This window comes from Gallinula chloropus (assembly GCF_964237585.1).
Source record: "Gallinula chloropus genome assembly, chromosome: 26".
Classification (NCBI taxonomy): Eukaryota; Metazoa; Chordata; class Aves; order Gruiformes; family Rallidae; genus Gallinula; species Gallinula chloropus.
Window position 1 is genome coordinate 4,502,525 of NC_140111.1, and position 276,392 is coordinate 4,778,916.

A 276,392-nucleotide genomic window follows, 5' to 3' on the forward strand; every position below is an offset into this window, starting at 1 on the left:
TCTCTGCCCGAGGAGAAGCGGCGAAGCTGTCGCCGACCCCGCGGTGCAGAGGGTTGCGTTGGCTCTGGGCACACACCTACGTGTCTCTAAAGCAGAGCTGACAGATAGCTGGGTTCTACACCTGGACTGCCTGGGGTCCTGGAGTGAAAACAGACTGAAAACAACTCGGCAAAATACCTATTTTCAGCAAGTGCTTGGGTAGAGGATAACTGCAAGCATGTGCTCGCATCCCCTTGGGTTAAACTTAAGGTAAAGCTGATGTTTTGATGTTCCACAGGACAGGAGTGGGGTTGATCTGCCCTCTCCACGAAGCCTTTCTTCTCAATCCTGCTCCTGATCAGGCTGTAACGAGGACACTAAGGACTGAGGTAGCCTCAAAACACAGCAGCCCCGCTTGAAACAGGCCCCCAAAAATGTATCGCAACACACAAAGAAACCTGACAACAACAACAACAACAACAAGGACAAAGAGAGCAGAGAGAGGTCCTGAACACATCATAAATAGGAGGAAAAAGCATACACATTTATCAGCATCCTTGCCAAAAAGACACTGCCAAAGGCAGCAAATACCGCTCTCTCCTTTTCTAATTATAAATTCAAGTTTAATGCCAAACCCCACAGAATGCCAGATCTGACCAGTCTCTCAAGCAGAAATCTAAATTATACATACTGCTCTGCCTGAACTAAATTCCTCGGACACAGCAGAAGGATGAGGGGTCTGGAATAAGGCAGCAGCACTGAGAGTTGGAAAGGGCTTTGTAAAAACTCCTCCAGACAGCTCGGTGTCCTGGCTGGGCTGGGGAGGGGGTGGGAAGGAAGGTTAATTCCTCGAGTGTAATGCACAGAGAAACAAAATCGCCCTGACTCCATCTAAGCAGATTACTTTGGAAAAGACAGAAATCTCCTCCAAAAGGTATCGGAACGACGTCGTGCCCTTGGGGAGAGGGGGGTGTTATGTAACAACAAGCCCTCAAAACCATCCATTTCCATAGATCTCACATAAATTACTGAATCCAGCCATTTCTATTGACTTTTGTTTTGTTTGGATGTTTTAGAGGGGTTTGAAGTGTCTCTTCTCTCCTGTTACATAAAGCTCGCAGGGAGGTCTGAGCGAGTCTCACTCCAAACCCCAGCACCCTCACACATCCTTTTTTCCTGGTAATAATTTACCACAGAGGGGAAACCCCCACCCCAAACCCCTTAGAACACATCAGTTACAGTACAACACTTCCACTTTGTAAGTAGCACATCATATTTTGGGAAAAGACAAGAGTCTAGAGCACCATTAACAGATGTTTTCCTAATTTTTCACTGCTCTGCTGCTCAGTGAGTGGCACCCACGGGCTGCCAGGCTAACCAGGGACTCCTCTGGGCTGTCTGCACGTTGAAAGGCACTTTTGAAACGCAGCATAGAAAGTTTTTTTTTCTGTTTAAAAACAAGGAAGAACGACGACAAAAAACTGCAGCCCACAGTAATAAAACTAGCAGAACACAAACAGCTACCCATCGCTTTCTCCTCATGGATATAAAAAAGTGTAACATCAGAGATCCAGTGTACAAATACAAAATAGTTGTGCATAATAAATGTACTATAATACTGTACATACAGCATAAACCGTTCAATGAGAATGATTTAAATATACCTATTTGTCTCCTGACTTGGAAGACAGAAGAATAAAGTCCTATAACCCTGGAATAGGAGTACAAACCCTTCCTGAATCACTAGCCAACGGTATCCCTGAAAATAAGCAGAGTCAAATATTTACTTAATGGAAGCCATTATTCAAGGGGTTGCTGGTTACGATAAAGTAGGAGGAAAAAAAAACCCCACAACTTATAAAACTCAGCCAACATTAAATCCAGACAGAGTTCTTCCCATCTCCTGACTTGCTACTGGCGCTGCTTTTGTTTGAGCCTGCTTTGGATTTCTTCTCTCTGGAACTGCTGGGATTGTTTTGGTTGTTGTAAGCCTGGATGGCGAGGTCCAGGCGCTCCTGAGCCACTTTAATTTCCCTCTGCAGGTTTTCCAGGTCGGCAGGAATGTTTTCTTCGTTGCTTCCATACTGCTGTTCCTGAGCTATATTGGCTTTGTTCTGTTTGTAGGCCATCTTGGCGTTGGACAGTTCGGTGTATTGCATTTGCTCTGGCTTGACCGCGATGTTATAGCCGGGAGGAGCGGACGGTGTGTTCCAAGTAAAAGGGTAGTTGTAGGTCCCAGAGTCGTCCAGCTCTTTCCTCTTGTTGTTCAACGTGTCCCGGATTGTGCCAAATCCCAAGTGGAGCATCTCCCAGACGTTCAGAAGTAAACACATGCAGCTCACCCCATACATGATCAGCAGGAAAATGGTCTTTTCGGTCGGCCTGGAAATGAAACAATCGATTTTGTGCGGGCACGGCTTCCTGCTGCACACAAAGATGGGGCTGACCTCAAAGCCATACAGAAAGTACTGACCCACCAGGAAGCCGATCTCGAACGTAGTCCTTGCCAGAAGCTGCAGGACATAAATCTTCATCAGCCCATCTTCACGGATACGCCGCCTGCCATCGTGTTTAGCTTTGGCAGGGGCCTGCTGCTCCTTGTTCTCCCGTTCGCTTTCCAGCTCTATTTCTGGGTACATCATGGGGTCTTCCTCATGGTCCTCCTCAGTCTCCTCTAAGCCACGGTGCTGTTTCCAGCGCATGGAAAAGCTTTTGCTCCTGATTCTTCTGTCGGCTTCGCTGTGTTCCACCATCCGGGCTATTTTATGAATGGCATAGCCCAAGTACATCACCGAGGGAGTGGCAACAAGAATGATCTGAAAGACCCAGAACCTCACGTGTGACAGGGGAGCAAAAGCATCATAACAAACGTTCTCACAGCCAGGCTGCTCCGTGTTGCACACGAACTTGCTTTGTTCATCGTAATAAATGGATTCTCCTCCCACAGCAGTCAGGACGATCCGAAACACAATCAACACTGTCAGCCAGATTTTGCCAACAAAGGTTGAGTGATTGTGGATCTCCTCTAACAGACGGGTCAGAAAACTCCAACTCATGGTGGTCAAATAATTTTATCTAAAAAACAAACGAACAAACACACACACACACACCCCACACACCCCAAACATGGATGAGTTTATCAGCTGGAACCTAAACGTTGCAACCAAGAAAATCAGAAATCTCTAGTGTTCCAGCTGACACACAACCCGTTCCGCAGCATCACCTGTCACCGGGAAACTCCAGCTGCCAGGATTTGCTTGAAGATCCTACGTCTCCTCCACAGGCTTTGGAGAAGGCAGCTACAAAGAGAAGCAGCAGTTAACTCCCATTTGGCAAGCAGGGAGCGCTCCCAAAGCTACTCAGGAGGAGCAGGAATTGTGGCTGCTCTGTACTTCAGATGTTAATAAAACATTTACACTCCAGGCTGAAACCTCTACACCACAGAAGAGCAAAGCTAAGCTCCCAGGGAATTTTATGGGTGCTGCTGGCAACATCAGTGTTGGTTGGCTCAGAGGAAGATTGATTTTAGCCCCACGGAGGCGGCCAGGCATTGTTCAGGCCTCAGTTACCCACCTCAGCCCCAACTGCAGCCTCTGGAGAAATGGTTCTCTCCACGGGGCAATGCCAGTTGTCTTTGGACAGAAACAAGTCACAGGGACCAAACCTGAGGGACAGGAGACTGCTGGTACCTCTGATTTAAAGCCCTGAGTGATGTGAGCCGTGCTACTTGCAGGTCTAGGCTGGGGAAGGGGCTGACCTATGGAACAGCTGATTTCTAACCAGATGCTCTGACTGTGGATTCTGGATTCAGTCAGTGGATTTGTGTTCAGTCCCATAGGGAGGGGAAACATCTCCCTCTCAGGGCTGGGAAAGGCTTTAATATGGATTTTGGGGGAGCAGAAGGAAAATGGAGTTTGGAAAAGTTGTCTGTCAGAAATTTTGGAGGAGGTATTGGATAGAAATCAATAGGAATCATAATAGCAACAAAAAATACAGCAGTGGAAAGTCACAGCTGGCAGCACTGAGGCACTTATCACAGAGCCACAGGATCGTAGGGGTTGGAAGGGACCTCAAGGGATCATCAAGTCTAACCCCACTGCCAAACCTAGCAACGTTTCAGGCCCACCTGGAGCTCTGAGTTGGCAAAGCTGGAAATACTGAGCACAGCAAGACCTGCCTGAGGTTGTCAGAGGACAGGGGATGACCACTTTCAGTCCTCTGATGATGTCAAACATCAGTTTGTCAAACGTTATAAACAGAAAACTGTGCACTTGGTGATAGATCCAGAACTGGACAAACCTCTGGCACTCTGATCTTGGAAGTGTTTCATTCTAAACCTGGAGAAATTCCAGGAGACTGGAAGAAAACCTGTATTTGCTACTCTTCAACTTCTTCCACACAACTACGGTGCTGTTCACAGGCAAAACAATGGAATTTGAGGGGATGCAATCAATATAGAATTAAAGAATAGAAACATAATCCTCCTTCTGGTGGAGTTCAATGTTCTGCTGAAAAGGCACCAGCCCAGGCATAATGCAGACAGGCTGTGTGGGACATGTGATTTATTACTTCATGACAGTGTGAGGGGGGAAAAAAAAGCCCAGAAGAGTATTAAAAAGCCCATATTAAGTGGATTAAAAGCAATGAAGATCTTGACAAACAATTCCCACGTTCGAACTAAGGGCAATTGTGTGTAATTAGAGCAAGTTCTGGAAAGACCAGGCTCAGGCCTGGCAGTTTAGGCTGGATTTCCCCCCCGACTCAACCAGAAAATGCCTGCTCACAGAAACCTGTGTATGGCACAGGAGGCTATAAGGCTGCCAAATGAAAACAGGAGCCCTCAGAGGCTGAGCCTACTGAAACAAAACCACCCCAGCCAAGCTTAACACGAAGACATGCAGCCATAAAAAAGAACCCAAGTCTGTTTTTAGAGGAGGGGGGATTACTTGGGACATCAGTTACCAGGGAAAGGAGCAAGGGTTCCTCAGGGTGAGCACCTTAATGAGAGCTGGTGGGGCAGCAGAGGTGATTAAGGCAAGCCTGGGCTGTGGGGCATGGAAACAGGAGCAAGGAGGGTGGTCTTACCTCCTCGTTAGCAAGACAGCACTCAATGCCTGCGGCCGCATCCTTCAAAACTTGCTTAAAGATCAGAGAGCGGATGAATTAGTCTTGAAACCAGCTGAAGAACGGGGGAGATGCCTGGAAGTGAGAGATTCAGAGAGGTCAATTTGTTTAGCTGGGAAATAGGGAAGAAAATGAAGGTTTAATCACTTAATCTAGTGACTGTCAAACGAGCACGCGATCAGTCCATGGCTTACAATCCAAGGTATTCTCTCTATGCAACCGTGCTGCCATTATGCTGTTGAGAGAACGGGCTGAAACAACACATTTTTAACAGCAAGAAAGACCAGAGGGTTCTTGGACTCGATCATCTCAAAGGTCTTTCCCAACCCAGTGATTCCAGGCCCAGAGTTCTGCGTTACAACGAGCAGAGACGGCGCTTTGGACATCGCCACGTTCAGCATCTCCCAGCAGCTCACCATGGTTGGGAGCTGAAACGGGTGGCAGAGCTGGTCTGGGGCATTGTGTGTACCCCAAGAGTCTCTGATAAGCTGAACAGGAGCACATGAAAGCCAGCTCTGGAGCCACGATGCCCACAGTCACACTGAGTTGTGCTGCCAGGCCAGTACCACGCACGGACGCGTAACGGGCCGTACAAGCTGCTAACACACAAGTCACGATTCATCAGTTACAAATGAGACAAACCCCTGAGCTTAAGGAGAGGCTAATTTTCACTCACTCAAACATTAGGGCCAAACTTACTTCTAAAAGTAAACTGCTGAGGCAAACTGAAACTAATTCACTGCTGTTTCCAGGGTAAGTCTGGAATAAAAGCAGGAACTAGTCTAAATTGCCAGGTAGTGTCAGAGCTAATTCAAGCACTGGAATGAGTGTTGGTTTCAGCAAGAGGGATCTCTTACTGCATTGCTACTTTTAGATGAGCTGCTACCTCGACATCACAGAATCCCAGACTGGTCTGGGTTGGAAGGGACCCCAAGGATCACAAAGCTCCAAACCCCCTGCCACAGGCAGGGACACCAACCTCCAGGCCTGGAGCTACACAAGGCTGCCCAGGGCCCCATCCAACCTGGCCTTGAACACCCCCAGGGATGGGGCACCCACCCCCTCTCTGGGCAGCCTGTTCCAGCCCCTCACCACTCTCTCTGCAAAGAACTTCCCCCTAATCTGTCATCTAACCCTTTCCTCCTTCAGCTTCACTCCATCCCCCTTGTCCTGCCAGTCTCTGCCCTTTAACAAGCTGATTCCCCTCCTGTTCCTCTGCTCCCTTCAGGGACTGGAAGGCTGCAATGAGGTGCCCCCACAGCCTTCTCTTCTCCAGGCTGAACAAGCCCACATCAATTCCTCTGAGGTGCTCATCAGCCTGTCACAGCACATCTTCTACCTGCAGCCCACGTACCTGTGGCCGGCTCACACTGTACCTCACCTGCTGGAAAGAGGATGAGGAGGGAGGCTGGTGGATCACAGCCACTGCTCAGAGCAGGAGCCAGCCCCTCAAGGGCACAGGGCATCTGGGCTGCTCTAGGACTTGCTTTGGGATAAAGACAGGATTCATGGCCTGGACTGCAGTGGTTATGTAAACGGACAGTGTACAGACACAGACAGTGTACAGACATGGACCCCACTGACCCGGGCATGGGGGTTACCCACAGCCCTCAGACAGCATTATCAGCCATGTGTTTAACAGCCCAGCCTTCCATCAATTAGAGAGCTCTGGCTGTGGAGACCTGAGGCTGCCACAGAGCTGTGATGCTCTTCAACAAGAAAGCCTTACTTACTCTAAATTTAGTCCCAGTCCAGAGTAGAGCTACTGACACCAACACAGGGGAATGTGCCAGCAGGCAAGGAACTGCTTTGCCTTTAAGGAAACCTTTGGGCTCAAGAGAAATGACCTGTCATTAAACCTTCCTTTCACCAGAAACCTTCACTCCATCCACGAAAACAAGAAGTTCCAGGCAGAATCGTGGCATTAGGAATGGTGGCATCCTTCAGCTCTGTAGGATCAGCCTAGGTGAGAGTGTGTGTCCCTGTCCTCCCAACACACGTCCTGTAGGACCCAGCTACAGCACAGTAACCTTCACCCAACACCCACTGAGCATCTCCCAGATCTGTTGTTCCGGCAACATTTAACTCAATAACCTTCCCTTCTCTGAAACAGAAGTCTATGGACGCTGACATGCATCTGAAGAAGGCAAAATGTCAGCAATTTCAGCTAATTTAAGTCATGGCAGAGAGAACATTTGAGAGAGACTTTCATTCCTTGTCTTTGTCATAAGTTCATTCCAGCACTTCCAGCAGAGGAGGCTCCGTGGAGCTGGCAGGATATCGGATGCAAATACCACGGCGCTTAGCGCTGACAGCGAGCTGGCTCCCAAGAATTAAGGTTTAGCAGGCACTGACATCCAGAAGGAATGAAGAATTTGGAGCAGGGATGCAGGGAAAAAAGGAATCAGCTTGAGGTGAGGAGATTCGCTGCAGGAAATCTCTGGTGAGATTGTTTAAGCACTGACAGCGAAGGGCTCTGCGTGTGTGGAGCTCCCCGCCCAGCCTGTGGGGGTTTGGGTATGAATTTAAACCTGGGATTAATTTAATCCCACTTCACCTTCCTCATTAAACTGTGACAGGCTCCTGGCAGTGAGGGAGGGAAGAGCTGCAGCTCACGGGACCAGGCACAGCAACCCTAAATCCTGCCTTCATGGCTGAAGTGGGGCTGGGATGGACAGTGGGACAGAACAGGGGGAGCATCAGGACGTCAGGACTCAGAACATCTGTGGATGACACCAGGTTGAGGGGCTCCACTCACTGCTACACTGGAGGGAAGGGATGCCAGCCAGAGGGATCTGGACAGGCTGAAGGAATGGGCCCACATGGACCTTACAAAGGTCAGCAAGGCCAAGTGCAAGGGCCTGCACATGGGTGGGGGCAATCCCCAGCATCAGCACAGACCAGGGATGAAGGATGGAGCAGCAGAGGGGGTATGAGAGGTTCAGGAACTGGACATGACCCAGCAATGTGCACTGGCCACCCACGTCCTGGGCTGTGTCACCAGCAGCGGGACCGGAAGGTTGGGTGGAGCAGGGTGGGTGTCCCTGGAGCCCTCGGTACCCGACAGCCACAGATGGGTCAGAGCACATCCAGAGGCGGCCAGGGAAAGGGTTAGAGGAGGGGAACAGCTCTAACATGGAGACAGGCTGGGAGAGCTGGAGTGGTTCATTCTGGAGAAGGCTCCAGGGAGAGCTTACTGCAGCCTTCCAGGACCTACAGAGGTTTTTACTAAGGTCTGTAGTGGCAGGACAAGAGGCGATGGTTTTAGACTGACAGGGGTGGGTTTGGATGGACAAAGGGAAGAAAGACTTTATGCTGAGGGTGGGGAGGCCCTGGCACAGGGTGCCCAGAGAAGCTGGGGCTGTCCCTGGATCCCTGGCAGGGTTCAAGGCCGGGTTGGATGGGGCTTGGGGCACCCTGGGCTGGGCGGAGGGTGTCCCTGCCCATGGCTCTGAAGTCCCTTCCCACCCAAACTATTCTGTGACTTTATGACTCTGTCTTGAAGGACTCTACAACCGACCTCTCCACCATCACTGAGCAACCTGCCCCTCCTAGCCCAGCTCCCCAGGCTGGCACAGCCTGGGACACCCTTCCCTGGCTAAATCCAGACCCGGGGTACAGCCTTCTGCTCACTACTGGCCTTCCCCAGAGCAGAGGAGGAGCCAGACAGGAGTCAGGAGCTGAAGCTCTCCAGTCCCTCTGAACTTCAGCAGTTCACCAGCACCTCCTCAGACTTAAACATCAGATGTAGGAGAAAGACTTTGTACCCAAAAGGCAGTTATTAAGGGGAATATATTTACAAGATGATGTTTTTTTTCCTTAAAACGTATCTTCCCATGTCATGCTAATGAAATCTGATTAATTTATTAATATTTGTTTTGTTTTTAAGCAGTTTAAAAAGACGTGTGCTGAACAGGGAAAAACCCCAAGAATAAATGCATGGCAATTCTGTTGATAATCAAAAGAGGATTCATGCCACATGAAAGTAAAATTGGACCCACAGGCTAATTAAAATAGGATTTGAATTAGGATGAATGAATAATTAGCATTATTCATTCCGATCTCATTTACATTGAAATGTAAGAAACTGCCTGATTTACCATTATTTGGGGGAAGAGTGGAGGATGTGGTTTGGTTGGTTGGTTTTTAACCTGACAAATGAGCATGATTTTACAGTTCAAGTGAGGAGAAAGTCGTGGCTGGACCCAGCACCGGCGAGGCACAAGCACACCACAGCCCCCCTGTGCACAGCACCCCGGCCACCCACCTGCCTGAGCTGAGCTCCAGCACCCATCCTCCTAAGCAACACGAGGGGAAGGGTCAGGGGATCTTCCTGGGATAAGACAACTCATTGCTACCACGCTTCCATCACTCCTGAAGGAAGAGAGCTCAGCCACCACCAGCTTTAATTGTCTATCACTGAACTGTAGGGGTTGGGAGGGACCTCCAGAGCTCATCAGGTCCAACCCCCCTGCCAAAGCAGCTCCCTAGGACAGGTCACACAGGTCGGGGTCCAGATGGGGCTGGAATCTCTCCAGAGAAGGAGACTCCACACCTCAGAGGCTGAGGGAGCTGGGCTGGGTCAGCCTGGAGAAGAGAAGGCTGTGGGGGCACCTCATTGCAGCCTCCCAGTCCCTGAAGGGAGCAGAGGAACAGGAGGGAATCAGCTTGTTAAAGGGCAGATAATGGCAGGACAAGGGGGATGGAGTGAAGCTGGAGGAGGGAAGGGTTGGATGAGATATTAGGGGGAAGTTCTTTCCAGAGAGAGTGGTGAGGGGCTGGAACAGGCTGCCCAGGGAGGGGGTGGGTGCCCCATCCTTGGGGGTGTTCAAGGCCAGGTTGGATGGGGCCCTGGGCACCCTTGTGTAGCTCCAGGCCTGGAGGTTGGTGTCCCTGCCTGTGGCAGGGGGGTTGGAGCTCTGTGATCCTTGGGGTCCCTTCCAACCCAGAGCAGTCTGTGATTCTGTGATTCTCTTTTAAAAATCTATATTACAGAATATTTGGGAGTGACAAGGCCAGTACTTTCTGGATAAGACACGGTGCTGCTGCAAGTAAACGCTGTCATCTGGAAAGCCTCACGTGGCAAAAAGCAGAGAACGGTTCTGAAACAGCCACAGCGTCAGTGTGGATTTGGCCATAATCCTGAACGGTGCCTTCACATCCCAGGCACGTTCACAAGGTCCTGCTGATCCTCAGACCAATCCCCTCCAGTCTAATAAAACCCCCTCACTGAATTCTGGGCCCTCAGATCCCACACAGGATATAAATAGAATGCTAAAATAGGGGTAAAGAGGTGGAGATATAATAAGATTCTTGCGCTGTCAGAAAAATAAAGATGTCAAACGTGTCTCTTTTTGAAAAACAACATACACATCCCCACCCCAGCACTCAGCTCTGAGATAAGCTGGAATGCAGAGAGCAGACACGAGCCTCCAGTAGCCCCGGCGTGCCCTGCAGGTAACGCTACCATGGAAAGCCAAGTGACAGTTTTAGCAACACTCCCCCGCAGTGACACGATTCCAATGAAGTTGCTGTGTTTTGTGCTGGCCAAAGCTTGGGTTTGCTTCACCTACAGCGACCACGCTGCTCCAGGAAGCAGCATTTCAGGGCAGACACCCCAGAACAGGCAAGATCCTGACTTTGGAGGAGCTGTGTCTGTCGGGGCAGCTCGTGGACGCTGTGCTGCAGCATGAGGACATGAGCTGTGAGCCTGACTCAAGTTCATTGGGAAGCCTGCAGTGACAATTGGCTTTGTCAAAAATGGAGGCTGGGCTGTAGAGCCTCTGTTACCTTACTAAATTTTTGGAGATCTGTTTTGGGGTCCACATGAGTCCGAGTCCCTTCACACTCAGCGTCCCTTCAGAGGTGTACCAGTTTGGAGACTGGTATTGGGAGCTCCCAGACTTGGCATCATCAGGACAGAGCTGTCATTTGCTTGGCAAACCTGAGCAAGCTGCTCACCAGATCTGTCCTACAGATTTAAGGTGTCAGGGAGCAGAAGCAAGCCCCAGGTGATGCTTGCACCCTGGTGATGTGGAACATAGTAATGGGGAAAAGAAACGAGCTGCAGATTGTGCAGCGAGACGCCGTGTGCTGTTTGACAGTCCTCACCATGAAACACTCCATCCTTGGGGCAACAAGCCACCACCACACCAACATGGGATCATACCAAACCTGGGTCACAGGACTGGGACTGAGCCCCTCTCCCTTCACACAGGTTAGGGACATCTCAACCAGCAAAGAGCTGCTACACTGGAGCTCAAAACCAACCCGGGAGTGAGCTCTGCCTGAGCTCTCCAGGCCCATCTCACCCAGTTCTCTTCTCTAGTCTCACACACTTAAACCCATCTCTCTACAATAAGGTTTAACCCTACCAAGCCTGGCTGGTTCTCCTATATGTTGCTCCTATATGAACTGGCTTCCTGCAGCACTGGCAGGTGCAGCAGGACCTACAGACACAGGCCCTGCTGTTGCTGTGCTTGTTCTGTAACATGCAGAACTCTCACTGCATGGCATGGCAGGGCACTGAAAACAGGGAATTACAGGGTAGGTAAAAGGGCCTTTTATTTTCTTCAGTGAGTTTGAATCTGAAGCTTGGCCACACTGGAGAAAACACAACACTGCTGGCAAGGCCAAGTGCTCAACCAAGACCCGAGGTCTCGGACCGCAGGCCAATGTGGCCAGGGACTGGTATTCATACCCTTAAAATGGTCTGGTGTCAGGCCCAGTAGGGCTGGTTGGACTTGATGATCTTTAAGGTCTTTTCCAACTAAAGCCACTGTATGAAAATCCAAAGATCAGGAGGGTATCCTCAAGGAAGACTCAAGGATGGATTCAGGTCCAGCAAACACCCCTGACTGTGAGCTGTTGGTTCCCGTTACTCCACAGCAAGCGGGTCCTGCAGAGCTTCCCAGGAGATGATCACATACAGCACTCATCTCCCAGACACCAAGATCCCTGTCAGAGCTGGCTCAAACTAGACACCCATTTGATCAGACACCACATGCTCAGGGCTCCCAACCCCTCGTTCAGACACACCAAGCGTTACCACTTGTCAGAATCCTTCAGAGATCAACCACACCAAATGCCCTGCAAGCCTGACGCTGCGACACCTCCAAGAGAACCACCCCTTTACTTCATCACCTTACCTGTACATCTGAGGATGCTTAGCCCCTGGGTTCCCTCCTTCCCAAAGGCATCACCCTAAGAAACATTTTAAATACCTCTGAGGACAAAGACTCCACAAGCTCTCTGGGACACCCGTTCCTACGGCTGGCAACACCCACAGCACACAAAGTTCTTCTTAGGTTCCAGTGGAACTCCCCGTGCTTCCATCTGCACCCATCTCCATTCCCTGGGTGCCACCAAGGCCAGTCTGGGACAAGAGCAGCAAAGCCATTTTTCCCATAAGAAGGAGAGTTATCCAGGAGGGACAAGTCACAGGGACTTGAAATACACCGACGAGTGACACTGCCACCTAAGACTGTCCACAGCACAGGACAACTGCCTCAGAAAAGCAGGACTGCTGCCACGTAGCCACCCTGAGACACCCTGTGCAGTTCCACGACTGTCAGCGTGGTATAAACATGATGTGTTATCACAGATATTGCACTGTTGCTTATCAAACCCGTGTTCCCAGCAGTTATTTTATCAAATACAGGCAACAGAAGGGTAAGGATGGCAAAAAAGCAGTGGGGATGATGACAAAGGCAGGTATGAAGTGACCAACAGCCCCCCAAAGCATCGGAGCGTGAGGGAGCGCGGGGTTGGGGTTACTGCCAAGGAACCCCACAGATTCAGCTCATTTCAGGACCTGCTCACTGGTTTGTGAACAGCAAAAGGAAGGAAACTGTGGGATGGCATCCAGCTTCAAACTCTGGGACAGCACTGCTGCAGGCAGGCCCAGCCCAGCCCGGAGCGCTGTGCCTGGAGACAGGCAGGGGAGGAGGGAGAACCACTCGTGCTCTCAAAGCACAGAGGGATGAAGATGCCCTACCTGACATATCGGACTGAGAGCTGGGCTCTTCCACACCCAGCCCCACAGTGCTGCAGCAAGAAAAGAAGGGAAAAAACCCTGGGATTTCCCCCAGACAGACCCAAAAGGGCCTCTGGTCCAAATGGGAGAACACACAAGTACCAAGGTGTGTCACACCCCCGCAAAGCCACCCAGGGCCACTTGCTGCTGGAGAGCAGCAGCCTCTGGATGCGCTGGAGCCCCGTGCGCTCACCTGGTACCTCCATCCCTCGCAGCGAGGTCTGGGGGAGGCCACACGTGCCGCTTCAGTCAGGCATCGGAGAGGGTCCTGCGCCTCGCTGCGACGAGCGGTCCCGATAACCACAACACCCCTTTAACGGCTCCCGATGCCGCCGCAGCCAACAGCGCCGCAGCCTTTCCCCACCGGGCTCCTCCTCTACGCTCAGAGGGATGAGTGTCAAAAGAAAATGACACTCTGGAGGCAGCTGACCCAAATATCACTCTCAGAGCCATTTTGGGAAAGAAGAGAGAAGCCAAAAGAGAGCAATTCTGTCGGCTCCTGTATGTCAAAGGGCTCTCACTGGGTACAGTCGAGTGGGGATGAACACCTAATTCACCCACCACCATATTATGAGAGTCAGAAGGAACTAAGCACGGTGTTTGCTTCACACACAAGCCTCAAACACTCATGTGAACGGCTTGTAAATAAAATAGATAGTCAATACTTGCTCTTGGGCCAAACGCTGGCCCGGCTGCTTCAACTTCTCTTAAGTGCTCTTAAACCACAGCAATAACTGGAGAGCTTTGTGTCAGGAAACCAGTTTTAAGCACAGTTTGTTTTGAGAGGAGGAGGGCAGTAAATCAGTGCCGACTGCTACGCTGGCACTGAGATTTCACTCCAGCTCCAGTTCAGCAGGAGGCTCAACAGCTTTATTTTGCCAAAAGTAAAATGCAGCCTATAAACACACACACAGAAATTCACTCTGCAGAGTTTTTGTTGGGAAAAATGAAATAAGGAACTGAAAGTCAGGTTGCCAACAGGCCCACTGTCTTCCCCAACAGCAACCTGACTACTGAAGAGCATCAAGGACTCGACTTCTCTTCCACACCCCCTTGGGATGAGACCCGAAGCGCTCGCTTGCTGAACTCCCTTCGCTCCATCACCCCAGCTGGGAGAACATGCACATGAACTGGCAGTTCTCCTTCTGAGGGCAGCCACAACCAACTTCTGAGAAGCTCCTGTCCCACAAAGGCCAGCACACTTCAGCAGACAGGTCATGTCTTGCCCACTGCCTGCTTTGCAGGGCCAAGTGCTTGATCAGAACCATCAACACAGACCATGAAAATCAGCAGCAATTTTCAGACCCCTCTGTGTCCCCCTGCCACGGGCAGGGACACCCCCCATCACCATTCCAGGGTGCCCAAAGCCCCATCCAACCCAGCCTTGAACCCTGTCAGGGATTCAGGGGCAGCCCCAGCTTCTCTGGGCACCCTGTGAATGGTGGGGACAGTGCTTCCCTCAACAGCCTCGCGGCACAGAGCAGCCTGACTGCTGAGAGGGGTTTCAAACGTGCCTCTCCTGTGCTTTCAGCGTAGCCCCACTCAAGCCAGGGCCAGAACCAGGATCATAGACTAGGTGGATGCCCAGTGCACCCAGTGGGGCTGTTCCAAAGGAGCCAGTGTCTGCTCCAGGGGCCACGGGAAGAGCCTGCTCGGCTGTCAGCCAGAAGAGAGGTGCTAAGAGAAGCCAGAAGAACAAAACCTGGTACCTGAGGTTAGGAATCATAAGCTGCAGGAGGTGGGGATTCAGTGTTTACTCATGAGACAAGTCGCAGCCCATCAGCACACTTGAAGGGCGGCAACAATTTGTTCCTGTCAATACCTCCCCAGCACCATCCTCCAGGGACCGGGGCTTCCAGACACCCCGATCGATTCAGCTCCACGCCGGACTGCGGAGAGAGGCGGAGCAGCTGAGGAATACAGATCAGGGCATCACCACAGAGCTGCATGTTTCAAGTACACAGCACAGAAGGAGCAAAGACTTTATGTGAACCAGGGAATCACAGAATCATTAGGGGTCAGAAGGGACATCAAGAGATCACTGAGTCCAACCCCCCTGCCAAAGCAGCTCCCTAGGACAGGGCGCACAGGTCGGTGTCCAAAGAAGGGCTGGAATCTCTCCAGAGAAGGAGACTCCACACCCCCCTGGGCAGCCTGTCCCAGGGCTCCCTCACCCTCACTGGGGAAAAGTTCTTCCCCATGTTTGTGCAGAACTCCCTGTGCTCCAAGTTGAAGCCATTAAAAAATAATAAAGAATAAAGAAGATCATTTCCGTGGGGCTACGTGGAAGATCCCCACATGCTTCTTCCCAGACACCTCCACTTCATTTACTTTTTTACTATCCCAGGAATCAGTTTCCACTAGGAAAACTCTTCTCCTTTTAAAAACAGTCTGTTTGAACAAGTTACTCAGTTCCAACTAAGTGACTTGTAAACGGATGCCAGCCGTAATTAAACCCCAGTCACTTCTCAACCACATGGAAACGAGGAGATTTTGGGGAGGAGATGCTGCACACCTGCAAGACACATGGATAAAGAACCTTGATTTTTATTTTTACACCATTTAAAACCAGCTGAGCACTGGGGCCAGCCCCCCCACCCCACAATTCACCCCAACCCCAGGCTGTGCTGGTGAGCTCTGTCCCTGAACCCTTAACACAGCGAGGCTTCAGGCATGAGCAAGGAGTCAGCAACTCGCCCTTGAGGCAGCACAGAAACCATCCACACACAAGGAATCTCTCTCTCCCAGGCTCTCTACTATTTATAGCAGGAGAGAGATAAAGAACTTTACCCGTGAGGATTCATCACACACGAGTCTGGGGTGGCTGCACCGCTCACGAGCATCCGACGCTGGGACATCACCGCGAGCAGGAGTCACTGTGTCCCCACACCATGAGCATCGTCCTTCATCCCACAAGCTGTGTGTTCAGCTGACTGTCCTCAGGTTTAGACCCAGAAGTCATTTTACCCACATTCCTTCACGGGCTTGGCTCAATGGGGAAAAGCAAAGGGGAAAAAGAACCAGCTCCAGCTGAGGGGATGCTCAGAAGAGGAAGCACTGTGCACAGCTACCTACAAGAGAAATAAAACCACCCCTGGAAAGCAGATTAATGGTGCAGGGGAACACTGCAGGGAATCACAGAATCACAAGGTTGGAAAAGACCTTTAAGATCACCGAGTCCAACCATTCCTGTCCTATGCTAAACCACATCCCTGAGTACCTCATCTACCCTTTTTTAAACACACCCAGGGAAGGTGACTCAACCCCCTCCTTGGGCAGCCTGTTCCAGGCACTGACAACCCTTCCAGGAAAGAACTTTTCCCTCCCATCTGCTCTGACCCTGCCCTGGGGCAGCTTGAGCCCATTGCCCCTTGTCCCATCTCCTGTCCCCTGGCTGAAGAGACCATCCCCCACCTCTCTGCACCCTCCTGGCTGGTCAGTGGAGGCGGGATAAGGTCTCCCCACAGCCTCCTCTTCTCCAGGCTCAACACCCCCAGCTCCCTCAGCTGCTCCTCAGAGGATTTGCCCTCCAGCCCCTTCCCCAGCCTGGTTGCCCTTCTCTGGACACACTCCAGGACCTCAATGTCCTTCTTGTGCTGAGGAGCCCGACTCCTTTGAACACTCAAAGGAAAAATAATTAATAAAAGGCAATTATTGGGGGTCCCCTCTCCAGCACCCCCAAATACACCACTCACACTGAAAGGAACAGCAGGCACAACCTGCTCATTATCCATACATGTGTCTTCACTTAGAACTTCAACCCCATGTTAACCAGGGTCAGGCTCACGCACCCGGAATCATTCCCTGACTAATTTCTAACTAAAAAGGTGGAACTAACATCTGGAAGAGCTGAAAGCTGGTACCACAGCCTTATTTAGGCATAAAAGCTGGCTGGCTCCACGGATTGTCATATAAGCAAGGTAATGGGGGAGAAATCCTTCCACTCCTGTGTAAAAAAATGTAAATCCCAGGTCAGGGAGTCATTTAAGCACACGCCTAACGTCAGGCTTGAGAGAAACCCAGCTGACAACCAGGCTGCTGGCATATCTGAGGCTGGGCACGGGCTTAAGTACCTGGATGATCTGGAAATACCCCATAGCCCCCGGTAAAGAGACTGAAACAGGCTGGTTTGTGAATTAATCACAGTGGTATGAACAGACTGCTAATATTAAACCATGGGGGGGGGTTGTACACGTGTGTGTGTGTGTGTGTGTGTGTGTGTGTGTGTGTGTGTTGAGGCATCTGTTCAAGTTTAGGCATATAAACCATTTTTCAGCCCAGTGACTCCAGAGGGAAATGCCTCGTACATCAGCTCATCTGACTCAATTTTTCCATCACATTTCCCTTAATACAGTTTTGTCCAGAAATACACTATTCCCTTTTTCCAAATTTAGCTTTTTATTTATGGAGTCAGAAACCCTTGTAACCTGTGTGGTTTACTTAAAGCCCCGGGTTCTTCTCTGAAATGCAATCATTAGGAAATTGTTTAAGCAATACTGAGGCATGGAGCAGGCACCTAGGTCTGCAGAAGGTCAAGAGATTGCTTTCTACTTCAACATTCCCTCTCAGTTTCTCTTTCCCCAGAAATCACCCAGTAACGTCACAGCCAGATGTCAGTTTAACCAGGAACTTTCACCTTAAATCCCTGTTTTCACAGAATCACCAGGTTGGAAAAGACCTTTTAGATCACCAAGTCCAACTGCTCCTGCCCTGTGCTAAACCAGATCCCTGAGCACCTCATCTACCCTCTGTTATACACATCCAGGGTTGGTGACTCAGCCCCTCCCTGGGCAGCCTGTTCCACAGCCCCACAACTCTTTCAGGGAAGAACTTTTCCCTCCCATCTGCTCTGACCCTGCCCTGGGGCAGCTTGAGGCCATTTCCCCTTGTCCCATCTCCTGTCCCCTGGCTGAAGAGACCTCTCTGCACCCTCCTGGCAGGTCAGTGGAGGTGGGGAGAAGGTCTCCCCTCAGCCTCCTCTTCTCCAGGCTCAACACCCCCAGCTCCCTCAGCTGCTCCTCAGAGGATTTGCCCTCCAGCCCCTTCCCCAGCCTGGTTGCCCTTCTCTGGACTCGCTCCAGGACCTCCATGTCCTTCAGATGGTGAGGAGCCCAAAGGCAGCTCAGGCTTTGGGAAGAATCCCATGGTACGACCCCAAAGAGCGATAAGAAGTCACATTTACAGTACGAGGGGGTCAGAAACCCTCATGCCCTCTTCCTCTCCAAGGAGCATCTTGAAGATAAATTCATTTTCAAGGCTTTTAAGAGGAAGCAAACAGCCTACCAAACCCACACCGAGGAACAGGCAGCGAGGAGGTCATTCAGGCATTTAAAAAAATAGGGGTTTTCCCCCCCCAAAGAGAGAATTTAGACATCAAGTGATACAGCACACAGAGCAAAAGGGGATTCAATAGAATTTGACCATTATTAACCACAGCTCGAGTCAAAAGGAAGCACAAGGCATCATTCCATGGCTACACTGAGGGCTGGTGGAATTCCTCTCCTGTGGGAAGTGCAAAGACCAGCTGGAAAAGCTGATAATGAGGCGGGGTTCTGCGATAAGATACTCAGGAAGCACAGTGAAGGGATCGTTTCCCTGCGTGGGGGTGGCCACCCTCGAGGGGCTGATCAGGCTGCAGTCTGGGGACCAGTTTTCAGAGGCACAGCTGTAACTGAGGGAGGCAGGGATGCTGGGAAGGGTCCTGTTTCCCCACACAGGTCAGCAGTGTGGAAGTACAGCAAACTCAGAGTAAGGGAGGATGAACAGAACTTTTTCCAGAGGAATGATTTCCTTCTTATTAAGGATTTATTAGAAATAAATCCATCTGGAGCACAGACTTTTGTGGAGTGGCAGCTCAACAAACAAAAGCTGGGAAGGGGGTGGGAAGAAAGCATCACCTTCCTCCTAATGAGACAACAGCACTGTTCTCTGTGACCTCAGAGCTGCCAGACAACAAAGGGGGCTATTATCCACCATGGATTTTACTCCAACTGTGTAACTCTCATTCTGTGTCAGAGCCTGTGCCACTACCCAGGGAATCCTGCCTGTGCCAGGAGGGTAAAGGCATAATCCAGGTACTGGCTGTGATTCCCTCTGCATTGCCCATGTTTAAAAAACCAAAGGTGGTGAAAACCTGAAGTGGAGTTGGGGGAAAACCCACAAACTCTCCTCCTTCCTCCTGCCCCAATGCTAACAGCCAGGCTGCAGGCTGGTTTTACAGCTCTTTTCCTCAGCCACATGGCCCCTCACAGGTACAAATGACTGCAAGGAGGATGTTGGACAATCACCAGAATTCAACCTGATGAGCACAGGCTACTGGAGATCCCCTGTGCCTGGCTCACAGCACCCCACTGTGCTCTAGCAGCAGTGCTGGGACCTCCCTGAGATTAAAATACATCCTCCAGCATCGTGACTTGGTCAGAAAAAGCAGCATCAGCCATGCCACTAGTGCCTGCAAGGCAGCCAAGGCAGGGGGTGTTCTGTACCCCAGCCCATAACATACCCAGCAACGGTGCTTTCAGGATGAAACGACTCCTGACAGCATCTCTAGGTTGTTCTGTTGGTCTTGAGGGGCTGAGTTACATCTACAGCTGCAGGCACAACTGCACTGGACCTCTTCCTTGGCTCAGCAAGGAGCGATGCTTTAGGAGAGCCTGGGGGGGGGTTGGACTCTCAGAAGCTGCTGGCAGTCAGTAGGTTACTAAATCAACAAGTCTGCGTGGTAAAAATTAATCACAAGCTCTCCATCAGCTGTTTGATTCCAAAATTCATAGGGATCCTCCTGCTGAACCCTGCCCCTGCCAGCTACAAAGCCACAGACAGCCAGAGAAACCTTTAAGTAAAGTTTCACCTCTGCAACACAACTCCCAGAACTTTTAAAGCACAGAAACGTCCTCAGAAAAACCCCGTGGCTGCAATTAAAACTCCTCAGGATGCACTAAAATCTCTGCTAATCTCTTAATATTGGTCTGAGCTGGCCTAGCATCCGATGGCTGCTGTGCCACACCGCTGTGCCACCACACCACTGTCCCCACCACACCGCCACAGAGGAGTTTGAACTCTCCCTTTGCTCAGGGATGGACAGATGGGGCCGCTGGAAGCCCTCAGTGTCAGCACATTTTCTGACCCTCTCTCAGGGCTGGTTTGGAGCAGGCTGCTGGGCTCTCAAGCCCACAAGCTCAACTGTCTGCAGCTATTTCCTGACACACGCAGCGCATCAAAGTTCCCTGTGATGAGTTGGATGTGAAAAATAACCATTAAAGAAGGGGGAAGAAAGAGCACCAGTGGAAAACATCCAGAAAGCAGGTATTTGGTGACAATTCCTCCTTTATAACCATGCACAAGGACCTTTAAAACCCCCCAAAACCTAACATTTTGTCATCAGTTAAGAAGCCACTTTCTTTTTTTGAACTGAAATGTTGCCTCTCAGCAGTAATTCAATAGCCCAACACATCAGTGGTAACACAGTGTTAGTGCTAGAAGTGCTAAAGGTTGTCACCTCCATTCGCCCACGGCCAGTCATTAGTACTTTTTAATCACTTTTCACAGTTTCAGCTGATCTGGAACTCCATAAAGCCAGTTTCAGAGGCCAGAGCAAGGATGAGAGATGAACCCAAAGAGCCACACCAAACAGCAGCCGAACCCCTTTCCAGCACAGCAGGAAAACCAGGGATGAGCCTTGTAAACGAAGTTTCATGTGATGCAAAACACAAACCTCCCAGCACGTGTCAAACACACACACTAACATCCCTCCCTTGTTCTGGCCTGCCCCAGCCTCTCCCTTTCCAGTTCCAAAGTGTCAGGAGAGTCACCCTTTCCAGAGCTGTGGAGGGGTCGCTCTCTTTACCAGGAGCCACCGGAACACTCGCGGGGCAGCCAGCCCCGCTCAGCACAAGCGCCGCAGAGCACGCAGCCACGCTGCCTGCTCTCAGCTCCCCACCAACCCCAACCCACCTGAGCTTCAGCTCCCAGCCCCTCACCCCCTTTACCTCACCTCCTCACCCCCTTCCCTCGCCTCCTCACCCGCCGCAGGCATGACCAGAAGCCCCCCAGAGCTGTCAAGCATCCCCGGCTGCACCGCCAGCGCAGGAAACCCCTGTGGTCACGCTACTCTACCTCAGCTTTAATCATCAGGAGGTCGGCTCCTCGTTAGGTTTCGCTGCTGACCAGGGAGAAGGACGGACACTGAGCAGCCTGCGCATTCGTCAGGCAGGGAAGATATGTAACGGTTCACCCCACCCACCACCAAAGCCCTCTGGATCTGCTTCAGTCACCAGCGCGACGCGAGAGGGAAAACAAACATCACCCCAACCCCCCCCCCCCACCACCCACTCCTGCCTGGTCAGAGCTGCAGGAACACCGGGGTTAATTTTAGGATTGCTGGAAATACGGGACTTCCAGCTGTTTGCAGTCACAGGGGGAGAACAAGGAACAGCACAATAAGGCTCAAATTACCCCCCTGCTTCTATAGTCCTTGCAGAAATCCCTACACATCCTGCTGGGTTGAACAGCGCTTGCTTGTTCCCCCAGGAAAGCACAAGCGTAACTTTGGACTCAGGAGGAACAAAACCCACAGCAAAAGGCACCTTTCGTCTTCCCAATCACAAGCCCAGCCAGGAAACAGCAGATTTCCCCTTTTAAATGCCCTGGAGAAAGGTGGCTCCTGGTGCCCAGGCTGAGGGGCTGTCTGCTGAACATCACCACGGAACACATTTCTAACAGAAAGGGGCAGATTTGTCTTTCCTTCCCAATTATCCTTGGCTCAGGGCGGGCAGTAAGGCAGGGAAATAACAACAGGAATAATCAATTGCCTGTCAGACGTGAGGGGGGTTTGTTCTTCCTCTTGTTTCTAACTGCTAACTAAGCACCCAGCGCAAGAGCGGAACCCGGCGCTGCCAACTGTTGCTGGGGAATCCATACTGCAGGCCCATGCCCTAATTAAATCGCCATGCACTGTCTCCTATTTGTAATCAATTTGACCAAATTAGCGCTTCCCTGGGAAGCAAAGTCGCAGCGACCAGAAAGAAGCCGAACTAATTCCTACCCGTAGAAAAACCACCATCCACCCACCTCCCCTCCTAAAAAGACACTAAAATCAACTGTATAAACATTGTTCTTGGGGAGTTTTACACCAGGGTGAAAGTTGGGCCCATGAGAGGCCAGAACTTCCATTGCCCAGTGCAGGCAGTGGGCTCTTTCCTCTCCTCCAGCTCTGAATTTGGGTCGGGCGCAGGGAAATGCCAAACCACACTGCCACAGCCCTGGGTAGCCAGAGATAGGGTTCACCCAGGCTACCAGCAGCGTTATAAACACTGATCTGAGCAAAGAGATGCCAATTTCTCGGCTCATCTTGGTGCTACAACAGCATCTGCTGCCATGGCCTGAGCGCTCCGGGGTGTCCAAGCACCGTCCTGTCCTGCCCGGGCTGAGGAGCCGGGATGGCTCAGGAGCCGGGATGGTTGAGGAGCTGGGATGGCTCAGGAGCCGGGATGGCTGGGGAGCCGGGATGGCTGAGGCAGCTTCACTGCGGTGGGGCAGCGCTGGGGCCTCTTCCAGCCAAGAAAACAGAGTCACAGGGTTGGAAATGAGCTTTTTGATCCCCGAGTCCAATCGTTCCTGCCCTGTGCTAAATCATATCCCTGAGCACCTCATCTCCCCGTCTGTTAAACACACCCCGGGGCGAGGACTCAGCCCCCTCCCTGTGCCACAGCCCCACAGCTCCTTCAGGGAAGGATTCTCCCCGGACATCTGCTCTGCCCCTGCCCAGCTTAGTGCCCAGGCCAGTTGAACGCCAAAACTAACCTGGGACCCGGAGCTAAGACCAGACTGAGGGGGAGAAGCCACACGTCCCCCCCGGGGGCGAACAGCCCCGAAGGCTCCGTGCTACCGGCGCCGGGAAGCGGCGAGGAGCGTTGGGGAGAAGCGCGCCGGAGCCGCCGGGCCCCGCACGCCCCTTCCCCGCGGCGGGACCCGAGGCTCGGCCCGGCTCTGCCCGCTGGAGCGCGGGGCACGGAGCCGGCAGCGGGGGAGCGACCGGCACCTCAGGGCGGGCGGGCGGGCGGCCACGGCGGCGGCTGCTGCTCCCGGCTCGGGGCCCCTCGGGTTCCCGCCCGGCCCTGCTGGCGTTCCCGCCTCCTCTCGAAGCGCCCGGCTGCCCGCGGCTCCCTCCGAGCTCCCGCCTCTCCTCAGCCCCCCGCGGCCCTTCAGCCGCCTCCCCTCAGCCGCTCTTACTCCCGCTCAGCCCCCTCAGGGCCGCACCCCCCCCCATCCCACCACCCCCTTAGAGCCGCCCCCCCCCCATCCCACCACCCCCTTAGAGCCGCCCCCCCCATCCCACCACCCCCCTAGAGCCGCCCCCCAGCCCCGCGGCCGCTCGCCCCGTCCCACCGCCCCCAGCCCCTCACTCTGTCCCGCCGCCGCCCCCCACTCACGCCGCCGCCCCGCGCGGCTCCAGCCCATGGTCGCCGCGGGGCCCCTCGGCCGCCCCCACGCGCCGCCGCGGCGGGCCCACCGAGCCCGGGCGGGGGGCGCGGGGCGCATGCGCAACCTCCTCCTTTCCTTCCCCCCCCCCCTAATATGAGCCCACCCACCCACCCGGCCCCGGCGCCACGTGCCGCCCAGCGCGCGCCCCCGGTTGGCAGCACGCGGAGGGGGCCCGGGGGGCGGGGGAGGGGGGGGAGTCCCGGTGGCGGGAGGTTGGGGGTGGGGGGGCTGAGAGCCCTCGGGCCGGGGAGTTGCGGGGTCAGCGCGGGGCCGGGGGGGCTCAACCCGCGGGAGCTCCGCGCTGGAGCCGGCGCGTCCCCGAGGGAGCGGTGACGTCAGGGAGGCCAGGGCCAGGCTGGCGTCACTCGTGCTGAGCCCCGATGAAGCTGTGACAAGGATGGATCCCCCCCCCCTCCCCAGCCCCCGCCTCGCGAACAAACCGTTCCCGTGCCAGCGTGCCTCAGTTTACCTTCACCACAGCCCCCGGGAGGGCACCCACACCCCCCCACCCCCCCGGGCACCCTTTGCTCGGGGAAGGGGGCAATTCCAGCCCCATGGAGGGGCAGGGGGTCAGGGTCCCTCTGCGTGCAGCCCCCGTTCCCAGGGAAGAGCCGTTTCCATGGAAAATTCCCACCCCGTGCGCGCGGGACCCGGGCGTGGGCTGGGGGAGCTCACTCGGGCCCTGCCGTGGGTCAGCGTTTTCCAGCTGCTGGGAAGTGCCTGCGTGGGAACCCGCTCATTCCCACGCCTTGCCCGGGCCGCATCCTGCCATCCCCCCCAGGGCGACAGAGCCGGGGCGATGCCCGGAGCCATGGGGACCCATCAGGCACTGCACCCCACGGTCCTGCTCTCCAGAGGTCAAGAGCAACCAGCACCCATGCCCATGGGCGTAGGGTTGCACCCCAGGCCCCACTGTCCCTGGAGACAGGGGGGGCTGGGATCAAAGCCACCCTGGGAATGATGGCGGATGTCCCCTTCGTGTGACAAACCCCCTCCCTGGGAGGGGATGGAGCAGCCAAGTGCTCAGCTCCAGCGCTGGGGTCACCTCCCCTTGAGCCCCGGGACGTGCTGTGCTGCACTGAGCACACTGCTGGCCCTGGGGGCACTGACCCTGCTGCAGCTCTGGGAGATGCCTGGCCCGGTCCCCAGTTAAGTGCTGGGCTGTACTGGGAGACAAAAAGCACCCCGGGAAGGCTGTGGGCAGGCGGCTCTGCCCTGCACAGGGCAGGCCTGAGCCCCACTTCAGCCCAGGGGGAGGCAGTGGGGAAGCTCCCGGCACTGCCCGGCAGGAAAGGCTGGGGCTGGAGATAGGGCTGGAGCCCCCTGCGCCCTCCAGCTGGGCGGATGGGATGGGGCAGCAGCAGGAAACCCTTCCCCCTCCCCAAACCCCTCCCTGGCCAGCACTGACCCCCACTTATCCACCCATCCGCAGAGCCAGCACCCTGCGGGAGGGCTGGCCACTCATTCCAGAGGCTGTTTCCTATCTCCCAGTGCCTCCCAGTTTCCATCCACAGCTGGGAGGTTTGAGGAAGGAGAGGGGAGGCTTTTACCTTCTGCCCCTGGGGTGCTGTGTGCCCCTCCCCAAGCCCTCTTGAGCCCCTCTGAGCACAGGGGGGCTCTGGGGCAGGTTCCCAGAGGTGAGAACAGAGCCTGAGACCGATGGAGAGAGGCTGGAGATCTCAGCATGGGACTCGGCTGCTCCGTGAGCGAGGGCAAGCAGGACCAGGAGGGCTGGGGGGGATGACATGGAGCCTGTGGGGGGAGACAGGGGGAAATGGGGGCTGGAGCTGGGGACACTGGGGGTGCTCTAAGCACTGGAGGAGGCTGAGTGTCTCCCACCCCTCCCTTCTCTCCCACCATCACACCAAATCCCAGCTGGAACTTTGTACTAAACGTTTATGAGGGTTCAACAAAAGCCATAAAAAACAGGGAAAAGCCACACCTGCCTCTTCTCCTGAGGGGAGAAGCATCCCCCCCCCAGCACCCCCCCTCCTTCCTCAGCTGCCCAAAGAGGTGCTTTGCCTAAGCCAACCCCCCCTGGAAGCCAGGAGGGGGTCAGCACAAAGCCCAGATGCTCGGTCCTTCGCAGTCCTGACACGGGATGGGCGCTGCTGGGGGGCAGCAGGGGACAGTCCATGTGCCCAGAGAGCAGCCTGGAGACCACCCCACCTGAAGAGTCATAACCCAAAAGAGCATCAGCACCCAGGGCTGCTCCCTACACGGGGCAGGTCCCAAGCACCCAGCTGGGGAGGCTGCTACAGCCACCAAAGGGCATCCAGAGGAGCGGCCAGGAGCCAGGGCTGGGCAAGCAGGGATGGGGAAGGACAGACAGACACCAGCCAGGACTCAGGGCTGCCCTCAGGCTGGGGCAGCACGTTCACATGGGGTAGTTGAGAACAACATCTTGCTTGGCCAGCTCCAGCAACATGGGGTCATCAAAGAACTTGCTGATGCTCACATCTTCACTCAGGCCCTGCAGGGTAATGGCAAATCCACAGGTTATCCCTCTGCCATCCCAGGCAGCCATCCCAGCAGAGATCCCACCAAAAAGCCCTGGTGTCCCACAGCAAGACATGGTTTCGGGCTCCAGAGGAGGCAGACGAATTTGCAGAGGATCCAGCAGCTTGAAGACATCTAACAGCAGCATGTGGCTGCTGCTGCTGAGCCAACCTGTCAGCTCTCTGCCCTCCCAAAAGGGAGCCTGATTCCCAGTGCCCCTCCAACCCTCAGCAAGGCTCAGGAACACCAGCAGGGCCCCAGTTGCTGCTTTTTCTACAGGACAAACTGATTAAATCAGGTCAGAGGGGCTGGGGAGGGAGCAGGGTACAGCAATGCTGCAGGACCCCACTTTTGGCTGGAGGTGATGCCAGCGAGGGGAGTCCTGGGGCCCAAAGGACACTGGGCCACTCTGGGAACACAGAGGGGATGTCACCTGCCCCAGGGACCACACCACAGCAGCTGGGCTGCTGGTGCAGACAGACAGGGAGACGCTGGTTACTCCCTGACATACCTTCCTACGCCTGGTCTTGATCATGAACTCTCTGGCCAGATGTGGGGCTGGCTGGGGCTCCAGGGGCCGGATGACGATGCTCTTGTCCAAGGGGTCACCAGGCACAATCTAAAACACAGGGCTGGGCTGTGAGAGCGATGCTGGGGGTTGGTTCAACCTCCAAAGAGACTGAATTACAACAGGAAACCCTCCTGGGCCCCGTGGACACCCCCAGTCTTGGTGTGACAGCCCTGACACCCCATCTGTTCTCCTGGCACAGAAGGGCTCTCACATCACCCCCTATGAGAAGTCCCAAACACGGTGTCACTAACCCAAGCCAAGAACACATCCCCCCTTTCCCACCTGCCCGTGTATCCCAAGACCTCTAAACCCCTGCTAAGCAGAACCTCCCCCGTGGGTGCCCAGCAGCAGTGCCCTCTCCAGGCATCAGGCACATTTTCCCCTCAGAGCCACCTTCAGGCTTTCACAGCGTGACCCTTAGGCCAGTTCTTGGGTTCAGGCGGTGGCTGCTGCTCCCACCAGGCTGTAGGGTGCAGTAGCTCCCACAAGACTTGGTTCTCTCCCAGCAGGAATCAGCTGGAGGACAGTGTTCTGTCCCAAACCTTGGCTGCCAGAGGTTAAAAACACCTTCTCTGAGAGGCAAAGCCAAAGCATGGCACCCCTGTCTTACAGCACACCAACAAGTCCCAGCCCTGCTGCCAGCCCACTGCTCCCCAAGCTGTGGAGCACCCAGCACACCCAGTTTCCCTTCTCCTGGAGGAGGATGTCCTCTCTCCAGGCACTGACAACCCCTCAGGCACAGCAAGCAGCAGCAGGCAGCGCTCCCTCACTAGGGCACAGGGTAATGGGACTTAGAATGAAGCTGTTGGCTTCTGGTAGCACACAAAGGCTGCCCAGGTGAGATGCTACCTGTTGTAGGCAGTTGTCCTGCCCTGCTTGAGCTGTGGCACTGCACTGAGAGCACCTACATGGTGCCTGATCCCACCTCATGCCTCTTCCCCCTCCCCATCTCACTGGGGCACAGACTCACCTGCCAGTGGTGGAAGACAGAGAGTGAGAAGGCTTGTCCCTGCGTGTGGGTCCTCAAGTCTGTCTCAAACCCAAAGGAGTCGATGGCTGGGATGAAGGCTTTGATGGTGTACAGAGGGGAGCCTGGGATCGGAGCATCTTGTGTCACGTGGCCTCTGCCAACATGTCAAAAGATCAGCCTTCCTGTATATGTCACAGCATCCCAGACTGGTTTGGGTGGGAAGGGCCCTCAGACACCCCCTGCCCCAGCCCAGGGTGCCCCAAGCCCCATCCAACCCGGCCTTGAACCCTGCCAGGGATCCCAGGGCAGCTCCAGCTTCTCTGGGCACCCTGTGCCAGGGCCTCCCCCCTCCCCAGGAAGGATTTCTGCCTCCCAGCCCCTCTCCATCCCCCTCCTGCAGCTGAAGGCCGTTCCCCTGGGCCTGGCCCTCCCTGCCCTGGGCACCAGCCCCTCTCCAGCTCTCCTGGAGCCCCTCGAGGGACGAGAAGGGGCTGGGAGCTCTCCCCAGAAGCAGCTTCTCTTCTCCAGGCTGAGCCAGCCCAGCTCTCCCAGCCTGGCTCCAGAGCAGAGGGGCTCCAGCCCTTGGATCATCTCCAGGGCTCCTCAGGACTCACTCCAACAGCTCTGTGTCCTCCTTGTCCTGGGGACCCTTGAGCTGGACACAGCACTGCAGAGGGGGGGTGCCTCATGTCCCTTTCTACACTCTCCCCTCAGACTCACTGAGCACCAGACACAAACCAAACGCTGCGGGTGATCCCAGCCATCCCTCCCCACACAGCACAGGGAGCAGCCAAGGAACCTTTTGGCTGTCACTCAGACAGGTTCCAGCCTCTCCCCTGGCTTCACACCCAGTGCTGGGAACGTCTCCAGCAGCCCAGATCCCCAGTGAGCAGCTGCTGCCTTGGAACACTGGAGCCAGTGAGGGCAGCTCACCTCCGCCTAGCCAGCACCGTGTACACTGCAGACACGCAGTCGGCAGGAGCCTGAACCTCCACGAAGTAGTAGGGCTCCATCAAACGAGGGGTGGCCTGTGGGGAGAAAGGGACACAAGCCACTGACCCTCCAGCAGCAGCAGGAGGACAAAATTTGGTTCCAGTAAGAGTCAGAGACTGGTTTGCAACTCACACGGAGTGACCGACTGGGGATGGAAGGGTTCCCGCTGCCCCACGGCTGCCCAAACCCACGTCAGACACTGAATGGAGCTTGTCTCCTCCTGGCTGTGAGTCATATGCTTCCCTCTCCCACACACCCACCCTTCCCAGCAAGCCAAACAGCAGGAAAAAAAGGGGAGTCACAGCAGCTGCACCCAAGTTTCCAGCCAGACTGGAAGGTGATGGCTTGTAAGAGGGCACTGGAAGCATTCATGAATGAAGGAGCCAGTTTAAACCACCACCCCTGGAGCAGAGCACAGCACACACACAACCCACGCTCCCTGGGGCCCAAAGGAGCTGGAGCAGCAGGAGGTTTGGTGCCTGTCATGCCCAGCCTGGTGCTCACCATCAGGAAGGCAGAGTAGACCACCCTCCGGGCCGTGGGGATGATCTGTCCCCCGCCCCGGTGCAGGGGCTCCTGAGCAATCACCGCGTCCAGGATCTTGAACTTCACGTTGCGGATCACTGAGGAGGGGGAGAAATGACAGGGGGTGACCCAAAGGGGACTCTCTCTGCTGTATCAGCACCATCTGAGCTTCCCCAGGGACACCCAGCAAACAGCCAAAGGCCCAGAGCCACCCCCACAAGTTCTCCTAATTCTAATTCCAGCAGGGAAAGGTCATGTCCTAACCCTGCCTATCAAACACCAGCTGGGCAGCTTGTCTTGCAGGGTGCCCAGTGGTCTGTACCCAAACTATGTATGAGTAGAGCCAGGGTCTGGGGGAGCTGGTTTGCCAGCTAACAGGCCCCAGTTTGTAGGGAGATGGGAAGGGGCAGTGCCTGGGTGGCATGTGCAGCCAGGAAAAAGCAGGAGGTTCTGTTCTCTCCCTTGTTACCCATCCCCAGAGCTGTCCCCAGCTGTGGTGTGAGAAGGGAACCAGCTGCCAGGGGATAGCACCAGCAAAGCCACTTGAGTCACAGAATTGTAGGGGTTGGAAGGGACCTCAAGAGATCATCGGGTCCAACCCCCTCACAGAGGGATGAATTTCACCCATCCTCTCAGCTCCATTTCTCCACTGGTCCTACTTACATTCATCACAGAGAGGCCCCTCCCTGGTCCCCCACTGAAATCCCTGCACAATGCTGTCCTTCACAGAGCCCAGCAGTGACTTGTCTACCTGCAGACAGACAGACAGCTTCAGAGACCAGACCTGCACCACGAGGCAGTGACAGACAGACCCCAGTGCTTAAAAAACAGTTCCTAGAAGAGCAACAATGTTCCCCCCACACCCCCAACACCCAACCCTCCCTCTCATGGCTCCTGAGTAAATGAAGAGCCCACATTTCAGCAATGCAGGGTGTTTAGCTGCCAGCTTTGAGGACACTGGCCCAAACAGCACGTCCTGGGAGGTAACAGACCATTTGCCAGCCAGTGCAGTGGAAGAAGCAGACCTGGGATCCAGGAAACCAACACACACACTCCAAAAGCATCAGGACCATGCTGCAGGTGCTGGAAGGAGCAGACACCTCTCAGCACCACAGGACAAGGGTCTCACCAGAACACAACCCCCTGCTTGCTTCTCACCTCTGAGGGCAGCGTATCGTCCACCAGGATGTTTGGGCCAGTGGCATCTGGCCCAAAGGCCCAGATGGAACGAGCAGCCAGCAAGTCCCAGTCGTATTTGGTCTGGAAGAATTCCCCCAGCTTCTTTCTGATAGCAGAAGAGAAGAAACTTTAGGAAACAAGTATCTGACCTGTGCTCCCCAAGGTATTTACAGCCCCACAGCTCCCTGCAGGCATGAAATGGCTTCAGCACTTCGCCTGGCGCAGCGCGTGTGCCAGGACAGAAGCTCCTGGAGTTTTCAGTAGCAATGCCAGAGCCAGAGTCCTGCCTGGAGGCTGCTGGCTGACACTGTGCACCCTGCAGATCCCAGCATTCCCCTTCTCCCCCAGAGATTTGACTCTGAGCAGATTCCTGCTCTCCCCAGATGACTCCTACCTGTTCCACGTTATCTGGACCACTTCGTTTTCAATGTCCTCTGCAAGCCCCTTCTCCAGAGGCTCAGCAATCATAGTGATCTTGTTCCTGAGAAGAGAGACAGTTGCAATTAGTCCACAGAATGATGGAAATGGGAGTAATTGGCAGGACCCCAGGGACTGCACACTGCCTCAACCAGACAGCCAGGGAGATGAAGCCATCCGTGTCCTTCACTGTTACTGTCTTGCTTGTAAAGACAACCCCTGTGTCTACCAACTGCTCTCCCAAGCCTGTTTGTCTCCAGAAGCAGATTGCTAAGGGACAGGATGCTCCATCCCTCCTGCCAGATGTCCAGTGCTTGTCCAGGCTGCAGAAGGAAGCCCATGGGCCAGGCAATATGTCTCTATCAGAGCCGGCGCTCGCTGCGTCCCACCCGTGGGATGTTGCCTCAGAGAACCTCACCCACGCGAGTAACCTGCCCCCTGAGCAGGTCACTCCACATGCCCAGCAGTTCAGAGACTGACCTAAAACTGGAACCTTTCTGTTCCCCAAAAATGAGGCTGCCTCCCACAGAAAGGATACCAGGATGGAGGAGGGTAAGGAGAGCCAGAAGCCACAAGGGAACCACGGGACAGCTATCTTCCCTGAAAATTCAGGCATCAAAACGCCCCATGCTGCTGGATTTCACCCTGGTTATCCAGCCCATGTTCCCTCACAGCCCTCCCTCCTTCAGACACATGCTGGGGAGGAAGAGGAGACCAGGCTGTAAGGCCCCAGTGCACCACCAGAAAGGAGAAAAGTCCATTTCAAGATGATAAATGGGGAAGAGAAGACAAAGCTTTTGCTCATGACAAGTTTGGGGAGTTACTGAAGGCAGCACCGGGCTCTTCAGCACCTGCTCTAGGATCCCAAAACATCTCCTAGCCTGGGAAGCACCTCACAACTGCTGGGAAGGTGGGAAATTCAGCTAAAAGAAAGGAGGATGTGGATCCACCTTTATTCCCTCTGCTCTCAGAGTTCCTGCACAGCACAGAAACATCCCTGGGACTCAAGGTGCTACGGAGGAGCTCCACAGAGCTGCTGCCAGGGCAGCATGCTGACTCAGGCTCATCTGAACAACAGCCACCAAGAACAGAGCCCTTGGAGGGGGCAAAGCCCAGTCTCTAGTGAAGCCCCTCATCTGCCCAGCACCCAGCTCACCCCCAGGCTCTTACTTCTTGTTGGGTGTCTCAGCAAAGCACTTCAGGGAGGAGGTTTCCACCACTGTCTCGCAGAACGTCACCACTGGATCAGCAACCTGGAGTAACAACAGGTTTGTCAGGGTTGCAAGGACTGTTCTGGGTTTCAAAAGGCAGTTTGAAACCTTTAAACATCCACAGGGGAAAAAAATAACCCTGGTTCACCTGCCAGTGTTTTCATGAGTCTGGTGTAGGAACCACAGAGGTCTGCACAGGCAGCTTTACTAATCCCCTTCCCTCAAAGGGGACAGGAACCTTTAGACCTCATTCCAGGTATGAAAAGTTCTGCCCAAGTACAGGAAAAGGCTGGCACGTGGTCAGACACCCAACTCCAAGCCAGTTTTCAGGCTTTCAATCAGAATGGTGTGACAGAGTCAGGCTGTAGGTTACTTTTACATCCTAACAGCCTTTTCCTTTTAAAAGGACCCAACAAAACCCATGCTACACGTTCAGCTGGGTTTATTTCCCTGTTCTTCTGAGACAGGGGGACAAAACCCCCCTCCCCAGCTGGGAAAACTCCTCTTGTTTCCTCACCTTGATATCAATCTCTGAATACATCTTCCTCAGATCGTGCATCACACAGTCCAGGTAGAGCTCCCCTGTCCCCAGGATAACGTGCTCTCCTGACTCTTCCACCTGAAAAACAGAGGCAGGGGTTCAGCTGACAGTGTCACTGCTCACAGGCCCTTCCCTGGGGAAGCACTGCCTTTAAATCACAGGATCACAGTATGACAGGGGTTGGAAGGGACCTCCAGAGCTCATGGGGTCCAACCCCCTGCCAAAGCAGCTCCCCAGGACAGGTCACACAGGTCGGTGTCCAGACGGGGCTGGAATCTCTCCAGAGAAGGAGACTCCACACCCCCTGGGCAGCCTGTCCCAGGGCTCCCTCACCCTCACTGGGGAAAAGTTCTTCCCCATGTTGGTGTGGAACTCCCTGTGCTCCAACTTGAGGCCATTGCCCCTTGTCCTGTCCCCACAGACACTGAAAAGAGGCTGCCCATGTCCCCCTGTGTCCCACCCTTCAGATATTGATAAACATTGATCAGATCCCCTCTCAGTCTCTTCTCTCCAGGCTGAACAGCTCCAGCTCACTCAGCCTTTCCTCACAGGGGAGATGCTCCAGTCCTTTAACCATCTCCATAGCCCTTTGCTGGACTCTCTCCAGGAGAACCCTGTCTGTTTGATCCCAGGGAGCCCAGAACTGGACACAACACTCCAGGTGGGGCCTGAGCAGGGCAGAGTAGAGAGAGAAATAAACTGCTTAGGAGCAGAGCACCCCAAGGAAAGCAGAAAATGCTGATGTGCCCCACACAAAGCTGCTTCCCTGGCACAGCAAGCTCTGTGTTTTTCTGCTGGATTTACAATTTCCTGCTTATTTCCACCTGATTTCTGAGATCAACCACAACAGCATGAAAAAAAAACACCCACCCCAAAACAACCTGGAGTAAAAAACTCCTGAGGCAGCCCACAGCATGGGCTGCAAACAGCCACACATACACCAGAGGTACCTTAGTAGTAAGTGAGGGGTAACTCTTGTTGACTTTGCGGAGACCGTCTAACATCTTGGGGAGCTCTGAGGGGTTGACTGGCTCCACAGCTATTTTGATGACAGAGGTGGTGTTGAACTTCAGAGGACGGAAGATCTGAGCCTGGAAGCAGACAAAAGAGCTGAGTGTCTGCATCATGAGGTGGCCACTGGTGTTGGGCACGGTGTTGGAAGCTGGTTTGTGTCCCTCAGCATCCCTTGTGCCCTGGCACCTTGGCAGAGAAGGTCCCCTCTGGGGAAAAAACCTCACTGGAGCTTTTGGGATGTGCTCCATCCCCCTGACTCTTGGCTCTGCTCTGTTACCTCCTCATTGCCCCGAGGCTCTGTGACAGTGGCCGTCTTCACTATGGGCTGGTCCACCCCTTCAATCAGCACCCAGTTGCCAGCAGGAACACGGTTCACCTCGATGTGATACCTAAAACCAGAGGAGCATCACTATTCAGACCCCTTGCAGCACTGTCCTCCTCCCTTTCCCTGGCAGCAACAGCTCCCAGGTGACTCCTCTCCCACACAAACCTAGCACCAGAGCTCTCCATACCTTGCCACCGAGATCCAGAGGCGTCCAACGGTGCAGATCTGGGAATCCTCCTCATCTTCCAGGGTGTAGTTTTCTCCAAGGACCTTCACAGGCTGCCCAGCATGGATGGTACCACTGAGCACTCTGCCAAAGGCATGGAACTGCACACCATCGTCCGTGCTGTACATCTTCGTTGTGTGACACATCAGAGGACCCTTCCCAGGAGAGAGAAACAGAATAAACCTCTCTGAAAATACAGCCAAACAAGACACAGACCTGGTGGGACTCATGGAACCACAGAGTGCTTTGGGTTGGAAGGGACCTCAAATGGGCAGAGGCACCTTCACAAAGCCCCATCCGACCCAGCCTTGAGCCCTGCCAGGGATCCAGGGGCTCCCACAGCCTCTCTGGGCACCCTGTGCCAGGGCCTCCCACCCTCAGAGTGAATTCCTTCCTCATGTCTAACCTAACCCTGCCCTCTTCCAGCTTGAAGCCACTCCCTCTTGTCCTATCAGAGAAATAGTTCTTTGGACTTGCCAAGTTCTTAATTTCCTTCCAGTGGAATCCTGACATCTCCTTGCCATGTATGGAGACCCCTGGGAAGACTTTGGTGGGCTTTTTCTGGAGTTCTCCTCCCTCCTCTTGTGGAGCAGTAAACAGCAGTTTGGACAAGGATGTGAGAAGAAACCTCATCTGCTGGCCTGCAAAGAGCTGAGGGCAGAGCACCCACAGATCCCAGCTCACAGTCCCATAGTCACTCAACAGGGTGACAGCCACCACTGTGCAGCTTGATGTGGGTAACCACAGCTCATTAAATAAACAATTCATCTCTCTCTCCAGACACCAGAGCAAAAGTCACAGGCAAATTCCTCCCTAGTTGGCGTTGGTGGCTCCAGACAAGCTCAGTACAAGCTGTTTGAGGAGGAAGGGGTTTTGCAAGGCTCTGATATGGAAGGTGCTGACTAACTAATGGAGGGTTATTTTTATCAGTACAGTTCAGAGCAGTTTCCTCACAGTTTGGAGAGGAAAAAAAAATATCAAACTTGAAGGAAAAGGGACAAAAAAAAAAGCTACAAAAGGCCACAAAATCACCCTGCAGTTCCCACGTGCTCTTGAAGCCCTGACCTAGTCCTGTTCTTCTCTGAGCACTGTCAAACAATTCTCCCTCTCCAGGGCTGCCCTGGCAGGCTGCTGAAGTTTCTCAGAGCGAAGAGATTTGTTTCGCTATCGGATGAGAGGTTTCCAAATGCTGGAAGTCAAATCTGTGCAGATGGCTGTCTAGGAGGCAGCTGTCCTGTCAAGGCAGAGGAAGGAGAACATATCTGCCAGGCTTCTGGACTCTGAGAGCAAAGCAGAAGAGTTTCCTTACGTCAGGGTCGCATTCGCTCATGGCCTCTCCCAGGTCAGAGTCGACGCCGCCGGTGTAGGTATGTTCAATCTTGGTCTTGGCTCCCACCTTTGGGGAGGGGATATGCTGCACACACATGTCCACGAAGCCTGGAAAGGCAAATACCTCCTGAGAACATGATCAAGCAGGGCAGGGGAAAGGAAAGGGGAGAGGAAATAACCACGAGTCAAAGCCACTGCGACCGCAGCGCAGCCACAGCAATGGGGAAGGTGTGAGCAGCACCTCGAGCTGCCCCTTGGGAAGTGGTTTGATGTTTTCCTTTTGGGAGGCTGAGGAGGGAGCTGGCAAGTGAGCACCCCATAGCTGTAGCCCTTCACTCTGGGGGCGTCAGACTAGGCTGTTGGGAAGGCTGTAGAATCCCAGACTGGGCTGGGTTGGAAGGGACCCCAAGGATCAGAGAGTTCCAACCCCCCTGCCACAGGCAGGGACACCAACCTCCAGGCCTGGAGCTACACAAGGTTGCCCAGGGCCCCATCCAACCTGGCCCTGAACACCCCCAGGGATGGGGCACCCACCCCCTCTCTGGGCAGCCTGTTCCAGCCCCTCACCACTCTCTCTGCAAAGAACTTCCCCCTAATATCTCATCTCACCCTTCCCTTCTCCAGCTTCACCCCTTCCCCCTTGTCCTGCCAGTCTCTGCCCTTTAACAAGCTGATTCCCCTCCTGTTCCTCTGCTCCCTTCAGGGACTGGAAGGCTGCAATGAGGTCCCCCCACAGCCTTCTCTTCTCCAGGCTGAACCAGCCCAGCTCCCTCAGCCTCTCTCCGTAGGGGAGCTGCTCCAGCCCTCTGATCATCTCCGTGGCTCCTCTGACCCCTCTCCACCAGTCCCACATCTTTCCTGCACTGGGGCCCCAGCTCTGGACACAGGACTCCAGCTGGGGCCTCCCAAGGGCAGAGCAGAGGAGAAGACACACAGCAGGTACCTGTGAACTCCCCAAAGAACTTCTTGCAGACCAGCCGCAGGAGGGGCCGGATGTTCAATTTCAACTCCTCTTTGGTCAAGTGGATGCCAAGTTCATCCAGAGTCCTGGGCAGGGTCGTGTCCACATCTCCCACCACCTGCAAGACAAGGAGCAGCACTCAGCTGTGCTGCAGGGGCTCCAAGCCAGGAACTCCCAGGTGCAGCTTCACACACCAGCCCTCACCCTCAGGGCTCCTGCCCTGCTGGGTTTAGAGCTCACAGGACCATTTAACTGGTTCAAACTTGGCTGATATTCCAGAGAGCAAAGGCAGCTCTAGGCAAACACAGGGTCAAATTCACCATGAGCAACTGTTAAGGAGCTGCCCCACAATTCCTCTGCTCCCCAAAACCCAGAAATCCCTGAAAATCACCCTGTGGAACAGTCCCACAGGTACCAGCCACCCCACTGCTTGGCCCTCAGCTGCTCCCACCTGGAACTACAGGGAGAAGGAACCTCCACATACCTGAGCCAAGATCTTGTAGAGGGGCTCCAGAATGAACTCCACGAAGCTGCGCTGGGAGCTGCTCGTTGGGGCCTTCTTAGTGAATTTGCGGCTGTTGGGAGACCAAAGGGGAGACATGAGGAGCCAGGACTCTGCTAGCAGCCCTACACAGCACAGCCTCTGCTCTTCCCAGGTTATCTTCTCCCTCCCAATCCTCCTGGGAAGCCTTCAGGACCACAGGAGTCACGTTTGCTCCAAACAAAGGCCAGATTCTGGAGGACCACATGGATTCACATCAGGCAGGAGGCCTGACTCAACCCCTCCCAGATACTGCTCCATCAAAGGACAGCTCAGGTTGGATGGGTGGTCATCCAGTCCATGTTTTACAGGGAAAGGTGGGAAAAGCCCAACAATAAGCCAACAGATATTTAAACAGGTTCCTTACGTCTTGGGGTTGAAGTAGATGTCACCCCAAAGCCGCTTTGCAAACTCCTGGTAATTGATGTCTCCTGAAAGGACAAAGCAAATGGCAAAAGTCTCTCAGCTGACACTGTGTTTCTCTCACCTTGGAAATCTTCAGGGTTTGGCTTTTCAAACAACCCTGAGGATTTGATTTAACAGATTGATGCTGGATGAAGCCCTGAGCTGGGGAAACCAGGCAGAGAAGCGAGTGGGAAACAGCTCACTGAGGACCACAGCAGCAGCCTGGGTATGCCACAGGCTCACAAGCTTGCTTCTCACAAACACTTCAACTCCCTCAATTACACCCAAGGTTAGAGCTGAGAAGAGCTGGGCTGCCAGGCACCACGCTGCAGGAACCCCACTACATCTGCTTCACCATTAAACTCCACAACCTAACACTGCAGCACCAAGGTGCTGGCATGGCTTACACCCCATCTGCCCCAGGGGCTTATCACAGGCATTTTCTGCCTTGCTGAACATCTCCAGGTTCTCTTCTCTTTTCCAACTGATGTACTAAGTGCCTGGCTGAATCCCCAAGCACTGAAGGCACAGCAGCAGCACTTGGCTGTCACGGTAGATTTACAAATAATAAGACAGCAGTGATAATTTACAGCAGTTCCCAAACAAGCTTTTGCTGTGGGCAGATGTGCAAGCATCAGAAATTTCACGGTGGTTGGGGTTCTGACAGTTAAAACTGCTATAACTCCTGGTATCTGAAGTGTGGTGGCTGCACACAAAGTCCCTGGTGGCCACAATCCTGTGTTACTGCCTTCAAGTACATCCCGATGGCATCTCCTATCGACAGTGCCCACGTCTTTAGCAGTCCCCCAAGGAAGGGGCATCATCCTGGCAGGCATGGAGTCACTGCCACTGCACCCAGGGAGCTCATTTATTTCTCTAAACTCACGAGGACACAGGATAGGCCTGAAACATCCCTGCCTGACCTCTACAACTTCATCCTCCCTCAGGCTAACTTCTTCACAAGAGCTCAGCCAGCTGCTTTACAACATCCTCCTTCCACCGCTCGCAGCTCCTTACAGATCACCCCCAACTCCCCAGTGTGAGACTTCAAAAAAACCCTGGCTGTACTGCTGGCCACTTTCACAAGTGGCAGATTGCCTTCAGTGGGCACCAGGGAACAGACAATTAAATCAAAGCCAGGAAAAGAGAGTTTCTTAAAAAAGAAAGAGGGCAAGAGTGCAAAACCTTGCGGGGCCAAGGCTGTGCCCGGCTGCAGCTGAGTCTCAGACTCTGGAGGCTTTTGTGAAAAGGCAGGGCAGGACTTAACCACTTCACTCCTGAGCTCTGCTGATCACAGAATCACAGAAGCACAGGGGTTGGAAGGGACCTCCAGAGCTCATGGGGTCCAACCCCCCCTGCCAAAGCAGCTCCCCAGCTCATATTGCACAGATAGATGTTCAGATGGGTCTTGAATATCTCCAGAGATGGAGACTGCACAACCTCCCTGGGCAGCCTATAATAATGATAATATAATGATGCAGAAGGAAGGCACAACTTACACCTGCACTCCAGTCATAGCTGGGCTCATTCTTTCTGCTTAAGGGTACATATAAAACACTGGCTTCTGACCCAGGAAACTTTTTTCAGGAGAAATTATGTAGCTAAAACTAAGTCAGAACTGTATTCCTGCTTTTTACCAGCCAGGGCCCTGATCTGCAGAACATCTCAGCTCCCAGAGATTCAAAAACTGCATCTGCTGCCCCTGTATCTGCAGTGAAAGCTGGACAGCTCAGAAAGCCTCAAGAAAATCAGTTAGAAAGTGAGATGTTAAAGTGCAGGAGGTTTCTGGATAGTCCTCACCATATGTGTCTGCATAAATCTTTGCGAAGGATCCCAGCGTGAAGCAGATGCTGTACTGTGAACTGGAGAAACACACGTTCCCCAGAAGGGGGGACAGGACCAGGTTCTCATCAGTGGAATACATGCTGAGAGGAGACAGTTTTAGAGACAAGAGAAATGAAAATTAAAAAAAAAAAATCAATGTTATGAACCCAAGGAAGAGGTTTAAATCCACCTCCCACACCAAACAGTGGCATGGATTCTGGGCTGCCAAACAGCACCTTAAAACCAGCTGCAGCATGTGTGCCATGGGAGCTTCAGGGTCTGTATGATTTTATCACTAAAGGCCTAGAACTGAAACTGTTACTGGCACAATTGCTTCATACTGTTTGGCAGGTAGAGTTTTTCTTCCCCTGAAAGAAGGCAGCAAGGTTGGTGAAGCGATTCAAGGCAAGAAACAAGCACCCTGCTCTGAGCTGCTCAATGCCAATAGCCACTGAACAGAGACACGTGTAGTGAGCTCCTGTGCAAACTCAGGTTGGGGTTACACAGGCTTCAGTGCAGACACACACAAATCAGAGGGAAGAGCCCTCAGAAATGATGCACTGCTACTGTAAAGGCCAGAGAAGATGTCCCTCCCTTCCCTGGGCAGGGTCTCGCAAGGAGGTCTGACCATGGCAATAATGAGTCTCTCATCAGGGGCTGGGGACAGCAAGCTCCTATTCGATTTGTAATAAAGGTTTGGGAGCTTTGAGAGACCCCAGCCTACAATTTGGGATGCAGCCTGGACAACCTGGGTGTATCTGAGACATTCATGAGCACAGAAGTTCTCCACTCCAGCCATGTGTCTGCTTTCCCCACTTTTTAATGGGGGCAAAGGAGCTGACCCCATGAAGCTTGTCAGAATCCAGGCAGGATTGGCCTTTCCTCTATAATTCAATCTATTGGCTGAGATGAATTTTCCATTTCTGATGGTTCTTCCTGCACCATTTCCCCACAATTCAACTTGATAAGAGACAGAGCTCCCAAGTTTCCAGGCAGTCACAGGGCTCGTGGGGAGAAGCACCCACGATGGAACAGGGACAGTGAGTGTCAACCCCACATCCCCCCAAATCCCTTTTACCTGATCAGACCATTAACTTCATCAACGATGTGTCGGAGTTTGTAATATGCATCTGTGGGGGGCAACTTCAGCTCCAGGATCAGCCTGTCTATCTTGTTGATGCACACAGTCACCGCGAGCCTCTCCTGCACCGCGTGCTTGATCAGCCTCTCCGTGTTCAGCATCACCTGAAGGTGGGGGGAACAAGCACAAAGACCCCCTTAGAGAATCATAGAATGGTCTGGGTTGGAAGGGACCCCAAGGATCATAGAGCTCCAACCCCCCTACCACAGGCAGGGACACCAACCTCCAGGCCTGGAGCTACACAAGGTTGCCCAGAGCCCCATCCAACCTGGCCTTGAACACCTCCAGGGACGGGGAATCTACTACTTCTCTGGGCAGCCTGTTCCAGCCCCTCACCACTCTTTCTGTAAAATACTTCCCCCTAATATCTAATCTAAACCTTCCCTCCTTTAGCTTTAGTCCATTCCCCCTTGTCCTGCCATTATCTGCTCTTTGAAAAAGTTGAATCCCCTCCTGCTTATAAGCTCCCCCAAAATGCTCTCTGAGGCACGACAAAGAAAGCGGCGACCCTTAAGCACAGGGCTGCAGAAGAGCCTGAGCTCAGCCACCAGCCACCAGATCGTCTCCCTGGAATGGAGAATTAGGTGCTAACCCAACCGAATTCCTTGAATCCTACCCCTTGGACATCTCAGATATAAATAACCTGCTGGATTTTTATGAGGATGGAAATGCAAACAAGTTAGATAATCGGCCTACAGGTCACACACATGACGTCAGCCCTGGGTAAAGAAGCCAGAGGCTTGAGTCCCTTGTTTTGGCTGGAAAACACTCTCACTTCCCAAAGTGTCCTCCAGAAATCCTTCGCCCCAGAAAGCTGAACCCCATCCCAGCCCTTCATGCTGAAGCAAGATCAAAGAGACCCAAGTGGAAGAGATTTTTGCTGTTAAGCCCCAGGAGAACCTGACACTCACCCCCTCAGCCGCATCGATGAAGAGCACAACGCCGTCCGAAATACGCAGGCCAGCTGTCACCTCATCAGAAAAATTGACATGACCTTCAAAAAACACAGAACAGGGGTGAGGACCAGAGTAAATAAACCCTGACACCAGCAGCATGGAGGGTGGAAAGCTGTCCCTCTGCTCTGCAGCTTGCTCTGGTCGCTGGTATCCAGCAAGGCAGAACGACTTCGTCCTCACACAGCGACCCAGGAGTAGCTGCCAGAGCTCTGTACAGGGACTCACTTCAGATTTAATGCTAGTTTTTGAAAATAAACACAACAACTCATTTAACAGGCACTTTTCCCCACATTCATTACTGTTTTTTTTCTCACAGCTCTGTGCAAGGGCTTCAGGAAAAGGAGGAAGATTACTTCTCACCAAAGAACAACAGATGCCTCTCCCTCCAGCCTCCTCCTGCGCTCTAACCTCCCTCATCGTGAGCTGTAACTCAACAGATGTGTCCCAAGACCCTCGTTCCTAAAGCCTGGCCTTGATTTCTTACAAGAAGTTGATCCATGATTACATTTCCCCCAAAGGAGCTTGTGAGAGGCTCGAGGGAACTTGGCTGGGGAACAGCATTTGAGAAAAGCACAGTCCCCACCACGCGACACCTGGAACATCCAATTCTCCACACGCTTCTCATGCACTTGAGTGAAACACATTTTTCAGCCCCATTAGCCCTCAATTAGACCTGCTAATCAGAAACACAAGCCTAACAAAGCCAGCAGGGCAGTTGTTACTACTGGAAGTGATTTCAGAAGAATGAATTTAGCTAAAGGCTCAGGACTAGGCTGGAATCATCTATGAAAAAAACAAACATAATCCAAAACATGAGTTTTCTGCCTGTGAAAAAAGAACTTCCCAGAGTTTTGCTGCCCCAGTGTGATATTTCTGGATGAATCTGGGAGGATTTGGGGTATAAATTCTTTCCTTGTGTTTCTGAGAGCCCATGCTACACAATCCCACCACAATCCAACACAAGAGCTCTTTGAAGGCCCTCATTACGCAGCGCCACGGATGTTTTCCCTCCTCTACTCTGTCAGCAGGGCTGACCAGAGGACCAAGGAGGTTTATTAACAAAAGAAACCTTCATTCACGTGGTCATGTATGTGCTCTGCACACCAAGTGCATCCCAAAGCAGAATGTTCTGGATTACACAGTCACCTGGAGTGTCGATGATGTTGAAGAGGAACGATTTTCCCTTGGTGTCTGGCAGAACAATGGTCACTGGTGTGCTCTTGATCCCTACTCCCCTCTGCAAGGCAGGAAAACAGGATTACCAGTTAAAAGAAAACCAAACCAAACCAAAACATCCCCATGTAGAGATGTAAAACACAAGCAAAGAAAAATCAGAGAGATGGAAAGCAGCAAACAACCCCCCAGGACAACTCAGGGAGGGAGTTACAACCTCAGGCTGCTGCAGCATCCAGCTCAGCACCTCCATCTGTACCACAGCACAATCCAGGCCCCATTCCAGCTTAGGAGGCCAAAGACATAGTTTTCTGTGCTTTTGCCCTTCTGCTGCTATCAAGTTATATCCTGAAGGGCAAGACTTAATCACCCACCACATAAAGCAGGGCATTAAGAGGGAGAGAAAGAAATGATTCATGGGATTGTTCTGCTCATGACAATATTTGGTGAGTAATAAAGTAAGATTCCCATTCACATGGAGTCAGAGCATCCAGCTAAGAGTTCCCATCAAAGGAAACTGAGGAGAAATATGTTTATTGTGAAATCACAGTCTTTCTGCTCATCCACCACTGCCATGAAGCCCTTCCACCTCTTCCTCTCACCAAAAACAGGAGTTACCCCTGTGCTGGGATAAGTCTGCTATAGGTTATCACCTTGGGTAAATACAATCAGGCATGGTGATGAGGGTTGGGTTGCAGGAAATGGGAGAGAGTTGGACCAGGGATCTCACTGATGCAAACAAGAGGAGATCATGTCCCTGATTAAAAAAAAAATTCAAATCAGGAAGGCACAAAAAGATGGTGAAATGGAAAAGGAAACTGCCTACAGTAAGAAAGTGTGAGCAAAGTGTGAGATAACTGGATGAAAATCTCCAGGCTCACTTACCTCCTGCTCTGTGAACAATATATCAGTGTAGCAAAGCTGCAAAGACAAAGTCAGAGTGTCACATTTTGACATTTAGTGTGGAGCAGGACACAGCAGCTCTGTACACATGGCCCCAGTGTCAAGTGAGAGACAGGACCAGGACAGAGCTCTGGTTTTCCAGCCCCATGTTCTGATATTAACCCACATTTTCCCCATGTCATGCTGTCTCCAAGTGTAAAAGCCAACCTGTGTTCCCCAGGGCAGGAACACCCCCCACCCCCCTCAGCTTACTTACGTCCTGGTCGTAGCGCTTCCGGATTTCTGGGTGTGTCTGTTCTATCAGGCAGTCAACAAAACAAGTCTGAAAAATACCAGAGCACAAGAGAAAGGAGGTGACTATGTTCAGAGAGAGAACTGCAAACACAAACCCATCCCTCCAGCAGACATGAAGTGGGAGCACGGTGTGGTCTTGATCCCTACTCCCCTCTGCAAGAACAGGATTATCGCTTAAAAGTAAAACAAAACAAACCAAAACATCCCCATGTAGAGATGTAAAATACAAGCAAAGAAAAATCAGAGAGATGGAAAGCAGCAAACATCCCCCCCCCCAGGACAGCCTGTTCCTCGTGGACACGTGGCTGAATGAAAACCCACGAGTTACTGTGCTTGAAAGGGGAGCAGAGAGCATCAAGGGATCAGGTAAGCACTAAACTAAAGGAGGGAAGAGTTAGATTAGATCTTAGGGGGGTGTTTTTTACAGAGAGTGTGGTGAGGGGCTGGAACAGGCTGCCCAGAGAGGGGCTAGTTCAGCCTGGAGAAAAGAAGGCTGTGGGGGCACCGCATTGCAGCCTTCCAGTCCCTGAAGGGAGCAGAGGAACAGGAGGGGAATCAGCTTGTTAAAGGGCAGAGACTGGCAGGACAAGGGGGATGGAGTGAAGCTGGAGGAGGGAAGGGTGAGATGAGATATTAGGGGGAAGCTCTTTGCAGAGAGAGTGGTGAGGGGCTGGAACAGGCTGCCCAGAGAGGGGGTGGGTGCCCCATCCCTGGGGGTGTTCAAGGCCAGGTTGGATGGGGCCCTGGGCAACCTTGTGTAGCTCCAGGCCTGGAGGTTGGTGTCCCTGCCTGTGGCAGGGGGGTTGGAGCTCTGTGATCCTTGGGGTCCCTTCCAACCCAGACCATTCTATGATTCTGTGATAAACAGGCCATTACTGCCACCTGATAGGTGCTGGAGAGTCACACTACCTTGCCATGGTGGAGGTGCCCACACAGAGTCACATTCCGAATCAGCTCCGAGTTGTCCATCAGATCTGCCAGGAAACTGGAAGAACCAAACACAAAAGCCTGTTGGAGGCTTCTGCTGTGTCTAAGAAAAGCAGCCACCATTTCAGCTACACTTTCAATCCAAGGTGGCCCCCTTCCCCACCTCCCCACCCCAAAATCCTTTCCAAACTTTCACTCTGCCAATGCCCTGCGGAGGAAGAATCCCACTTTCCAGATGGGGAGGACAAGAGAGTTGGAGTCCTAGACAGATGGCAGTGGGTGGGAGGATATGGAGCTGGTAAAACTGCCAGCAATGGAATATTATTGAGTATTTTTCTCCTCTTCTCGTCAGTATTAGATCAAAAGTCACATCCAAGCACTCAGATGATGAAATGCTTCCACTCAAACAGTGGCAGGCAGTCAAGTAAAGCCCAGAGCTGGGTAACAAGCACCCCACACAGTTTTAAAAGGCAGCTACAGGGCTCTGCAGAGCATTAGTTCTGATTTTCAGGTCTTAAAACAGTGATATTCCCAGGGACTCAGGGAAACAGTAACACAATGTACATCTTTTGGGGCAGCCAGCTCTGCACTGACCCAGCCAAAATACAACTGAGATCCTAAATTACCAACTCCTCTAGAAAACAAGTGTCCATTGCCAAGGGGCTGCTGCTAATAAGTGCCATCAAATAACCTCCTTTTTAACAACACTTTAATTTTCACAGTAGGCTGCTTAATGTACAGGGCATTTTGATTAAGAGCTAAAAAAAAAAATACAAAGATCAATAATAATACTGATTAAAAGCTTGCTTATTGGTCTTAAAATAAGGCTAAATGAGAAATCAATTCCAAGCTTGCAGGTTCCTGGTTAAGCCTCCCAGGGAATTTCTCCTGGCTCCATTTATATCAACGAACAGGATGAAGAGGAATTCATTATAGATGGAATGAGCAGAGGACACAGGGAGCAGGAAAGCTGAAGATAATGAAGAGCTCAGGTCATTGCCTATGAGCAAAATGGACAGCTCAGGAAAAATAAGACCCAGACAGGTTTTGGTTTGGGTCTGGCTGTATCCAAAATCTCCCTGGTCAACGTGGTCGAAGCGACAGTCTCAGGGGACGGTCCTGAGAAGCAGCTTTTCCAAAAGAAAAAGGTCCTGGGCATCCCAGTAACCAATTGATTGAATGTGAAATACAGTGGGAATTTTGTTGCTGGGAAATAACAGGATCCTTGGTGCTACACAGAGGGATTGCTCACACAGTCTGGCACGTGGGGAACGGCTGCTCAGCCCGCGGCTCGTTCTGGGATCTACACTTGAAGAGGATTATTAAAAATTGGAGGAAGCTCTGCCTGGCCCTGAAGTGGCATATGGGAGGATGGGCCTAACCAGACACTCAGGCAGCTCAATCTGTTCAGCCTCAAATAGAAGGTGGCTACAGAAACACAGTCCCCACGAGGACACAGAGCCCCTCCGCCCATTGACTAAACAGAGATGGGGATGTGAAGATGATATATTTGCATAGAGAAAGTAAAGGACTGGGTTTCTTCCTTCCCAAAGATATTATATCTCACATTATAAATTCATTTGGGTTATTTTCTGGGAGTGTTTCTCCCAACCCTGGTATCCCAGGGGCTGCTTTGTGGGGCACAACCAGCCACCACCAAGCACGGCAGCACGTTACGCTGACCAACACACACACCAACCACATAACAACCTCCCCTCACAGAGCCCTCCAGGGTGGCTGGAATTAATCTGAGGCAGCAGGAAGCCAACAGTCACCAGGATCAACCCAAACAGGGTGTTACACACCGATGTGTAAGGATTTCTTTGAGCCAGTCTCCAGTAAACCTGCCCCACAAGGGCTTTCGACCACCACACGGTGTGTCAAGCTAAGGCTGACATTCCATTCCAGAAACCTCTGCACTGTGCTGCATGCTCTGGAGGGAAAATATCTGTAAATATTAGTCCTGGACTTTCCTCCTCTTTGGTTTTGATTCCAGATCTGGGAAGCAGCTGCACTGTTACTGGTATCAGTAAGGGGAAAAAAAAAAGCCAATGCTCCCTGCAATCTGCCTCCTCCAGAGAGTATGCACCCCTCTGCCCCCCCACCTCTCCCTCCAAACAACAAAGAGAGAGGAAATCACACCACAGATGGCTTCAGCCAACATCCCCACTTAAAAACACCCTCCATGTTACTTACTCCATCTCATAGACAGTGACCGGTAACGTCTGTTCCATCAGAGAGAATTTTTTGGTTTTCACAGGTTTAATAATAGGCTCTGAAAGCAAGAGAAAGAACAATGGAACACTTGTTCCCAGGGACCCCCAACCCAGCAGGAGCAGCAACAGCTGCAGGGAACAGGGACCTGTGCAGACAAAGACACAGTTCTGAAGCTGGTGGATTCTTTCAGCTTCTCTCAAAGCAGCTGGACTACGAGGCAGTCACAGCTCCCTTCCAACCCAACTAGTCTGCAAGGATCCAAGGAGGTGATTTCAATGGAATTTTGTTCCCCATGAAGTCTCTCTCCAGTGTCTGCTGCTGCTACTTGTTCCTCAAACCACTGTTTGGCATTTGGAACACCCCAAAATCCAGGCACCCCAGGCAAACGTTGCACGTTCTGGGAGGGAATTCCAAAGGGGCATTAAAAGCCCTTAGGGAGAACAGAAGGGAGCCATGGCTTCCCTTTCCCAAGGATCCATTGGGAAGAGTCTTCTCCCTCCCTCCTACCTGACTCAGCACCTACCAGTGAGGGGCTGTGTGTCCTCCTCTTGCACTATTGTCTCCACTTCGGGGCCGTAGACCTCCTCAGCAGTGGGGTAGTACTTCTTGTCCTCATGCAGCACCACCTCCATCCCTGGGTGGTCCTCATCATGGTCCCCCATGTCATCATCATCATCATCATCCTCGAGCTGCAAACAACCCTCATGTTTAGCTCCTGGTGTAGCCAAAGGGCTTTACAGTCACTGATGGCCCTGGAAGGTACAGGCAGCTGGAAGCTTCCCCCAGGCCTGGCAGAGTGAACACCAGCCAGGCTCAAGGGCAGAGCTGCTGCTCTGTGCCCCCAGAGAAGGGAGGGAGAAGGTGGGAGAGACTCTGCAGGCACTCAGGTCAGTGGAGAAGGAGGGGAAGAGGTGCCCCAGGTGATGGAGAGAGAGATTCCCCTGCAGCCTGTGGAGAAGCCCATGGTGGAGCAGGGGGAGACACATGGAAGATGCTGTGACCCGTGTTGGAGCAAGGCCCTGGCAGGACCTGCAGCCTGTGCAGAGAGAAACCCCACCCCAGAGGTTTGCTGGGGGGCTTGTGACCCCGTGGGGGACCAGCCTGGAGCAGTCTGGGCCTGAGGGACACTCTGAGATTGATGACTGCACCCACAGCAGAGACCCACACTGGGGCAGCTGGGGAAGAGCTGAAGCCCCCTGGGAAAGGACTCAGGTTGGAGAAGTTCATGGAGGACTGTCTGCTGTGGGTGGGACCCCAGGGTGCAGCAGGGGGTGAGGAATGCACCCCACCACCCCCACACCCCTCAGCTAAGAAGGAAAACAGCTCCTGAGGAACTGACCCAAACCCCCATTCCCCCAGTCCCTGCCCCTCCCTGTGCCTCAATGGGGGGAGAAGGGAGAGAAATCCTGAATAGAGGGGTGGAGGGAGGTGACACTTCCCATCACCCAACTCTGGTGTCACTGGGGGTGCAGGGCAATGTCATCAATTAGAGAGGTTTCTGTCCTTGATGCTGTGTTGAGTCTGTTCTGCCCATGATGCTGCCTGTGGAATGATCTCTCCCTGTCCTGATCTCCACTCCTCAGCCTCTCAACATCTATTTTTTCCCCTGTCCAGCTGAAAAGGGCAGTGAGAGAGCAGATTTGGTGGGCATCTGGCCTCCAGCCAGGGCCACACCACCACAAGAGGTGACAATGAAGAGCAGACCCCCCCACACACCAGAACCCCACTGGTGCACAACCCCCATCACACACAAAGTGCAGAAACAGGAGACAAGAAGGGGCTCCCTGAGCCCTCTGACGCTGCCCTGACGTGGCAGCACAGCCCCTGCTGCCCTCCCTGCCCTCAGGGCTCTCCCCCAGAGTCCATGGAGCTTCATTCTGCCTTCACCACCCAGGAGTTGAGCTCCCTGCAAGGCTGCATGTTACCAAAGGCCTCACTGAAGGGATACAGACCCTCTGCCTGACACAGCACAAATAAACCCACCACAGCTCGAGCTGCAGGAGCTCCAGGTCAAACCCTGACTCGAGCAGAAACTTCACCTCCCCCTTTACGACCTGACCAAGGGAGCAGCTTTCACCAGCTCCTTTAAAACCAGAACCCACGCTGCCCCTCAGGAGGGAAACCCCACAGTCAAAGTCCCACCCACAGAACCAGAGCCCGGCACCGTCTCGCAGGGAGCCTGGTGCCCCCCTGCTGCCCCCCAGGGGTCACGGACAGGCTGAGGCCCACGCCAGGCTCCTGAGGCCGCTTCCCGCCTCCCCCCCATCCCCACCCCTCACCTCGTCCAGGTCCTTGGACTCTCTGCCCAGCTCGTCATCGTCATCGTCCGAGTCCAGCTCCGGCCCGATGTAGTTCCCGAACTCGTCGTACAGGTCGGTGTCCATGCTGGGGGCGGGGAGCGGGTCGGACGGTGCAGCCGCTGCCCCACGACCCCAGCACCGCGGTGCCCCGCCCGGTAAGGCCCCGGCCCCGGCTCCAGCTCCCGGCCCCAAGCCCCGGCCCCCGACCCCGGCTCCAGGCCCCGGCCCCGAGCCCGAGCCTCAGCCCCCGGCTCCAGCCCCCGGCCCCGAGCCCCAGCCCCCGGCCCCCGGCTCCAGTCCCCGGCCCCGAGCCCCAGTCCCCGGCCCCGGCTCCAGTCCCCGGCCCCGGCTCCAGTCCCCGGCCCCGGCCCCAGCCCCCGGCCCCGGCTCCAGCCCCCGGCCCCGGCTCCAGCCCCCGGCCCCGGCTCCAGCCCCCGGCCCCGGCTCCAGCCCCAGCCCCCGGCCCCAGCCCTCGGCCCCGGCTCCAGCCCCCGGCCCCGACTCCAGTCCCGGGCCCCGGCCCCCGGCCCTGAGCCCAAGCGCCGGTCCCCGGCCCCGACCGTGCGCGACCCCCAGGTTGACGGGCCCGGCCCTCAAGGGGCCCTGCGCGGCCCCGGCCGCCCGCCGAACGCACCCCACCCGCCCCCGGGTGCCCCAGGCCTACCTCAGCCCCGGCCCCGCTCCCGCTCTCACCCGCCGCGCTGCCCTCGCCGCCGGCGCCGCCGACACCGATGCGGAAGGCCCCCGGGCTGCCCGCGCCGCCTGTCACGACAAAATCCTCAGCGTCCGCAGTCAGCGCGACGCCCGCGGGGGCGAAAGAAGCCGGAGACGGTCCCGGTGGGGTCGCAGTGGCCGCGGGATGGATCGGGCCGCTGGTGGAGGCGAGGTCGGTTCTGTCAGGCGCGGCCGGGGCAGCCCCGCCGGGGCCTCGCGCCGCGCTGCTCCGTCGCTATGGCGACGGGAGGAGAAGCCCGCGCGCGGCGGCGGGAGCCCGGCTGGGGCGGCGGGGCTGTCGCGATAGAGCGAGGCCCGGTGGGGTGTGTGTCCTGGCGGGGCTGTCGCGATAGAGCGGGACCCCGTGGGGTGCGTGGCCCGGCGGGGCTGTCGCGATAGAGCGGGACGCGGTGGGGTGCGAGGCCCGGCGGGGCTGTCGCGATAGAGCGGGACCCGCTGCGGTGCCCAGCCCGGCGGGGCTGTCGCGATAGAACGGGACCCGGTGGGGTGCGTGGCCCGGCGGGGCTGTCGCGATAGGAGTGGGCTTCCAGCTGCCATCCGCGCACGCAGCCTCGTGGCACTGTCGCGACAGGAGTGAGGATCCTCAGGGCTGATGGTGTGTGCATCCTGATGGCGCTGTCGCGACAGGAGTGGTCACCCTGGGCCCAGCACTGTCAGGACCGTTGCCACAGGTCTCTGAGCCCAGCCCCGGCAGGGCTATCACGACAGCGCCCTGTCCCGACATCACCCCTGTCCCCACAGGGCTGATCAGGTCCCTGCCGGGGGTCCCCGAGCCCCCCGCGCCCCGCGATGGAGGCGGACGGAGCCCCGGAGCCCCGGGCGCTGGAGCGGGAGCTGCGGGCGGCGCTGGCGGCGGACGAGCGGCGGGAGCGGCTGAACGCGGCCAAGCTGCGGGCGGTGCGGCAGCGCCTCGCCTCCTACGAGGAGTTCAGGTCGGACGGACAGGCGGACAAGGGACCCCCGGGGGCGGGAGGGTGGGGTTTAGGGGCTTCCCCGCCCCCCCCCCAGATGCCCCAAGCCCCATCCAACCCGGCCTTGAGCCCTGCCAGGGATCCCAGGGCAGCCCCAGCTTCTCTGGGCACCCTGTGCCAGGGCATTCCCCCATCCCCAGGAAGGATTTCTGCCTCCCAGCCCCTCTCCATCCCCCTCCTGCAGCTGAAAGCCGTTCCCCTGGGCCTGGCCCTCCCTGCCTTGGGCACCAGCCCCTCTCCAGCTCTCCTGGAGCAACTTAAGGGATGGGAAGGGGCTCGGAGCTCTCCCCAGAAGCAGCTTCTCTTCTCCGGGCTGAGCCAGCCCAGCTCTCCCAGCCTGGCTCCAGAGCAGAGGGGCTCCAGCCCTTGGATCATCTCCAGGGCTCCTCGGGACTCACTCCAACAGCTCCGTGTCCTCCTTGTCCTGGGGACCCCTGAGCTGGACACAGGGATGCAGGGGGGGGTTTCTCCCCAGAGCAGAGGGGCAGGACCCTCTCCATCAACCTGCTGGTCCCGCTGCTGGTGACACAGCCCAGGACACGGGTGGCCAGTGCACATTGCTGGGTCATGTCCAGTTCCTGAACCTCCCATACACCCCAGGCCCCCCTCTGCTGCTCCATCCTTCATCCCTGGTCTGTGCTGATGCTGATTGTCCCCACCCATGTGCAGGCCCTTGCACTTCATGAGGTCCACATGGGCCTGTTCCTCCAGCCTGCCCAGATCCCTCTGGATGGCTCCTAAGGCCCAAATTCAGAGATTGCCTCAGAGAAGGAGCTCAAAGCCTCAGAGAAGGAGCTCAAAGCCTCAGAGAAGGAGCTCAAAGCCTCAGAGAAGAAGCTCAAAGCCTCAGAGAAGGAGCTCAAAGCCTCAGAGAAGGAGCTCAAAGCCTCAGAGGAGCTCAAAGCCTCAGAGAAGCAGCTCAAACCCTCAGAGTGTTCCACAGAATCCTATAATACACTGGGTTGCAAAGGACCCCTAAGAATAACCTTGCTCAGCATCCCATCTTCCTGTTACCTGCAGGAACATCGTGCTGGCGTCACACCTGAAGCCCCTAGAGAAAAAGGACAGGATGGGGAACAGGAGGGACGTGCTGTGGAATCCCTGTGCAGCCCACACCAAGGTCCCCCAAACCAGCAGCGTGGAGATACCCCAGGTGAGGGAGAAGCTTTCCACCTCTGAAAATTCACCCCAGAATCGTTTGGGGATTATTTTAAAGAGCAAGAGTCACTCAGAAACATCTCTCCCCTCAGTGTCCCTGGGGACACGGGTGTTTGGATCACCACAGGGCTCAGTCTTGGCCCCTACTTGGTGTCTGAGAAGGGCTCACACCAGCAGCCTCAAGGAGAGTTGCCTTCAACCCTCTGGGAATCTAAGACCATCTGCCCAGTGTTGTTGGACCAGAGCTCCCAGTACGCTGCCTCTGATGGTGCCAGGACCAGATTCTTGGGGAAGAGTGCCCTCCCTTGGCTGCACTCCTGCAGCTGGCTGGAGTGTGGACACGGAGCTGGGCTGGAGCAGCCACAGACCCTGCAGAGCTGTGACTGTAGCCAGCCCTCCATCGCCCCATGGTTTAGTTGTGTGTGGTATGGGAGAGTGCTGGTTGGTTTGGAACCTGCTGGGTGCTCCTTCACAGAGTCACAGGGGTTGGAAGGGGCCTCCAGAGCTCATGGGGTCCAACCCCCTGACAAAGCAGCTCCCCAGGACAGGTCACACAGGTCGGTGTCCAGATGGGGCTGGAATCTCTCCAGAGAAGGAGACTCCACACCCCCTGGGCAGCCTGTCCCAGGGCTCCCTCACCCTCACTGGGGAAAAGTTCTTCCCCATGTTGCTGTGGAACTCCCTGTGCTCCAACTTGAGCCCATCACCCCTTGTCCTGTCCCCACAGACACTGAGAAGAGGCTGCCCATGTCCCCTGCGTCCCACCCTTCAGCTCTTGATACCCATTGATCAGATCCCCTCTCAGGCTTCTTCTCTCCAGGTGGATGGAGGACCCAGACTGGGCAGAGCAGTTCTGCTCAGGGTTGGGGTTATTCCACTACTGGTCTGTGTCCATCCACACCAGCTTTCCCATCTCATCCATTCTTCCATCCCTGAAGTTCTCTGGTTTCCCCAGGGCTTGAGGAGCCCACTATTCCTTTGCCTTTGTGCTTTGCCACACACAAGCTTCACGCAGCATTTTGGGCTGTCAGAGCCAGTGCTCAAAACACCTCAGCCATCCACAGGTCCATGGGGGATGAGGGAAGGGATAAAAATCTTAAAAGTGGAAACAAACCAAAAGGAACCAGGTAACTTTTATTGTTCTTTTTCCCTTCAGGAACTGGATCAGCTGCCCAGAACCTCAGCAGAGTTTTACAGGGATTGGCGCCGATGCTTAAAAAGTGGCAAAGAAAAATACCAGTTCCTGCTTGAGCTCGGAGGGAAGGCCTTGGGCAGGCTCTTCTGGGCTGACTTGGGCTTTGGCCTCCTGGGTGAATTCCTTACAGTGCTGGCAGAGAACATCTGTCCTGAGGACAGAGGTGCTGTCCTTCAGATCTTACAGAGCCTGGAGGGCACTAAGCGCTTCGGGTTAAACGTGGATCTTCTGAGTGAATCAGAGAAAGAGAGCAGCAGGGATTTGTTTAGGAAACTCTGGAGCATGAGCAGGGATTCTTGGCCCACTGGCCATCCCAGTGGCCCTGCAGGCTGTGAAGCAGAGATGGAAGCCCACCTCATGGACACGAGCTCACAGAAAGAAGCTGAGGAGGAAAGGATAGTGATGGAGCTGATGAGAAGTTACCAGGTGAAGTGAAGGAGGAGAAGTGCCAGGGTCAGAGCACAGAAGGGGCTCACAGCTTGGTTTTGGTGTTGCTGTGTGACACGGTTGAACTGGATGTGTCCGCGGTGGTGTGACACCCTTCCCTGTACCTGGGAGCCACCCAGAGCACCAGCTCTGCACTAATAAAGGTTTGTTGTCAGAGGACTCTGTGGTGATCTCTGGGGCAGGGTGTCCTCACTGAACAGCTTTGTCAGCATCTCTTAGATGAGGAAAACAAAGGAAAACTAGGCTGGTATTTTTGAAAGAGAAACCAAAGCCCACATAGTCCCTTCCCTGTAACAACAGGAGGGTGTAGAAGTCTAAATATCGTGTCTGAAACCTCTTCTGGGCCACAGAAGGTCAGGCACCATCACAGGAGGGTCTCCTCTGGGTTCACCATGCTCAGAGGGGCCAGAACAATGACTAACATGTGCTGCATGCTGGTGGTTCCCTTGTTCCCACCACTCTTCCCACTGCTGCACCTTCCCTCCACAGCTTTGCTGCACAACATGCCAGCTCGTTGCCTGGGCCACGGACATCAACACTCCACAGCAGCTGGGAGTGAGGAGAGCTCCTGCATCCCGTGTCCCAGGGAACAGCCTGCCCTGGGGGGGACACACACACACAGTGCTTCCCAGCAGATATTTGTCTGGGGTTGGGTATTTCAGCCACTGCTTGATCCCATGAGGGTGTGCAGACCCCCATCTCTGCGTGCAGCATCCTTCCCCTGCTAACCCCACGCCTGGGTTCCCGCTGAGGACATCGTGGTTGGGTTGGTTCTGCTGGCTGCAGAGACCACCTGGTGCGATGGAGAGAAGGCTGCCAGGAGCCATCGTTCTCCTCTGCATGGTTGATGTTCTCCAGGCTTTTGCCATTGAAGAGCAGGGAGATGTGTTCAAGAGGATGGCTTGTCCTGCCTTCCTGATGTTCGACAACACCGCCTACTTGGCTGACATGACCTTCGAGCTGCCCTGCAACTGCAAACCCGAAGAGGTCCCCTCTGTCATCTGGTACTTCCAAGACAAGATGGGCAGCCACAAAACCACGGTGCTGACCGACTTTGCTGGCACCATGGTGGTCGATTCGGGTCACATCCAGGTGGGCAGCAACGTGCTGAAGCGTTTCAGCATCCGGATGTTCAGTCTCATCGTGTTCCGAGCCCAGGTGACAGACTCTGGGCACTACCTGTGTGGCACGAAGAAAGGGGACTTCTTCTACGGCTACGACGTGGACGTGCAGCCCACCAAGCACATCAAGGTGGCTTTTCTAGACAAAGGCCAGCACGTCCAGGCTGACTACACAGAGGAGCTCTTCAGCCTCTTCACCACCTTTTGGGACTGGACCAGGTGCGACCGCTGCGGGGTGAGAGGGGAGCAGCGGCGCATCGGGCTGTGCTACGTGTGGAGCACCCGGCTGCATCCCCGCTACCGCACCGCCATTCCCAACGTCACGTCCTGCGGCTCCAGGGCCATCCCTGCAGGTATCCAGAGGCAAGCCCAGCTCCGGAGACCTGAGATAGCCATCCGGAGGTGCCTGACCCCTTGCCCAAAGGAGAAAGCCCCCGAGGAAGGTGTGCAAGCCATCGCCAACGTCATTGCCAAGCTGGGTGAGAAGCCCTGGCTGCCCCGTGTCCCCACTCAGTTTCACAAGCAGCCTGCTGGAAGCGACCTTATCATCGCCTGCCCGGGAGCGCGGCCTGAGCAGGCCGTGGCCTGGGACAAGGGCTCGGTGCGGTTCTACCGCTCCCGCTACCTCATCAACGTCAACAAGAGCATGAGGGTCTTCATCGACCACGGGAACCACCTGCACATCAAGCGGGTCCAGCCCAGAGACAGAGGCACCTACTTCTGCTGGCGGGAAGGCAAGATGGTGGCGGGTTTCCGGCTCAGCGTGACGCACCAGGGCCGGCGCCCGCGGAGGCTCAGCGATCCCGAGACCATCTACGCCGTCAAGACCATCGGCATGAGCTACGGCCTCATCACCATCATCTTCATCCTCATCCACGTGTGCCGCTGCTGCAGGAGGCTGCTCAGGTTCCCTGCCAGGAGGTAGTGCCTCCGTCACGGCCCCCCATGGGTGGTTCTTACTCCTGGCATCCTCCCTGTTGGAAATCCCTCCGGCTCTGAGCAGTAGAAAGCGGCGTCCCCACGTCCTGCCAGCAGCTCCTCATCCTCCTTCCTCCAGTGTGGAAAACTCCCCAAGCTGCCAATGGGTACAGAGCAGTACAGACCCAGCCTGTACCCATCTTTCCCAACACCACAACCAGTTCCCAGCTCTGCTGCTGGCTGGGGGGGTGGTTTCCAGTTCAATATCGTCCTGTTCCCAGTAACGGTTGGAGGTGGTGCAAGATGTTCTGGCCAAACTGGACAGACTTCTTGAACTGCAGCAGTGATTTATTTGGGCTGGTTTTCTAAAAGGCTGCTGGAAAGATCCACCAAACCATTCCAGTCCCATTAATTCACCCTTTTCTTGCCTTTCTTTATTAAAACTGGTTTTTCACTGCTCAGAACTTTGAGTGCCAATGGTTCAAGACGTTCAATGCCCCTTTCAGCTCCTGAGCTGGAGCAAACCCATTCTTAAAAAAAACACCCCTTTCATTTTTGACCAGGAAAAAGATGTTTCCAAATGAGCCTGGCAGGTCTCTGCAGAGAGTTCTTGGAGTTGAGGGGTTTGTTTGTTTTTAACTCACCCATTTGGGATAGATGAGTGGACAGTGAGGTGGGTTGAGAATTGGCTGTCAGACTGAGCTCAGAAGGTCCTGGTGGGTGACAGGGTGGCCATGAGCCAGCAGTGTGCCCTGGGGGCTGAGACAATGGGATCCTGGGGGCATCAGGAGGAGTGTGGGCAGCAGGTCACAGGAGGGGATCCTCCCCCTCTGCTCTGCCCTGGTCAGGCCCCAGCTGGAGTGTTGTGTCCAGTGCTGGGCTCCCTGGGATCAAACAGACAGGGATCTCCTGGAGAGAGTCCAGAGGAGGGACAGAGATGCTGAAGGGCCTGGAGCATCTCCCCTGTGAGGAAAGGCTGAGTGAGCTGGGGCTGTTCAGCCTGGAGAGAAGAAGACTAAGGGGGGGCCTTATGAATGTTTATCAATAGCTGAAGGGTGGGATGCAGGGGGAATGGGCAGCCCCTTTTCAGTGTCTGTGGGGACAGGACAAGGGGCAATGGCTGCAAGTTGGAGCACAGGGAGTTCCACAGCAACCTGGGGAAGAACTTTTCCCCAGTGAGGGTGAGGGAGCCCTGGGACAGGCTGCCCAGGGGGTGTGGAGTCTCCTTCTCTGGAGAGATTCCAGCCCCGTCTGGACACCGACCTGTGTGACCTGTCCTAGGGAGCTGCTTTGGCAGGGGGTTGGACCTGATGGGCTCTGGAGGTCCCTTCCAGCCCCTGTGACTCTGTGATTCTGTGATATCAGCACATGCTTGTGAGATGTTTATGCCTGACAAAAGATGTCTTCCAAAGAGGATGGCATCTCTGCAGGGTTTAGGTGGCCAGGACTTCCCCATGGACCTCGTCTCCATTCCCTTTTTCAAGGATGTGGCTTGGGGATTTCAGCTTTCCTGAGGAAAACACTTCTGTCCCAGAGGCTGGGCAGCCTCGAGGGTCCCAGTGATGCTCAGGCACTTGAACCACATAGGTGATGTGCAGGATCTCAAACTCACCATCAGTCCTGAGCTGCAGCCAATCCCAGGAGCTTCCCAGGAGCTGCAGCCTGGGTTCCTGCAGGGAAGCTGGAAGGAAGTGTGGATCTGCCTGAGGGTAAAGAGGCTCTTCAGAGGGACCTGAACAGGCTGGACCAATGGGCTGAGATCAACAGGATGAGGTGTAACAACACCAAGGGCAGAGTCCTGTGCTTGGGACAGAACAACCCCAAGCAGTGCTACAGGCTGGGGGCAGAGAAGCTGGAGAGCTGCTGGGGAGAAGGACCTGGGGGTGTTGGGTGACTGTGCCTGGGGACCAGGAAGGGCAGGGAAGGGATTGTGCTCCTGTTATCTGCACTGGTGAGGCTGCACCTCGAGTGCTGGGTCCAGTTCTGGGCTCCTCACCACAAGAAGGACATTGGGGTCCTGGAGCGTGTCCAGAGAAGGGCAACCAGGCTGGGGAAGGGGCTGGAGGGCAAATCCTCTGAGGAGCAGCTGAGGGAGCTGGGGGTGTTGAGCCTGGAGAAGAGGAGGCTGAGGGGAGACCTTCTCCCCACCTCCCCTGCCCTGCCAGGAGGGTGCAGAGAGGTGGGCGATGGTCTCTTCAGCCAGGGGACAGGAGATGGGACAAGGGGCAATGGGCTCAAGCTGCCCCAGGGCAGGGTCAGAGCAGATGGGAGGGAAAAGTTCTTCCCTGGAAGGGTTATCGGGTGCATGAACAGCCCAGGGAGGGGGCTGAGTCCCAGCCCCTGGGTGTGTTTAACAGACAGGTCAATAAGGTGCTCAGGGATGTGGTTTAGCACAGGACAGGAGAGGTTGGACTTGATGATCTTAAAGGTCTTTTCCACCCTGGTCATTTCATGATTCCGTGGCTCTGTGAAGGATCTGGGTCTGGTGCTGAAACCCCTGAGCAGATCCCTCCTTTGCTTCCCTCCTCCCAGGACAAGGATCCCTCCCACCCCCCTCCCTGCCTGACAGCTCCAGGGTGGGGGGCCCTATGCCTGCACCCACCTCCTCAGTGATTCAATTCCCTACAGGTGTTGATCCCTGGAGCTTTGGCCATGCCTTGGGGTGCAGCATTGAGCTCTCATCCCCTGGGCAGCTAAGCTGGGCTCCCAGGAGGCCCCACCACCACCCCAGGTAACCCCAAATAACCCAGGGCCCTGGCTGCAGAGAGGCAGGCTGCCAGCAGGAAGGTGGAAGCTGTGTTAGTTTTATTTCTCATCCCAAACTGCCACAGGCATTAGTGCATCAATTCATCCCAGCCTGGCTGGGGCTGGTGGCTGCAGAGTGTGCTTGGACTGGAGGCAGGGGACAAGGGGGGGACAGAGGGGAGGGGGTGTGGGGGGGGATGGCACTGCTGGGCCATGGCATCTGTGTTAGGTGGCATCAGGGCAGGTTCTGCTGGTGGCCAGCAGAGAATGGGAGGTGGGGGAGCAGGGCTGTGGGGGGATACTGGGTGGGCTGGGGGCAGGGCTGCGGGGGGCACGGGGCTGGATGAGGGTGCCAGGTGGGCTGGTGGCAGGTACTGGTCCAGGGGGAGCTGGGCAGGAGATGGGGGCTATGTCTAGCCCAGGGATAAGGGATTTCTTCTGTCCCCATCTTGGGTGCTCAGGCTCCATGCAGGACAGGGATTGGGACAGGGCAGCCCCCAGTCCCTGCTCCTCCCCCCTCTCCAAACTACCAGAGTAAGCCCGGGTGGGCCAGGCAGGATGAGGGTATCTCTGTCCATCCTCCTCTATCAATGGGTTGCAGGAGGCACCTTGTGCTGTGAAAGCACCTGTAGGTGCCCCAACCCCCTCCTTCTCCTCCTCTGTACCCCCCCTCTCCATTTTCACCTGCAGGGACCCCCCAGGGGAGGGCCCAGGTCACCCCTCACCATGAGCCCCTCGGAACGTTTTCCCCACTACAGTGATGGGGACACCTTGGTGGCAGAGACACAATGAGGGCTAAGACAGCCCCAGAGCTCTGGGCTAGGAGAAGCCCCTGAGGCCACCCAGCCTGCTCCATCCCCCCCAGGAACCCCTCATCACTTCCTCTGACACCATCCCCACAGCAGCCTGCCTCTCCACCCTCCCCTTCCTCATGCCTGTGCCCCTTGGCTAAGCCCACCCACTGCTTGGTGACAGGGAAATGCCCCTCACCAGTTGGTACTCTGCACCCTGCAGCACCCCCCCACCCCCAGGGTGCCAAGGGCCTGGGTGCACTGGGGGGATTCAGGGTGGCCTCCTGGACCAGAGAGGGAGTGGGGAGGTGGGATACAGGGAGAGATGCTCCTGGCACTTCTCTGACCAGCACATGGAGATGAAAGCAGGATGGACTCAGGATGAGCTGCTGGCCCCTCCACAGGGCTACGTGGGAGAGGCAAGGGGTGGGAGGGAGGGGGGTGCCCCCTCCAAAGCACCACCAGCCCCTCCCATGCCCCGTGCCCGGCCAGGGGCCCTTTGCAGCATCGTGTGGGCTCTACGGCTACAAGGGCACAGCTGCTGTGGCTCTGCCAGCCTACGCCACCTCCTTGTGCTCCTGCTTGGTCTCCTTGATCACCTGGAGACAGAGAGGGAGAGGCTGTCAGCCCAGGCTTTGTCTGTCCTCCCTGGGGAACCCACCGGGGTTGTGAACGCGCCTGGGGCCAGGGCCAGGGATGGTTCTTCTCTCTGAGCTGCCAGGCTCAGCCCCACATGGTCCAGAGCCAGCTCATGCCATGCTCTCAGGGCACTGGGATCACTGGCTGCCAGCCCAGGCCGCTCCTACAGCTGAGGGATGGTGGCTCCATGTGCACGGGACCACCTTGGGGACACCCTGTGGGGAGCTGGAGGGGAGGGGAGGCAGCGTGTGTGACACACGTGAGGACTTCCCACCTCTCCATCTCTGGTCTCCACGGTTTTGACCACGATGCTCCTCTTCAGACGGGCTTCTGACACGGATTTAGTGTCCAGGCTGGTCTCTAGGGGACATGGGCAGGACGTGGCAGTGACCCAGTGCCCAGGGGGTGGCCTGTCCATCCATGCCCCAAGGGTGGGGGGGATGGGGACACGGTTGGCCTTGCAGATGTGGCTACAGACACAGTTGGCTTTGGGGATGCAGCTGGCTTTGGGATGCGATTAGCCTTAGGGACACACAGCACTGTGACATGATGGGCCCTGGGGAGGCAGTTGACCATGGGGACACGGGTGGCTTTGGGATGTGACCGGGTGTGGGGACACTATTGTCCCTGGGGACATGGTACTGGGGACACAACTGGTCTTGGGGATGTCATTGGCCTTGGGGATGTGGGTGGCACTGGAGACATGGTGAGGTGGTTGGTCAGTCTTAGGGACATCACAGGCCTTGGGGACACGCTCAGCTTCAGGGGTGCAGCCACAGCACACTCCTGCCCTCTCCTTGCAGAGACAAGAGCCAAGACAGCACCTGCTCCCACTGAGCCCCCCAGAAGCCACCCCTGCTTGTGCCACCAGCCCAGCCCAGCCACCCCCCAGGTGGGCACAGTCTCACCTCGGATCTGCAGGTTGGAGAAGCTCTGCACAGGAACGGTGATCCTGAGGAGCCATGGGGGGGTGTTGGGAAGAGCATCAGGGTCCTGCCTCCGCCCTACACACCAGCTCAGCCCTGCCTGGGGCTGGAGCAGGTGGGCTGGAGCATGGTCCCCAAGGAGGTCAGACACCTCAGAGGGACCACAAGGACTGGGGGATGGTTTGGGACACAGCTGGGGTGGGGGAAAGAGAGAGGCAGGATGGACCCCCCGCCCTGCCATCACCTGCTCTCCTCGCCTTCCAGCAGCTTGCGGTAGGTGGCGATCTCGATGTCGAGAGCCAGCTTGACGCTGAGCAGGTCCTGGTAGTCCTGCAGGTGCCGGGCCATCTCCTCCTTGAGGCTGCGGGTGTCCTCCTCCAGCCGCACCACCGTGTCCTGGTAGGCAGCCGTCTCCAGGGCGTAGCGACCCTCCAGCTCCCGCAGCTGCCTCTCCAGGGACTCATTCTGGGGGGACACAGGAGGGGATGTGCCACCCTGCACAGCCACCTCCTCCCAGGAGCTTGGAGCTCTCTGTGGCGCCCATCCATCTCCTATCCTTGGGGACCAACCATTCCCCCCCCCCCCCCAGCCCTGGCTGGTGGCCCCACGGCTGTGCCAAGGATCCCCGTGGTGGGGGCTGCTCCCTGAGGCTCTGCCCCCCACTTCACACCCCTTACCGAACCCCTCAGAGCCTCCAGGTCGCAGGTGAGGGTCTGGAGCTGGCGCCGGTAGTCGTTGGCCTCCTGCTTGGCCGCGCGAAGGGCCTCTGTGTGCCGGGCGGCTGCGTCCGTCAGGTCTGTGAACTGGGAGGGGGACACGGGCCATGGGATGTGTCCTGGTGGCACCTGCCACCTGCTCTGCTCTGGGGGAGGGTCGTGGAAGGATGGCCCTGGTGGGACACTGCACGTGGGACGTGTCCCTGGGGGAACACCCCTGCTGCTGTGGCAAGAGGGGATGGCACACACGGGACGTGCGCTCGAGTGGCAGCAGGGACAGGGCAGTAGAAAGGGACACGTGGCATCCCCAAAGGCACGTGTCCCACAGCAGGGATGTGGCCCCAGCAGCACGTGTCCTGGGGGTGCCTCCAGCTCTCAGGGGAGGAAGGGACAGGGCACATGGGATGTGCAACAGTGGCACGTGGTGCTGGGGACGTGTCCCTGCTCCTGTGAGGCGCATGTGGCCAACAGCAGGTGTCATGGAGGAACATCCCAGCTCCCTTGGTGGGGTGGGACAGCGGGCATGGGGACATCCCTGGCAGCCAGGAGGGATGCAGGTGGGAGGGGTGGTGCTGTGGGGTGTTCCTGGGGACACGTCACTGTGACACCCCACGGGGGGCACATCCCTGCTCCCCACAGGGACCAAACCAGCACATGGGACACAACAGGGGGATGCCAACCTCCCCCCATCACCACCAAGAAGAACCACCCAACCCAAGGACAGTCACCCTCTGCCCTGAGAAGGTGACAGCGCTGGAGGGGACAGACCAGCCACCCAACCACCGGCTCCCACCCCACCTTGGACTTGTACCACTCCTCAGTCTCCTGGGCGTTGCTGGTGGCCACGGCCTCGTACTGGCTGCGGATGTCGCGCAGGGCGGCCGTCAGGTCCGGTTTGCTCGTGTCCACCTCCACCTGCACCCGCTGCTGGGCCAGCTGCTCCTGCAGCTCCCGCAGCTCCTGGGGGAACAGCGAGGGTCAGAGCACCCCCCAGCCACGGCCCCAACCCCCCCCCCCCCAGGCAGGGTTACCTCCTCGTGGACCTTGCGGAGGAAGGTGATCTCATCCTGCAGCGTCCCCACCCGCCGCTCCAAGTCCAGGCGAGACAAGGCAGCAGCGTCCACGTCCTGTCACCAAAGAGGGGACTGGAGGGGCTGTCCCCAGGGCTGGCCACGAGGGTCTGTCCCTCCTGCTGCCTGCTCATCCCTGCCCCATCCCTTCCCCATCCCTGCCGCATCCCAAGGGAAGCTGAGCTCCCCGCACTGCTGCAGGGTCTGGCCCCTGCCCTCACCTGCCTGTAGGCAGCCAGGTTGTTCTCAGCCTCCAGCCGCAGGGTCACCTCGTCCTGCAGCCTGCACCAGAGCAGAGACCTCACTGCATCACCATCGTTAGGTGCTGTTGCTCGTTAGTCTCAGCCCCATGGACAGGTTCCCCCAGGGTCACCACAGCACCACACCACCAGCACCCACACCCCCATCTCAAACTGTTTCCAGGGGTCACCCTGGTCCCTGTTGCCACCCACATCCCCATCACCATCCTGGATCCCACCAGTGCCTGGTCTCCAGGGCTACCTTGGTCCTGATGGCCACGCTGGTCTCCTAGTGACCACCCTGATCCCTGGGGATACCTCAGTCCACATCCTGGTCCTCAGGTCCCTGTTGCCACCACCATGGTCTCCATCACCACCCTGGTTCCCAGGACAAACCTGATCACCATCCCTGTGGCCATCCTGGTTCCAGCCGCCACTCTGGTCCCAGTGGCTACCCTGGTCCTGGTAGTGACCCTGATACCCACCCCAGTGGCCACCTTTATTCCTGTCCTGGTGGCCACCTTGGTCCCTGGGGGTTTATTGCTTCTGGTGGTCACCCCAGTCACCACCACCTCCCTGGTCCTCATCATCACCCTGGGTGCCCAAGAGTACCCCAAGCCAAGTAGCATCTTACTTCTGCTGGAGGCTGCCAAGGTCTTCAGCGAGGTTGTCCTTCTCAATCTCCAGACGGGCCTTGGCAGCGGCCAACTGCTCCACGTGGCTCCTCAGGTCACGGATCTCCTCCTGGTAGACATCAGCCAGACGTCCCCAGGGCTCCTGGTCCCGTGCCTGGTTCAGCTCCACCACCAGCACCTTGTTCTGCTGCTCCAGGAGCCGGACTTTCTCGATGTAGCTGGCGAAGCGGTCGTTGAGCTCCATCATCTCCACCTTCTCGTTGGTGCGCATCTCCCTGAACTCCGAGTTGAGCGCCGTGGCCAGGGAGAAGACCATCCTGCCCGACCCGAGGTGGGCACCCACACGGGGACCTGGTGGGGTGCTGCGGGTGGCCCGGAGCCGGGCTGGGGGCACAGCGGGGACCACCCGGTACACCGGGGCGGTAGAGCCGAAGCGGCGGCTGTAGGAGGACAGCCGCTGGCTCTCCATGCTGAAGGGGTGGGTGTGATGTGCCCAGCTTGGGGGTTTTATGGAGTCTGGGGGCCCTGCCAGCCGCCCTGGCACCGGCCACCAGCCAGGGAGCCAGAGGCCCAGCACAAAAGCCGGCCTCTGTGGCGCCTGGCAGGGATGGATGTGCCCTGGCACCCAGCCCAGGCACCGCGGTGCAGCCCCAGCCCAGCGCCTGACCCCCCCCCGGGCACTGCCAGGGCCACACGCCAAGGTGGGAGGCAGAGGGGAGGTGGGTGCCAGGCTGGGTACAATGCTGTGGAACACCACAGGCGCTGGGCACGGCGCCGTGGGGCTCTGTGGTGCTGGGTGTGAGCCAGGGTGGGTGCTGCAAGGCACCTCAGCTGTGTCTGTGCCCTGGGGGTCCACTGCCACGACACCCCCAGCAGCACCTCAAGGTGCTCAGGGCAGAGATGGGTGTGCGTGTCCACGGCTGTTCCCTGTGTGCACACACCTGCATGTGTGTGCACAGCCCGTGCCATGCACACCCCCTGTGCACACCCCTCCCTGGGGAGGCAGGAACACCTGCACATACACACACCACACACATGTATGTGCACATTCACACCCATGCCTGTGCATGCAAGATACGCGTGTGCTCATGTCAACATACACACACACACACACGTGTGCATCCCTCCCTGCACCCCCACGTGCAGCACACACCCCCACCCCTACCCTCACAGAAACATGTCTACACACATGCTGTTGTCCCTGAGCACATGTGCACACACACAGGGTGCACACACACCCCTTCCCTTCCACCTATCCCCAGCCACCCACTACACACACACACGTGTGTAACACACACACAGCTCTCCCCATGCTGCATCCCTCCCACAACCCCCAGCACCAGCCACTGAAGCCTGGCTGCCCCAGCAGGCCCAGGCAGTTTGCAGGCAGGCTGCTAATTAAGGCAGGCTGCTAATTAAGTGGCCAAAGCCTCCATGGGCCTTTCCACCCCAGCGGGCTTGGGCAGCGCTGTGGAGCCTGGCCAGGGCTCAGGACACCCGGTCCCCATCCCAGCGCCTGGGGGGGGCCTGGCCACAGCACCAGCCACAAGTGTGCTGAGTTCAGGGGTCTTTTGTGCACTGGTGACTCGTTGGGGGGGAGAGAGGGTGGGGACCCCGCCCCAGGCAGGGGCTGGGTGCCAGGGGCTTTCCCAGGGCGGCTGAAAGGGGCTTTGTGTGGGGCCGGTGCTGCCCGGCTCAGCCCCGGGGTGTCTTTGTGCAGGACACAGCGCTGCCGGGAAAGGGGTGGGAGGGAGGAGGGGGGGACAACACGGGACACGGTGACAGGCACAGGGCCACTGCCAGCCCTGTCCCCTCTGAGCCACAGCGACAGGCCCTGGGACAGCCCAGGCAGGAGACATGAGGGACATGGGTGGGTGGTCCTGGGGTGGGTAGGATGAGGTGGGGGGTCCCTAGGATGCTGGCAGGGACGGGGAGGGGACAGGGCTCACTGGGCAGCAGCTGATGGCCAGCAAAGGCTCCTGCCTGCTTGGGGATGGGGACACACAGCCCTGCCACACTGGGCCACAGCCACCAGCACCAGGCCACCAAGCAGTCAGGGGGAGTTGTGGCAACAGCCATGAGCCTGCAGGTGTAATTTGGGGAACCCACAGTCCCCGGGAGGGGCAGAGTGGTGGTGCTGGTAGCACTGGGGAAGGCTCAGGGGCAGCTTCTTGCTGCCACATCCCCCTCTAACCCCCAGCAGCTCCTTGCCCTGACCTTGCCCTCCATCCCCCACTGATCTAGGCTGGTGTCCCCACAAGAAGCAGGGCTTTTGGTTGGGGGAAGGGGGGGGCTCAGTGTCCCCATCCTGCCAGAACTGTGGCACCCTCAGGGGCCTGTGCTGCACAACAGCCACCCCAGAGACTTTCTGAAGCCCCTGGGACACCCAGCCCTGACGCAGCAGGGGGGCAGGGAGGGGTGCGGGGGGGCTTTGGGGTCCTGCACAAGCCCCCACACTGCTCCCCAGAGATGTATTTTCTCCCAGCTCCTACGCAGGCAGGATCAAAGCAGGGAAAGCTGTCGCTCCCTGAGGCTGCAGGGAGGCAGAGCTGGGCGCTCCCCCCTCCTCCTCCTCCTCTCAGGCCCCCCTCTTAATGAGACAAACGAACCGGGAGCAGGCTGGAAGTTTTAATTAGAAGCTTCCAGCCTCTGAGATGACAAAAGGCAAGAGCTGGCCCTGCCAGGCAGGAAAGTAGAATAGGAGGAGCTGGTGACCTACCATCCTGTGGGACAGCAGGAGCCCCAGAGCTGGTTGTCCCCCACCCACTGCATCCCACCCAGTCACCTCTAAGGAGCTGGTGCAGGCAGCTGTGCCCAGATGTGCACTAGGAGAGCAGGAAGGGGGGCACAGGGCTCCAAACTGGGAGGTCTCCCCCCAAGTCCTGTGCCTGAGAGCACAGGCAGCTGGAACAAGGGAGCCCAGGGGGAAGAGAGGGTCAAGGAAGAAACAGTGCTGCAGCTCTGCCCAGCTCCACACAGGGGGCCAGGAGCTGGGGGGCACAGGAGCCTTCACTACCCCTCCCCAAACAGCCCCAAGCCGAGCCAGGGAAGGAGGGGGCAGAAAGGACATCCCAAACCCCTATGATCACGGGAGGGGGCAAGAAGGGGACACGAGGCTGGAGCCCACCCCCAGGAGCAAGGGCCTTTTCCAGGCTGGCCGAGACAGGAGCCGCTCCCCAGCTCCCCACACGAGGGGGAGGTGAGAAGAAGAACCAGCCACACATCTCCCCCCAGCTTGGAACGAAGGGATTTATTAAAAGCACGGGTGAGTTCTCAGCAGCACCCGTCTGTCAGCACCCAGCACGGAGCAGAGAGGGGCTGGGAGGGAACAGCAGGAACCCATCTGCCACAAAAACACAACCAGGGCGATGGGGAAAGGGGGAACAGGGCTCCCAGGAAGAGGACAAGGTTTGGGGCTGGGTTGGGATGTGGGGAGGGATCCTGGGTATGGAGGGCATCAGAGGAAGAGGTTGAGGGGCTGGGGGAGGGAAGCTGGGGGGATGCTGACAACCACTTTGCTGGTTCTCCTCCGGCAGCTCCGGGGCAGAGTACGGGAAGTCGGTTCTGAGGGGGAAAGGGGAGAGAGAAGGGGATGAGACAGGTCCTAGGGCACAGCAGCAGAGCCAGGTCCCCTCCCCTGCTCAGGGACATGGGGCAAAGAGCTCACCTGGGATGTGGGACCGCTGTGCTGAGCCCTTGGTGCTGGCAGAGGGCTGGGGGAGGCGGCTCCGGATCCTGGGCAGGGAGGTGGGAGCAGAGCTGTGGAGGAGAAAGGGGCTGTGTTAAAACCCTGAGGCAGGGGGCAGAGGTCCCCCAGCATCCCCAGAGAGGAGCAGAGTCAGGAGCTGCCAGCACAGGGTGCCAGCAGCAGGCTCACCTCTCCACTCGCCTCCGCTTCTGCACGGGGGCTCCAGAGCACGAGGAGGGCTTGGAGGTGGAGGCTGCTCTCCTGGCACGTGCTGGGACACGGGGTCTGCAGCCAAGGAAAAGAGGGTCAGGACCAGGGGGCTCACAGGGGCTGGGATAGCACCCAGGCCCTGCACCTGCAGGGAGCAGAAGGGAGAGGAACCTGCCCTGGTTTGAGTGAGGATGGAATCAAGAGGGATAAACCCTCAGGGGAGCCAGGCAGGGAGGTGGCAGCCCCCAGCACTACAGCTCTGCAAGGCTCCCCCAAGCCTCAGTTTCCCCAGACATGCTCTAGAGCTTCCAGCTGCTCTGGCAGCAGAGGCAGCAGGCCAGCAGCCTGGGGTACCAGAGCCATCCACACCCCAAAACCCCAGGCAGCACTTACTCTGGCACCTCAGGGCCATCCAGCTTCTTCAGGGGGCTCTGGGCGCTCCCACAGCCGCCGTCCTCATCAACTTCAAAAGTCTGGTTCAGGATGGGGACGGGCAGGACACTGGGGGTGCAGCTGCTCTGGGCAGCCAGCGGGGCCAGCGGCAGCCGCCTCTTGATGACAGTCAATGGGCAGATGCGGGGGGGACAACACGATGGCAGCGGGGACACAGGGGGTGGCAGGGCAGCTACTTGGGGAGTGGGGCTGCCCGAGCCCTGGAGCTCCCTGGGGGTGTCTGCTGCTTCTCCACAGCTCTGCTGGCGTTTCACCCGCCCGGCTGTGCTGCAGGGAGCTCTGGAGTGGGAAGGGCTGTTCAGCTCAGACCTTCTCCTCTTCTTAACTGGGGTGGGAGCCACTGGTGTGGCACCGTGGAGCGGAGCGAGCTGCTGCACACGCTGTGGTGGGGTGCTGGGCACAGCAACAGCTGCCTCTGGGAAAGGAGACACAGAATCATCTCCCTGTCTGAAGTTCCCACCACCCCCAAACCACAGGGCACCCCCCCAACCCCCAGCAGCAGAGCTCTGCTCAGCAAACCCCACACCAACCATTCCCCAGCACAAGTAATCCCAAGGCTTGCCAGCATAGAATGGTCTGGGTTGGAAGGGACCCCAAGGATCACAGAGCTCCAACCCCCCTGCCACAGGCAGGGACACCAACCTCCAGCCCTGGAGCTACACAAGGCTGCCCAGGGCCCCATCCAACCTGGCCTTGAAGCATGAAGGCACTGGGCCCCAGTGCAAGCACCCCACAGCAGCACCCACTCTGTCCCCCAAAAACAAGGTCTGCAGAGCCCACAGCTTCACCATCGGGTTCTAGGGAATGTTTATCAATATGGTGATAGGTGCTGAGCTGCCCGAGGCTGAGGGCTGCTCCCAGCTCCTGCCCTGGGCTCCCAGACACGCTGCCTGGCCTCAGTCACTCTGTGGAGCAAGGCTGGAGGTGCTCTCACCGTACCCCACTGGGCACTGTGTCAGGAGAAGTTTAGCTCCCTGCCCTGCACCCAAGGAGCTGCCCCTGGCTCCAGTGGCACACACCAAGGGAAGGGAGAGGGGACAGCATGGACTGTCCCAGAGCCAAATCCTCACCGTCACAGCCCTGCTGCATCCCAGGGGCTGGGCTGGCCTCCACATGCCTCTTCTCAGACAGGGTTTGCTCCAGGCTTGTGCCGGCCTCCCGAGGGACTGAGCGCTCCAGCTCCTCAAATTCAGACACCATGTCTGGGGTCAGGAGGTTGGCAGTCTTCAGGAGGGAGAACTGCTTTCGGGCAACACTCATGACAGCAGCAAGAAGCCTAGGACAGAGAGACACCCCTGAACCAGTTAGGAGGTGAGCTTGTGCCAGTGTCACCAGTAGTAGGCTCAGCGTCACCTCTGAGACATCTCCTCAAGCCAGACAGAGCTTGTGAGCAGGGTTTTGGAGGAAGAGAGGCACACTGTGATGCTGTGTGGTACTCAAGCTGTGCATCTCTCACTGGAGAGGCCGAGCTGTGCGCTCGCTGGTTGGCCACAAGGGACCAGACTGCACCCACAGACCTTTGGCTGAGCCTCAGGCACTGGCCAGCTTGGCTCGAGGCAGAGATCCCAGCACAGCCTGAGGCTGGGCTCCCTCAGGAGACCCTTCTGAAGGGCTTCATCCTGCCAAGGTGCTGGGGCAGAGGCAGCAGCAGATGGTGCCACGGGAACCCTGCCAGGGCAGGGCCTGGGGGAGCCAAAGCAGGAGGAAAGACTCTGCTGAGGCGATTTCAGGACTCACAATGTGCACTTAAGGCTCCCGTGGATTGCTGTGCCTGGAAACCTTCCTCGCTGGCCCTTCCAGGAGGGATTGGCCCAAGGGATTAGATCCCCAGGAGCCAAACAGCACAGGCAGCCAGCTACAGGCAGAGACCTGTGACCAGAGCAGCCCTGGGATGGACACACACAACAGGAGGGTGGACAACCCACCCCCCTGGGCACACTACTGCACACGGGGACGGCATGGGGACACTCACATCTCTGTCTGGCAGCTGGATGAGCCCTGATGAAGGCAGCTTGGTCTCTCGGGGCCTTGCTGGAGTTCTGCCTGGCAGGATGCTCTGGGGCTGCTGGGAGGCGTCACCTCTGGAGCCTGGAATGAGAAGTGATGAGCCCTTACCCTTCCAGCCCAGGACTGGCCCATGCTCCAGTCAAGTTTGAGCCCCAAGCTGCCCATTACCCAGGAAGTTACAGGGCTTCATGAACCATCCACAGGCCAGCACACGCTGCACTGGGACCCCACAGACTGGCTGAGCTCCTGCCCTCTCCCAGCTTGCCCAGTGTACCCCATGAGGGCACCCCATTCACCCTCTTCCCCATGAGGGCACCCGAGTCCCCAGCCAGGCACTGGTCATCCCACCGAGCTCTCCCACGCTGCTCACCACTGCTCTCCCCTCTTCCCGTTCCAGACAGGGCTGAACAGGACATGGAGCTTCCAGCTTCTGCTGTGTCCCATCACTCTCCCCCTCTGCATCCGGGACCAGGCCTGTCTGCAGGACAGCTTCCTCCGGCCTGTGGAAAGGAAGAAGCAGCCCCTGAGCCAGAGAAGAGCCTCTGGGTAAGCCACTGTGTTGCCTAGTGAGTTTTGGGCTGGGTCACTGGGAAGATTTGGCCCTCACAACCCTGCTTCCCTGGGTGTTTGTGCCTGTCAGGTTCATAACTGCAACCAAGCACAGCAGAGAAGCTCATCTGCTTTCTGACAGCCACCTTGGCTCCAGCTGGCACTCAAAGCCCAGGCTCCTGGCACAGGGGACATCAGGAGGCCACACCAAGCTCTGTCCATCCCTCCTCATCCCCAACCTCACCTGGGCAGCCCCGCTGGGCTCAAGCTGAGAGGAGCTGGCACTGCCACTGCCTGGTCCTGTGACTGCTGGGCAGCAGCCTCGTAGGCGCGGAGCTTCGCCCGCAGACTCACCACCTGTGAGGAAGGATTCTCAGTGTCCAGGGTGGTGTCAGAGCCCCAGGGAGATCAGGCTTCCAGGGCCCCCTCAAAGCCCAGCTGAAGGCAGAGCCCAGCATTCCCCAGCAGTATCTCACCTCTGCTTTCAGCTGCTCACAGACCACAGCGTACTGACTGATGTGGCAGTCCACGCTGAGCACGTTGCTCTTCAGCTGCACAGACAGGGAGGAGGAGGATGGAGAGGTTAAAGCAGCACTGGGCAGCACATACAGCCCCTCTCCTGGCACTGGAGCAGCACTGCCCCAGGCTCCAGCGTTCCCAGGGAGGCTGCAGTGGACATGATGAGCGCTCAGGGACAAGGGGCCATGGCCATGAGCCCTTTCAGGGCCAGGGGCTCAAGCAGAAGACCAGGCACGCAGCATCTGCAGCTTCATCAGCTGCTTTCTGCCTAGGGGAGCACCCCCAGAGCTGGAAAGCTCCAGCTGACCAAAGGAGGTCTCTACTAACCCACCCCACTGTGCCCCAGGCTCTTTCCCACCCATCCCAGCAGCTCCCAACACACAGCCCAGCCACAACACAAGGTCCTCACCGCCAGCTTGATCTCCTTGGCCCGGCTGGCGTACTTGAGCGTGTTGTAGGTGTCCTCATGGGACAGCTCAGAGGGGCTCACGGCAGCGATCATGATGGTGCGGCAGTTGCCGCCGATGGAATCCTTCAGCAGGCGCGTGAGCTTGCTGTCCCGGTACGGGATGTGGCTCTTCTTGCTCTGCACAGAGATCATAGAATGGGCTGGGTTGGAAGGGACCCCAAGGGTCACAGAGCTCCAACCCCCCTGTCACAGGCAGGGACACCAACCTCCACAAGGTTGCCCAGGGCCCCATCCAACCTGGCCTTGAACACCCCCAGGGATGGGGCACCCACCCCCTCTCTGGGCAGCCTGTTCCAGCCCCTCACCACTCTCTATGTAAAAAACTTCCCCCTAATATCTCATCTAACCCTTCCCTACTTCAGCCTCACTCCATCCCCCTTGTCCTGCCATTGTCAACCCTTTTAAAAAGTTGAATCCCCTGATCACAGGGCTGCTCAGCTTGGGGCCCTCAGGCGCTCAGCCCAGCACCCCGTGGCACAGAGCGACAGCCACGCTCAGCCCACAGCACCGCTCTGAGCCCAACCCCACACCCACAGGACCAGAACACCCCACACTTCACCCATCCCAGAACTGCCAGGCCAGGAACAGTGGTACCTTCGCATCAGCCAGGGCGTTGATGACGTTGATGAGGGCCAGCAGTGAGCGGTTGATGTTGGCGCCCTCCCGCAGCCGCTCGCCCCTGGTGTTGGCGACCGACGCTCGCTCCGAGCCCGCCAGGTCGATCAAGCTCATCTTGGCCACTCTCAGATCCCGCCTGAGGCCGCCAATGCGGTCCTGCTGCTTCACATGGATCTACAAGGACAGGGAGCAGGGAGGCTGTGGCTCAGCAAGGCACACAGGTCACTGGTTGGAGCCACCATCGCTCCTCCTTTGTGCAAGGAGGGCAGAGAGGATCGTGTGGGCCCCGAGATTGAGAGGCAGGGAGAATGCAGCCCAGTACACAAGCCAAAAACCTCAGTGGTCACAAAAGCAGCAGAGCCCTGGAAGGGATCTTGCAGGAAGCAGCAGAGCTACAGATCATTTTCAGCATCTCCCACGCTGTGAGAGTGAGCAGGGTGCAGCTGGTCAGGGACAGCACCCTGAAGCACAGCCCCGGCCTGGGAAGCTCTCAGGCTGGGTGCCAACCTCAGCCCTGACCTCAACTGTGGGTTGTTCCAGCAGACTCAGACCCCAACAGGGCTCCAAGCCCCGAGACAAAACCTTGCAGCACCCCCAGGCAGCATCCAGCCAGGGCTTCTGGTGCCAAGCCCAGTTCCCAGCCGGTCCAGCCACTGCGACTCACTCCACAGCATTCCTCTCAGCAACCCAAAAGCTCTCCCAGGAGCTGCAAACCCTTCAACCAAGGCCCTAGGACACCCTCATCCCCCAGCAGCTCGCCCTGCATGTCCTGGAGGCACCACGTTGGGGCTGGAGGCTGGTAACTGCTCCTGTGTCCTCAGCAAGTCTGGCTTTGCCTGCCAGGAGTCAGAGCTGGCAGCAGGAAGGGCAGATGTCCAGCCCAGCAAAAGGACTCACAGCAGGCAGGAATCCAGCCTCCACCAACAAGCCCAGCTGGGAAAGGATCCAGACACCTGGACTTCCCCCCTGCAAGCAGCAACAGCAAGGCCCTGGCTCCAGACTGAAGTGACAGGCAGAGTCCTCTGTCTCCCCACGCAGCCGTGACAGCCCTGTGAATTCAGGGAAGGGCTCGGCTGGAATCAAAACCAACAGGCAGGGGGGCAGAGGAGAGCACTGAGAAACCAGGGAGCAAACCTACAGGGCCCAGGGGAGCATCACCAGTGACATTCCAGCCCTTGGGACAAGGGAGGGAGCTCTCCAAGCTGGGAGGACAGAGCTGGCCTGGAGACACCTGTGGCCACCAGCAGAATGAGGACACGCTGCTCTGACACAGTGTGGGCTAGTGGCCTGGCCCAGCCCCATACCTCCCAGCCACAACTGCTCCCCCTGGCACACCAGGAGCAGTGTCAGGAACCCTGCCATGCTGGCCCTGGCACAGGCTTGCTCCCCAGCCCCCTTTCCAGCACAGCTCCCAAGCGACGCCGCAGCCGCCAGCCCTCACCTGGAAGATGGCGTGTGAGCGGGACGAGGTGGCGTTGGCATCCGTGGGATGCTGAGTCCTGTTCTTGTTGCCATTGGCCAACATCTCCAGGAGCTGCTCTGCTGACGTGGGCTGGGAGAGAACAGGCAGGGGGAAGGCATCAGCACGCTGCACACACAGGCACCGGGGACAACCCAGCACCAGGCAGCTCCAGTGACTGAGGCTGAGGCATCCTGAGGGTCTGTGGGGCTTGTTTCAGCTCAGGGGCTGTGCAGGTGGCTCCCCCCAGCCCCTCACAGAGCTGGCACAGGCTCAGCACTGCCCAGGCCCCTTTGGGACTCACCTGATGGAAGGAGAGACCCTGGACCACGACTCCTTTCTCAGGATCCTCCCGGACAGGCAGGGGACCCTTGGGCTCCAGCAGGTCGTAGATCTGTTCGTTGTACACCTGGAGCAGGGAACTCAGCTTCAGGCTGTGTTTTGGAGAGGAGCTGTGCACCCCAGGGCTGACACCCAACCCCGTGGCCACTCCAACACCCCCACTGGGACCGTGTCACACCAAGAGTGGCTGAAGGTGCCCCAGACACAGAGGGCAGCTTGGGACACCTTCAGTGGCACATCAGCACCTCTCAAAAGCCCTCCTGGCCAGGAAGCCCTCACTGCTACACGGACAAGGGAGAGAAAAGTCCCCAGCTCCAGGTGGGACAGTCCAGCAGCACCAGCTCACCAAACTGGGTGGGCAAGCCTGCTTCCAGGAGGGCTTCAGGGCTGCCCAGGGACATGCTGGCAGCACAGAGGGTACCCTGGGTGTGGCACTACAGGGTCTGGAGCAGCCTCAGCTCTCAGTGAGCCAGGGGCAGGAGGGGACATGGCTCAGGTGCCACACACCTCCTGGTAGGAGACAAGGACCTCGCAGCTCTGCTCCTCCTTCCTGGCCTCAATCCTCTTGTACAGCTCCACCATGGTGAGGTACATGATGCCAGGGCTTGTTTCTGAGCCCAGCATGGTGTAGGTTTTTCCTGCTCCAGTTGCACCGTAGGCAAACACTGGAAGGAGAAAAGGTGGCTGGTTGGAATGAGTGGCAATTCCCAGGAGCAGCATAACATCTGCTCCTTGCTGGAGAGGAGAGGAGGAGAGGAAAGCTTCCTGCAGCAATCCCTGCAGCAGGGGCTGCTCAGAAATGAGGCACAGCTCCTTCCCCTCACACCAGCCGTGCCCCCCTTTCAGACAAGATCTTTAACTCCTTTCAGCTGCTAATTTGGCTGAGACAGAAGAGTCCTCAAACCATCCCCCCCCTCGGAGGCCACGCTCAAGTCACCCCCACCCTTCCTTCTAACGAGCCCAGCAGCCCCGCTCCCCCAGCTCTCAGCAGAAGGTGTTTCTTCTTCTGCCAGACCTTGGCATTCATCTCACTGCCCCCTCCCTCCCTCCCTCTCCTCCAGCTCTCAACACCCTCTGCGAAGCATCCCCGGCAGAGCAGGACACGCTCACCGAGAGAGCCGCAGCCCTTCTGCCCATTAGCAGCGCTCGGCGACTCTCTCAAATGAGTCTCCTGGAGTGATTTCACACACACCGAGACACCAGGCGGGGCTGCCAGGTGGGCAGGGTGACAGAGGCAGCCTTCAGAGCCTGGCAGAGCACGCTGTGGAGCCAGGAATAGCATCCGCCGGTCCCAGCGCCTGGCCCGGCCCGTGATTAGACAGGAGAGCATCGTCTCCTGCTCGCTGCCTGCCTGGCAGAGCTGATGTGCTCGTTAAGCCACTCGTCTGCTGACAGCCTGTGAACAGCACGAGGGGGCTGTCAGAGCCAGCAAGGAGCTTCCCAGAGCGGGTTGTGTGGTGCTGCCAGCCTGGGAGATGCTGCCAGGGGCATCCCGAGACGTGTCGGCTTCACCCCAGACCCTCCTCCAAAAGTCTGTGCTTTCCCAAAGCTTTGCCCATCACTGTGATTTGGGCTGGGAAGGGATGATGGAACCACAGTGCTCTTTGCACCGCACAGCCACCCGATCACTTCCCATCCTTCCCTGCCCAGGAGAGCAAAGCCCAAACCACCTTCAGCCCTCAAAACACATGGAAAACACCTGCCCAGCCTCACTCCCTCCCCCAAAACCCACCTCCATCCTCTACCTCACTCCGAAAGCTGCTTCCCTGGGGAGGTTATTCCAGGGAATGTTCAAGTCTTTCCAGGCACAACACTTCCCTGTCCTGCTCCTTCTCTGCAGTTCCAGCTCCCCACCCTGACCACACCTGCAATCGCCCCAGCCCGGTGCCACCACCACAAGCTCAAGGCTCTTTGCTTTCTCCTTGCAGCCGTGCACATCCCCTACCCCTCCCCAAAAAGCCTGCAGGCTCCCAAAATAAATCCGAGGGCTGCGTTGAGCCCACCCAACCCAGGAGCTGATGGGCCAGGAGCTCCCATGAGGACCCCAGGTCTTACCAGAGCAGTTGTAGCCATTGAGGACACTGTCCAAGGCCTGGCGGGTGGTGTGCTGGAACACCTCCTCCTGCGTGGCCTCCTCCCCGAAAATCCGGTCGAAGACGAACGTCAGGTCCTTGCCCTGGTGCCTGGGCCCGCGGGAGGGCAGCACGTTGCCAGAGGGGCCGCCGGCCTCCTCGGGGTTGAAGACAAGGATGTGCTGGTCCACCACACGCAGGATGGGGTGCGCAGCCCGCTCCCGCTCCAAGGAGCTGGGGGGTCGCACACGCACCATGACGGCCACGGCATCCTCCTCGGCTGGGGCACCCAGAGCCATGGGCACGGCGCTGCCTGGAGAGCGCAGCTCTGGGCTTCAATATCCCGGGCGTCTCTCACACGCTGCGGGAAGGGGGAACGGGTCGGCGGGGTGGGGGGGGGGGTGGGGGAAGAGGGGAGCCCGAGCGAGGCCTCCTACCCCCTGCCCGTCCCGACCCCCGCCAGCGGCCCCTTCCTGGGCTCTGCGGCCGCCTCAGGCTCTCCCCGACGGCTCGGCATCCTCCTCGGCTGGGGCACCCAGAGCCATGGGCACGGCTGGGAGCCGGGACACGGGCACGGCGCTGCCTGGAGAACGCAGCTCTGGGCTTCAATATCCTGGGCGTCTCTCACACGCTGCGGGAAGGGGGAACGGGTCGGCGGGGGAAGAGGGGAGCCCGAGCGAGGCCTCGTACCCCCTGCCCGGCCCGACCCCCGCCAGCGGCCCCTTCCTGGGCTCTGCGGCCGCCTCAGGCTCTCCCCGACGGCTCGGCATCCCCTCGTGAGCCCCGCAGCCCCGGATCTCCCCCGGTCAGAGCCCCCTCAGTGGCCCCACAGCCAGCCCCGGGCCCGGGCCGCTCCCCCAGGGTCCCGCCGAACGCCCCCGGCCCCTCAGCCCGCCCGAACAGCGTCCGGCTCCCGCAGGGACACAACCCCCGCCGCCCCGCCGCTCCCCACACGGGCCCCGCCGCTCCCCACACGGGCCCCGCCGCTCCCCACACGGGCCCCGCCGCTCCCCACACGGGCCCCGCCGCTCCCCACACGGGCCCCGCCGCTCCCCACACGGGCCCCGCCGCTCCCCACACGGGCCCCGCCGCTCCCCACACGGGCCCCGCCGCTCCCCACACGGGCCCCGCCGCTCCCCACACGGGCCCCGCCGCTCCCCACACGGGCCCCGCCGCTCCCCACACGGGCCCCGCCGCTCCCCACACGGGCCCCGCCGCTCCCCACACGGGCCCCGCCGCTCCCCACACGGGCCCCGCCGCTCCCCACACGGGCCCCGCCGCCCCAGCGCAGCTCACCAGCCGCCTCCACCACCTCCGCCGCTCCGTTTTCAAACGGCCGCTTAGGCCCCGCCTTCCGCCCTGATTGGCCGGCAGACACGCCTCCCTCCCTCCCATTGGCTGCCGTCGCCGCGCGCCCCGCCCGCCGTGCGCCCCTCGCGCCCCGCCCGCCGCACGCCCCCCCTCCCGCCGCGCGCTGTGCCTCACGGGACTCGTAGTCCCGCCGCGCCGGGCTGGCCGCCATCTTTCCCCCGGCCCCCAGCCCAGCCCCGCCGCCGCCTCTTCTTCCCCCTCCGTCAGCGCCCAGACCCCCGCCAGGCCTGGGGAGGCTCGGCCGCCCCCTGCCCCGTCCCCGCGGCCAGCCGGGCGCTGCGGTTCCTGCCCCACGTGCCCCCCCCGCAGCCGCTCAGAGGGCGGCCGAGTGATGCCCACGCGTGGCGGGGGCTCCCCCGGCTCCTCCCGGCCTCACCGACCCCCCTCGCAGCGGGACCCCGCTGGGCTCGGCACGGGGGGGCGGGGTGGGGGCAGCCCCGGCGGGGGGTGGGGGCACCGGGGACACAGACAGCAGACGGGGAGAGGTCAGAGCTCTGCTTTACCATGGAGTCGCCCCGGGGTCGGGCAGCGAGGGGTGTCCCCCCCTGCCCCAGCGCAGCCCCCAGCCTGGGGCTGGGGCCCCCACAGGGACATCTGCGCCTCCTGTACATATATACACACCGGTGGGGACCCCCCCTCAACCCCCCGGCATCGCCCCGGGTGTGGGCAGGCAGCGGGGAGCCGAGGGGCCAAGCGGGACGGGCAGCCAGGGGACGGTGCAGTGAGGGGGTGCAGGGGGGGAACCCAACCTCTTGCCAGCCCCCCGCGCCCCCCACCTCCCCCCCAGCCCCGAATTAGCAGCCATGGGGTGAGGGAATGGATTGGAGAGTGGAGGGGGAGGCACCAGAGTCAGCTTGGGGGAGACGGCGGGGGGGTGGGGGGGATGCTGTAGGGCCCAAGGGCCGTCGTGGGGTGATGCTGTGGGTCTGGGCTCAGTCCGAGTAGATGATGAAGCCGGAGAAGGTGCTGTACTTGTTGTTGTTGCCGCCGTGGGCTTTGCCCCCATCCAGCTTGATGAAGACCTCGTCCCCCGCGTCCAGGTGGAGGATGACGCTGTTGCTGGCGTAGTCGTAGTTCTGGTCGGCGTCCTGGGCGATGGCGCTGGCCCGCACCTGCCCAGGGGACACCCGTGTTACCTGCACCCTGCGCCGCTGCAGCGCCCAGGGGAGAGCTCAGCCCTCGGATCCCGTGGGACACCTGGGGTCCCAGACCACCCATTGTCAGGGAGGCTGCCTGCGGGGTCGTGTGGGGTGCCCCAGACCCCCACAGGGGTCCCGGACAGGCTGGCTTCTCCGAGCACTGCCCAGGGCCTCTCCTTGGCCTGGTGGGCTGAGATGTGGGACCGTGACTCAGACTTGTGACCACACTCCTGGGTCTGGATGCGGGACCATGGTGTGGATGTGGGAACCACAGTTCCAGATTTGGGTGCAGGACCTCGGCTCTTACGTGGGACCCCATCTCTGGGTTCAGATGCCAGACCGTGACTCGGACCCAGGATGGTGGAACCACAGCTCCAGATTCAGCCCCGTGACTACGGCTCAGCCACAAGACCCCCACCACTGGAGGTGGGATCGCAGCTCCAACATGGGACCCCAAGTCTGGGTTTAGGTGTGGAACCCCAGCTCAGACACAGTCTGGATGCAGGACTGTGGCTCAGGATGGAGACCCCAGCCCTGGATTCAGCTGCAGGACCATGTCTCAGGCACAGGACCCTGACCCTGGACTGAGATGCAGGACCCCAGCTCAGACATGGAACCCCAGCTCAGACATGGAACCCCAGCTCAGACACGGGACCCCGGCTCTGGGTTCGGCTGCAGGACCCCGGCCCAGGCACAGGACCCCGACTCTGGATTCAGCTGCAGGACCCTGGCCCAGGCACAGGACCCCGACTCTGGATTCAGCTGCAGGACCCTGGCCCAGGCACAGGACCCTGGCTCTGGATTCAGCTGCAGGACCCTGGCACAGGACCCTGGCTCCAGACTCAGCTGCAGGACCCTGGCCCAGGCACAGGACCCTGACTCTGGATTCAGCTGCAGGACCCTGGCCCAGGCACAGGACCCTGACTCTGGATTCGGCTGCAGGACCCTGGCCCAGGCACAGGACCCCGACTCTGGATTCGGCTGCAGGACCCTGGCCCAGGCACAGGACCCTGACTCTGGATTCAGCTGCAGGACCCTGGCCCAGGCACAGGACCCCGACTCTGGATTCGGCTGCAGGACCCTGGCCCAGGCACAGGACCCTGACTCTGGATTCGGCTGCAGGACCCTGGCCCAGACACAGGACCCTGACTCTGGATTCGGCTGCAGGACCCTGGCCCAGGCACAGGACCCCGGCTCTGGATGCAGCTGCAGGACCCTGGCCCAGGCACAGGACCCTGGCTCCAGACTCAGCTGCAGGACCCTGGCCCAGGCACAGGACCCTGGCTCCAGACTCAGCTGCAGGACCCCAGCCCAGGCACAGGACCCTGGCTCCAGACTCAGCTGCAGGACCACATCTCAGACACCAGCCGCTGTCTCCCTGAACCCACCACATCCCCACACATCTCCCCACGAGCCTCACAGGTGCCATGAGCACATGCAAAGGCTGAGCTCAGACCTCCCAAAACCAGAGCAAATCCAGATTCCAGCGTGCAGTAGGGGCAGGATGTGTCCCCCCCCCAATAAACACTGGGCCCCACTGCTGGAGAGCCACACTGGGAGGTGCTGGCAGAGCCGGCGGTGCCATAACCGCCTGGAAAAGCTCAGGGACTGGATCCTGCTGCCGAATGATTTCGGTAATCAAATCTCTGGCGGTGCCTTGCAGGGAGATCGCGCGGCGCTGGGTGACAGTGACAAGCCAGCAGGTAAAATCCCAAGCGAAAGGCGGGAGCGATGCGCCGGGGAGAAGCTGCTCCTAATTATAACCTCCGAGAATGGGCTCTTAATTGGCTCACTCCGGGCGGGGAGGCACCGCTGAGAGGCTGCGGGGTCCCAGAGCCAGCGGGGGAAGGAGCGTGTCCCCATGGATTGCTGGCCTCTGCCCCCAGGCCAGGGGTCTCCCAGTGGGGTCTCTCCTCCTCTGGAAACACAGCGGCGTCTCCCATGGTCAGAAGCTGTTAACTCTGGAGCCTACTGATGGCCCACAGGGCTTGTTCTCAGCCCTGTAGCCGTAACCCTCGTGCCATCACCAACACTCTCCCTGGTTAAAAATCACCCTGGGTCTGATCCCACCACCACCACGAGGGTCTCTGTCCCTGGAGGGGGGGGACACACACACACGGTGAATCTCGGTCACAGCACCCAGGTTCTAGGGAATGCTGCCTCACCTGGGGTGGTGCTGAGGAAGAGGAAGAGGGAAGAAGGAGAACCAGGAGAAAGCGTTTGGTGCTGGGCTCTGCTGTGATTGTTTCCCCCCCCCGCCCCCCCCCAACCCCGGGCTGCAGCCAGAGCCACCCGGTACCATCCGTCTTCCCTCGTTAAGGAGCCGCCTCGTCACTGCGCGCCCGCCAGCCCTTCGCGCTAACCAGGGAAGATAAATGGCAGCGCCAGGGCCGGGCTGAGCCGCTCCCGGCACCGCGGCGACAGAGGTGGGGGCTGCCACCACAGCCCCCCTGCCGACAGCAATGTCCCCCTCACCCTGCTCTGTGCCTCAGTTTCCCCACACCACAGCCAAGCCCAGAGGTGGGAACTGTTGTGGGGCTGGTAACCCCCGGCTCTGCTGAGGCTGCTGTCACCAACCCCAGTGACACCAGTGGTGTCACCAGTGCCAGGGACACTGGGATGGTCCCTGATGTGACCAGCTGTGCCAGAGGCTGTTGGGTGGATGGGGGGGCAGCGGGGTGCTGCTCCCAGTGCCACTTGGTACCTCGGGGACACCATGTGCCCCACGTGCCACAGCCACCATGGCCCAGAACCTCCAGGACATGGCAGTGGGTGCCCCTCAGGACCACCCCCATGCACAGTGGTGGGTGCCCCCCAGGACCCCACAGTCCATCTGGGTGTCCCCACAGACAGATCCCCTGGGGATTGTTCCCAGGCCCCCACCCATGGGGCAGGTTGTACCCCCCACACCCCCCAAACTGTGACACAGCCACCCATCCCTTCAGCTGCTCAAGGCAGCCAGGATGGCCCCCACCCCACCACAAGAACCCCAAAACCCCCCCAGCCCCAACCCCCTGTCTGTCCGGCCAGCATCTCCCCATCCCACTGCCCTGCTCCCCACATCCACGGGCTAATACAAATAAGAATAATTAATGCTAATTAACCACCAGAAGCAGCTCCCTCCCAGCGCGGGGGCTCCCCTGGCTCTCATTAACTCCAGCCCCGACGCAGGGGTGATGGGCTGCGCCTGAAACCCGCAGCGCCCGCAGGAACGTGGGGGGACCGGGGTGGGGGGCACCCCCCAAGTTATAATTCCCTTAGAGGATGCTGGGATTGACCCTTATCTGCCAGGAAAACCCCCCCAGCACCCCCAGACCACCCCAGCCTTGCCAGGGACGGGGTATTTTAGGCAACAATCCCTTAATTAACCCCATTTTTTAATTACCTGGGGTATTTTTTTTGGGGGGGGGGTGTACCTTTTTTAAACTCTCCCGCCGGTGCCAGCCTGCCAAAGTGCTCCCCCGCCTCCCAAGCTTCTTCTTTATAAATATTGGAGCGGAGATACCTCGTTAGCAATTAACAACCGGTTAATTAAGCTGCGTCGCGCGCCCGACCGAGCGCGGCTCCTTTCGGCGAGGGGCTCCGTAGCTTCTGGAAACCCATCCGGTAGCACCCGGGTGTGTTGATCCCCCCCCCCACCACCACCCCGAGCTGGGGGTGGGGGGCAGAACTCAGCCAGGGGGGGATAGGAGGAGGCTGGAAGGTTTTTAGGGGGGGGGGTCCCCTAAAAATATTTTGGGGGTGGGATGTCAGGGGAGGAAAAAAGGGGTGAGATGGGGGTTTTTTTGGGGGGGATGCTCAGTCTGGAGTTACATGGATGTGGTTTGGGGGGAGTAGCTGGTGGTGATCAGCATTGCTGGGACCACCCCCCCCAAAATTTGGGATAATTGGAGGGTGGGGGAGATTAACACCCCCCTCCCCAACAATAAAAGAGATGTGAACTGTTTGGGTGGGGGAGAAATGCTGAGCGGCACCTGCACCCCCCAGCTCGGGGGTGTCAGAGCCCAGGGGTGAAGCCTGGGGGGGTCCTGCTTTCCCCCCACCCCTGGGTTTTTTTTTTGGGGGGGGGGCTGATAACAGAGTTTTGGGTGGATTTGGTGGGGTACATCCTCAGGACGGGGATGCACCACGGGGCTCGGTGCTGGGAGGTGTGGGATGGACCCCAGCGAGGACGCGGTGACACCCGAGGGAACCCAGCTGGTGACATTTCGGGGGCCACATCGGGCACCTCGAGTTGTGGCTGGTGGGGGAGGACGGACACAAACACACATGGTGTGGGAAAGGGGCAGCCTTTGGGCATCACCCAAAACCTGCGGGAATGGAGAGGCTGCGCCTTGGGATCGGGAGGATTTTGGGATGGATGGGCTCTGGGGGGGAAACTGGAGCGAGATGGGGGGGGGGGGGGCAGGAATGGAGCCACTCTTGAGCTGCTGACCCCCCCACTGTGGTATCCCCATGCAGCCCAGCTGGGGAAGGGGACATCTCCTGACACACCAGCAGCAGAGCTGGCTCTGGACTGCGGGGTGCAGCACCCCAAAAGCAGGGCAGACACTGCCCCCCTTCCCAGGAGCCCTTCAGGGACACAGTAGGGACACCCTGAGGCACCCCAAAGGCAGAGGGGAACATGTCTCCAGGGCCAGGGAAAGGACAGAGGGGACCCTTGGGGACACATAAGGCTACGGTGGCGGAGAATGTCCCCAGTGCTCGGAGAGGGACAGGGCACCCAGAGCCCATCGCTGCCGCCGGGAGAAGGACAGAGCACCCTGGGGATGCATCTTTGGGGCTGGGAGCAGGACAGGACACCCCGAGGGAGCCACCCAGAGCCCATCATCGCTACTGGGAGAAGGGTGGAACATCCAGAGGGTGCATCTCCAGGGCTGGGAGAAAAACGGAGCATCCTGAGGCTGCATGTCTGGAGCTGGGAGCAGGATGGAGTACCCCAAGGGTGCACCCACAGCCCATCATGTCATTGGGAGGAGGACAGGGCACCCCAGGCATGCATCTCCCTGGCTGGGAGAAGGACAGAGGATCCTGGGGATGTACCCAGAGCCCATTGCTGCCACTGAGAGAGGGACAGAGCACCCTGGGGGGGCATCTCTGCGGCTGGAAGAAGGACGGGGCATCCTGGGACCCCCCTAGGGATGCAGCCAGAGCCCATCGTCACCACTGCACGAAGGACACAGCACCCTGGGGGTGCATCTCCAGGGCCAGGGAAAGGAAGGGGCACCCTGGGGACGCACCCAGCGCCCATCATCACTACCGGGAAAGGGATGGAGCATGCTGGGGGTGCATCCCCAGGGCCGGGAAAGGGACAGGGCACCCCAGGGGTACACCCAGAGCCCTTCTCCGATGCACAAGGGGTAGTGGCAGCTCCTGGCTCCACCGTGGGGCTGACAGCTGGCCCGGGCAGCCCTTACCTGGCCGTTCTTGCAGAGGTCGGCCCACATGCTGGTGCCGTCGCCGCCGCGCATGAGGACGTGGTAGGTGAAGAAGTAGGTGCCGGGGATGGCGCAGGTGAACTTGCCGGAGGCGGCGTCGTAGCTGTTGCCCAGGTTGGTGACCACGTCGTCGAACTTGAGGACCTCGTAGCCCTCGTGGGGGTTCTTGAGGCCGGCGTAGAAGGCGACGCGCGGCACCGTGCTGTACGTCGCCGCGCTCACCGCACCGGTAGCCCCCGGCCCCGGTAATCCCGGGGGTCCCGGTCGTCCCGCTTCACCCCGTGCTCCTACCGGTCCCGGTGGTCCCGGTTCTCCCGGTGGTCCAGGAGGTCCCGGTTTGCCCGGTCGCCCCGGTTTACCTTGGGGACCTTGCACCAGGGTGGAAGGCGGAGGGAGGGGGCCGCGTTCGGCCGGTTGCTGCGGGGGGGCAGCGGCGGGGCCGTAGGGCTCGCAGACCATGCGGCAGGTCCCCAGCATCTCGTACCGGCCGTCGGTCCCGGCGGAGCTCACCAGCACCGGGATGAGCACCACCAGCACCAGCACCATCACCACCCCCGCCGCGGCCGCCAGCAAAGTTTTCCGGCCCAGGCTGAGCCGCCGCCCGGCCGGGGCGCGTTGTCGCCCGGGGGTGGGAATGGTGCCGGTGGGGGGGAGCAGGGCGGCGGCGGCGGCGGCGGCGGCGGGGGCGGGGTGGGGGGGGGAAGCTCAGGGGTGGCGGCGGCGGTGGCCGCTCCGCTCCGCTGCGCTCCGCTGGCTCCGGTGCGCCCCGCGCCCGCCCAGGCCACGCCCCCTCCCGCCCAGGCCACGCCCCCTCCCACCAAGGACACGCCCCCCTCGCCACGCCCAGCCAATCAGGATCACACGCCCACCCAATCACAGGCACGCCCCGGCCACGCCCGAGCCACGCCCACATAATGCGCTGGGCGGGAGGCCACGCCCACCCCCCCACCCCACCCCGACCCCCCGTGTCTGCGGGACCCCGGCCCCTGCCCCCCCCCCCGCCCCGCCGGGACCCCTCCGTGGCCCCCGTTTCTCCCCCCCGGCCCGGCACGGTCGGTCGCCCCGAGCCACGCCCTGGCCCCACGGGGCTCGGGTCGCCCCCACGTCCGTCCCCCGGCTCCCGGCGGCCGCGTCCCCACGGGGTGTGGAGCTCTGTCGCCTCCGTGCCCCGGAGCTGGTGGCCGCACCCCAGGAGCTGGGGACATCCCTGGAACCCATCACCGGTGTCCCCACGGGTGGCTGTCCCCACTGAGCATCCTCAGGGCCCTTCCCTGCCTCAGTTTCCCCACCCACGGGAGTCAGGGTGTCGGGTGACCCACGCGGCCCAGGTGACACCCATGTCGCCGAGCACCCACCCCTCACCGGCATCAACCACGGGGTCACAGGACGGGATGTCACCACCCGAAAGGCCTCGGTGACAAACGGGGAGCACCCACGGGTGGGCACCTAAGGGGTGACAGCCAGGAGAAAGAGCCATCCCCGGGGGGCTGAGCACTGGCGGGCTTGTGACACGGGGACACGCGGCTGCGCCCGCTCCGTCGCCTGCCATCTCCATCAGCCTCGGCGGGGACAGCAGGACGCGATGGCAAGTGACAGCCGCCGCCAGCGCCGGGGGTGAGCGAAGGACGCAGGGCCGGGGGGGGACACACACACGCAGCAGGGATGGGGGGAGGACGGGGCACAAGCGTAGAGCAGCCCGAGGGCTGCTCCCTGTGCTGCCCACCACAGCGGCTTGGTGGCCTCGGGTGATGCCAATGAGGTGACATCAACCCCAGTGGCACCTACTGGGTCTGTGGGGTCATCGTTTCTCCCTCCCCCCCCAAAACCTCCCCCCCAACCTGGGGGGTGCATCCCCTTCCAGTGCCACACCCATGCAGTGTCCCCAAACCCAAAAGGGACACGTGGGGGACACATGCCAACCCCCAGCCAAAACAAAGGCGGGGGGGGGGGGATCAAGGGACACTTGGCAGCCCATCGATCGCCCCCACATCCCCCCCCCCCCAGCTCCCGCAGAGGCTTTAATTTAATCAGCGTGCAAAAATCAATTAGCCAGCTTTAAGGAGGCAATTATTCCTGGGGGCTTAACGAGGCTTTTTGGGGGGGGGAATGGACGGGACACACAGATTATTTTGGGGAGGAGGATGCTGCCAGTCCCATGTCCGTCCCCCCCCACAAGCTGTCACTGTCATGTCACCTGCTCCTTCCCTGTTTTCTCCATCGTGGTTGTGTGTGTGTGTGTGTGTGTGTGTGTGTGTGTGTGTGTCCCTCGTTATCTTTTTTAACGAGCGCCTAAAAATACGCCTCGCCGAGGTCACGGGCTGCGTGAGTCACCCGCCAGCGCGGTGCCGCGGTGGCCCAGGTGGGCAGGGGGCACCACGTGGGGATGGGATGGCCGTGGTGGGGACATGGGAGGGGGATGCAGACACCCCCTGGCTGCCTCAGGGCATTCGGCTCACCTGGAGGGTCAGGGGACATCCCTGGTTGTGGCCACTGTGCCCCTGTGGTGTCCCCATGGCAGGGCCACCACCCTGGGATGCTGCCCTGCAGCCCCAGCTCACTGCATTGCCATGGGTCACTGTGTCCTCATGGAAGGGCCACCAGCCCAGGCCACTGTGTCCCCACAGCACAGCCACCAGCCCAGGCCACCGCACCCCCAAACCGTGTCTCTGCACCCGGCTGCAGAGCTGGGATGGCTTTGATGGCACCTTGGGGTGGCAGCACCCTACAGATGGGGACAACACACCTGGTGAGCCTGGCTGGAGCCTCTGGGATGCTCCCTGTCCTTGTCCCTGTCCCCAAGCCCTGCTCAGGAGGGACACAGCACAGCAACCACCTGGGGACAGTAACTGAGCGGCAACCTCCAGTGGGCTCCGTTTGGGAGTGCGGGAGGGGAAAAGGGCTGGAGCTGGAGGTGGTGGCAGTGCCGGTGGTGGCAGTCCCGGTGGTGGTGGCAGTGCCAGTGGTGGCAGTGCTGGCGGTGGTGGCTGTGCTGGTAGTGGCAGTGCTGGCGGTGGCAGTGCCAGTGGTGGTAGCAGTGGTGGCGGTACCGGTGGTGGCAGTGCTGGTGGTGGTGGCGGTGCCAGTGGTGGCAGTGCTGGCAGTGGCAGTGCTGATAGTGGCAGTGCTGGTGGTGGCAGTGCCGCTGGTGGTGGCTATGCCTGTAGTGGCAGTGCTGGTGGTGGTGGCAGTGCTGGCGGTGTCAGTGCCGGTGGTGTCAGTACCGGTGGTGGTGGCTGTGCCTGTAGTGGCAGTGCTCGTGGTGGCAGTGCCGGTGGTGGCAGTGCTGGTGGTGGCAGTGCCGGTGGTGGTGGCTGTGCCGATGGTAGTGGCCGTGCCGGTGTTGGTGGCTGTGCCTGTAGTGGCAGTGCTGGTGGTGGTGGCAGTGCTGGTGGTGGCCGTGCCGGTGGTGGTGGCTGTGCCTGCAGTGGCAGTGCTGGTGGTGGTGGCAGTGCTGGTGGTGTCAGTGCCGGTGGTGGCAGTGCCGGTGTTGGTGGCTGTGCTGGTGGTGGTGGCAGTGCTGGTGGTGGCTGTGCCTGTAGTGGCAGTGCTGGTGGTGGTGGCAGTGCTGGAGATGTCAGTGCTGGTGGTGGCTGTGCCGGTGTTGGTGGCAGTGCCAGTGTTGGTGGCTGTGCCGGTGTTGGTGGCAGTGCCAGTGTTGGTGGCAGTGCTGGTGGTGGTGGCAGTGCTGGTGGTGGCAGTGCCGGTGGTGGTGGCTGTGCCGGTGTTGGTGGCTGTGCCTGTAGTGGCAGTGCCGGTGGTGGTGGCGGTGCCGGCTGTGTCAGTGCCAGTGTTGGTGGCTGTGCCTGTAGTGGCAGTGCTGGTGGTGGCGGCTGCAGCGGTTGCGGTGGCGGCTGCGGCGGCAGCTCTGCTCGACGCCGGGCGCTGCCGTTCCTCTGCAAAGGTTAAGCAAACAGCAGCTCCCGCAGAATCGATGCGCGGCCGAGCCCACGGCTGTTTGCTTTGGCAGCATGACGCGGGGAGGTGGGTGGGTGGGCGACGCCGAGGGGACGCCGGCGGCCGGGGGAGGGGGCTCGATCGATGCTCCGGGGGCACAGGTTGGGATGGGGAGGGGCTGGATGTAATCCCCCCCCCCCCCATCCTCTGCCTGCTGCTCACTGGGGAGCTCATTAAGGAGGATTTGGGGAAGCGCGAGGGCGGCTGGGGTGCCTCGGTTTCCCCTCCCAGCGCTGCGGCCAGGCAGGAGCTGCTGCAGGTGCTGCCGGTGGGACCGTGTGTGGCTGGGGGGACACGGACCCTGCACCCGTGTGGCACCGGGCAGGTGACACCGATGGCTCAGCAGTAATTAGGACTTGGAGCTGGAAGTAACTTAACAACCCTGATGCTGGTGAGCCCAGCGCGGGGGCTGGTGTTTGGAAGCCACCCCCGGTGATGTTGGGTGCTGTCCCCCAAAAACAGTGTCCCCAGGAGGGGCTGTGGGATGGGGACACTTGGCTGTGGGCAAGAGGTTGGAGGTGGCCAGGGCTGGAAGTGCCTCTGGCCAAGGGATGGGCGGGGAGTTGCCCAGTGCCCACTTGCTGTGCTGAGTGTGTCAGGGCTCAGCAGGGAGGTGCCTGACAGGGACACTTGATGCAGAGCCCAGGGGATGAGGGGCAGGAGAGGATGTGGCTGCAGGACACAGGTGAAGGCAGGGGCGGGTCCCAGCACCCGGCTGGACGTGGGCAGATGGATGGTGCTCCTGGGTTGGCTGCCTGACACTGGCTGCTTGGCCAGTGGCCAGATGGCTAGCTGGCTGCTTGAACGCATGGAGAGCTCGTTGGCTGGTTGGCCAGAGAGTTGCCCAGTTGGCTACCTGCACAGCAAGGCTGGTGGGCAAGTGACTTGCCAGCTGGCTGGTTGGTTTGAAGGCCAACTAGATGGCTGGGTGGCCAGCGAGCCGGGCAATGGGCTGGCTGGGTGGCAGATGGCTAGCTGGTTGGCTGGCTGGCTACTGGGCTGGCCAGTTGGCTGGTCAGATGGGTGGTGGGCTGAGTGGTTGGGTGGCCAGTTGGCTACCTGGCTGGGTGACCACCAGGCTGGTTGGCTGGCCAGTTGCCCCAGGGCCTTGCTGGCTGGCCGTTGGCACACTGCCTGGCTCGCTGGCCAAGCCCAGCCCTGCCGCAGGGCCAGGGATGTCCCAGCACCTCCCAGCCCAACGCCTGGTACCATCCCTGGCACAACGCCCAACCCTGGTGGGGGGGACAAGGAGGGGGTGACACATCCCCCCGCAGCCCTGTCCCCGTCCTGCTGCCTCTCATTACGGACACGGCAGGGACCCGGCCCCCTCACACCCTCCCGCTGCGCAGCAATTAAGGGCTGCCAACACCGCTAATTAATGAGAGCCGGGCCGGTGAGTGACGGGAAAGGGCTGCTCACTGGCGCAGGGCGGGCGAGGCTGGGCTGGGCTGGGGGACACATCCCCCCCCCAAGGGGGACATGGGGTCAGGAGGAGCGGGGACTTGGGCTGCGGGTCCCACGGGCGGTGGGGACCGGGTGTGACACTGCCAGGGGTGCGCAGTGACACCGGTGACAGCTCGCAGGATGTGTGTAGGGTGGCACCGGGGGGGGGGTATCCTGCGCAGTGACGGTGACACTGGGTGACATGCTGTGGGCCGTGCAGTGCTGGGTGATACACTGCGGGACGGCAGTGACGGTGACACTGGGTGACACGCCGTGGGCCACGCGGTGACATCGCGCTACGTGACATCCCGTGCACCAGGCGCTGACGGTGACTCTGTGTGACAACCCACGGGAGCTGCAGTGACACTGCGTGGCAGCCGGCGGCCCCGCGGTGACAGTGACACCCTGTGCACTGCGCAGTGACAGTGACACCATGTGACACCCCGGGGAGCGACGGCGACGCTGTGCGATACCGCAGGGCCGCGCGGAGCAACGTGTGACACGAGTGGGACCGCGCGACGCCCGCGGGGCTGTGCGGTGACAGTGACACCGTGCCACACCCCAGGGACCACGCAGGGATGGTGACACCTGTGACACCAATGCCATATGGTGACAAGAGTGGCGCCGGTGCCATGTGGTAACACTATGCCCATCCCTGGCTACTGGGGCCCCCACCCAGGGCCAGTCCCCAGCGTGGGGGGACAGGCTGGGCTGGGGGGTGACTGCCAGCTCCAGGCCCTGCCCAGCGAGCGCCCAGGGTGGGTGCCAAGGAAGGGGCACCCCAGGGAAGGGGTGCTCAGAGCAGGGGGTGCTTGGGGGAAGGTGGGGGGTGGAGGGAGGGGCGGTTTGTGTCAGGAGCCCCTGCCAGCCGCAGCCTCATTGATCCACCTGCCAATTTGCAGCAGTTAAATATTTGGCTTGTGCGGGGCCGCGCTCGCTGCTCAAACAGCCCCCGGCCGGGGGGCCCACGGGACCCCACGGGCCACAGCGAGTGGCTGCTCCAGACGCTGCCTGATCGATGGTGGGAGGCACAGGGAGCTGCCTCAGCCCAGAGTGTGGGGCTGTGGGGGGCTGTGGAACACAGCAAAGCACCCTCAGGCCTCTGCCGGCACCCACACGTTGAGGTGGCATCAGTGTCATGAGTGTGGGGTCTCAGCTGGGGTGTCTCCCCAGCGGGATACAGGCTGCCCACCATGGCCATCGATGGAGCCACTGATGCCACCCAGCAGCCCGTGGAGCAGAGCCATCTGTCCCTGTCACCATCCCCAGTGGGGCACAGCTGCGGGCTGAGCCACCACCGTGGGTGCTGGGAGTCCCACAGCTCATCCCGGAGGGGGTTTGGCTGGGGGTGGCCCTGGGTGCCACACAGCACCCTGGGCAAGGACTCAGTGACCAGAGCCCTTCCCAGGACACACAGCCCACCCCAGGACCTCAACCCCCAGGGCACCCAGCCCCCCCAAACCAGTGCCCCCCCCAAAAAAAACCTCCCACCCCAGCCCCAGCCAGCACCGCGGGGAGCCCTGTGCCTCTCCGGCCCCCTGAAACCGCTCCTTCCCTGGGCCCTGCTAAACTCGTTAGCGCTGGCAAACGTCAGCAGGGCAGGAGCGAAGCGCCAAATGCGATTAGGGTGCCCGTCTCGCTTCGTGCTCCCCCTCCCGGCCTCATCGCAGCCCCATTTATCGCGGAGGCGGCGAGCCGGGGGGAGGAAGGCAATCAGCGCTTATCTCGGGCTGCGAGCGGCCTGCTCCAGCCCTGATTTATGGCTGGCTGCGAGGGACTCCCGGCATCACCGCTGCAATTAAGGGAGCAGTAGAAAGCAGGGGAGGGGGGTGGTGGTGGGGTTATGGCTCATGCATGGTGTTGTTGCCCGCCCCCCCCTCCTCGCCCCGAGTGCTGGGTGAAGAGTTGGGGTACCCAGGGTGTGCACCCCAGCATGGGGGTGTGCTCCTGGGGCTGCAGCTGCAGAGAGACTGTGGGGTCTGGCCCAGGGAGATGCAGGACCGTGAGTGGGGTCAGAGCCCAAGTATCCTGGAGGATCCCAGAGGATCCCCCCTGTGCAGGCAGGAGGTGGGGGGCAGAGGCTGGAGAGGGGTGCAGAGGCTGGCAACAGTCCTTAACCCAAAACACCAAGACCACATAAAACCACAGCAGGTCCTAAGGTCGCATCCCCAAACTGGTGGGGTGCTGGGAGCCCCCACGGAGCCATCCTCACTCCCCCCCCCACCCCCAGCTAAACTCACGCAGGGGCTGCTGCTCCGAGCAGCGCCCTGGGGACCAGTTCAGGTCTGGATACTGGGGAAAGAAGCCCAAGCGCTCTCATCAGCTCTGCTGGTGAACTTTACCGAGCGCAGCCGTGCCCCGGCTCAGGAACGCCCTGGGAACGGGCAGGAAAGAGCAGCGAGCAGCGGCCGCGGGGCCGCAGGGAGCCGGCGCTTTATTAAACCAACGGAAAGAGCCGGCACCGCCTCGCCCGGCCCCGTGTTCCCCCCCCTGCAGGGAAAGAGCCGCTGAAGGGAAACTCAAAACAGCAGTAAATGAGGCTCAGCGAGGCAGGACCTTGGGCTGAGCCTGCTCCGGGGGTGTACGAGATCCTCGGATCCGAGGGGCACCCGTGAGCAAAGGAGGAGAGGGCAGGAGGGAGGGTGAGCAGCCAGTTGAGCACCTAATCCCTGTGAAACGGGGTGCTGCCTGTCCTCCCCCAGGCAGATTGAATGTGTTTCCATTAAATCAATGGGAAAAAAAGGGAAAATCCTGGTTGGAATTCAGATTAGGTGAGGATCCGAGCTAGGATGGGATCGATCCAGGGATACCCTCCTGCCCTCTCCTCGTGGGTAAACAGCCAGTTGAGCACCTAATCCCCATGAAACGGGGTGCTGCCTGTCCTCCCCCAGGCAGATTGAATGTGTTTCCATTAAATCAATGGGGAAAAAACGGAAAATCCTGGTTGGAATTCAGATTAGGTGAGGATCCGAGCTAGGAGGGGATCGACCCAGGGACACCCACGAGCAGAAGGAGGATGTGAGAGGCCACCGACCCCCACAGCAGCAAGATTGTCCCAGGAGACATTCAAGCTCCTAAATCCACGCAGACAACAGGGGGACATGAATGGGAAGAGCAACAGGGGATAAGAAGGGTCTCAGCCCCTCTTGGGGTGACAGGAGTGGTCCCATCCCACAGGCACAGCTGGTGGTCAGGCACCTCAGCAGGGAGAACAAGGAGACAACAACCAAAACCCGGTCTGTTCACCTTGGGAAGCTGCAAGGAGACGCCTGGGCCCCGCTGTCTGCATTCAGCTGGCAGAGCTCATTAGCAGAGGCAGCCTTTCGCTGCCCTTTTCAAACCTGGAAATTCAGGCCTCTTCCATGACAAAAAAAAAAGAAAAGGTGAATTAAGAGATGAGATGCTGGAGGAGGAGGTACACCAACCCTCCCAGCCCGGCTACCAGCGTGCCCGCCGCCAGCCGTGCCCAAAGGAAATGCAGGGAGTCCTCAAGGTGGGTGTGCAGCTGGAGGACCTGGCGCTGGGTGTTCTCCCTGTCCCCAGAGTTGTCGATGATGTGAGTGGCTAATTTGCACTTCTCACCCAGTGGCAGTTGAGCAGCGATGCGAGCTTCGGCCTCAGCCTGCGACAGCCCGTTCCTCTTCATCAGCCGGGAGAGCTGCGTCGGCGGGTCGCTGCCGGGATGGGAGGGTGGTATACTCAGGTGGGGGGATGGGATGAGGGGGTTCACACAAAGTGGGGAAAAGACAGGGTAAAGGGTGGGAGAGAGATGCTCTTCACTTCATCCTCCCTGCTTTGTGCATCCCACGCTCAGAGCGGTGAAGCCAACACTGCCCGGGCTGACCCCGCTGAGTGTTTTTGGCATTCCCCCAACCCCTGCCCCAGCACACAGAATGGAGGTTGTGGAAAGCCCAAAGACAGAGATTTTCCCCCCTCCTAGGATGGAGCCAGGTTTCAGGAAAACCTCCATAAGAACCCCCTTCTGAACCAGGATACAGGAAGGATATTGTCAAAAGGCTTTGCACCAAGACGGAAGCTAAATCCTCGTGTCCCGTCATGTCCCTCCCGCTCTGGTGAGGATTTAGCTCAGGCTCTGGGAGAGTTTGGATTATCCAGGTCCTTGTGGTTCACACAGCACTTACCAATAAACCAGGACTGTGTATTTCATGAACTTGGTCAATCTGTTGGTCTCAAAGAGCAGAGGGATGTCAAGGATCACGTAGCGGTAGCCTGCAAATAGAACAACCCCCCCCAAAAAAGGGACAGTGTTACTCTGATTCTCAAATCCTTCAGTGCTGCATGTTCATTGTGGCCACTGCTGCTCCAGCAAGGACAGCAGAGAGTTCTAGCAGAGAGGAGAGCAGAGCCTGCTCACCCTCCTCCCTCTCAGAGAGAGGAAACGGTTTCAGTCCAAGTTTCAGGAGGAAAAAAATAAACCCAACACAAGAAGAGAAAAAAAAACACCAACCACCCAAATTCCCCCCCAAACAAACCCTAACCCAGATGATCTCAGACCAAAGGTGAAGCTGGAGAAATATAATGAGGAGCTGAAACGAGAAGCTCAAATGAAAGTGCCTGTGCCTGGCTGGCGAGAGCGGCAGCCGCGCCGTCGGTGTCGGCCTCTCGAGGGGAGCGCTGCCCACAGCAGAATTTGCTCTTCTCTCTTTCATACATCCAAGACGTCATCACCAGGCTGCAGTGGTCTGAGCTGATGTTTCCCAGCTCCATTTTCTTCCCTTTTTGGAAAGCTTGGGCTAACCAGTTTCATTTTTTTCTAGAGGGGAGCAAGGAAATCCTTGCAGATGTCTCAGAGCTGTGATGCTGAAATACGGGGGTGCCTCCAGGCACGGCCCTGACACCCCAGAGCTCCCCCAAACTGGCCAAGTTTGGTTTAAAAGTGCTGTCAGCACATGGAGCAGACAGCAGTAGAGAGCCCATAGCAGCCAGTCGCTGTCCTTCTGCACCCCACCGCCCACCCTGGCCCCCCACCCTGTGTGAGTGCCAAGCCCGCTGGCAGGCAGCAGCGTTTGGGGACGGGGGTATGTGTGGAGGGGACAGCTGCATGTCACAGCCTCACTCCCCTGGCTGCATCCCAACCACAGGGACACCTCTGGTTTTACTGGTGTCCCCTGTTTTATAACCCAGCCCCCCCCTAACTAACCTGGCCAGGGCATTAAAACCCTTGACAAAGACATCACCATCCAACCAGCCACCATTTTAGCGGCACGTCCGCCCAGAGAGGCTTCTCACTGCCCTACAGTTTGATCGATCAGAGCTTTCCTTACACAGTGATCCTCAGAGACAACATCCAGCTATCTCAAATCATTAAAACCTGACTAATGAGGACAAAGCAGCCTGCTGAAGACACCCGGCGCTCTCGCCGAGGGGCGGGACAGCATCCGCCTCTCCAGTCTGCAGCCCCAGGTTCAAGATTCCAGCTCTAGCTCCTGGCTTTCCTGCCTGTTGCTGCCTTTGTGCTTCCTCCTCCTCCTCCTCTTCGCCCTGCAGCGCAGCACAAGCCCTCACAGCCACCCCAGCCCAGGCCTATTCAGCTGTCACAGGGCTCAGCTTTGATAAGCTCTGCCAAAACCAGACCGACTCTATTAAGACATCCTTCTGTCTACACGGAGACCTCCAAACCAGCTGGTGATCTTATCTGGCATTTGATGAGACCCAGTTTGACAGCTGTATTTGTTATATTTATCAGGGGGAAAAGCTGGACTTGGGAGCCCACAGCTGTCAGCCCATTTCTCACCTTATCGAGACTAAAAGGGCTCTGCTGCTTTCATTGAAAGCCAGAGAGGTTGGGGGCTGGGAGGAGTATTTGGCCGTTTCAGAAGGTATGACATTATCCAGCAAGTCATCTCACAAGAGGCCTCACAAAGCTTTTCTCAGGCCTTACTTTAAACCACAGAAGGTGGTGAAGGGCAGCAGTGAAAGGCAGGGAGGAATCCTCCCAACGCCAACGCGAAAGGGCGCCGCTGGCAGAGCACAAAGGCTTGTTGCTCAGCGTTGGTTCCCCTTCTTTGTCCCCTCTCCCCACTTTAGGCAGAGCAAGCAGGGACAGCTCCCAGGACACAGCCTCTTACCTAGCACAAAGTACTTCAAGATCTGCTTCAGCATCTCCTTCTGGATCTCGGGGTGGGTGATGGAGTTCAGCAGCTGCCGTTTCTCCGGCTGGGAGAAGATGATGTTTCCTAGAGCCTCCCGATTTATTTCACCACTCTCCAAGAGGATCTCGGTGCCAAAGCAACACACTATCTGCTGATAGGCCTTGGAGTGGGGCTGCACCACTGAGAACATCAAACAGCTGGAGGTTAGAGCCCGTCCTACGGCACACTCGGTGTTTGCATCAGCGATCGGCCTCAAATGAGTTGTATTCATTAACTAACCCAGCTCATTCTCCTCAGTGGGCAGCACATCTGCCTGCCAGCACACACTGAAGCCAGCTCAGGGCTGCAGCCTGGCAGACACCTGGCACTGGGGCTGCAGGAAAGCCGTCTGCAAAAAGAAACAAGGTAATAAACCAAGAGCCAAGCTCAGCCCAAGGTCCCTTTGAGAGCTGCCACCCCAGAGATCGAAGCATCCCGCAGCCATTAATTCAGCGCCACAACCCTCCCTCTCCTGTGTGCTGCTGCTCAGGGTCAGGAGTCAGCAGGGTGGGCAGGAGGACAGGCTGAAGGCACAGGGAGGAAGGGGGCTGAGCCGATTCCTGCTGCCTCCAGCACGAGGAGTCGAGCAGGGAGATACTAAAGGGACCGGGATCGGTGATGGGTTTATTTCAGCTGGGAACTTCAGTGCTGGGTGAACACAGCCTGGCTGCTCCAAGCTGCCTCCAGCTGCTGCTGAGGTGATTTGGGTTTTTTTTTTTACTGTTCTTTCACCAAATTCTTGAGGAGAATGGACCACCCAAACCTTCCAGGAGACCAATTCCCAGCAGGTACCTGCAGGGATTCTGACGTTACACGAGCATCTCATTTTAAAGCCACCAAAAAAGAACCACCAACAAAGAGGATGCAGTAATAAAACCATAATTAAGATCAAGCTGAGGCTAACCAGGGAGTGCAACAGAGCATCTATAATTTCCCCTCCAAAATCCAGGTATATTGCTGCAGGTTGTAACCTCAGACCAACCTAATAAAAGTCTTTAAGCCCAATTTCTTCCTCCTGTGGAATTTCACACCGAGGTAGTTTCAGGATGGGTGAAATCCATCTAGTGAACAAACACAAATAAAGGAGGAATTGGGAGAAAAAAAGGAAGTGATTGGTAGAGAAACTGATGCTGAGTATCTGTTGTGTTTTCCTATCATCTCTGAGGGCTTTTAGCACCTCCAGGAGAATTACAGTGCAATAAACTGTTAAGAGCATCGCAGCTTTGAGTGGTTACACCAGAAGTTCTTCCCCAAATAGAGAAGCTCAGGCACTTCAAAATGACACTGGTTGCACTGCTGCTCAGCTGCAGACCTGAAACCTTCTGCATACAAAATCAGGAGCCCTTCCCAGAGTGAGTGCTGCTCTCCTCCTGTTCCCAGAGGTGCAGAGGGATTAACATCATGCAGGTGATCGGGGAGAGGGGTGCCTGCTGAGGCAACAGATTGGGATTGCTGGGTCTCTGCTGTAGCCAGGACAGCACATTTCTCAAGCACAGATCAAATTCCCTCTGATTTGGGATATTTGGAGGCTTTTTTCCCTCCTCTCAGAGCACGCTGAGGTCATTTACAACCCAGCAACATCCAGCACAGAGGGAAATTCTCTTGCAGTAGGTCAGCGATCCCACTTCAAACGTTCCAGGATGGGTGTCCTGGGGAACATCAGCTCACTGAAGGAACCTGCTTTATCTTTATTTTGCCACAAGTTGGCTTTGAAAGCCAGGAAGCATTTGCCCTCCAGGAGAGGGAACCTGAGGGCGTGATCTCCCCGCAGCGTTTGTTATTAGGACGAGATGGTTTTTTTTTTCTTTATTAAAAATATATCCCAGTTCCAATCCCCCTGAGACAGCAGCTCCTCGGCAGGGGAGGGAAACGCTTCTCTCACGTACCCAGAGCACCACCTGCTGTCTGCGCTCCGAGGGAACCTCGGGGAGGAAGAGCAGCGATGTAAAAACTCACCCTCTCTGGCAATAACATCGGCATCAATCACGGCACAGCCCAGGTCCCGCAGTACGGCCACCACCGTGCTCTTCCCTGTCGCGATTCCACCCGACAGCCCGACCAGGAACATCGTGCTCTGAAATGGAAAGAAAAGAGCTTGAAGACACATCAGGACAGGGCTGGTTTGGTCATGCTGGGCACGGTAAAATGTTTCTCCCAAACAGGCAACTCCATTCCAAGGTCGTTTTCACACGTTCTCAGGGCAGCACCAAGGTATCAGCAGGATTCTGGCACCCCTCAGAGCTGGGTACCCCTGTTTTACAGCTCAGAGGGGGGTTAAATGAGGCTTCCCCAGATTCCAGTAACCTGGATGTGTGACTCAAGCCAACCAGGTTACCTGCAGCTCCATGCACCGCGCTCCCCTTGAGCAACAGTCTTACCTACAGCACCCTAAATCTGGGGACACTTCCAGAGGGGTGACCCAGGATCAGTGACAGAGGGGAAGAATTCAGGTATCTCAGCCTGGCTGGAGAAACAGAAGGGCTGAGAGGGAGATCCCTGCCTGATCTCCACAGCATAAGAGGAGATCATAGAATCATAGAATCACAGAATGGCATGGGTTGGAAGGGACCCCAAGGGTCACAGAGCTCCAACCCCCCGCCACAGGCAGGGACACCAACCTCCAGGCCTGGAGCTACACAAGGCTGCCCAGGGCCCCATCCAACCTGGCCTTGAACACCCCCAGGGATGGGGCACCCACCCCCTCTCTGGGCAGCCTGTTCCAGCCCCTCACCACTCTCTCTGTAAAGAACTTCCCGCTAATATCTCATCTAACCCTTCCCTCCTCCAGCTTCACTCCATCCCCCTTGTCCTGCCAGTCTCTGCCCTTGAACAAGCTGATTCCCCTCCTGTTCCTCTGCCCCCTTCAGGGACTGGAAGGCTGCAATGAGGTCCCCCCACAGCCTTCTCTTCTCCAGGCTGAACAAGCCCAGTTCCCTCAGCCTCTCTTTGTAGGGCAGGTGCTCCAGCCCTCTGATCATCCTTGTGGCTCCTCTGAACCCTCTCCAACAGTCCCACATCCTTCTTATATTGGGGGCCCCAGCTCTGGACACAGGACTCCAGCTGGGGCCTCACAAGGTGACCTCTGACACAATCAGGACACACAGCACACAGGCCAGTGAGTAAATTGTATCCCTGTGCTGCCAGCACAGACATGGGCAGCCCAATGAACACAAGGAAACCCAGCTCTGAGCAGCAAACCTGTGGCTGTTAGCTGCCAAACACAGTGCTCAGCACAGAGCCTGTGTTTGCCACCAGCCCTGGGGCTGCGAGCGCTGCGGTAACCCCCGGCCAGGCTGCAGCACACAACTCCTTCCATAGCTGCTGCACTGAGATCTCTCCCTGCTCAACCCAAAACCTGCAACCCCCTCCCCCTAAATCTCACTTGCACCCACTCACCAAAAGGCTCAGAGACACAGAGGCAGCTCCAGACAGCAGAGTGTAATCCTGCAAGGTGGGGATCTGCAGCCCCAAAAAGGCACCAGCCGTGGCAGGCTGGGAAGCACGAGTCCTGCTGTGGCACTGGGTCCAGCACTGGCTTTGTGCTGTCCTGCCAACTCCCCAAGGACAGAGCCTCCAACTTTGCTGTCACCCTTGTCAAGCATAATGCCCCCAGCACAGGTGACTCTGAAGCTCCCAAGTCCCAGCTCCTGGCTGTTGCCATTTGCATCCAAGAACAAACTGGCTTGGTCACCTTTGGCCAGGAGCTTATAGACACCCCTCAGCTTCCTTGGGTGCAGAGGAAGGGAGGCTCAGCTCCCACTGCCTCTCCTGGTGAGCCACATGCCCCAAAACCCAACAACCTCACTACCAGTCACTCTGCTTTACCCTCTTTCTAGCATTACACCTCCCTCCAGACCCTGCATCCACCAGCCCTACAAAACCCCAGGCATAGAGGAACCAGGTACCTACTGGTGGCACCAACACTGATTCACACCCACAGGCAGGGATCAGGAACAGAAGAGCTGGAGATGGGTGAGGACACAGCACCACATCCCTTTTGGCTAGGAGAAAACAAACCCCAAACCCTCCTGTCATAACTCAGCCCTACAAACAGGACCCAGACCCACTGTTTGGGGCAGGGGAGAAATGGGGTGGGTAAGTCCTGTGGCAGCTGGAGGTGGTTGAATAGAGGGAGGAACCAGGAGTTAAGAGCAAAATCCAGCAGCACCTGCCAGCAGCATCGTTTGCTTGGTGGCTGCAGAGGCAGCACCACGTGTGCTCTGCCCTTCTCAGGTGCCAGGCAAACAGATGGGGTTAACTCCAGCAACAATGAGGGGGGAATTCAAAGGGAATCAGAAAGGGCACTTGTAATAACCATCAGTGCTTGGGGAGGCTGATGTAAATCTCAGGCTTTATTGCCAAGTGAGTACATGGTCTCTGCAGGGAGCCTTTCCCAGCGCTGGGGTGGGTGGGTGGGCTCAGGGTGACAGAGGGGCTGTTTATTTATCACAGCAGGTTAAAATCCAGCCCCTCCTGGCAGGGTTTTATACACCCCCTGCAACACCCTATGCTGTGTGAGGACAGCCAAGCCTTTGGGGTGCTGACTTTGGGGAGGCAGAGGCTCATTCAAATCCCTCCTGCCCACGTAGAGCAAACACAGGGCTTCAACCACAGTCACCCCAACACTCTGGCCTCCAGCCTCAGCTGGGAATTGGTCCCAAGAAAACCTGCTATTTCTGTCCCTCTGCTACATACCTCCACAGGCAGCTGCTGCAAGTTACTGCAGGGGTAAAAGAGCACTTGGAAAGGTTCATCTAGAAACCACTGGCAAATGAGGTTTGGAAACAGTCCCACTGTCCCAGGGCTTGTGCAGATCTGAGACTCGCAGTACAAAGGTATAAATATTTAACAAGCCTGGGTTTGAACTGTACACAGGGGCAGGGAGGTGTGCCTGTTCCTGCAGATGTTACAGGCAGATGGCAGAAAGAGTTTTCCCCCAAAATACGCTTTTTTTTTGGGTGTATAAGGCCTGTGCCAACTAAATCAAAGGTGAGGAAAGCTGAAACACGAGCCACCCGGGCTAGTCAGACTGGAAGACTCAGTGAGTTGTTAACCTTGGAGGAACGGTGCCCTGGGAGATGCAGCCCAGAGCCCTGAGGAAGTGGATTTATAAGACTGAGGTGCCCAAATTTCCCCTGCAACCCCCCCCCCAGCTCCTCAGGTGTTTGAGCAGGGTCACCCACCTCAAGCCATCCGTCCCGTAGGCCAAGGGGGTGAGAGATCTGCTGAAGCAGGTCCTCTGGCACCACACCACCCCAAGCCAGCCCCTCTCCTGCTCCCACCAGCAGCCCCAGTGCCCGGCTGCGGGGGAAGGAACAGCATCGATAGACACACCGTGGCCACGGCCCGGCCCTGGGCCTTTCGGCTGGCAGCCCGCACGGTGCCAGATGCCAGCAGCGGCCCGGACTCCAAACCGGCGCCTTCCCGGGGGTGCCGCCGGCCCCAGGCCCTGGCCACCCCCTCAGGCTCCCCAGGCCCGGGGCCCGCTCAGCGCCACGGGGGGGGGGGCAGGCCGGGGGGGGCGGTTTGGGCCGCCCCGAGGGAAGGAGGAGGGCAGGGGGGGACACCGGGGGGTTGGCCGAGGGGCAGAGCAGGGTCTGTCAGGCCGCGGAGGGACCGGAGGGACCTGCCGGGCCGGGCCGGGCCGGGCTGCGAAGGCCGCAGCCGGTCGCCTCACGGCGCCCTCACCCACTCACCCTCTGCCCGGCTTCACGCGCGGCACAGTGTCCCGCCCGCCTATTGGCTGGTGGGAATCGGGGGTCCCGCTCTCAGCCAATCAGCGCCGCCTTCATTGGGCTCGGCCCTTCCCCTCTAGCAGGAAGCGGGTGGGAGCCGGGGCGCAGCGGCCACGAAGAGGGTCGGGCGGCGGAGAACAGACCGCGACGCTCTGCTATGGCGAACGGCCCCGCGTGGCTGCCCCGCTGTGAGAAAGCCTTCCCGCCTCCGCAGCCCGGCCCCGGCACGCCCCCATAGGCCGTATGGGAATTGTAGTCCCGGCCTCGGCGCAGCCCGGCCCCCGCATAGCTCACGCGGACTACAAGTCCCGGCATGCCCCGCGGCCCGCCGCCCAATCGCGGCGCGCTTTGCGGTGGGGGTGCGGCAGGCGCTGAGGCCCCGTTTCAAGATGGCGGACGACAGTGAGACAGCAGTGAGGCGGCCACCGGCCAGGCCTCCCCGGCCGCCGGCGGACGAGAACGACCACGAGCACTGCAGCGACTGCGAGAACGAGGCGGAGCACGGCTCCAACCGAGGGTGAGCGGCGGCCGGGGCTGCCGGTCGCGGCGGCGGCCGGGCCCATTGAGGAGAGCAGCGGCCGGGAAGTGAGCGGCGGCCCCGCCTTATGGGCGCGCTGATTGGCCGACAGGCAGCGTTCCGCGTTGCGATTGGTCGAGCTGCCTGTCAGTCTGGCGGGCGGGCCGGCCGGGCTCCCATTCACGCCTGTTGCGGGAGCGTGTGCGGGGCCGGGCCCGGGATGAGCGATCCCGTTGCGGGGCCTTCGCGGAGCAGCCGCAATAGGAGCCGCCAGCAGTTGGGTTTTTGGGGCAGAAACGAGCCTAATTCGCCGCTCTCCTTGCCCGCGCCGCAGGGTGTGTCTCCCAGCACAAGCCCTGGGCCCCCTCCCCGCTGTGTCAGGCCCAGGCTGGTGGTGGTGACGCGGTTGGGGACGTTATCCCCCTCCCCACGGTGCCTGTGGCCTCCCGTGGCGGTCACCGTGCCCAGGAAGCAGCCCCAGCTTCTGCAGGCCCTGCCCTGGGCTGCCCTAACCACAAGCCAGGGCTCTGCAGAGCTCAGCTGCTGCTCTAGGAGGGGTTGGAGGGTCCATCCAGGGACAGGGAATGGTGAAACAGCAGCAATTAGGCTGGGAGGGATGGCACCCAGCCAGGCAGGTCCTTATCTAGGTGGGAAAGATCAGGAATCCCTAACATGTTGCTCATTGCCTTAATTAACGAGGGGCAGAGCTGCCTCCCCGTGCCTGTGGGTTGAGCAGCGCGTGTTTCCAGAGGTTTCCAGAGGTTTTGTGCCTTGTGCTTCACACTCCTGATGACTCTCACCCCGCTCCTCTTCCTCCCCACCCAGCACCCCCAGCAGCTGCTTTCCCAGCCCTGGGCCACAGACCCAGGGTTTGAGGGCTTGAAGAGCTCCTCTCCCTCCACCAGCAGCTTCCCATGGGTGATCCAGCCTGTCCAGCAATCAAAGTGAATAAAAAGGTCATGCAAGAAATATCACAGGAGCTTTTCTTATGACAGCACAGATGCCTGTTTGTATTTCATTTGCCTCCTGGGTGTGGCACCCTGTCTCACTTTAATAGGTTTAGCTGTGCTTGGGGAGATTTTTCTTTGCTTTCCCTCTGACATGATTAGGTTTGTGGAAACCAGAGGCAAGAGGAGAAGAGACAGGGTGCTTAATCACTGTTATTTCCCAGCCCAGCCATTCAGCCTGCCCTTTGCCAGGAAAAGGTGTGTTCCCCAGCCCTCTGTGTATCCTACTATTGGCATCTCCTGCAACCCCAAGGAGTTAAAACACAGTTTATCTGCCCCATCTAGGGTAAGCATTGGAGTGCAGTGGGCTAACTGGGCAGGCTGGGAAACATCCTGTGACAAACACACTGAGAGAGCTCTGATTGCTTGGGGTGTGATGTTAAAAACATGGCTGATGGGCACAGCGATAGCAAATGTGAGCCAGGGAGGCTTTGGAGCTGTCTGGCAAATCTTCCATGCCCCCCAAAACCTCTTGGGGGATCCACCTCAAGAGAGAAAAGACCCAGGAGTAGGAAGGGAAAGGAGTTGGCTTCCTTGATGCACGTTGGTCCTGTGGATTCCATGCTTTGGGTTTGTAGAACAGCTCGTGGAGTCCTGCTGCCCAGTTTGTGTTGAGACTCACTGGATCTTGGCTCTGAGATTTAAAACACAAAAGCACTGCTTAGTGAGAGCAAAACTTCCTTTCCTTTTAAGGACAGGAAAGAGGAATTGAGTTTCCTCTGCCTCAGGCCCGTGTCAGCCCTGGGAAGTGGCTGCACACTCTGCTGTGGGGCTGTTTTCCCAAAGGAAAAAGGGAGAAAAGAGGCTGTTTTTGCCTTTGTAGCACATCCCTCTGTGCAGAGAGAGCTGCTCTTGTGTCCCTGGCATCCAGGGAGGGTTTATTCCCATTGCAGTGGCACTGGCAGGGGCTCAGCTCCCCTGAGCTGCTCAGAGCCTGGTGGGATTTGTCAGTTCCCAGCAGCAGCAGTGATGAGACTGAGGATTCCAGTGTCCCAGCCCTGTGAAATGGGGCTGGTGGTGGCCAAACCACCCAGGGAAGTGGGTTTTTTTTTGGGGGGGGTGAGAAAGGTGCTGTGACATGAACTGTGGTGTTGCTGGCTGGGGTGGCTGGTTTGGTGATCCCTGCCTGTGCTCAGCCTGGGAGAGGGGTGTTCCTGGCACAACCACTGTGCTCTGGCATGCAGAATTCAGTGCTGGGTGTTGTGTGGGGCACAGTCATGGCACTGCCACCTGCAGAGCCTCCTTCAGCACTCCAGCCCCTAATGAGCTTACAGCCTAAGTACCCTGTCTGATTAGCCCCTGGGTTGGCAGGAGGATTTTTCCAGCACCTAAATATGGAGCAGGAATCTCCTTTTTTTTCTCATCTAACACCTTTCAGACTGGGAAGCAAAGCTGTGGCAGTGGAAGAACTGCAGCCCTGGCCCAGATCTGCATTCCCAGTTTGGGATTTGGGGTAGAGCTGGCAGTGTTTGGTGTCACAGGAGTGAGAGGCTCTTTGAACCCAAGCACGGTGTTTTGGTGTGTGTGATGAGAGATGCTCTGGTACACTGTGGGAAATAACTCCCAGCCCTTTCCATCATCATCCCCCCCCCCTCCTCCCTGTGCCAACCCAGAGCTTCCCAAAGGGCACTGGGAGCCAAGGAAGCCACAGGGAGCTGGCTGGAGCTGGCTGTTGGCCTCCCTGGTGTTTTCCTCCCCTGAGTTGTGAAAATAAAGCTCTTGGATCCGGGAATACAGCGGGATCCAGGTGATAAATAAATGGGTAGCAAGAACCAGTTTGTTACTGGAGGTGGCTGCTGTTTCCCAGCCTCCACAGGGGATGGGCTGGAAGAGGATCACAGAATCCCAGGGGTTGGAAGGGGCCTCCAGAGCTCATGGGGTCCAACCCCCTGCCAAAGCAGCTCCCTAGGACAGGGCACACAGGTCGGTGTCCAGACGGGGCTGGAATCTCTCCAGAGAAGGAGACTCCACACCCCCTGGGCAGCCTGTCCCAGGGCTCCCTCACCCTCACTGGGGAGAAGTTCTTCCCCATGTTGGTGTGGAACTCCCTGTGCTCCAACTTGCAGCCATTGCCCCTTGTCCTGTCCCCACAGACAATGAAAAGGGGCTGCCCATGTCCCCCTGTGTCCCACCCTTCAGATATTGATAAACATTCATAAGGTCCCCCCTTAGTCTTCTTCTCTCCAGGCTGAACAGCCCCAGCTCACTCAGCCTTTCCTCACAGGGGAGATGCTCCAGGCCCTTCAGCATCTCTGTCCCTCCTCTGGACTCTCTCCAGGAGATCCCTGTCTGATCCCAGGGGGCCCAAAACTGGACACAACACTCCAGGTGGGGCCTGACCAGGGCAGAGTGGAGTGTGTCTCACCTTGCACAAACCCAGTTGGTTTATGTAGGTCCTACCAAAAGCCTGAGTTTGAGATTGCTCAGGGGTGGGTGGGGGGTGTTGGAACAGGTCAGGGTGGGGGCTCCTTTCAACTCAAGGAGTGGGGACAGGGGCAGCAGTGATGGGTGAGGGTCCTGATGATGGGTGAGGGTCCTGATGATGGGTGAGGGCTGTGAGGATGGGTGATGGCTGTGATGACAGGGATGCCTTTCCTCTGAGAAGGGCAGAGTGTTGTTCCTTCCCCAGAACACCAGCCGTTGCCACCCCCCTGGTAATCAGCTGCTTGACATGGTGCAGCCAACGGGCCCTTCTCCACCCCCTTTATCTCACAGACCAGCTCAAGCTGGGCAGGAGATATGGGAGGGGAAAAAAAAAAGCCCTGAGTGCAGCCAGGAAGGTTGTGGGCTGTGGGGACAGGAGCTGGGCTGGCAGTTAACCCTTCCTGGGGGTAAAACCAGCTTTGTGGGTCACATCAGCTGTGGTAACTGAGGTTGTAGGTGGTGGTGGCTCATCCCAGGGCACTGCTGAGGTGTTGCTGTTCATTTGAGCTGAGGAGCAGCCATACTGGAGTGTGAAGGAGAAACTTGCTTTCCTAAATGGACTTTAAATTAGAAAACACATATAATTATTCCTTCCCTTGGTGTAGAAAGCTGAACCTTTGGGTTTTTCCATCATTTTCCCACGTTCCCTTTGCAGGCAGAGACTCAACCAGCTTGATTTTCACCTCCCAGCTGGCTGAAGGGCTCTTCCCACACCACAGCACCTGGGAACGAACAAAACCTCATCCCACCTTATGCCACCCTGATTTCTTCCAGGTCACGACAGCTCCTCTCATAAATCAGGGTGGCTTTTCCTCAAGTGCTGTTCCCTGTGAGCCTGGCGTGGGGCTGAACTCATTAGCAGCAAGCTGGGAGCTGGCAGCTCTGATTTATGAAGCAAAACGATGCTGACTGAATACACAGGGGCTGGGAGGGGGTTGTTTGGTGCATCTGACACCTGCAGCATCCCAACACAGAGGGGAGAGTGTGTCCCATCTCCTTTGGAAGCAGCTTCCTTCAGATGTGCTCTCAGACACATCTTGTGCTGTCAGTTTGGGGTGGTAAAATTGAGGAGAAATCACAGAATCCCAGGGGTTGGAAGGAACCTCCAGAGCTCATGGGGTCCAACCCCCTGCCAAAGCAGCTCCCTGGGACAGGTCACACAGGTCGGTGTCCAGATGGGGCTGGAATCTCTCCAGAGAAGGAGACTCCACACCCCCTGGGCAGCCTGTCCCAGGGCTCCCTCACCCTCACTGGGGAAAAGTTCTTCCCCATGTTGCTGTGGAACTCCCTGTGCTCCAACCTGCAGCCATTGCCCCTTGTCCTGTCCCCAGAGACACTGAAAAGGGGCTGCCCATTTCCCCCTGCATCCCACCCTTCAGATATTGATAAACATTCATAAGGTCCCCCCTTAGTCTTCTTCTCTCCAGGCTGAACAGCCCCAGCTCACTCAGCCTTTCCTCACAGGGGAGATGCTCCAGCCCCTTCAGCATCTCTGTCCCTCCTCTGGACTCTCTCCAGGAGATCCCTGTCTGTTTGATCCCAGGGAGCCCAGAACTGGACACAACACTCCAGTGGGGCCTGAGCAGGGCAGAGTGGAGGGGGAGGATCCCCTCCTGTCACCTGCTGCCCACACTCCTCCTGATGCCCCCAGGATCCCATTGTCTCTCTCAGCCCCCAGGGCACACTGCTGGCTCATGGCCACCCTGTCACCTACCAGGACCCCCAGGTCCTTCTCCACAGAGCTCCTCTCCAGCAGCTCCCCCCCAGCCTGTCCTGATTCCAGCTGTTATCCCTTCCCAGGTGCCAGACTCTCCACTTGCTTTTGCTGAACCCCATCTGGTCTCTCCCTGCCCAGCTCTGCAGCCTGTCCAGGTCTCTCTGGATGACAGCACAGTGTCCTGTGTGTCACCCACTCCTCCCAGCTCTGTATCATCAGGTACTTGCTGAGGGTGGATGCTGTTCCCTCACCAAGGTCATCAGGGAAGACATTAAACAGGACTGGACCCAACACTGAGCCCAGCAGCAGTTGGCTGTGTTCCTTGCAGCTCCACAGTGGATTGGCTCATCCCAGGACCTGGCTGGGATCATTCCTGCTGGGTGGGGAATCTGCCAGGTCTCAGCTGTGTTCCTTCACAAGGAGTTAAATAAACACCCCCCCAAAAGCCACCAACCAGCCACCCCCAGCAGGGTGTATTTGTCACCAGAATCGATGGTGGTGTCAGCTCTGCTCTGCTGTAATTACTTCTGCTGTCATGTCAGAGCTCGTGTCTCCCTGGGCAGAGGTAGAGGCCTCTGGGGGTGGGAGGGAAGGGGAGATGTCCCCTCCCAAGGACATTTCAGCAGCTCCAGGGGATGCCAATCCCTGTACCTCTGGAGAAGAGGGGGGTGTTTCTCATCAAACCCCCTTTTGCTGAGCAGCTCGCCCTCCAAAACCACTCCTTCCCTGTGCTGCTGAGCAAATGCTGGCTCCCAGTATCTCACACAGGGCTCTGTGGATAGGCTGGCATCTTTTTCCCCACCAAATGCCACCTGCAGAGTCCCCACATGTCCTGAGGAAAGCCTTTCCCAGCTCAGCTGCTCCCTGTCCTGCTGCTCTGTGGGGTGATGGTTGCCCAGCACATCAGGTTGCTGCACCCTGAGCAACAGCAGCTTTGCCATCCCTGCACCCATCCTGGCTTCATCCCTCAAAACAACATTTCTCTATCCACTTTTCCCTGGTTTCAAAACTCCCTGGCTGCTCAGGGATTATTTTCTTGAAGGCTCATTCCCCTCCTGGCTCTTTCCTTCTCCTGGCCTTGCTGAAATAAATAGTTGGATGCTGCTCCAACATATTTTCCAACGTGTTTCTTCTTTCCTTGCCCTGCTCCACCCTCTTCACTGCTTATCTTCTGCTTGGGAGAGACATTGAGGCAGGATCAAGCAGCACTCAGAAGGTTTCCAGGCTGGTGGGTGCCTTTGGTTCCAGAGCTGGGCAGTTGGTTGTCCTTGCTGTGAGAGTGAGAGTTGTTTTGTGGTGCAAGGAAGGAGCCACCTCTGTGATCCAGGATAAAAAGGGATGCTGGCTTGGATCCCTGAGCTGAGATTTGGGGAAAGAGGAGGATGAGATGCCTGGGAGCAGGGACATGTCCCATGGTGCCTGGACTGACAGGGGTTCCTGGGGCAAGTCCAGTCCCACAGAGCTTGTACTGGTGTGGGTGATGGTACCCAATGGTGCTGGACTTGATGCAGAGAACATCTCCCACCAGGATTTTCCACAGCTCAGTCCTCTCCCTGCTGAGCCAGGGTCATTGTCCTGTGGTGAAAGCAGAAGAGGGAAGATGCTGTGGTTGTGCTGGGACACAAAGTGCTGTCACTGCCATGGATGGGGACAGGGCAGAGCTGAGTGATGCTGTTGGTGTGTGTGCTGCTCACCCACCTTGCTTGGCAGAACACCCCTTGTGCACATTGGCAGTGGGCAGAGCACCCCTCACCTGGTGTGCCCCCATCTTCCCCTCCCTTCCCTCTGCTTGGTCTTGCTCTGGCTGTCTCTGGGGTGATCATCCTCTGCCCTGCATCCCTGGGAAGAGGTGCAGGTGCTCCTCATGCTGGGTTCCCAAAGGGATTTGGGGCTCAGTGTCATCTCTGCAGGGATGGGTGACATTTGGCACAGTGTCCTTAGCCACCAGCCCCCCTGTGCTTCATCTCCAAGGCTGGACCAGCATTTGCTGCTCCCACATCCATCCTTGGGCTCAGAGAGGAGGAAAAGCCCCAAGCTGCACATCAGCATCTCCTCTCCCTGGGGTGGATTTGGGCTCGTGGGGCTGAGCAGGGTGATGTGTTGACAGAGACATGGTCACCTGCAGTGCAGAGCTTTCTCCCCACTGCTGAGCAAACCTGTGAGGTGGGAGATGTTGATACTGGTCCCCTTTTGGGAGCTCACCACTTTGGAGGGATGCCAAGGAGAGGGGCATGTGGCTGCATCCCCTGTGACCCTCGTATTCCCCTTCCTGGAGGCTCTGACTCAGAGCAGGGAGCTTGTTTTGTTCTTTAGAGAGCTTCACAAACCCTGTGGATGTTCTCCAAAAGAAAACCCCAAGGTTCTAACGATGTTTCTTTTCTTCCTTAGTGGCTTGAGTCCAGCAAATGACAGTGGAGCCAAAAAGAAGAAAAAGAAACCCAAAAGAAAGAAAGAGAAGGGAGGAGATCAGCCTGACCAGGCTCAGGACCAGGCTGTGAAGGTGAGCAACCCTTTCCAGGAGCTGTAGCCCTGCACAACCACCAACCCAGTCCCAAACCTCTCTGATATGGCTTAGGGCAAGGAAAGAATCTCCCAATCCTGGGGTTTTTAGGCACTTGGCTGCTCAAAACTCAGAAGGTTTAGAGTCATTTCCCAGCCTGGCTCTGTGTGTGGGAATGGCTGTTGCTGTGGGAGGTGTTTGTGGAGCACTCCAGGGTAAACATGGTGCTTGGCTGGACACCCCAGCCAGTTCCTGTGCTGTGGTGACAGGGTCAGGCTGGCACCTCTTGAGTTCTTCCAGACACCAGCTGCCTCCTCACAGGCAGGGAACCACCTGCCAGCTTCCTCCTGCTGGCAGCCAGCACAGGGGAACTGCTTCTCCTGCTTCTTGGGTGACATCTGATGTTGATCTTTGCTTGATTGACATAAGAGCAGCACTCAGGTCAGAGCAGGGGCTGGTTTATCCTTCTTTGCTTTGCCTTATCCTGACTCCAAGCCAGAGTGTGGGACAGGGAGGGTTTATCCCTGCCAGGGTTGCACCTTCCCAGCGTTCCCAGCCCCTCTGCTCCTGCACAGGACACACACACACACAGATCTGCACATCAGCTGAGGCTGTTTTCTATCCCATGCCCAGTTCCCATCCAAATATTTCTAATATTTGGTCCTCCTGAGTGCACAGAGCATGAAATTGGGGCTTTGAGTGTTTCAAACTAACTTCACCAGGAAGCAGGGAGGAGCTGGTGTTGGGAAATCAGCACAGAGCTGCCCACCCTGCCCAAGGGCTGCCCTGGGAGGAGGAAAGAGTACTTTGTCTTGACTCAACCTCTCTGTGGTGCCCAGGGATTCCTCTGGAAGCTGCAGATATGGATCCAGCTCAGATGGAGGAGGCTGAAGCTGAGAGAAAAGCCACTGCAGGAAGCCCAAACGCTGGGTTCAGGCCACCCCAGGGTGCCTGGGTGGGTGTTAGCCAAGGCAAGGCAGGGAGATTTGCTCTGGGGGCTCACAGCACCCTCCTTAACTAAAGCTTAAAGCATTTCATTCATTGCAGATGACACCAAGCTGGGGGAAGTGTGGATCTGCTGGGGGGTAGGAAAGCTCTCCAGAGGGACCTGGGCAGCTTGGATTGATGGGCAGTGGGATGAAGTTCAGCATGGAGAAGTGTTGGGTCCTGCACTTTGGTCAGAACAACCCACAGGCTGGGGTTGGGGGAGTAGAAAAGGGGGTGGTGGTTGACACTCCCCTGACCAAGAGCCAGTAGTGTGCCCAGGTGGCCAAGAAGGCCAAGGGCATCCTGGCTTGTGTCAGGAACAGCGTGGCCAGTAGGACCAGGGAGGGGATCACCCCCCTGTGCTCAGCTCTGATGAGGCTGCACCTTGAATACTGGGTTCAGGTTTGGGCCCCTCACTCCAGGAAAGACATTGAGGTCCTGGAGTGTGTCCAGGGAAGGGCAGCAGAGCTGGGGAAGGGGCTGGAGCACCAGTCTGATGGGGAATGGCTGAGGGAGCTGGGGGTGTTCAGCCTGGAGAAGAGGAGGCTGAGGGGAGACCTTCTTGCTCTCTGCAGCTCCCTGGAAGGAGGTTGTGTGGAGCTGGGGCTCAGCCTCTTCTCACAGATACCCAGCAGCAGGAGGAGAGAGAATGGCTGCAGGTTGTGCCAGGGGAGGTTCAGGTTAGAAATGAGGAGACATTTCTTCTCCCAGAGAGCAGTTGGGCGTTGGAACGGGCTGCCCAGGGAGGTGGTGGGGTCACTGTCCCTCAGGGTGCTCAAGGGAAGGTTGGATGAGGTGCTGAGGGACGGGGGTTAGTGAGTGCTGTAGGTGGCAGGGGGATGGTTGGACTGGATGATCTTGGGGGTCTTGTCCAACCTTCACAATTCTGTGATTTTAAGGCCCCTCCACCCCCACAGAGCCAGGAGTGCCTAGAAACAGGTCTGGGGGGGCAGCAGGTGGCTGGTAAAAGCATCCATCCATCTTCATGGGGGTTACAAGTGGATGCAGGTTGGGAAGGGAGTCTCCAGCCTGCTCTCCTGCTCCTGGCAGTGCCCTGAGGTAGGGTCAGCTCCAGGGTCCCCTAATGAGGAGCTGAAATACAGACCCAGTGACACAGCACACTCACTTTTGTCTTTCCACCTTTCTCTTCTGCCCTCAGGTGAACTCTTTACCTGCTGAGAGGATCCAGGAGATTCAAAAAGCCATCGAGCTCTTCTCTGTAGGTCAAGGCCCTGCCAAAACCATGGAGGAAGCCAGCAAGAGGAGCTACCAGTTCTGGGACACCCAGCCAGTGCCCAAGCTGGGTATGTACAGCCCCTCAGGGTTCCACATTCCTTGTGGGAAGCCTCAGCATCCCCAGGCTGCTTAAGGAAGCTGAAAGAAGCTGGTCTCTGGCCAGCAATGAGTCCCTGGGTGCCCCTCACTGCTGTGAGGCTTCAGTGACTCTACTCTTCAGATGGCCAGCTGTGCCATTGGAGAGCTGTGCAGGCAGCTGGAGGGGGACTGGGAGGGACAGGGAACCATTTGGGACATCCTTCTGTGTGTTGGGTGTCCCTTACTCTGGGTTTTAGCCCTTCAGCTGGCTCTCCCCACACTCTGTGCCCAGGTTTCATGTGGTTTAACTGGGCTCACATCAGCCTGTGGCAGGGACAGGCCTTGGGGCTGAGCTGGGGTGGGGAGAGACCGTGAGCAGCTGCACCCCAGAGCTTCTGTGTCCATCTGATGATGGGGAAACCCCATCTCTCCATCCCCTCTTCCATCCCTGAACAGCCTGGCCGTGCTTCCCAGCTTTCATCCCTGCTCCAGCCCTTCCTCCAGTTTGCTGCTGGTGCTGTAGCTGCCCCTGAAGTGCCCCTCTCTCAGCACCAAGGTGTCTCTCAGCACTTGGCAGCCCAGCAGCTCTGGAGGGACAAGGGACACGCTGCCATGGGGCTGTGTGACCAAGAGGAGCTCCTTCCCCAGCTAACTGGAGCTTCTCCCAAGCTTCCCCAGGATTCCTTCACTTAGTCTCTCTGCCCCTGTGTGTGTCCCCCCAGCAAAACTCACCCAGAGAACCAGAGAATGAGCCCAAGCCTGTGGTTTCTACATTCACCCAAAGCTTCTTGTGGCTGTCAGTTGACTGCTCTGCAGTGATGTCCTTCCTGGTGGTGTGTCCTTCTTACTGCACCCATCACATTTGATCCCCATTCTGTGTTGGCAGTGCTGGTCTGAGGCTTCCTCTGGCCTCAGAGGCTGTTTGCCTGGAGTGATGCTCTCCCTTCCATGCCAGGAAGATCACAGTGAGGTGACCCAAGGTTAAGTGAGACAGCAAAGCCTGATCTTGCATTTCTCTTGTTTCACAGAGGATCCTGGCAATGACAAACATCATTTCTGCTTGGTTAAACCCTGCAGGGAGGGTGGAAGGCATCTTCTGGGGAAGGAGAGGCACAGAACAGCCTGCTCCTCCCTACAATGAATTGCTGGCTGTGTGTTCAGGCTGCTGGTGACACTCTGGGTCCCAGTGTCACCCATGGGCCTTGCTCAGCAGCACGCTCTGGCACATGGCAGTAGGGATGGGAGGCTCTTTAGGGTTGGGTAACAAAAGTGCTGTGAGATTTTTGGAGCCAGATTTCAGAAGGGTTCAGCACCCGCTCAAAACAGGGAGGCCAGCCAGGAGTGAGCATTCCCTGGGTGGTTGTGATGGGGGAAGTTCATGCTTTGGGCTTTTCTTCACCTCCCCATTGCCTGGAAACCTTTTCAATCCCTTTTTGAAGGGGTTTCTTAATTAGCACAGTGTGCTTCTCTTGGCAGTGCCCAAGTGATGCCCCTGTGTTGCCATCCCTGAGAAAGCTGGTGCTTGAACCCACGTCTCTTGGCTGAATCATGTCAGCAAAAGTTGTCTTGTTCACCACAGCTCTTCCCTAAGCACAGTGGGAAAGAAACACAGACACTGGCCAAATGGCACAGGGAGAGAGCTGCTCTCTGATGGAGCTGCTCATGGGACACTGTTGGCCAAGGCTGGGGCTGTGGGCTGGGGAAGGATAAGGCATCACCTGTGGGTGTGGAGGACACAGCTCTGAAGCTCTGGTCAGTTTGGTTGCCTCTTCTCTTGTACCCAGGGAGGAACAACCCCTGGCACCAGTACAGGTCAGGGTGACCTGCTGGGAAGCAGAGCTGCAGAAGGATCTGGTGTCCTGGTGACACCAAGCTCTCCGTGCCCAGCAGTGTGTCCTTGGGGCCAGGAGGCCAATGGGACCTGGGGGCATTGAGCAGCACGTGGCCAGCAGGTCCAAGGAGGTTCTGTTCTCCTCCCCTCTGCTCTGCCTGGCCCAGGCCACAGCTGGAGTTGGGTGTCCAGTGCTGGGCTCCCAGTTCAGGACAGATGGAGAGAGTCCAGTGAGGGTACAAGGATGGTGAGGGGCTGGAGCATCTCTGGTGTGAGGGAAGGCTGAGAGAGCTGGGGCTGTCCAGTCTGGAGAAGACTTGAGAGGGGACTTCATCCACACTGGTCTAAGGTGGAGGGGGAGGTGCCAAGGGGATGGGGCCAGGCTGAACACCTGGCACATCCCAAACTGGGTGGGTGAAATGGTTGAAAAACCCATCCCAAGGGGCTGTGGGTGGGAGATCCCACTGGAGAAGTGGGGCACGTTGGGTCACCAGATGGGGAGGCGTCACGGAGACTTGACTTCAGACAGCTGAGAAGCATCTTCATGGCTCCCTGCTCTCTCTTACAGGAGAAGTGGTGAACACCCATGGTCCTGTTGAGCCAGACAAAGACAACATCCGTCAGGAGCCATACACCTTGCCCCAGGGCTTCACCTGGGACGCCCTGGACCTGGGGGACAGAGGCGTGGTGAGTGCAGGCAGCTTGGCACACATGTTGGGAGGGCATCTGGCACTGGCAGCAGTTCCAGGCCTGGGCTGCTGGCCATGGCTGTGGGGACAGGAACGTGTCCTTCACCACACCAAGCAGCTCTCCAGTGGGCAGCCACCTCTAGGAGTTAGGTGGGTCTGGCTCCACGTGCAGTTCCTTCTCACCTGTGCTGTGTTGACCTGGTTTCTTCACCGGGATGAGCGGGGACTTCTCCAGATGCTCTTTAAGCATAAGGCTGCCTGCAGCTAGGAGTTTTCCCTTAGGAAGACCCTCTGGACCATGACCCAACCCTAAGAGATGACCTGAGGACAGCAGGACTTCCCTGTGTGTCCTGTAGCTTATCCCACTCCACAGAGACACTGGGTCAGGAGCCCAGAGCCAGCAGCACGGAGCAGGGGGACGTGTCCGTAGCCTGGACGTGGCTGCACATGTTGCCCATTGCTGCAGCCAACCAAGAAGTGCTCAGGGTCCTGTCTCAGGGGCAGCTCAGGGTTGTGATGGCTGAATAACTCTTGACCTTTCCTGGTGTCTCCTGCTTTAGCTGAAGGAGCTGTACACCCTTCTGAATGAGAACTACGTGGAGGACGACGACAACATGTTCCGGTTCGATTACTCTCCCGAGTTCCTGCTGTGGTGAGTGGCACCACGGTGGGGGAGCAGAGGGTGTGGGGTGTGGGTGAGCCTGATCCTGGTGACAGCACTGCAGCTGCCTTTGCTCATCCCATCTCACTGCTTGCCAAAGTCTCCTTTCCCCATCTGTCACTGGGGGGGTGGGGGGTGTGTGTGTGGTGTCCCAGGTACCCGGCGAGAGGGATCGTTGGCCCAGCCCTGCCTCTGGTTTCTGTGTAATACAGGAGCCTAAACCCAGAATTTTTCCCCCCACACACACTTTGTTTTGATCCTTGGTAAAAATCAGGGAAACTGGGAAGAAATAGTGTGGCCAGCAGGTCAAAGGCAGGGATTGTGCCGCTGTACTGGGCACTGGTGAGGCTGCACCTCAAGTGCTGGGTCCAGTTCTGGGCTCCTCATCATCAGAAGGGCATTGGGGTCCTGGAGTGAGTCCAGAGAAGGGCAACCAGGCTGGGGAAGGGGCTGGAGGGCAAATCCTCTGAGGAGCAGCTGAGGGAGCTGAGGGTGTTGAGCCTGGAGAAGAGGAGGCTGAGGGGAGACCTTCTCCCCAGCTCCCCTGCCCTGCCAGGAGGGTGCAGAGAGGTGGGGGATGGTCTCTTCAGCCAGGGGACAGGAGATGGGACAAGGGGCAATGGGCTCAAGCTGCCCCAGGGCAGGGTCAGAGCAGATGGGAGGGAAAAGTTCTTCCCTGAAAGGGTTGTGGGGCTGTGGCACAGGCTGCCCAGGGAGGGGGCTGAGTCCCTGCCCCTGGGTGTGTTTGACAGACAGATCAATGGGGTTCTCAGGGATGTGGTTTAGCACAGGACAGGAGAGGTTGGACTCGATGATCTCAAAGGTCTTTTCCAACCTGGTCATTCTGTGATTCTGAGCAGCTTCCCAGTGCCCTGGAGCTGTGGGGTGAAGGCAGCTGCCCAGTAATGCTGCCAGCAGGAACACTTGGGGATCTGCTGCAGTGGAGCTGCTGTTTCCTCAGGGTGCTCAGGAGTTGGGGATCGTGGTTTTCCTCCTGTGTCACTCTGGCCACAGAGTACAAGAACTGCCCTGCATCCCAGGGGTCCTGTCGTGTCACATCACTGTCACCCTCTCCTCTTCCTCCCTGCAAACCCACAGCTGTGTTGGGCAGCAGGAGCAGGACACAGGGTGCAGCAGGACAGCAGAGGGAGGCAGGGGCAGGTACACAGGGGCACCTTTGATGGGATGTGGCTTCTGAAGGGTGTGTCTTCTCCCAGGGCGCTGCGTCCTCCGGGCTGGTTGCCCCAGTGGCACTGTGGGGTCAGAGTTGTCTCCAGCAAGAAGCTGGTTGGATTTATCAGCGCGATTCCAGCCTCTATCCACATCTATGACACGTGAGTGCTGCTCAGCCAAATTCCTCAGCCTGCCCCTCCATGTGGCATGTGGGGCTTCCTGGGGGTGCTCAGAAGGTCTGGCTGCATTGTCCTCCCCAACCAACTGAGCCAGACCAGCAGTAGGGGTGTTTTGCTGCTTGGAGGAGGTGGGTGGGGGGATGTTTGAGGTGGGCAGTGAAGTCCTGTGCAAGGACATCTTGTAGGTAACAGCTATGAAGGCTGGTCCTCAATGAGAGAGGTCAGCTCAGAGCTCTGGCTTAGAGAAACTCTCCAGAGCTGGATGGAGACCATTTTTCCTGGGAAAATCTTAAGAAACAACTTAAGGGAGAGTTCTCCAAACCCAGCCCTTGCCCCTTGGCCTTCCCCAAGGCTTTGACTCCTCTTTTCCCTTGAAGGAGCTGGAATTAAATTGCCCAGGGCGTTGGAGCTATCCTCCCAGGTCAGGACAATCAGGTCTCATGCTCTGCATTGTTTTCTTTCCCCAAGAGAGAAGAAGATGGTAGAGATAAACTTCCTGTGTGTCCACAAAAAGTTGCGCTCCAAGCGGGTGGCTCCGGTTCTGATCCGCGAGATCACGCGGCGGGTTCACCTGGAGGGGATCTTTCAGGCTGTTTACACTGCAGGAGTGGTGCTGCCAAAGCCTGTGGGGACTTGCAGGTGAGCATCTATCTCCACTGCCCCAAAGAGGTTTTGATCTGCAGGCATTCCCTTGCTGGGGATCTCCTCCGTGGCATGTAGTGTGGGGGGGGGGATTCTCAGGGACACAGAGAGCGATTCCTGCCCAGGTTTCTCCTCCCTGCACTGTTCTTCCAGGATTAAATCCAGTAGCTTTGCTTAAGCTGCTCATGTAGCACAAGATGGGAGACTTCCTGCTGCACAAGCCCTTCCAGCCTCCCTGGCTTTTATCTTGGAGAGCTGCTGGCCTCTTTGCACGCCAGCCTGATGTTCTCGCTTGCCCTCTCTTGGTAGCTCTGAGAACCTTGTGCCTGGGCAGCTGTTCTGTTGGCCAAGACCTTGTCTCCCACCACATGTTGTGTTCCTACAGGTACTGGCACCGGTCCCTGAACCCTCGGAAGCTCATTGAGGTGAAGTTTTCCCACCTGAGCAGGAACATGACTATGCAACGCACCATGAAGCTTTACCGGCTGCCCGAGGTGGGTGCAGCCACAGGGGCCAGAGCTCATGAATTGCTCCTCACTGAGCAAGGGCTGAGGGCTGGGGACTGGAGACACAACCTACAAAGAGAGGCTGAGGGAACTGGGCTTGTTCAGCCTGGAGAAGAGAAGGCTGTGGGGGGACCTCATTGCAGCCTCCCAGCCCCTGAAGGGAGCAGAGGAACAGGAGGGGAATCAGCTTGTTAAAGGGCAGAGACTGGCAGGACAAGGGGGAATGGACTAAAGCTAAAGGAGGGAAGGTTTAGATTAGATATTAGGGGGAAGTTTTTTACAGAAAGAGTGGTGAGGGGCTGGAACAGGCTGCCCAGAGAGGTAGTGGATTCCCCGTCCCTGGGGGTGTTCAAGGCCAGGTTGGATGGGGCCCTGGGCAACCTTGTGTAGCTCCAGGCCTGGAGGTTGGTGTCCCTGCCTGTGGCAGGGGGGTTGGAGCTCTGTGATCCTTGGGGTTCCTTCCAACCCAGACCATTCTATGATTCTATGATCTCAGCTGAGGTCGAGTCTCCTGCCTGGAGAACCAGGGTTGTTTCTGTGTAGTAAATGCCTCTGTCACACCATTGTGCTTTATTTAATCTGTGGTTGTTTTTGCCTGGGTACCTGTGTTTTAAGGGCAAATTCTTGCAGCTAGAGGACCCTGTGAGCTTTTGTTTTACCGTGAGTCATACCCTGTCCTCCTGGTAAAACAAGAGCATGGATATGACAGCCTTCATCTGTCCAAACACAGCCTCAGAGTGACCTTGAGTTGGGTTAGTCCCTCATTCTTCAGTCACACTGATCGGTTCTGTCACTGCAGTTGTCCTGCTGGGGAAGTTCCTCAGCTGGATCTGGGATTAAAAAACAAACAGAACATTACAATTGCCACCTCCTTCCCCGACCTTGTTGGCTTCCTTCTGTTGGTCAGGGCTGCTTGTTTTGGTTGGAGAGTGTGGCTTTGCTGCTGGGCAGCACAGGGCTCCTCTCCTCAAGGACACCAGCAGCTCTTACCACAGAACCCCAGGCACAGCCCACGCTGCTTGGTCTGGGCTTTGCTGAGCAATCCCAACTGGGAATACCATCAGGTGGTTCCTAGCAGTGCACAGGGCACATCTCCCAGCTGTGTGGGAGCAGAGACCCAGGGGGCAGCCATGATCTTTGTGGGGTTTCTGGGGAGGAGGACCCTTCCAGTAGGACTTGGCATGTGGGGCTTTGGGTGGTGCTTCGCTGTGGTCTTTGCCATCAGCGCTGCTCCCATCCATCCTGCTGGGCAAGCAGGGATGGGGAGCTGAAAATGGGCCAGTGGGAGCAGGGAGCTTCTCTGTAGCACTTGTCAGAGGTGATAAAAGCCACTGTACAAGCAACACAAACCATGTGTCCCTCTTTCTCTAGACCCCCAAGACTCCCGGCTTGCGGCCAATGGAGCACAGAGACATCTCTGCCGTGCACAAGCTCTTGACTGAGTACCTGAAGCAGTTCCACCTGACACCTGTCATGAGCAGAGAGGAGGTGGAGCACTGGTTCTTACCTCAGGAGAACATCATTGACACCTTTGTGGTAGAGGTGAGGGGGCAGGAGCAAGATAGGGTGGGGGTTTCCTGAGCTTCTGCCTCCTCTGGAAGAGCATGCAGTGAGCTGTGGGAGCAGCTGGTAGTTGGTACCCTGGGCAGTGTGATGCTCTTCCAGGGTGGGAGGTTTGAGCTGCCAGATCATGGTGCAGCTCCATCCTAGGGTACCCCTGGTCTCCTCATGGGGAGCCCAGGCATCACTGCAGGCTGGCAAAACCCCTCTGAGGTCTCCAACCAGGCTTTATCCACACTCTGACATCGTTGTGGTGTCACATCTGCTTTCCAGAGCGCCCCAGGGGAGGTGACAGACTTCCTGAGCTTCTACACGCTGCCCTCCACCATCATGAACCACCCAACTCACAAGAGCCTGAAAGCTGCTTACTCCTTCTACAACGTCCACACCAAGACGCCTCTCCTCGACCTCATGAGCGATGCTCTCATACTCGCCAAGTCGGTGAGCCATGGCAGGGCCAGGGCAGCTCACTGGGCACCTCACTGAGCAGCTCACTGCTTGCCCAGCCTCCCTGGGAATTATGGGGTGGGCTGGCTGTGAGGCCAGGGATGTGATCCTAAAGGATCTGCCACCCAAGAGAGGGACGTGGGTAGCCTGAACCCTCTGGCCAGCATTGAGCTGAGCTCAGGGTGTCTACTCAGCAAAGGGTTTCACCCCACATCTGCAGTGCTGGAATTGAGTGGGGGTACACCGGTGCTAAATTCTTCCCCATCAGCCTCAATGCCCCCCTTCTGGGGGTGCAGAGTGGGTGGAGGGGGTGCAGGCAGCTCACAGATGGGAGGAATTCCCCAGCACGTGAGCAGGAGGAGCTGATGGCTTCATGTCTCACCTCTGCAGAAAGGATTCGACGTTTTCAATGCACTGGATCTCATGGAAAACAAAACCTTCCTGGAGAAGCTGAAGTTTGGGATTGGGGACGGGAACCTGCAGTATTACCTGTACAATTGGAAGTGCCCCAGCATGGCACCAGAGAAGGTCAGTGCCTTGGGGTGCTGGACTCCTGCAGCTCAGCCAGCATGTGGGAAGGGGGCTTGTCCCCACAGCCCCCAGGGAGATCAGAGGGTGCCCTCACGCCTCTGCATTCCCAGTGGAGTGAATCCAGTGATGGCTCCTCTGTGGAGGCACCCAGGGGCACCCCTCCCCAGCCACCCCCTCTTATGGGGGAGGGATGGCAGGTGGGGAAGAGCAGCCTGGGGTAACTCAGCCCCCTGTGCTGGCTGCATGAGGCTGTGAGCTCTGGCCTGGCCAGGACCAGGGTGCTCCTCACTTGTCTCCCCAGGCTCATCCTGCCCTAGAGCAGGTTCCTAGTCCTTAACCTCACACACGTCTGCCCAGGAGACCTCTTCCCTCTGAGGAGGGAGGCCAGGGACAGGGAGGAGACAGGCAGAGGGCTGTGGGTGACAGATCAGACGCTGGTGGTTGATGGTTGCTTGTCTGTAAGCTGGGAAGTGGTTGCTGTGCTCTGTGAGTCACACAGGACCCAGGTGTCACCGCAGGGTGACACTGCATGTCAGCCTGTCGTGGTGGGACAAGGGGAACAAGTGGTCCTTTTGGGAGAGCAGAGAGGGAGCCATTGGGTCATTGAGCAGGACCCTGCAGTGAATAGGAGCTCTCCTGGTGCAGGCACCAGTAGCATGTGCAAGAGGGGCCAAGCCACAGGATTTCCAGGGTGTCACCTTGTCCCCAGGGCCAGCAGCTTGCTCCTCACCCCGCTGCCCCAAGCGCTGCGCCCTGGCTGCCCACCCTGGGCCCTTTGGAGGCAGAACCTGGTTGCTACCATGTCCCCACCCTGAAGATGTGGATCAGCAGCCATCTGATCCACAGCTGCTTTGGAGAGGACAGTACTTGAGAACCAGAAGCTGCTGCCCGTGCGGTGCTGCAGCTGGCCTGTGCTGCGTGGCACCAGCTAGTTAATTAATGCCTTAATGGCAGTAAGGAAGCTTTGGTTCCCTTCAGAGGAGTGTGTGAGGGAAGGTCTCTGGCCTTGCTGAGCCTTTCCAAAAGCTCCAGGCAGCTGCCAGCAGGTTTGAGCAACCCCTTGTGTGGCTGGGAGAGCTGGTGGGCTGAAAGATCCTGGTGTCCTGTCGCAGTGGGACAGCTCTGAGCGGTGCCAGCTGCTGCAGGGGGGTCTGTCCCTGTCCCTGGCTGTCAGGAAGCAGCTTCTCCAAAATCTTGTTATTTAACTTGGAAGCAACCTTGGCTTGTCAACCCAACCTCTCTTGTAGACTGCCCAGACTTGTCACACCCCACACATCAGTCCCCTACCCACACCAGAGCTGGGCAGAGCCCACACACCCGATTGCTTGTGCACTTAGACCTCTCCCTGCTCCCAACTATCCCCAACCCGATGGGTAAACCCACACTGAACCCTCCTGGCTGCCACAGGGAGGGCTCACCATGTGCCCATCGTGTGACCTGCCCTCTCCTTTGGCTTCCCCCAGGTCGGACTGGTGTTGCAGTAAACGAGCCCTTGCCAGGAGAGCGCGGCGCCGCCAATAAAAGAAGCCAGGCCCTGCGGAGCTGCTGCCCTTGTCCTGTCCACCAGAGCCGGACCGGCACCGGGAGAGGTGGAACCGAACCAGCCACACAGCCACTCGCCACCCGGACCCACCGCAGCGCCGGCCGCCGCCCCCTCGCCGGCGTCAGCGGCCTCCTTTGTTTTGGTTTAATTGCATCCTCCTAAAGACATGATCAAGGGAATGTAACTGCTGAAACTAGCTGATGATTGGCATATAATGGAGTTAACGGGTGAATAATAAAAGTATATATTATATATATTTTAAATCTCTCCTGTTCCAAACTGAAACGAGTCGCATTCGTCTGCTGAAGGCCACCTCCAGGTTGCTGGACCGTGACTTTTCCCCTGATGGGGCCACCCAAGGTAGATGTTTGCTGCACCCAACAGCTCAGCACCGGTGTGGTGGAGCCCCAGGGTGTGGTGACCGGGGCTGCTGAGCCCCCCTGCCTGCCTGGAGAGAGGTGGAGGGGGTTTGGGCTCTGCCCCCCCCTCCTCCAGCTTGGCTCTTTTCTCCTGGTTTGCTCCATTAAACTGGGTCCTTCCCACAGGTGCCTGGAGAAGGGAGGATGGCACCGTCCCTCCCGTGGGCTCAGGAGCACGTTGACATTTCTTTCCAAGGGCTATTTGTGTGAGCGCTGCCTTGTCCCTTCTCCTCCCCAGCCTCGGAGACTCGGGACGCTCTCTGCTCGACGGGGCGAGCGCTGAACGGAGGGAGAGCCGGCTCCTCGCTGCCAGCACAGCACCCTGCTCTGCTCTGACTCCTCGTGGTTGTTCCTCTCCACCACCTCATGCCAGCAGGCACCGCGGGGACGCTCCTCTGCCGCGCTTCGGGGTGCTCTGCTCAGCTGCTTTGCTCTGGAAACGTGGACAGACGGACACGTGGAAGCGACTGTCCTGCACCCACCGTCGGCATCGCTCCGGAGCTTCAGCCTCTGCAGCCACCCTGGTGGCTCTTCCACCAGGCTCATCGCTCTCCAAGGTAAAGGAATTGTTTTCTCTCATGGAAACCCTTTATCCCACTGACATGTGATGAACAAGCGCCCGGGCAGCGTGCCGCCTCCCGCCGGGACCCGAGCCGCGTCCACCCAGCGCTCCGAGATGCTCCTGCCCTCCCAGCCAAAGGTTTCCACAGCTGCATGCCAAGGCCAAGACCCTGTCTATGCACTCCCACTCCTCCTCGTCCCTCTGTGCCCCCCTTGTCACACCCCGTGGCACCCTGTGGACCCCGAGGGGCTTTGCCCACCCTGGCCTGGACTGTGCGGGGCATCTGTGGGGGGCCAGGAGCCCATCACACATCCCCCGGCAGTGCCATCGCACCCCTCCTGCTCGGGGTCCTGTGTCACCTATGCAAGTACCTCTGCGTCCCCTCCTGCATCCCTGGTGTCCTTCCTGGGCAGGGGGAGGCTGGGTGTGGGGTATGGGCGATGGGGGTGTCCCGTGGGACCCTGTCCCCATGCCACTCTTAGGGGCTGTTCTGAGTTTCCCTGCCCCGACCCCCCATGTACGCAGCACCCATGGGTGCTCGGCACGTCCCCGGGGCAGTGCTGCATTGGGCACTCGGCCCTTATCTCCCCCCCAGCAGCCTCTCCCCTCCCCTGAATGTGCCCTGGGAGGTGACAGGGACACCGGGACAGGCTCTGTTAAAATAAAACCTTTATTTGACTGGCTTGACACCGGGGTGTCGGTCTGTGATGGGTGCTGGTGCTGGAGCAGGGGTTGGGAAAGCCTTGACCCCATGGGCAGCATCGTGGCAGGGTCCCCTTGGGGATGACACGGTGGCAGGGTCCCCCTGGGGACCTCATGGTGATGGCACTGTCCTTGCAGCCCGTGGCAGGGCTGGGATTGAGCGGGGCTGGCAGCAGTGGTGGCGTGTGGGGGGTGCTGTCATCCTCCTCACCCCACTGGGGCTGTGGTGGGCTTTTGGTGGCCTGGCCACCCCCATCCTGGTTGTCACAGCATCCCCATGCCCTGGGGTCACAGCCAGGGAGGGGAGGAGCAGAGGCCAGCAGAGGGGGTGGCACTATGGGACATGGAGGGGGCTCCTCTATCCCTTTGGGGTCCCCCAACCAGCCCTGTCACCACGGGCAGGCGAGCGGTGCCCCCACACGAGGAGCAGGGTGTCTGTGGCGCAGGAGGGTGCCCACCCCATGGACACCCACGTTGTCCCTCCCGCTGGGGACCGCGGTGACCTCACAGGCTCCTGCAGCGGACGTGCACGAAGAGCGTGGCAGGGGACAGGGACGCCCCGTCCTTGGAGAGCAGGTGGATGTGGCGGTACCCTGGGGACAGACGGGGGCTGAGCAGGTGACGGGGTGGGGGACACACTGTCCCTGTCCCCAGGGCAGAGCAGGGTGGGCACCCACCTTCCCTCATGCTGGCCAGCGGCAGGGTGAACTGCCCCACGAAGTCGTTGCTGGAGGTGCTGTCGTAATCCTCCACCACGAAGCGCACCAGCGCCAGCTCCGGCGTCCCCAGCTGGAACCTCAGCGTCTCCTCCCAGCGCGGGTTGAAGCCTGCGGCACCGGCACGGGGGTGGCACGGCCACCACACCCCCCAGGGACACCCAACACCCCCAGGCATGGGGGTGACACGGCCACTGCATCCCCCAGGGACACCCAACACCCCTGGGCATGGGGGTGACACGGCCACCGCACCCCCCGGGGACACCCAACACCCCCTGGGCACGGGGTGACACGGCCACCGCACCCCCCGGGGACACCCAACACCCCCCGAGCACGGGGGTGGCACGGCCACCGCACCCCCCGGGGACACCCAACACCCCCGGGCATGGGGGTGACATGGCCACCGCACCCCCCGGGGACACCCAACACCCCCCGGGGACACCCAACACCCCCAGGCATGGGGGTGACATGGCCACCACACCCCCCGGGGACACCCAACACCCCCGGGCATGGGGACAGCACGGCCACTGCCTTGGGGTGTCCCTGGGGTATCCTTGGGGTGTCCCTGGGGATGTGGGTGCCCTGAGGTACCTTGGGGTGTCCCCAGTGATCTGGGTGCCTTGGGGTGTCCTTGGGGTGTCCTTGGGGTGTCCCTGGGGATGTGGGTACCTTGAGGTACCTTGGGGTGTCCCCAGTGATCTGGGTGTCTTGGGGTGTCCCTGGGGATGTGGGTGCCCTGAAGTACCTTGGGGTGTCCCCAGCGATCTGGGTGTCTTGGGGTGTCCTTGGGGTGTCCCCAGGGATCTGGGTGCCTTGGGGTGTCCTTGGGGTGTCCCTGGGGCCCGTGCTGGCCCGCTGGGCACTCACCATTGTTGAGCTTGTGGCGGGTCTGCTGCCTGCTGCAGTCACCCGGGACGCCGTGGATCTCCACCCGCACAAAGGGGTCCAGGATGGAGCTGCCCTTCTCCTTGTTCAGCTTGGGCAGCTGCTGCGCCGTGATCACCTGGGGACAGAGGGTGCTGGGGGACAGTGGCACGGGACCCCCCCCCCCAGGGTGGGAGAAGGGATGTGGGGGGGGGCTGTTGGGAGGAGGGAGGTGGTTGGTGGGAGATGGCTGATGGCAGCTGGGTCTGGGGACAGGGTTGGTGTCACCTGGGAGAAGGAACAGGGGTGGCATATGGCTGGGTGTGGGGTCAGGGTTGATGTCCACAGAAGGGACATGGGTGGCACTTGGCCAGGCTGGGGACACCCAGGAGTGGGGACATCGCTGGTACCCAGACAGGTGTGAGGAGATGGGGTCAGTGTCCCCAGGAGAAGAGAGGCTGGTGGCACCCAGGAGAAGGTGTGCGAGTGGCACCTGTCTGGATGTGGGGTTGATGTCACCCAGAAGGGACATGGGTGGCACCTGGCTGGGTGTGGGGTTGATGTCACCCAGAAGGGACATGGGTGGCACCTGTCTGGATGTGGGGTTGGTGGCACAAAGGATGCAGGTGGCACCTGGCCAGGCATGGGAATGTCATAGGTGTCACCCAACGGGGACGTGGGGCTGGGGGGAGCTGGGTGCCCTCACCCTGATGTGCAGCGCCAGGCGGCGGGACCCCTCTCTGGGGGGGCTGCGCAGGCAGGGGGGCTTCAGCACGTAACCACAGCACCCATTGCCCAGGAAGCGCCCCGTGTTCAGGTCCATCTCGTACCCCGGTGTCTGGAAGTTGAGAGCCACTGTGGGGACAGGGGGACGGGGTGTCAGGGTTGGGGATGGCTCCAGGGTGGGAGGTGCCAGGTCCTGGGGTGTCCCCCGGGGGGTCTCACCCAGCTGGCAGCCAGCGTTCCACATCTCCTGGGGGTTGTAGTTGGAGGAGTTCATCTTCAGCCCCAGGGGGTAGACACGGCTGAGCTGCCGGGCGTTGTACCGGACCAGCGCTGGGCCTGGGGGGGGGGGAACAGCTGAGCTGCTGCACCCATGGGTGCCTCAGGCCCCTCAAGTGCCTGGGGACATGGAGGGAACCCACCCAGATGGGTCACCCAGATCCTGAAACCAGACCCTGGGGTTCTGACCCCAGTCCTGGAACTTGACCTTGGATCCCAGACCCTGAGCCCAGATCCTGACCCTGGGTCTTCACCTTGACTTTGGAACCCAGATCCTGACCCTGGACCCCAGACCCTGACCCTGGGTCCTCACCTTGACTTCAGAACCCAGATCCTGACCCTGGACCCCAGATCCTGACCCTGGGTCCTCACCTTGACTTCAGAACCCAGATCCTGACCCTGACCCTGGACCCCAGACCCTGACCCTGGGTCCTCACCTTGACTTCAGAACCCAGATCCTGAACCTGACCCTGGGCCCTGACCTTGGACAATGACTCAGATCTTAATCCCAGCCCAGGATCCTGACCCCAAACCCCAGACTTTGACCCCCAGACATCACACCTCCATCCCTTCACCCTGACCTTGATCTTAATCCCACTCCTATACCCCAGACCTGACCCTGGACCCAGATGCCACATCCCAACCCCTGACCCCAACCCCCGATCCCACCTGTGACCTTCCCCCTGACCCCCACACCCCAATACCAGGCTGGTCCCACCAGACCAGAGCAGTCTAGTTAAGAGCAGCACGTCCCCAGCCACCACCCATGGAGCCACCCCAGTGACAGACCCCATCCTGCATCCCAGCGAGGTCAGGAGCACGGAGCCACCCTGTCCCCATCCCCACCCTGCTGCCCTCACCCGCCTCCTTGATGAGCTTCCGAGCCTTCCTCTCGCTGAAGGAGGACACCTCACAGGGCTGGGGGTGGCGTAGGGCGTGGGCCAGCCCGGGGAAGGGGACAGCCTGGCAGTACACCACCACGGCCGACAGCTCCGGGGCCACCTGGGATGCATCCTTGGCCTGTGGGAGCCACCCCTGTGTTAGGGCCACCTTGGCTCTGGTGGGCAACCCACTTGCCTGTGGGTCTAGAGACACCCCTACCCTGCTAGTGCTGAGACCCCCAAGGTGATGGAGACCCCCCAAGGTGATGGAGACCCCCCCAAGGTGATGCAGACCCCCCCCCCCCCCAAGGTGATGGAGAACCTGAGGCACTGGAGATGATGAGGCATTAGAGAACCCGAGGTGATTGAGACCCTAGATTGAGGGACAACTCAACATGATGGAGAACTTGAGGTGGTAGAGACCTGAAGGTGATGGAGACCCTGAAGTGATGGAGAACTCAGGCAATGGAGGACACACAACCCCCCCCCCCCCCCCCATCCGAGGTAGTGGAGACCCTGAGGGGTCGCTCAGAAGGTGATGGAGACCCCAAAGGGATGAAGACCCAAGGTCATGGAGTTCCCAAGGCAACAAGACCCTCGAGGTGATGGAGACTCTGTCAGTGGACCACCCAGCCCAACAGAGGAAGAGGAGGGCAGAGCCAGGGAGGCCCCAAGCTCAGTTCTCTCTGCCAGGCAGTGACAGCCACTTGCCATCCCCACGGTCCCCATCCCCTCAGCCCACCCAGCTCCACCACACACCCACCTGCAGAGGTTTGATCTCCTGTGGTGGCGGCAGTGGCTGGAAGAGGAGAGAGCAGGGCAGTGCCAGGGAACACTGGCAGTGCTGTCCTGGGGTCCCAGGGCAGTGCCAGGGAACACTGGCAGTGCTGTCCTGGGGTCCCAGGGCTGTGCCAGGGAACACTGGCAGTGCTGTCCTGGGGTCCCAGGGCAGTGCCAGGGAACACTGGCAGTGCTGTCCTGGGGTCCCAGGGCTGTGCCAGGGAACACTGGCAGTGCTGTCCTGGGGTCCCAGGGCAGTGCCAGGGAACACTGGCAGTGCTGTCCTGGGGTCCCAGCACTGCTGGGTGGGTGGTCCTGATGGTCCTGTGGCACTGCTTGGGGTGCTGTGGCCCTCCAGAACCACCAAGGACATCATGGGCCTCTAGCACCACCAGGATGCTTTGGCCAGTACCATGGGAGAAGAGCCCCTTACCTGCCAGCTGCTTCTCTCCTGCAGCTTCTCCTCTTCCTCCTGCTCCTCTTCCTCCTCCTCCTCCTCAGGGTGCAGGAGGCAGGTGACACGGTGAGGCTCGTGCCATGGCTCAGGCAGCTTCTTGCCCTTCACCAGGACCTTCCCCTTCAGCTGCTGCAGGAGGAAGGGCCGAGCTCAGGGCTGGGAGGGGACATGGGGACACCGTGGTGGGTGGGTGGGCGGGCGGGTGGCCTTACCTCTGGGGATGGGAGGTCGTGGGGGTCCTGCCCCTTCAGCGGCTGCGTCAGCAGCATGTCCCCCAGGATGGCCTTCATGTGCTGGGCCATGGTGGCCTGCTGCTCCAGCCCACAGTGGTTCTCCAGGGACAGGATGACCGGGTAGGGGGATTTCTGGAGATGGGAAGCACTCAGCACCCAGCACCCTGCTCAGCACCCAGCACCCCCGTGCCACCAGCACCCAGCTCACCTTGAAGGCGTAGTCGCGGATGCTCTCGATGACGTCACGGAAGAGGATTTTGGAGGTGAGTGTGTGGCCGTGGTAGACAACAGGTTCCCCATCAGAGCCCTCCCAGCAGTCCAGCTCCACGCAGCGGCACCCCGCCATCAGCGCCCTGGCACCGCACCGCCACCGGATGAGTCCCCGCGCGGCCCCCGTCACCCCCAGACCAGGGGACCACCCAACCAGGGGCACCCACCTGACATAGGCTTCGGTGCTGCTGGTGCCCCCAACCTGGTGGTGGGTCAGGTAGGTGTTGTGGGAGGAGGAGATGAAGTAGTGGCACAGGGGCTGGCTCATGTCCTGGTGCACCTTGGTGTGCTCCTGGTTGAGGATGTCACCGGCGGCTGACAGGAGGTACATCATGAAGCCGTCCAGCATCATCAGGTCCTCCTGCCTGGCTGTGGGACACAGTGGTGGGGTGTTGCAGGGGGGCTGGCATGCTGCTGGCAGTGTGGCACCTTGGGGACCGTCCCCACTTGGATGTCCCCTGGTCTCGTACTGCTGTGTGCACCCCAGACCTGGCGTGGTGGCACCCGAGGGATGTGGAGGTCCCCTTGGTGTCCCATCTCCACCCTGATGTCCCTCATCCTGCTAGTGCCACATCTACCCTAGGGTCCTACCGTGACACCCAGGAGACATGGATGTCCTTTGTCCCCACTGTGGTATCCTCTGTCCTCTTAGCTCTGTGTTCACCCTGGACCTCCCATGGTGAGACCCAAGGGATACAGAGATCCCCCAACAGTGTCACATCCATGCTCAGGCGGTCACCTCACCACCCAGGGGACACAGAGGTCCACCCCTGCCCATCCCCACCTTCACACCCCCTGTCCTCACAGCGCCACGTCCCCAGGGACCAGCAAGGCCACATCTTGGTGGCACCTTCCCTAGTGCCACCCGGGGAGGGGACACAGGGACAGTGACCCCAGCCTCGGTGGACTCCATACAAGCCTGGGGAGGGGTGACACCACCAAGCAGAGCCTCATCCCCAAGCCATCCATGACCCCCCTTGGCTCTGGCAGCACCCACCCACCCTCCCTGGGCCCTACCCTTCTCGTTGAGCTCGTAGGAGCGGATGATGGCGCGGGCCTGGCGCAGGCTGGCGTCCTCGCCCTGGTCCCGCAGGAAGTCCTGCAGCTCCTCAGCTGACAGGACCTGGTCCTCACCCGAGTAACACCCGAAAAGCTCCTCCAGCTCCGGCCGCCGCAGCAGCCGCCGGCAGAACTCCTCCAGCTCCCGTCCCTCCAGCCGCTCGTCACCGGAGCGGTCACAGTCCTGATGGGACAAGCAGCCCAAGCTTGGGGACCGTCCCCTACCCCTGGGGAGGGGGTATGGCCAACCCCCCTGCCTTGTCCTGCCTGTCCCATGGGGTTGGCAGTGTGTGTGTGAGGAGTTTGGGGGCTCAGAGATGAGTTGTGTCTAGGAGGTGGTGAGGGGATGTCCCCTTTGTCCCTCCTCCCACCCTACAGGCTGGGATGGAGCAGAGCAGAGCGCCGTGCCTCAGTTTCCCCAGGTGGAAAGTGACCTTGGGAGATGCCCATAGGGCAGCACCCTATGGGGGGGGGGGGGATAAATGCCACACTTTGGGGACCCACAGAGCAGTGGGGTGGGAAGGAGGGGGAAGATCACCCAGCCGTCAGTGGTGGACCCACTGGTGATGGTGGGTGTGTTTGGGTGTGATGAATTTGACAGTTCTCAGCGCTTGGGAAGGCAGAGAATCATAGAATCAATCATAGAATGGGCTGGGTTGGAAGGGACCCCAAGGATCACAGAGCTCCAACCCCCCTGCCACAGGCAGGGCCACCAACCTCCAGGTCTGGAGCTACACAAGGCTGCCCAGGGCCCCATCCAACCCAGCCTTGAACACCTCCAGAGGAGGAGCCTCTGGTGACAGCAGCAGGGGACAGCGGGCGATGGAGCACGGGACGGGTACCTTGAAGAGCTTGTAGGCGTAGACATCATCCATGTCGATGTTGATCATCCTCAGCATGCTCTTCACCTCCCGGAAGGACATCTTGTTGTCCTTATTCCTGTCCGCTCGCTGCAGGACACCGTGGATCCAGCTACGCCGGGGTAAGGAAATCACCCAGCATCACCCCCCCCACGGCCATCCCCACCCTGTCCCCAAAGTCCCCCCCCCCCAAGAGCTCCATCAAAGGATATTGGTCAAGCTTCTCTGTCTGACTCATGGCTTGCAGCCGCCCCATCAGCTTGGTGAGGCCCCGCACCCAGTGCCGGGCGTCCTCCTCGCCGCGGGCGGCCAGGTCCAGGTTCTTGCGCTTGCCCTTGAAGACCAGGGTGAAGCAGTGGGGCTCGGGGAAGGCGGCCCCGTACTTGCGCAGCCCCTCCGACTGGTGTCCCTCGCGCACCCCCTCGATGTGCATCACCAGGACTGCAGGGACAGCAAGGCGGTGGGGTCACCCCAGGGGGTTTGGGGATGGTCCATCAGCTGGTTGATGGGGTCACCCCAGGGGGTTTGGGGATGGTCCATCAGCTGGTTGATGGGGTCACCCCAGGGGATTTGGGGATGTTCCCTTGACTGGTTGGTGGGATCACCCCAGGGGGGTTGGGGATGGTCCCTTGGCTGGTTGATGGGGTCACCCCAGGGGGTTTGGGGTGGTCTCTTGGCTGGTTGATGGGGTCACCCCAGGGGGTTTGGGGATGGTCCATCAGCTGGTTGGTGGGATCACCCCAGGGGGCTTGGGTATGGTCCCTCAGCTGGTTGGTGGGGTCACCCCAGGGGGTTCGGGGATGGTCCATCGGCTGGTTGATGGGGTCACCCCAGGGGGCTTGGGGATGGTCCCTCAGCTGGTTGATGGGGTCACCCCAGGGTGTTCGGGGATAGTCCATCGGCTGGTTGATAGGGTCACCCCAGGGGGTTTGGGGTGGTCCCTCAGCTGGTTGATGGGGTCACCCCAGGGGGTTCGGGGATGGTCCATCGGCTGGTTGATGGGGTCACCCCAGGGGGTTTGGGGTGGTCCCTTGACTGGTTGATGGGGTCACCCCAGGGGGTTTGGGGTGGTGCCTTGGCTGGTTGGTGGGGTTACTCCAGGGATTTGGGATGGTCCCTCATTGTTTCCGCCCCACCCACAACTGTCATGCTGCTGCTGGACACCCCACGTGTCCTCAGGGGCACCCCAGGGACCAGGGCACGACTGCTGTCGATGCTGCAGCTGGGCTTAACCACTAATCCCAGGCGAGACAGGAGCTGTGGCCACTGTCCCCGCGGGGATGGGGACAGGGACAGGATGGAGCTGTCTTGCTGCGGTGCCAACCCCGGGCACCCATCCCAGATGAGAGGCTGGAAAGAGACAGGTGACGACAGGGAGCAGGGACAGGGTCTGGCCGGGGTGGAGATGGGACCTGGTGTGGGTCCCAGGGGGACAGGGAAGGGCGCGGGCTCTGGGGGCTCAGCCTGGGTGGCACTGGATTCACTGGGATGCACCGAGTGCACTGGGAAGCACTGGAAGGCACTGGGAGATGCTGGGTGCAGTGTGTTGGGGTCTGGGTCCTGGGTGGGGGTTGTGTTCTGGGAGATGTGGGGGCCAACATCTCAGGGCAGAATCTTGGTCCCAGGCTGGGAGTGCAGGTCCAGAATTGGGGTCTGAGTGCTGGGTGGGGGGTCAAGGTCTCAGGTTCTGGGCTAGGTCCTGTCTTGGGATTTGGGTCCCAGGGTGGGGGGCAAGATCCCCACAGGTAGGTCTGGGCGCTGCCCAGGTCCCAACCCCTCCCTGCAGCGTGTGGCCTTGGGGTCCCACCGAGTCCCCAGGGGACACTCACAGCTGTGCTGGGGGCGAGTGCCCCTGAAGCCCCCCTCGAAGCAGACGGTCGCCCCATCCTCCTGCAGACGGAAGAGCCGCTCCCTGGGGCCCCCCCGGGACTTGATCTTCCGGAGCAGGGACCCCCGCAGCATGCGCTGGACGTCCTCATCCTCCGTCAGCCCTGCGGGGGACCAGCCTGTGGGCACCTGCACCGCTACTGGGGGCACTGGGGGGGCTCTGGGACCTGCCGGAGGCTCTGGGGGTATACTGGGGGCCTTGGGTAGGAATGGGGGCTCAGTGTGGGTGTGGATGTACATCTGCATGTCACACCCCCACGTGTCTGACTGGGGTGGCGTGGGACAGACTGGGCAGGTGGGATAAGGCATTGGGATGTGATTGATGGGATGGGATGTGATGGGGATGGGGTTGGAATGGGATGAGGTGGGATGGGGATGGGATGGGATGGGATGGGATGGGATGGGATGGGATGGGATGGGATGGGATGGGATGGGATGGGGATGGGGATGGGGTTGGTGTTGGACATCTATGACATGATGTGACATTACAGACAGGATGGGACCGGACAAGATGGGACAGGACAGGGTGGGGCAGACAGGATGGGAGGGGACAGAGTTGGGCAGGACAAACATGATGGGACAGGACTGGATGGGATGGCACTGGGTAGGAGGTCATGGGATGGGACGGGACAGGACAGGGCAGATGGGATGTGAGTGGGCAGATGGGACGGGACACACAGCTGGGACGGGATGGGACGGGACAGGGCAGACAGGAGACGACAGAGAAGTCCCCACCAAAGCCCCCCTTAGACCCCCCACAGCTGGCAGGGGGGGATGGGGAGCACGGCGGCGGCTGCTGCTCGGGCTGAATCCCAGCACAGCCGCCCAGATCCTGCGTGGGGAGCGCCAGGACAGCCGCGGTCCGGCTGGGAACGATGCCGGGGTGGCCCCAGGGGACACACAGGCCCACGCCTGGGCTCACTGCAGGGCCAGGGCTTTTCCGTCTATTCTCCGTGGCCGAGTAATTTCCTCCCTGTTTTGTTCTGGGCACCAGGCGGCCCCAGTACCCCCAGTGCCGGGATCCCATCACCCCCAGCGCCCGGATCCCAGCACCCCCAGCGCCCGGGTCCCAGCACCCCCAGCACCCCGGTCCCAGCACCCCCAGCGCCCGGGTCCCAGCACCCCCAGCACCCGGATCCCAGCACCCCCAGCGCCCGGGTCCCAGGACCCCCAGTGCCCAGGTCCCAGCACCCCCAGTGCCCGGGTCCCAGCACCCCCAGTGCCCAGGTCCCAGCACCCCCAGCGCCCGGCTCCCAGCACCCCCAGCACCCGGCTCCCAGCACCCCCAGCACCCGGGTCCCCGCTCCAGCCGGAGCCGCTGCTCCTGGGCTGGGAAACAGCAGGGTTGGAGCCAGGCCAGGACATCCCAAACCAGTCCTGGCCCTGGGGACCTGGCTGCCAGCTGCCACCACCTCCTACGCAGTCGCGCTGTCCCCATGGCGTGGGACTGAGGGCGCCCTTGGAGGGTGGGTACGGACACACGGACACACGGACACACGGACACACGGATGCACAAGTATATACGGGCTCACAGACGTACAGACACATGGACACAGGGACATGGGTGCACAGGTGGACACACAGACTGCCAGACACACGGACACACAAGGGTATGGATGCATGGACACACGGGTGCAGGGACACACGGATGCCCAGCCGTACGGACACACTGACACATGGACAGACGGATGCACGGATTTACAGGGGCAGTGATGTAGGGACACACGGATGCACTGACGCAAGGACACACAGACACGGATGCACGGACACGTGGGCATACAGGTGGATGGACATACAGATCCTTGGACACACGGACACATGGGGTCACAGGTGCACAAGGGTGCGAACACGTGGACACAGGGATGTGGTACACAGACACAGGGATATATGGATGCAGGGATGTAGGGGGACACAGCTGCAGGGACAGATGGATGCACGGACATGCAGACACAGGGATGCGTGGATGCACAAGGATATGGGTTGCACAGACCCGTGGATGCACAGACACACGGACACACAGACACTCAGCAGACACACGGCTGCAGCTCCTGGCACACAGCTTGTGCCCAAAGCCACGCGTGGGCCAGCGCAGCAGTGGGAGCAAAGCCCTTTCCCTGTGGCACAGGGCCAGCTCCTGCCCTGCCCACTGCACCCACGCAGGATCAGGCCCAGCCGGCACACCTTGACCTTCCCAAGCACCCAGTTCTCCTGCCCACACCCCCACGGGCAGCTCTGCTGTGAGGTGAGAGGGGCCCTGAGCTGGCAGTGCTGCTGTCATCTGGGGAAACTGAGGCAGGGTGCTAGGTGAAGGTCCCAGCGAGCTGAAGCTGAGCCTTGGGGACAGTAAACACCCCGAGAGGGAGGACTCCTGTCACCCGTGGTGTGGCCAAACCTCAACCCTGCCGCCCCCTGACATCTGTGGGGCAGCTATTCTGGGGTTACCTTGGGGAAGCCTCCCAACCACAGGGACCCTTCCCTTCTGCAGGGGACTCCATCCACCTCAGGGACCCTCCCTGCCTCGGGGACCCTCCTGGCCATGGGACCCCTCCCCATGGTGAGGACCTCACCCAACCATGGGCACCACGTCCCGCATGGGGACCCTGGCTCTCTTGGGGACCCCTCCCAGACACGGGGATCCATCCCTGCCATGAGGGTCCCCATCCACTCTGGGGACCCTCCCAACTACAGAGACCCCTCCCAGCACTCCCACTGGCACAGCCCCCCCCCAGTTTCTGCCCAGTGCCCCCCTGCCCGCCCCACCGGGTGCCCCGTTTTACCCCGTCCCTCCCCCATCCCTGCTCCTCCCATCCCGGCGGAACAGTCCCGGGTCTCACCCATTTTCTTCAGGGCTCTGCCGGGCCGGCGGGGGCCACCGGAGCCGCCCGACGGGGAGCGGGGCTGCTCGGCGGCGGGACGAGCCTTCCTCCCGCAGATCATCGCGCGGGGCCGGTGCCCCGGTACCCCCGGAACTGCCCGTGTCTCCGATGCTCCCGTTGTCGGCGGTGCCCCTCCGGTGCCCCCGGCCGGTGCAGCCGGGCTGGGCGGTGGCGGAGGACGGGGTTGGGGTTGGGCGGCCCCGCCGGGACCGGGGCCGGGCACGGGGAGGTACCGGGAGGAGCCACATTTCAGCTCCGGCGGTGTTAACCGTTTGTGCCGGCCGGCCCGGGCCGTGGCTGCCGGTGGAGGGGCTCCCCCGGGTGGGGTCCGCACCGGGGATGGGTCTGCACCGGGTCCGGTCTGCACCGGGGATGGGTCTGCACATCGGGATGTACATGCACGGGGATGTATATGCACCGGGAACCGGCTGCCCCGGAACAGACCAGCGTCCCAGGGGTCTGTCTGCACTCGGGACCTGCCCAGGGGACACCCTGATCTCTGCTGGGGGACCTTGCTCTGCCCGGGGGGCACAGCTGCCTACTGCCTGTGCCACTCCAACACCGCCCGTGGGCACCCAGGGACCCCCCCTCTGCCAGCCTGGGGATGGCAGGGACCCCTGGAGCCCCTGCTGCCATCACAGCAGGGGACAGCAGGGACCAGTGGGACCCCACCTCTGCCAGCCTGAGGACAACAGGGACCCTCGGGACCCCTGCTGCCATCATAGAATCATAGAATCATAGAATGGGCTGGGTTGGGAGGGACCCCAAGGATCACAGAGCTCCAACCCCCCTGCCACAGGCAGGGACACCAACCTCCAGGCCTGGAGCTACATGAGGTTGCCCCAGGGCCCCAGCCAACCTGGCCTTGAACACCCCCAGGGACGGGGCACCCACCACCTCTCTGGGCAGCCTGTTCCAGCCCCTCACCTCTCTTTCTGTAAAAATCTTCCCCCTAATATCTAATCTAAACCTTCCCACCTTCCATCATGGCAGGGGACCTGGTCCTGCTGTGCCAGCTCTGTCCCCACCCTGGGGACAAGGTGGCACTGGGGCTGAGGGGCCACAGGACCCCCAGATAACATTCCCCACTGGTGGGACAGTGGCAGGATCCAGCAGCAAGGAGGAGGGAAGGTGCCCAGGCAGTGAGCAGGCCTGTGCATGGGTGTGCATGTGTGTGCAGCCGTGTGCACATCCACACGTGTGTGCAGAGGCACATGCACATCTGTGGACACACACACACACACACACACCTGCCTGTGCGTGACAGCACACACACACGTGTCCACCTGTGTTTGCAGACACACATACATGTGTGCAGAGGGGACACGTGGCCGCACAGCTCCATGTGTACGTCTGTACCCTCACACACGCCTGTGTGAGCACAAATTCACCCCAAACCCCTGCAATTTCACATCCCCCCCCCTCCTTTCCCACAGAAGGGGAAGACCCTCAGCCCCCCACCCTGGGATCTCCATCCCTGGAGCCTGGCCAAGGGTGCTGAGAGACGGAGCAGAGGCAGAGCCAGGCTTTGATTTCAGGCCCGTAGCTAGGCCTGGGGCTCCGGCCTTGCAACAAAACCACTGCTTGTGTTGCTCAGTGCTGCTTCTTGCAAAGATCTGCCGTGGCCAGGGACACACAGGGGCCTGCCCAGGCCGTGGGGACCAGGAGCTGCAAAACAGGGAGAGGAAACCCTGACCGCAGGCGGTGACTTCCCCCCCCGGGGCCGTGGCGGCACTGCCAACGGCTGTGAGACCCAGCACTGGGAGGGGTGTCAGGGTGGCTGGGGCCCACATCTGGGCACACTGCAGCAACAGCTGGGACCGTGTGACAACATCTGGGCACCCTGCATGACACCCAAGCACCCTGGGTGATACTGGAGTGTCCTGGGGCAACATCTGGACACTCTGGGTGGTAGCTGAGTACTCTGGGGCAAGATCTGGGCACTCCAGGTGATACTTGAGCATTCTAGAGCAACATCTGGGCACTGCAGTTCAAGTCCTGGGTGACCCAAAAAAACATCTGGATATCTGGTACCACATCTGGGCAGCCCCTTGGCTTCCTTTGGCGAGGGGGGGGTACAGCCATTCCTCAATTCTTTGGGGACATGGGGACTTTTCACCACCCCAGGGCAACATCTGGCTTGAGGCTTTTCCCACTCCAAGCACTGAAAAAAAAACCCCAGAAACCCTTCATAAAAGCAGCCACAGCCCCCCAAAAGCAGCCACATCCCCCCCAGCCTCTCCCCCCAAATGCACCTGCAACCCTAAAACTGAGCGCTGCCCCAGCTCCACGCCGATTCCCTTCCCTCCCATGGGAATTGCACTGCCAGGAATTCAGCAGCCGACTCACTGAGCCGATGAAGAGAGCGGGATAAACACCTCTAAGCTGTGAAATCCACGGCACGAAACCAACCAACCACCCAACCACCCACCGTCTCCTGGTCGCCATTCCCCCTCTCCCGCGGCGTCGCTGTTTCCTACCGCCCGCAAGCGGGTTGGAAGGAGCCCCACAGAAAACACAGCGAGTCGCATTCCCGGCCGCTTATAGCACACAGCACGTGTCCCTGTGAATCACTGCTCGGGAGTCAGGGGTTGGATTTTGCAGTGAGTCAGAGCCAGCCAGGCCCCACCACACCACCAACCACCACCAACCACCACCACCCCCCTCCCAGAGCAGAAATCCTGAGTCAGAGCTCGGAAATGGCTGGAGGTTCATCGAGCTCTGCTGCCTGCTGCCTTTTTAGAGGGAATTTTTTTGCCAAGGGGACATGGGATGGGAATTAAGAGGGATTGGGATTTGGTTAGATCTGGGATTTGGAGGTTGGATGAAGGGAAATTCCCTAAAATGTAGGAAAAGTGGAGTGTGGAGTGATGATGAAGTGTGGCATAGGGCTGGGGAAAGCTGCTGTGCATCCCTCTCCCAGCACCCAGCCCTGGGCAAGGGATGGATCCAGGCACTTCCTTGGGACTCCTGTAACATCCCACATCCCCAGCACACCTTGTACCTCAGGGTCACCCATGTCCCTATGTCACCCGTGTCCCCACAGCGCCCTGCCTTCATGGGAAGGCCTTGGAGCAGAGGGGGAAGGAGCTTCACCTCGGGGTCCCAAAATCCTGCCTTTGCTGACCACCATAATTAATAAATCTCGCTAATAATTACAGTAATCAACTACTCTGATAGACCCAGCTGTCCCCTGCCCTGTGCGATGTCCCAGTGCCCGGGCACATGGTCGCAGTGCAATACCCCAGTTCCCCAGTGCGCTGTCCCAGTGCGCTGTCCCGGTGTGTTGCTCTGGTACCCGGGAGTGCTGCTCCTGTGCCCTGTCCCGGTGCCCTGGGTCGGTATCCCAATGTCCCATCTCGGTGTCCTGGTGACCTGTCCCGGTGCCCCGTCCTGGTGCCCAGGCTCAGTGTCCCAGTGCCTGGGCTCAGTATCCCAGTGGCTGGTGCCAATGCCTGGTGCTGGTGCCCAGGCTCAGTGTCCCAGTGTCTGGGCTCGCTGTCCCAGCACCAGTGCCCTGTCCCAGTGCCCTGTCTTGGTGCCCAGTCTCGCTGTCCCAGTGCCCAGTCCTGGTGCCCAGGGTCAGTGTCCCGGTGCCCAGGCTCATTGGCCCAGTGTCTGGGCTCCCTGTGCTGGTTCCCAGTCCCAGTTCGCAGGCTCAGTATCCTGGTGCCCAGTCCCGGTGCCCTGTCCTGGTTCCCAGGCTCAGTATCCCGGTGCCCAGGCTCAGTGCCCCGGTGCCCAGGCTCAGTGTCCCGGTGCCCATTCCCGGTGCCCAGCCTCAGTGTCCCGGTGCCCAGGCTCAGTATCCCAGTGCCTGGTGCCAATGCCTGGTGCTGGTGCCCAGGCTCAGTGTCCCAGTGCCTGGGCTCACTGTCCCAGTGTCTGGGCTCAGTGTCCCAGTGTCTGGGCTCGCTGTCCCAGCACCAGTGCCCTGTCCCAGTGCCCTGTCTTGGTGCCCAGTCTCGCTGTCTCAGTGCCCAGTCCTGGTGCTCAGGGTCAGTGTCCCGGTGCCCAGGCTCACTGTCCCAGTGTCTGGGCTCCCTGTGCTGGTTCCCAGTCCCAGTTCGCAGGCTCAGTATCCCGGTGCCCAGTCCCGGTGCCCTGTCCCGGTTCCCAGGCTCAGTATCCCGGTGCCCAGGCTCAGTGCCCCGGTGCCCATGCTCAGTATCCCGGTGCCCATTCCCAGTGCCCAGGCTCAGTGTCCCGGTGCCCATTCCTGGTGCCCAGCCTCAGTGTCCCAGTGCCCGGTCCCGGTGCCCAGGCTCAGTGTCCCGGTGCCCATTCCCGGTGCCCATCCTCAGTGTCCCAGTGCCCAGGCTCAGTGTCCCGGCGCCCATTCCCGGTGCCCAGCCTCAGTGTCCCGGTGCCCAGTCCCGGTGCCCATTCCCGGTGCCCCGGCTCAGTGCCCCGGTGCCCATTCCCGGTGCCTATTCCCGGTGCCCAGGCTCAGTGTCCCGGTGCCCATTCCCGGCGCCCAGGTTCAGTGTCCCGGTGCCCGGTCCCGGTGCCCGGTCCCGGTGCCCATTCCCGGTGCCCAGGCTCAGTATCCTGGTGCCCATTCCCGGTGCCCAGTCCCAGTGCCCAGTCCCGGTGCCCAGCCTCAGTGTCCTGGTGCCCATTCCCGGTGCCCATTCCCGGTGCCCAAGCTCAGTGTCCTGGTGCTCGGTCCCGGTGCCCATTCCCAGTGCCCAGGCTCAGTATCCCGGTGCCTATTCCCGGTGCCCGGTCCCGGTGCCCAGGCTCAGTGTCCCGGTGCCCATTCCCGGTGCCCATTCCCAGTGCCCCGGCTCAGTGTCCCGGTGCCCATTCCCGGTACCCGGTCCCGGTGCCCCGGCTCAGTGTCCCGGTGCCCGGTCCCGGTGCCTGGTCCCGGTGCCCATTCCCGGTGCCCGGTCCCGGTGCCCATTCCCGGTGCCCCGGCTCAGTGTCCCGGTGCCCATTCCCGGTGCCCATTCCCGGTGCCCGGTCCCGGTGCCCATTCCCGGTGCCCATTCCCAGTGCCCCGGCTCAGTGTCCCGGTGCCCATTCCCGGTCCCGGTGCCCCGGCTCAGTGTCCCGGTGCCGGTGCCCCGGCTCTCCCCCCTCTCAGACCACCAGGGGGCGCCGCGGCGGGACCGAGCCCCTCACCCCTGCGCCGCGTCGCGTGCCGCCTTCCTCCAGCCGGGGGGGCGCGCGCGCGGGCCGCCTCCCACCATTGGCTGCGGCGCGCGCCGGGTGCGAGGGGGGCGGGAAAGGGGCCCAGCGCGGCCCGTTTCGGAAGCGGCGAGCTGATTGGCGGAGGCAACGTAGTGGGAGATGGAAGGCGGGCGCTGATTGGCCCGCACCCTCTCCCCCCCTCCCTCTCACCGAGAGAGCCGGGGCCGCCGCGGGGGGGGGGCCGGCGCCGGGAGCGGGGCGGGCGCCATGGAGGAGCCGGGCTGCGGGGAGCAGTTCCGCGCCGCCGTGCGGGTTATCCAAGGGCTGCCCCGCAGCGGTGAGTAGGAGCCGGGAGCGGGGGCTGGGGTGCCGCCGGCGGTGGCTTGCGGTGCCCCCGGCCCCCGTTCCCGGCTCGGCTGAGGCTTGTGGCGCGCCCTAGGTTCCTACCGGCCCTCCTACGAGGAGATGCTGCGCTTCTACAGCTACTACAAGCAGGCGACGGCGGGGCGCTGCCAGGGCCCGCGGCCCGGCTTCTGGGACCCCATCGGCCGCTACAAGTGGTGAGCTGGCCCCGGGGGGAAGGGACGGGGGCGCTTTCGGGACGAATTCCAACCCCAGTCATCCCCCCCACCACCACCTTTCCCCGGTTTCTCGGCCCCTCACAGCCGCTGTCGCCCCCAGGGATGCCTGGCACAGCCTGGGCAGGATGTCCAAGGAGGAGGCGATGGCGGCTTATGTGGCTGAAATGAAGAAGGTGGCCCAAAAGGTGAGGGAGGGAGGGAGGGAGGGAGGGAAGGAGGGAAGGAAGGAGGGAGGGAGGGAGAGAGGGAAGGAAGGAGGGAGAGAGGGAAGGAAGGAGAGAGGGAAGGAGGGAAGGAGAGAGGGAAGGAGGGAAGGAGAGAGGGAAGGAGGGAGGGAGAGAGGGAAGGAGGGAGGGAGAGAGGGAAGGAGGGAGGGAGAGAGGGAAGGAGGGAGGGAGAGAGGGAAGGAGGGAGGGAGAGAGGGAAGGAGGGAGGGAGAGAGGGAAGGAGGGAGGGAGAGAGGGAAGGAGGGAGAGAGGGAAGGAGGGAGAGAGGGAAGGAAGGAGGGAGGGAGGGAAGGAAGGAGGGAGGGAGAGAGGGAAGGAAGGAGGGAGAGAGGGAAGGAAGGAGGGAGAGAGGGAAGGAAGGAGGGAGAGAGGGAAGGAGGGAGGGAGAGAGGGAAGGAGGGAGAGAGGGAAAGAAGGAGGGAGGGAAGGAGGGAGGGAGAGAGGGAAGGAGGGAGGGAGAGAGGGAAGGAGGGAGAGAGGGAAGGAGGGAGGGAGGGAAGGAGGGAGGGAAGGAGGGAGGGAGGGAGGGAAGGAGGGAAGGAGGGAGAGAGGGAAGGAGGGAGGGAGGGAGGGAGAGAGGGAAGGAAGGAGGGAGGGAGGGAGGGAGAGAGGGAAGGAAGGAGGGAGGGAGGGAGAGAGGGAAGGAAGGAGGGAGGGAGGGAGGGAGAGAGGGAAGGAAGGAGGGAGGGAGGGAGGGAGAGAGGGAAGGAAGGAGGGAGGGAGGGAGGGAGAGAGGGAAGGAAGGAGGGAGGGAAGGAAGGAGGGAGGGAGTGGGACAGCAGCTGGGGTCAGGTGCTCGGCGGTGCAGCCCCTTGCAAGCAGCCTCCCCCCTCAGATCATCGACACGGTGCCCATGGATGAGGCGACAGAGGAGATGTTGGGGTACTTCGAGCCGCTCTATCAGGTGATCCATGACATGCCCCGGCCCCCCGACGCCTTCTTCAAGAGGAAGAGGGGTGAGTGGGAGCCGCTGTGTGCCCGGCACGTCCTTCACCCCCGTGCCACGCTGTGCTCTCCTGGCATGTCCTTCCTGCTGTTCCCTGCTTCATTCTGCACTCTTGGCCATCACCTCTGGGCTCTGCTCTCCCCCAGGGCACGTCCTTGTGCTGCTCCCTGAGGGGGTGACAGGATGGGCACGCTCTGTCCCCTCTGACTCCCTTGCCGTGGCACAGCTGCTTGTTTGGGCACCACCAGAGAAGTGTCTCTTGGGCTGACTCAGGTGCTTCTTCAGCCTGGGCTTTCTGCAGAAGTTTGAGGAAAAAAAAAACCATGAGGTTTGGCTTCCCAAATGCCCCTTGGCCCAAATCCCTGTACAGGGTAGAGCAAAGGCTCAGCTCCCATGGAGTGTTGCGGCAGGGAGGCTGTTCTTTCTCTTGGCTCTCACCCACCTCCCAGCAGAGCAGCCTGTGTACAGGGAGTGCTGGTCATCTGATGTAAACATCTGCGTGGGCCAGACAGTTTGAGCACTGGAGTGGATTTGGAGAACCTGGGGTTGAGAAATGGGATTACTGGGACTGTCTTGTGGGAAAGAAGAGTTCTTCCCAGCCCTTTCCATGCCCCTGGCTGTCACCTCATGTGGAGAGAGGTGGCTGGGCACCTGGAGCAGGGCAGACCTTGGTGTGTCTGACTTGAAGGAAACATTAGAGGGAGTGAGGGTCTGGAAGGTGCCTCTGCTTGTGGGGTGAACCTGCTGGCAGTTTGGCTGTGGTGTATTTCCAGCAGCTTAGCTCAGCAGCAGATGAGCTTTTGGGGTGGATTCACAGCGGGTGTGTGAACTGTCAGTGCTTTGCTAATGGCAAATACACTCACTCCCCACCTGGCCCCAGCTACCTGTCCTGCACCTGACAGCTACTGTCACCCCTTGCTTCCAACAGGGATCCTGAGAACACATTGCCTGCAGGGCTTGGCCTCAGGATGCCTGTTCCTTCCCATGGTATCCAGGTGCTTTTGTCCTCCATATTGATGCTGAATCCCTTTAAAAGGCAATCAGACTTCATTTTTCTCAGGAACACAGAAGCTGGCTCTAAACTCCTGGTTGTCACCTGCTTGGGAGTGTCACCCTGTGCTAGTGGCACTTACCAATTACACAGCTGTCACTTAGATCCAAACCTGGTGACATTTATGAAATGAACAAGCCCAGGGCGCCTGGAATGGTGCTTTAAGCTGCTGAACTTCTTAAGCTGTTGAGTCATTTGTGTTAAAGGTTTCCAAACTCTCCTTCAGGTTGAGTGCAGCTTTTGTTACTGATAATCCAGAGGAGAAAGGTGATTTTTGGACACACTCTCACTGGGTGAGAGCAGAGCCTGGAGGGTACCAAGGGCCTCAGTGGGTGCAGAGCTTTAGGGAGACAGATGCTGCATGGGGAAGTCTGGGCAGATGTGGTTTTGTTTGTTTACAGAGTCAACACACTGTAAAGCAGCACTTGGAACCCAGATCCTGAATGGGCCAGGGGCACAGTGGGTCTCCAGTCAGCGGGGCTTTCACCAGGGTCTTGCAGGTGTGGGCCAAGACTCTGCAGCAAGAAGGAGCTGATGGTTAAGGCCTTAATGTGTGGAGCTCCTCTGCCAGCCCTGTGCAGCCAGTGTGGGAGCCAGGTGGTGATGTGCAGGGTGTCAGGACCCTGCTTGCTCCCCCCAGCCTCTGGGGCAGGCTCAGGGGTCACAGCACACACGCTGAGGGGGGTTTGGGGACGGTGACAGTCCCTGAGCAGAGCAGCTCCTGTGTGGGGTGGGGGCTGCCTTAATCCCCCCCCCAGCAGATTCAGTCTCCATGGGTGGGCTCGGGGGGGGGATGGGGGTGGGTCCCATGGCCCTGGGTCTGCTGTGGTGGTGAAGCCACGTTGGGAACAGAGGAGATGCAGAGGCAAGGAGCAGGCAGGGCAGCGTTGCCACAGACCTGCCTGGCCAGGAGCAGGGAGCAAAGTCCTGGGGGCTGGTGGAAATGTGGCTGGGCTAAACCCCATGAGGCAGTGAGGGGGGGTGGATCACAGCAGGCAGCTGCCCCCAGCACCCCCCCAGCCCTGCTGCTTGCTGAAAGCTTTGCAGGCTGTGGTGCACACAGACAAGGCTCTCCCTGGCCTGTGTTTCTTGTGTTAGGCTGTTTGATTGTGTGGGTGCTCCCTGTGCCCTGCCAGGGGAGGGTGACCCTCACCCTCGGGTGTTTACCCAGCTGTTGGGTGGTTGTTGATCCCTCTGCCACAAAACCTTGGGGGACAGAGACTGCTCTGCAGGGGCAGGCCCTGCATGTGGGTTGATCTGTTCCTGTTGATTCCCATCCATCAGTGAGCAGAGCCAGCCCTTCTCTGCCCTGCCATGCACGTCTGGAGGCTGCTGTGCCCTCAGCCACGCTGGCAGGGAAGCAGTGCTGAGCCCAGCCCCAAGAGGGCCTGTGCTGTGAGGATCCTCACAGTGCTGTGATTCTCCTCTCCCCCTCTTCCTCCTTGCAGGCAGTCAGGAGAGGACAGAGGACCCCAGCCAGGATGACCCAGTGAGCAGCCCAGCTCTGGAGCACCCCGCAGACACCCTGCCCGGGGAGCAGCGCAACGGGCAGCACGGGCCAGGTTGGTCTCCCTGGTGTGGCCAGCACCTGGCAGAGACCCTGTGGAGGATGAACTGGCAAGGGGGCTGAGCCTCTGCCTGCCTGTGGAGGGGTTGGGCACGGCTGCTCCAAGCCTGTTGGTGTTGGAGGTGTTGCCTGAGTCACAGGGAGTTGGAGCTGTTTGTGTGTCCAGCTCTCGGCGCTGTTCTTGACGCTGGGGGAGCCCTGAGCGTGGTGGTTGGACTCTGTGTTTGCTCTTCACCTGTGCAAAGGGGCCTGATTCTGCCAAACTGCAGTGAGGCAGCCAGGGGGTTTCCCCAAAGGCTGGACAGACCTCACCCTCCAAGGTCCATGTGCTGCCAGGGGTGGTTCTCCCTTGGCTGAAGCCCAGTCTGACCCTTCCACGGCACTGGGAGCCACAGTGCTGAGCCCAGGCCCTCCCTGCCTGATGTGTGGCTAATGCCTTGTTCCTGCTACTTCTCCAGCCCCTCACACTCACCCACCCACTGCTGTGTGCCTCCCTCAAGGGCACCTGTGGCTCTACAGGCCCAGGGGAGCCTCTCACTGTGCCCTGGGCTGGGTAGGGGGCTCTTGAGGGGTGTTCTTCCTGCTGTTGCCCCAGCCCTCCCCTGAGGAACATACAGATGGTCAGCAAGGGACCATCTACCCTGAGTGTGCTGGCAGCATGTGGGGAGCTGGGCAGCATCCCTGCCTGTGCCCTGGGGCACGCTGGCACTTGGGTGGCACTTGGCATCCAGTGGATGGGATCTGCTCCCTGCCAGAGCAGCCAGGGTTGTGAATCAGGCTGGAGGGGCTGCCTGCTGTGCTGGGGTTCCAGCTGGCTGCTGCTGTACCCTTCTCCCCAGCTGAGAGCCATGTGTGGACAGAGAAGCACCCTAAAAATGTCACGGTGTTGGGGCTTGCTGGCCCACGAGCAGGGCTGTGTGTCAGTCACTGTGGGCAGGAGGAGGGGGAATTCGCTCCTTGGATGCACAGGCACCCTGCAGTGGTGGGCACAGAGCCGATGCCTTCCCCCACCGTGCCTCAGTTTCCTCCTGCCTCCCCCCGTGCACCTGGCCCCTGCCTTGCCCCCTGCTTGCAGCCCTCTCGCCCTGCGGCTGCCGCTGAGCTCCTGCTGCCCTTCAGCCGTGGCCGGACCGCCCCCCCCTGCCCTGTTTGCCGTGTGCTTCCCTTCCAGGAGGTGGGCTGGGCCCTGCCGAGGCGCTGGAGGGCAGCAGCCAGCTGACGAGTGACTCTGAGGGGGACGTGTACTGCGACAGCCTGGAGCAGATGGAGCGAGAGCAGGTAACAGGGCTGGGAGGCGCCGGGGTCCTGCTCTGCCTGCTGCCAGCCCTGCCCTGCCTGCTGCCAGCCCTGCCCTGCCTGCACCCATCTCTCCGGGCTGCTGTTGGCACCCTTGGCTGTCCTGGGAGCCCTGTAAGACTCCCCAGAACTATGGGGCCACCTGGCTCGGTTGCACCCCTCTGTGCTTTGTGTCCCTCCTGGACCCTGGTCCCTGGCACTGAGAGGAGCATGAGGAGCCTTTGGTGTGTCCCAGCACTGCTCATGGTCCACCTGCTCCTGTGGCACAGCTCTGATGGGGCACTGGTTGGCTGTGGGGGGGTGTGTGGGGCTGGCACAGGCACCTCCCTCACACCCTTCCCACTCACTCTGCTTCCTGCTGCCACCAGCTGCTCTGCACTTGAGGAGCTGCAGCCAGACTCAGTGGATCCCATGGGCAGGAGGGAAGAAGCTGCCTGGCTTTTCCCTGGAGCTCTTCCACCCTCCCAAGCCTGGGCACCTGGCTTCCCTCTGGGGTTCTCCACTCTCACCTCCCAAACTGGCTGCGAACTGGTGCTGCCAGCGGGATCCATCTCCCCTCAACCTCACACGCCCTCCACCACCAAAAATGCCACCATGGGGCAGGGGAAGAGATGTGCCACCTCACCTGCTGTGCCCCTGCAGCCCCTGGGGAGGGGAGTGGGGGTCTGAGGGCCCATCTTCTCTCCCCTCCCGCAGGCTGGGCAGCTGCTGGGTCTCTCCCCAACTGGTGTCTGGGCTGGGCCTGAGCCCCCAACGCCCCGAGGCGCTGGGCAGGGAGAGCAGGCAGAAGGCAGAAGACTAGAGGGGAGGAGCAGCAGCGCTGGCCTGGCAGCCCTTGGCTCCCAGAGAGGTGGGTGCAGCGTGTGGCTCCTGCGCGCCTTCCCGCTGCTCCCTCCCCACAAGCAGGGCAGGACCAGGGGGGCTGTGTGGGGGCTGAGGAGAGGGGTGAGGGCTGCACCCACCACCAGGGAACAGATTTTGGCTCCAGCATCCAGGGCTGGGTTGGTCAGTGGCTGTGAGGAGTTCTGAGTGTCCCCTCTCTTCACCCCTTGGTCCCTGAGTGGTTTGGTGTCTGATGTTTCTCACAGAGGTGCTGAGTTGCCTGGATTTGGGGGATGCTCCACTGGCTCCTCCAGCAGCTGGGCAGGATGTGTGTGTGGATCCCTGGCTGCCTCTGGTCCCCATGGCCAGTGGCTGCCTCTGGCTGTGGGTGCTGCAGGGGGGTGTGAGCCCTCCCCAGAAGAGGACTGGGTGAAGCAGGACCCCCGTGTCCCTGGGGGCTCTGGTCCCTGGGATGCCCTGCTCTTGCAGTGTCACCTGTCCAACACCACCTGCAACAGCTGCCAGTGTTTGGGGACAGCCAGGCCCTGAGCTGTGGCTGCTGCAGAGAATGGACAAGGAGCCTCCTGCCAGCCTCTGGGCTCCCTCCAGGCACATCCCAGAGGGGGGCTTTCTGCTCCTGGGTGGCATTGTCACCTCACCCATGGGCTAGCAGGGCTGGTGCCACCACCTCACCTGGGCACAGCCCCCTCCAAGTCCTGTTTATATTTCCCCAAACCCTCTGGGGCTGCTTGACCTTGGGAGTTAACTTGTAACGAGGCCGATAAGGCCGGGCTGGGCTGTCCCCCGGGCTGGCAGCGAGCCCCTGCCTGTCTGCTGCTGGCTGTGGTGGGGATTACCTGGGTGTTTGCTGGGCTGTTTGCCCTCACAAGGGCCTGGCAGGGAGGCAGCAGCACACAAGGCATCCTGCCTGGCCTCAGGCATCCTGCCTGTGCTGCGTGGGAGGCGAGGGGACGCCCTCTGCCACCACCACTGAGCTGGGGGGACGTGGTGCTCCATCCCCAGGGATGGGCCTGGTGTCAGCTGCTGGAGGGGGAGGTGGAGGGCTGGGCTGGGGGCTCCTGGCTCTGCCTGGAGCAGTGGTGGTGCAGGCAGAGCTGGCAGCAGCTGTGCCAGCCCTCTAGATCCTCAGGAACGTGAGACAGGCTCCCACACACTGCACCCCTGCCCCGCTGCCTCTGACCAGCACCCATCTTTGTGCCCCACAGATCCCTGGCTGGCTGGGGCAGAGCAGGATGCCAGGAGCAGCCCTGAGTTTGCCTCTCTGCTGCCAGTGGAGCTGGAGGCCCACGTGGCCAGCACGGTCCAGGCCTTGCAGGATGACATGAGGCGGGTGCTGGAGCGCCTGAGCGAGCTGGAGACACTCGCTGCCATCCAGGTATGTGCTGTGCAGGGACCCACTGCTGCCTGGCTGGGGCACCCACGGAGGCCAGGCCAGCGTCACCGGGCTCCAGCACCTGCAGAGTGGCAGCCCTGGGTGGCTCAGGTGCTGAGAGGCCTCTGGGGTGGGTGATACACCCTGGTGGGGTGAGGCTGATGCTGCTCTGACCAACCTCGGGGTGCAGGCGGGGAGCTGCTGCCCCCCCATCATCTCCACTGCCCCTGGGATCCCATCAGGATCCCTTGCAGGAGCTCAGAGCTCTCTTCTCCCCCTTCCCTCCCTCTTGTGGGGACCTAGGGGCTGGAAGGGGGGTGCCCAGCCCTGCCTGCACCCCAGAACCTCTCCTCTCTTGCAGGGTGATGCAGCTGGGACCGACCATGACCAAGCTCTTGCTCTGCAGGTGAGTTGGAGGTGGAGGCAGCGCTGTGGGGTGGCCCCACTGCCTGTCCCAAGGGGTCTGGCTGCCCCACGGGGGACACCCCTGGGGGGGAGAGGGGGCAGATCAGGGAAGGGTCCTTAGGCTGGGCAGCAGGTGCCACTCCTGGGGACGCATTCCCAGTGTCCACACACCAGGGATGCTTTTGATGCAGCATCTCCAGAGGATGAGCCATCGGGCAGTGAGAGCGGCTGCCACCTGTCAGGGGAGGGCTGGGGGCGTTGGGTCACTCTGTCCCCCTCCCCACACCGCCTCTCTCTCTCTGTCCCCCTCATCAGGCTGCGTCCCCGTGGCCCCTGCCCGTCTCCCCACCCACCCTCCTCTTCCTCTTCACCTGGCCCTTCGTCACCCACTGGCTGCTGCGCCGCTGGCAGGGCAGGAAGAGGTGACCGCCCCGTCCCCGCTGCCAGCGCCGGGACGGCCCCGCTGGGCAGCCGCCAGCCCTCCTTCCCCAGCCCGCTTAGCACAAGCCGGGGAAGCCTCACGGGATCGACGGAGGGAATCGCCTCACCCGGCCCCGGGGCTCAGCCCCCCCGCGCCAGGGGAGCCACCGCCGGTCGCCGCCGTCACTCGCAGGGTCTCGCCAGCACCGCCGAGGGACCAACCAGCCGTCCGCGGGGAGCGGGGATCGTCCCCGCGCCCCGAGGGGCATCCCGGGGCATCCCCCGGGGCATCCCCTCCCTCCCTCCCGGTGCGGGGCAGGGGCGGGACGCGGCCGCCGTCCCGGCCCCCGCAGACCGGTTCCACGAAGTGCTTGAAGATCTGAACCTGCCTGAATTAAAGCTGCCTTCCGAGTCCAGCCCCGGCTGCTGCTGCTGCGCTGCCGCGGGAGGGGGCGGGCGGGTGGCAGCGGGGCCGCCCCGTCCCCGCAGCGGGCAGGGGGGGGGGCGGGGGGGGGGCGGTGGCAGCTGCCTGACCCCGGCCCCCCAGCCCCGGCCCCGAGCCAGGGGGGGAGCGTCCCCGGGCCCCGTCCTCTGTCCCCATCCCGTGATGCCTCCCGAGGTGCCCAGGCCGCTGCCGGCGCCGCCTCCCGCCCCGCTCCGGGGGCCGCGGCCACCGGGGCACCGAGGGGACGCCCGGCCCGGCCCGGCCCGGCCCAACCCGCCTGGGCAGCGCTTCGGGACGGGCAGACGGCGGCTTCTTACCCGCGGGGGTGTCCCGGGGGGGGGGGGTAGGATGCCTCTGGGGACCCCCAGGACCCGCCCCTCGCCCCGGCGGTGCCACCCTTGGGGGGACCGGCCCGCTCGCCCCTTCCCCTGGGCCAGGTGCTGTCGAGGTGGGGGGGGTAGCCCCCCCGCCCCCCTCCCGTGTAGTGTTCCCCCCCCCCGAGGGCCACAGATCCCCCCCTCGTGTCCCTCCCCGGCCGCAGGTCCCCAGCCCGGCCCCGCCCCCCGGCCCCAGCTCCCCCAGCGCCGCGGGGCCCCCCCTCCGCCCCCCCGGGCTCTCCGCCTGCCCCGGCCGTGTGGCCCCAGGGACCGTGACGGGCTGACACCGCCGCTGTGCGGGTGGCAGCCCCGGGAAACCCACCCACCCACCCCCCATCCCCCCTACTCCCCCCCCGCGGGCCGGACCGCGGCTCCGCGCCGCCCCTGCAGAAAAGGGACGCGGCGCCTTTAAGGACGGACTTGTTTCCGCTCGGGTTTGTTTACATCTCCCTCCGCGCGGCGGCGGCCACCGCCCCCCAGCTCAAGCAGAGCGCTTCGGGATCCCTCCGCCCGCCCCTTCCTCCCAACCCGCCCTCCCCTCCCCCTCCCCCGTCCCCGGGGGAGTCTCCCCGCCGCCCGGCCCCTTCCAGCCCCTCTGTGCCAAGGGCCGGGGAGCGGCATCATCGCAACCGCAGCCCGGAGACTCCTCCGCGGTGCGGGGACTCCTTTCGGGGCCGCACCACGGCCCTGCCGGGGGAGGGGGGGGAGCGGGGGCGCTGCCCTCGGCGCGGCCCTGAAGGTCGCCAGGCCCCGCGCCCGGGGGCGCCCCTACCGCGCGTGGTACGGCCCGGCCCCGCCCCCGCCCCTCCGCAGTGGCTGCGCCGCCCGTGAGCGACAGCGGGCAGAGCCAATCGCCGCCCTCCTGGCGCGGCTGCTGGGAGGCGGGGCCGGGTGGGCGGGGCCCTCCCTCTGCGCCCGCCGATTGGCCGAGGGGTGGGTTCCGCCCGCGTGCGGGGCCCGGCAGTGGCGGCGGCGGGCGCGCGGCGCGGCAGGGGCGGGGGTGGGGCGCTCCGCGCGCCGGCCCGCCGCGGGGGCGGGGCGAGCAGCGCGCCTGCGCGGGGCGGGGCGGGGCGCGCGCGGCTATATAAGGCGCGGGAGCGGGCGGGGAGCGGCAGTCGGGAGCTGGCGGCGGCGGTGGCGGGTGGAGGCGCGGGGCGGGCTGGGACGCGGCGGCGGCGGCGGTAGCAGCGGGGGGAGGGAGGAGGAGGCGGCGGCGGCGCGTGCCATGCGCGCGGGGGGGCGGGCCCGGCGGCGTTAACCCCTCTGCGACCGGCGGCGCTGACCCCCGGGGGCCTCGGTCCCCGCGTCATGGCCCCGGCGGCTTGAGGGGAGGAGGCGGGGTGGGGGTGTGAGGCCCCATGCGGCGCGAGTAGCGCCCGTCCCCGAGGGAGCGGAGCCGAACGCCATGGCGGACGCGGCCCCCGCCGAGCCGGGGCAGGAGCCCCGGTGCGAAGCGGAGCCCCCCAGCGAGCCGGAGCCTAAGCCGGAGCCTGAGCGCGGCGACGCGCCGGCGGCGGACGGCGAGGCCGAGCGGCTGCCACCCCCCGGGGCGGAGGAGGCGGCGGCGGCGGCAGCGGAGGGCGCGGGCGGCGCCGAGGGGCGTCCGTCGTCGGGCGGAGCGGCGCGTCCCGGCCTGGGCCCGCGGTACCGCTCCTCGGTGGGTCGTACCGAGGAGTGGCCGGTGAAGAAGAAGCACCGTCGTCGGCCGTCGAAGAAGAAGCGGCGTTGGAAGCCCTACTCGAAGCTGAGCTGGGAGGAGAAGCAGCAGTTCGACGAGCGGCAGAGCCTCCGCGCCTCCCGGCTGCGCGCCGAGATGTTCGCCAAGGGGCAGCCGGTGGCTCCTTACAACACCACGCAGTTCCTGATGGAGGACCACGACCAGGAGGAACCCGACCTGAAAACCGGGCTGTACCCGCGGCGAGCGGCCGCCAAATCGGACGACACCAGCGAGGAGGATTTCCTGGAGGAGGCGGCGGAGGAGGACGGGGGCAGCGACGGGATGGGGGGAGACGGCAGCGAGTTTCTGCAGAGAGACTTCTCGGAGACCTACGAGCGTTACCATGTGGAGAGCCTGCAGAACATGAGCAAGCAGGAGCTGGTGAAGGAATACCTGGAGCTGGAGAAGTGCCTCTCCCGCATGGAGGAGGAAAACAACCGGCTGAGGATGGAGAGCAAAAAACACGGGGGGGAAACGGCGGACAGGGCGCGGGTGCAGCAGCTGGAGCTGGAGGTGGACAGGTTACGGGCAGAGAACCTACAGCTGCTGAAGGAGAAGGACCTGTCCCGGCAGGAGAAAGGCCCCTGCCAGCTGGGGGAGTGACACTGGGATGGGGAGGGGGGGTGGGGGGTGGGGGGCGGAGGGGGGCGGGGGGCTTTTTACAGTGATGGGGTGGAACATTGTCAGCCTTGTACAGAGAAGCCGCGGACCCTCTTTAACAGGAGTAAAGCGGGGAGGGGGGTGAAGGGGGTGGGGGTGTAGGTTTCCAGCCTCCCCCCCTGCCCCCTCTTTTGGGTGGCTGAGGTGGGGGTTGTTGGGTGGGGGGAGGTTGGGGGGGGATGTATCGTTGATATTTGGGTTATGATTTTATTTTTATTTTTTTTTTGTGTCTAAAACCAAAAGCAACAGGAAGAAATTCCCCAGGAAAGCTGTAAATTGGCCAAAAGTGACTATAAAAATTACAGAAGTCTAATAAATTTAATGACTTGGAACTGTAAGTGTTTGGGTGTGATTCTGAGGGAAGCTGGGGAAGGGGGATCCGGTGGGAATGGGTCACTTTTGGGGGGGGGGGGGTATGGCTGGGCTCGGGGGTCGCTGCAGTGACACTAATGTCCCCTTTAACCCTTTCCATTAGTTTTCTGCCCGGATTCTCTTATCCTGAGGAGCTGAAGTGGCTGCGAGACCCGGCGGGGGGTGACAGGTCCCGGTGGTGGCAGGGCCGCTGCTGCCGCCTCCCCTGCCCTGACAACCGCGTTTGTTTGTCTAAAGGCTCCGTTCAACTTCACTCTGGCTCCTCCCGGGACGTGGATCCCAGGGCAGCTGGAATGGGGGGGGTGGAAATGGGGGGGGGGGCTAGAAATGTGCTGGTCAGGCCTGGGAGGGGGACACACACAGGACACTGAAAGTTTGGAGCAGCCCAGGGAAGTTTTGGTGCTCGGCCCCTGAAATGGCTGACGGAGCAGGGGGAGGTGAAGGGAGCTGAGTCTGCCCTGGCACCTGGGGGTTGGGGGGTGTCCTGGGCTGCTGTTGGTTTTTTTGGGGGGGACAAAGGGGTGAATTGAAGGGCAACAGCGGGGAGAGGGGGGGTGAGGCTGTTTTGGGTGAGGATGGTGGGTGCAAACCCAGGAGTGTTCCTGGAGTTGGGTGCCAGGGCTGAGCAGGGGTAACACCCCCCCCACAGACACACACACACACATGCCCAGTGGGGAAAGGCCTTTGGGTGGAACCTGGGGTGGGAAGGGGGGGGGTGAAGGTGGCCCCAGCCCCCCTCGGGTGGGAGCAGCACTATGAAACTGGGGGGGGTTAAAGAGGCTGGGGGCTGTGGGGTGTAGGTTGCAGCCCCAGCCAGCACCCCCCTGCTCCGGGGAGCAATAAAAAGGGAAACTGGCGGAGGGGACTTGCTCAAGGGCCCGGCAGCCGCCCGCGCTCCCTTCCCTCTGCCATGACATCATCGGGCAAAGCCAGCGCCTGGCGCGGCTGCGGAGGGAAACAGCACCGAGCCCGAGCGGCGGCACCGGCGGAGCCGCTCAGGGTGGCGCTGGCGGGGCTGAGCGGCCCCGAGTGCGGCTTGGCCAGCCCGGTGCCCCCGCCAGCCCTTCCCTGCGCCCGGCCGCGCTGCCCAGGAGGGGCTGGTCGGGTCCTTCAGGAGCACCGCAGGCACGTGTCTACTGGTGTGAACCCCCCCAGCAGGTGCTACACTGCAGCACCCCGAGATGTGGCACCCCGAAATGTGGCACCCTGGGATGTGGTGCCCTGAGATGTGCCCTGAGATGTGGCACCCTGAGATGTGGCACCCCGAAATGTGGCGCCCTGAGATGTGGCACCCTGAGATGTGGTGCCCTGCAATGCAGCACCCTGAGATGTGGCACCCCAAGCTGTGGCACCCCGAGATGCGGCACCCCGAGATGCGGCACCCTGAGATGCAGCACCCCGAGATGCAGCGCTCAGCACCCGGTGACCATGGAAAGCAGCGTTATCAGGCAATGACACCAGCTGACCAGCACACACCGGCTGCCGGTACTGGGGTTAGTGGGGAGCTGCCCTCCGGTGACTCACCCCAAACCTGGCAGCTGCACCCCTGGGAATGAACCAGTGGAGTCACCTGCAATGCTCTGACATGTAACCCCCCCACATCCCCCATCAACCCCCAGTCCTGCTCCGACTCCACTGGCTCTGCCCATTTTATTCTGTTCTCTGTCTTGACGCAGCCGGGTTGTCACACGGGGCAGGTCACCCCCCTGTCACCTCCACACCCCCCTGTCACCTCCCCACCGGTGCTTTGGGGGGTGGGTAAGCACTCTGTGGGGCCCTGTGAGGGCTCGTTCCAGCTCCTGCACCCAAACCTCCTGGCAGACACGGCCCGATGGTGTCCAGGGACCTTTGAAACCTCGGAGGGGATCAGTGACGGCCGGGGAGTGTCCCTGCCCGGCCCAGGGGACAGCTCAGCCTGGGGCAGCGCTGGGGCCGGGCTCAGAGCTGGCCCAGGAGAGACACGACTGCAGCTCGGCTGGGTGAGAGGAACAAATCCTGGGGACAGCCAGAGCTAGAGGTGCCGGGGCTGGCTGCGATGCGGGAGCAGAGGGCAGCAATGAGTCCCTCCCGGCGCGCTGCCTCAAGGAGCTGAGGGCAAGGCCAACGCCTGCCAGCCCCCCGAAGCACATCCCATCTCCCACTGCCACGGCTCTGGGCCACCTGGAGTTGTTGGAGCCGTTATTCCGGCTCCTCCCGCTAGTGCAGGCAGACTGCTGGCATGGCAGCACCCTCTGATCCATCCCCCCACCCCATCGCAGCACCCTGTGATCCATCCCCCCACCCCCAGCAGCACCCTCTGATCCATCCCCCTGATCCCCCCAGCAGCACCCTCTGATCCATCCCCCCACTCCCCCCCCCCCGCAGCACCCTCTGATCCATCCCCCCCCACCCCCAGCAGCACCCTCTGATCCATCCCCCTGATCCCCCCAGCAGCACCCTCTGATCCATCCCCCCCCACCCCCAGCAGCACCCTCTGATCCATCCCCCTGATCCCCCCAGCAGCACCCTCTGATCCATCCCCCCACTCCTCCCCCCCGCAGCACCCTCTGATCCATCCCCCCACCCCCCCCAGCATCACCCCCTGATCCACCCCCCCACCCCCCAGCATCACCCTCTGATCCATCCCCCCACCCCCCAGCATCACCCTCTGATCCATCCCCCCTCACCCCGCAGCATCACCCCCTGATCCATCCCCCCACCCCCCAGCATCACCCTCTGATCCATCCCCCCTCACCCCGCAGCATCACCCCCTGATCCATCCCCCCACCCTCCAGCATCACCCCCTGATCCATCCCCCCCGCCCCAGCATCACCCCCTGATCCATCCCCCCACCCCCCCAGCATCACCCCCTGATCCATCCCCCCTCCCCCGAATCAGGAATCCACCCTCGCAGCCAGACTCCGTGCCAGCCGGGGCGCAGGGGGACGGAAGGACTTCCAAAGCTCCTCCCCTCACAAGGGCTCCCCGCTCGCTGTGTCCCGGGGGGGGAGGTGGCACAGAAGGGGACGGGTCTGTCGCACCTGGTGTCACTCTGCTCTTCTCCGAGGCAGGCCACAGCGGCAGGACAGACAGACCAGCTGCCTCAAAACGCTGCTGGCTGCAAGGAAGAGATGAAAAAAAGGAAGTGTGGCCTCCAAACCGCCCGTTAACGCCACAAACCCGGCGTGAAACGACACCCTGCCCCTCAGCACCGGCCCAAGGGAACACACAGCTCCGTGCAGCTCCCTTCCTGGAGCTGGTTACCAGCAGGGTAATTAGGTCCTGAAGTTCGTTAAACCCAGCTGGTGCTGCTGCAGGTTCTGGAGGGGAAGGACAGTGAGGGATCGGCAGCGTTAACCTGCACTAATTGCCTTTTGCTTCGTTACCTTTCTGTTCGTGGGACACGCTCAGGCAGCCACTGGGGACCTCCTGGTGATTCCTGTGTCGTGAGGCCATTGGCAAAGTGCTGGTGGCTCTGGGTCTGTCTGAGAGAGAAGAAAGCAGTTAGGATCTGTCCCTTCCTGCTCCCCCCCTCCCCAAACCCCCCTCAAACACCCAGCCTGAGCGCAGCGTAACCTCCACCAGGCAAAAATCAACCTTCAACTCGAGCGTCGTGCACACACAGGACGACAAACCTCCCGCTGCCAGGTTCTAAAGTGATGAAGTTTGGGAGTTTAGGGTTTAAAGCAGCCATGTGGGAGGCAAAACCTGTCAGCAGAGGTCTAACAACAAAGCTGCTGCTTCCAAAACACCCCCCCCAACCGCTGAGCACACCGATGTGAAACGATCCCCTTTGCAACGGGGAGGGTCCATCTCTGGCAGCACAACCTGCACCTGGCACCAGAAGCCTCCAAAACCTGAGTTTCACACCTCAGCCCAGTCCCACAGCTCTGGGGGGGATACACCAGCATCAGCTGCCTTGTGCAGGGGGAAGCAAACGTGGCTGAGGAAGTTGCTTGAAGAAACTCGGGCCTGTAACGCAACCCAGAGCCCAGCACAGGCTGCCCCACGCACAGCAGCCCCTGTCAGCTCAAAAACTCTCCAGCATCGAGGGGTTTGGGGTTTGGTTTTAAAAACAGGCTTCCCCCTTCACCCCCCCATGACTTAGCAGAGGGAAAAAAAAAAAGCCCCATGGGTTACTTCCACCAGCCAGAGGAGTGGCATTTATAACTCAAAGACAAGGTTCGCTCCAGTTTATTATCAGCTTGGAAAGTTACCCCTTCGGCCCCAGCAACAGGCAGAGGCTTTTGTTTTCAAGTCACTCCAAGAGCCAGAGAGGTAATCACTGCCTCAGCAGACAGCAGCAAGCAAGGGGAGGCCATATTAACTGTGATCCACTGGATCAGGCCACGGAGAACCCCTCTGGGAATCCGGCCGCGGTGCAGCTGAAACGTGTGAAACAAAGGATTAAATTGGAGGGATTATACCACACACACCCCCCACACACACACCCCCCCCGCCCCGGGGTATCACAGGGGGTCGTGCGACAGTGTGGCAGCAACAGGCGGGTTTCCACCCTTCCAGGAAACAGCGTTTCCCGACCCAAATTTCAGCCAGCGCAGCTCCTCTCCGCTCCGAGAGCGGCCCCCGGGGGTCTCCGCCCGGCCCCAGCCCCGCAGGGAGCTCACGCTGCTGCTCGCAGCCTCCAAACGCTCCTTTAACGCGAGTACTGAGGGAACAAGGCCCGGCCTCCCGCGCTACAGGTGAGGCCGCAGCCCGGGCGCCGCTTGCCAGTGGAGCCGCGACATGCGAACCCGCCGAGGCGGGGACCGGGCCGGGCCTCCTCCCGCCCCACCGCGCACTCAACACCCCCGGAGGAGGCCGCAGGTGGCCCCGGACGACACCCCGGTGGCGCTCCGGGCCTCTCCCGGCTCCGGATGAGGCGATCCCGGCAGGAGGACTCCGCGCCCTGAGCCCTGACAGGGGATGAGGCGCCGCCGCCGCCTCAGGGCCGGCGGGAAGAGCCGCGCTCCGCTCCCAGGGAAGGGAGGCCCGGCCGGGCCGCCCCGCGCTCCCGGCTCGGCGCCGCGGAGGAGCGGCCCCCTCGTACCCCCCCTCCCCTCAGCAAGCCCCCGGCCGCTCACCGGCCTCGCCGCGACCCCCCCCCCGCTGCCTCCGCGGCGGGAAGCGAAGCCCGGGACAGGCCCCGGCACACACAAAATGGCGGCCGACGGTCCCCCACCGCCCGCTCAGCCGCCATAAGCCGGCGCCTCGTCTCTGCCACCTTTTAGCCAATCAGAAACCGCCGTGCCGCTTCTCGACAGGCCGGGCAAGCCAATGGCAGCGAGGTTCGTGGAGGAAGAGGGGGGCGTGTCCCGCCGCGAGGGCTTGTGGGGGTTGTAGTCCCTTCCCCACGGAGGGGCGGTGGTACGGCGCGGCCGTGGACTCGCTGTCCCGTGATGCCGCGCGGGGACTGCCGCAGCCGGGGGCCGCCCGTTGCCGCGGCCATGGCCGGGGCGGGGCCTCCCGGGGGCTGCCGGGCCCGCGCCGCCACCTAGCGATGCCCGGCCCGGCTCAGCCCCGCCGCGGGAGGCGGGGGGGAAACCCGGGGCCGAGGCCTGTGCCGCTCCCGCAGGCCCCAATGCGGCCTTGGCCTTGCAACAGGCCCTCCCCGGGCTCTCCTGAGCCCCGCGGCGGGGGCGACGCCTCGGTCGGGCAGTCGGGGCCTGTCGGTCTCCGGGGAGGAGGTTTTCGGCCGGGATAGAGACGCTGAAACCCGGCCCTGGCGCTGCCCAGCCCGGCCCGGCGGTGGCGCAGGGGGCTGAGGCCTCGCTGAAGCGGCTGTCGCTGGGCGGGCCGGGATGGAAGGCGGTTCCCAGGCTCCAAGTGGGGTGCCTGGCTCCCGGGGGTGCCCATCCCCAAATGAGGGTGCCCGGCTCCCGTGGCTGCCCATCCCTGAATGAGGGTGCCTGGCTCCCGGGGGTGCCCAGCCCCAAATGAGGGTGCCCGGCTCCTGGGGGTGCCCATCCCCAAATGAGGGTGCCTGGCTCCCGGGGCTGCCCATCCCTGAATGAGGGTGCCTGGCTCCCGGGGGTGCCCAGCCCCAAATGAGGGTGCCCGGCTCCTGGGGGTGCCCATCCCCAAATGAGGGTGCCTGGCTCCTGGGGGTGCCCATCCCCAAATGAGGGTGCCCGGCTCCCGGGGGTGCCCAGCTCCAAATGAGGGTACCCGGCTCCCAGGGGTTCCCATGCCCAGAAGGGGATGCCCAACTCTAGGCCCAGCGTTCTCCTTCAACCACCTGGCACTTTAATGCCTCCTCCTTCCGAGCTGTCCCCTGGCCATCACAGACAAGACAGGGATTGCAATTAGGCAGGGATTGCAATTAGCTGACGAGTCTCCTCGTGGGTGAGGCAGCCCCTTCAGCCTGTGTGGTGAGACTTAAGTGCACCAGGGAGGTGGTGGTTCTCTCCCCAGACTGCCTCTGTGCCCAAGTCCAGTGCTGCTGCCGCCTCCTGGGCTCAGCCCAGGCTCCATCTTGGGTCTTGACCCAAAGAGTGAAGTGAATGTGGGGCTTTCCAAGTGTTCCCCTCAGATTTTCCCCAAAAAAGCTCCATTCTTGCCTCTGGCACTGGTAAAGCTCCTCCCAGGCAGCCTCGATGGCTGAGCCATGGGTGTTCCAGGTGGGGTTCTTGGTCTGGAGGACGTCAGGACATGAGGCATGTTTTGGGGATCAGGACACATAAAAGGTGAAACCCCAAAGCAATAAACTTTCAATAAAGGCAAAAAACTCCTAATAAATAAAAAGCTTTCCCTACAGAGGTGACTTTCCTTCCTTGGAGTGTGGCACAGGCTGGGCCTGGGCTGCGTCCCTGGGTGATTTGGGGAAGAACAATGCCAGCAGTCGGCCTGTGCAGCCGCTTGAAGCTCTTGGAATCGGGTTCTGCTGTTACCAAAGGACAAAGAGGGTTGGTTTTGTTTCTGGGCTCTAAAACCCTAAATCACCAACTCCTTCCCCCCAACCCCCTGGTTTAATTAAGTGGGGTTGGTTGTGCTGAGCGTTTTCTGGCTGGAGGGTTGGTGTTGGAAGTGACCTGGCTCTTCCTGACTGGAAAAGGGGCTGGGGAGGAGTAAAATGGGCCAAATTTGGGGATTTGGGTGGGAAGGAAGGGGGCTGATTCACCTCTCCCCCTCTGCCTATCCCAGTATGACCCTGCTGTAGACTCAGGGAATAGAAACCCCCTTTGCAGAGAGCTGGGGGGTGACTCTGGTGCCACATCAGCAGAAGGGGAGCTCCCTGGTGTGGTGTCCCCTCTGGCATGGGACTGGTGGCCCCCAACCCCTCTGGCACCCGGGCTGTGCCGGGCAGGCCGTGCCGGGGAGGTGCGGGCAGGGCCTGCAGCCAGCCCGGGCCTGCCTGCTTGCGTGGCGGCAGTGGCAATGGCTGACACGGTGCCAGGGAGCAGGAGGGGCCGCGCCACAGTTCTCCTCTTCCCGAGGGTTTAATCCCTGTTCCCTCCCTGGCTGGGAGATGTTGGGATCTCTAGGGGGGAGCACAGGGAGGAGGCAGAGCCGTGCTCCCCACGGCGCTCCCCACACACAGTGGTTGCTGCTCACACCCCCTGAGCTCAGGCCGAGCAGTTGGGTGTTCTTGTGGTGTGCCAACCCACACCTACCAGCCAGAGGGTCCCCTGGGGTTTTTTGGGGGGGAAGAAGCTCTGACATCATCAGCTGAAGGACATGACAGTCCCCAATTAGCACAGACAGAGTTTGACTCCCTGTGTGTCCCGTTTCCTGGGGTTTTGTGCCATTGGGGGGGGTCAGAGCCTCACAGTCCATGCCTGGCACCCCCCTGCCTGCTCCTGCCCTGCCCTTGCCTGCTGTTGCCCCAAGCAGGGGCAGGAGGAGGGGTTTGCAGGCTCAGGGGAACAGCCCTGGTGTGCTGATAACTTGTCCCTCCCTTATCTATCTCTCTGGAGCTACACACACGCCTGTCCCAGTCCGTCAGCACCCATCTCTGGCCCCCCCATCACTCCATACATGACCAGGCGATGTTGTCACGGGTGATTAACTTTTGGCCCCAGCAGCCCACGGGGTTGGCATGAGGATTTGGAGGCAATCAGAGTGCTCCTGGCGCCCAGGAAGCACCATCAGTCCCATCCAGAGCTTTTCAACTCTCCCCAGGCTGGGCTCAAGGTCCCAGCAGTGCCAGGGGCTCAGGGCTGCATGCAAAGCTGGGGCAGGCTGATTCCCCAAGCTGCTGGTGCTGGAGTTTTTGGTGGTTTATAGCTCCAGAGGAATTATTTTTCATTATTCCCATGTATTTTGGGTGGTTTTCAGCTGTGTTTTACCCTTCTCCACACCCATGGGGGTCTGGCTGAGCACAACTAACTAGGTCTGGGCGCAGCCGTCACTCCGTCTGCCACCTGTGGGTCCTCCTGTCCCTTGTGGCACCCAAAAGCCCAGGTGCTGTGGTCCTTTTCACCCCTCTCAGGAATATTTTGGGGATGTCAGATGTCATTTTACAGCCCTGTTCTCACAGGTCGACAGATACAGCTGGGTTTGCAGGGGGCAAAAGGTGCTTCAGCTGGATTTAAACTGGTGACATGAGGGGAATGTCTCCTTCCAGAGCAGTTTGGGGTCTGGATTTGCAGTCCTGGATGAAGCCAGACAGCTGCTGGGCTGGATGGGGCAGGGAGCTGCTTGTTGGGACTGGCCTGAGCTTGAGCAAAGCCTTTCACTGCTGGGGCAGAGGGGAAGGGAGCCACAGGCTGCTGCTGGCAGCCCTTGCAACCCCAGCCCGAGCCCAGACCCAGCTCCTGGATGAGCTATCCCAGTGGTGTGGGCAAAGGGGGGCTGGTGGCATGGCTGGGACACAGAGCCTGCCCTGGGGACAGCCCACACACCCAGCCTGCACGCTGCTGGGTGCCCCTGGGAGCCCATGGGTGCCCTCACATCCCCGGTGCTGACCCCAGGGCACCCAGTCGGTACCTGCTGTGACCCCAGGGCACCCATCTGGTACCTGCTGTGACCCCAGGGCACCCAGTCGGTACCTGCTGTCTCCCTGTGCCGTTTGCTTTGCTCTGTTTCTTCAGGACGAAGGTGATGTGAAACATCCCAGTGGCCACGGCCACCGCCACCCAGTTCCCAGCCCCCAGCGCTCCCCAGGACTCCCAGTAACATCCCCCAGCACTCCCATCTCCCAGCTCTCCCAGTTCCTATCCCCCAGTGTTTCCAGCTCCCAGCCCTCCCAGATCTCATCTCCCAGCGCTTCCAGTTCCCATCCCCCAGGGCTTCCAGCTCCCAGCCCTCCTATCTCCCAGCGCTCCCATTTCCCACCCCCAGGGCTTCCAGCTTCAAGCCCTCCCATCTCCCAGTGCTCCCATCTCCCACCTCCCAGCGCTCCCAGTTCCCATCCCCCAGCGCTCCCAGCTCCCAGCACTCCCAGTTCCCATCCCCCAGCGCTCCCAGTTCCCATCCCCCAGCCCTCCCAGCGCTCCCAGTTCCCATCCCCCAGGGCTCCCAGTTCCCATCCCCCAGCGCTCCCAGCTCCCAGCACTCCCAGTTCCCATCCCCCAGCGCTCCCAGTTCCCATCCCCCAGCCCTCCCAGCGCTCCCAGTTCCCATCCCCCAGGGCTCCCAGCGCTCCCAGTTCCCATCCCCCAGCCCTCCCAGCTCTCCCAGCTCCCAGCGCTGCTCCCACCCGCCCCGGGCGCAGCGGGGCGCCAGAGTCGGCCCCGTGCGGCCCCGCATGGCCCCGCCCACTGCCCGCACGGCCCCGCCCACTTCCCGGCGACCCCCCCACTGCCCGCACGGCCCCGCCCCCTGCACCCCGCCCCCAATTGCCCCGCCCCTTAGCGCGCCCGCAGCGCGCGGGGCCGTTCCCGCCTCCTGCCGGTCTGGCCACGCCCCCTTCCCGCCTGGCCCCGCCCCCTCCCCCGCGCCTGGGCTGGGGCCGCCGGGGCCACGCGTGTCCTCGTGTCACCCGCGTGTGTCCTGCGTGTCCCCGTGGGTCCCCTATGGGGTCTCCACACGTCCCCGAGGCCCCACCGGCTCCCTGTGCCTGCCCCAGGCCCCCTGCGTGCCCCCCGCATCCCCACGTGTGTCCCCCCCCCCCATGTCCCTCTGTGTCCCCACTGGCTGCCACGTGCCCCTGGTGTCCCCTGTCTCGTGCCCCTGGTGTCCCCTGTCCCCTGTCCCTGGTGTCCCCTGTCCCGTGTCCCCCCATCCCCCGTGTCTGTGGTGTCCCCCACCCCCGTGTCCTGCACACCCCATGGCCCGTGGCCCCCGTGCCCCCCAAGGCCACCACGTCCCCATGTCCTCCATCCTGCTGTGTCACCCGTGTCCCCCCACACCCCGAGTCCTGTGTCCCCACGTGATGGGGAGCAGGGGGCCGCCTGTGTCCCCCTCACCCCACCCCACCCCACCCCGGGGTGATGAGGAGCAGGGACGGTGCCCCGTGGAGGTTTGGGATGGGGGTGGGATTGACACCTGGGAAGCCCGAAATCCCATCCCAGCTTTACCAGGGACCCCTCCAGGCTGGTGGGGACAGCTGGAGGAGCACTAACCTGGGTGTGAGCGCTAATTAGTCCTCTTAATTAATTAATTCCATACAGCGTGAGACGAGGGTGTCCCGGGCGGAGGGTCAGTGGCCGTTAAACGGAGCCGCCCCTCAGCCCCTGGGCTCCTTCACCCTCCTCGCTCCTTAAAATCCCTCTGGATTCTCCTGCTGTTCATCTCCAGCTCCTGGGGATGCTCCGGGTGTGGCTGGAGTGTCACCGTGGCAACCCCTGGGACCCCGGGCTGGTGTCAAGGGGGGTGTCCCAAGGGTATGGGGACAACCCTTCCCTCCCCCTCCCCACAGGGCTGGTGCTGGAGGGGTGGGAAGGGGATGGGGATGGGATGGGGAGGGGATGGGAAGGGGTGGGAAGGGGATGGGAAGGGGATGGGGATGGGATGGGGAGGGGATGGGAAGGGGTGGGAAGGGGATGGGAAGGGGATGGGGATGGGATGGGGAGGGGATGGGAAGGGGTGGGAAGGGGATGGGAAGGGGATGGGGATGGGATGTGGAGGGGATGGGAAGGGGTGGGAAGGGGATGGGAAGGGGATGGGGATGGGATGTGGAGGGGATGGGAAGGGGTGGGAAGGGGTGGGAAGAGGATGGGGAGGGGATGGGAAGGGGTGGGAAGGGGATGGGAAGGGGATGGGGAGGGGATGGGAAGGGGTGGGAAGGGGATGGGGATGGGGATGGGATGTGGAGGGGATGGGAAGGGGATGGGAAGGGGTGGGAAAGGGATGGGGATGGGATGGGGAGGGGATGGGAAGGGGATGGGAAGGGGTGGGAAAGGGATGGGGATGGGATGGGGATGGGATGGGGAGGGGATGGGAAGGGGATGGGAAGGGGTGGGAAAGGGATGGGGATGGGATGGGGAGGGGATGGGAAGGGGTGGGAAGGGGATGGGGATGGGATGGGGAGGGGATGGGAAGCAGCTCCTGAGGGATTCACCCTCTGTCTGAGCGCTGGATCCCAGCACATCCTCACAGGGACAGCGGGTGCTGCCCCCCCTCCACAGCACCCCCCACCCCCCAAATCTCTTTTTTCCTCTCCTGGCCCTTTTTTGGCTCCTTTTTGCCACTCGAGCATCAGGACAGCGCTGAGATCAGGGAACCCCCCACGCTGGGAGCAGCCCAGCACCACCCACACGGCCTCATCCTGCCTCAGGGCCAAACAGGGTCAGGATCCACAGCCAGTGGTGCTGGACATCACCCTGGCTGGGTCTCCAGCACCCCAGCTGGGTCTCTGGCACCCCGTCTGGGTCTCTGGCACCCTGTCTGGGTCTCTGGCACCCCAGCTGGGTCTCCAGCACCCTGGCTGGGTCTGTGGCACCCTGTCTGGATCTACAGCACCCTGGCTGGGTCTCCAGCACCCTATCTGGGTCTCCAGCACCCTGGCTGGGTCTCTGGCACCCTATCTGGGTCTCCAGCACCCCAGCTGGGTCTCTGGCACCCTGTCTGGGTCTCCATCACCCCAGCTGGGTCTCCAGCACCCTATCTGGGTCTCCAGCACCCTATCTGGGTCTCCAGCACCCTGGCTGGGTCTCTGGCACCCTGTCTGGATCTCTGGCACCCCAGCTGGGTCTCCAGCACCCCTTCCCCGGGCAGGCAGGACGCACCCAGCCATCCTCCCTCAGCATCCCCCCAGCTGCCTGTCCCCAGCCAGCCCATCGCCGTGTCCTACCCCTGTCCCCAGCGTCCCCAGCAGTCGATATCCCAGCGGGGCCGAGCCGAGCGTCACCCAGCTGCCAGCATCCAGCGCATCCCTCACCCACAGGGCATCGCTGGGGACCCCTCGGCCACGGCACCCCCCAGCCCCCTGCTCTGCCCCGCCGGGGGCAAGGTCACAGGGACAGGCCAGCAGCCACCAGCCCGGTGACTGGGGCTTGTTCCAGACACCCTGTGGACTTTGAGCAGCCGTGACGCCGCCGTGTCTGTGGGTGCTGCTGGGAGCCCCGAAATCACCCATGAGACCCGGCTTTGGACAGCAGGTAACAGCAGGGTGACACCCCCCTGTGTGCAGGGATGGGGTGAGGGGGGGGATGCCGTGACATGGGGGTCCCCAGGGTGGTTGGGTCCCTCCCCTGTGGTGCTGCTGCCTGTCCCCAGTCTTGGAGGCAGTTCCGGGAGGAAATCACAGCTTTATTCCCAAGGGAAAGGGAGGCACCGCGGCGCAGCAGGTGCTGGAGGAGAGGGAGGCTGGAAAACCCCCTTTCCCCCCCTCAAACCTCAGGGTTCAGAGGAGTTTTGCACCCCCCTGCCCTGTTCCCCTTCATCCTGGTTTCCCCCAAACCTGGAGCTGAGCTCCTGGGGGAAGCTCAAAGCCCAGGGTGGGTTTCTGGAAGATCAGTGGGTGTTGGCTGCAGGTGGAGCTGGGAGCAGGTGTGGGTGCTCAGCCCCTCTGAGGGAGCCCACCCAGGGGTGGGGAAGGAGGTGGAGGTGGGCCGGGGTTGGGCTGCTGGTGGATTTAGCTCCTGAGAGGCTCTGATGCCTCTGTGTGTGTGTGTTTGCTGGGAGGGCAGTGTGGGGCTGAGCTCTCTGTGGTGTGATGAGGTGTGTCGGGTCTCTGCAGATCACCCCTTTGGGGTTCCTGTGGCTGGCACCCCTGTGTTGCAGAGCTGTGATGCTGCATGGTGCTAAAAGGGGGTGCTGGGGTGGGGTTTTGGGGCTATGGTGCTGGAGGTGGTTTGGGGAGGGCTCAGTGATGATGCTGGTGGTTGTTTATCCCCCAAGTCCGGAAGCGTCCTTGCTGGGAAGGAAGGGGAGGGGAGAGCTGGGGCTGTTCCCAGCACTGGAGCAAGGAGGGATGTGGCTGGAGACAGCCCTGAGACATCCCCACCCGTGTGCTCTCAGCCATCCTTGACCCCCAGCATCGCCTCTTCCTCCCCTGCTCCAGCTCTGTGGTGGCTTTCCAGTGACTGGGAAGGACCAGGGACCTGCTGGTGGCCTTGGGACAGGGCGGTGACAGGTCAGTGCTTGGGCTCTTGGCTTGGGGTTTGGGTGCTGCTCCCTTGGGTGTCATCACCCTCTCCTGCCACCCATTGCATGGATGGAGTGGGCAGGAGGAAGGTGTGTTAGGAAACAGGTCCTTTGCTCTAGAAATGCAGCTTTTCCTGGGGATTTCCTGGCTGATGTGAGATTGGGCACGAGCAAAGCAGCAGCTCTGAGCCCAGGTTGCTGCTGGGGAGAGCTTGTCCCCACCCCAGGGCAGGGCACCTTGCTTGAAAACTGAGTTTGGCCCCTTGCTGAGTCTCCTTGAGTCCATCAAGGTGTCAGCTCTTGAGCAGGATGAGGGCAGGTAAGAGTTGGAGAGATGCTGGTGGTCTCCCCTGGCAGGGAGAAGGTGCAGAGCTCCAGGGAGCAGCTGGAACAGACCCGTGGGCATCACCTACCTCAGCAACCCCACCCCAGCGTGGGGCTGCCAGGGGCCTGAGTGCCACATCCAGCACCCATCCTGACTGCACCAGCCCCAGCGAGGAGCTGGAGGCACCATCATGTCCCAGGCAGAAGGTATGGCTGAGCCCTCGGTCCGTCCTGGGGTGGGGGACAGGCTTTGCACTGGGACCCCAGTGCTGGTGCAACCCCTCCTAAACCAGCACCAGTCCCACCCCCTCCTGCCTAATGGCCCCACTTTGCTGGAGTTTTGATCCTAAAGGCACCTTTTGCCCCAGTCCCTGATGTGCAAGGTGCTGGGCTGCTCCAGGAGCTCCTGGAGCAGCAGCTTCTGTCCCCATGTGTGTGTGTGTCCCCCTGGATCCCACCCACATTATGTGTGGAAGGTGGTTGGATATGGGTGGAACCAGGAGGGGCACAGAAATAAGCACTGGGAGTGTGTGTGTGGGGGAGCACAGGCAGCTGGTCCCCAAAGCATGAAGGATCCACCCATGGATCCACACCTCTCCATCCCTCCCTCCCTCCCTCCCAGGAGGCAAGGAGACCTTTGAATGCTGCCATGTGGTCATCAACAGCCAGGAGAAGGTTTCAGACCTGTACACGCAGCTGGAGAAGCTGGGAGAGTAAGTGGGGGTCCCACATCCCCCCCTGCTTGGGGATAGTCCTCTGGCCGCACAGGGACAGCCCTGGGTGGGATGGAAGGGTGGTGGTGATGGCTCCTCCACCCCTCATCCTCCCTGTGTCTCAGGGGGAAGTTTGGGACAGTGTACAGGCTGCAGGAAAAAGCCACCGGCAAGATCCGGGCTGGGAAATACTTCCGGACCCGGACGGCGACGGAGAGGAAGGCAGCTGGGGACGAGGTGGAGCTCATGAACCTGCTGCACCACCCCTGCCTCGTGCAGTGCCTCGCCGCCTTCCAGGCTCCCACCCAGCTGGTGATGGTGATGGAGTAGTGAGTGGGGGGCAGAGTCAAGTTTGGGGGTGGTGGGGGGTGGTGTTAGACCCGGCAACGGGGTGATCCCTGCACTGTGGGGTGCTGGCATTGGGGTGGGGGGGGGGTAGGATGGATGGGGGACCCTCCAGATCGTGGTGGTGAGATGCTCCTGGAGTGGTGAGCTTGGGTTTCCAGGTGAGGTTTCTCCTTGGGGTTGGTAGATCCCTATGGAAACCCCTCCCCAACCCCCCCCCAAACTCTGTCCTCCCCCAGCGTGGCAGGTGGGGAGCTCTTTGAGCGCATTGTGGGCGATGAGTTCGAGCACACGGAGCCCAGCAGCACCCAGTACCTGCGCCAGATCCTGGAGGGGCTGCAGTTCATGCACGCCCAGGCTGTTGTCCACCTGGACCTCAAGCCTGAGAACATCGTCTGTGTCAGTCCCAGCAGCCACTGGCTGAAGATCATCGACTTTGGCTTGGCACGGAAGCTGGGTGAGCCAGGAGGGGGGGTCCTGGAGGGGACACACACACACAATTGGGATGGATGTCTCAGTGGGGAGCTTGGCATGGTCCTACCCATGCCTTTGGCACAGGCAACCCTGTGGCACCAGGTCAGGGCCCTCCCTGGTGACTGTTAAGATGCTCTGGGGAAGCCTTCAGCTCCCCAGCCCTACCTCCAAGGTGGAGACCCCTAAGCCCCTTGACCTGCTTTCACCCAGAGATGCTCTAGGAGACCACCAAGAGCTGTGATGGGTACTCTAGGGTGGCATCTCCACCTGGGTGTGGAGGTTCATCCACTTGGCACGTGCTGAGATGCAGGTGGGCTGTCTGGGCAGATCCCATCAGGACACCTCCCCGGTGGTCTCTGTCTCCCCTGCAGCTCCAGACACCCCTGTGAAGGTGCTGCAGGGCACCCCTGAGTTCATGGCTCCAGAAGTGGTCGCCTTTGAGCCCGTCAGCTTCTCCACGGACATGTGGAGCGTCGGTGTCATCTGTTACATCTTGTGAGTGGCCTCCTGGGGACGTTGGGATGGGCTGGGGGGGCTGAGCTGTCACTGATGTCCTTGTGTTGCCCCTCCAGGCTGAGTGGGGAGTCCCCTTTCCAAGGTGACAGCGACATGGAGACGCTGAGCAATGTCACAGCTGCCCAGTGGGACTTTGAGGAGGAGACCTTCTCAGAGATCTCCCAGCAAGCCAAGGAGTTCATCACCCAACTGCTGCAGAAGGACCCCCGGTAGGACCCGTGGGGAGCATCCCCATGGTCAGAGCTGGGTTGGGGGGTGCTGAGGGGATGCTCCACGGGAGCTGTGCCAGCAGCTGAGGTTCTGGTAGTGGTTCAACCCCCCCCATGACCACCCCATGTGCCCTCAGCCGCCGCATCTCCAGCTCAGAGGCTCTGCTGCACCCCTGGCTGCAGCACCCCCAGCCCAGCAGCACGAAGCCGCTCTCCAAAGAGAGGATCAAGCAGTTCCTGACCCGTCGGAAGTGGCAGGTACCTGGGGAGGGGGGTGGGAGGATGGGGGTGTGGGGTTGGGGGTGGCTCTGGTGGGGCTCAACACCGCTCCCCTTCTCTCCAGAGAACAGGCAAAGCCCTGCTGGCCCTCAACAGATTGACCCTGCTGTCCCAGAGCACGGAGAGGAGAGCATCAGAGGCTCAGGATGAGGAAGGTGATGGTCCCTGAAGCTTCATCCCCAGTGCACCCCATCCCCCCCATTGCCTCCACTCTGCCACCCCCAGCTTGTGCTCCTGGGCATCTCTCCTGCTTTTGGTCCACCCTGCACTGGTGCCACTGAATGCCCAGACATGTCCCCTCTGTGACTGCTCCTCCAGGCTCAGTGCCCCAAGGTGGTGTCCACCCTCATCCCTGAGGAACCAGCTCTGATGCAGCCTTGGAACAGGCACATCTTGCTCTTCAGGGCTGGGATCTCTGATCCAGAGTTGATCCCCATGAGATCTGGTCCATGGTGCCACTCATGTTCCTCCAGCAGGGGAGAACTTTGCCATCTCCTCACCATTCCCTCTGTCCATCTACTTGCAGAGCTGACCTGCAGCCTAGCAGAGGTCCAAGCCAACGAGGACCAAGCCTCTCAGAGCTGCTGATGGAGAGGAGGAGGAAGGTGGGAGTGCTTCAGCCATGGGAAGGTGGAAAGCAGCACCCCCATGGCTGTGCCACCCCAGCCTGGGACCACCTAGAGCAGCTGCTGAGAGAGGAGCAGGGAGCAATGGGGATGAAACCTCTCCTAGCAGCTCCCACAATGACCTGACCAGCCTGGGGTAGACCCAGACCTCAGGGCTCCTCTTCTGGGGTCCCGTGGTGTCCCTGTGCTGGTATGGGGACAGCCTGTTGTCCCTTGCAAGGGACCAGCCCTCCTGTCCTCATGGCCACCTGGGGCAGGGCTGTCACAAATAAAGCACTGAGGATCTCTGCACTCTGTGTGCCTCTCCTTCTCCCAGAGAACCTCTGGGAGGTGTGGGAAAGAGCTGCACCCACCCTTGGGGAGCTGGCACCAGGCTCTCCCCCAACCTGGGCCACCACCCCTGTCTCCTCCAGGAGGGATGCTGGCCCTGGGGCTGAGTGGGGCTGGCTCTAGAAGTAGCTGCCATGGTGACCACTGTTTGGAAGTGTCTTCTCTGGTCATCAGGGTGGGTGAGCATTGTGTCCTGAGTCCCCAGGCAGAAGGAGAAGAATGGGTCTAGGGATCTCTTTCTTTCTGGGCCAATTCTGCAGCCAGAGGGGACCCAGAAGCTGCCCTGTGACCTCCAACCTTCTCCAGTGGAGGCAGCTGGGGCAGTGTTGGATTTGGGATGTATGTTGTGGACAGTTGAACAAGGGCAGGAGGTGTAAGTGATGAGGGGGCATCAGTGGTACCTGAGTTGTGATGTACTCGTCTCTCAGTGATGCTCCCTGAGTGAAGTGGGATGTCCTCTTCTCCTGAAGGTCCTTGCTGGGCTCTGGGGGGAGGTCAGGAGGCTTTTTGTGGCCACAGGACCTCAACAATCATCAGCTCGAGGCATAGTGCCCAGGATGGGTGGTGCAGGGCTGGCCCAAGCCAAGAGCAGGTCAGAGTTGTCATGAAGTTCCCCCAACCAGGGGACCACAGGCATTCAGGCTGGTCTAGCATCTCCAGAGGTGAGAAGCCAGGTGAGCAGGCTGCTCCTCCCCCCTGTCCTCCTTGTACTGCTGGTGTGAGTGCAGCCACCTCCAACCTGCCTCCAGCACCCCAAGACCCAGGGCTGGGCTTCCTCTTGGCAGCTTGGGGTCGTGCCCATGAGGATCCCTGTCACCCAGTCCCCCAGTGCCCAGGGCCCCCCCTTCCATGCCCTGCTCTCACAGCCTTCATCCCACCATCACAGCCCTCCCCATGGGCAGGAGCTGGTATGGTCAGCCTTGTCCTTGCTTCTCCCTGGGGACAGAGAGCCACCACCCCCCTCATGTCAATCCCATCCTGCCCAGCCCTGCCTACTGCTCTGGATGAACTTGCCCTTGATGTGGGACATCCCACCCCAAGTCAGGAGAGACCGGGGTGGGACCTTTGACATCAAAACCTGGCCCAGCAGGCAGCCTGGGAACTGTCCTAGCTCCTGTCTCCCACCAGGCTCAGCCCATGCCTGGTCTCCTGCATGGAGGGGTGTGTGTGTGTGTCCCCTCTCCTGCCCTTCACCGCCTGGCTGGGATCCCACCCCTCGCACCCTTTTCCAGCTGTGGGTGGGAAGATGTTGGCAGCGTGCACATGGGTGCTCTGACAGCACCCAGGTTTCACCTTGGCATGTGGGCAGGATGCTCATGGTGGGATTCAGATGGACCCCTGCCCCACTGGCAGAGCCCATCCCTGGCCCAGGGCAGAGCTGAGTGAAAGCCCTGCTCCTCACCCATGGTCCTGGTGCCATCTCTCCTCCTGGGTGCGGTGTTGGGGTGTCAGTCCCCATCCCCACAGAAGGGGTGGCGATTCCTTCCCCCCCTGGAAACTGGGCTCTCAGGGCATGGGATGCAAAACACTTAATGAACCTGTGCAACGGAGCTTTGGAAAAGCAGAACGAACCCAAAATGTGGGTGACCCCGATTTCGGTGCCGCTGCTGCGCCGCCCGCGGCTCCTCTCTGCCCTCCCAAAGCCCTGGAGAGGATGGGGAGGGAGGACACGGCTCGGGACGTGGCGGCTCACGTGGGGCGCGTGTCCCCGGCTGGGGTTTGGGGTGGGTGGGATTGGTTGGGTGAACAGGTCTGGCACGTTCCCCTGGTCCCTGTGGTGGGGCTGGGTGTCTTGTCCTGACGCCGCGGCCGGTCCTGCCGAACAGGCTGTGCCGCGGGCGCCGGACGGATGCGGTAACGCTGGTGTCCTGTGTGTGTGTGGGGGTTTCCTGGACCAGGGTGGATCCTGGGGGCTTCGGGATCCCATCTGGGTCTGTCCTCCACCCACCCCTTGGCACAACTTGCTGCAGGTCTTTAATCTCCCCAGATCTCCCCAGATCCCAGTGGATCTCCCTGGATCCGAGTGGATCTCCCCACATCCTGGCGCATCTCCCCAGATCCCGGCAGATCTCCCTGGATCCTGCAGACCTCCCCAGATCCTGGTGGATCTCCCCAGATCCCAGAAGATCTCCCCGGATCCTGGCAGATCTCCCCAGATCCCAGTGGATCTCCCCGGATCCTGGCAGATCTCCCCAAATCCCAGCAGATCTCCCCGGATCCTGGCAGATCTCCCCAGATCCTGGTGGATCTCCCCAAATCCCAGCAGATCTCCCCGGATCCTGGCAGATCTCCCCAGATCCCAGCGGATCCCCCCCCAATCCCACCAGATCTCCCCGGATCCTGGCAGATCTCCCCAAATCCCAGAAGATCTCCCCGGATCCTGGCAGATCTCCCCAAATCCCAGCAGATCTCCCCAGATCCTGGCAGATCTCCCCAAATTCCAGCAGATCTCCCCCGATCCCAGCGGAGCGATGCGCTCCGTGTCCCGCAGTGCTCTGGGGCTGTGCTCCCTGCTGTGGGTGCAGCAGGAGCCGGGGGCAGACGCCTTGTGCAGGGGGCAGCTGGAGCTGGTGCCGATGGCGTGACGCGGGCCGCGCGTGGAGGATGCGCTGGGGAAGGTGGCGGTTGATGCGGCTCCCTTGGGAGAGCCGGCACATGGGTGCTGAGGGCAGCTCCAGCCCTGTGTGCCCCCCGCCCGCGGCACCCTTGGGTGATGTGGGTCTGCTCCGCTGGCTTGATCCTGGCCTGACCAAAGCTGGAGCATCCCAAGCCATCGGGATCTGTCCATCCTGGAAGGGCCGTTCCCTGCTTTGCTCTGGTGCTGGGCTCATGTCCCCACCCAGGGACTCTGCAGACCCAGTGTCACACACTCTGGAGGTGCCCTGCCCATGGGTGACATGAGTTTGCTCAGCCTCAGCTCTCTCCTTCCTGGTGTGGGGAGAGAGGAGAAGGGGGGGGAGGGAGCTCAACACCTCCTGGCCGCCCCTTAAAAACAAATTGTGAGGCAGCAGGTGAAAAGTGAAAGGTAAAAAAAATACAAGAATAAATGAAATAAGGGCTGAAGTGAAATGAAATGAGAGGAAGGAAAAGAAATAGAAATAAAAGGAAGGAAAAGAAATGAAAACAAAAGGAAGGAAAAGAAAATGAAGTAAAATAAAATAAATACATTAATAACTAAATAAAATAAATAATAAAACAAATTAGATAAGAGATAAAGTCAAATAAAAATAAAGTCAAATAAAAATAAAGTCAAATAATAAAATAATAAACTCTAATAAGCAAATAAAATGAATAATGAAGTAAATTAGATACGAGCTGAAGGAAAATAAGATAAAAAATAAGACCTAATAAGTAGATAAAATCAATAATAAAAGAAAATAAAGACATAGGCTAAAAATAAAGTAAAATGAAGAATAAAATCGAAATTGGAATGAAAAAAATGAAAGAATGACTAAATTAAATCGATTAATAACATCATAACCACAGACATTTAAAACCAGGTGAAACGCAGAGAAACCCGGGGGTCAGCACGGGGATAAATGAGAGTAAAATTAGAGAAATTAACTAAAATGAGCCGGGAGGGGCCGGGGTCGGGTCCCGCCCCGGTCCAAGGGGGGGGGCAGCAGGTGCCGGGGCCGGGCCGGGGCGGGCCGGGGGGGCGGGGGGAGGAGGCGGCGTGTTCAGCACGACAACGCCCCGGAGAACTTCCGAAGGCAGGAGAGCGGCAGCGGAGCCGGAGGGGAAGGTGCTGGTGGTGGGTGGGGGAAAGAAGCACCCACCGCCCGAGCCCAGCGCAGCCCGGCCCGGCCCGGCCCGGCCCAGCCGCAGCCCGGCCATGGGCAACGCGGCCGGGGGTATGGAAGGGGGGGCTACGGGACGGGACAGCCGGGACCCCCGGCTCCCTGTCCCCCCCCCCAGCGCTGCCACCGCCCCGCAGCCCGCCCGGCAGCCCATGCCCGGCCCCGCCGAGCTGGAGGAGCGATTCAGCCGCGTCCTGGTGAGTGGGGCTGGGCTGGGTGGGTGTGTGGGGGGGGATATCCACATGGACACCCACCCCGGCACCCTGCCCCGGGGCTTCCCGGCAGCGGCACCCTCGTGGGGACGGTCCTGCCGGTTCAGTTCTTGCGGCAGGGTTTGTATTCCGGCTGCTGGTCGTGAGCATCAGTGGAACGTTTCCTCTCCCGCCCGCTGCTCGGGGGATGCTCGGCCCTGCCCAGGGGAACCCCCCACCACTCCTGCTGTCGTGTTGGGGAGGGGGATCTGGCTCTCAGCTCTTGGGGTGACCCCGACTCTCGGGCACAGGGAGGGGGGGGGGATGTTCCGTCATGGCGAGGTGGCGGCAGGGCCGGGAGCTGGCAGCGTGCTGCAGGCAGCCGGTGCTGCGGATGTCAAAGCGTTCGGCTCACCTCCTCCTCCTCCTCCACCTCCTCCTTCTCCTTCTCCTCCTCCCCGCTGCTGTTTTCCCCCATGGAAAACAGCCAGCATCACTCCCGGCCTCCCCGGTTCCCGCTGTAGTGTGAGCAGCGGGTGATGCCGAAGCCGCGTTCCCGTGGGATTGGCAGCTCCTCCAAGACACTCGGAGCTGCGGGAGATCGGCTCCTGCTCCCTCCTCTCCGACCTTGAGCAGGGCCGGCCGCCCGTGACCTTCGCATCGGGCCAGGCACGGTCCCACCGCGGATGCTGGGACACGCTCCATCCCCTATCCCTGCCCTCCCCAAAGATGCTCCGTGGCAGAGAGTCAGGCTGGGGTGGGTTTGGGGAAAAGGGGGTGGTAGGGGGGGGGAAATTTGCTGCTTTAACCCCTCCATCCCCCAGTGAGAGGTGGAGCCCATGTGCCCACCCCGTGTCCCAGCGCTCCCCTAGGTGTGGGATGCTGGGATCTGCTTGGTGGGATCCACCACCCCGCTCCCAAGTGCAATTTATTTGGAAGCTTTAGTTAAGCTCCTGGTGTGGAGAAGGGGGTTATTTGGGGACGGGCATCGCTGCCGGAGCCGCTGCCGGCAGCGCCGGCTCAGCGTGGCCGCGGGGGGATGATGGCGAAGGGGGGTGGGGGGAATCCACATGGGACCCTGGAAATCCCCAAGGAGGGAGCTTGGTGCTGGGACACCCGTCGCTGGAGGGGTGGAAGGTGAAGGGCGGTGGCACCTGTGACAGCTCCCGGGTGACACAGGAGGGGATGGGTGGCTGGGGACCTTGGGGTGCTTCCGCTGCTGCTGCTGCTTTGAGGCCTCAGGAAGCGACGCTTTCCGCCGGGCTTGGGTGGTGGCAGGTTGGAAACCCTAACTGAAAAACCACCAAAAATGGGGGGAAAACACTGTTCCAGACCCCCCCCCCCCCCCCCCCCAGCTGGTGCCCGGTGCTCCTCTGTCCCCAGGGAAGGCCCCTTCCCCAGGCTGGGGGGACCCCAGGGGCTGTGCTTTGCCCAGACAGGAACCGGGGTATCTTGTGAAATCGTCTGTCCCAATCTCGCTTCCTCCTTCAGCCTGTTCCCTTCCCCCTTCTCATGGCTGTTGGGGTGGAAGGGGGGGGTTAGTGGGACCCCCAGGGTGAGGATCCCTTCACTTTCACCCACTCCAACCACTTCCTTTGACTCCAGATTTAATTTTCCCACCTCCTGGGTGCGTGAGGTCAGTGATGGAGCAGGAGGGGACGAGCTGGGAATCTCCTGATGGGGTGTTATCTGGACCTGGCACGTTGCCATGGTTACAGCGATGCTGTGAGAGCACGTTGGTGCAAACTGAGATTGGACTGGACATCCCAAACTGGGAGAGCTGGTGGGGCAAAGCCTGGAGGAAAAGCCAATAGTGGAGACTGGGAGATGCAAACTGCCACTGGGAAGGGGACAGATAAACCCACTGCAGGCTGAGAGATGGGGAATTTAGTGTTATTCCCCAAAAACTGGCTCCTTCCCAGCTAGGGCACCGTGGCAGATGCCTCTTTGGCAGAGCAATAGGAGGGTTGTCCCCATGCCAAGAAGTCTGGGATGCACAGAGGTGGCTTTTTGGGATGGAGTGGAGGAAGGAGAACGTCTTCGCTGCTGGGATGGGGATGCTTGGATGCCCCAGCTTGGATCATTTGGGATTCCCCCCCCTCCCCCCCCCTTTGCATGTCAAGAGGTAGCAATTGGGGTGCATATACATGATGTTGTGAGTTGGGGGTGCGGTGAAGTTCAGCTGGAGCCTTGGGGATGGGGGCTGCTCTGGCTGGGAAGTTCAGCTGGCAGGAGCTTTACTGCTGCTTCTCCCGGGATCTGGGGGAGAGAGAGCAGCGAACGTCACTGCTGCAGATGTTTGCAGATGTGCTGCTGGCCTTAGTGGTGGGACTGGTCACCAGTGAGCCCCAGCTGCGGGGTCGGCCTCAGCTCAACTGGGACAGCAAACTCATCCTCAGCGTTCTGCTGGATCGGTCCCCAGGCCGGTGCTGGTGTGGGGGCTGGGGCTGGCTGGGTGCCCTGGGGCTGCGGGGTGGGGGGTGTCCCCACGCGTGACGTGTGCCCTACACAGGGAGGGAAGTGGCCATTGGGCTGAGAGCGGCCGTGTGTGGCTGGATGGGGCCGTGGCTGTAAGAGGGGAGGGAGCATCGTGGCGTGGGGAACCCCTCTGGGTGACTGGATCTGTTCCCAGCTGATCCAGGAGAACATCCCGGCGCATGGATCCCCCCCCCCCCTGCGTGGGCCAGTGGTGGGAAAGTGGCCATGGTGGCTGGATCGGGCCCTTCTCCCCAGCCTGAGCAGGGAGCAGCTTCTGCTTGTGCTTAAAATAGAGCTGGGAGCAGCAGGCGGTGGCGGCTGCCCGGCCCCTCGCCCGCTCCTCGCAGGACCCGGCCATCGGCAGGGACACGTGTGCCCCATCCCCAGCACGTGCTGGGCCTGGGACCTGGCCTGATCCCGGGCTCCCTGCTGGGATGCACTGGTGCTGGGAGCATCACCCAGTCCTGGGTGGGGCTGATCCTGCTGGGTGCCTGGTGCTGAGAGGCAGGAAGGTGGATCTGCTGGTGGCTGGGGTCGCTGGAGGGGTGACTGGCACTGCAGGGACAGGCACATCCCCAACCCCCTTGGGCGATGGAGCATCCTGGCTGTGGGGTGGTCCCTCACCCACCAGCCCCGTGACCTTAGTCCTTCTCGTGGCCAAACTCCCAGTGGCATCTCCTAAACCACCATCTCAGGGCTGTTCCAACCCTTTCCCCATGCCCGATATCCAGACCAGGACACGCTCCCGTGCCAAGTGCCACCAGAACTTTCTACCCCCACCACGTGGGCGTGCACCACCCCCCCCACCCCAATGTGCCCCACAAACGCTGCTCCAGGGGTGCAGCCTGGGTTCTGCTGGAGCCCTTTGGTGTTTAACAGCAGCAGATGCTTCCAGAAAGGATGCTTTGACTTTGCTGTGCTGGGTGTTGGTGCAGAGCCTGGCTCCCCTCGGCTCTGCCCGCTCGCGTGCGGAGCCAGAAGAAGGTGGGGGGGGTAGGGGGGGCACCCAAAATAGCTCCGTCCTCCCGCCAGCGGCAGCCCCGGCGCTGTGGGTGCTGCTGATACGAAAACATCTCGTACCGGAAGATGATGTAGGTGGTGCTTTGCCTCACCCCAGGCTTAGTTTTAGGCGTAGGGTAAAGCCTGGCTCAACCCTGCACCCGGTGTTGGCGGAGCTGGGGGGGGGCCCAGCTTGGTGCTGGGTGCAGGTAGGGTGGCTCTGTGAGCTCTGGGGCACCTCGTGTCCCAGGAGAGTCGGTGGGGGATGTTTGGTGGCATCTGGCCAGTGAGGTGGTGGGCGCTCTGGTGCTGCTGGTGGGCTGGGTGGGGTGTGATGAGGGTGCTGGGAGGGGGCTGCTGAGGGCAAGTCCTTGTGGCACGTCCTTGTCTCCCTGAGGGGGAAGAGGAGGAGGAGGAGGGCTAAATCCTTCCTTGGCCACTTCCAGGTTGCTTGGCTGCTGCCCTGCCCCACATCTCCCACCCTGCCCCACATCTCCCACCCTGCCCCACATCTCCCACCCACACCCACAGCTCCCACCCAGACCACCGTGTCCCACCCACAGCCACAGGTCCCTCCCAGCCCCACAGCTCCCTCCCAGCCCCACAGGTCCCGCCCAGCCCCACACCTCCAGCAGCACAGGTCCCCCCCTGTCCCTGGCAGGAAACGAGAACCGGTTTCATCTTGGTGCTGCCGGCTGACGCAGGGACCACAACGGAGCCACTTCCTCCCCTGCACCACACGCCTGCCCGTGGCCACGCAGGACGAGGCACCACCCAGTCTGTGCCAAACTGGGCCACATCCTGCCACCGGCCCAGCCCGACCTGCCACGGGGGGGTCACAGGGCCTGGGGAGACACCCGGCTCCGTAGGGATGTCCTTGGTGTCCCCCTACCCTGCCTGCATCCCTAGGAGCCCATGGGAAGTCCTATCCCACCCTGTTTTTGCCAGGTCCCACTCCTGGAAGAGGTGGCCCATGGGTGCCACTGTCCCTTCCATGCTGAGGACACCCAGTGGTGCCCCATGGAGGGTTCCATGGGCGCTGCTGGAGCTCTGGGTGGGGTGGTTGGGTGCGTGGTCCCTCCCAGCACAACCCTGTCCCTTGGTGTCACCTTCCTGGAGGGGCTCCTCCATCCCAGGGATGGACCACAGGGCTGGGCCACCACAGCAGAGGGGACAGCTGGGTGCTGGTGCTGCCTTGGCCACCCCCAAGACCCACCCAGCAGCTTTGCAATGAGGTGATCCCTGACCCCACAGCCTAATCGCACCCTTCCCACCCAGCTCTCCCTGAGAGCCACCTCCCTCCAGGCCCAATCCAGCTGAGCGCTGGTTCCTCCCCACCCACATCTTCTGGCTTTGGCTTCTCATGGAAGCAGCTTGACAGGTCCTTGGTGGGGCTGGGCTGCAAGGTTTCTGCTCCTGTCCATCCCCCTGGCACCTCTCCTCTCCAACCTGCTCCTCCGTGGGCCACCAGAGCCCTGGGAGGTGCCTTCTCCCCGAGCCCATGGGTGCCCCAGGGGTGTGTGTGCACCCCACATCCCATCCTCAGCTCCTCTTTTCCTGGCACCACCAGGAAATGGGTCTTCTAAGCAATTGAATCAGGTGCTGGGTGTCCCATTAAAGGCTCTGCCGGTCACCCTTGGGGGTCCTGAGCACCCCAAAGGCTGGAGGTGCAGCCAGGGGCTCCTGCAGCCCCCGGACACGTTGCTGAGCGGTTTCGGCAGCCGCCTTGCGCTGCTCAAGGAGCGGAAACCACATCACGTCCTGCCGGGGTGGTCCCGGGGGGTGGCAGGGGCTGGGGTTGTGTAACAGTGGCCCAGGGAGGGATGTGGTGACACGCCAGCCCCTGCCCTGACATCGCGTCTCCAGAGGAACACTGATTTCACCAGTTGGGCTCCTCGCGTGCCCGCGGCCGGGGGGACTCGGGGGTGACTGTCACCCTGGAGCGGGTCCCTCAGCTGTGTCACCAGCCCCTGTCCTCAGCCCCAGGGGGTGGCTGAGGCTGGCAGCTCTGTGTGCTCATGACATGGATGGACAGGTCTAGTTTCCTCCCGCCACTTCCTGCAATTGACACCCCCTTCCCTCTGCTTTGGGGACCCCCCCAGGGGGGGGATGTTGCTGATGGGTACATGGCTGCAGGGGGTGCTGTCATCCTGGGAATGGTGGTGTCCCGACCTCCCACCAGTGTCCCCATCCTCCCAGTGATGGCCCCAATCTCCCACTGCTCCTCAAGGACCCTCAGTGCTGGGCCAGCAGTGGGTGCTACTGCCCCGGGGGGGGAGGGTTTGTTTTGGGGGTGCCATCCCCACCCTGACACCCATCACCCCACAGAACTCCATGAACCTGCCCCCAGACAAGATGAAGCTGCTCAATCAGTACGACAACGAGAAGAAGTGGGAGCTCATCTGTGACCAGGTGAGGTCGGGGTGTCCCCAGTGTCCCCAGCACCATCCCTGTCCCCAAGTGCCACCTGTGGCACTGGGCATCAACCCCTCCCACCCACATCCACCTCAGTTGGCGGTACAGCACCTGATTAGACAGGGGTGCAGCCTGGGGGGGTGGCACGGGGACACGGTGGCTGTCGTGGGGATGGTGGCACGTCCCCGTGCCGTGCGCGGGTGGCCCAGTTTCAGCCTCTCCCTGGGGCTTTAGGAGCGTTTCCAGGTGAAGAACCCACCGTCTGCCTACATCCAGAAGCTGAGGAGTTACTTGGAGACGGGTGGCGTAAGCAGGAAGGTGAGGGTCCCCCTTACACCCCCTGTCCCCATCCTGGGTCGGGCGTGGGGACGGTGCCAACGGCTCTCCCGGTCCCCCAGTTCAAGAGGCGAGTGCAGGAGTCCACGCAGGTGCTCCGGGAGCTGGAGATTTCCCTGAGGACCAACTACATCGGGTAAGAATGGGGATGTCCCCCCCCTGTCACCCAGGTGGTGCTGCTGCCGTCCCCAGTGGCACTAGGACAGGGGTTGATGTGCTGGTGGCGTCTGGATGGGGGTGATGTTGGGGTGTGGAGGCTGCTGGCATCATCCTGCCCCTCTGGGGGTGAGGATGGGGGTGCTGAGGCAGCCAGCTGGGATGTTGGTGCTGTGGGACCTGACCCCCCCACCCCCCTCCACTTTGGGACCTGCTGGGCGCCAGGATGGAGCTTGGCCCCCACCCATGGGGTCCCGGCCCCTCATGATGTGGTGGGTGCTGAGCTGTGGGTGCTGAGCTGTGGGTGCTGAGCCATGGGTGCCACCACCCAGGGCCAGGCTGTCCTGCCAGGGTGGTGGCAGCGGAGCCCTGGGGCTGTGTCCGTGGCGCATCGGGAGCGGGGTCACACTGGCACCTGCTGCCTCACACAGCCGCCAGCTCACGGTGCCACCTCATGTCCCCAGCGTGTCCCACCCTCCGTGGGCATCTCTGTCCAGGGGGTGACTTGGGTCAGCTTTAGGGGGGCTGAGAAGGGAGGGGGAGGGGGCTGGCAGAGCCACTGACCCCTTCCCCCCACACCAGTTGGGTGCAGGAGTTCCTCAACGAGGAGAACAAGGGGCTGGACGTGCTGCTGGAGTACCTCTCCTTCGCCCAGTGCTCCGTCGCGTACGTGTCACGTGTGTCCCTGTGTCCCCATGTCCCCTGAGGCTGGGACCAGCCTCCCCTGGGGCTCTGAGGGGCTGGGTGGGGGGGTTGGAGGGGGTCTGCTCTCCTCCATCATTGGGGTGATGGAGCTAAGGATGCTCCATGGCTGGGGTGGAGCTGAGCATCCCCACCATCCCCAGCCCTGGGGACCCTGGGGACCCTGCCCACACATACAGGGGGTGCCACATCTCACCCATCCCCCTCTGTGTCATCCCCCACCCCCCAGATACGACATGGAGAGCGCTGAGAACGGGAGCCCAGGCTCTGAGAAGGGCAAAGTCCAGGAGCGGTCGCTGGAGGACCTGAGCAAAACCAACTCCTCACCCCCCACCCAGGGCACCTCCAAAGTGCGGCACCTCACCGTTAGGTACAGCGTGGTCCCCCTGTGGCCCCCCATGTCCCCCTCCCCCCCCACCCTGCGCCGTGTGTGTCCCACCCTCCCCCCCCTCAACCCTCCCCTGCTCTCTGCCTCGCTGCATCCCCGGCCGCACCATGCTCGGGGAGGGGCTCAGCAGGGAGATGCAGGCCTGGGCCCAAACTGGGGTCCCCAGCGCTGGGGTGGGAGAGATGAAGCCACGTCCCCACGCAAGGGACAGATCCCACGGGGAGCTGGGATGGATCCATGTCCCCCCCTCCCCCTGCCAGCTCGGCACCACAACCGCCGTGGGATGGGAACCCCGTGGATACCCCCAAAGCAATTGGCGACGCTTGAGATTTTGGGGGAGCAAATTACACCCCCACCCCCCCCGGTTTAAAACTGGGGTGGGAGGAACGGGCCTGTGCGCCCCCCCACCCCCTCACTCCCCCCACCCCACCCCAAAGCCGGTGCTGGTGGCCGGTGGCTCTCGCTTGGCACCGCTCGCCCCTGCAGCCCCCCCCTCTAACCCTGCAGCCCCCCTCTAACCCCACAGCCCCCCTCTAACCCCACAGCCCCCCCTGTAACCCTGCAGCCCCCCCTCTAACCCCGCAGCCCCCCTCTAACCCCGCTCTTCTCTTGCACGCTGCCGGGGACGCGCTGCCGGTAGGTGTGACGGGGACACCCCCGCAGGACCCCGCTGCTGCTCACTGGCCACCAGGGACCCCCCCAATCCCCAGGGACACCCCACCATGGCCACCCTTGGGGGTCCATTGTCACCCACCAGCAGCTCTGGAGGCACTGGGGAAGGGGAGTGTGTGTGTGTGTGTGTGTCCATGTGTCCGTCCCAAAAGCCCCAGGGACAGGTCAGGGGTGACGTGGCGCTCGCAGGGGGGTCCCAGCTCTTGCCCCCCCCACCTCCCCAACCCGTGTCCCCGAGGCTGGGGGTCCCAGCAGCCCCCCCCCTCTCTCCCTCCTGTCCTGCAGGCTCTAACGCTGCTCCAGCTGCTGCCTCTCGAACCAGCACATCCACACCCTCCTGCGCCACGTCCACCCCAGCGTCCCCTGCAGCGCCCCGGGCAGCGATGGGGACAGTAGCCCCAGGTCACCCGGCAGCTCCTACGCGCCCCGGTGAGCCTTCCAGTCACCCCACCCCCCCCCCACCTCCTCCCCATCCCAAACCTCCATCCCACCCCCCCCCCCCCCCCCATCACCTCACCACCCCAAGGGCTTGTAGATGGGGCTGGACACGGGGTGTGGGGGGGGTGGTCTCAGTGGGGTTGAGTGTGTGTGTCCCAACTTCACTGCTGCCCCACGCTCTGCCCCCTCCCTGCTTGTGCTGCGCCCTCTCCCATCCCCCCTCCCTCTCCAAGCTCCCCCCCCCCCCTCCAGCCCCCCTGGCCCCCGCTCAGCCGCCCTCTCGCCCGGCCAGGCTGAACCCCTCGCACAGCAGGAAGGCGCTGAGGAACTCCCGCCTGGTCAGCCAGAAGGATGATGTCCACGTCTGCATCATGTGTCTCCGTGCCATCATGAACTACCAGGTGGGAGGGATGGGGGGATGGCATCCTTGGGGACCCACCCAGGGCTCCCCAAAAGCCTTCAGCCCCTGTGGGACTGTCTTTGAGGGCAGGGTTTGGGGTGGGATGTCTTCTCCATCTCCTTGCTCAACATCCTGCCTGGGGTGGGCCCGGCATGGGTGGGGGTGTCCCAAGGTCCTGGAGTACCCCAAGGTGGGGGCAGAGGACCACCCACCCCACTAATGCACTTCCCTCCCCCCCCCACCTGCCCCCAAGTCTGGCTTCAGCCTGGTGATGAACCACCCAGCCTGTGTCAACGAGATCACCCTGAGCCTCAACAACAAGAATGCCAGGTAGGACCTGTCCCCTGTCCCCCCTACCCTGTCCCCTCCCCTGCCCTGTGGCCGGGACCCCTCATGCCCCACATCTCCACAGGACCAAGGCGCTGGTGCTGGAGCTGCTGGCTGCTGTCTGCCTGGTCCGAGGTGGCCACGACATCATCCTGGCTGCCTTTGACAACTTCAAAGAGGTGAGTCCCCAGCAGAGAGGGACACGTGGTCCCCACGCTGACACCCAAGCACAGGCTGGCTTCGTGCCTCAGTTTCCCTACGTGTGGCATCATCAGGGCACCCTCCGCCCATCCCCTGACTGGCTTTGGGATGCTCCAGCCATTGGGCTTGCTGTCCCCCTGCCAGCCTGTGTCCCCAGGGCTCTGTCCCACTTAGCACCTGCCAGGGTTGGGATGGTGGCACTGGTGGGTGCCTCCTGCCCTGTCACCCCCACCCCCTTCCCAGGGTGCCCCCCCTGGCCCTCAGCTCCCTGCTCCCACCCCAGGTGTGCGGGGAGAAGAACCGGTTCGAGAAGCTGATGGAGTATTTCAGGAATGAGGACACCAACATCGACTTCATGGTGAGCAGCTGGTGGGGACGGCGCTCTGCTGTCCCCAGGGCACCATGTCCCCAGGGCACCATGTCCCCAGGGCACCGTGTCCCCAGGGGTGCCCCAACCACCACGCAGGGTGTCACCTCCCATGGGCTGCCCAACCAGTGGGGTGTCCCCAGGGAGTTGTGTCCTCCAGGGCTGCTGGGCCATCCCCAGGGCGCTGGGTGTCCCCTGGGCTGCTGAGTGCCTCAGTGTCCCCAAACGTCCCAGGCTGCCAAGCCACCTCAGTGTCCCCACACCACCATGTCCGCTGGGCTGCTGAGCCACCTTGCTGTCCCCAAGTGCTTCCAAGCCACCTCGCTTGATGTCCCCAAGCCATCATGACCCCAAGACTGCTGAGCACCTCAGTGTCCCCAAGCCATCATGTCCCCAGGGCTGCTGAGCACCTCAGTGTCCCCAGACCATCACGTCCCCAGGGCTGCTGAGCACCTCACTGTCCCCAAGCCATCACATCCCCAAGTGTTCCCAAGCCACCTCGCTGTCCCCAATCCACCGTGTCCCCAGGGCTGCTGAGCCACCTCGCTGTCCCCAAGCCATCACATCCCCAAGAATGTCAACCCACCTCGCTGTCCCCATGCCCCCAGGGCTGCTGAGCCACCTCCATGTCCCCACACCACCACATCCCCTGTGCTGCTGAGCCACCTCACTGTCCCCAAGCCATCATGTCCCCAGAGCTGCCGAGCCACTGGTCCTTCCCCCAGTCCACGTGTCCCCAGAGCTGTGGAGCCACCTCAGGTTCCCCAGCGGCGCCGTGTCCCTGAGGGCCACCAACCCACCGTGTGGCCCTGGGGGCACCGTGTCCCCAAGGACCGCCGTGCCGCGGTGGCCGCGCTGAGCCCTGCTGGCCCCGCAGGTCGCCTGCATGCAGTTCATCAACATCGTGGTGCACTCGGTGGAGAACATGAACTTCCGCGTCTTCCTGCAGTACGAGTTCACCCACCTGGGGCTGGACCACTACCTGGAGGTGGGAGACCCCCCACAGCACCCTGGGGATGATGGGGGTTTAGGGGGGTGGGTGGGTTGGACCACTCCCTGGAGATGTGAGACCTCACAGCACCCTGGGGATGCTGGGGGTTTATGGGGGTGGGTGGGTTGGACCACTCCCTGGAGGTGGGAGACCCCCCACAGCACCCCAGGGATGCTGGGGGTGAGTGGGGGGGGGTGGGTTGGACCACTCCCTGGAGGTGGGAGACCCCCCAGCACCCTAGGGATGCTGGGAGTGGGTGCGGTGGACCACTGCCTGGAGGTGGGAGACCCTGCACAGCACCCCGAGGATGCTGGGGGTGGGTGGGTGGGTTGGACCACTCCCTGGAGGTGGGAGACCCCCGCAACACCCCGGGGATGCTGGGGGTGGGTTGGACCACTCCCTGGAGGTGGGAGACCCCCCACAGCACACCAGGGATGCTGGGGGTTTGGGGGGGTGGGTGGGTTGGACCACTCCCTGGAGGTAGGAGACCCCCCACAGCACCCTGGGGACACTGGGGGTTTGGGGGGGTGGGATGGACCACTCCCTGGAGGTGGGAGACCCCCCAGCACCCCGGGGATGCTGGGGCTGGGCTGGACCACTTCCTGGAGGTAGGAGACCTCACAGCACCCCAGGGCTGCTGGGGGTGCGTGGGCTGGACCACTACCTGGAGGTGGGAGACCCCCCAGGACCTCGGGGATGCTGGGGGTGGGTTGGACCACTCCCTGGAGGTGGGAGACCCCCCCAGCACCCTGGGGATGCTGGGGCTGGATTGGACCACTCCCTGGAGGTGGGAGACCCCCCAGCACCCCGGGGATGCTGGGTGTGGGTGGGCTGGACCACTACATGGAGGTGGGAGACCCCCCACAGCACCCTGGGGATGCTGGGGCTGGATTGGACCACTTCCTGGAGGTGGGAGACCTCACAGCACCCCGGGGATGCTGGGGGTTGTGGGGGCTGGGTGGGTTGGATCACTACCTGGAGGTGGGAGACCCCCCCAGCACCCCGGGGATGCTGGGGTTGGGTGGGTGGGTGGGTGCTGTGGTGGGGTTGGGGGGCTTCCCCCACTGACCGTGCCGGTGCCGTGGCAGACCCTGCGCCTCACGGAGAGCGACAAGCTGCAGGTGCAGATCCAAGCCTACCTGGACAACGTCTTCGACGTGGGGTCCATGCTGGAAGACTCAGAGACCAAGACAGCCGTGCTGGAGCACATGGAGGAGCTGCAGGAGCACGTCAGCCAGGTGGGCCGTGGGCACGTGGGCAGGAGCTGCTGACGCACGGCCCCGAGGGAGGGACAGGGCTGGGGGGCTGGGGAGGGGGGAGGCTGAGCCGGCGTCTCCTCCTTGTCTCTCCCACAGCTGACAGAGAAGCTGCAGGATGCAGAGAACGACTCCATGGCCAAGATAGCGGAGCTGGAGAAGCAGCTGAGCCAGGCGCGGCGGGAGCTGGAGGCGCTGCGGGTGAGCACCCATGGGTGCTGCCGGAGGAAGGGGATGGGGATCTTGGTGGTGGTGGTGAGGGGGGGTGTTTTGGGTGGTGGATGGAGGGGCACTGATGATGTGCTGGGACTTGTCACCGCCGCAGGAGCAGCTGAGCCCACCGAGGCCACCCAGCCCGCCGGCCCTGCAGCCCCAGGAGGGCTACCGGCTGGCGCTGGAGCGGCGGCTGGCGGAGCTGGAGGAGAAGGGGCTGGTGCAGATCCTGCGTGGGCCCGATGGAGACGTCGCCATCCAAATCGTCCCCGTTGTCATAGAAACCCCGGCAGCCCCCGTGGTTACCGGAGATGCCACCGGAACCGGCACCGGCACCGCTACCGGCACCGCCGATGCCACCGGCACAGGTACCGTGGGTGTGGGGGGATGGTGGCGACCTGGGATGTCCCCTTCCCAGTGGGGACACTGATGTGGAGGAGGGGTGGCAGTGTGTCTCTGGGCAGGGAAACTGAGGCAGGGCACAGGGCTGTGCCTCTGGGCAGGGAAACTGAGGCAGGGAGACTGAGGCAGGGCCCTGGGCTGTGCCTCTGGGTAGGGAAACTGAGGCAGGGCGCAGGGCTGTGCCTGGGGATGCCGAATCGCTCGGTGGCAGAGGGGACACAGTGGTGGCACCGTGTCCTGTGCTGCCGCCTGCTCACCCACCTCTTCTTTCCATTGCAGATGCTCCAGTCCCGGCCCCATCTCCCCCCCCAGCACCCGCTGCCTCCCCAGTATCCCCCCCTCCACCCCCACCTCCCCCCCCACCCCCACTGCCAGGGGCTGAGCCCGGCCCCCCGCTGCCCCCCCCACCCCCCCTGCCTGCAGGCACTGCACCCCCTCCAGCCCCCCCGCTCCCCGGTGCCCAAGTGCCCCCTCCACCACCTCCACTGCCGGGGGGACAGGAGGGTCCCATCCCCCCACCTCCACCGCCCCCACCCCTCGGTGGGGAGGTCCCAGCTGCGCCAGGTGCCCCTCAAGCCACTGGTGGTTCAGGTGAGTGGGGCCCAGGGGTGGTGGGGGATGTGCTGGGGGCACCCTGGGGTGGGTTTGGGACCCCCTCCCCACGCAGTGACACGGTGTCCCCCCCCCTGTGCCCCCGCAGTGAAGGTGAAGAAGCCCATCCAGACCAAGTTCCGCATGCCTGTCTTCAACTGGGTGGCTCTGAAGCCCAGCCAGATCGACGGCACCGTCTTCACCGAGCTCAACGATGAGAAGGTGCTGCAGGTAAGGATGGGGGGGGGGGGGGGGGGGGCATGGGGGGTGCAGGCCAAAACCCACGCTGGGGTTGCCCCCCTGCCCTCCCTGCACCCGTGTGTGGTGTCATGGAGCTGCTGGAGGAGGGACAGGGGGAGGGACAGCTTGGGATCTGCTGTGCTTCTCCTGTCCCCCATCCTTGTCCCTTACCTCCATCCTCACCCTCACATCCTGTTCATGTCTTCCTCATCTTCATCCTCAGGTCCCTTCATCCCCTCCTTGCCCCTTCCCTGTCCCCTTGTCCTGTCCCCTTGCTCCATCCTCATCCCTTCGACTGGATTTCATCCCCTTGCTCCATCCTCATCCCTTTGACTGGACTTCATCCCCTTGCTCCATCCTCATCCCTTCGACTGGACTTCATCCCCTTGCTCCATCCTCATCCTCTCACTCCTCTCCCCCTTGTTGGGGTCTTCTGGCCCCATCCTCATCCCAGCTGTCCTGCGTCACCTCCCTGCCGTGCCCTCAGCCCTGTCTCCCCACAGGAGCTGGACATGAGTGACTTTGAGGAGCAGTTCAAGACCAAAGCACAGGGCCCTGGCGTGGACATCAGCGCCCTCAAGGTGAAGGCCACGCAGAAGGCTCCCAGCAAGGTCACCCTCATGGAGTCCAACCGGGCCAAGAACTTGGCCATCACCCTCCGCAAGGGCGGCCGCAGCATCCAGGACATCTGCACGGCCATCGAGACGTGAGTGGCCTCCCCGTGACGGGAGGGACCCCCCAGCTGTGCCGGGGGCTTGGGAAGGCAGAGGGTGCGCTGGGGTTGGAGGAGAGATGGCACCTGGCTGGGGGGATGGAGGGCTGGGGGAGGAAGGTTCTGGAGCCAGGCTGGGAGAGCTGGGCTGGCTCAGCGCGGAGAAGAGAAGCTGCTTCTGGGGAGAGCTCCCAGCCCCTTCCCATCCCTCGAGGGGCTCCAGGAGAGCTGGAGAGGGGCTGGTGCCCAGGGCAGGGAGGGCCAGGCCCAGGGGAACGGCCTTCAGCTACAGGAGGGGGATGGAGAGGGGCTGGGAGGCAGAAATCCTTCCTGGGGAGGGGGGGTCCCTGGCACAGGGTGCCCAGAGAAGCTGGGGCTGCCCTGGGATCCCTGGCAGGGTTCAAGGCCGGGTTGGATGGGGCTTGGGGCACCTGGGGCTGGGGGAGGGGTTGTCCCTGCCTGTGGCAGTGGGGCACTGGAGGGGGCTGTGATGTCCCTTCCCACCCAAACCAGTTTGGGATGCTGGGATGCCATGAACCAGCCATGGGGATGGAGGGATGCAGGGACCAGCAGGGTGCAGAGGATGCTGGAACCCAACCGTGTGCGACGGTGAAGCTGAGAGACCCGCTGCAGGGTCTGACAGCGCCGGGGGTGTCCCACCACCCACAGGTATGACCAGCAAGCCCTGAGCTTGGACTTTCTGGAGCTGCTGCTGCGTTTCCTGCCCACGGAGTACGAGCGGACGCTGATCGGGAAGTTCGAGCGGGAGCAGCAGCCGCTGGAGGAGCTGTCGGACGAGGATCAGTTCCTGATCCGCTTCAGCAAGATCCCCCGCCTGGCCGAGCGCATGAACGTCATGATCTTCCTGGGCAACTTCAGCGACACGGCCCAGCTGCTCATGCCGGTGGGTGGCGAGGGGGATGGAAACGGGGGTGGGGGGTGCTGTGAGAGGGGGGGTGGCATCCTGCAGCCAGACACACAGGCTTCTCCTCCCCCTCACCCCCCCACAGCAACTCAACGCCGTCATCGCTGCCTCCATGTCCCTCAAGTCCTCCAGCAAACTGCGCAACATCCTTGAGGTGAGGAGGGTGGGGTGAGCTGGTCTTGATGGGGTGGGGGGTGGGGGGTCGCATTCAGGATGGGATGGGTGCTGGGGGGGGGTATAGGGCTGGGCTCAGCCCCAGCAGCGGGGTGGGGGGAGAGGTGGAGGGGGGGATACTGGGGATGCTGGTGCCGAGGTGGGAGATGGAGCCAGGTGAAGGTGGAGGGGGGATACCAGGGAGGCTGGTGCCGAGGTGGGGGATGGAGACAGGTGGAGGTGGAGGGGGGATACCGGGGAGGCTGGTGCTGAGGTGGTGGATGGAGCCAGGTGGAGGGAGGGATACCAGGGAGGCTGGTGCCGAGGTGGGAGATGGAGCCAGGTGGAGGTGGAGGGGGGATACCAGGGAGGCTGGTGCCGTGGTGGGGAATGGAGCCAGGTGGAGGTGGAGGGGGGATACCGGGGAGGCTGGTGCCGAGGTGGGGGATGGAGACAGGTGGAGGTGGAGGGGGGGGGATACTGGGGAGGCTGGTGCTGAGGTGGGAGATGGAGCCAGGTGGGAGGTGGAGGGGGGATACTGGGGAGGCAGCAGGTGCTGGGGGGGGCAGATGGGGCCGGGGCTGGAGCATCTGCAATGGAAAGAAGAGGTGGGTGAGCAGGCGGCAGCAGCAGCGCAGGACACGGTGCCAGCACCACATCCCCTCTGCCACCGAGCAGCTGTGCCACCACTGTGCCTCCTCGGGGTGCCCCACCCGTGCCGGGTCGTGTCTCTAAGCCCTGGTGTCTCCACAGATTGTCCTGGCCTTTGGGAACTACATGAACAGCAGCAAGCGTGGGGCAGCCTACGGCTTCCGGCTCCAGAGCCTCGACGCGGTAGGTGGGCACCAGGCTGCCTGGGGTGCTGGTGGGTTGGGGGGCACCGGCATCACCCAGGGACCACCCTCAGGGATGGGGGGGACATGGGAACCTGCTGCGGGTGGAAGGACGCAAGGACCAGCTGTAGGGATGGAGGATGGGATTGAGCTCTGGGGGTGGAGGGACCATCTGTTTGGAGAGGCCCGTGGAGCAGCTGTAGGGGTGGAGGGAGCAGCGTGGGGATGGACGGACACGGGGATTGGTTGTGGGAGTGGAGGGATGAAGGGACCATCTCTAGGGCTGGAGAGGCTTGGGGAGGAGCTAAAGGGATGGGGGTAGAGGAGAACTAGTTGTGAGGTTGGGAAGGTGCAGAGACCAGGTGTGGAGGGATGGGAACCAGCTGTGGGGCTGGGGAGATGCAGGGAGCAGCGTGAGGATGGAGGGATGCAGGGACCAGCATGAGGATGGAGGGATGCAGGGACCAGCGTGAGGATGGAGGGATGCAGGGACCAGCATGAGGATGGAGGGATGCAGGGACCAGCATGAGGATGGAGAGATGCAGGGACCAGCATGAGGATGGAGGGATGCAAGGACCAGCTGTGGGGCTGGGAGATGCAGGGAGCAGCGTGAGGATGGAGAGATGCAGGGACCAGCTGTGGGGCTGGGAGATGCAGGGAGCAGTGTGAGGATGGAGGGATGCAGGGACCAGCATGAGGATGGAGGGATGCAGGGACCAGCATGAGGATGGAGGGATGCAGGGACCAGCAGTGAGGATGGAGGGATGCAGGGACCAGCGTGAGGATGGAGGGATGCAGGCACCAGCCATGGGGCTGGAGTGCCACCAGAGCCTGCCCTGAGCAGGGCTGAGGTGGGGCAGCAGGACGTGGGCTGGGGTTGACTCTGCTCTCTCCCAGTTGCTGGAGATGAAGTCGACAGACCGCAAGCAAACGCTGCTGCACTACCTGGTGCGGGTGATCACAGAGAAGTACCCCGAGCTGACCGGCTTCCACACCGAGCTGCACTTCCTCGACAAGGCAGGCACAGGTACCACCCATGGGTCCCGGGCTGGGGGGGGTCAGGGCAGCTGCAGCCCTGGTGCAGGAGCTTTGGGAGCCTGTCCTGACCCCTCCACTCCACTCCCCTGCCCCGCAGTGTCCCTGGACAGCGTGTTGCAGGACGTGAGGAGCCTGCAGCAGGGGATGGAGCTGACCCGCAAGGAGTTCATGCGGCAGGACGACAGCACCGTGCTCAAGGACTTCCTCAAGGTCAACTTGGAGGTGATGGAGAAGCTGCAGGCCGACAGCAAAACTGCCAAGGTGGGTGCTGGGGGTGGGATGGGGTCGTGAAGCCACACTGGGTACCCCGAGTCCCACGTGGGGACACCCTGGGGTGCACTCTGCTCACACCTCTGCCCCAGGGGAGAGGCTCGGGGTGGGATGCTGGTGTGGTGGGCGATGGGTGTTGGACTGGGGTGTCTCTGCCCGCAGGAGGCGTATGAGTCGGCTGTGGAGTATTTTGGGGAGAACCCCAAGACCAGTCCCCCCACCACCTTCTTCCCCATGTTCATGCGCTTCATCAGAGCCTACAAGGTAGGAGGGGGTGTGGGGGGGTGCCCTGTTTCTGGGTTTGGGAGGAGATTTGGGGTTGGGGGGGGTCTGACCCTCAGCAAAAGCCAAATGTGAGACTGGGGGCACGTGAGGCACAGAGATGCTGGCTGGGTGCTGCCCTTCGGGCTGGGGGGGATGCTGGAGAGGGGTGGGGGGCTGCTGAGGGGAGGAGGTGGGGTGCTGTGGTCCCTCAGCAGGACACCCCTGGCTCAGCACACACTCCCTGTGCCTCTCCCCAGAAAGCAGAGCAGGACATCGAGCTGTGGAAGAAACAAGAGGCTGCAGCCAAAGAGACAGAATCCAGCCCCCCCAGCAGCAAGGACCAGCCCGAGGTGGGTCCCCATGTGCCCCCTGCTACCTTGGGAAGGGTGAAACAAGCCCTGGTGAGGGAGAGCTGGGGTGGGGGAGCACCCCATCTCCTTTGGGGTGCAGGGGGAGGCCACGCTGTTCACCCTGCACTGTCCCCACCTGCAGCTGCCCCCCCAGAAAGCCAGGAGGCAGCAGATGGACATGATCGCCGAGCTGAAGAAGAGGCAGATGGTGAAGGAGCCGCTCATCTACGAAGGGAAAGACGGGGCCATCGAGGACATCATTTCAGGTGCGAGGCTACTGCGGGGGGGTGGCCAGGCATCCCCCCTGCAGCCCTCTGGGGTGGGGCTGTGGAGCAGGAGGGTCACCAAGCCCTGTGATGGGGACCAAACCCACCCGTAACAACTTCGCATCCCTTCGTAAAGCTGCCGAGCGCTCTCTGCCCTGTCTCACGGCTCTTCCTCCTCTTCTGCTTCTTTCTCCTCCCTCCTCCTCCTCCTCCTCCTCCTTTTCCTCGCTGGTCTCTCTGGATTGCTCTGCTCAGCTCTGAAAACTGTTCCTTTCACGGCCCGGACGGGCAAGCGCTCGTCCCGGCTCTTCTGCGACGTGAGCTTCAACGAGGAGAGTCCTCTGTAGGTAACGTGGGCTGGGGGCTTGGCCTTGCACCCCACCCCCCCCAGGCTTCTCACCCAGCATCACCTCCGGCTGCGGGGCAGATTGGCCCCCGTGCTGACAGCCAGCCCGGAGCATCATCGTGCTGACAGCCAACAGCATCAGCCCCACAGCAAGGGCTGGGGGGGGGCACCAAAGAAGCTGAGGGATGGGGTCACCCAAGGTGGGTGGTTCATCGTGCTGACACCCAACAGCATCAGCCCCACAGCAAGGGCTGGGGGGGGGGCGCACCAAGGAAGCTGAGGGCTGGGATCACCCAGGGTGGGTGGTTGTGGCTCCTGGCTCTGCGTGCCGTGTGTCGGGCTTCTCCTGAGCATCCTGACCCGAAGTGGGGGGACTGCTGGGCGGTGCTGGGTGCTGCACCCCAGCCTGTGGTGGGATGGAAGGTGCAGCTCAGCCCTTTGCCCCCCCTGCAGATCTGCGGAACAACCCTTACCGCCGTGCCGACAAGGGCCGCGGCAGCGCCAAGAAGCGGGTGGCAGGGCAGTGCCTGCAGGCGACGCCGGACATCTCGCTGTGACCGGCGCCGTCCCTGCAGCTGCCAGGACCGGGGCAGGACCATCCCCTCACCCCCGATGCAGCCGGGACCGCAGGACATCAACCCGCAGGCTTGGGATGGCGCGGGGGGCGCAGGGACAGTGCCCGCTCCGAGCTGCGGCAGCCGCTTAGCGTGCCAGCGCCCACCCCGCATGCCCTTGGGGCTGGCGCAAGGATCCCCCGGCGCTTGCTTAGCAGAGCCTCTGAGCATCGCTCCTCCACGCTGGTGGGGCTGGGGGACCCTCCTGGCTATGGGCAGGATGGGTCCCAACTTGCCCTGGATGGAGCAGAGGGGCTGCCCCATCCCTGCCCCAGGGCTGCTCCTACCTGTGGGCAGCCCTGTGCTCTTCAGCTTGCTGGTGCCTTGGATTTCCCGCTGCAGGAGGGGAGCGGGGCTGTGAGCCAGGGGCTCAGGGGTCCCTGTGCATCCCCCTTGGCCTTGCCCAGCCCTTCCAGGCCCGTGTCCTCTGCTGCAGAGCCGAGCAGGCACGGGCTGCGCCTCCTTTCCAGCGAGGAGCCTGCTGCAAAGATCCCACCCTGGGCACTTCCCGTACCCCAGGAGCTGGCAGGGGTGCTATTTTACAGCGATTTTTATGTCTTCCTTAAAATTTCTCTGTGCTATGGGAGCAGGGACTGGAACACCCATACAGAGGGGCTGCCTGGGACCCCGAGGTTGTGGGGAGCAGCACTGGGCTGTTCGTCCCCCACCCAGGAGCTGTGACAGTCGGAAGCAGGGTCATGGAATCACTGTCCTTGGGGCCTCTGAGATGGTTCCCAGTGCTGCCCATCGCATCCCCGGCATCCACTGTCTGGGCTGGAGCCTCTCAGAGATGCCCAGTGAGCCCTGGGGGAGCCAGAGGGTGCTCCCAGTAGCCATGAGTGTGCAGGATGCTGCAGGCAGCGGGTGCTCGCCAGTCTCCAGCCCCAACAGCAACCACCAGGAACCCAAAGTGCTGCTGGGTGGCTGCTGAAAGGCCAGAGAGTTCCTCAAGCCTCCAAATAACGCCCCAGACCCCCATTCCTCCCCTGCCCCGCTGTGGATACCCCACCCACACTGCTGCCATGACCCCGTTAACGCATTCACTTCGCTGACCAGCCCCCTGGGTGGGCCCCGCGTGCCCCCGCCAGCCCCCAGGCTTCAGAGCGGGGTTTAGGCCTCGCCGTGCGCTGAGCAGCCGCCGCTTCCTGCTGTAATTAAGCTAAGCGCCGGCCCCCAGGAGCTCTGAGGGGAGGGAGGGGAGGGAGGGGGGGCCCCGAGGTTAAGTTATAAAAAGCCTTTCAAGCCAGAAATGTCACCTGCTCCTTTGTATACATTATTTTTATAAACCTGTTTAATCTGAAGCAGAACTGGCAATAAAACGAGTGTGAAGGACCGAGCGCCTGTCTGGGGGCAGCTTTGTGTGTGGGGAGGCTGGGACAGAGGGATGGACAGACCGAGGGACTGGCTGCTCCTCTGCTAACACTGCCTGGGTAAGGAGAGCAATTTGAGGTGGGAGATGGATTTCTGGCTGGTCCTGCTGGCAGCAGGGGGCAGGTGAGCCCCTCCCTGCAGTGCTGTGTCCAGCTCTGGGGTTCCCAACATAAGGGGGACATGGAGCTGTTGGAATGGGCCCAGAGGAGGCCAGGAAGATGATCAGAGGGCTGGAGCCCCTCTCCTGTGAAGCCAGGCTGAGAGAGTTGGGGTTGTTCAGCCTGGAGAAGAGAAGGCTCCAGGGACATCTTACAGCACCTTCCAGTCCCTGAAGGGGCTACAGGAAACCTGGGGAGGGACTTTTAGAAGGGCCTGGAGTGACAGGACAAGGGGGAAGGGTTTAAATTGGAAGGGGGGAGATTTAGATTGGATATTAGGAAGGAATTCTTCACTCTGAGGGTGGGGAGGCCCTGGCACAGGGTGCCCAGGGAAGTGGTGGCTGCCCCATCCCTGGCAGGTTCAAGGCCAGGGTGGATGGGGCCTCGAGCAGCCTGGGCTGGGGAGAGATGCCCCCATGGCAGGGGTTGGGACTTGATGGTCTTTAAGGTCCCTTCCAGCCCAAACCAGTTTGGAATTCTGGAACATCCCATCCAGTTACCTGACTGGGATGTCCTCAGTCAGGTAACTTCAGCCTCTGCTCAGCTCTGCAGCCTCTTCCAGGGTGATGTAACAGGTGAAACCAGGGCCTGCAGCTCCTCCATGGGCCAGCCCTGCTTCTCACTGGCCCTGAGGAGAAGGCCACCAGATCCCAGGTCCTTGCTGAAAGGCGTGGGTGAAATCCCACTGCTCTGCCCACCTCCCCCAAGCCCAGAACCTCTTCTGCACAACCAGGGGAAGCTGCAGCAGGTCCCAGCACAGCAACTGCCCCTGCCCACCCTGGGCCAGGAGCAGGAAAAGGGACCCCCCATCCTGGGAAACACGAGTCACGCCTCTTCATACCCAGACATGACTTCTCCCCCCTCAAAAACAGAACATGGGGCTTAATCCATCAGCTTCCCCTCTCCCAGCAGGGCCAGTTCAGCACCCTGCCTGGCCCCCAGCCCACAGCACCAAACCACCACCTCCAAGAATCTTTTTTTTTTTTTCCAGATTTATTTCTTTTTTCCCTGTGAAAACGCAGGTGGAACCCATTCATTGCTCAAAAATCACAGTTCTTATAAAGTGTCATTCAGTCCACACAAGCTTGTCAGTCATTCCATCACCTTCTCTACTCCAGCACTGCCCATCCCAAAGCCGGTACCGGCTCCGTGTCGCTCTGCCACCAGCCATTGCTCACGGGAGGAGGGACACAAAAGCCACCTGCACTCATCACTCCTCCTGCTATCTGTCCTCCCCCCCCCTTGACTGGGGCTCTCTCCTGGAGACTAGTTATGTTATTACACACAGTTTCAGCCAAAGTTTAATGTGGATAAGTGAAAGCTTTCCTGACTTTCTCTTTTGTCAGTATTGCACAGCCAGCCCTGAGCTGAGAACTGGACTTTTCTTATGCTCGTGACGCCAGTAACGACCAGTCAAAGAAAGAGGAAACTGTCCTGGCAGCGAGTGGGAGTCGAGGAGATCCCAAGCTCGTAGGTAGCAGAACTGTGAAACCCTTGGAGATGCTCCTGAGAGGGGGGGAAACCACATTTCAGGACAGTAAGAAAGCACCAGTGGTTTGTGGTGTGAGCCAAGGTGTCTTTCCCGTGCGGCAGGGCCTGCCGGCGCCACGGCCTGCGTGCCTGGGTGGAAACCCACGGCCTCACTTGCTCCCTTGAGGTGGCAGGAAAGTAGGAGTGAAGGGTCAGGACAGAAGGAACGGGGATGGGGATGCTGGCTAATGCTGGTGGGAGAGCTCAGGAGAACGTGTTGATCTCCACCTACCCAACAAAGACCTTCTGGGGGCACCAGGGTTCAGCGCCTGCCGCCCGCTGGCGCAGGCGGGCCGAGATGAAGGTTAATGCTATAGAATCAAGTGTAAAGCTCAGAAGTCCTGCGAACAGAGGGCTGGTGCATCCCACCTGGAACTCCAGCCAGACCCCAAGGGACAAAGCCCAACACCTGGACATGGAAGCATCTTGCAGACGACAGCGAAAGCCACGAGCCGCAGCCTTTGGGAAGGGACCAGACCACGCTTTCGGACTGACACATCACCAGCAGCGATGTGTCACGGTGACACATCACCAACAGCCTCTTCTTAGAAACAACCAACAGGTTTTTTTGTTTCTTCCTCCTCCCCTCGGAGGAAGCCCAGGAAGGGTGCCAGGTGTAGGGAGAGCCATCGGTGTAGCCATCCTTGGGGCACCTATCGTGTGCTGGGGAGCTCCTGGGATGCTTGGATGGGGATGTGACCCCCTCCTGTCCCAGAGCCTAAGATTCTTACTGGTTTATGGCATCTGAAAAAAGAATATTGAGCCAAACTCCTCACCTCCCCCCCCCTCCCTGCCCCCCTTCCTGGAAGAGATGTGCACAGTGTGTTAATTGTTTACTAAAAAACTCCTAATGTGGCACTTCAGCTATAATTAGGTGTCTATTTTGGACAACATATTAAGTGCTTCAGAACAAAAAGTGCTATAGAAACTCTACCCACAGCAGTGACAGGTTTCCCTTTGCCAGAGTTCCACTCCTTCACTGCATCACCACTTGTGGATTAGGGGTGTCACTGCTGTGTGTCCCCAAACCAGGTGGCGTTCTGGGAGACCACAGGGGAAGAGCAGCAGTTGCTTAAGGAGCACAGGTCCTCAGGAAGGGAGGCCCAGTGTTTAACTTCTCCCAGGTGTTTTCTAAGTGAATTTCACTTCAGAAAACCCACAAAGGTTCCTGCACTGCTGTGTCCCCCAGAACCAGGGCTGGCTGGAGGTAGGGCACGCTGGAAGAGCCACAGCACACCATCAAGTGACGGCGATTTCCAGGTGGGCAGAGACTCTGAGCAGCTCCCAAACACTCACAGCTCACACCTCCCTCTGGTTTTGTTCTGGGTTACAGAGGGAATTACAACACCTGCCCACCTGAATGTGACCCACCCCAGGTTCAGTGTACTCCAAAGAATTCAGAAATCAGTAAAAAAATAATAGAGAGTTCAAAGCTTATGGCAGGGTGGGCCCAGCTGCCCACCCTGCTCCTTCCCCACCTGCTGACAGAAGGGGAGCAGTACCAAACGTGGTGCCGGCCCGTTAAATGCTGGTGAAGACAGGCTGAGCTAACACACCCCACAGAACTGGGATGTGGAGGGGATGAGCAGCCAGATGGATTGATAACTGGGAGTGAGACTGGTTTATAAACACCCCAGCACAATTCAGCTCTTGTCCAAGCTGCTGGAGTTGCTGTCCACTCCCCACTTGCCAGGGGGAGCTGCCTGGACAGGACAGTTCATGTGAAATCCCACCCACAGCAGTGGTGGAGACAGCATGGAGGAACACAGCCCACCCAGCACTGCCCACTGAGGAACATCAAACCCTCCTCCTGCCCTACCTGCCAGACAACCTTGGCTGTGACACCAGAGAGCACCAGCTCCTGCGTCAGGGAGGAGACCTGAAGATGAGAGCTGCAAGCAAAGCTCTTTCTGGGAACACAAGTTCTTTTCTGATTCAAGAAGGAAGCGTCTGCGGGGAAGGGTGGGAGGTGAAACCAAGAACCCAGCTAGTTACTGCTGTCGATTTTCCCCGTGCAAAGGCTTGAGGTAGAGATGATGCTACCCAGAGCCTCCAGAAACGTTAAGATTTTCCTCCAGCTGGAAGGAAGTTAGCCAGCTCCCCTCAGCACAAACAACCTCAGCTCACTGAAGATACCCAACCTCTTCCTTTGGGCAAGCCCAGCAAGTACCAGCTTTAACCTTGGAGGCTGAGCAACAAGGGGTTCTCATCCAATCCCCCTTTTCTCCTGAAAAGCACAATCGCATTCCTCTGAAAAGCAGGAATTTCCACCCACCAGTCTCAAGCTCAACCTAACACACCCAAACCAAGTTAATTCCCACTGTTCTGGGGAAGATCTAAGCGCTCAGGACATGTCTTGGAACTGGATCAGAACAGACAACAGAGGTGAGGCCCGAGAGCAGCGAGCTGCTGAACCGCTATCCTACTTCAGCACAAAACACCAGCAGCGGCACTGGGTGCTCCACGGCAGGGGTGGGTGGAAGCTTTTTGCAATTCCTCCTTTCAACAAGGTAAAAAAACCTCCCAAAACCAGGAACAGCTTCATGGCCTGTTCTCCAGCTGACCGTGTTTGACTCGCCATGTCCAGCTGACGCTGCAGTCAGGGGCAAGGGTGCACTGCAGCTCGATGCCAGAGTCGGGGACCTCCATGTCGTAGTGAACTGGCTGGCCTTCTTTAGTAACCAGGCTGAAAGCAGGCACTGGTATCTGTGGAACAGAACAAACAGATCTCTTTCAGAACGTTGTATCTCTCTATCAAACCTAGCAAACAGCTTCCCAACCCAAGGAAAGCTCCTGGAGAACATCCTAACCTCCTCTCCTAAGAAAGCATCTCAGAAACCGGGGTAGGTAGCGGTCACCCTGCTGCCAAATGGCCTCACTCAAGTTTCTGACCATTGCTGGTGGCTCCTGAGCTGCCTGTTTGGGCATTCTGAATTCCCCCACAGCCTAGTGATACTTTGCTTTGTGATGTCCAAGGGAACATCTGCCAAAGAGAACCAACACTGCTAAAACACTTCTGGACTTCTTCAACCTCTTTGCTTAGAGGTGATCACCACATTGTACACTCAGGTGAGCTGCAGCCCCACAAACTCCCAGGAGCTCCTTTCAGGACTTGCTGAAGAGGCTCACACTGAGGTTCACTGGAATCTGCCAATCTCCTCCAGCCTAACAAGTTAGGAGCACTGCAAGCAAACACTGCCTGCTGTCCTTAGCTCTTGATGGAAAAGTCAGACAGTGATTCTTTGGGGAGAGGGGAAAGTATTTATAGTTGAGGAGAAGGATTTTCAAGCTGCAGCATGGGTACTTTCCAAGACAGAGATCCCTATGGTCCCTGTGACAGTTAGCAAGGGCTTATGGTTCTGAAGACACCTTCTGGTATCACACTCACAACAGCAGCACCCAAGTTAGGTTACTGAATGTATCAGTAGGACCTTTGAAAGGGCTGCTGGGGGGAGGTTTGAGGCATTCTGAGGTGGTGTTATGGAAGGAACTGCTCTCAGACAAAGTGCTGGACTTCCAGCTTTGTGTCTCACCTGGCTGCTTATCCCAGTGGCAATGTCTCCCACCTTTGTCCTGTGGAAGTCCCTGATGTGTAGATTTTCTCCACTTAGCAACTGGATCTGGACTTTTACTCCTGAAAGGTGCAAGAGAAGTTACTCCCTTCTGCTGTGGGCACAGAGCCTGCACAGCCCAACACAGGAAAGCAGAGCAGCAAGGCACTCACAGCCAAAGAACTGGGTCTTGTCATTAAGCATTTCATTTGTATAGATCTTTAGCTGACCACGGAGGCTTGCTGAAGGCAACACTGACTCACAGAGCTGGATTTAGCAAGAAAGCAGCTGAAGAGAGGTATTGATTCGCTCAACATGTCCCTAAAATTACTTTGTAGAGATTTATACAGCACACGTGGGTCACAGACTCCCAGAGAGGTGGGAGCTGGCAGGGACCTCTGGAAATCACCCAGTCCAACCCTCCAGAGCAGGATCCCCTCAAGCAGGCTGCACAGGACAGTGCCCAGGATCATGGGGTTGGAATGTCTCCAGAGATGGAGACTCCCCAACCTCTCTGGGCAGCCTGACACAGGGCTCTGACACCCTCCCAGCAAAGAAGCTCCTCCTCAGGGTTAGGTGGGACTTCCTCTGCTCCAGTTTGTGCCCTTGGCCCTTTGTCCTGTCCCTGGGCACCCTGAACACAGACTGACCCATCCCCCTGCCCCCACCCCTCAGGGGTTTATCAGCACTGAGAAGATCCCCCTCAGTCTTCTCTTCTCTGGGCTGAACAGCCCCAAGTCCCTCAGCCTCTCTTCCTCAGAGAGATGTTCCAGTCCCCTCAGCATCTCTGTAGCCCTTTGCTGTCCCCTCTCCAGCAGCTCCTGGTCATCCTTGCCCCAGGGAGCCCAGCACCACACACACTATTCCTGTGAGGCCTCCCCAGGGGGCAGGAGACCCTCCCTGACCTGCTGCCCACACTTCTCCTGACACCCCCAGGATGCTGTGGGCTTTCTTGGCCTGAGGACACGCTGCTGCCTGAGGCCAGGCACACAAAACTGACCCACACTCTGTGCACCCCAGAACTTCTCTGGCTTTTAAGAGACCACACAGCCTTGAGTGCCTTCAGCCCACCCTGCCTGGGGCTGCTTGGGCCTTTTGACATCCTGTGAGCTTTTCAGTGCTGACACAGCAACCCAAGGAGAAGAAGAGCTCAAGGACCCCATGTCCCAGCCCCTCTGGCTACAGAGAAAATGCTAACTGAGCACTGGATCCAAAGTTTAGAACTTGAGGCTCACCGTTGAAGTAGCTGGGAGTGTCCGTGTGCCGACTGCGGTTCAGCAGGTTGTTCCAGCTGAAGCTCTGTCCATCTGTCTGGCTGTTCCAGGAATGAATCCCAGAGCTCATAGTGTCCCGCAAGCTGTGAGAAGCCTTCATGGAGTTCTGCAGAAGGAAGAGTTAAGTCTGTCAAAGGTTCCTAAAGACAATGAGTTTGGATGAGATAAAGGTTAAAATCATCTCAGGAAGGAAAAGGGGTGGAAATCCACAGGGATGGGAGGCTGGGACCTGGGTGATTTAATGTTTCCCTGCCACCTAGAAAAGGGGATGAGTTGTGAGGGAACAGCTTCCAGCATAATGAGGTGTTCTCAGTAGTCAAAGCAATGGTCAGCTGAGGAGTTAGATGAGAAAAGAGGGTTTATCATAGAAAGGTCTGGGTTGGAAGGGACCCCAAGGATCACAGAGCTCCAACCCCCTGCCACAGGCAGGGCCACCAACCTCCAGGCCTGGAGCTACACAAGGTTGCCCAGGGCCCCATCCAACCTGGCCTTGAACACCTCCAGAACATCATGTGGAGTGAGAGGAGAATAAAGGGTTGGATAAAATCCAAATGTCAGTAAGTGACAAGTAACACACAGGAAAACCAGTTAGGGGTATGTAACAACAGCCATGACACTGCTGCAGTGCTTGGAAAAGCTCTCCTGGAGTCAGGGAAGGGCACCCTGACATCATCAGTGCAGTGGTAAGTCCCAGCCAGAAGTCAAATGAAATGTTAGGGCTCATTATTAGGAACAAAATTAATGAGACCCCCATCCTGCCCTGCACAGCACGCTGTGACACGGCTCCACACCGCACAGGGGTCTCCTCCAAAGGCACCGCAGGGCTGAGATGAGGAACAGAAAGAGGGAACAGAGGTGATCATCAGGAAGGGCTCCTGTAGATGGCAGGCTGCACAGCGCCGGCTCTGGCCCCCAGCACAGTGCTGGAGGGTTTGTGCCCTGCCCTGGCTCCACTCCGTGCTCACTGCTATTCCCTGAGCTATGAACACCAGGGGAAGGGCAAACCATTCCTTCAACTGAGTGTTTAAGGAACTTAGGACCACGTAAATCACCAGTATGAATGGGTTAAAAGACATTAACAGAGAACAGATAGGCTGGGAATGAATATCCAAGGGCAGAGTCTCTGTTCTTCTGCTCTGTCCTTCTGGTCTTTCCCTAAACATCCCTTTAGTGGCCACTGACAGGAAGATAACCCTGGGCTGTACAGTCATTTGGTCCAACCTGGCTTAGAACCACAGCATCCCAGACTGGTTTGGGTAGGAAGGGCCCTCAGAGCCAGCAGTGCGCCCCTGCCACAGGCAGGGACACTCCCCCAGCCCCAGGTGCCCCAAGCCCCATCCAACCCAGCCTTGAACCCTGCCAGGGATCCCAGGGCAGCCCCAGCTTCTCTGGGCACCCTGTGCCAGGGACTCCCCCCTCCCCAGGAAGGATTTCTGCCTCCCAGCCCCTCTCCATCCCCCTCCTGCAGCTGAAGGCCATTCCCCTGGGCCTGGCCCTCCCTGCCCTGGGCACCAGCCCCTCTCCAGCTCTCCTGGAGCAACTTAAGGGATGGGAAGGGGCTGGGAGCTCTCCCCAGAAGCAGCCCTTTTCTTCTTTGGCTCTCCCAGCCTGGCTCCAGAGCAGAGGGACTCCAGCCCTCACATCATCTCTGTGGGTCCTTGGGACTTGCTCCGGACAGCTCTATTTCCTCCTTGTCCTGGGGACCCCCAAATGGGATGGAGCACTGAAGGGGGGGTCTCCCCAAAGTGGAGCAGAGGGGTAGAATCCCCCCTCAACCTGCTGGTCCCACTGCTGGGGATGTAGCCCAGGACACAGGTGGTTATCTGGGCAGGCAGCACACAGTGCTGGGCCATGTTGAGCTTCTCATCCTTCAACCCTTGCAAGTCCTTCTCAGGGCTGCTCCCCATCCCTTCTCCACCCAGCCTGTCATTGTGCTGGGGATTGCCTTGACCCACATGCAGGACTTTGCTCTTGGCCTTGTTGAACTTTATGTAGTTCACCTGGTTCCATCTCTCCATCCTATAAAGGTCCCTCTGGGCAACATCTCAGCCCTGCAGAACCCTGACTGCTCCACACAGCTTGGTGTCATTGGAAACTTTTTGAGGGTGCACTTGCTGACAAAGATGTTAAACAGTGCTGGTCCCAGTACCAACCCCTGAGGAACCCACTTGTCACTGGTCTCTACTTGGACATCGAGCCCTTGACCACAACGCTTTGAGTGCGACCATCCAGCCAATTCCTTATCCACCAAGTGGTCCATCCATCAAATCCATGTATCTCCCATGTAGAGACAAGGATGTCATACAGGACAGTGTCAAATGCTTTGCCTAAGTCCAGGCAGGTGACAACAGTTGCTCTTCCCTCACCCACCAACGCTGTAACCCATGTGGAACGGTTCCTACGCTCAGCACTGCTTCCTCAGCTTCTTATTTCTGCACAGAGAGGGTCAAGGCTGGTGAGATTTTCCAGATCCAAACACGTGGTGCTTGCTGTGAGCATACAGCACAGGAGAGCTACTGGAGGAGAGGGATCACTGCTGGCCAGGAAACAATCTGAAGAACTACAGTCCTAAATACCCCTCTGTCTGAGACAAAGATCTTTCCCAAGCAGTGTCCAGCCAACTGGGCATCAAAAAGCAGCAGCAAACGTGAGAAACTCCAGATGTCCATCAGTCAGAGCTTCCCCCCCTCCCCAGAAACACAGCCAGCAGCCTCTCTAGTACACTCACCTTCTCACTGGCGTCCGACACGAAGGGGCTGTCGATGCTGAGACAGGACAGCATTTGCTCCTGCTCTTCCAGCGAGTAAGGCTGCGACAGGCTGTTCAGAAACAGTTCTGCAGGTAAGAGGAAAGAGAAGGAAGACATTTGTAGGGATTCCTTCCATGCCTCCTCACTCTAGTCCCAGTTAATACCCAGAGCTTCCTCAGCATTATCTAACAAACACTGATATCAGTGTCCATAAAACACAACACCCAGTTCCTCTGCTAAGTGAGGGCGATTGTCACCGCTGTGAAAATGGGGAAACAGAGCAGGAAAGGGCAGATGAATTGTGCAATGACATGCAAAATGCCAGGGACAGGACCAGCACCCAGAATTTCCCACTTCTTGTCTGTTATGTCACCTCTCAGTCTTCTGTCTAGACCCATCCACGCCACAGCCAGGGAAAGGTCAAACTCATGTACCCATCTCTTGCAGGAACTTGCAGTGATAGTACCCAGCCCTTACGAGGCTGCTGAAGATCCAAAGCTATCTGAGAAGAATGTTGGACCTCAGCAAGCCCCAAAATGCCATTCCTCAGCTCTGGGACAACAGTTACACTTCAAGACATTTCTCTCCTAGCTTGAGGTTTTTGAGTTCATCTACCATGGCTAGAAATTATGGGATAGAAACAGGAAAAGGTTGAGTTACACTGGGACAACAGAACTGGATTATTACTTCACTGATTTTCACACTGAATTTACTACTGGGTTTCAAACTCTGGACTGCTGCTGGTAATCACATTTATTGGCTGGTGGCTACAAGTTTTCCAAGGCCCAAAGCCATTTGTGGGCTGATTTTAACTGTACTGCTTCATTTGACCTCTCCCACCCAACGGGCGTATCCTTTTATTAAAAGAATTCTGTTGGAAAAGCTCTGATTCCACATGAAGTTGGGGCTGCAGACACCATGGGACAAGTGTGGGACACAGGGGGACACAGCCAGCATCTTCTCAGTGTCTGTGGGGACAGGACAAGGGGTGATGGCCTCAAGTTGGAGCACAGGGAGTTCCACACCAACATGGGGAAGAACTTCTTCCCAGTGAGGGTGAGGGAGCCCTGGGACAGGCTGCCCAGGGGGTGTGGAGTCTCCTTCTCTGGAGAGATTCCAGCCCCGTCTGGACACCGACCTGTGTGACCTGTCCTAGGGAGCTGCTTTGGCAGGGGGTTGGATCTGATGGGCTCTGGAGGTCCCTTCCAACCCCTGTGGTTCTGTGACTCTGTTTACATGGTGCACAGTAGCAGAGGCCTGAAACTGGCTGGTTTTGGAGAGGTTCCCACACCTCTCTCAGAAGGCCGCTCCACCGTTCAGCGAGTGGAAGGAAACCCTGACCACCACCTTTGTAGGCGTATTTAATTAGCAAAGCACTACTAGTTTTGGTAATTTCAAGGAAGGCTGAGCAATTTGTGTAATGAGAGTGGAACTATCAACAAGATGACATCCTAGCTCAAAAACTAGAAGTGTCAAAGAGGCCCAAAGAAAGCAGCTGTATTTTTATCTGGTTCTTTCAATTCAGGGCCTGGAACAGGCTGCCCAGGGAGCTGGTTGAGTCACCTTCCCTGGATGTGTTTGAAAAAAGGATAGATGAGGTGCTCAGGGATATGGTTTAGCTTAGGATGGGAATGGATGGACTTGATGATCTTAAAGGTCTTTTCCAACCTTGTGCTTCTGTGATTCAAGCAAGAAGCTGAATTCCCTACGTAGCACATCACTTACCTATTTCCAGCTGCTGGAGCTCTTGTTCTGAAATGGTTGCTGCTTTTTCCACGTGGCTGCAGCTCTTCAGGGGGAGAGGAGTTGAGGAGAGAGGTGGAGGATCCCAGGTCTCAGATAACTCCTTGCACACGTTCCATGGGGTTCCTTCACCTCCCTCTGTCTGCTCCAGAGATGGTGGTGGTAGGACTGGGCTTGGGCAAGAAACTTTGACTGGTAGTTTTGGGTCAGAACCGGTCTCAGAAACTGGGCTCACTGTGGGGGACAGGGACGTCTGTGGGTGGATTTCTTTGTTCAAAGATAAGTGTCTGGGCTCTCTGTATTCACCTCTCCAGGGGCTTGTCACACCTCCCACTATAAACCAAAAAGCACACAAACATTTATCAAATAAAGAAAGAAAAGAGAGGTAAAACTTTCCCTTCACATAAAGAGTTCCTCAACCATACCTTGCTGTAAAATGTCTTTAGAAAACAAAATCAGATCACCTCTACAAATTCTTGCTGTGTTACAGAACCCTCCAGCAGGATTAAGTTGAAATAACAGTTGTAGAGGCAAGCCTGGAGCACAGGTATGAGTTACAGGTCAGGATGCAGGAAACCTCCTCTTTCAGTCCTGCTGTATACCTGGCTCTAGCTCTTTAGATGCAGCTGATACACAGCTGAATGTGAGCCCAGCCACAGCACATGTCTTAAACCCACACAAAGCACGTCCTCTGCTTCAAGCCCAAAAGGAAGAGAGAGCACATGACAGCACACAGGAAACTGTAGTTTGTTTGGGTGAGAAACACCCTGCTGCAGGCAGAAAGCTATCAACCCAAAAATCTACATCACCACTGAAGGCTGAGGAAATGATCCACCAAAGAGTAAAACATGCTGGGATTTCCCACAGGACCACCCTGCCATAACTAGTGACCAGCCACTTTACTAGAAGCTTTAGGTACAGGACATTTCTACCTTCTTCAAGGGCGACACTGGTCTTGGTTTTCAGTTCAGAGGCAGATGCTCTCTGAACAGGTTCTTTCTCCAGCCCCATTTTAATAATCTCAGCAGTGAGAGGGTTGCAGGAAGGTGGAATTTCCCTCAGAGGAGGTGGCTCTTTAGCGATCTGTGTAACAAACAGGAAGTGAAAGAGGTTAGACCAGAGAGGCTTCATTTGATTTCAGAAAGGTTCTTCCCACCCTGACAGCGTTTCCAACTGAAATTACAGCATTAACAAGAGACCTGGAGCAGTAATTTTCTTACAGCTGAATGCTAAAAAGTCACACCCAGATCACAAGGAGGATAGGGAAGGAACAGCCCTAGCATGTGTAAGAAATGACCAGCTTCCAAAGCAAGGTGGGCATTGTCTTAGAAGCCTGAGAACCAGCCCTACCAAAATGACTGCTCTCTACCTAGGTACCATGACTAACTTTGACTGGAGACCAGCTGGGTCACTTACCTTCAGGCAGAGTGGGTGATTGTAATACTGTGTCCAAGGGTGACACCCATTCAGCATGTGCAGCATCATACAGCAGCTGCTCCAGACATCCACCTTGGAGTCACAACGCTTTCCCATCACCACCTCTGGAGCCATGTGAGTCTCCGTGCCAGGCACGTAGTTCCCTAAAAGCATTCAAATGAAAACTCACTGCATGGAAACTAGAGAACTGTTCCAGTGGAACTGCTGGGAAGCCTAGGGCAGCCTTGTTGTCTTTGCAGTTAAAACAAGAAACAAGCTGCCTTAACCCAAAAAGCAGCACTGGACAGTCTTATACACCGTTCAAAGGTGACATCTCTGTACCAGTCCCACCCCTTGTATGTGGAATGGGTATTAAACTTCCCTTCCAAGCAAATCTGGGAGGCAAAATGCTTGGCATTAGAAAACACATCCATCTCTTTCAAGAGCTGTGTTAAGAAGCACTATAGAATTTTACTACCCAAAAGCTGGTGAGGAATTTTGCTTTGGTGGAGGTCAGGATTCATCCCCAGCTATTTAGTGAGGTTACATGACAAGTCAGAGTTACATCGTTAAGTTTCAATGTGGTTTCTTGCAGGGACCAAACACTGAATGCAGCGTGCTGACCTCACCTTCCAAAAAAACACACCTCCAGCCTTCTAGACTGGGAGATAAGGACCACCTTTCCAAAGGGAAGTTAACTCTACCTGTCAGTGGGATCCATCACACTAATTAATACCAATAAATGTGTCACTCAAGAGCAACGGTAAGTCTGGAAAAATACAGTTGCTTGCAAATTAGCTGTATGTAAATGTTCAAGGAGAAAGAATGAGTCAGTAGTGCAATTCTTTAGAATTGCAGCAGAAAAATCCTTACCTGTGACCAAGCACTTTCCCAGGCCATCGGGGTGAAGGTGAGCAGAGTGACCAAAGTCGCACAGAAGAGCCCTGCTGCCATCGTCAGACAAGAGCACGTTCTCCGCTGCCAGGGAGAAGCTTTTGATTAGTGTCTCATGGGCACTGAGAAGGAAGAAAAGTCAAAAGCCCACAGAACTACAGCTTCTGGAGCCCAAACCAAGGTCTGTTGCTCCTATGGAGTGTCACTGGTTTAAGCAAGTACGCAGCTTGAATTGTCTCTACTCATACACTACTAATTATCTGCCCTGGAGATTCTTCTACCTCAGTGGTGGGACAAACAGCCTGTCAGACCCACCAACAACACGAAGAAAGGGGACAAATATGACATGCCTAGCTGGTCAGGACCAAGTTAACCTCTGATCTCAAATGTAAAGCTGAAAATCCAGGAAATAACCTTCTGTCACTTGGTAACTTTATCTCCAGGCAGTTTGCCTCTTGAAAGAAAAAGGGAAGAACAAGGTGCTGTAAGTCCCATCCTACCTTTTACATCTCCATGGAGAATGTTTTGAGCGTGAAGATACTCCAAGCCCTCTAATGCCTGGCCCAAATAACTTAGGGCTCTGTCTTCTGGCAAGCAGCCACTCTGTTTAATTAGCTGACCTAGTGAGCCACCTAAAAAGGAATCCAGAGAGTCACTGTTAGCCTGTCTTTAAATTCTTCCCAGCATTATCAGCATCACTGTTTCTGATGAAGAAATGAGACCTGCCAGGTCTGACAGCCCTTATCTTCCACCCATGGGTCTGTTCCTTTTGTTTATTCTTGAAACTGGCCTCTTTCATGAAGCCTTTTACTTAGTGTCAGCTTAACAGCGTTGCTTTGTATCAAAAGCAACTACACTATGACCAGATCAGACACTTCTAGGTGCTACTGATCACCACCTGATTCTTCCCAGGCTGAATTTTCTATGATCCTTGGCTGGAAAAAAGAGCATCAGGCAGGGAAGTGTCCAGGTTTGCTGGTACAGTATCCCCTGTTCCACTACAACGTGTTTTATATGGTGCCATGCAAATAAACATGAAAGCCAAGCACCAGCAAGGTGTTCCAGTGAGACTCTGCAGCTGCTGTTAGAGAGAGACACATCCTGGACCAGAGCACAGGACTGGAAACAATTCCCCCACCCTCCAGAAAGACTATGTCTGCAGACCAGCTGGGTCACACACCCCTACCCCCCAACCCACTCAGGAATCAATGCTAGCAACACTCTGGATACACCAGAGAACGAACAGATCTAAAACTGGGGTGGGAGGAAGAGGAGATCAATGTCCACTGTGTTCAAAAGATACAATGGTGCTTCTGTTACGACTGCTCCTTTCTCACCCTCCATCAGCTTCATGAAGATGGTCACCCAAGGTCCTTCCTTCACAGCTCCGTACAAGGGGACAACTTTAGGACTTGTTATGGCAGCACATGTCGTTAGCTCCTCTGCACGGAAGTGTTCCACCTGGACCTGGAGAAACAAGGAAGAACCAGACAAAACTTGTGATGGACCCCAACAGAATCGTTCCTTGGTCATGCCTGGGTCAGTGTCCCACAGGGTTTAAGGGCAGGAGCACAAGGACAAGCTTTGTTATCAGAAATTGGGGGTACAGCAGTAAGTGGGAACACTCAGAACAGGGACTGTGGGAGCCCCTGAATCCTCAAGTGTCAGAGTAAAGAGAAGATTCGTCAAAAAAGAGGCCAGGTTGCAACACCTCTGGCTTATGGGTGAGACTGGCAATCTTCAGCAGGAGGCAGAGAATCCCCTGAGCTGGGAGGGACCCGTAAGGCCCCTCGAGTCCCACAGGCCCCACACAGGCCCAGCCCAGTCAGAGCTGCACTGAGGGCATCGTCCAGACGCTTCGTGCCCTCAGCCCAGCTCAGGACTGTGACCCCTTCCCTGGGGAGCCTGTGCCAGTGCCCGACCCCCCTCTCAGTCCAGAACCTCTTCCTGACACCCAGCCTGAACCTCCCCTGGTGCAGCTTCACACCATCCCCTTGGGTTCTGTCCCTGGTCCCCACAGAGAGGGGAGAGATCAGCGCTGCCCCTTCGCTCCCCCCTCATCAAGAAGCCATGAAAATTATAGAATGTGTTGGGTTGGAGGGACCTTCAAAGCCCATCTAGTCCCACCCTGCAGTGAGCAGGGACACCTGTACCAGGTCAGGTCACTCAGAGCCCCATCAGGCCTGGCCTTGAATGTCTCCACAGACGGGGCCTCCGCCACCTCTCTGGGCGACCTGTACCAGTGTCCCACCACCTTCATATTGGAGAACTTTTTCCTACTGCACAACCTAAATCTCTCCTTTTCAAGTTGAAAACCATCACCCCTTGTCCTACATGCAGTAGATACATGAGGTTTCCCCTCAGCCTCCTCCAGGCTGAACAAACCCAGGGCCTTCAGCCTCTCCTCATAAGATTTCCCCTCCAGACCCTTCCCCATCCCTGGTGCCTCCTCTGGACACTCTCCAAGAGTTTCCTGTCCCTCTTGTCCTGTGGCACCCAGAAGGTAATTTCTGGAAGGTAATTTCTACCCCAGTTAAGAAGGCAAAATAGACACCTGCAGATTTCATGGAAGGGGAGAAAAATATTAAGGGTGATGCAGTATGTGGCAAAAATCAGACTCCCTAAATCAGGAGGGGATATGAAATGTGGCCACAATCAGTGATCAGTGCAGTGGTACTCAGGCCACACAGAAAAATGGTTAAAGAAAAACTCTCTACACTAAGTTAGGCCAAACAAAATAAACCAAGAATTTGCTAAAGACCAGAAGGAAAACATGAGTCATTAAGATTCTGGTGGGAAAAGGATGTATCATGGTTCTTCACTGCCAACAATCCAGCTATCATTAGTTTCCTGTAATCTCAGGAATTTGGAGAGCAGGTGCTTACAACACCAAGCATGGTGAGAGGTTGGGTAGTCCCCTTCTGCCTAACACAGGCAAAGAGCAGAAATTGAGGACAGTGGCAGATGTAAAATGATAAACATCACAGTGTAAGTGTTCAAACTGCATGATGGAACTCACTGGTTTAAGGGTTCGATCTGAGAAGATGATTTCTAATGGACAGTATCCTTTGAAATCCTCCTACAGAAGGATTCTTTAAAATCCTCCAGTAATTGGGACAAAAGAAATAATTACAGACATTTTAAAATCACAGGATCATAGGAGTTGGAAGGGACCTCCAGAGCTCATCAGGTACAACCCCCTGCCAAAGCAGCTCCCCAGGACAGGTCACACAGGTCGGTGTCCAGACGGGGCTGGAATCTCTCCAGAGAAGGAGACTCCACACCCCCTGGGCAGCCTGTCCCAGGGCTCCCTCACCCTCACGGGGAAGAAGTTCTTCCCCAGATTGGTGTGGAACTCCCTGTGCTCCAACTTGAGGCCATTGCCCCTTGTCCTGTCCCCACAGACACTGAGAAGAGGCTGCCCATTTCCCCTGTGTCACACCCTTCAGATACTGATAACCATTGATCAGATCCCCTCTCAGGCTTCTTCTCTACAGGCTGAACAGTCCCAGTTTACTCAGCCTTTCCTCACAGGGGAGATGCTCCAGTCCTTTAATCATCTCCGTAGCCTCCGCTGGACTCTCTCCACATCTTCCTTTTCAGCACTACCACTCCTCCTTCCTGAAATCACACCCCACCAGTAACAACCATTTCTCCTCAGACTGTGTATTTGCAAAGGGAAAGTAACTTCAAGTATTTACATACTGTCAGAAAATGAGCTGGTCATGTTGCCACAAAATTCCTCATCTAAAATGTGAGGATGCAAAATGTGAGGATGCAAATGCCTTCTGCATGCCTTAGATATCTTTGCTTCTATATAGCTGAGGAATGGTTAAAAAGCTGGAGAAGCTGGCTGAGTGTCACCACTTACATCTCTCCACAGGCAATAACATCCAGCTCTGACTGATGTAAACAAGAAAAAACCCCAAATATTTAAAAATTGAAAAGCACAACTTCTGATTCTTTTTGTGTATAATATTCTTAGCCAAACAACTTCCCACACACTTGTTGAAGTTTTCTATTGGAGTAATGAGAGAAAGATCAGTGCACTGAGGTGGTGGAACTACTCAAGTGTTAAGTTCAAATAAAACAGTTTACATCCTCAAATACTTGCATTATCACTGTGCCTCTAGCTCTGAGGCCTCCTCATGGCTGCCTACAAGTCAATACCCTGATTATATCCCAATATTTGGGTATATCAATACCTAAATCATATCCCAAATGCTTCATACATTGTGTGACAATGGCATATCTTGGTGTACAATGGATTATTATGCCAACTTCTGGAAAAATACACCCCCTTTGCTGCATCTGTAACCAAATCACAACCTTCCAACGTGCCAGGACTGTGTATGACACTCACTGAGCAGATGAAAGCTCTCTCTGCTCCAAGTGCCTACCCACTGCCTTGTGTTTTTCCTACTTTATTCTGTTTGCCCTACTTACTTCCTTTCTCATGTCACCACTTCCAGCAAATGTGTCTTAAAACAAGACTAGTTAGATAAGCAGACAACTCAGAACTGTTCCACCCTGTAGCCCCAACAAGCACACTCAGGATCCACCTGAAATCTCCACTCCCTTGGCCTGTCTCAGCATGAAACCCAAGATCACTTGGGCAGCACACTTCAGAGGCCAAACCAACCTATTTCTGACTGCTAAGCTTGACTTGCTATGCACACACAGGTTCTCCATCTGCTTCTTCTCTCCATGCCATCACCTCAAAGTGTTTCCTTGGTCAAAACCACAGCAGCATTTCACTGTGACAGTACAGTAAGGCACAGTCCGTGGCAGCTGGAAGGAGAAGACCTTTTCTCCATACACCTTCTCATATCAGGAACTCCCTTTCTCACACATAATTACCTTCTTGGCAGCACACTGAAATCCTGTCTGTTTGTCTTCTATTTTGTACACTTCTCCAAAGGAGCCGATGCCCAAAGAACCGTGACACTTGGTCCAATGAACCTCTTCTCTGTACTCATAATCCACTGGCTTTAGTTTCTGGAAGTTAAAAATCAGAAAACAAGATGAAGCAAGAAAAGAAACTGTCGAGCCAACATTTTCAGGAAAAGCACGATGGAAAACACTGCACCTCTCTAAAAATCCCTGCACAGAATTACCTCTGAGATGAAATGATATGGGAGGACCTACTGGATTTCTGTTTGGTCTAAACAAGTACACCTCACTGCTGTAAAGAAAGGCCACTGGTATTTGGCTAGCTTTGGAGCTCCAAACTATTCCCTTCACACGCAGGACATTGCTACAAAGCTAAATCCTACACACAAAACAAGACTCACATGACTAAACGTAGACATCTGCGTGTGAGCTAAACCTTTTTTATAGTCAGTAGACTGAGAGCTTATTCAGACAGGTAAATGACACCCTGAATTCCACCGACAGCACTGACAGGGCCACACTGATTCCAGAGAAAAGTCCTCTAAGAGGAGTTGGAGGTGGTTAGAGAGAACTGAATTCAGAAGAAATGAATCATGCCTCTAGGATTCACATGCATTTGCTGTGCCCGAGCCCTGCGTTCAGCTTGGGACAATGGGAGAGTTGCTGGCTTCCTACCAGAGGCAGCAGACATGCTCTGGGCACCTACATTGTCTCCATGTCCCTGGTTTCTGTCTGTGTCACAGTCCAGGCCATCTATAGCCAATAAATTATTGCAGCCTGTTCACCTGAAGGGACTGGGTTCTTTCACAGACAGACGTGTTTGAAGAATGACTAAGCACAGAAACACTTCTCGTAGACAAGCAGGAATATTTCCTGAATGAGCAAACAAATTAGAGCCACCAGTCTAAGACAGGGGTTCAGATACTTCAAAACCCCAAACCTGCATCTTTAACTGGAAGTCTTAAACCTCATCAAGAACTGCTCTCACAAAATGCAGTCTTGTTACAGAAGCTAGCACATGGATGCAGATTATTTCTCCTCTGAAGCCCTGGGGAAACTCTGCCTTGCAGGACATGAGTGTGTAGGGTCAGGAGATCACCTCATTAAGTAGCACGCCTTCATTCTCATCTGCTTCATGAAACTGTTCCTTCAGGTCCAGACCACCTCCTCTCCACGTCTTGGCTAGGCTGGCTAAATTCTGCGGTTCACCGAGGCTCACGCTCCCCTTCAAGGCGTCAACCAAATATTCTTCCACAGAAATCTTGTCTGAACTGGTTTTCATGGACTGGTTGACGCCTTTGGGGAAACTATATTCTAAGTTTAGGCCAGATAAGTGATGTTCACTGTCTTGACAGTTGAGATCACCATGAAAGTAGGTCTCCAGAGCATTCCGTTTCATGGCACGGAGAGGACTGTTCAGGTGTGGGAAATGAGGGGGTATTATGTTGTAGGGAAAAGGATGGAGAGTTTCAGGCTGTGGAACACTCTCCCTCTGATAGTGCCGTTTCCAAACATGATTAAGGCACTGAATAGGGCTTATCAACTTGTGCAGTTCTGTTTTGTATTGGCTCCTTGGTGAATGGAGTTTGCCTGTGGATAGGAGTTTCTCAGGTTTCTCAAATGGCAGTGGATCGTAGAACAAGTCCTTGTTAAATTCAGAACCCCAAAAACTGTTCCTGTAAAGTGTATTTTGGTGGGATTCATCCTCCTAGAAAAATAAAACAGAAGAGCTGAGCAAGAACCTCAATACAACCACCCAAAAAACTCAACCTTGCATTGGCAGGAGCTTGCAGGGCAGAAGGAAGGTTTAAGAGTTCTCACCTGGACGGGAATTGGGGTGCAGCTCTCTTGTTCTGGAGTTCTGGGACCTCGCCTACCAGCAGTCACTGGTTGTATTTTCAGCTTGGATCTTTTCTTGTGCCGTTTCTTTTTTGTCTTCCCACGGTGCCTCCCCCTCCAGGAGGTAGGGGCCATCTTCCCCTCCGTTGCATGGGCCACATTGTTTGGGATTTGATCAAGACTGTCTGACCGGCTATTGGAAACCAAAAGGCATGAAGTCTCTTAGATCTGAACGGTGAAAGCACATCTCCAGTTAACAGTGACCCACACAGCAAGAACAAGAATTAGCAATTCTGCCTCCTGAGATTTAAAGAGCAGGACTCTTGCCTTCTGATTGCAGCGTTTGTAACTTCAATGTAAAGGTACAGCAGCATGCCTGGCATTGCAAGAAAGAAATACAGGGAGAAACAAAGCATTGGGTCTCCCAGGATTTGCAAATTCCACAAGGAACAGCAAGACTAGCTGGCAAAGTGGAGGGAAAAGCCCTGAATGTCTCCAGGGTCTTTTGAGAGAGTTTGTGCTTGTGATTTACTGTAAACACAGGGATCACGTACAAACAGGATCTACTTTGTAAAAATTGTTAAAATTAATAATAGCTGCTCCTAATAGAAATGTCTGTTTGGAAGAAAAATAGGTTGGGCACTAAAGGGAAGTGCACTCAAATGAAAGAGTTTCAAAAAGCCTGGTGTGTATAGCTTGATACTGTGCTATGATTCCCAGGGAAATACAAACCAGCACTGGCCAGTGCACCAACTGGGGGCTGTACAAATGGATCCCACTCTCAAGAGGAACCTTTCCCTACAGTTATTCAATACTAATTACAGCAGTTATTTTTTTAAAATTGAGTTTTAAGAGAAAACAGGTTATTTAATCTTCAAATGAGGAAATTACAATCATTTTGCTGATCCACGGGGTCTATCCTCCACCTTTACTGAGCAGTGATGCAGTCCACAGCCAGCATTGCTCTCTCCAGCTTTTCCTACTTCTCCATCTTTTTCTACACCTAGGAGAGTTCTAGATGATGGCATTACTGCATCACCTTGAGCCTGAGCACAGAGCTGGCGTGTGCTCCACACAAACCCTCTAAGAAACAGATCACTCCACATTTCTTCAGTTACAGAATCACAAGGTTGGGAAAGACCTATAAGATCATCCAGTCCAACCATTCCCTGTCCTATGCTAACTCATATCCCTGAGCACCTCATTGATTTGTCTGTTAAATACACCCAGGGGTGAGGACTCAGACCCCTCCCTGGGCAGCCTGTGCCACAGCCCCACAACTCTTTCAGTGAAGAACTTTCCCCTCCCATCTGCTCTGACCCTGCCCTGGGGCAGCTTAAACCCATTTCCCCTTGTCCCATCTCCTGTCCCCTGGCTGAAGAGACCATCACTCACCTCTCTACAACCTCCCTCCAGGTAGTTGTAGGCAATGATAAGGTCAAAGTTGGTTCATGGTGCAACATCATTAACAGTAGGCAGTGTCAAACCCGACACATCAAACCCCACCTGCCAAACCCCTCACGTCACAAAGCCAGATTTGGTGTCTTGCAGGAATTCTGTATCCCTGTTACCCACTTCAAGGAGCACTGGAGCTGCTTGGTAAAGCTCTGGTGCTTAACAAAGCTGCAGTGTGAGTCCCAACAAGGAGCACGTGCTTCAGGAAGGGAAAGCTGCTCACTCTCAGGCAAGCAAGTCCCAGGCCCCTGTTTTACCACTGCAACTGTTACTCCCCCTTTACCACTTTCAGCTTCTCTTCACAACTCTTTCACTGATGCTGTCATTAAGTCTTCTCTCATCTCCTTTTGTCTGTCCTCCCCAGAAACAAAGCAGTTCCTTTTTCTCAGGACTACTTCTAGCAGCAGCCCAAGTTTCCCCCAGCTTTGCAAAGGGGATGGTAGAACATGGTTTCAAAAACATCAGGACAGTTCAGTTAAAAAGACTGAAAGTTAAAAGTTCCCCATAGATCCTTCTATTGCAAGCTCATAAACCTCTCAAAGAATCACTTGGTCATTTCAATACAACCTTGGCCCCACAGAAAGGGAGGGAAAAGACAACAAGGGGTGGTAAATCAGTGGGCACCAACAGGAAGACATGGCAAGGGGGTCTGAGGAGTGGTTTGTGCTTAAACCTGTATTTTCCCCTAACACACAAAGGTTTTGAGGAAGATGTTTGGGGAAAGGTACACTCTTCCCAAGCCTCAGCTAATTCAAATAGGAGTGCTTTTGGAAAAGTTGTTGTAAGCAGATAGAGCCAGGGTGGTTTGGAACAAGCCAGTACACACAACAGAGGAGGGGGTATCCATGTTGCGAGGTTTCTCACCTGTAACGCTTACTGTGAGCAATGAAGGATCTCTCTGACACAGTGGGGCTGAACTCCTGACTGTTTTCACCTGTGTGAAAGAAAACAGGATCACCACATGTCTTCAGTATCAGGCAAAGTCTCTCCTTGTAACAGGAGACCAAGAACAAACTCTTACCAACTTGTTAAACCCAAGAGCCATCCAGACAAACCACCACACTGTCATGTACAGAGCATCCACCCTCAGAGCATCCACACTGTGTTCTTCCTCCCCCAGCACTGGATGGCTTCCCAGCACTGCCATCTCCCAATCCCCCAGTTCTTTCCCACCTGAGAGCTTCCTTTTGTTTTATTACTCTTCCCCCCTCCCCATTAAAACACCCCACTGTTCAGAAGTCAGCCAAGAGCAGATGACCCAGCAGGACAGAGCTATCTACCCAAAGCAGCTAGGTGCTGCTCTATTATTTATGCTTTAGTCAGTGAATGCTGCCACATTATTAGGAGATTTCATGAGCTTCCTAAATAGAGCCTGGGATGTGTCATCAACTCCACCCCACTCAGGCTTACAAATAGATTTCAGCTCAGCTCTCCAGGAGTGCAAAGGGAGTGAAATCTCATCCCACGTTACACATTCCTTTTTCTCAATGAAGAGCAGGCTGCACTGCTACTTACATTCTGCTTGGGCAATAATAGAAATTGATGCACAGCCTCCTTCTGTTTCTTCTTTTGCTGTTCCTTTGGTGATTACATCATTCAGGATTTTCCACTGACTGTGAAAGATGACCTTCTTTGAATCTTCTACTTTACAAACACTGCTCTGCTTTTCACTCGCTGTCTCGTTCAGCCCCTTGGTAGCAGTGAGCTCCTTCTTGTGCTTGACAGCTGGATCAGGAGCTCCCTGGCACGTAATTCCCATCACTGCCATTTCACAGGTTCAGAGAGTCACTGGGTAAGAGCAAAAAACCAAAGCAAAACACTTGTCAACATGCTTCACAGGTAGAAGCAGCTTCAAGTTCCTGAGAAATCAGAGGCTGTTTATCAATCTGAAGGCATCAGATTAATAATTTCCACCAAATTGAGGTCTTGCCCAGCCTCTGAGCACAGAGCTGAAAGGAACACAGACTGCCAGCTCTCCATCCCTGACTTGTATCTCTGAAGGTCCAAATAACCCAGGTTATTCTTAGTACTGAACGTACGAGTCCACACAGGTTTCAAAGGTATCTCTTGGTATATTCCCTTAGCTTAAATACAGTGAAACAATGTAGAAGAGGGAACTCTTGTTCTAAACAGGAATAACATTCACCCCCACAAAGAATAAAAAGAGAAGACACAGATTTTCTCATAGAGGAATCACATTGTGCTCTCACACCACACAGAACAGCCATAAAACCCTACTAATGACTTTCTTCCTTGTACTCAGTCATCCTTCAATCCATTTCTCACTTTTCCTTCCCATAAAACAAGGCTAGGCAACCAGCCTGCCACGCAGCACCCCTCCCTCACTCCCCTTCCTCCCCCTTCATCACCAATAGCTTCTGAAATACTTGGTGAAGCCTGACAGAACACAGCTCTGCTGGTGTGTGGGGCTGATGCGAGCCGGGGCCGGCTAAAGGACAGCGACGGTGCTGGAAGAGACGATCCCCGATCCCCTGTGCTTGGCAGCAGCTGACCAGTCAATCAGCATGGGCTGCTAGCTGACCAGTTAGCCTAAATGTAGCTCCCAACAAGTCCCAGCACATGCCAAATCTTGGCCAATTGGCAGCGCAGAGGAAGGTGGAAGGGAGCCAGGGGTGGAAAGGGAGAAGCGTGAAGAAGCGCGGAAGCACGGCACCGCGGGACGAGACACGGGGATGTTTGTGAGGTGGGAAACAGGAATGAGGAGGGACAGGAGATCCTGACAACCCCAAGTCCACAGGAAGCGATGGCTTTGGTTTAGCAAACCCCTCACCCTGTTTTCTGGTAAAGGTAAAACATGGGTGTTTTCACAGAATCACAAGGTTGGAAAAGACCTTTAAGATCAAGTCCAACCGTTCCTGTCCTAAACCATATCCCTGAGCACCTCATCTACCCCTTTTTAAACACATCCAGGGAAGGTGACTTAACCCCCACCATGGGCAGCCTGTTCCAGACCCTGACAACTCTTTCAGGGAAGAACTTTTCCCTCCCATCTGCTCTGACCCTGCCCTGGGGCAGCTTGAGCCCATTGCCCCTTGTCCCATCTCCTGTCCCCTGCCTGAAGAGACCATCACCCACCTCTCTCCACCCTCCTGTCAGGTCAGTGGAGGTGGGGAGAAGGTCTCCCCTCAGCCTCCTCTTCTCCAGGCTGAACACCCCCAGCTCCCTCAGCTGCTCCTCAGAGGATTTGCCCTCCAGCCCCTTCCCCAGCCTGGTTGCCCTTCTCTGGACTTGCTCCAGGACCTCCATGTCCTTCTGATGGTGAGGAGCCCAGAACTGGACCCAGCACTCGAGGTGCAGCCTCACCAGTGCCCAGTCCAGGGGCACAATCCCCTCCCCAGCCCTACTGGCCACACTATTTCTGATACAAGCCAGGATGCCATTGGCCTTCCTGGGCACACTGCTGACTCACATTGCCCCTTGGCCTGGGGGTTACTTCCTGGTGCCAGTCCTCTCACAGCTCAAGTATTAAACCTTAAAATGAACGCTTCCATCATTAAACAACCCGTGAGAATGCAGAAGCCTTGGCAAACACATCCAGGTGTCAAGTACCACGACCCCAACATAAGATGAGGCAGGACTTTTGAACAGAGGCCAGCAAAAATAAGATCTCAGAGCTGTTACAGGAGCTCATCTTTGAGGCTCATCAGTTTTAATCTGTGCCAGGGAGTTTCTTTTCCTTTTTTCTTTCCTTTCCAGTCGTCCACCCTGAACAGCTGCCTGGGGGAACAGGACATTTAACAGGCTTCTGGCAACACGGCACTCAATCAAACAACAAGTCTAGTGGGTGCTGGGTGCTGAAAGGGCCACCAAGGAGAGGAGGAGGGAGCCCTTTGGGAGCCAAGTGCATGAACCTTGGTATGATGTGTAAATGAGTCACCTAACAACCTGGCAGGTAGGCAAGGAAAGTCAACAATGACCACATTCAGCGGCTAAACAGAGAACAGCTGCTGTGCAAAAGAAGTGCTGATGACAGTATCCCACTCATTACCCCGACCCGCTCCCTCTCCTCTACAGAAATTATGTCAAATCTCAGTGCTGTAAAATAATCCCTTGGAGCAGGAGAAAGGGAGCCTGCCAGATGACTAACCCAAGCCACCAGTGACCAAACCGACAAGTTCAGAGCTATTTTTATACTCACTCTCTCCTGATTTGCATTAACTCTGTCTCCCCTTGCCCTCCCCTCACCTTCAAGGACCTTCAAGGTCTGCAGTGCAAAGCCATCCCCCCTGCCAAAAAATACCTAATTCTACAAGTCACTCCTCAGCTTACTTAAAAGACAACAGAGGGAGGGGAGAAGCAGCATTGCAAGTCCCCGTTGCCCTCTGAAATGGAAAAGAATAACAAGGAAATATTACTGAGATTAAAGTCAACAAAACACATACCTCACCGGCCGACTTAAAAAAGAGGTAGCTATTGTAAGCAACGTCCTCTAACACAGCAGTCGCCTGCACTCAGACAGTGTTTAATGTGTGACTCAGGCCTACAAGGCTGTGTAGGCACAGACGCTGCAAGCCCAGCCCTATTTAACTGTTGCCACACAATTTTCAGGTCTTTCTAAAAATCAACACCCCCTCCCCAACTATTTCTATAATAGGGACAACAAAGTGTAATGGACAGAAGTTGAGATTGGAAAAAAAATAAACTAAAATCAGAATTTCTATATAATTTTTGAAGCAGAACGTCTCCTGAAGCTGTGCATTCAGAACTGAACAGGCCAGACTCGTCTCTGCACATTCAGAGGGGGTGGAAATCCATGGCAAGACAAGGGGCAATGGATTAAAGCTAAAGGAGGGAAGGTTTAAAGTAGATATCAGGGGGAAGTTCTTTGCAGAGAGAGTGGTGAGGGGCTGGAACAGGCTGCCCAGAGAGGGGGTGGGTGCTCCGTCCTTGGGGGTGTTCAAGGCCAGGTTGGATGGGGCCCTGGGCAACCTTGTGTAGCTCCAGGCCTGGAGGTTGGTGTCCCTGCCTGTGGTAGGGGGTTGGAGCTCTGTGATCCTTGGGGTCCCTTCCAACCCAAACCATCCTATGATTCTATGAATCCAGACAGGCGCAAAGGGCTTGTAGGCCTCATTAATTTAGACACAGGCACTCGGTCTTGCAGGCCCAGGCCCCCTGTGCAGCCCCTCTCAGGGGAGCTCTTAGATAAAAGGGAGTCTTGGGAGCAGTAAATGGGTACCTGAGCTTCCACTGCAAGACCACTAAGAATGGGATTTACCCACATGAGACACGCCGGAGCTGCGGTTTCGGCTGCTATTTACTTGCCACCGCTCCAGGATGAGCACAGCTTCCTGTACAGACAGAAGTTACGTACGTGCAACACGAGGAGCTTCAAGTTACTGAGCTGGAAGGTGGTTGTTTTGCACCCCAAACTGCCGCTCTGGTTTTCAAAAACTCCTCTCCCCTCATCCAAGTCCCTCAGATTCAACCATAATTCTCCATTTCAATATCCCTGCCTTTCTTCCTTCTGCAGACATGTGTACAGGCTCATTATTTTCAAGGAAGAAAGGGGAAGTTGGGTTAATGATGCAGTAGATAAAAGCAAATACTACACCCCTAACCCACAACAGGCTTTTGCTAGCAGCATTAAAAAGCTGCTTGCTCCTTATCTTTAAGGATAAGGCTTACACTCACCTCTGGTTAACTAATGTTAGTTGTCACTGCAGTAAAAAAGAAAGCACGTTTTTACAGCATGAAAGCCAAACAGTAGCAGTTGTGCTCTGGAGGTACCGGTCTGATGGCAGTGGCAACTCCTCCCCTCAAATCAAGCCTGTGCTCCGTGAGAAACTAATGAACTGGGTAACGCCACCCAAGACTTGTAGGGAGTCAGAATTAAGGAGAGGCTCAAATGTTATTAATAAGAGAGAACCACGTGCTTTCTCTTCCTTTAAAACATCCTCCCCTCCACCCTTCTCTAAACAAGTCCCTGTTCACCCTCTTCAGTTCTTCCATCTCAACTGGAAGCTATTTGTAGCAGGGACCTTCAAAGAACTTCTCTATGCTTCATGAAGTTACTATCTATATAGGAAGAGAGACTCATAGCTGGAAAAAAGTAATGCAAACCCCTCTCCAGCACTAAAACACTCTACAGCACACCGTGGCATGAGGTCCTGCTTGGTCTGCCAGGGTCAAATCTCCCTCATCAATGGATTTTTTGAGAAATTCAGTTAATGTTTTATGGAATAGCCCATAGATTTTGTTAAGATAAACTCAGAAAAGAACTTTAAAATATACATAAGGCTTCCTAAGTCAGCTTCAAAGTATGCAGATTTCCTCTCCCAGTCTGAGTGCACCAGTTTCATGCTGACATTTAGTTAAATGAAAAAAAGAAGAGAGAAAAAAAAATCATCTTGTCTCAGTGAGGTTTCCCACTTCCTTATTGAGGAGAGTTTTATGAACAAAGCATCAACTTAGTCTAATGCTGCCTTCTCTTCTGCAGCTGCTCTGGGTTTATTAAAACAACACAACTAGGATTTTAGCAACGCTACTTCGCTGCCCATGACAACAAAGCAGCAGCTGGGAAGAGCCAGGAATTTTATGCATCATTACAGCAGGGAATATCACATGGAGAGAAGAACATACACCTTTTTTGGGGACCTTCAGTCCCAAAAACTGTCAGCAGGTATCCAAGAAAGTGCCAAGTCTGTGGCCAAAAGAAACCATCCAGACTATAAGTTACAAATCATCAGAGAGATGTAAAAACCCACAAGTTTCACCAAAGAAAAAACCAAAAGATGACACTTGTTAAAAAGAAATAAATAAAATAACCACACTAGAGATCTGGGTTGGGGTCCAAGGAACAGATATATATACGTAAAACTCCTTCAACACCCTGGCACCTCTTCCTTTTGTCCCTGCCTCCTTGCTGTTGTCTTTCTCTGTGCTGGGATGCTATCGATGAGCTTCCTTGCCTGCCCATGTTTCAGATGGAACTGAAATTAAGCCAGTTCCGTTTTCGGCTCTGTCAGTTTAAGGCATATTATTGTAGCATGGGCCTGGGGTGGTTATTTAAACAAGTTCACTGCTGTCAGCAAGGAGAAGTTTCAATTTGTGTCAGAAGTGACTTTAAAAAGTCAGAGCACTCAACAGATACCCCCCCACCTTAAAACACACTTAAACCTATTAACTTAAATTATCATGAAGAGGAATAAAAAGACTTCCCTTGCGTATCTAAGCGTTCCAAAGTAAAAATAAATAGAATGCCTGACTGATTAAAATACTGGTGAGTCAGATCACCAGTTGCTATTCCAGGATTCTCACAGCCTTCACCTCCTCTTCTCTACCCAGTGTTATCCATTTGTCAGTGCAAGGGGCCCCTGTGCAATCCTGTCCGGTTCCTCTTGGTCTCTCCTGTATTGCCAAGTGCTGCTGCATGTGGGTTTACCTGAAGATCATTAGGGAAAGCTAAACCTTCTCCCTAACCCATAAACCTTCTCCCTAACCCATGAACCTTCTCCCTAACCCATGAACCTTCTCCCTAACCCTTGAACCTTCCCCCTAACCCTTGAACCTTCCCCCTAACCCATAAACCTTCCCCCTAACCCATAAACCTTCCCCCTAACCCATAAACCTTCCCCCTAACCCACCACCGAGCTGCGTCTCGCTATCAGCCTTACGCTCCTGAGTAACTCGTGTTACAAACGATAATAAATATGTAAACACACTCTTTAAAGTGGGTTGATAGTAAATACATCAAAATCCCATTTCAGGGATTACTGTAAACATCAGGATAATGAGCTTCAACCGTCTCTTGAGTTGCCAGACAGCCGTATATTGCAATAGTTTGGTTACAAAGTCTGTAGGGAAATATTTGCCTGGGTTTAACCATCAGCAGGATTTCTGAGAGTATCTAAACACGCCTATCCTCATTTCCTCAAGTGCAAGCCTGAGTACAACTCGCCCCTTAACAATGCTTCTCATGTTGTCGGACAGAGATCTGAAATAGCAGCATTTGCCCCGAGTTTATAAACATCACCACAAGCCCATTCATTCAAAGCAGTGGCTAATTTTTCCGAGCTGCTTTGCAAACAAGTTATAAGAAAGCATCAGGAGGAGGTTTTGCTTTCCGGCCTGGCTCAGCTGTTCCCACGCAGGCTTTCAGGACGCTACTTAACGACATCCTGATTTCTAAGACCCACTTGTGGAGTCAGGCCATTTCCTAAATTGTAACGAGATGATATAATAAAGCACCTAAATGGACAACTTCCAACAATAACCACAAACACAGGGAGGGGAAAAATATCAATTCCACCCAAGCCAGCAGGATGGGGGGTTCGCTGGTTCTTACAATTCATTGCTTTGAGCCTGAGTCTACAAGGAAGCAGTCAGGCTGAAATGCTAGCCAAAGCCAAAGGTTTAGTCAAACTCAGTAGAAATAGAAGATTAGATACAAATGCTTGATCTATGATCAGTGCCACATACCCAGTTAGGATGATTGAATGCTGCAAAGCAGAAATGTGAACTGCCCGGAGTCGTTTCTAACTGTCCAGCCTGAGCAAACTCCCATGAGACAAACTCCCACATTCATTACAGACACAACTGCCTGTCAGACAAGACAAAGTCCGTACTCCTCAGAGCTCAGGGCCCTGATGGGTGATCAGCAAAGCCCAGCTTCCTAAAGACCAGAGTGCTGCATGACTAGCCCTCACAGAGCTCCTTCTGAACCTCCATCTCCCTTCCTCAGCACCTCCAGACCTTTCCTGAACTCAGGTATCTCTCAGCCCAACCCAGCTGCTCCTCTTGGAAATGGGGATTTTTTTCCTATCTCCCAGACCTCTGACCCCCTCTCTCCACTGACAGATTTGACTGACACTTGCCAGCAAACTTCTGAAGTCACAAAGTTAAACCAGCACGCTCATATTTGCCTCCTTCCTTTCAGCAGCCAGAGTAATAATCAGGCACCACACTGATGTTACAACAAACCCTCAGCTCCACTGTTGCACATTTAACACCGAAACAGGATTCGGGACAGACAGTGGCAAAGCTCATTAACTCCAACAACACTGGATCAAGTCCCACTGGTTGGGGTTTTTTTGTTTGTTTGCTACACTCCTCCTTCACAGCACGCTACACAAAGATTCACTCTCTTATAGCAGTTAAAATTTAATAGTTAATAGCAAATTACTCATTCCAAAGGAATCCGGTAGCTGTGCCAATGAGAGATTTTTAACTTCGTTAAAATGCAATAAAGCAGCAGGCTACAGAGAGAGATTTCAAAGCCTGATTCGATTATTCTTATCAGCAATGTCACAGCAAAGAAGATGCCAGTTCTTACTCATAAAGAGTCCGGAAAGCCGGTTGAAAAAGCAATTTAGACGTTGTTTATGGAGCCGAGTTTCAGATTGCTGCTTCTTCGGTGCGCCCAGCACCCAACACATGTTTCTAATGCAAGCGAATAAAAGAAGACAGGAAGCATCTGAGATCAACCACAGCAGCGACTTATTAATCAGCAAAGCAGCATTTTAACCTTTTGCCAGAAGAAGCAAAAGAAGAAAGAAGTCAGGTCAGAGCGAAGCGCTGTGGTGAGATGCGTGAGGCGGGCGCACGGGCAGTTTAACCGAACTCCAGATCTGATTCAGTTGTATATTTTGATTAGCTGAGCTCAGGCCGGCTTTCTCCTCCTCCTCCTCCTCCTCCTCCTCCTCCTCCCTCCCCGCGGCCAGGGATGATGGCTTTGCAAAGCGGCACTTAGCAACACCCGAGGACCACGGCAAAAGGGATGCGGCTTCACCTCGTCTCTCTCCGGCGAGTGGCTCCTCCGTGACAGGCGCGGCCGGCGGGGAAGCGGGGAGCTCAGGACCGGAGGAGTTTCCGAGCTGGAAAGCGACATGCAGGCTTTAGGCGCGGGGAAGCCTCGGCGGGGACCGCGGGCAGCGCCTGCAGGCGGGGGAGGGCGGCTGCAGCGGAGCCCGTTAGCCGGTGGGTACCGCTCCAAGCTCCCCCCACAGTACTCCCGGGAGGTCAGGGCCCGTCCCGCGGCGGGCACCGGCTGGGCGGTGGGCTCCCGTCCAGGGCAGGGGGCTCCCGTCCAGGGCAGGGGGCTCCCTCGCTCCCTCCCTCCTCCCTCCGGCGGCCGCGGAAGCGGCGGTAGCCGGCAGCGGGCTCCGCGAGGCCCTGCGGTCCAGCCGCACTCCGCGGCCCGAACGCCGCTCCCCGGATCCCGCCCCCGCCGCGGTAGCCGGACCCGACCCGGCCCGGCCCGGCCCGGCCTCCGTCTCTGCTCCGTTCCGCGCCCCCCCCCCACCTCGCCCCGAGCGTGGCCGTACCCACCGCTCCAGCCCGGCCCGGCGCGGCGCGGCCCCTTAGGCCTCCCTAGCGGCACTGAGCTGACAGGCGCTGGCTGCCGCCGGCCCCGCCCCTACCGAGCGGCGCAGCCAATCAGCGCCCCACCTCGCCGCGTGACGGCGCGCGGCTCCCGCCCACGCCTCCCCGCGCGCGCTCCGCCCCGCCCCGCCGCGCCCCGCCCCGCCGCCCTGACCTGTCCAATCGCCGCCCGGCCCCGCCTCACCGGCTCGCAGGGAGCTTCGCGGCCCCGCCGGCAGCGGGGAAGGCTGGGGGCGGCCGGCGAGCTGCCGGGGGCGGCCTGGGTTTCCCAGAAGCGGGCGGGGCTTCCTGCCAAGCATTCTCCGACCTCCTTCCCCCCCCCTCCCCCGTTTCCTCCGGGCGCCGCCACCGTGTTACGCATGCGCGGCCGGCCGGGGATGGGGAAGGGGGGGGCGCCGCGAGGGTAGCGGCGCGGAGTGCCCAGTGCGCAGGCGCGGCGGGAGGGGGCGGGGCGCGTGCGGCGGCGGCCGTTAAGCGGTTGTGGGGCTCGGCACGGTCGTTCCCGGCCTTGGTCGCGCCCGGTGCTTCGGTCTCCATCCCCCGCCTGCCCTGCTCGGTGGGTCTGTGGGTTTCCTTCCCCAGGCTTTGCCTCAGGAACGGGGCGGGGAGCGGGTCGCCGCCGCGCTGGGCTCGTAGTGCGGCCGCCTCGGTAGCCGCCTCCCCGTGCTGGCGGCGCTCGGTAAGGGCGGTGTCAGGCCGGGCTGGGCTTTCCCAGCGGGCTGCTGCCGCCGGAGTGCAACGCTGCGCCTGAGGGGCCCGCGCCCGCGGTGGGGGCTCTGCCCGCCTGCTGCCTCTTCCGAGCCTCATGGGGTCTGTGGCTTCCTGACAAGGGCAGCGAAGGGGCAGCGCTGATCTCTCCCCTCTCTGTGGGGACCAGGGACAGAACCCGAGGGGATGGTGTGAAGCTGCACCAGGGGAGGGTCAGGCTGGGTGTCAGGAAGAGGTTCTGGACTGAGAGGGGGGTTGGGCACTGAACAGGCTCCACAGGGAAGGGGTCACAGCCCCGAGCTGGGCTGAGGGCACGAAGCGTCTGGACGATGCCCTCAGTGCAGCTCTGACTGGGCTGGGCCTGTGTGGGGCCTTACGGGTCCCTCCCAGCTCAGGAGATTCTTTGATGCTGCAACTGAGGGTTCGAGAAGCGTCTTTGGAGCCTGTTCCATGGGTCAGGACTGAAATCCAGGATACTCTGCTTCTCTTTTGTGGTCAAGTTATGTAAAATGTATCAGTGTCCTTGGCTTAATGGTAGAGAAGTTTGTTGCTCTGAAAGCTGTGCAGTATCTCTTGAAAGCACAGAGTGTTAAGTGCTGCAGTAACGACTGGTCCAGTGAGCATGCAGCAAGAGCTCGAAGGTACCAAGGGTTAGTTGGAAGGGCAAGGAGCATGTGCTGCTCTGCCAGAGTGCATCTTGACACCTCTCCAGCACAAAAATGATGTTTGGAGCAGGGTGAGCCCAGTGTGTGCTGCAGACAGACGTGCCCACGGTGCAGGTGATGCTGGGAGGTAGGAACTGGCTGCTCAACCTCCGCTCTGCCCCTGCGCTGGAGTTAGGGCAGCACGTACACCCAGGCTCTGGTTTCTATTGCAGCAATAAAACCCACAAATGGAGCAAATGCAAATACAACCATGTTCCTATTTATGTGAATCGTACGTGGTGTAGCAGTTACTCGATGGGGAGAGGTAACACAAATAGCTGAATTAATAATTGGTGCAAAATATGCATCACCCTTCCTTTGGGTGACCCAGTAACGTCCAGTCCTGCTGCGTGCTGTGATTACAGCCACAGCTCAGAGAGCAGAGCTTCACAAAAGGCTTTTTGTTCCTGCCTGGCTTGCTTGTGGTGATCTACTCTGGGGCTGGAGATCAACAAAAGCTTTTAGCTTGGCGTTTTCGATCTGTTATTCTGAGTTTGGTGCTCGCTGAGTGTGTGTGAGCCAAGGGCGGCGTGTTACAAACAGGGAGTTGCAAGGAACTCGAACTGGGAGGGCCTCTGGCAGCCTGAGCTCCAGGCTGGAGCTAGAGGTGGGGACAACTTGTACCACACAGGCTGATTTTCAGCCTCATCCCCTTGACCAAGGTGCAGCCCCTGTGGCACATTGCAGCTGTGACAAGCCACTCTATCCCTGCACACCCCCCTAACTTTATGTAGCTGCAGCCTGTGCTCTCCCATCCTTATCCCTTTCCTAGAAGCCTGGGTCCAGCCCTTACACACATGGCTGAATATCTCTCCAGCAGCACCTGAGTTTGCTGCTGGCTTTCCCACAGTTGCTCATCTTGGTTCACCCCTTGAAAAGTGGGGTGTCACCTCCTGCAGTTTGTGTTGAAGTTCAGTGCCTGGCCGTGGGCATCCCACTGCAGAGTAACTTCAGGGGGTTTGGGAGTGCTCAGCCAGAGGGACTGCCAGCAGAATGGCATAGCCCAGGGACTGCTTGCCTGCCACAGTGACCCTTGGGGACAGCGGTGTACCCTGTGTGTGGGAAGAGCTCCTCCACCAGCTAGCCTAGGTAATGATGACACAGCAACTCTGTCCTCCAGCTGGGACACGGGGCTGGTGTGTGGGTCAGTTGAGGAGCTGTCCTTTGGTGTGGAGACTGGAGCTCTTAAACCCCAGCTCCCCAGACTCAGACCCTGCTTGTTTCCTTCTAACATTCGGAGCCAGAAAGTGTAAAACTCTTGGCCTTCTGGGCTCTTTCATTCTTCAGAACTTAAACCTGAAGCAGCTGCTTGAAAACTTCACCATTAAAAAGTTTCACTTCCCAAATAGTGCTGTTCTATAAATACCCTGTGCAGTGGGATATGACATTTACTCCCACACATGAGGCGCAGCGTGCTTTGTAACTTGCGTACTCCGGCCCTTAACCCTTGAGCTGGCTTTGAGTAAACACATGGCAAGGAACCTACCTCTGCTGTGGGACAGACTCATGTTGTGGGCCTGTGTGGGTTGCTGAGGAATAAACAGGAGTAGAATTGCCTCAAGAATTATTCCATTTAGTATGGAAAACCTCTTTGGAGCTCGTGGGATATCACGTAGCTAAAGGTGTTGCCTTAGGAACAGCAGTGCTCTTATTGACACGTGTCAGAGTGCTTTCCCAGCCAAACTAAAGAAGAACTTAAGGTAGTTTGCTTTAATTTCTGATTTCTGACACATCTCTTAGCTTGCCCCATGTAAAAGAGACAATACTGCTTTTCACTCGCTCTTCACATGGCTCTATGCAGGAGGCAAACAGTGGGCTCTGTCTTCATCAGGTACGCTGGCTGAAGTGCTTCGGTGCTGATGCCTCCTAAATACCCTATATAAACTAATAAATATCTTCTCTCTATGTATATCTCAGTGGGAGTAGGTTTGTAATATCCCTTTCTTATTGAGAAAGTGATAAAGACACCTAGATGGACAGATTTAAAATTTAATGGGTTGCCTAATCTCATCCTCTTGCATAGTGTGACTTCACACAAGCCGTGTCTCATAGCTGGGCTTGAACTTGAACAAGGGTAGTGAAGTCTAACGCTGCAGCCATAGCTCTGAGGGGCTTAGAGCCCAGCATTTTACAAGCCCCTTTTTTTCAGCATAATGTTGGCACGTGGCTGTTCCTCTGGTGGGACAAGGGCTGTGGTGATCAATCTCAGAGCTTGGGAATGGCCTGGGTTGGTTATCTCTAGGGTGGGAGATGGGGAGACAAACAGATTGAGGAAAGGGTCCGATTCTGATCTCAGTCACACAGTGCTGAGGTGGTTCAACTGCATGGCATAGCTGTGGCACTGAAAAATAAGAATGGCCTCAGTGGCTTGCTGAAGTTTTTCATCAGCTCTTTTGAATACCGAGCAGTTCCAATTAATCAGAGCTTGGCCCCTGCAGGGAATACGCTTCTGTACAGCTTCCTCTTATCTTTGCCAAAATATGATCAAATTGCTTGTCTTTCTGAACAACTTCTGCTTTCTGGCTGCATTCTATCACCAGGAAACACATGTCAGCGTTTTAACAGCTGTGTCCTGTTGAGAATGAGCTCTTGGTCTGAGCTGGGCGCGTACGGAGCCGGGCTAGGGCTGGCTGTCCTTTGCTCATTTATGGTTAGGAGTATCAAGTAAACACTGCTTTTCTTATTTCTTTTTCCCTTGCCTCTCTGCCGTGGAGGTCATCTAAGGCTTTCAGCTCTTCACAAACCAGCTTTCACGAAGCTGAATTTTCATCAGATTCTTCTGTGGAGGCACCAGCAGTGTATTGAAAAGAGGAAATGACCACTGGAAAGATAAAAGCCAAGATTATTAAAAGCAGCCTCTGGTTTTGGGTCTTGGCTGCTCAGTTCAAGGAAATTCAAACGTGCTTTTTTCTAGTAGGTTACAGGACTTCTCTTGTCGTGATGTACCCTGTGTTTGGGAAGGGGCTTAAAGAGCTTCCAAACTCAGCTGCCTAAAACTCACTTCTCTGAGAGTCACGGATTGCATCAGAAGCAGAGATGCTGCTCACATAAACCTTCCAGCTATTTCAGGACAGCATACTAGAAACCAAGTACAAAATCTGACAGAACATGACAATAGTCACGTGTTGGGGTATTTTAACCCTGAGTCTAAGAGTTAAGCAGTAAATGAAAACTCCAAATGTTGCTTTTTATAAAGAAATTCTTCATGTGTAGTTTGGAGAGAGCCAGCTCCTGAGTTCCAAGAAGCTGAAAGGCTGATAGTGCCACTTTGATTGAAGGCTCCTTGCTTTAACCAGTAACGCCTCCAGTCAAAATGAGCAGCAACTTCCTCCCAGGGAACTGGCTGGAGTTCAACTCATTGTACCTGCTCATCGAAATACAACCCATCTACAACCTGTAGTCAACAGCACTTGGATCTACATGCCCAGTACTTTTTCCACAGGGGAATTGTGCTGTTTTTTCACACCATCTTCTAGAGGTACTTTGCCTTGAAGGGTGTGAAGAGATCAGTGAGGAGAAGTCACTGGAGACACCCGTCCCTGGCAGCTGACACGGGATCAGGACTGAAGTGTTTCAGCAGGAGGAGGAGCTGCAGTTGATGTTGGCTCTGCAGGTTTTGTGTATCAAGAGGACTTTGTTCCTAGACAGTCGGTCTTGTCACATCTCGCTGTAATTTCGCTGGGTGACACAATGCAGATAAAACATTGTAATTATTATTCTGAGTCCCTGGCAGTCTGTGTTATACACTCCTGGGCTAAGAGGTGGCAGCCAGAGTCCAAAAGCCACTGTGACTTGCTGGGTTTCTGAGCTGGGGTTGTTCCAAAGTAACATGGGGCTTGTTGCAAGCGTGATGCTGGCTTAAAGAATTCGGCTTTACCTCTCAGCTGAGCAGCATTGCAGCAGCACTTCACAGTGCTCCTCATGTTTGGGAGTGCTGGCTTCATCCCAGGGTGTCTGCTCCTTTGCCCTTTCTGTGGCAGAATGCATGTAGGCATGGGGCTGGCTGGGTACTAGCACCTGCATTTACAAGAATTAATCTAGTTAGTGATTTTTAAACTCCATGGGGCATGGACAAAAACTGATTGACTTACTTGGGTTTCAGATTTCCCTCTTCCCCAGACTGCAGTGGTCTGTGACCATTTCCATGTCCCCTACCCTCTCTGCTGAGCACACAGCATCGCATCAGTACTCCAAACCTCCACCAGGATCTCATCAGCATATTGAAGCTGATCTCTGCTGGGCAATTAAGTCAGATGAGGCTGAATAAATTGTGCCCTTCTGGTGGTTTAGCCCTGGCTGGAGGCCAGACACCCACCAAAGCCACTCTGTCACTCCCTGTTTCAGCTGGACAGGGGAGAAAATACAGGAGAGGCTCAGGAGTGGAGATCAGGACAGGGAGAGATCATTCCACAATCAGCATCGTGGGCAGACCAGACTTATCACTTACTAAGGTCAGGGTGTGTGGGGTTGGGGTGTCACCTAGAGTAGAGCTGAGGGATGGAGGCAGGCAGCAGGGTCAGGAGAAGTGGGCGTCAGCCCCAGGCTGTCCCCAGCAGGCAGGGTGGGGGGGGGGGGCACTGCTGTGCCTTTAGGTGCTGTGACTAGAGGCCACTGTCCCTCTTCTCTCCCTGTGCTCTGCAGTGTGTCCCCAAGTACAGCCATCACCCCCGGGTCTTGGTGAGGAAGGGCTGGCTCCAAGCCCAGGGCTTGGAAGCCGTTCTGCTCCCAACACTCTGGATGTGGGCTCTGGAGCAACCCCCAGATGGATAAACAGCGTGGGCCTGACCCCACGCTTCCCCTTCAGGCACTTGGGCTCTGCAATCACTGCCAAGTGCCTTAACTGGGAATCTTGTTCGGAGACAGCCCGGGGTCTGTGTCTGCGAGGCAGGCAGAGTCCCCCTGCTCTGCACAGGCGCTTCCCACAGTGGGAAGACCTGCTCCAGCTTCCCCTGAGGATGCAGCTTCAGAGCCACCACCCCTGCCTGCGACAGGAGCGGATCCAGCGGCTGCGCTGGGAGAGCAGAGAGGGGATTCTGAGCCCGTCGGGACAGGGAGCCCTCGAGAAGCTCAGCTGTCGGCGGCTGCTGCTCTGCAGGCTCCTTTCTGGAATCTCCCTTTCCATCCCAAGCCCTGTCCTCCACTTGAACCTTCTGAAATCCCGAGCAGTCGGTAAGCTCTCGCCTCTTACAGGCATTCAGATGGTCCCAATTAAACCCCAGCAGCTGGCGCCTGCTGTGCTGCGCTCCCACCCTGTCTCTCTGCAAGGTGGCTGTCCCTTGCCTTGCAAGAAGGTCGGTGTAGCTTCATTGTAGCTGTGATTCTGTTGTTCACACTTCCCAGCCCTGGCAGGAGTTGCTGTGGGGACTTGCTACTCTGTGTATCCTCTTAGCAGGTTTCTTTACTCTGCTGCTACATCCAGGTGGTTCCCCAGCTTGGATCTCGCCCTGCCCCAGCACCCCTGCCACCCACCCTGGGAGCATCCCTAGCTCTTTTCAGTGCTGCTCTAGTACAAATTAACACCATGACTGCATGCAAATTACTAATGTTCTCAGCTTGGAAATAAGATACAAAGTTGGAAATAGTCACATAATTTCTCCTGTGTTTGTTGTATGTGGTGGGAAGGGCTAGTGAGAGACAGGACACCAGAAAAGCAAAGGCAGCCCACCTTGCTGAGGCTGAAGATGTCTCATGTCCAGTTTTTTACTCTGGGTATCCTCTCCTGCTGTCTTCAGCCTCCCACCCAGCTCCTCTCAGACCAGTGCCACCTCCATCAGCATCCCTGTTCTCCCCATGACTGTGCTGATCTGCTTCCTAAGTCCATCCTCCCTCCCCTTATTTCCTAGGAAAAGCCCAGCCTGTGTGATAAAATAACTCTCACACCCTCACAGACCTGAGCTTCAACTCCCTCCTTGTGATGCTTTTCATTTTTAATTTTCCAGGAAAAGGAGGATCTTTGTGGAGGAAGCCCAGCTTGGCATGATCCCTGTTCCTGCTGTCACGTGTGAAGAGAGACAGAGAGAAATTCATCCCAGGGTCCCTCAGCATGGCTTGTCCCCAGGGGTGAGCAGCCAGGACATGACACGAGGTACGGGCACATCCCAAATCATGTCATCTACAAGACCCTACAAGCAGGAGACATTCCTCCTCCTGAAATAAAACACCTAAAAAGGAGAAAGATTTCTGTGAAGGCTTCCCAGCTGGGTGTGAGGGGGGCACTAGCTAAATATTTACATACAGATCAATCAGGGTTTATTATAGGCAGGCAAACTGCAGCTGATATTAGGACCTGGCAAAAACATGCCAAAAAAACCCAACACCCAGAGTATCTTTGCTTTCCCAACGTGGAAAGTGCCCTCAAAAAAACAGACTGAGAGTGTACTGCTAAATGTGGGGCCTCTGGTTTTGTTCCCTCTGTGGATCCTTTAACTTCTGTGCCAGTAAATGGGACTTCAGAGTGCCGGGCAGAGGAAACAGGCAGCGCCTCTCGCCTCCGCTCTGCACTCCAGCCTTGGACATGCTAGTAGGGAGAATTAGGCAGGATCCTGGTTAGACAGACCCGTGGGATGGAGCAGGGGCATGACACAAAGTACTTTATGCAGATCCAACGCTTCCTTCCTTAAAGCAATAGTGCTCTGGCAAAAGCAGCTGGCTCAGCCTTTGCTGATGGAATTAATGATGATAAATCAAAAGTGTCAGGGCTTGGAATGTCTAATCAAATTAAACCAGACTGTAAAAATGTATAAATAGAAATGGATTTTAAAAAATCAGTCAGGCATTGGGTATTAATCTTAGAGAAAAATGTGTGCAGTGCTTTAAAGTTAATTGTGTATTAATCTGTTGCAGAATAGCACAACTCCTTGAAGTGTGCAGTAAGAGAGAGCTTCTGTCTTCAGGTGTGATCCATCCCCTAGATACAAAGAGAATTCCTCCTCTGGGACTGCCTGCCCCAGAGCTGAGGTCTGTCAGCCGTGTGTGGGGCAGGAGCAGAGCGCAGGGAGAGCTGTGACACCCCAATGCCTCCTGTTCCTCCCCCCAGGGTGAGAGACAGCCCAGGGTACCGTCTAGCTCTGTGGGTCAGGCTGTCCAGCGCTGTTTTGCCTGGCACCACGGGTCCCAGAGCAGCAGAGGTTGCTCCACAATGCCTTCTAGTCTCCCAGCCTCAGCAGGAACCAGAACTTCTCCCTCTGCAGGTCTCCCACATATCCCATTGTCTCCCTGGCACCTGGGACAGAACCACCTCTGGCAATGCTACGGGCTGGGGGCAGAGTGGCTGGAGAGCTGTCAGGCAGAGAAGGACCTGGGGGTGTTGGGTGACTACGACTGACCACGAGCCAGCAGTGTGCCTGGGTGGCCAGGAAGGCCAAGGGCATCCTGGCTTATATCAGACACAGCGTGGCCAGCAGGACCAGGGCAGGGATTGTGCCCTGGCACTTGGCACTGGTGAGGCTGCACCTTGAGTGCTGGGTCCAGTTCTGGGCTCCTCACCATCAGAAGGACATTGAGGTCCTGGAGCGAGTCCAGAGAAGGGCAACCAGGCTGGGGAAGGGGCTGGAGGGCAAATCCTTTGAGGAGCAGCTGAGGGAGCTGGGGGTGTTCAGCCTGGAGAAGAGGAGGCTGAGGGGAGACCTTCTCCCCACCTCCCCTGCCCTGCCAGGAGGGTGCAGAGAGGTGGGTGATGGTCTCTTCAGCCAGGGGACAGGAGATGGGACAAGGGGCAATGGGCTCAAGCTGCCCCAGGGCAGGGTCAGAGCAGATGGGAGGGAAAAGTTCTTCCCTGAAAGAGTTGTCAGGGCCTGGAACAGGCTGCCCAGGGAGGGGCTGAGTCACCAACCCTGGATGTGTTTAACAGACGGGGAGATGAGGTGCTCAGGGATCTGGTTTAGCACAGGATGGGAACGGCTGGACTTGATGATCTTAAAGGTCTTTTCCAACCTTGTGATTCTGTGAAATGTTCAAGGTGAGGTTGGACAGGGCTCTGAGCAGCCTGGTCTAGCTGAAGATCTCCTGCCCCTGGAACTGGATGGGTTTAATGTCCCTTCCCACTAAAACCAGTAGGATAGAGCCTGGGCTCGTTTCAGCAGATCGATACCTGTGAGGTGGGTGCAGCATCTCAGCCTTTGCAAACCTTTTAAGGTCCCCCCTTGCTCTTTGGAGCAGTGCTCAGCACGTGCCAGATGGTGCATGTTAGGGCTGGTGCTGGGATCACAGTGTCCCTGCTGTGGGGCTGCACTGCAGAAGTGATTCCTGCTGGTGCTTTTTCTCAGGGAAGCTGGGAGCTGCTCACACCTGCAGAGAAGAGCCCAAATAAAGGGTTAAAGCTCCAGCATTCCAGCCCAAACCAAACACCCAGCCCAAACACCAGCCTCTCTCAGCCTCTCACCTTTGACCAGAGTGGCAGTTGTTGGGTTCCCACAGCGCACACACGGCTGAAGTCACAGGTGTTGCCATCTCTGCTGGGTGTTGCAAAGCCAAGGTGGTTGTGTTCACAGGGTGTGCTCTTCACTCGAGGAGTCCAGTAGCAAGAGCAAGAAAACAGAAGGGCCTGGAGTGATAAGACAAGGAGGAAGGGTTTAAATTGGAAGAGGGTAGATTTAGATTGGATATTAGGAAGAAATTCTTCACTCTGAGGTGGTGGCTGCCCCATCCCTGGCAGGTTCAAGGCCAAGTTGGATGGGGCCTTGAGCAGCCTGGGCTGGTGAGAGGTGTCATGGCAGGGACTTGATGGTCTTTATGGTCCCTTCCAGCCCAAACCAGTCTGGGATTCTGTGATTCTATGATGGGCTTGAATAACACAACGAGAAACGCTGTGGTGAATCCACTGGATCTCCAGACAAACAAGTTCCCACTTCAGAGGATGTAGGACTAGCTTGAGGGCTAAGCCAACCCATTCCCACACTGTTGCTGTTGTCCTGAGCCCTTGCCCTTCTGCTCAGGCTAACTTCTCCTCTGTCTTTTGTCCTAAAAGCCATTCCCCACTGGGCCATCTGTGATCCTGAGTTGGCCACTTGATGTGAAGTGAGTCAGCTCAGTCTGTTGGGACTCAGGAGCCATGGAGTAGTCCCAGGCGTTTGTTATTGCCGCGCAGTTTTCTTTGGGAGTCCTTTTCCCAAGGTCAATATTTGAAGATAGGGTGAAGCCCACACAGCAAATACTGCTGGTCTGTGGTGTGGGGGAGTGAAGCGATACTGCCAGGTGAAATTCCCCGGTCTCAGTTAGGGCACCCAGGGTTTATCTGTGCAATCCTCCAGGCAAAGCTCAGGAGCAGCATTTGTGTTTGATTTACTCCTGTTACAAACCGGGCTGGCAAAGCTTGGAGCTGGGCTTTAGGGAACATCTCTGGGGTCTTAGAATGGTCTGGGTTGGAAGGGACCCCAAGGATCACAGAGCTCCAACCCCCCTGCCACAGGCAGGGACACCAACCTCCAGGCCTGGAGCTACACAAGGTTGCCCAGGGCCCCATCCAACCTGGCCTTGGACACCCCCAGGGATGGGGCACCCACCCCCACTCTGGGCAGCCTGTTCCAGCCCCTCACCACTCTCTCTGCAAAGAACTTCCCCCTAATCTCTCATCTAACCCTTCCCTCCTCCAGCTTCACTCCATCCCCCTTGTCCTGCCAGTCTCCGCCCTTTAACAAGCTGATTCCCCTCCTGTTCCTCTGCTCCCTTCAGGGACTGGAAGGCTGCAATGAGGTCCCCCCACAGCCTTCTCTTCTCCAGGCTGAACCAGCCCAGCTCCCTCAGCCTCTCTCCGTACTGGAGCTGCTCCAGCCCCCTGATCATCTCCGTGGCTCCTCTGAACCCTCTCCAACAGTTCTACATCTTTCTTGTATTGTGGGCCCCAGCTCTGGACACAGGACTGGGTCACTGTAACTTCAGATTCTCCATCCAGACCTTTGCAGTGTTTGGAGTGACGTCCTATCTACTGGGTGCAAAATCTGGGAGGGGAACAGAAACTCCTCTGGGACAGAGAGGGTCCTTCTCTGCCCCTTGCTTGCTTTTCCGTTGGTCAAATCTGCAGGAAGTTTCAGAGGAAAAGGAAATGGAATCACCAAGAGCTTTCCAGCCAGCAGCACACACGTGGCTTGAGCTCCCTCCACATCTCCCTGTCCCTCAGCTCCTTGGGTACAAAAAGGGAGGTTGTGCTTGCAGGTGGACTCAGGACCATGGAGGAGGCCAGGGTGTGTTCAGCCGTGAACTCCCCTTGCTGTCGGACGCTTACGACAGCCTGAGCCTGGCCCTTGAATATAATGAGAAGGGATCCATCCAGACCTGGTCCCAGGGCACAGGTCTCACTCTGCCTCTGCAAAAAACAAACTGGGAAGGGTTCAGGAAGACCAAGAGTGACTGGGGGTGGGACAAGACCAGCTGAAACTGAAGCAATGCTGTGCTGAGTTTGTTTAACTATGAAAGGGTTCAAGGGTTTCAATGAAAGGTCATCATGCTGAACAGACTAATGTAGATGCAGCTTAAGAGACAATTAATGTACCTTTAATATAAGGATTTGCAGGATTTTAAGAAGATACTTGCTTTGGATTTTAGTAGAATATGGCTGTAACTGTCTGAGCTGCTTTGTGAGAGCAGCTACAATGGTTCAAGGGGGCACATTCAGGCTGGCATGGGGAGCAGGAACAGCTCTGTGGATCCACTGTGGCAGTTCTCCCTCAGCAAAGTCCTGAAATCAAATCAAATGTTGGTCTGTGCTGTGGGCTTGACCAGCTCCCACATTTCCTGCTTTAAAATAAACAGGTCTTGCCCCAACCTGGAACTGCAGCAGAAGATAAGCTAATGGTTCTGTCCATGTCAAGTGACACTGTGAATGATGTGACTCGGAGACAAACTGGCTCCTACAGCCCCAGATGTGAAAAGAGCCCAACTCAGGGCCAGGATCCTGAGCTGCTCTTGCAGCACACATCACGGGGAAGAGCTGTTGCATTGCCAAGTGGAGATGGGAACCTGATTCTGTTCCCTGTGTGAGCAGGCTTAGACATGTCTCAACCCATCAGAGAATTATTCTAGGTAAGAGCAACAAGTCTCATACTGGAGCAAATGCAGCATCTACCCTGTGGAGATAAGAAACAGATTCTTCTTTAACTTAAACACACAAGTTTAAAAAGTCACTTCTAAAAGAAAGGAAAGGAAAGCAGTGTCTGTCTGAAGTAAAACCAGTCTAAGAAGAATACAAAGCATCTTCCACCTGTCCTACCCATGGGACACTCATTCTCTGCCCACTTCGGGCACTCGCAGGCTTCTGGATGAAGGAGCTGAGCTGCCAGGATGGAGCTGCATCCCCAGGAGCTGCCTGTGTTCATAGAATCATAGAATGGTGTGGGTTGGAAGGGATCTCAAGGATCAGAGAGGTCCAACCCCCTTGCAACAGGCAGGGCCACCAACCTCCAGGCCTGGAGCTACACAAGGTTGCCCAGGGCCCCATCCAACCTGGCCTTGAACACCCCCAGGGATGGGGCACCCACCCCCTCTCTGGGCAGCCTGTTCCAGCCCCTCACCACTCTCTCTGGAAAGAACTTCCCCCTAATATCTCATCTAACCCTTCCCTCCTTCAGCTTCACTCCATCCCCCTTGTCCTGCCATTATCTACCCTCTTAAAAAGTTGATTCTCCCTCATTCCTCAAGCAGAAAGTTTCCTCTCACCAGAGGCTGACGTGGGCTGTTTCTCAACCTCCACAGCTGCCTTCTGCCAGGGATGCCACTGGTGGGACGGGTCCCTCTGTGTCTCTCTCACCTGTCCAGAGTGCAGCATCCACCAGGCACATGCAAAGGAGCAGCAGCCATGGGCTGTATTCTCTTGCCTGCCACACATGCAGCATCACTCACTGGGATCCAGTGGATCCATGAACTGGTCTGGGAGCCTGACACTTGGATTGCGTGGGATGTGTCCGTGCCAGCCTGCACACACATGGCACACCACTTGGAACAAGGTTGCCTCAGGTTTTTTTGGGAGATCTGTAGAGGCTTCACTTTGTGGGGAAGGTTTGGAGAAGCTTTGGGCAGGGTGGTGCTGTAAGGTCAGGTTGAGCTCTGGAGCTGTGCTCAGCCCAGCTCTCACCATAGAGCTGCTGGAGAGGACAGGATTAGTTCAGGGGGTGTTGTGGGGCTGGGAGATTGAGCTTCTGGGCACCACAACAGCTCCAGGCTGGGGCAGGGAGGAGGTGATTGATGGTGGGTGGCTTGGCCAGGCCATCCTTCCCGTGCTGCCACCATACATCTCGAGTGGGTGAGGCCAAACCCACGCCAGGCAGGGATGGGTGGGAGGGTGCACCCTGGTTCATGTTCTTGGCTGTTCAAATATTCCACTCATGAGGCAGATGGGGGATCCTGCGAGCAACACACCTTGTCACCAGGTGGTGTCAGAGCACCGACTCTCCAGCAGCCCCTCTGGGACTGAAGGATGGGTTTTCTGCAGCCACTCTGAGTACAACCTCTGGTACGGGAGAAGCCCTGAGCAGCTAATGGGGTACAGGGGAGCCCAAGGATGGGTCCTTTCCCAGCAAATCCTCCCCGTTTCCAGCAATCTGCAGCTTCAGGACTTTCTGAACAGGACATTGCCTCCAGACTGATATTTCTCAGCCCCTGTGGCAGCTCCCATTTTCAGAGACAGGTGCTCAGGAGGAGACCAAAAGGTCTCTGTGACCCACACAGAGACATTCCCCAGCATCACTGCATGCACCAGCCACTCTCAGTGGTTTCTTCTCCACAGGAATTATTAATACTGAATATTTGCACTTGAATGTTTTCACCAGAGCAGCAGGATCACCCAGCTCAGCCCCAGTGCCAGGCAGGGACAGCAAGCTGGTCACAGTCACACTGCCTGCCCCTTCCCTGCGTCGGTGTGTGCCTGGAGAATGGACAAACCCAACCAGCTCTCAGGTCTCTTCCAAAAACAATGACATCATGTTGAAGCCATCAAGCATGTGATTTCCCGGCCCTGAAACCGAAAGGAGCCCTCTCTCTCTCCAGGAGAGGGAGAGAAGTTGTGCAAGAGCCAGCTGGGATTCAGGAGGAAAGGCTTTATCCGCTCTCCGGGGAGGTTGTGTTCAAGCAGAACCCCAGCCACAGGACTGCAGCTCTGGACCTCCAAAGTGCTGTGCAGGACAAGCTGCAGCCTTCAGAGAAGGAAAAAGCTTAAAACTTTTGATCTGCCTTTAGATTTTGAGCCTGTTTCTTGGGAAATTGGCTTATTTCTCTTGGAGATATAAAAGTACTGATGTGTAAACTCGAGGAGGGTGTTTGGATTGGAGCAGAATGGGTTACCTGCCTGGTGTAGTGCCTTAAGATGAGAGGATGCGAGGATGTGGTGGCTTGTTTGAATTCAGGTGCTCGCACACAGCATCACAGACTGGTGGGGACTGGCAGGGACCTCTGGAGATCACCCAGTCCAACCCCCCAGAGCAGGATCCCCTCAAGCAGGCTGCACAGGACAGTGTCCAGGATCATGGGGTTGGAATGTCTCCAGAGATGGAGACTCCCCAAACTCTCTGGGCAGCCTGGCACAGGGCTCTGACACCCTCCCAGCAAAGAAGCTCCTCCTCAGGGTTAGGTGGAACTTCCTCTGCTCCAGTTTGTGCCCTTGGCCCCTTGTCCTGTCCCTGGGCACCAGTGAACACAGACTGACCCATCCCCCTGTCCCCACCCCTCAAGGGTTTCTCAGCACTGAGAAGATCCCCCTCAGTCTTCTCTTCTCTGGGCTGAACAGCCCCAAGTCCCTCAGCCTCTCTTCCTCTGAGAGATGTTCCAGTCCCCTCAGCATCTCTGTAGCCCTTTGCTGTCCCCTCTCCAGCAGCTCCTGGTCATCCTTGAACACCTGTGGGGCAAATAATACCACAGAGCCCCAGACAGCAGGGTCAGGCTTCCTTCTGCACTCAGGTCCTTGCCAGCAGCTCTGTTCCTGGTCCCCTTTTCCTGCAGCCTCGTGACTCAGGGGTGTGAAGAGCAGCTCCGCTCGGGCATTGAGTCACTGGGGTCCCACGTGGACATCTCACAAGGATCCCCTTTGATCCCTGCACAGCGAGGAGGCTGCAGAAACAAGGCCAAGAGCCCACAAATGCTACAGAATGACTAATCTGAGGGGGGGAAACCTACTGGGAACTGTGGTCTGAGACAAATCCCAGTCTCGGGAGGCTCAGGTGTGCTTCCCCAGCCGGGACAGGCGGGTTTGCAACTGCCAGAGCCTGGCTGGGAGCAGAGTTGCCTGAAACCTTCGAGCTTCTCTTTCCTGAAAGCTCATTTCAGTGGATTAGCAGATGTCTTTGTTGGAGCCCTGGGGCCCTGCCAAGGATTACTGTAAACACTTGGCAAGGTGCAGCCTCCTGGCACGGCGCTCGCTCTCGCAGGGGGAGCTCCAGGTCACCTCGCCGAGGGGCAGTTCTGGTGCTGGCGCTCACAGAGAAGCTGTTAACTGGAAACACCCCGGCCAGGGGTAACACCACAGGAACCCCCAGCCCTGAGACTGCAGGTAGATTTTATATTTTCCCCACCTTTCTCACTGAGGAGGGGTAAAGGGGTTATTTACTGATTTACTGGGACCGGCCACGGCTGTTCCCAGACCTGTGGAAGCCCCAATGTGGTTAGACAAGGTTCCACACGATGCCCAGTGTCTGGGCAGCACCTGTGTGGTGCCAGGAGTCACAACCAAGCCCAACAGAGCACGATGGGAACCGATGTGTGATCCAGGGGTGAATCCAGGCCTGTGCGGCCGCGGCCGCAAGTTCCTGCTCACACCGTGCGGCACCACGAGCCGGCTGTGAGAGGCGGCTTGGTGGGGGCCTCAGTGAGGGTCTCACCCATTTCCACCATGGCAGGACTAAGGGATGGAGCAAAGACCCCTGCAAGGCACATGTCCCCACGCTGGCATGGGAGGACGCTGCCCTTCCCGGCATAACGTCTGCAGGAGCATCACGGGTGGCTCCCGAACACCAACACCCAACCCCAGATTTCAGCCCAGGAGCACCGACCCTGGTGAAGACACCTGGGTGATGCAGGGTCCTGAACTCACTCAGGTTTGAAGAAAAACCTTCTACAGAAAAGGAGTGTGACCCTATTGCAGACTGTCAGCGCTGGAGCCTGCTGACACCTCCCTGAGTGGCTCCAGCAATTAATTACCTCCCTTGTGATGAACTTGCAGCACGTTTCCTGTCTCAGCACTCCTTGCTGGGTGCTGGCTCGGGGTTTTTCTTTTCTCTGGTGGGTAGAAGGTCCCTCCACTGCCAAACTTCTGTTCCCCCATGGGATCTGTAGCGATTGGGTCTGTCTGAGCCCCAGGAGCACCACGGATGTGGGATCCCTGTCCTGCTCCAGACTCCCCCGCCTGCCAATGGGAGCTCCCAGGATGGTTGTCGTCCCTCACCCCACTTTCTAGGTGCTGATTTCCCCATCCCTGTTTGCACGGTGAGCCCCCATCCTGTGCACAGGGCAGAGGAGGAATGGCTGTGGGAGCCCTGAGGAGTGGCTGAGGGCTGTGGGTTTGTCTTGTCTGGAGAGAAGGAGCCCGAGGGTCGACTTCACAGCTCTCTGCAGCTTCCGAGAGGGGACGTGGAGGGAGGTCTGAGCTCTTCTCCATGGGATCCAGGGACAGGGAATGATCCAAAGATGCACCAGGGAGGTTCGGATGGGACATTGGGAAGTGTTTTTACTGAGAGGCATTCAGAAGCTGGAACTGGCCCCAAAACTGTCTGTGTCTCAGAGGCAGGTGGACAACAAACTCCAACTCTTGGCCAACCCTGAGGTGCCTGAGCAGTTGGGCTGAATGACCACTGTGGGTCTGTTCCAACCAAACTGCTCCATCCTGTCCTACAGGGGCTTCATCAGCTCTCCTGAGCTACCCAAACTTGCATGTGACCCTCTTCAGTCCTTTCTCTTGGTTCTCACCCAGCTCCCTAAGTGCCAGAGGTGGCACCAGCTGCAGCTCCAGCTGCTCTGTAGCACGGACCCAGACAGGATCCCTGGTGTCCGTGTCCCACCCCAGATGCCCTTTTCCCCAAGCCCTGGGGCTGTGATGGGGGATGCTGAACTGACTGAGCCCTGTTTCCTGATGGAGTGGCTTGTCCCTAGCCTGGTGGGACAGTGTGACCCTGGCTCTGGGCTGCCATCAGGTCGGGTGGCCAAGCTGAGGATCTGGGACAGGCCAGGACACGTTTGGCAGCTCAGCTGGTTTCCATCTCTGCTGGCATCAAGGGCTGGCAGAGAGAGCTGGTGCCAAAGAGGAGGCTGTGGAAGCATCTCCTGACTCTTCCAGCATGCATGAAGGCTGGCAACCATGAGACACGCTCTCCTGGACTCCCTGAAAGTGGGATGAGTGTCTGGAGGAGAGAGCAGGGTGCTGGGGAGCAGGGGAGAGGGGCCTGGGCCATCTCTGGTTGCTGTGGCATGGTGGTCAGACTGGTGCTGGGAGAAAGGAGATGGGAAGAAGGAAGAAGTGTGGAGAGAAACTCTGATGGTGGCTTTTGTATGGGAAGCTCATGACTTCCTAAGGACTGGGGGGGTCTTGTTGGGATCAGAGCATGGCTGTGGGACAAGAGCAGGTCCCTGAGTAGAAGGCAGTCAGCAGGGATGGGGACACTGGGAAGCAGGACTGAGGGGTGTCAGCTGCCTGTCCTGCCAGCACAGCTGGACAGTTCCCCACCCTGTGACCCCAAACAAGTGGGGGTTGTGGCAGGAAGCTGCTGGGGTCGCTGGGATGGTAGGGCTCAGTCACCAACATTCAGATGTTCCTGGCTTTTTTCAGAGCTCAGCAACCCTGAATCCTCTTCTTGACTCCTACAGCCTCAAAAACCTTCCTCCTGCTCTTCCCTGGAGCTCCCTGCAGAGAATGTTTCCTCTTTATAGTCTGAATGATGGAGCACAGTGTTTATGGACAACACAGAACTGGGGGAGTGGCTGATAGACCAGAGGGTCGTGCTGCCATCCAGAGGGACCTGGAGAAATGGGCTGGCAGGAGCTTTGTGCAGTTCAACTTCTCTTCTCTCTTTTGCTTCTCCTGTGGCCGTTGGGTTCTCCCACATCAGAGTCACCATCTTTGCATCTGTTCTGTACTGGACTTTAAGTCCTGGCTTTACCTCATGCCAGAAGCTCTGGCTGCCCTGCTTATGCACAGGAGACGTCAAGAGGGTGGGCAGTGGGCTTTGGGGGCTGAGCCCAGCTCCATTGTGAAGGGATTGACGTGACATCAATCCTTTCACAACTTTAAATCCACCAAACCCTTCTGAGCCCAACACAGATTTGCTGCTCACAAGTTCTGGTGGCCAGAAGTCAGGTCAGACAAGCCCTGGGCTCCAGGGCCTGGGGGGGCTCTGCCAGGCTGACCTTGAGGAACCTTCTGAGATGCTGTCGAGGTTTAACCCCAGCCCATGGCCAAGCCCCCCCCAGCCTCTTGCTGAGTCCCCCCTGGGAGGATGTGGGAGAGAATTGGAAGTGTAGAACTAGAAAACTCATGGGTTGGGTTGGAGACAGTTTAACAGGTAAAGCAAACCAAGGAACTCACTCCCCACTGCCTGTGGTGGGAAGTTCAGCCATCCCAGGACAGCGCAGCTCCCTCACACGTAACGGGGACTTGGGAAGTTAAACACCATCACTCCCAGCATCCCTCCTTCCTCCTCCCCCAGCTTTATCTGCTGAGCATCACATCACATGGTATGGAACATCCCTTGGGTCACTGGGGTTAACTGTCATAGAGTCACAGAATCACAGACTGGTGTGGGTTGGAAGGGACCCCAAGGATCACAGAGCTCCAACCCCCTGCCACAGGCAGGGCCACCAACCTCCAGGCCTGGAGCTACACAAGGTTGCCCAGGGCCCCATCCAACCTGGCCTTGAACACCTCCAGGGATGGGGCACCCACCCCCTCTCTGGGCAGCCTGTTCCAGCCCCTCACCACTCTCTCTGCAAAGAACTTCCCCCTAATATCGGATCTAACCCTTCCCTCCTCCAGCTTCACTCCATCTCCTTTGTCCTGGCTGTGTCCCCTCCAACTCCTTGAGCACCCCCAGCTACTCACTGGTGGGGTGAGGAGCAGAAGAGCCCTCAGCTCTGTAGGCATTGCTTAGCAGGAACAAAACCATCCCTGTGTTACCAGCACTGGTTCCACCTCTGCCCCAAACCACTGGGGTGGTTCAGACAATGACCATCAGCTCTATGCTGGCCAAACGCAGCTGAGGTGGACATCCAGGAGGCTGTGTTTCCTTCAAAGCTCTGCTCTTTGATTTCAGGGTGAGGTTTGTTTTGGTTCTTCCACACAGCCACTCACAGCTTTCCCAGGAATCAGAGCACAGAGGAACTGGAGGTCACTGCTAGCTGGTTCTTAGCCACGTTTGACTCATTCTCCCACAGCCCAGGAGAGCTCCGGGCTGGCGGCCGCTCTGCTCCCAGTAGTTGGGAGGAAGCTCATTAACAGTTGCAACACATTTTTTAATGACTGATTGGAAAAGTTCATGCCCTGAGGAGTCCTTTTGCTAGAGTGGCACGGTGCTGGATGACAAATGGATGACTGTCATGTTGAGTTATGCTGATACCACGCAGCTGAAGTCACCATGCCAGGGTGGGGTTTTTTTTTAAGATCCAGGGATTTTAAAGATTATGAGATAAGAGGAAATACCTACATGGATTTTTAACATTCTTTTGGCATTGGGAGCCCAGGTGTCTATGAGGGATCTTCCCAGGCATCTGGAAACCTGCTGCTTGAACTAGAATTCCCACATGAAAGTTGTGTCCCGTTGCAGCTGGGTTAACTGCAATGGAGTGGCATGGAATGGTATGGAGTGGAAAACTTCCAGGAAGAAAGCAGTCTGGGGGGGATTGTCATTAGCCCTCAAAGTCTTTGCTTTTCCTGGTAGGTAAATTAGGAGCTGCTCTTTTTTTCACAGTTGGGATAAGCAGCATCATCACAGGGAGTCACAGCGTGGTCCTTGGCAAACAGGAGGACAGGAACAGGGGTGGTGCTGCAGGTGAAGGTGCTGTGGTTTATCCCTTGAGACATCTGCAGGATGCAGGGGAGGTGGTGGATGAAGGTAACCCAACAGAACACCTGTTTTCATGTGTGCAACCCAGCTCGGGTCTTTTAGGTCACATCAGCAGGGAGGAGAAATTCTGATGGAGCTGGGTATGTGTTTGGTGGAACCCTGGTGGTTTCTTCTGAATCTCCTGTTTCCCTGCCTTTGCCTGCTGTGCTGCTGGCTTCTCCTCTACCCCACGCTCTTCCAGTGCTCACAGGATCACAGGTCAGTTTCCATCCCTCCAAACATCCCACAGTGGATTCACCAAACAAACCACAGCTCACGCTGTAGGACCACAGGGTTCCTCACCTCCAGGGATGGGGGACTTACTCCTTCCTTACTACAACCACTCTTCTGAAAACCCTTCCTTTTTTTGGTTGGTTGCAAGCAGCACAGATCAGTGGGATTCAAGACACCAGGATCTATGGGGGAAGAATGAAAGAATTGGATTGTTTGGTTCAGAGAAGCAAAGCCTGGGGGAAGATGAGCCAGATATGGACTGGCTGACCTCAAGGCTCTTCTCCTGCAGCTGTGGTTCTTGCACTGCCCTGATAACCATCCTCCCATCAGTAACAGGCTGTCATGGGAGAGGATGAAGAGGGAGGGAGGGAATGAAGTCTTCTTGTGTGTCAGCCTGGAGAGGATGAAAAATGGTGGGATGAAGCTGTGTTAAGAAAGCTTTAGTTGGAGATTTGGAGCCTGACTAACAGTAAATAGAGCCATGTGCCAGGACAGACTGCCTGAGGTCAAGTCTCCATTAGTGGAAATTTCTGGGGAAGAAGAAGGAAAAACACAGATTAGACAAACATCCATCAGGAAGGGGTTGAGCTGCACTTACCCTGATCTGGACAGGGCGATTAGACAACCCCTCAAGGCCACCCTCCAGCTCTGTGTTCTCTGCTTCTCCACCTGTGTTCCCCACAGCCTGGCAGCTCCCAGCAGTCTGTTGTGTTGCAGTCAGCCTTGAGCCAGATCCTCCTCTCCTTTGGATGAGGTGTTCCCTCCCAGCAACACGAAACCCAGCTGCCTTGTGCAGGGGAAGCGCTTCTGTCCCGTGCTGCCTCGGGCATGTGGTAGGGTGGAGGAAGGTTGGAGAACTGCCCTGGGACCATGATGGAGCAACCATGGAACCAGCTGGGCTTTGTCAAAGATCTCCAGAGCCCATAAGGCTTCCTTTCTTTATGCTTTATGTTTCTTAAAGAGCTTGAAATGAAACTGTTTGGATGTCTCCAAGGGGGTAGCAGGGTAATTCATGTCCCCACCACTGCCATGGAGTGGTGGAGGACCTTGGAGGGACCCTGTCACTTGTGCTTGTGAGGGTCAGTTGGGACTCAGTGTTGTGTCTCTGGGAGAGGAGGCACATCCTTCTTATCCAGGCTGCTGCAAAACCAGCTGCAGCCATAACCGGTGGACACCTCAAGATGTTTCCCTTCTCTTCAGACGAGTTTGGTGGTTTTGGCTGGATTCCCACCTCTCATCAGCTTGGGGAATCACAAGCACGAATGTAGATATGAAGTGGCTCATAGCAAAAGCTTTTGCCACTGGGCAAGTTCCTTCCTCTCCAGGAAGGAGAACACAAAACCGTTGGATTCTGCCGAGGGACGAGGCAGTCCCGTAACCCATCATGCTGCCTCCGGGTCCTCCAGCTCCTCCCCCCTCTCCTCCCAGAAAGAAAAACATCCTTAAGAGGGTTCTCAGGAACAGGTTTGGGAAAAGATTTCCCCTTGGTAGAAGCAAAGGCGTTGTGGACTCTATTTTATCTGCTTAATTTCACAGGATATCTTGCTCGGTGCCACTCTATCCTGAAAGGGAATGTTAATAAACATCCACGTGAGTAATGTTCCCTCAGTATAAATCACTGTGTGTTTGTGCAACAGCCCTGTTAGAGACTTGGGAAGTCTCATTTTGGTCTTCATAATATTTCCTGGAAAAACTCCACAGAAGAAAACACATAAAAGAGCAAATCCACTCTCTGTAATTCCAGAAAGCCCATGAACTCAATATTTAGCTCTGTTTACAGCTTCACATCCTCCTCGTCGGCTGGAGACCATTATTGTGTGTGTGATGGTCTGGAAATTTCGATGTGATGTGTAATTTTCTTCTCTACTTCCCTGTTTGAAAGAAAAATTAGGGAAGAGGGAAGGGTGTACGCTACCCACTCACCACGGGTTGATGCTGGGGAGGCCCCGGGAAGCCACTTACCAGCAGTGAAATTGTAAAAAGGAGGAAGGTAACCTGAGGGATGGAAGAGAAGAAGAAAGATCAGAGGAAACTAAGAAAGAAGAAATGAAGCATCAACATGGTTTATCAGACGTGAGGTTCGTGCTCTTAAAGGGACACCAAGCAGCTGATCAGTTGAGGCAGCAGCGAACGTGTCTCAGAGGAGTCTCTGTATTTAAGAACTTGTTTTCTCCTCAATTCTGTCCTCCCATCCCAGGGAAAGCCAGGTTTCAGGGATCCTCCAGCATGCTTCAGAGATGTGAGTTCAATGTGTCCAGACCCAGGAGATCTGATGTCCTGGCTGAACTCAAACACACCCTGGCACATGGCTGCTGTCACACACCCCCAGAAGAGCTCATCCCTGTGCCAGGCAGCCCAGCTCCCTCCCCCAGTACCCGAACTGGATGGATTTGGGGTGGATTCAGGCAAGCAGGGGCAGGGATGCTGGAGCCCCCCCCACCCCTCATCTGGGCACCGCAGCAATTTGGGATGCAGATGCTCTGGCTCCCATCCCTTTTACCCCCCCAGCAGCTGGCCAGCCGTGGCACAGCCCTTTGCCAGTGCCTGGAGCACGACTGACATGCACCCACCTCCCCCACTGACTCACTCCAGCTCCCAGAGCCCAAAGCAACCACAGCCCTGACCCTGCCTGGCTCTGCCCCTGCGATCAGCTTAACCACACTCAAGTGTCTCCGAGCAGCAGCCTTGATTCCCTGGCAGGTTTCCTGCTCCGGACAGAGACGTGCTCTGAAGCCCATTTTCAGTTTGTCACCTTGCAGCACCCCGGGGAGGGGAACCACACTCGTTCCCCTCAGCATGGGAAGCAGCAGCAGCTCAAAAGGGCTTTGCCCCATCCCTCCACGCCGCGCGACGCTGGAGGGCGAAGCCGCCCCGTTGCTTTTGTTTGTCAAGAGCCGTTTGCAGCCCAGTTTAGGATCATCTACTTGAAAGTCTCCAGCAGGAGCTGTACAACCCACAGCTGTGTTTTGCAGACTTGGCTTGGTGTTGGATCTTGGTTCTGGAAGGGCTGCTGGGGTCCTGGGCAGTGCAACACAAACAGCACGAGGCTGAACTTTGGAGTGAGAGTGAACACGAGAGCCGTGGTCCTTCTCCAGGGCTGAGAAGGACAGAAGGCTTGGACCTGCAGACTGAACATCTCCTAACATTTAGTCCTTCCCTTTCTTCAGTCTGCCCAGGCTTTTATCACCAACATAGCTTAAAAAACCCAAGATGCTGTTAAGAGACTTCTCAAAGAGCCCTTTCAGCCCAGTTATTTGGGGGTTCAGCTTCCTGCTTCTACCACAGCTGCTTTTTGGGATGGAGTGGATTTTTAAGGGATGTCTGTGTGGTATGTGGTTATACACACACACACACACACACACACACACCCCAAGGAATAAATCATCACTTCCAGTTTTTGAACTGAGGCTTTACAGCCGGATGGACCTGAGGATCTAAGTCAGTGCTGAGGCTGAGTGAGACCAAGTGTTAGATTCAGAGCCACACTGCAGCCACCAGCCCACTGTAGAGCTCCCTAGGTTGTTCTGGTTCTTCCTGGGATGAAGCTGCCTTGGAAGGAGCATTGTGTAGCTGTACCTGCATCAGGAACAATGCAGCTGCATCCATGGGCGATGACTATTCTGTGGTCTGTGGGGACAGGACAAGGGGTGATGGCTTCGAGTTAGAGCACAGGGAGTTCCACACCAATATGGGGAAGAACTTTTCCCCAGTGAGGGTGAGGGAGCCCTGGGACAGGCTGCCCAGGGGGTGCGGAGTCTCCTTCTCTGGAGATATTCCAGACCTGTCTGTACACCTCCCGATTCTGTGACTTGGCTGGAGAAGGATCCAGGCTTCTATAGAGGAGTAGGGCACCCATGCACTGAGCAGCAAAGGTGGTGGAAACAGAGGGTCTGGGCAATGAATCATTAGCTCTCACCACTCAGGACTCCACTAATTTGGTCATATCTGCTCCCAGATCACACTGGAGATACAAGAGTACATTTGCTCCACGCACAAAGCCACTTGAGCAGGGATTGGAGCCCCACTGTGGCAAGTACCAACCTTAACACAACAGCCAGGGCTGCCAGGAGCAGCCTGAGAGATTCTCAAGGGTGACTGGAGCATTGAAACAACCCCCAGCTGGTGCCAGTCTCCCTCCCCCCTCTCGCAAGAGGTCTCCACAGCAGCTGGGCTGCGTTGGCCTCGGGACTGTTCACACCATTTTGGCTCTAGAGCCCAGGTGAGCTGTAGGTTTTCAGGCAACATTGAGAACATCTGCTCTCCTGACCTGCCCCAGCCAGGAACTTCCCTGTGACAGCTGTCAGCAGCTCCTCTGCCCCAGCTCTTTCCCTGAGAGCTGGCAGCAGCTCCAGGCTTAGTTTTACTTCCAGGCAGGCAGAGATCATCTGCACAGCTGCCAGAGGGGTTAAAGTTACAAGACTATGGTCTTGGAGACACCAGAAAGGCCTCAGAACAGCAGCCACTGCCCCCAGGCAGCCTGGGCTGTCAGAGCAAAGAGGCTTCTCGGGCCAGGCAGCAGACTTGGAGCTCCAGGCTGCCCAACACTCATCTGGCAACATGCAAGCACCCCTGCATCCCTTCCTGGGGCACACAGGGAACCAGACCTGCAGTCCAAGCCCAGCTGCTGCTCTCAGTGCTGCCAGCCCAGGTAGGAAGCTCTGTGAAGCAATATTAATAAATACTTTATTTACAAAAAGAGAACAACTGACATTAAAATCCCCTTAGGGCTGCCCCATCTCGCCAGGTCCCGCCAGTGCTGGCTCACAGCTCGAGGGTCTCTGAGGAGGCTTGGAGAGCTCACGCAGCAGCACCATCTCCATAGCCAGGAGGACTTCACGTTGGCCAAGGCGGCTTCTCCTGCCGCAACGCAGCAGCTGGGCAGCCTCCAGCGCCGTGGCCTCCAGCAGCTGGGGGCTGCCCAGCCAGGAGAAAGCAGCAGCTGCCATGCAGGATGCTCCCATGGAGGATGTCTGCTGGGAGAGCCACAGTCAGAGCATGGCACAGCCCAGGGAGCTGCCTGCAGGCAGAGCTCACCCAGCCCCACCCACCCCACCTTCATTTTCGGTTAAAAGCTTCCAGATTCAGCCAACGCTTGGCTGGGGGGCTGAGCGTGGAAAGTGGGTGGTTGCACCCAGGAGGGATGTACCTGGTTCAGGAGCTTGTGGACATAGGTGGAATGAGCCACCTTCTTCTGCCTGCGGGGTCGGAGGAGGCAGAGGAGGCTCTGCCAGACCTGGCCAGCTGGTGCCTTCTTCCTCAGGGGATCAGGCTTCATCGCTGCTGCCACACACAGAGCCAGCTCAGCACACACTGCAGCCCCAACACCTCTGCTAAGGGAGAGCAGAACAGGGTGCTGCCTTTACACCCAACACTTCCACCTTACCCTGGACTACCCAGGGCATTTGGAGGCATTTAATTGGCATCATGCCAATCAGGCACATATTCACACACAACATTCAGCATGTTGTAGAAAACAAAACCAGAAAACAGCCTCCCCAAGCCAGAAAAAACAAAGCACAAACAGGCACTTTGGGTTTTTTTTCCCCATAGCTCACCTCCCCCAGCTCCCCCAGCACTATCCTCCCCAGGAGCAGGCAGGGAGGGACCCAGGAACCACTGCCTATAACTGGGTGGGGGGTCATTGCTGTCAGCTGGGGGCTGCAGGGTGGGGTGGGGATGGGGATGGGGATGGGGCAGGGGCAGGGGCAGGGGCAGGGGCAGGGGCAGGGGCAGGGGCAGGGGCAGGGGCAGGGGATGGGGATGGGGATGGGGATGGGGATGGGGATGGGGATGGGGATGGGGCAGGGGATGGGGATGGGGATGGGGATGGGGATGGGGATGGAGATGGAGATGGAGATGGAGATGGAGAAGATGGAAGGGGATGGGGCAGGGGATGGGGACTGGGACCCAGACCTGGACCCGGACCCAGACCTGGACCCATGATGGGCATGGGGACAGGGCCTCACCCTGCACCCCCTGCTCCTAACCCCAACCCAGCAATTCCTGCCCTGTATCCCTGTGCAGGTGAGGCTGTGCCTGCTCCAAGCTGTGTCTGTGCCATGTCCCCCACTCCCCTTGTTGCCCTAATTACTCTGGTTAATTAGCCCAGGGAGGCTGGTTCTGGGGTGACATCGGCCTCACTGCCTGGGGTGCCTTTGCTCAGGGTGCTTGGTGTCACCGTGGGAGATTTTGGGTGGTTTTATTCTGCATTTATTTGGGGGAGGAGGGGAGATCAATAAGCACCAGAGCGAGCAGGGTCTGGGAGGGCACCCAGGGGTGCTGGGGGCAGGGCCCAGCCCTGGGTGGAGCAGCCTGGGCTGAGTGTCCCCTGGAGCAGGACCGAGTTGTGTGGTGTGAGGCGTTGGGGTGCAGCAGGAGGGGGGCAGCAGGTGCAGGATGTGATCCTGCACTGAGGGGGATGCATGGGGTGGGGGTGCAGGGGGGTGTCCCTGGGGTGCAGCACCCTACTGATGAGACCCTGCACTGAGGGGGATGCGTGGGGTGGGGGTGCGGGGGGTGTCCCTGGGGTGCAGCACCCTACTGATGAGACCCCACACTGAGGGGGATGCATGGGGTGGGGGTGCGGGGGGGTGTCCCTGGGGTGCAGCACCCTACTTATGAGACCCCGCACTGAGGGGGATGCGTGGGGTGGGGGTGCGGGGGGTGTCCCTGGGGTGCAGCACCCTACTGATGAGACCCCGCACTGAGGGGGATGCATGGGGTGGGGGTGCGAGGGGTGTCCCTGGGGTGCAGCACCCCCCACTCTGCAGGGTGTTTGTGTGTGGGTGCTTCGGTACAGGGGCTGGGGGTTCCTTGTGTGCAGGGTGCCGCCCTGCCGCACCCTGGGCTGGGTTTGGGGGGCAGGTGCCCCCCCATTGCCTCACAACCCAGCCCCACAGTGGAGATCCCATGGGGTGCAGGATATGTGACCTGAGGTTGTGACCGCCCCCACTGCAGCCCCTAATGAGACCCCGTGTGCGGGGCGGAGTGTGTTGGGGAGATTAGGTGGGGTTTGGGGGGGGTCCCGGTCCTTTGGTGTGTGGGGGGGTGCAGGATAAGGCCCCCCCCCCTCCGCCTGAGGGAATGGAAGGAGGGGGGATGGATACCCACGGGCAGCCAGCAGGGGGCGCTATTACCGCTTTCCCGCCTTCCCCGCGGGGCGTAGCTGCGGTCTCACCACTGGGCCAGCAGGGGGAGCTACAAGCGGTGCCCGCTTCACGCCGGCCGGGCCCCGCCTCACACCAGGTGAGGCGGGGCCCGGCCAGCGTGAGGCGGGCACCCCCCCCCCCCCCCCCTTCTCCTCCCTTCACCCCCCCTCCCCTCAGGGGAGCGGCGGGGCAGCGCGAGCCCAACCGTCACCGCCGCCGCTGCTGCCGCCATGGCGGAGCAGGAGAGCCTGGAGTTCGGTAAAGCGGACTTTGTGTTGATGGACGCCGTGACCATGCCCGAGTTCATGGCTAACCTCCGTCTGCGGTGAGCGCCGGGGCTGAGGAGGGGCTGGGGGGAGAGGCGGGAAACGGGTCGGTGTGAGGAGGTGGAAGGGTAGAGAACAACCACACCACCCCCCCCCCCCCCCCGACCCCCGCCGCCTCAGAGCTTCTGTCGCCTCAGGGTGTGTGAGGGGGGTTTGCGAGGCTTCGCGTTCACCCTGTGCCCCGGCTCTCAGCGTGGTTACCGGGCGTGGGGAGGGGGATGCGCCGGGACGGTGTAGTGAGCTGAAGCGGCCCCACGATGAGGGGAGGAGTGGGGGGAGAGGCGGGGGCCCCCCTCCGCCTGCCTTGCCTCGGCCCCCTCGTAAGGTGACAGCCCCGCAGCAGAGCGAGCCCGGCACAAACGAGGGGAAAGTTCTATGAAATTGGGACATTTGGGAGAGCCAAGAGAACTGCGGGGTGCCCAGGGTGCGGGCAGGGAGCGCCAAGCTCTGCCTTTGGGTCTGGGGAGGGGCAGGGGGTGCTGCCTGTCACCCCTCTGGAGAACATCCCTCTTCTCCCACTCATCAGTCTCCTTCTCTGGAGAGATTCCAGCCCCGTCTGGACACCGACCTGTGCAACCTGTCCTAGGGAGCTGCTTTGGCAGGGGGTTGGATGTGATGGGCTCTGGAGGTCCCTTCCAACACCTACGATTCTTACTCTGCGATCCGGTTCAGTCTCTGCCCTGTACTCCTCCCCTCTGACAGGTATCTCCCCTATGCTGACATGCCTGCAAAGTTGAGATGGAAGAACAACAGCAATAAAAGTCCCCAGGTCCAAGGCTGCTGTGGCCCCGTAGGCACGTTACAGCCGCTCACAGGTGCAGACTCGCTGCATTAACCTTGATCTTTCTGGTTTTGTTTCCTGTTTAGATGCAGTGGGCTTTGGGAAGAGCCACCTTTTCATTCCCTGTTTCTTCTGTGAAGTACAACTCAATCCTGAGCAGCACTGATAGAGAGGACAGCCGGTGGGGACCCTAAGTCCACGGCTGCCTTTCACTTTCCATTATAAAAGATTCATGGGAGCTCTTCCTGATAAACTCTTATGCCCCTGCTTGTGCAAGGATTTGATAATTACTAAAGGGAAACCTTTGGGATAAAAATGTGACTTCTTGGCTCCTTGCCCCCCCCCCCCTCCCCAGTTTTGCTGAAGCTTTAAAGTCTGTTCTCCAGCCACTTGCATTCTGCAGATGGTTGAAATCACTAACTTGCCAGGCCTGTGCAGCAGCAGGATGCACCTGAGAGTGGTTCTGGCAAAGCAAGGGAAGAGAGGTGGGCTAAACTTCCTTGGCTGGCATAATGCTACCGAGGGAGGCCAAAACTAAGCTCTTTGAGGTAATTGTGATGTCTGCTCTGGAAGAAGCCTGTAAGTTTTGTCTGGCTGTGTCAGCCGCTGAGCGCTCGAGAATCTTTGTGCCACACAACCAGGGTGTACCCAGCTTCTGTGTGCTGCAAGGTCAGGGCTCAGATCCTGCCATTGAGAGATACAATCACAATTGGTGTATTCAGTAATGGGTTTTTATTTTATATTTTGGATTTCTGTTTGGTTAAAGAGGGCATTTGTGTTTAAATGCTGAGAAAAACATAATGTGAAGAGTTGAGCTTTGAAACGTCAGATTTTAATAAGTTTTGCAGTGGCTCTAAAAGCTTTAATTTGTCTCTCACTTGTGCGTGCCCAACACTCTAATTCTATTACAAAGGGCTTACAAACAAAGTCATTGTCATTAGCAGGAAACTTGCATGTAACCATTTATTCCTGTGGTTTCTCATTCTTTGGTTAATATGTACTTGAAATCTAAATGAAGGATTGGAAATGGATTGTTAGGTAATGTAAAAATCAACATAGAAAAGTGGTTGCATTTAAGAATTAATTCAGAGGTGCCTTGTGTTTTTAGACTGCTAATTATGTACAAAAGAGGATGAGTAGAAGGAGTTAGCAATCCCAGATCCTTACAATTGATATGTAGGTTGATTTTGGGTTTTTTTTCTGTCCCATTTGTGCTGCTTCTGCCTGAGGATGTTGTCTGGGCTTCCCCACTGTATCTAATTCAGCGTCAGGTGTCCCTTTAACTCCAGTACCTTGGTCACTGGTACTCAAACCTGAGCTTTTCCTCCTGACACCAATTCAGACACTGAGAACACGTGTGTTACCTGGGTGGTAACCCGTGGTTTGCAGTCAGGGTTCTGCCTGCACTTCAGGGTCGCCTTGTGCCTGTGAAAAGTAATCTTTTATTCTTTCTGCTTTGCAGGCAGGATAATATTTTGTTAAAATAAATGAATACTGTTCATTTTTCCAACCTTTGTGCTGTCATCCCCTGACTTCAGGTTTGTCTGCACTGGGACGTTTGGGAAAGCTGATCTGAGTTTACCAAAAGTGGGGCTTTTCAGTAAAACTGCTAAGCTCTGCTAAGCCGTGTTTGACGCTGCTGGTAGAGCTGCGGCCCTGGTCTGCTGACCCAGCTTCACTGCAGCAGTTCTCCAGCAGCATTTGCTTCTCTTATTTTTACAGCTTTGGAGATGGTAATTAATTCTTGCTGCTGATAACTTTTAAATTGCATCAGATTTGAATTACACCAGAGATTCTGACCTGTTCAGGGGGTTGATTATGTCATGTTGCTTTGTGTCATGTTGCGTTGCGTCACGTTGTGTAGATGGCACAAGTCAACGTGCTCCTCATGTGCTGAGCAGAGTGGAGAAGTTGGTGCTTCTCCATCACTAACTTCAAGTGCCGGGTTTGTTCGGTTTACGCTTGGATGGGCTCCACCCTATTCCATAAATCCAGCTTTCTGCCAGAGCTATTTTTGTTCGGGGTCACTGGCTGACCCAAGACGGGTTGTGCTGGATTTAATTCCCAAGTGAGCCCAGATGTGGGTGGAATTGAAATCCTACCAGAGTCGGGGCATGCAGGGATATTTCCCCAAGGATGTCTCTAGTGGGAAAAAGAGAAATGGTGAAGTTGCACTTTTTGTTCCTTTAATATTAGAATTTAGTGGTGTTGACATGGGTGGGATTAGTGTGGCTGATCGGTTTGTCCTGGGTAGGACCATGCAAATTTGCTACCTCATTCCCCAATCCCTCTGCTTCACGCCCTGTTGTTTGTAGGCTCCTGTCTTGAGTCAGCAAGGGTATCGTACGCAGACTGAGTATTTTTCATAGCTGTGTCTTACAACTACTTAATTGGACATTTCATGTGGATGCTCAAGCAGTCACTGCATGTTACTCATTAATTGTAAATAAGTATCATCCGGTCTTTGAATTCCTGAGTTCTGAGTGGGCTTCGTACCAGCGTCTGGTTGTGATTCTTAGTCATCAGAATAATTAATAAAAAAAAAGCAGGAGCATTGGAACAGTCTATGTGGACTCAGCAGCATTGTTTCTTTACTGAAAACCTCCAAAGCTTTAACAGATACTTGTGAGTCTGAATTGTTATAACCAGCCGTACCCAGCAGTTGTGCTTCAGCAGGTAGCCTGGTGGTCCCTTTCATCGGTTCCCTGTCCACCTTCCTGGGCAGGTTGCTCTCCGCAGTGCTAGTTGTCATTTCAATTCCTATCAGAGGCTGCAAGATTAGTTTAAAAGTCTCCTTAAAAGAGGGAATCTTTTTAATCTCAAACAGCTCTCACATCCTCTCACTGCCGAGTATTCAGCCGCGCTCTGGGTGTTACCTGCCTGCCATCTAAGGTGGAACGTCCAGCTCTGGACTTGTTAAAACACCTTCATTTCCGTGGGTGGCTCTGTCTTAACTATTCCACAGCAGGTGGAGCGAGATGGTGCTTGCAGAAAGGGAGTGGTGTTCTGCAGGAGTTGCTCACATTTTGCAGCGACTGTGGCATGGATGAAACCTGCAGTGTGAACTTCTGATTGAGAGAAACAGGCAACTCTGCGTCGCCCCATCTCGCATCTCACTGTAATGAAAAGTTCAAGTAATAACTTTTATCAGCTTGAGTTTACTTTGAGAAAAAGAGCATTTTAATGCCCACTGAATTTACTGCAAGGTTATTTTTCACAAACATGAAATAGTCTTGTTTTATCTACGATTTCTTGTATTTTCCTTGCTGTGCCATCCTGCACAGCAACCATTCATCTTGGTAAATCAAATCCTGGAGCTTTAAAGATGAATCTACAGCATGTAAAGCTGTAGCTTGATTTCTTGAATCATCTGTTCTGCTATCTCAGTGATAACTTCAGGAGTAACTTCAGACTACCTTCTCCTCACAAAGTCTGGAATGCTTTGCAGGAGAGTAAGATGTGATCCCCATCGTGCTGGATGGTGAGATGATGTGGGGGCGACTGTGGATCAAGCCAGCGCCTCTGGATTGTGGCCAAGGGCTGTAAGTGGAAAGCCATGCTGAAGAACACGAAAGTAGATGATTATATAACAGAGGGGCAGGGTAGGTAGTGTTTGGGTAGTCCCACATGGTCTGTGCTCAAGGTCTTTCTGTTCTCACATCCCATTTGTGAGCAGGTGCTGCTTGACTCACCCTTTCCTTGATTTCTAGCAAGTTGCTTGTTTTCCGTAAGCATTGTGCAAATCCCCTCCTGGGAACATAGCAGAACTTTGTCACTGTTATTAAAGAATTCAGGGGTGCATTAAAGGAAGACTGTGAAAGCACATGGTAAGGAAACTTTGGGCTGTTTTCCTCTTTCTTTCTTTTTTAACTAGTTCCAGCATGGAACCTGATGTTGAAGGCTGTGCTCAGATAGCTCCTGGTCATCCCAGCCCGCCTGAGCATGTGGTGTGAAGAACTGCAGTGTAATAGTCCTTGTAGGTGTCTCCCTGCACACGTTGTGATTTCTGACCTCCTGAAGCAACACTTAATACAAACACAGTTCTGCATTTAGTTAAAAAAATGCAAAAGTGGTTTTTCTACTGTTTCTCCACTGTGTCTTACAGTGCAAACCCCAGCGTTTTCAAAGCTATCCTAAGTCATGGCAACAGTTCTAAATTCAGATGTATTACAGACACTTTTGAAAGACAGACAATATTTGTTATGATTAATAATATTTTTGGTATCAAGAATGTGTAAAGAAAATCTGCTTCTCCTTTGCTGCTTCTCCTTTGAGAATTTCCTGTGTTTGCTGTGCGGGCAAGGATGAGGTGTAGGCTGCAGCCCTGTAAAAAGGCTGTAGGAGACTGAAATGAATTTGAGCTTCAGATGCTGCAGAGGGATGCAATGAAGGGGGTTTGTTGAGAGAGTTTTGTGCAAGCCTTACCTTTCTGGTGCCTCTCAAAAAAACAAAGACATCTTGTTCTTCTGGATGATAGAGTGGGTTGAGTCTGTTATATCTGTTGGACTTAAAAATGATCTGGTTTGTTTTGGGAGATGGATGTGAATAGCTATTGGCCTCCTGGGTTTACAGCATGCTGCTGTGAAGGCAGTTTTGACACAAGAGGCTTTTTTTTTTCATGTAAACGCACAGACCTGCACTCATCCTATGGTTGGAAAGGCCCAATCCCTTGTTCTGCAACTCAGTATCCGCTAGACCTGCAGTGTGTTACTTTCTTTTGATATGTCCCCATCAGGTCTGGCAAAGCACAGGCAGGTTCTGGAGTTGACCAAACACCTTATTTTGTTCCTGCCTTCAGAGATCCAGAGTCCCACAAATCCATTAGGAACAATTATTCCTCAGCAGGGATGGGGGTCACTGATAGCATTTGATTCTCATTCTTTCTGCTTGCCTGTTGATGTGATCTTCCAGAAAGTGAAAGGGTGCTGTCTGTGTTATGTTGATGTTTTCACACCAGCTTTCTTATCTTTTGAGCACCATCTTAAACATTCATATTTTTGGTTGAAGTTGTGGTGGGAGAGGTTTGGCTTCACACTAGGCAGTGAAGGATCTTTAATCCTGGCAGAGGAAATGTTATGTGAATGCTTGGTTTCATTCCTGCTTTTGGTAATGAAATATTTATCCTTAATAAACAAGCTTTTCATGCCTTTAAGCCATTTTAATTTCCTCATTTTAAACAGATATGAATATTTGAACTGTTCACGTGGTGTCAAATTAAATAGCTGCTGGGAAGAGTCTGTTTTCCTCCTTCCTGGAGAGGGGTGCCTGCTGCTGTGGATGCTGCAGGACGTTCCTCACCGCTGCTTGGGCGGTCAGTGGTTAAGTCTCATCAGTTCTTCTTGGCTTCTTCAGAAGTGCTCAGCTTGTAGAGAACTGTCTTGTGTCAGAATTGGGAATGAATGGAATGAAAATTCCCCTTAGTCCATCAAAATTTGACTTACGAGCTTGGACAGGGTCCAGTTTGATCTTTGTAGATGGAAAAGGCCATCGATCTCACTTAAAAAGCAAATCCTAACTACACAAGTAGCAAAGGGGAGGATCAAGGCTGGCTTTCTGATTTCTGCAGGGACTTACCCTCTGGGTTGTGGAAACCCACAGCTGCTCCAGGTGGGCTCTGTGTTTCCCACCAGCATTCGTATGAACGAGGCATTGAAGGAGATGCTGTCCTGCCTGGAATTTGTTCTGCCTCCATATGTGCTGAATTTATATAGTTTCACTGAATCTTCTCCTGCACATCTGTCCTTCCCTGCCTTATGAATAACCTGCTTTTCTCAGTGTGAATTTTTACAGGAGGCTTTTTATAGCAGTGTGGGTGAGGGAGTGTTTAATAATTTTAATGCATGGGTGTTGAATAATATACAAGGTCGGATTTATGAATGAGATCAGTCTTTCAGGGTACCTCACAGTTTTAAGATCTGATGCTGGTAATGCTGTGCACCAGACCTGCTGGTCCTGGCTTGCCAGTTGACACTGAGCTGTGTTTATGGCACTTGTCAGAGCACAGATTAAAAAAAAAAATAATTGTAGGTAGGTAGCTAGCTGCAAGTTGGGAAGGGACATTTGCATCACGTGGCATTGGGCATGAAGAAAAAGCTCTACAGAATCAGCTTTGTAACCAGAACTGTTTAGAACTAGTTATCATAGAATCACATAGTGGTTTGGGTTGGAAGGGACCTCAAAGCCCATCTAGTTCCAACCACATGCCATGGGCAGGGACACCTTCACTAGCCCAGGATGCCCAAAGCCCCATCTAACCTGGCTTTGAGCCCTACCAGGGATCCAGGGGCTCAACAGCCTCTCTGGGCACCCTGTGTCAGGACCTCCCCACCCTCAGAGTAAAGAATGCCTTCCTCATGTCTAACCTAACCCTGCCCTCTTCCAGCTTGAAGCCATCACCCCTTGTCCTGTCCCCACACTCCCTGGTGACCAGCCCCTCTCCCACGTTCCTGCAGGACCCCTTTAGGGATTGTTAGGCTGCAATTAAGTCTCCCCGGAGCCTTCTCTTCTCCAGGCTGAACCAACCCAACTCTCTCAGCCTCTCTTCACAGGAGAGGGGCTCCAGCCTTCTGATCATCTTTGTGGCTCCTCTGGACTCACTCCAACAGCTCCATGTCTTTCCTGTCCTGGGGACCCCAGAGCTGGACCAGGTTCAGTTCAATAAGAGATGCTCTTATTGCATCTTAAAAAAATTATTTCTGGTGTTTAAAGTATATCTACAGAAAGTCAGCTAATAATTCAGGGATTCTACAGCAACCCTTTTGTTTTCATCTCTTTGCAATTAATTTGCAGGCTCTGATGAAGGTCCTGAAGATCCTCAGAGCAGGCAGTGCATCTGTGATACTGTGAACTAGAATCCCATTCTTTTTTTCTGACTCCCACTCATTTGAGATGGTTTGTATAACCTCCATCATCTTCACCAAAGTAATTTATCACCATGTTCTGAATTTCATGAGCTAATGCCTGGCTTTAAGGTATGCCAGATCCTCACAGCAAGTGTGAACTAGTGCTTCCAATGAGTCTCGTGGTGTCCTTGAGTCAAGAGTCCTTTCCTACTGACTCCTGTTCACACAGCCTGCCTCTTCTGATGGCTTTACTGATCTACCTCTTGCATTCCTTTCAGGCTGAGCAAGTTTTACACTACCTGAACGTTTCCCCTTGGCTCATAATTACCCAAATTCCTTGTAGAGATGCAGATCTCACTAGGTATTTGACTGTTACATCATTGTGCTCCTTTCTTGGTGCCTTTCTTGGTCATGATTGCATCTCCTTATGGAATGAAGAAGTTCTGGGAGTGGGGAGAAGAAAAGCACATGTCTGAGCACAGGGTCACCTCTTGCCTGTCAGTGTTAAGGGAGCTGTGTCCCCCTTCGTAGCAGATGCTCATTTCCAGCTCTTAGGGGCTGAAATAGCAATTTATAGGAGATGATTTCTGTTCCTTTCAGGGCCTGTCAGTTAGATCTGATGGAACTCAGCTCACACCACTCCTGTCATGTACTGATGCTTCTGCAAAACACACCAGGAGAGGAAGTCAGGTTTTATTGTGGTGCTTTCAAATGCTAAGAGAACAGCTTGGATATGCGACATTACATAGATTTAACCTGTTGAAAGGACTTTTTTTCTTCAAATCTAAACCTGTTCCTCACATAACCTCTATCTCTTGGTAGGAATGAGGTTTTTCTTGTTTCTGGGATTTGTTTCAGCTCGTGCTGTTGTCACCTGGCCTGCCCGGGGCCCAGCTGCTGTGAGCTGCTTGGACAGAGCAGCACATGGGTTCTGTTGTGAGTAGAGGTTTAGATGGAGAGCAGATAACATATTGTCACTGCCTGGCAATGAGAAGCTGAGGTAGGAGGAGTGGGGTATCATGTAAAGACCTTTTAAATAAAACAGTTGTTAATGATAAGCTGGAGGACCCACGTCCTGTCACCATCATCGTAGATGGTCTTGCAGTGCTCTGCTTCTCAGGCTCGTCAGTAGAAGTGTGACTAGTGCTGGGGCATGGCAAGTCTGTTCTTGCTGTAATTCTTGATGGTACTTTCTGTTCTGCCCCCTGCACCCCCTAATTTCAGAGTCTTTATCTGTGCAAACTTTGAATTTTCTCCTTGAACAGTGTTGGGATATTTGTGTCTCTCCCCACCACAGTGTTCTGCGCTACCTGTCTGCTGCAGTGCTCTGCAGCACGTTGCTGTGATGGTGCTGGCCATCCCTTCTTGGTTTAGAAGTTGGCAGTTTGTCCTGTCACTGCAACTTGCCTTCTTCGACCTGCCAGTCTTCAGATATGTGAAATTCAGTGAGTGCTTAGAGTGTGGCTCTTGGGCTGGTCTGATCCAGACCATTTTTTCCCAGAAAAATGTACCATTGCCTGAAAATGCAGCATTAACCCAGTTACATGGTCCCCAGGCAGCCGCTTACCTGCTGTGATGTTATTTCTCATCCTTGGATGTTACTTGCTGCACTCTCCAGGGTGTCAGCTGTTGACTCTGACTGGCCCACCCAGACATGTTGTCCCACTTGATCCTTCCTTTCTCCTCTTTCTTACATCCTGGCTATATTTTTATAATTACAGTATCCTCTTGGTGACTTCTCTCTCTTCTTGCCATGAGCACCTTCTTTGTACAGATGGACATCTCTGCCCAGCTTCCCCTGACTGTTCTAGTGCCTTCAGCTCTCCCAATGGCAGAGATGTCTTCTCTGGCTTTGGTGGGATCTGTCCAGCCTTGCCCAATGAGTCAGTTGGAGTTCTCTTGGGCCAGAGCAAGTGAGGTCTTCTGGGCAGAAATTCATTTGTTCTGTCTGTGCCATCTGACTCGGTCCCTTCTAGGTCTTTGCATTCAAAATCACATCACATTATTTCCCCTGTAGTGTATCAGACCCAAGTCTGGGCTGCATGCAGAGCTGAATCTGTTGCCTGGAGTCACCTTCACACTGATTATTGGGCTCATTTCTTGCCATCTGCCTTGGCAACCCCCCTTTCCCACATACGCTTGTTCAAAGTGTATTACAGAGATTGTTTTTGCTTTCTGTTTTATCTGCTTCATCTATCTCTTTCCCTCTTTCCTGTTGGAGCTCAGAAACACACCTTATCTCCTTCCAGTGTTTATCAGTTTCTCCCACAGCACAGATCTGTTAACTAGAAATTTCTGACGGGCATTCATGTACTTTTCCCTCGGTTGCTCCTTTTGGCATGGAAGAAACACCATATAAATTTCAACAAAGACACTGCCTCCTCCTTAAATGTCTAATTTATGAAGCCTACACAAACTTTGTCATGGTAGGAGGTTTGGTATGCTGTAACCACTGATTATCGTGTTGATCTGTTCAAGTAGTTTCCTGGCTCCATACTGGATCCGTGCCCGTTGGAGTTCATGTTCTCTTGGGTCTGGAGAGAGCCTGGCCTGATGATAGCCTGTCCGAGGCTGTTCAGGTACAGAATCATTTTGCTTATAGTATTTAAGGCTGATGTAACTTAGTTTGGGAAGCCTGAAGGCTTGCTACACCTCCCTGGGAAATGAAAATTGGAGATCTGTGGCAGGACTTGGTGCAAAATGTTATATGTTATATATATGCTGCAAGAGGTGAATGCTTAGTTTAAGGTCATGTGTCTAACTCCATCTCCAAAGCATCATGTTTCATTCCCCTTTGCTCAGCTCTGGTTCAGGTTTGGGCCCCTCACTCCAGAAAAGACATTGAGGTCCTGGAGTGTGTCCAGAGAAGGGCAGCAGAGCTGGGGAAGGGGCTGGAGCACCAGTCTGATGAGGAGAGGCTGAGGGACCTGGGGGTTCAGCCTGGAGAAGAGGAGGCTGAGGGGAGACCTTCTTGCTCTCTCCAGCTCCCTGGAAGGAGGTTGTGTGGAGCTGGGGCTCAGCCTCTTCTCACAGATACCCAGCAGCAGGAGGAGAGGGAATGGCTGCAGGTTGTGCCAGAGGAGGTTCAGGTTAGAAATGAGGAGACATTTCTTCTCCCAGAGAGTGGCTGGGCATTGGAACGGGCTGCCCAGGGAGGTGGTGGGGTCACCGTCCCTCAGGGTGCTCAAGGGAAGGTTGGATGAGGTGCTGAGGGACAGGGGTTAGTGAGTGCTGTAGGTGGCAGGGGGATGGTTGGACTGGATGATCTTGGGGGTCTTGTCCAACCTTCATGATTCTGTGAGTCTATGGTTATATTTTTGTGTTTTCCCTTGCACATATGGAATCTTGCACACTCCATTTAGATTAAGCCAGCTTAAGTGGTGTTGGACTGGAATTTCTGATGACCTTTGAAGAAGTTTTATGGAACGAGACTGTGGATGAAAAGGTTTTCAATCTCTTTCTGACATTGCTGCCCCTCAGAGAAACTACTTTGGGGCACCAGCTGAAGCTTTCTGAAAAGGTTTCCTTTTAATATCTGTCTTCCATTATAAGTGTCAGACTGGTCAGTGACTTCATCATTGTACTGGGTTTTATTTATGGTTCCCAGGACAAACACTCAGTAAGGAAACCAAAGGGAGCTCGAGAATTTACTACATCGTCCTGTCCAGGAAGGAAAAGAGCCAAGGAGTAATGAGTACCCATATTTTAACAGCTTACTGGATGGCAGCAAAGGCTGTCTCGCGATGAATAGAGAATCAAAACAAACTAAACCAAAAAATCCTCTTTCCCTACTGCATGAACAGCACAGCTTTCTTTCAGGAGAGCTCTTCCATGGTATATTGGGGTGGCAAAATCTGGTGTGTCAGCCTGCAAAAACTCCAGTGGTTGTAAAAGCCTTTTTACATCATGGTTATCAAGAGCACAGTGAAGCTTTCATGTGGCTGGATATCTTTTATCAGTAAAACTTTTGCTTTTATTCATATTGATAAACTTCAACTAAAGAAGTTATTTTGTTTACAAGAATGAATGATGCAGGAAGTTTCACCTTCAAAGGAAAGCCTGAGCCACCCTTGTCTGAAGGCCTCTCTTCCCATGCACTGTTTATAAAGCAACTGCATATCGAGCTTATAAACTTCCGAGGCTAGAAATAGTGCCTTCCAGTCCTCCTTAGCACCAGCTGATTGGGGGGGTTTGTTCTTTCGTGATCCCTGATGTAAAGACCAGGGGGACAAATAAAAGATGACTTGAAGAGCTCAACGACTCTCAGGTCTTCTAGAAAAATGCCAGAATGCCAGAGCCTGAGCACTGTGGGTCTTTAAGTAAACTTGTTTAGAAAAATTGTTGTCTCTGCACACTGTGGAGAATATACTGTCTTTTGTTTGCTGCTCAAAGCACCGGAAAGACGCTGTTGCCGCTTTTCCTTTTGCTTGCAGGGACATAAGTACCCCAGTATTCTTTTAAAGCTGGATGTAAACAGCTCCTTGGAACAGTAGCTATGAAACTTTGTTGAAAAGTGCTTAGCAATGACAAAAAAATGTTATTTCCGAAAGGATTTCTGTAGCACTGAGGCTTTTGTTGGGTTTTTTGGGTTGTTTTTTTTTTTTTTTTTTTGCAAATGAAAGTCCAAATTTACCACAAAAATGTCCCTGTAACCTCTTCTAATTCAAAACATATTACTTGCTTTTCAAAAGCACAGGCAAATTACCAGGGAGACTTTCTAAAATAAGACCCAGGGTTAGATGTATAACTTTGTGGACAATGCTTCGTGATAATAAAGTGTTTCCTTTTTTGAGTATCCTCTGTGTCGCAGTAAGAAAGTAGCTTTGCTTCATGAAGTTTATGAACCAGCCCCTTTTTGCTGAAGGGAACACTAAGGACATTTGTGTTTCCCTGCAGGTATTTTAGTTTCCCTCCCCCCCCCCCCCCCCCCCCCCCCATTAAATCCAGCAAAACAAACAATAGAAATCTTCTCTTGGTTTGTTCTTAACTTGTTTTTTGGGCTGTACTGCATCCTGGCTTTCAAGGATGCAGACATTCCTAAGCTAGACATCTCCAGTCTCTGGCAGCTAATTCCCTGAGTCTTTATTAGTTATGCTGAACTTAAACCCCTCTGTGGAAATGCCAAGAAAGAACAGATACGTGCAAACCCTCCGAAATCTGGTATAAAACTGTGGGCTTGATAGGAAACGGAAGGCAAGTTGGACAATTTTTAAATAATTGGGACTATTTTGCTTAATTTTCCCCATCAGTTGATAGAAAATGTGTTTCCCATTAAGGGCTTACATTTTTGGAGACGTAAAGGGGTGTTGCTTATTGTCAAAATGAGGCTTGTTTTTAACCAAAACATTTTGGCTCCCTTCGTTCTTCTTAGGGGCTGTCACTCCATTCCTGTGGGTGGTGGAGGGGTGACGGGTGCCAGTCGGTCAGTGTGGATGCCTGAACTGATGGGGGCTGGGGGTTTGGGTGCTGAATACCCCTGCCCAGAGGAGCAGAGGAGTGCCACAATTCTAGCTGCTAGTAGAAAGCCAGGAAAGCTTTGTGGTGGACACTCATTTTTAAACGATGCTCTGTGTGTCATCCCCCACAGGAAACAAAGAGCAGTGGAAATCTCAGCGTTCTCATTTACTTGGAGAATATCTGATCATTTTGCCTACTTTTCTGTTGGATTTCCAGATCCATCAAGGAGACAAGGTGGCACCTGCTGCTCACTGTACGAGGGAACAGCAGAAGCAGCTGGTGCAAAGCAGATAGATCTTCATTGTTTCCATCACCTCTGGTGTTATGACAGTTTTGGGGCTCTGGTGACGTGCTGTAGACCATGGGTAACTTCAGAGGCCAGACCAGATCTGTTGCTACTGAATTGAGGGAGAAAACTCTTCAGTCTCTTCCCAGGAGTCTTCTTCTGTAGTTAATTTGTGAAAGGTTGCTTGCTAAAATTAGAGAGTAGACTGTGTACAGGCAGAGGGAGTAATTTGACTTGTTTTATTGTACAGACTAGCATGGGAGCAGTAACAATTTATTGTGTAGCAACATAGCTGAAGCTGCTGAGTTGGGTCATGATCTTTTAGACTGCTAAACTCCATCTAATACAACACTGTAACCTTCTGCCTTTCCTGTATTGTCCTTGTGTCTGGGGGAAAAAAAAAAACTTAAATACAGCAAGCTTAGTGAAATTTGAAGACATTTTATAGCACCTTGACTAAGTTAAAGGATAAAGCTTGCTAGGGTTACATTTGTTACATGGACACTGAAACCAAAATAAATTGTGAGATGGAACAAGTTAGCTGGTTCTTAGACAAAGACTGGCTTGGTCAGTAGGTCTGGTTTATGTTGTGCTAGGGACGTGGGAAGACTTTGGAGAGCTCAGATGTTGAAGTAGTCAAGATCAGTATTATGGGTTATTTTTTACTGCCTTTTTGAAGGCTCTTCCATAACTGTACTTTGTGTATGTGTCAGAAATCTAATAGTAATTCCCACATGGATTTCACATCCTTTGTGTGGTGCCAAAGTATTTTTCACCTCGAGTGCCAAATTCTGGGCTTTCTTGATGAGCATGGTAAGCCCCATAACCAGTCTGGGAAAGCTTGCAGAGGGAACCCCCCCCAACCCTCTAACCTTTCATATGTAGATGTATTGGCTTGTCTTAGCCCAAAACATTTTAAAATAAACAAGCAGGCTCTGTTTATCATAATGATGCGTTGGATGTAGAAGCTGATAGCAGTAATTAATGGCCAGTTCCCTGGCAATCTGTTGTGTGACAGTGTGCAGGGAAGCTGCTCGATTGTGCCACCCATCTGCTCAGTGCTGGGTGTCCACACAGAGAGCAGGAGCCTTTGAGCCTCTTGTTTTGTCATTCTTAGAGTAACAGAGTGCTGTGGATATCTTGCAACCTAAAGATTACACAGGATCACAAGGTGGAAAAGACTTTTAAAGATCATCAAGTCCAACTGTTCCTGTCCTGTGCTAAACCACATCCCTGAGCACCTCATCTACCATTTTTTTAAACACACCCAGGGAAGGTGACTCAGCCCCTCCCTGGGCAGCCTGTGCCACAGCCCCACAACTCCCACAACTCTTTCAGAGAAGAACTTTCCCCTCCCATCTGCTCTGACCCTGCTCTGGGGCAGCTTGAGCCCATTGCCCCTTGTCCCATCTCCTGTCCCCTGGCTGAAGAGACCATCCCCCACCTCTCTGCACCCTCCTGGCAGGGCAGGGGAGGTGGGGAGAAGGTCTCCCCTCAGCCTCCTCTTCTCCAGGCTCAACACCCCCAGCTCCCTCAGCTGCTCCTCAGAGGATTTGCCCTCCAGCCCCTTCCCCAGCCTGGTTGCCCTTCTCTGGACTCGCTCCAGGACCTAAATGTCCTTCTTGTGGTGAGGAGCCCAGAACTGGACCCAGTACTTGAGGTGCAGCCTCACCAGTGCCCAGTACAGGGGCTCAGTTCCTATCACTGAAGACAGTAAATGTGTTTTTTATAGTTTTGATCTGGGTTTTGATAGGCTTTGTGCTCTCCAGTGCCAGTCAGTCCTCTTTATTTTTAAATTGGGGAGGAAATAACATGAAAAAACACCCTGTGCTGCCATAATGTATAACTACCACCCATCTATCAGTACAGACACTCACTGTGGTGAGTGAGCAGTGCTGACAAATTCAACCACTCACTGACTTTGTTTTCTGCTTTCTGACATTGAAGCCTTTGGGATGCGCTGCGGTTGCTTTCAAACTCTGCAGTGGTGAAAGCTCAAACCCTCTCTTAATAAGGGTGAAGACCATTGTGTTCATTTTACTCTAGGAGGATGGATAATTTTTTTAAAACAACCCACAATAATTATGATGAGACCCATGAAATAAAGCACAAATGCCAGTGGTGAGTGTTATTCCTGAGTCTGTAATCCTGCTTTGTGTTTGTCACCCTGCTCGGTGCTGCTGTCACAGCCACCCATGGGCTGGACAGTTGTTCTGCCAGTGAGTGTTCTCACCAAGGGCTTTCCCTTTGAAGTTACATCTTTCACTCAGTGGAAGAGTGGATTAGTTTTCAGCCTCCCAGAAGTGTTGTGTGAACACAGAGAAGGTATTGGCAGCAGAAGGATTTTTGTGGAGCAGGTGATGTCAGGGCTCAGCTTTCACAGGAATTTGACTGTGATGCAAGAAGTGAGGACTTTCAGCGGGGATGTCCCAGCCCTTAGGCACTTTCAGGTGCCTGGGAACTGATTTGGCTGGAAAAAGGATCTGTTGCTTTGCTGCTTGGGATCCCCAAGAGCCTTCCAGGGTGGGAACCTGGCTCAAGGTGATGCTGGGGCTCCTGGCACTCCTGCTTGCTTGGGGTGACAGACTGCCTTCTGCCCTTGCCCCCTCCCCATTGCTCAATACCCACTGTCTACTCACTGACCCCTCTGCTCCAGTCTGCTTCATCAGAGCAGCTCTAGAAGGTGACAGTGGAAACCCTCTTTTCTGAGCATATTTGTGTCATGTTTTTCTTTCTAGCATGGTTGTCTTACCTGTCACCCTTTGGAAATAAGACTGTTTAGAATCATAGAATGTGTTGGGTGGGCAGGGACCTTCAGAGGCCATCTAGTCCCACCCTGCAGTGAGCAGGGACATCTTCACTAGAGCAGGTCACTCAGAGCCCCATCCACCCTGACCTTGAATGTCTCCAGGGATGGGGCCTCCACCACCTCTTTGGGCACCCTGTGCCAGTGATCCACCAGCCTCATATTGAAGAACATTTTCCTAAGACCCATCCTAAATCTCCCCTTTTCTAGTTTAAACCCATCACCCCTTGTCCAGTCACTCCAGGCCCTTGGGAATAGTTCTTCCCCAGCTTTCTTGAAGGCACCTTTCAGGGACTGGAAGGCTGCTATAAGGTCCCTCCAGAGCCTTCTCTTCTCCAGGCTGAACAACCCCAGCTCTCTCAGCCTGGCTTCACAGGAGAGGTGCTCCAGCCCTTGGATCATTTTTGTGGCCTCCTCTGGACTCCCTCCAACAGGTCCATGTCCTTCTTGTGCTGAGGGCTCCAAAGCTGGACACAGCACTCCAGGTGAGGTCTCTCCAGAGCAGGGCAGAGGGGCAGAATCCCCTCTCTTGACCTGCTGGCCACAGTTCTTTTGATGTGTTTAGCCAGTGCTTGTGCATTTGGATTTCACATCTGCAGAGTGTAAATAGCCATTTGTCGTGTGTCTTGGATTTCTCTTGCTAGATGAGTCTTGAATCACATCGTAGAGAAGTTGAAATAGTAATAATAAATCACCCTCTGTTAAGTAGATAGCATCTACTTGTCTTGATTTAACTTGCTTTCTTACCAAGTGTATTTTGGGATCTCATGCAAGCTAGCTCATTAGATCATACTTGTGAAGATAGTATATAAGATTGTTCCTCTTATTCCAAATATAAATGTCCTGTGATCTTAATCAACATTGACTTTAAAATTGTCCAGCCTGCAATTCCTTGAAATTGGGCCAACACCAGTGCTAACGTGAAGGTGGCTCTTCTTGTTATGGACTTAGTTCCTTCTTTGCTGTGTACAGGTATGACTGTGCTAGGAGGGCAGTTTGGGATTCCTCCAAAGGTCACTCGTATTTTCCAGGTCCATGTATAGCAAACCAGGACATGCTGTTACGATGTGTATTATTGAGGCTACTTAATATTTTGCCCAGTAGTCACTGAACTGTAACTGGCAGCCTTTTGCTTTGTCTTCTCCAATTTGCCCATCTAAAGACAAACAAAAACTTGGGTTGAAGTTGGAGTGTCTCCATTAATGTCTTTATTGCTACCCTGCCCTACTACCTGCCTTGATGTTACAACTGGGAGTGGGAATTGCCCAAGGTCATCTTTCAGCAATGTTACTCCTGCTATTGACTGTACCTCTTGGCTGGTTTCTGTACACCTCAGACTCCTGTTTGCAGCAGCCTGTGGGAGTACTGGTGGTTAATTAGTGTGAGCCACACCAGACCCACACTATCTATTTCCTAGATAGTCCCTGGGTAATCTCCATTTCAATGATAGTTTCGCTGTTGCAAAACTACAGCTGCAACAAGGACCTGGTTTTGTAGCTGCATTTTTCAGGGGCTGTGCAGATCTTGGAGCTGATGGGAACTGGGGTAAAACCTGGAACCAGTTCTGTGAGGGTTTCCCCAGTGAGCAAGCAACTGCTCTGGTCAGGTACAGAAAACAGTACCCTGGCTACTAGCATTGTGATCTCTTCTGAGAGCATCATCTGCTAAGACATCCAAAGGAAGGGACATGTTCCTAATGCTTTGTCCAGAGCAAGATCTTTCCACCAGAAAAGTTTATCACCAGTAGCAGCATCTGCAGTTGAGTCTTGTGTGGCAGTTCTCAAATACTGGTGTGCTGAACTTCACCACACAACTAGAACAGAAGTTAACAAGACTTGTAGTTACAGGGAGTTTTTATCTGCTCAAGACTCTTTCCCACTCTTTGTTCCCCAGCATTTTGTTCCTAAAATCTTTATCCTCTGGCCACTCTTGTCCTTTATAAACAGTTTGTTTGGAGCCAGGAGCAGTCTTTGCTGTATGTATCAGGTGTTTCAAGAATTGCCTTGGAAATTAATGAGAAGGATAAATGAAAGAAGGTAATTGTCACCACTTATGGATTAAATGGGTGAATCTAAACACTAGGGTCAGAATAAAAGTGTGAGTTCTGTATCTCCAGGATGAAATCTGCCTTGCTAGGATGCTTCTTTGGGGTACTTCCTAAATATTGAGAGATTACTTCCTAAAAGGAGATTGTTATCAATCCTTGGGGCTCTGATGACAGGGTGACCTGCAGGAAACATAACAGGGTTCATTTCATTCTTCTCCATTTCAACTCCTGCTGTCAGAATGGGAATACCTCTTTGGATTGGGAAATGTTTTGAGCAGGATCCTGTCTGCTTACCGGTGGTCCAACTTTGCCAGCTTCAGGTTGGTTGTGTCACGGGGAGGGGTGATGCTTTTCAGCCCTGTGATGATTAGCTACACTCCACCCTTGCAAGCTCCCACTCCTGCTGCTCTTCCCTTGGTGGCTGGCACAGACTAAGGTTACGCCAGAGCGTCGGCACGGCCTGCGGTTGCATCACGCGCTGCAGCAGGCTGACCAGCCTTAGCAAAACAGTCGTCTTGGACAGATGTTGCACTGAAGCAATGATTAATCAGGGAAAAATTTTAACAACCTTAAATGGCAGTAAATTTATTTTGGCAGGTGGAGACTGAGAAAGTCGTTGCTGCCATGCAGTGGAGTGTTGCTCTGAAGAGTTAGAATCGCATTTTCTCTGCCCTAACGCTTTCTCATGCTGTCTCCTGTCTCAAAATTTTACCAGAGCAAGAGCTTCAGTACTGAAATCTCCTTTTCATAAATAGCTTTCCATGTGACAATGTGGAATGACATTTTTCCAGCCCTCATTAGACATTGGAAGGGCCGTTGCTTCAGAGAATGCAATGCACACACTTATGGATAAGGAATTCAGTACCTTCTGATTGACACGATGACAGCTACAGCTTTATTCTAAACTCTCATGGTTTTGCCCCAGCTGACAGCTGAGCAGCCACTTGTTCTGTAAAAGGGAGTGGGGGGGTGAGAGTTGAGGGAGGGGGAAAGGAAAGGAGAAGAAAACCTAAGGAACTAAAACCTCAGGGGTTTGTCTCTTCAAGACATATGAACTGGCATTGCAAATAACACTGATTTTCTTCTGCGTGGTTGTACAGGATGGAGTGATGTGTCAGCCTGCCAGGCTGAATTTTTCAGATAGTCTTGCAGCAATCTTTCTGAAGGTGAAAAGGTAACTGGCTCATCTGAGAGATTTCTTTATGACTGTCCTGGTTTAAGAGTGGAACTTTTTAGATTTAGTGAGCCAGTAACATACATTTAAAAGATCCATGAAAAGTCGGTGATAAGGGAGAATTGATTTGAAAATTGGTTTGAGAATCAATGTGAAAGCTGGAGAGGGGCTGGTGCTGGGGACAGGGAGGGTCAGGCCCAGGGAAACGGCCTTCAGCTGCAGGAGGGCAGCTGGAGAGGGGCTGGGAGGCAGAAATCCTTCATGGGGAGGGGGGAGGCCCTGGCACAGAGTGCCCAGAGAAGCTGGAGCTGCCCCAGGATCCCTGGCAGGGTTCAAGGCCAGGTTGGATGGGGCTTGGGGCACCCTGGGCTGGGGCAGGGGGTGTCCCTGCCTGTGGCAGGGGGAGAGCACTGGGGGCTCTGAGAGCCCTGCTCACCCAAACCAGTCTGGGGTTCTGGGGTTACTCTGATCATTTTAGCCACACTTGAGATATGAATTATTTTTTCATTGAGAGCTCAAAATTCTCAGCAGCTCTACTGTTGTGTTTGATTTTGAACAGGGATTTAGTTTTAACCTCAGGAGCAGGTTGCTGGCATTTCTCTTTTTAAATCTCACTTTATTGGCTGACAGGAGTTATTGCTGTGCATCCATAAATCTCATGGAAGTTTATTTTACTGAGGGTGTCTTCAGGACAGAAAGCATTTACCTGAACCTAAATTTTAGATACTCTAGAAAACTCTTCAGATCCTAATGGTTAGGTAGGAGGACCAGAAGTGACTGTTCAATGTTTATATAATGTTGCTCTTGCTTGAGATGCAAGGTGTATGCATCCTGCACTGTCCCATGTTCTTAATCCTTTCCTTAGCCAGCAGAAGTGGTGATATCTGTGCTGTTTTCCTACCAGTGCTGTGCTGAAAGCACACACAGCCAGCAGACAGGCAGCTGTGCAGACCCTGTGTTAGAGTTAAGTGTTTTCCTTGTAAAAAGCATATATTTCATACAGTCAGTGTTTCTGCAAAGAGCCGAGTTGTTGGACCAGCAGGATGTAATTCCATTTTCCTTAGCAGTTTGGTTTCCTTTTGGCATGTGTGTGCTTAAGCTCTCCACTAGTCCTGTGCTGGGTTGATCTTGACTCTAAGGTACATTTTTACATAATTCAAGGGAAGGATATTTGTGAAAACATTGTGATTTGCTTTTTCTCTGTAGTAAATGCAGCCTATCAAGAGAACTGAAAAATACTAAAAGCATGGGCCCATCTGTAGGTAATTTTCAAAATCCTATTTAAAGGCTGCATATGATAGTTATCGTTCCTAGTGCAAAGAACCAGCTGGCAGAAGCTCACACTTGGTTTTTTAACAAGGTATGAAAGCATGACACATCTGAAACAGCCCAGAGGTTGGGATGGCTCGAAGAGTTTATTAGGCTTACTTCAAATCTCAAAGCAACTCTTAATTTAAGGCACGTTGATTTCTTCAGAAAGCTTTTGTTAGTTTGGATAGGGGCCATATTATGTAAGAGATAATTATTTGGCATCCAAGTAGTGATTTGAACAAGGAAATAGTTTCAAGCTTGGTGTGGTCTCTGTTGTGGCAGTTACACTCTGAGTGTCAGGGCATACAGGGGTAAGACACAGGTGAGGTCTGTTTACAAAGACACAGTTTCCTACTTACATAGTGCAATAGCTGTGTCTCATTTCCCTCCAGTTACCTTGCAGACTGGTGACTGTCTTGAGTGCCAACAGTCTGGGAAATGAGAAAACAATCAGGAAAACCTTCTGTTCCCATGTTATCCAGAGTGCTTTGAGGCAGCAGCTTGCAGCTCCTGTGTGGAAAAGCTCCAAGAGGTGCCACCCAGCCTGTCACTGCAGCCTGAGAGTACTTTGTGTGGCTTTACCCAGGACGATGGGGTCAAGCCTGCCAGCAGAGCAGTGTTCAGAGGATCAAGGGCTCTAGGACTGCTGGCTCAGGAGCCACAGCTGAGGTGTTTTTAAATCCTTTTTCCTGCTGTTGAAAAAAAAATTGGTAGGAACCTCCTTAAATTCCCTTTAACCAGCTACTTAATTTTCCTTGGGTTTGTTTTTTTTTTTTCTTTCCCTACAAGGCAGTTGGAATAATGTGTGTGGAATCAACAGGCCACTTTTGTCCCATACAGTTTTCCTTTGGGATGACCTTTAAGCTTTGGGTTAGTTGCATTTCCATTTAGGGAATCTTTAAACTATGTGATATTACAGGGTGGGGGGAGAGGCTTAGACAGAATCAGAATATTCAATCTTGATTTTCTGATAGCAAATTGACTTCTTGTTTATTCTCCAAAACTTCACACAGATAATGCTATGAACTGCTTTCTGGGAGATGACATTGGAGACAACAGCAGAAGCAGGTCTTGGAGTGAGAAGGTCTGTGGGGCAGAGCAGGGAAGCTTTGAGCACAGCAGCATGTGACTGCTAAGAGCTAGTGTCCTGCTTGTGTCCTGTTCAGCTGCAGCAGGAGAGAAGAGAAGAGAAAAGGTCTGGCATGGAACATGTTCCCTGAAGCATGCTGGAGACTCAGGATTTCTCAAGATCCTGGACACATTTTAAGTTTAGGAGGAACTGTGCCATAGTGCAGCAGCAGGGCAGGTTCTGGAGAGCAGCTCCTCATTAGGCCATTCCTGACCTCTTCCTCACACAGGCAAATTCAGGCAAAGCTTGACAACAACTGGGTTGTGTCAGGAGCAGCGAAGGCTTCTGTCTCTGTTTGTCAACACATCCTGGAGTTTCACATTAGTGTCTAGTCCTCTTTTGAAAACTTAATTCTGTTTCCTCTTTTGAAGTAATTTTATGAGTTGTACAAACTGTTCAGATGATGTTTCACTACTGTG

The 276,392-nt window shown here is 57.4% G+C and overlaps 16 protein-coding genes and 2 long non-coding RNA genes across 18 annotated transcripts in view; 8 read left to right on the forward strand and 10 right to left on the reverse strand.

Moving 5' to 3' along the window:
- Positions 1 to 1,470: 1,470 nt before the first annotated feature.
- Positions 1,471 to 3,049, reverse strand: GJC1 (gap junction protein gamma 1). Its single transcript, XM_084275478.1, has one exon. The coding sequence runs from the start codon at positions 3,033 to 3,035 to the stop codon at positions 1,854 to 1,856; it is 1,182 nt and encodes a 393-aa protein (XP_084131604.1). The 5' UTR covers positions 3,036 to 3,049; the 3' UTR covers positions 1,471 to 1,853.
- Positions 3,050 to 25,499: 22,450 nt separating this feature from the next.
- On the reverse strand, positions 25,500 to 49,759 carry EFTUD2 (elongation factor Tu GTP binding domain containing 2). Its single transcript, XM_084275644.1, has 28 exons — positions 49,727 to 49,759; positions 49,042 to 49,147; positions 47,286 to 47,451; positions 46,742 to 46,820; positions 44,528 to 44,603; positions 43,581 to 43,646; positions 43,307 to 43,342; positions 42,395 to 42,485; positions 41,204 to 41,286; positions 40,230 to 40,396; positions 39,128 to 39,252; positions 37,290 to 37,353; positions 36,866 to 36,956; positions 36,364 to 36,499; positions 35,401 to 35,528; positions 34,053 to 34,246; positions 33,818 to 33,929; positions 33,477 to 33,617; positions 32,503 to 32,604; positions 31,945 to 32,027; positions 30,752 to 30,838; positions 30,337 to 30,463; positions 29,842 to 29,929; positions 29,158 to 29,276; positions 28,594 to 28,688; positions 27,661 to 27,814; positions 26,631 to 26,738; positions 25,500 to 26,093 (listed from the first exon to the last, which is right to left on the reverse strand). The coding sequence occupies exons 2-28, from the start codon at positions 49,144 to 49,146 to the stop codon at positions 25,998 to 26,000; spliced, it is 2,919 nt and encodes a 972-aa protein (XP_084131770.1). The 5' UTR covers position 49,147; positions 49,727 to 49,759; the 3' UTR covers positions 25,500 to 25,997.
- An 827-nt stretch (positions 49,760 to 50,586) lies between these two features.
- On the forward strand, positions 50,587 to 53,556 carry DNAAF19 (dynein axonemal assembly factor 19; the record flags this gene model as incomplete). Its single annotated transcript, XM_084275414.1, has 3 exons — positions 50,587 to 50,729; positions 51,789 to 51,921; positions 53,083 to 53,556. The coding sequence occupies 3 exons, from the start codon at positions 50,587 to 50,589 to the stop codon at positions 53,554 to 53,556; spliced, it is 750 nt and encodes a 249-aa protein (XP_084131540.1).
- Positions 53,557 to 54,369: 813 nt separating this feature from the next.
- Positions 54,370 to 55,614, forward strand: FAM187A (family with sequence similarity 187 member A; the record flags this gene model as incomplete). Its single annotated transcript, XM_084275415.1, has 1 exon — positions 54,370 to 55,614. The coding sequence occupies one exon, from the start codon at positions 54,370 to 54,372 to the stop codon at positions 55,612 to 55,614; it is 1,245 nt and encodes a 414-aa protein (XP_084131541.1).
- Positions 55,615 to 59,700: 4,086 nt separating this feature from the next.
- Positions 59,701 to 63,837, reverse strand: GFAP (glial fibrillary acidic protein; the record flags this gene model as incomplete). The annotated part of the gene is made up of 9 exons (XM_084275450.1): positions 59,701 to 59,742; positions 60,057 to 60,142; positions 60,691 to 60,734; positions 60,953 to 61,173; positions 61,386 to 61,511; positions 62,223 to 62,384; positions 62,456 to 62,551; positions 62,716 to 62,776; positions 63,368 to 63,837. 9 exons carry the CDS (start codon positions 63,835 to 63,837, stop codon positions 59,701 to 59,703), a joined length of 1,308 nt encoding a protein of 435 aa, XP_084131576.1.
- Positions 63,838 to 67,241: 3,404 nt separating this feature from the next.
- On the reverse strand, positions 67,242 to 76,053 carry KIF18B (kinesin family member 18B; the record flags this gene model as incomplete). The annotated part of the gene is made up of 11 exons (XM_084275416.1): positions 67,242 to 67,341; positions 67,660 to 67,891; positions 68,790 to 68,995; positions 70,520 to 70,632; positions 70,752 to 70,826; positions 71,204 to 71,380; positions 71,858 to 72,055; positions 73,323 to 73,433; positions 73,645 to 73,749; positions 74,190 to 74,347; positions 75,738 to 76,053. 11 exons carry the CDS (start codon positions 76,051 to 76,053, stop codon positions 67,242 to 67,244), a joined length of 1,791 nt encoding a protein of 596 aa, XP_084131542.1.
- A 2,004-nt stretch (positions 76,054 to 78,057) lies between these two features.
- On the reverse strand, positions 78,058 to 84,293 carry C1QL1 (complement C1q like 1; the record flags this gene model as incomplete). The annotated part of the gene is made up of 2 exons (XM_084275627.1): positions 83,682 to 84,293; positions 78,058 to 78,237 (listed from the first exon to the last, which is right to left on the reverse strand). Exons 1-2 carry the CDS (start codon positions 84,246 to 84,248, stop codon positions 78,058 to 78,060), a joined length of 747 nt encoding a protein of 248 aa, XP_084131753.1. The 5' UTR covers positions 84,249 to 84,293.
- Positions 84,294 to 91,937: 7,644 nt separating this feature from the next.
- On the reverse strand, positions 91,938 to 97,598 carry DCAKD (dephospho-CoA kinase domain containing; the record flags this gene model as incomplete). The annotated part of the gene is made up of 5 exons (XM_084275417.1): positions 91,938 to 92,773; positions 93,242 to 93,329; positions 95,189 to 95,392; positions 97,208 to 97,325; positions 97,587 to 97,598. The coding sequence occupies 5 exons, from the start codon at positions 97,596 to 97,598 to the stop codon at positions 92,488 to 92,490; spliced, it is 708 nt and encodes a 235-aa protein (XP_084131543.1). The 3' UTR covers positions 91,938 to 92,487.
- Positions 97,599 to 101,041: 3,443 nt separating this feature from the next.
- Positions 101,042 to 121,492, forward strand: NMT1 (N-myristoyltransferase 1). The gene is made up of 12 exons (XM_084275551.1): positions 101,042 to 101,503; positions 109,040 to 109,151; positions 111,298 to 111,442; positions 113,852 to 113,970; positions 114,533 to 114,624; positions 115,851 to 115,967; positions 116,454 to 116,624; positions 117,013 to 117,121; positions 118,505 to 118,675; positions 118,967 to 119,134; positions 119,531 to 119,668; positions 121,135 to 121,492. Exons 1-12 carry the CDS (start codon positions 101,376 to 101,378, stop codon positions 121,153 to 121,155), a joined length of 1,491 nt encoding a protein of 496 aa, XP_084131677.1. The 5' UTR covers positions 101,042 to 101,375; the 3' UTR covers positions 121,156 to 121,492.
- A 1,355-nt stretch (positions 121,493 to 122,847) lies between these two features.
- PLCD3 (phospholipase C delta 3) lies at positions 122,848 to 134,843 on the reverse strand (the record flags this gene model as incomplete). Its single annotated transcript, XM_084275550.1, has 15 exons — positions 122,848 to 123,490; positions 123,575 to 123,724; positions 124,481 to 124,616; positions 125,184 to 125,332; positions 125,423 to 125,539; positions 126,340 to 126,499; positions 127,574 to 127,726; positions 127,810 to 127,962; positions 128,039 to 128,183; positions 128,268 to 128,469; positions 129,118 to 129,343; positions 130,002 to 130,131; positions 130,232 to 130,460; positions 131,849 to 132,010; positions 134,741 to 134,843. The coding sequence occupies 15 exons, from the start codon at positions 134,841 to 134,843 to the stop codon at positions 123,402 to 123,404; spliced, it is 2,304 nt and encodes a 767-aa protein (XP_084131676.1). The 3' UTR covers positions 122,848 to 123,401.
- Positions 134,844 to 140,188: 5,345 nt separating this feature from the next.
- Positions 140,189 to 149,038, forward strand: ACBD4 (acyl-CoA binding domain containing 4; the record flags this gene model as incomplete). Its single annotated transcript, XM_084275479.1, has 10 exons — positions 140,189 to 140,258; positions 140,361 to 140,481; positions 140,603 to 140,687; positions 141,565 to 141,685; positions 144,175 to 144,288; positions 145,465 to 145,571; positions 146,286 to 146,439; positions 147,638 to 147,807; positions 148,166 to 148,210; positions 148,525 to 149,038. 10 exons carry the CDS (start codon positions 140,189 to 140,191, stop codon positions 148,633 to 148,635), a joined length of 1,098 nt encoding a protein of 365 aa, XP_084131605.1. The 3' UTR covers positions 148,636 to 149,038.
- A 1,611-nt stretch (positions 149,039 to 150,649) lies between these two features.
- HEXIM1 (HEXIM P-TEFb complex subunit 1) lies at positions 150,650 to 151,786 on the forward strand. Its single transcript, XM_084275542.1, has one exon. The coding sequence runs from the start codon at positions 150,857 to 150,859 to the stop codon at positions 151,769 to 151,771; it is 915 nt and encodes a 304-aa protein (XP_084131668.1). The 5' UTR covers positions 150,650 to 150,856; the 3' UTR covers positions 151,772 to 151,786.
- Positions 151,787 to 153,843: 2,057 nt separating this feature from the next.
- LOC311201192 lies at positions 153,844 to 155,688 on the reverse strand. The gene is made up of 3 exons (XR_014617851.1): positions 155,566 to 155,688; positions 155,221 to 155,297; positions 153,844 to 154,360 (listed from the first exon to the last, which is right to left on the reverse strand). It is a non-coding gene; the product is annotated as an uncharacterized lncRNA (long non-coding RNA).
- A 639-nt stretch (positions 155,689 to 156,327) lies between these two features.
- LOC311201216 lies at positions 156,328 to 157,383 on the reverse strand. The gene is made up of 2 exons (XR_014617855.1): positions 157,264 to 157,383; positions 156,328 to 156,564 (listed from the first exon to the last, which is right to left on the reverse strand). It is a non-coding gene; the product is annotated as an uncharacterized lncRNA (long non-coding RNA).
- Positions 157,384 to 166,158: 8,775 nt separating this feature from the next.
- LOC311201019 (myosin light chain kinase, smooth muscle-like) lies at positions 166,159 to 169,419 on the forward strand. The gene is made up of 9 exons (XM_084275320.1): positions 166,159 to 166,180; positions 166,596 to 166,686; positions 166,812 to 167,015; positions 167,271 to 167,488; positions 167,877 to 168,000; positions 168,078 to 168,230; positions 168,368 to 168,488; positions 168,574 to 168,664; positions 169,036 to 169,419. The coding sequence occupies exons 1-9, from the start codon at positions 166,165 to 166,167 to the stop codon at positions 169,095 to 169,097; spliced, it is 1,080 nt and encodes a 359-aa protein (XP_084131446.1). The 5' UTR covers positions 166,159 to 166,164; the 3' UTR covers positions 169,098 to 169,419.
- A 3,815-nt stretch (positions 169,420 to 173,234) lies between these two features.
- Positions 173,235 to 194,116, forward strand: FMNL1 (formin like 1). The gene is given in 28 exon segments (XM_084275310.1): positions 173,235 to 173,462; positions 179,262 to 179,345; positions 179,583 to 179,670; positions 179,673 to 179,820; positions 180,423 to 180,506; positions 180,772 to 180,912; positions 182,333 to 182,441; positions 182,694 to 182,770; positions 182,853 to 182,946; positions 183,252 to 183,326; positions 184,213 to 184,323; positions 185,415 to 185,564; positions 185,682 to 185,783; positions 185,908 to 186,163; positions 186,477 to 186,788; positions 186,898 to 187,019; positions 187,532 to 187,734; positions 188,410 to 188,644; positions 188,751 to 188,819; positions 189,572 to 189,652; positions 190,549 to 190,678; positions 190,787 to 190,950; positions 191,122 to 191,223; positions 191,481 to 191,573; positions 191,716 to 191,839; positions 192,095 to 192,182; positions 192,639 to 192,846; positions 192,849 to 194,116. Coding segments are annotated over 28 exon segments (3,924 nt in total). The 5' UTR covers positions 173,235 to 173,300; the 3' UTR covers positions 193,161 to 194,116.
- A 4,283-nt stretch (positions 194,117 to 198,399) lies between these two features.
- Positions 198,400 to 217,440, reverse strand: MAP3K14 (mitogen-activated protein kinase kinase kinase 14; the record flags this gene model as incomplete). The annotated part of the gene is made up of 15 exons (XM_084275348.1): positions 198,400 to 198,564; positions 199,392 to 199,492; positions 200,645 to 200,789; positions 203,412 to 203,518; positions 205,158 to 205,508; positions 206,108 to 206,258; positions 206,592 to 206,755; positions 207,465 to 207,569; positions 207,986 to 208,117; positions 208,823 to 208,952; positions 212,346 to 212,483; positions 213,478 to 214,086; positions 214,200 to 214,410; positions 216,537 to 216,606; positions 217,188 to 217,440. 15 exons carry the CDS (start codon positions 217,438 to 217,440, stop codon positions 198,400 to 198,402), a joined length of 2,832 nt encoding a protein of 943 aa, XP_084131474.1.
- A 36,604-nt stretch (positions 217,441 to 254,044) lies between these two features.
- Positions 254,045 to 276,392, forward strand: part of MYO1D (myosin ID) — a gene marked incomplete at its 5' end in the record, with an annotated part of 143,061 nt that continues 120,713 nt past the window's right edge. The window contains one exon of the mRNA XM_084275549.1: positions 254,045 to 254,139. Coding sequence (XP_084131675.1) covers positions 254,045 to 254,139 — 95 coding nt within the window. The remainder of the gene's footprint in view (positions 254,140 to 276,392) is intronic.

Excerpts from the sequence above, each read along its gene's own strand:
- GJC1 (XM_084275478.1), bottom strand. The coding sequence starts at position 3,035 with ATGAGTTGGAGTTTTCTGACCCGTCTGTTAGAGGAGATCCACAATCAC.
- EFTUD2 (XM_084275644.1), bottom strand. The coding sequence starts at position 49,146 with ATGGACACCGACCTGTACGACGAGTTCGGGAACTACATCGGGCCGGAG. Across the intron at positions 44,604-46,741 it reads GTCACTGTCTATGAGATGGA|TTTCCTGGCAGATCTGATGG; the intron begins GTAAGTAACATG and ends TGGTTCTTCCAG. Across the intron at positions 29,277-29,841 it reads GGGGCCTCTCTGTGATGAAT|TGATCCGCAACGTGAAGTTC; the intron begins GTAAGTAGGACC and ends CCCCCTCCTCAG.
- NMT1 (XM_084275551.1), top strand. The coding sequence starts at position 101,376 with ATGGCGGACGACAGTGAGACAGCAGTGAGGCGGCCACCGGCCAGGCCT. Across the intron at positions 114,625-115,850 it reads TCTCCCGAGTTCCTGCTGTG|GGCGCTGCGTCCTCCGGGCT; the intron begins GTGAGTGGCACC and ends GTCTTCTCCCAG. Across the intron at positions 119,135-119,530 it reads CTCTCATACTCGCCAAGTCG|AAAGGATTCGACGTTTTCAA; the intron begins GTGAGCCATGGC and ends TCACCTCTGCAG.
- HEXIM1 (XM_084275542.1), top strand. The coding sequence starts at position 150,857 with ATGGCGGACGCGGCCCCCGCCGAGCCGGGGCAGGAGCCCCGGTGCGAA.
- LOC311201019 (XM_084275320.1), top strand. Across the intron at positions 167,489-167,876 it reads TGGCTTGGCACGGAAGCTGG|CTCCAGACACCCCTGTGAAG; the intron begins GTGAGCCAGGAG and ends TCTCCCCTGCAG. Across the intron at positions 168,489-168,573 it reads TGACCCGTCGGAAGTGGCAG|AGAACAGGCAAAGCCCTGCT; the intron begins GTACCTGGGGAG and ends CCTTCTCTCCAG.